At 39.4% G+C, this 262,430-nt stretch overlaps 2 protein-coding genes across 10 annotated transcripts; one reads left to right on the top strand and one right to left on the bottom strand.

Annotated features, from left to right (window-relative positions):
• Window positions 1-46,109: 46,109 nt before the first annotated feature.
• On the top strand, window positions 46,110-209,196 carry OTUD7A (OTU deubiquitinase 7A). 9 transcript variants are annotated; one of them, XM_064456607.1, is made up of 17 exons: window positions 46,110-46,366; window positions 101,979-102,051; window positions 102,660-102,765; window positions 125,262-125,378; window positions 127,304-127,411; window positions 137,666-137,823; window positions 140,903-141,057; window positions 161,363-161,545; window positions 164,515-164,733; window positions 175,560-175,661; window positions 177,183-177,310; window positions 178,416-178,528; window positions 187,739-187,866; window positions 189,010-189,159; window positions 195,511-195,625; window positions 195,872-195,956; window positions 197,953-209,196. In XM_064456607.1, exons 7-17 carry the CDS (start codon window positions 140,907-140,909, stop codon window positions 199,384-199,386), a joined length of 2,808 nt encoding a protein of 935 aa, XP_064312677.1. In that variant the 5' UTR covers window positions 46,110-46,366; window positions 101,979-102,051; window positions 102,660-102,765; window positions 125,262-125,378; window positions 127,304-127,411; window positions 137,666-137,823; window positions 140,903-140,906; the 3' UTR covers window positions 199,387-209,196. The 9 variants fall into 9 exon arrangements, with proteins under 9 accessions (XP_064312677.1, XP_064312683.1, XP_064312676.1 ...); XM_064456613.1 differs by lacking the exon at window positions 127,304-127,411 and having other exon boundaries at window positions 197,956-209,196; XM_064456606.1 differs by lacking the exon at window positions 127,304-127,411.
• Window positions 209,197-223,709: 14,513 nt separating this feature from the next.
• KLF13 (KLF transcription factor 13) lies at window positions 223,710-259,483 on the bottom strand. Its single transcript, XM_064456605.1, has 2 exons — window positions 258,390-259,483; window positions 223,710-226,424 (listed from the first exon to the last, which is right to left on the bottom strand). Exons 1-2 carry the CDS (start codon window positions 258,928-258,930, stop codon window positions 226,132-226,134), a joined length of 834 nt encoding a protein of 277 aa, XP_064312675.1. The 5' UTR covers window positions 258,931-259,483; the 3' UTR covers window positions 223,710-226,131.
• Window positions 259,484-262,430: the final 2,947 nt, after the last annotated feature.

Raw genomic sequence — 262,430 nt, 5'->3', positions numbered from 1 at the left:
TCCAAAAGAACTGTTCTTTTTTTATTCAGTACTTCCTTTGAACTATGCTGACAAGAAATTAGATTTGTATCTTTTTGGCAGTTCAGAATTTTTTTACTGACTGTGCTGATTTTGTGATACTTACCTACAAAACCATAGAATTGTATTTGGCTTACAATTTTAAGATTTATAACTTTAAAATTACTAACAAACATTTGGAAAACATTATGATAACCTTCCCGTTTATATATATTTAGAGACCAAAAGTTCGATGTTCTTTTTGTATGGAGTCTTTGGCACATCTTGCTTTCCTGGGGTGGGAGGGGGAAGTGAACAAGGAAGTTCTGGGGTTTCAAAGTGAATATAATAAGCCTTATGCATATATGTATATGTTATTTGTGTACACTTCATCTGTAAAACTTTAACATGATGAAGGTGGTCTTGTGCAGGTTTTGCTTGTTGAAACCGAAAACTCTCTAATTACAGACTTTATCTTCAGTTCTCTTTCCATTTAATTTCAAGTGAATTATGGGGCTCAGTCCTGTACTCTATAACAGGTCAACCTGTATCTTCATAAGCTACTAATACTACGTCCACACTGGCATCATCTTTGGTCATTTGATGACTAATTAGAGATTAAGTCAATCTTTTGATTACTTGACTTGAATCAATGACTAGATTAGATTCTTCTGATTTGAATCCTCAAAAATAGGAAACTCTTGGATGTCAGTTTTCTTTTAAGAATTCTACTTCATTGCCAGTTTGTGACAAATGGTTTGAAAGCACTATATGCAACACTTTTGGGTCTGCCACTACATGGACACATTTCAGAAAGAACATGAAAAGGCAGCATGCAGTAAGTAAAAAATTAAAACAATTTTTATAGCATGTATACCAGTTCCTGTTTTGTAACTGAGTACTGCTTGATGCTAATCACCTTACGGTTGCAGGCTCATTGCTCTGTTATTTCTCGACCTCTGTGGAAATCTTACTGGAGGGGAGAAGGATTGCTGCTTTTACCCAAGGCAAAATAGCTGGAATGTATGGAGTAACAGTGAGTATGGCTTTGAAGAAAGCTTAAGTAGATAGACATAATTGACATACAGTCAGCAGGATGTTATTACCTGGTGTTTTACACAAAAGCTGAAACCTGCTGATATTATATAATGAGTTTCCTAAATCACATTTTATATAATACAGCAAAATAATGGGATAAGGCGTTACTCACCTTATGCAGATTGCTGAAGAGACAGGCAAATATGTGGGATGTTGCTGGTAAAGGTGTTTAAAAAATTTCCTGTAAACTGCTCTTAAAACTGGCACTCTTCCTAAGACTGTGGTGCCCAACACTGGGAACTGGATTGTGTCCTGGGGGAAGAAAACAACCTGATTTCTCTTGAAGGATGTAACACAAAGAAAACACAGTGATACTGGGGATAATAAATACATTAGCTCATGCCTCATTGTTTCTAGAAAAGGATTGCTTCATACAGCATGGGAAATATAAACAAAACAGCAAACAAAACTCTTTTAGATAGATGATAGTGGAGTTCAGGGCCATAGGAATAAAGAACCAAAAAGAATGAAATTAATTTAGTACATTTCTCACCATGGAGAACCTATGATAACTAATGTATTGAAGAGGTTATATCTTAACAGGTAAAGGTCTTCCTGAAATAGGCGGAAGTGTTACTGAGAGAGTTTTTAGCTGAACAAAAATTAACCTTAAAAGCATGTTAGCTTTGTTTCTTGCCTTACTGGCAGCTGTCCAAGTAGTATTCTGAACTTCAGGTGTTTCTCTTCTGTGATACAACTGTGTTAATTTATCAATGTTCTGTGCAGTTTGTTTTGGTTGTAAATAGAGAGTCTGCCATCATAATATCTATGCACAGAGTGAAGGCTAACATGGAGATTGTGAGCTTCTGCATTATATGTTGTTTTCATGTCTCTGTGGCTGCCAAGAAATGCATCTGAATATGTTTAGAGCTACAGTTAATCTGATTGCCTTTGAATAACACACAGCTGGATGAGAATACTTTGGGCAGGGAGTTTATTGAATCACTGAATAGGTGTGTCCTGGGTTTAATGAATCCAGTAAATTTTCCTTCAGTGCCTGTAGGATTCATGCAGAGCACTTCTTACCTTCACACTCATGAAATGCAATATAAGCAAAGCCACAATAGGAATCAGCATGGGAAAGGTGATTGTTGCTCTAGAACTGTTCTTGTGTGCTCTTCAGTTCCACCTGAGGTTTCTGCAGTGTGCTGCCCTTGTTTTGGCTGCTATTCTGTAAAGAAACCCAAGTGTTTCATAGCAGTTTGCCTCTGACTTCTCTGCCGTATGTGCTGCTACACAGCAACGGTTAAATATGAAATTGCTTTGTGGGGGGAGGAGGTGGTTACGGAGGGTGTGTTGTACTACTTTTTCCTTATTTCAGGTGATCTATTTGCTTCCTTTTTTTTTGCCCTTTAAAAATCTCCAATACATTTGACATTTTTGCTTCTTAAGCAAAGCTAGAACAAATATTAGCTGCACGCACTTCATGTCAGGGAAAATCCTTAATGTTTTTACTGGTCATTATTTAATTCCTTCCATGTTCATAGCCTATCTCCGTAGTATTCCTCTGTCCAGGGACATTGTTCCACACTGTTGTGAACTAACTCCAGGGAAAAAGATAGCAATAGCATAAGAGAAGTTTTCTGTACAGTAGATAAGTAACCAAGGTCTAGAACCACTAAGGTATTTGAGCATCCCACTTGAAAATAATGAGAAGGGCCTGAATACATGGACCTGGATTGTGGAATGGTTCTGTACAAGTGGCGCTTAATGAGACAGACAGCAATTGCATTTCTTCTGGCATCTGTTATGTGCTAGTGTGTTCTGCCCCTACAGAAGGGGCCCAAGGTGAAACTGGTTTTTGAGGAGCACTTACTGTTGAAAGACCGACATGTTGATAGCTGCTGACTGAAGGTTGTGCTTGTCAGTGCTTGCAGATAAGTGTGACTGAGCATACCTTTATGTGAAAAAATTAGTTTATGGTAGTGCTAGATATCAGTGTTTCCTGACTTAGTAAGCTTATTTAAAAAAAAAAAAACAAACCAAAACCAAAAAAAAACCACTCCACAAACAAAAATAACAACTTCTAACATTTATTTTCTGCTTATAAGAAAATGCCATTCTTTATGATTTTGGCACTGTAGGTCTTATAGGGCACACTAATTGAGAATTCAAGGGCAGGGAGCAGAGTAATAGTTCATTTTTTAAAAGATATGACACTGGCATGCCCCTGTCTTCATGTTATTTTCAGTTCTAAACTTGAATGAATTCTTTTTTGCTTCTTCTGTGTTCAGCAGTGATGGTGTTAGAGTCCAATATAAAAAAACAGTGATGTAAAATCTTAACTGAGGTTCATGAACCTAAGAACTCTTTTTTCATTGAAGGCAGGCGAGAGGAAGAACAGAGGAGTTGGCTTGTGTTTTACTTCACACAGGGATAATTTCAGTAGTTTCTACCTGAACCTCTTAGTTCTAGCTTGCTCAGTCATTAGTTAGCTAAAAAACTTACAGTGCAGTCTTACCTCTTTTTGTTGGAATAGTACATGTAGCTGAATGAGAGAGAGTTTCAGTGATTAGCCATTTCTGCTGGTTTTTAGATTACTTTACCAGTATTTCCTGGTCGTTTCACCCACCTATTTAAAACAATTGTTCTGTTGTCATAAGTAGCAATTAATCACTTTATCTCTGGACTGCATGACGGCAACTGAAAGTCATAGAGCCAAAGTCTTTAAGGTTATGGAATAAAAATACATGCTGCAATAGGTATTTGCATCTCTGGTTATTAGGCAGCTTGCAGAAAGGTGAGATGGTACTAGCAAATATATTTTCAGTTAAAAATTGATTCACGTGAGTTAATTGAGCTAGCTTATAAGCTTTCTTCATCACAACTGAGAGGAAATTTTGCAGGTTGTTTCAGAGAAGAGCTGCTGGAATCATCACTACCTGCCTCTCCTTCCTCTGTCAAGATTCCTGAGGTGTATATTGTAAAAAAAGATAGAAAAAGAAAAGACTAGAAAGATTTTGCCATATGTAAGCACATAAAAGATGAGAATGTTTGGAAAAATGTGTGTTTGACTAATTGTAGAGCAATTCTTGGGCAGTAAAGGCTGGGTTTGATGAAGGGGGCAACAACAAAAAAACCACCACACTTTGCAAGGGTATATTTTAGCAAACAATAGATTCCATACTGAAACTGTGTTCTTTAAGAGTGCTAATGTTCCTTTATTTCAGGAAGGTTATGGCTCATGACCTTCTGGAAACTCCTTGAAAATAATATATCAAAAAGGGCTACAGTGTTCTGCATTTAAAATGGTGAGACCATAGCACTGATATATAAATACTGACTGATGCTATGGCACGATGCCTTCTGCCACGTCACTGCAGGACAGAATTGCTAAAATACAGTGTTGTCCGTCTACTGCTGACACACAGCGTTAGCCATTATTGCTAAAGCTAATGGACAAGAGGAGATGGAGGGCATCTGTACTCAGTAGTTTGGTGGTTTGTTGTGGGTTTTTTGATTTTGTTTTTTTTTTGTTTGTTTGGTTGGTTTTGTTTTTTAAATAGACCTTTATATTGTTTCTTGTAAGGGTGATAGTGTAATTGTAACCAGAAGTCTGACTAGCAATTCTGTCATGGTTTTACTGCTGAGACTTGACAGGCATCTGGATTTTAGAAGAGCAGACTTCAGTTAGCTCACGGCTCAGTTGGGAGGGATTCAGTGGGAAGCTTCCATGGAAGACAAAGGAGCTAGTGAGTGCTGGGAATTCTTCAAGAACTCTCTATTGGAAGCACAAAGCCAATTTATCCCCTACAAAAGAAAGGGAAGTAAGCAGAGCAAGAGGCCCCCTTGGCTCAACCATGACCTTCTGGGTCTACTCAAACTCAAAAGGGACGCATACCAGAGATGGAGAAGTAGAGGTTTATCCGTCGAGAGCCACAAGGGCATTGCCAGAGCGTGCAGAGATGCACTTAGAAAAGCAAAAGCCGAGCTCGAACTGAAACTGGCTGTAGACGTGAAAAATAACAAGAAAGGTTTCTTCAAGTATGTCAACCACAAGCAGAAAAAGAAGGAAAACATAGGCCCACTGTTAAACGGAATAGGAGAGTCAATCACCAGTGATGCTGAAAAGGCAGAGGTCCTCAACACCTTCTTCACCTCTGCCTTTACCAACACTGTTGGGTCCCAGGCTTTGGGAACAAAATTGCCGGTTGATCCAAACACCGACCCACCATCAGTGAGGGAAGAGTTAGTACATTAATTACAACAGGAGCTCGACCCCCACAAATCAATGGGCCCTGACACCATCCACCCGAGGGTGATGAGAGAGCTGGCTGACATCACTGCAAGGCCACTCTCCATAAGCTTTGAGAAGTCATGGAGAATGGGGGAAGTCCCAGAGGACTGGAGGAAGGCAAATGTTACCCCTATCTACAAGAAAGGCTTGAGGGAGAATCTGTGTAACTATAGGCCCATCAGCCTTACTTCAACCCCTGGGGAAGTTATGGAACGAATCCTCCTGGGGGCCCTCACAAGTCAAATGAAGCATGCGATTGGGAAAAGCCAGCATGGCTTCACTAAGGGCAGATCGTGCTTGACAAACCTGGTGGCCTTCTACGACAAAGTGACTTGCCTGGTTGACATGGGGCGGGTGGTGGGCGTTGTCTACCTGGACTTCTCCAAGGCCTTTGATACGGTCCCCCCCAGTCTCCTCCTGGAGAAATTAATGTGTTATGGCCTAGACAAGTGGTCTGTGCAGTGGGTGGGGAATTGGCTGACAGGCCGCACCCAAAGGGTGGTGGTAAGAAGCTCTTTTTCAAAGTGGCAACCCGTCACAAGTGGAGTCCCCCAGGGATCGATATTGGGCCCAGTGTTATTCAACTTCTTTATAAGTGATCTAGATAACGGCATCAAGTGTAGCCTGATGACACCAAATTGAGTGGGGAAGTAGACACTGCAGAAGGGAGAGCTGCTCTGCAGGAAGATCTGGATTGGCTGGAAGAGTGGGCCAGCAAGAACCTTATGAAGTTCAGCAAGGAGAAGTGAGAAGTCATGCACCTGGGAAAACATAATCCGTGAGTGCAGAACAGACTGAGATTCACCTGGCTGGAGAGCAGCTCTGTGGAAAGGGACCTGGGGGTCCTGGTGGACAGAGAGCTCAACATGAGCAAACAGTGTGCTGCTGCGGCCAAGAAGGCCAACAGGATGCTGGGCTGCATCAAAAAGGGCATCGCCAGCAGAGAGAAAGAAGTCATTATCCCACTCTACTCAGCGCTTGTCAGGCCACACCTGGAGTACTGTGTACAGTTCTGGTGCCCGCTATACGAAAAGGGTGTAGACAGGCTGGAAGGGGTCCAGAGAAGGGCCACCAAGATGATCAAAGGACTGGGAAGCCTGCCATATGAGGATAGGCTGGGAGAACTCGGTTAGTTCAGCCTTGAGAAAAGGAGGCTCAGAGGGGATCTCACCACCGTGTACCAGTACTTAAGGGGTAGTTACAAAGAAGATGGAGACCCCCTTTTTACATGGCGTCACATGGAGAGGACAAGGGGGAATGGACACAAGTTGCTCTTGGGGAGATTCTGATTAGACACGAGAGGAAAATTTTTCACATTGAGGACAGTCAACCGTTGGAATAATCTCCCCAGGGAAGTGGTTGACTTGGCCATGTTGGACACCTTTAAGAGTCGTCTGAGCAGGGTGCTGGGCCACCTTGTCTAGACTGCTCTCTTCCTAGAAAGGTTGGGCTAGATGATCCCTGAGGTCCCTTCCAACCTGTGATTCTGGTGATTGTGTGATTTTTTTTTTTTTAAATTATATTTGTATTTATTAGTGTGAATATTTAGCACATAACAGAAAGTTGGATCAGTAAATGTTGTGTTTGTCGCTGTGTTAATTTGAATAAAAAAACATACGTCACAGACTAAGCTGTCCTCACCAAAGAAGAGGAATAACTGTCTTTCATATACAGGAGTGTGTGAACTACCATCTTTGTATTTAGGTAGTTTTGCTATTATTTCATCTTTTGCCTGGAACGTGTTGAAAATATAGTTGACTCTAAGAGGAACTAAAATGACACAATTCTTATGAGTAAGTGAGAGCCCACTCTCCTGGCTTTTTTTGTAGTACCAGAAGTGAGCAAGTGTAATGTTAAAGGAAATGCTTACCAATGTCTGAGGAATAAAATGCAGCAAAAGCACACCTAGGGTTTGGAAAAGGTTTTGTGTACCTGAATGAAAAGGTTTTAGCTAGAAAATGATGGTGCATGCCTCTAGGCCTTAAGGAATTACATGTTTTCGATATGTGTGTTCTTGCCTTAGATTGGTAGAGAACAATAGGTGGCAGTGATGCATTTTCTCCTTTGTGATTGCCATATCTATACTGGTTTTAGAGTGTGAATGCTGGGGGGGTGTGAGGGGATGGACCGCAGAAGATGACTGGACTTGTGTGCAGAGTTTCACAGCTGAACATGTCATGGGATGTTGTATTTTCTTAGTTTTGAATCAGTCTCCTGCTAATGACATTTGAGAACCCTGTGTCCTTTCTTAAAGAAGACAGTGCTCAATCTCTGGCCTAGCAGTAATCAGGAAAACTTGCATTAGTGACTGCAGGAAAACACCAAAAGAGTATAGGCAATATGCAACAAACAATTGAGCTTTTGAGAAGGGAATACTTCTTGACTCAGAGTAAGTTTGCAGTGTTCTTCCAGTTCTGTAGTCTTGTCCAGCTTCCCCTTCACGCAGTTTCTGTGGATAATATAGACTTCATCAGTGTTTGCTTGCAGTATACAACTTATACAACTACACGTATCATGTATGTCAGAGAGAGGAAGCAAGTCCTTTTTTTTTTTTTTTTGAAGGACATGCATCACAGTTTTTGTGATTGCAATGCAGACCAGTAGCGTAATCTCCCTGAAAAGAGTTTTAAAGGAATAAGGAAGTCACTGTCAGACACGTGGTTTTTTTTCCTGACGTTGTGTTCCCTCCCCCTGCCCTGCCCTTCTGAGTTAAACTTCAGCACAAATGTTTTACAACTGGATTTGATAACAGTTTTCATGTGCAAGCTGGACTAGAGAAAAATCTGCCGTTCTCTAAGCTGTTTGCTTTAGGAGCAGCACTAACTTGCTTAATCAATCAAAGCCACTTCTCTATGAAATTGGGAAGTCTAAATGACAAATATTTATTAATTGAAAAAGCTTTAGTCATGAATGAAGAAATGAATCCTGGAAAAGCCCTGAACTAGCCTGTATACTTTATGCACAAGAGGGGTGCAGTTGAAGAAGTGAAGGCTAAAAACCATTGTGACTATGCAAAGTAGTGGAGAAAAAGAAAAGTTATGTGTTTGGCTGCTTCTCAGATAGGTAGTGTTTCTGTGAGAAATGTATTTGAGTGTGGTGCATGAATTCAATTTTTAATCAATGCAGACACAAAATATGTAATGTTCTTGATGCTTGTCATCTGTTGTGACCATTTATTTTTTACCCTGTCTTTTAAATCATGTTCTAAGCATCATTGTCTTAGAGAAATTAAATAGCTGATGGAGTGCAAGAAAAGAAACAGAAGTGTCAAGTGGGTCTGCATTGTGACTAGTATCTTTGAACATTTGAGTTGCATCAGACTTTTCTACTTGCACAGGAATAGAAGACATCTTGTCAGAAACTAAATGGTAAAAATGTCCAAGTACAGCTTTTGAAAAATCTCTGTCATCTTGGGTCAGACTCATGGTTAACTTATGGAGAACGATTTGGTGATTTACTTATTTATTTTATTTATTTATTTTTAAACAACTGAGTGAGTGTATCTCACTGTAAGAGAAAAGAACAATAGGCCTGCACGCTCTCTTCTTTAACTTCTAGTTTGCCAGTAACCTTAGGTATAAGGTTTTTCATTATTTATTAGTGAATTGTTTCTTTTGAAAGAACAGGTTAATATAGCATATCAAGAATACAGCCCTGGAATTCAGGGACTACAGCATATTTTCCTACCTGATTTTTTTGTTAAGTTGGTTAGTTTGAGTTGATGTTGTTTTGGGCCCCCCACTACAAGAGACACATTCAGTTGCTAGAGCATGTCCAGAGAAGGGAAATGAAGCTGGTGAAGGCAAATCTTATGAGGAGGGGTTGAGGGAACTGGGGTTGTTTAGCCTGGAGAAGAGGAGGCAATAAGGGGAGACCGTATTGCTCTCTACAACTACCTGAGAGGAGGTTGTAGTGAGGTGGGTGTTGGTCTCTTCTCCCAAGTTACTAGTGATAGAACAAGAGGAAGTGGCTTCAAGCTGCTTCAGGGGAGGTTTAGATTGGATATTAGGAAAAATTTCTTTACTGAAAGAGTGGTCAGGCATTGGAACAGGCTGCCTGGAGAGGTGGTGGAGTCACCATCCCTGGAGGTACTTAAAAGACGTGTAGATGTGGCACTTCAGGTCATGGTTTAGGAGGCATGGTAGTCTTGGGTTGATGGTTGGACTTGATGATCCTAGAGGTCCTTAATGATTCTGTGTTGGGTTCTGTGTTGGTTTTTATTGTGTGTGTGGTGGTTTTGGTTTTTTTTTGTTTGTTTTTGTTTTTTTTTTGAGGGGGTGGGGGTGCCTCCATAAAATAAAAATAAAGACAAGAGAACTCCTTAGCTACAGGTAAATCACAATTACACAGTTGCCCTGGATTTCCTGCTGGGGAGAGAAGTCGGTGTGCTTAATATTCAGTGAGGCCTTTGATTCGATGGGTATGTAGGCAAGGTAGAGTAGGGTTGGACAACCCACAGCTATGTATGTTCTCTGTCAGTGAGAACCTAAACACTGGTTTTGGGTGCGTGTGTCCCACTTCACAAATGTTTCTCTAGCATTTTTAGTACAAGGTTAATAAAGCTGAGGGGAGGATACAAATCTTCCAGGGAAAACATTTTTTTTCTTTTCAAACCCCTGAAGAAAGAAGGGTTGAAGGACGCTGTACTTGTTAACAAGCAATTTCCATGTATTTCTGAGTCGTCTTAGCATTGTTTGCTTTTCCTTTCAACTTCAGGATCCATGAAAAATTGGTAGAGTTCTGGTGGTGGTGGATTTCCCTGCAACCCTCAACACCAAGTGAATGGGCTAAATAAATAGCAGGACTAAATTAGGCAGAGACTGATTTGAAGCAGAGGTATAATTTCCAACTTACTAGCTGTATTAGCAAGAACAACTGTCTGCCAGCTGAATTAGGGGATCTGGCAAATCCAGTACATATTGCAGGATCTGCCTCTAATACTGTTCCACTCTCAACTTGTATGTCTAACTAAACTGAAGTTAATTTACAGCTCAGGGAACTGACTATGTTCCCTCAACTAACCCTGTTCTTCAGCTGTAGGTGAAGAGTTCAACTGTAGTTGAAATTCTCTTGTTTCCAGCAGATGATTCAAATAATAAATGTGAGACATTCTGCCAGTTGCTAATTCTGTCCTTCAATTAAATAATTTTTATACTGTGTATATAAAAATATACTTAACATAGAAATACTATGCCTCTTCCAAGCTGTGTTAGATGGTGTAGTCGATGTATTACACTCTCTTATGGTTAAAAAAGCTGTATGTGTCTTAGTAGTTAATATAAATGTAATCTAGTTATTCTCTGTGTTTCTTTGCAGCCTGTAAGGGGTTTCCAATATGCTGTTGGGTAGCATCAGTAAGTATTATGAGAAAACTTTCATCCATAATCAGCAAATCCTGTTCTGTCTCTCAGTGAATATTTGAACTAGACACTGCCTCTAACACTGAAGTTATGTTAGCACATTGCCTGTTAACTTCTGTGTTCTCAGTGTGTATCCTTGAATATTATCCCTCAGCTAGGTATGACATTGTTCTCTGTATACATGTGCTGCTATCTGTCCAAATCTCTATCCCACTCAGACACAGGACTCTAGCTTACTTTTAGTGATGGGTGATTTCTGAGTTTGAGTTACTTGTACTGGGAACAAAAGGAAAAGGAAGCTATTTTCTTCAAGAAAAAAAAAAAATCCCTGACTAAAATAATCACCAAAACTGGTACTGCTGGTTAGAAAGGAAGACCAGCTTTGTGTCAAAACTCCCTTCAAGCATTGCAGGTTCTGGGTAGATTTATTTACTTTGTGCAGCACTGATTTTTTAATTGAATCACAAAGCAATCTGACAAACTTTATCTTTTTAAGTTAAAAACTGTTGTTGGCTGTATATATGTGTTTCAAGCAAAACCAGGTGTATTTTCTCTTGCAGATGTCCAATTCATTCTATGAAATGAGCAAAGTTAATTAGTTTTTGTCACTTTGCAGAATCATAAATTACTACAGAGCAAGTTTTGTGTTTTTAAAATATGTGAATACAGTGTTCTTGGGCAAGTGCCTGCTTAGTAATGCAAGAATAACTTACTGTCTCTTTTTGTCTAAAGAACGCTATGGCTTTTAGCATAGCACTTATCTGGATGAAATAAGCCTGCTTACCTCTTGGTTGTAGGAAGGGTAGATCTGCTTGTTCCATGTTCTCTTAACTATGCTAGCAGTGGAAAGGATGACTATAATGATGGCAGTCATACCAGAAAAGGAGTTAAGATTTCAGCTTGATGAAGCCAGGCAGCAGCTGCAGACTATATTCTTCATATATTCACTTAGCTGTATCAGATTATTTCACTGACCTAGAAGTCAGTTGCATAAGTGTTTTTTGTGGGGGAGGGACAGGGACGACAGACTGGTTTGTTTGGTTTTTTTTTCTCTCATTCCACATACTTTCTCTCCTTAGTATTTAACTGAACTCCGGAAAGGAATACACTAGAAATGCTTTCTTTCATATGAGCTCATCAGTTCATGCCTATACTTAGAAAAGACCTCTTTTAAACTTATTAGATGTACTGAAATGAAGGGTTTTTTTCAGACAGATTACACTTCCCTTCAGTTCTTTCCATCTTTTCTTGTACTTGGTGGTGCTTTTTATTAGAAAATAAAAAGCTTGGATTAAAAAGAAAAAAAGTTTGTGTAGGAAAGATAAGGGAAGTATTTCAGTTGCCTCTTCTGATGTCTATTTAGATAGCAGTTACAAGTCCACATTTATGACCAGTTGAGTAAAGTAACAAATGTGCACACATACTGGGCTAAAGTGTGAACAGTCTAAAAGTTGTATATTTTTCAGTTAATAGAGAAAATGTCAGATTTCTTTCTATAGCTATGTTGTCTGATCTTGCTGTATCCTAATTAATGACTTTCATACATTTTGGTCATGCCATCTTTCAATTAGGTATCCTACAGATTTCACAGAATACTAATCTGGAAACTAGTATTTTGAGAAAAGGTACAGCTTGGGTACAATCTGTACATATATTTTGGTATTCTTCCAGTGCTATTACTCTCTCTAACAATAAAGAGATAAGGTATTTAAAAAAAAAAAAAAGAGGAGACTATTTCTGCCTCAGAGAAGACAAGGATGTTCAGAGTGCTAGCCTGGGACTTTGGAGAGTAAGATTCAATTTCATGTTTAGTGGCAGACCTTGCTCTGGTGAAAAACAATGTAATTTAATTTTTTTCTTATACTTCATTTTTATACTCCTTTTGTGGAACTGATCTTCCATGTCTCACAGGGCTTTTCTGAAGTTAAATATTTTCACTGTGTAATCTCTTTTACAGTATGAGGTGCTGTGTGAGTACCTAAGCCTTAATTGTGAAGAAAATCTTTCTTGTTTAGATTGGCGTTTTGTGTCATGACTGTTTGTTGGCACCCAGAGGGATCAGTGTAAGAGATGTGCAAGTGTAAGTGTAAGTGCAAGTGTAAGAGATCTGCTGAAAAATGTGCAGTAGCGTCTTCCCTGACTAGGACCTATGAACTTAATCAAAACACTAAATATACAATACAGGCTTTCAAATCCTCTGTCTCCTTGAGAACTGCTTATAGTCTCTATTATGATCCCTCTTCATTCTTTTCAGTCTTATGCAAAGCACAGACTCCCATGGAGATTGCATCTGTCATCTGGAGTTTCCTTGCTTGCCTTTGTGACAGCTGCTTATTAGCCAGCAGGTTTCTCGGGAGTGGCTTATATAAAACAAAGTTGACAACTATTTTTCCTGCTATCCTGTGTGCTGTGAGGATGCGGGGGTGGGGTGGGGTGTTGTCCAGTAAAAGCACAAGTACCACAGTCTCTGACCTCTGTTTTTTCCAATGTGCTATATGTAATTCCTTGTGTGTTGACTGGTGGTGTGGGTCATGAAATGCTTTCTGATACAGCTTCTCTTAGGTTGCAAGACTGGGTCACACTTGGATCCCTGCTGCTAGCCAGAATGGCCAGAAGTGTCATCCTGTGTGTGGTGGGGCAATTAAGCTAAAATTCTGTCAATTGGAGGTTGATCTTGAGAGCAACAGCCTGGCCTCAAAAGAGAACTGCCATCAGTCACACTCATGGGGCAACAAAGATGACTTTCCTACAGCAGATGTAGGTGTCAGCCGAGGCTGGGATTCAAAGTGATCTGAAGTCCCTGGTTCCTTGTTTCTCTTCAACTGGTCCCCTACTCTGTATAGAGGCCCTGTCTACAGTAAGAACATATTGCCATGTGTGCAGCAGCATTAGAATAAAAAATACGGAGACCAACTTCACAGCGCAGTGGCAGGGCCTTTGTTAGGAAAGGAAAAGGGAGTACTAGGGTGTACTCTTCACCGGGTAAAAAACTGGCTGGATGGCTGAGCCCAGAGAATTGTGGTGAACAGACCTAAATCCAGGTGGCAGCTGGTCATGAGCGGGGTTCCCCAGGGTTCAGTTTTGTTTAATATCTTTAACAGTGATCTGGATGAGGGGATTGAGTGCACCCTCAGTAAGTTTGCAGATGACACCAAGTTGCGCGAGAGTGTTGATCTGCTCAGTGGTAGGAGGGGTCTGCAGAGGGACCTGGACAGGCTGGAGCAATGGGCTGTGGCCAATTGTATGAGGTTTACCAAGGCCAAGTGCTGTGTCCTGCACTTGGGCCACAACAACCCCATGCAATGCTACAGGCTTGGGGAAGGGTGGCTGGAAAGCTGCCCGTCGGAGAAGCACCTCAGGGCATTGGTCAACAGCTGGCTGAATATGAGCCAGCAGTGTGCCCAGGTGGCCAGGAAGGCCAACAGCATCCTGGCTTATATCAGGAATAGTGTGAGCAGCAGGAGCAGGGAGGTGATCGTGAGTGTGTACTCGGCCCTGGTGAGGCTGCACTTCAAATACTGTGTTCAGTTTTGAGCCCATCATTACACAAAGGACACTTAGTTGCTAGTGTGTGCCCAGAGAAGGGCAGCGAAGCTGGTGAAGGGTCTGGAAGGCAAAGCTTATGAGGAGAGGTTGAGGGAACTGGGGTTGTTTAGCCTGGAGAAGAGGAGGCAATAAGGGGAGACCTTATTGCTCTCTACAACTACCTGAGAGGAGGTTGTAGTGAGGTGGGTGTTGGTCTCTTCTCCCAAGTTACTAGTGATAGAACAAGAGGAAGTGGCTTCAAGCTGCTTCAGGGGAGGTTTAGATTGGATATTAGGAAAAATTTCTTTACTGAAAGAGTGGTCAGGCATTGGAATAGGCTGCCTGGAGAGGTGGTGGAGTCACCGTCCCTGGAGGCACTTAAAAGACGTGTAGATGTGGCACTTCAGTTTTAGGAGGCATGGTTTAGGAGGCATGGTAGTCTTGGGTTGGTAGTTGGACTTGATGATCCTACAGGTCTTTTCCAACCTTTATGAGTCTATGATTCTGTGAGTAAGTGGAACAGGATTCTCATCCGTTTATATGTTAACAGTATCTACCATCTTACAAAGGACAGATATTGCTGAAATGACTTAATCTTCCATGTCAGAGGAAGTGAAGTGAACTGAAATATGGAGGTGCCCTAGCAGTAATTTGGGGGTCAAGATTTTTAAGGTGGCACTTCATTAACCATAGTCAATAGTTGCATTTGTATGAACTTAAATTAAACTTCACCTGTCAAAGTCCTCATCTTGGCAAACCCTCCAGTGTAAACATAATGTTGCCAGTAAAGAAGTATGTGATGAGATCAACTCTCCTTATGGTACTTAAGAAGGTGGCATAATAGTTAATTTAAGGATAAACTGCCTCCCAGTACAGGGGTTGGCCAACAGCTGTTTTGATGTAGTGATATAGTCCATTCTTTATACAATAGTAGTGGCATAGATCACTTGCTATGCCAGTAAAGGCATGTAGTGTAGATGTGCCCTTAATATTTATTTTTATTGTTTTCTGGTCATTCTTAAATGAGAGGGATATTATCTTCCTCCTTCTATAGGAGTAGTGTCAATTAAGAGACGCTACATCACTGTTAATGAACTTTATACAGTGAAGCTACCTAGTAACTACAGAGATGCATTACTCCATTGTATAAAGAATTATATTGTGTATGAGAAAGAAATTTACTGTAACTGAAATATTATACATTTTCCCCCATGAATGATCAAGCTATGGAATTACTGGTGGACTTTCATTCTATCTCTTTGTAGCTATATTAATGTCTGTTATTTGTATTGTGGACCTATTTATTACATAGTTCTATTTAGTGCTGCACAGGCAAGGGCAAACTTGCTGTCCCTTTTGGGCATTTTAATTCCTGATAAATTCTGTGGTACCTTTCTGAGGTTGCCAGTTCCATTTCCTTTTGACAATCTGGAGAGAGTTAAAGACTTTATGACTGATTTTTTGTTTGTTTTTTTTGTTTTTAAAAGCTTAGATGAGTTAGGGAAGTCCTGTCATCTCCTGGGGGAATTTTATTCCATGATACATCCAGAGTGGGAAGAGTCTTCTCATTTATCTTGGTTTTCAGATCTTAGTAGTTAATGTATTAGGGACAGTCTCCTTTCTTTTTCAAATCTGTTTTCTGACCTGCTATTCTTTCTCCTAGTTGCATGTGCTGTAGGGGATTTCTCTCAGTTCCTGTAGCAGTTCCTGGCCTATTTCATAGGTGTACGTACTACTCAGCATATTATTTTTTTTCTCCTTTTTTTTCTAATGTTCACATGGAGGGTAGCTATGGCTTGGTAGAGATTTCTTCCCTGTGAAAGGAAGGTGTGTGCTCTCTGTGTTCTCACATACCTGATTAATTAAATAGTCTGATGTCTATTAGCCGATAGAAAACTTAACCTTGTGTACATGACTTCTAATGTTACCTACCCAACACTTTCCTTTTTCTTATAGGCTTAAACACACATTACTCATAACTTTGGTTATAATCTATTTACTGATGATCAGTAAGGCATGTGTTTTGGAATAACATACACTTCAGGCATCTAGTTCTGCTGGTTGTGAAAAAAGTAAGCTCAGGACTTCCTATGCTGTGCATCTAGAACTGGAGAAGGCATTTTGTTTTATTTATCATTTAACTTACTTTGTAATAAATGATTCCTGGCACTCTTGATAAATGTTTAAACAAAATTACTAAAATAAAAATCCAGCCATCCTTGATCACCAGGATAGGTATAACTAATTATTTAGCTGTGTTGTAATACACTTGACCCACAATGCTTTTTCTTCAACATCCAGAGCTTCAGGAGATTAAATAGTAGGCCCTAAAAGAAGAGATAAGGGCACAGTAGGAGTGTTTCCTGAGTAACTGGGTCTGATCCCCTGCAGTGGAGCAGGTAAGAGACTTTATAAAAGTCATTGTAGCTCATTTTAAAACTAATCAAAATGCCTCTGCTAGAGTACCTTAGGCCAAGGGAAAGTGAATGTCAAAGCTGTTATGTGCTTCTCATACATATTCGAGAACTGTGAAGTATTTTAGTATCTGATATAATTTTTAAATCTATTTATTCTTTCAGCATCTATCTGAGGTTGCAAGTACTAACAAACAGCTCCATAATTTTTATTTCCAGGTAAGAACTGAGATGCAGTGAGGTTAAGAGACTCGCTTTGGGGTTTGCTTGAGTTATTCTGTCTAGCAGGAGAGGGAGCTGAATTTGTGTTTCTCAAGTCCAGGAACAGTGTTCTGGATACCCTGATCTGAAGTGGTTGGTCACTTTACTCCTCCTGTAGCTCTCAGTCAGAGCCACAGGGAGTCATAGCGATTTCATTACTGTTCAGGTTTCCCTCAGATGAGCAACTCTTGTACCCTCCTGTTTAAAAGAAATGCCAAAGAAGGGGGTGAATTATTATGTGTAGGGGAAAACTAGTTTTGACTGCTATTTTGACAAATACAAATTATAGAAGATAAGTTTGCTTCTCGGTTGTGTTTTGTCTCCTGTTGCTGAGCTCACTTTATTGGGGGCAGGGAAGTGCTGTAGATTTATGAATTATTTAAGCTTTTGCACCATCTAGTGGTAGCTTTTTAAAAAAGCTGCTTAATAAGAAGATAAAAGTAGGTAATCCGTTTAACTTTCTCTTTCAAATTCCAAGTGCATGTATAATTAAAAGCAAGTAGCTATGTTAAGGCAAATGTAAAAGTATCATCTCTCACCTAAGGAAGTCTGAAGTTATATTCCTTCTTAACTTGCGTTTACACCTTTCTTGCAGGTAACATAACTTAGTTTTATCTTCTCACGCAAGATGCTCTTAGTTGCAGAAGCGTTAGCTTTTCAGAGAAGAAAAAGAAAATCATCTTGTAAACCAAAAATAGTTTGTGCACAGCATAATATTCATTCTTAGTTCAAAAGGTCAAGTGTTGTCTTTAAAAGTATGATTTTTAAGAGGAGCTGGATTAGAAATCTAGAGAGTAAGATATCCACTCTGTAGAAGGAGCAGCGAAAGTGGCATTGCATATTTTTTCCATATAAAACTGCTGATGTGCCTTACCTCTGCTCTGGAGACATTCCAGTGGACAGTCAGCTATGAGGAGTCGATGCAGTATCTAGCTCCTGCCACTCAAGGAATCAGCTTAGAAATCATGAAGGTTTTTTAAACAAAACAAAACTGACCCTGCATTTATCTTATTTCTTCTAGGATTTTTTAGCCTGTAGGCTGCACTGGTTTCACACTTCCAAGCTTTTCTCAGGGTGCAGGGGAGTGTTAATGCTAAGACTGTCAGGCATGATTCCAGCAGCAGAGGCTCTAAGAAAAGCACTAAAAATAGCGAGAGTCATGATAAAATTGCAAGAGCAGGAAGTGTTGCCTCTCAGAGGAGTGGGGAGGAATCTCAATTTGTATGCATTCATTAACTTGGCTTCTGAAGTTAAGCTTCTTTTTCTAGGGTGCTGCTTCTTTCATTGCTGAAAGAATTATAAAAACTGTTCACAAACCAACTCCTGGCTGAATGCTCTGAGGTAGTTTGTAACCATTACAATAACTTGCTATTTAAAATTCTTTATTACAGTTCTAACATGTAATTAAGATTATTTATAATTTCCTGGATGGCTTTGTTTTTGCACGTAGACTGAAGCTGTTTGCGTGCTAAATGTTTTTTGATAAAATGTCATGGATGCTAATCTCTGGTTTAGTGGTAAAGATCTGGAGCGTGTTGGAGAGATATCAGCATGCTAGGCACAATAATATTGAAATTAATGATTGTGCTACTTGGTCTCCATTGTAATACCTATGGCTTAAAAAGATGCTACAATAGTACTTCTGCATAGAGAATACAGGGCATTGTACCTGGCAAGAAGGTTCTACTCACATGCAGCTATCTATGCTTGCACTCTTGATTATCATTAAAGTATAAAAGCTTTATGATTACTGCCAGCTGTAACACAAACAAAATACAGTTACATCTCACTTTGAAGGAAGGAGGGTACGAGGGTGCTCATTACTCTACAAAACAACATGAAAGAAGGTGTGGACATAAATTTGGCCAGCAACTTGGTTTGGGGATTTGTTCCACCCAGGAACCTTAGATGTGTAAGGCCAAGAACTGAGCCAAGTCCTTTTTACTTGCGAATTGGAATGTTTTGTTATGACAGCTTCTACCTTTAGGTTAACAGGTAGTGTATGTGAATCTAATGGTTGTACCTTAGAAAGCAAATAGCCTTGAAAGCGGAAATGGCTGTTCCAGAGGTTGTGATACTGGGTACTGAAACAAAAACTTCTAATCGGCTTTGCCATTAGTGCCAGATGTTAGAAAACACAGAAGGAAACTTTTTGGATTGTAATGTATGGAAACTTCTGCTCCAGATCAAAACCAGGCTTGTCAGAACAGCAGCAAAAAATAAATCTCAGAATTTAAGTTGTTGGAGAGTGATTTGTGTAGCATCTATAGGAAGGTAGTTAATTTTCCTTACCATATACATTTGTTTTTAACAAAGAAAGCATATTTACCTCTGTCCAATGTAATACACGACCTTTTACGTTCTTATTTTACTGGATTACACCTAGATGGTGTTTCCCGTCAATATTTTTACAGTCTGTTTTTTATTCAGTTTAACTTGCTAGAGTTTTTCATTTGTGCCCTCATTTTGCTCAGTAAATCCATACTACCTTTGTCTTGGTGATGGTTGTACATAAAATGCTATCATTTGTCTTAAAGTTCACTGAGATTCTGACAGTAAACTATGATGAGGCCATTATGTCAGTAATGGGATTTTCCTGTTTGCCATATTTTAATCTTTCTTAGCAACTGATCTGACTTTGCTAGACTTTGTTATGCAGCGGCATGTTAGCGGTAAGGTTTTCGAGGGAGCTTAAGCCTTTTCACGCAGGTCTATCCTTGTGTTAGTACACTGAGAAATTCTGAATTGAGTAATAATCACAGTCCTTTCTGCATATCAGAATTAGTTTTGTGGAAATGCTCTTTTAAGTTTTGCTGAACTGATCGGCTACAGTTATTATTTTTCTACATGTACATGAGTGAAATACAAGCAAGGTCAAAATGAAATCTAACCAATCACTTTTTAAATCTCAAAGTAATCCACAAGTATATTGTCAAAATTATATTCAGTGTTCTTGAATTATAATTAACTTATATAACCAGCTGATGAAATATTGTCCATGGTTACCTTTTCATTCCGTCTTGGGGTACTGATTCGGAATTTGAAATGTTATTTGTCTGAGTGCTTAAGCAGATGAAAATTCTGTTGTGGTTTGGCAAATTTCTATCTGTTGCAGTTTTAAAGCAATTCTTGGAAATAAGACAGTGCCTCTCTCCTAGTGTGCTGTCAACTCCTAATAGAAGTAATGGCATGTGTGATAAACATCTTTGTAGTTCTGTCTGCATTTCTTTGGATGAACTGGAATACTCTATTTCTTTTTTTCAAATTTTTTAAAAAATTCTATACTAGCTGTTTAAATAACATTGGCAAAATACGTTAGCTAGCTAGTGTCGTTCATGTTCCTAAAATAGCATAACAATCTATTTTCAGTAGACTCCCACCTACATAAATCATTTGATGTAGTAACCAAATCTGTACATTCACTTCCCCAGGGATTTCAGGGGAGGGAGCAAAGGAGCTAGAAATGCAAATACTTCTGGAATTAATAGAGAATTCGTTAGCAAGATTCAGTTCTTTGGTTCTCAGGGATTCAAGCAACCCTGACATTAAAACTATGTAACTGAGTGGAGGAATGAAACCAACTAAGATTTAGTATAGCCATGGTTTTTCTTCTGGAAATGCCCAATATTACATATAGTTTTCTTGTCCTTTGTATCTGCCATTTTCAGAGTCAAATGTGTGCTTCTACAGCTTCTACTAATGACGACAACTCCATAGCAACACCATCTGTTTATTCAAATTTTGTTTCCTTGTAAGTGAAACATAGTAGTTAAATATAGCTTGATAGTTACCTGACATTTTCAGAGTTTAAGTTGTTTTTTATTGCAATATAGTAAAAAAACCCCCAACAAACCAAAACAAAAACGCCTGGAATTAATTTGACTGTCAGAAGCTAATTATATTGTAAATAATCTTTTGCAAAACCAACAAACCAAATTTTCTATGAAGAAATGCTGCTTTTTTCTCTCAAGCTCACTGATGACCTCTTTACTGTAGGTGGCTACATGATATAAATCATTGACTTAGAGCAGGAAGTATACTATAGTCATAAATGTGAAAGTGCCTAAAGCAACTAGCTTTGGTTTGCTTTTGGAAAATACATACCATACACTAGTATATCATGTACTTAGTTTCCCCCTCTCACGTTTCACTGGGGTGAAAAAGAGAACTGGGTTCATGTTACAATTGTTGACTTGCAAATTTGTAGGTGTAAGTCCACAAATGTCAAAGAATATCAACTAGCACGAGAGTAAATTTTTAGATCCCACCATCTCTTCAACTGTAACTGTGTATAGTAGCTGATTTAGCACTACTTGTCCTGAAAGAAGTATCACATTCTCGAGGAACTTTCTTTTGGTTGGTTTGGGTTTTGGGTTTTTTTGGTTTGTCGTGGTTTGGGGTGTTTTTTTTGTTTTTGTTAAAGATGACTAGATGTTTTGGAGGCCTTCCTGCTCGCTGGATGTTTATGTATCCAAACCTAATGTAAGTCAGAGGCAGCTGCAGATGTTTAATGGAAATATGTAGTAGAAATATCTTTTATCTGTCCAAGTTGAGTTCCAGTCTCTACCACAAAGCATGACAAGATAAACTGGTCTGACCTTAAAATGACTAATGAAAAAAACAAACTGGTATGGTTATTTTAAATAACATAAATGACAGAGCAGCCTTAATCATGGCCACATATAAATGTAGTTATACTGTTTGAGCAGGGAAGTGAAAAACTACAATATCAAGCAGTCAGGTCTTAGATCTGTATGTCTATTTTGGTTCTGTAAAGTACAGCTTAAAATGGGAATGTGGCTATTCCTCTAATTTCTACAGACTTCAGCATTGTAGGGAAGGAAGCAAGAGAAAACAGCATGCTCCTTCTCAAACCTTTTTACTCTGTGGCAAGCAGAGTGGCATTACTGAGGGTTGTTCCTGTCTCTGTTCCTTTTAAGCTCTAGAGAAATTGTAATTGTTAAAGCCTGCTATCACAACAGTACAAATGGTGCTAGTAACAGCCAGTGTGGGCTTTTCCTCCTTGTATTCCTTAGTCTTAGGTATATGGGAGAAAGCAAAGGAGCAGGCTGTAATGAAACTGTAAAACTTCAGGTCCTCAACATGAAAGCAAAGGAGATTAAAATGAGTTAAGAGATGTGAGTCATCAAATTGACATGCACCACTGGATTTAGCAGTCAGTATTTGTAGGGTTTTCTGTAGGAAAACCTGTGATATTTTTGGCTATTGCTGTCAATAGCTGTCAGAAGAGGTGGAGTGAGCAAAATGAGATAAAAAGGAAGACTAATACAGAAGGGAAGTCTAAAAAAGCAACATATCTGCTTAATTAATTGCAGACTACTTGTATATTCATTAACTGCGCTTGTGAGTCAGTCTTTCTCTGCTTCAGATTTCTGGTTTCAACGTATAATGTACAGAGCAAATCAACTGTTTTCCAGCCACTCCTGATGATGTTTACATTTTGTATCACATTTTTCTGCCTCTGTTTTAAATAGCATAACACAACTTTAAGTACTTAAGAAGAAGTTCTTATGGGGGAAATATGACTGGTATTTATTTGAGAAGATTAAGTGTATAGTTGAGAATCATGCAGTCATGATGAGATGGACTCTCTGATCATGCTTTTAAATAAGCAACTATATTAATTAACGATTCTATTAAAACTAGAATTGTGTGTGTGCATGTGTATGGGAAATAAGACTGGAAAAAATTCTGTAAACGTTCTTTTTAATTGAGAAATGCCATTTTAATTTTTCCCCCAAATGTTGTAGTAGTTGATTCTAAAACTTCTGCTCATTGTTTGCTGTTTTGACCTAAAAAAACCCCCAACAACAAAAAAAGAAAAATTAAAAAGATCTACCACGGATTATATCAGATTGAGTTAAAGTTCAGATACTGCTTTAGTCTGTCCTTGCAAATTTTAACACATGCTTTTAGCATGAAATATGGAAAATACCATTTTAGTAACTTCCTTTTGATAAAAGATTTCTCTTCCATCTTTTCTTCAAATGCTCTAGCCAGTTGTTGGTGGCTCTCTTGCAAAATGTGCTTAAGAAGGTGGCATAGATTCCAATAAAGGTGTATATGGTAAATTCCTTAAAGCTTGTTTCTTTAGGATAAAATACAATTACTTTATGCTTTTAAAAAAATAATGATAAATATCTGGGAAACAGAGGTCCTCCTCTTTCCAAGGAAGGCAGATCAAGTGTTTATTGTACTTCGTGTAATGCTGTGCACGTGAAGCAGAGGAGGTCGTCTGAAGTATCCGCAGTTGTGGAGGCCAGAAGAAAAACTTTTGTCTGGGAAGGATACTTGGGATCTCAAATATACAAATGTAGGACATTTAGCACCTGCCAGGATCCTCAGTCAGTTTGTACCAACACTGGCTGTAATATTTTGGTTCTACAAAATGCAGCAATCATGATCCTTCTTTGTGAAAATAGTCACAAGCCATGTACCTTTTAAAATATTTCTGTTCAACACCAGTGGTTCTTTGGTTTCTTATTCGGTAGTAATAGATTCCCTCATAGTGTTTTCAGCTGAACCATCCTTAGCGATGACACAGGGCTCTCCCCCACAGATGAATACAGAATTGATGGCCTGTAACCAAACAGCATATGCCTGAAGCAGTCAAAACCGGCAGAATACCTTTCTACTCTTCTTTCTTCTGCTTCATGGAAGTCCTTGATCCTGACAGAGAATTGTAGTTCTGATCACTCGTTCTCAAAGCTCTAGTGGCTGCCCTTGGTGAGCATGAAATATCCTGGACGTTGCTGCATACTGAACAAAATCAACTTCTGCCTAGGTGAACTTCCCTCTCAGTCTGTTAAATACCTTTTCTTCCTTTCCTCAGCTGCAGTGGTGTTGGCTGCCTAACTACTGTTTTTGACTTAAGAGGTGTTTGCCTGTGGAACTGAGAACATGTGGGTAGGTATGATAAGATGGTCCCCATCTAGTTGTCTGCATACAAATGTTTTTCTTCCTAAACTTTTTCCTGTTGTGGGGTAATGCCTTCTTTGTGTTATCCTGTGCGAGGTACGAGCTGCTTAAGAAACTGGTGGGAAACTTATTTCAAGCTGGAATAATGGATATGCTAAGGGGTTGCAGGCACATCACTGAACAGAAATGGTTGACTGGAGACTTAGAGTAATCTGTATTATTTCCTTTACTTCTTAACTCTTGTCTAGATTTACAGAAAAGTAAATCTAAAATAAACCAAAGGATGACACAAACTGTTGTGGGCAGAGCAAAAAAAACCAGACATGCTGGAAAATAGTGGATTAATATAGTAAAATAAACCAATAAAAGCTAAGGTTCTTATGGCTAGCTTCAGGTGGCTGAAACTTAGCCCACTTAATACTGAAAGAAAGAATACAATTGGAATAGATGAAGTAGGGAAAGCAGATAGTAAATGGAGGAGTCTGTTGCTTTTTGGTGTTTTCTTGGTGTAGAAGCAGGTAGAAGTCTGTCCTTGTGGCCCAGTACATTTTTATTCCATTGTAAAGCCCTACAAAATAGCCTGTCTTCCTTTCAGAAATACGTATTTGTTATGGTTCTGGTCAGGGCAGTTCTTACAGCGAGGCCCTCCCCAGTCAGACCTTTACTACTGGTCACTTCCGTAAAGCCTTTCTGAATTACTTCCCTTTTCACTAAGCACTGACAGGCCTGGTGGTAATCAGCACAAACCCAGCACTGCAACCCATGGGAGAGGAGGCACCTTGCATTTACCTGTTGGGATTGCCACTGGGAAAAACCACATTACAGTTGACACTGGAACTGGGCTCTGAAAAGAGACAAAACAACTGAGACGGAGTAATGCAGTACTGTAGTACTTGCGTGCGTTACAGAATAGATTGTTATGGTTGTCAGGTGCTTTGCATTGTAAAACATCTCCCCATTTCCTTATGACTTTGACAGACTTAGGGCTGAAACATTCTATTTTTGTGAGGTGACTCACAGTGCATTTCTGGAAAAATTCAGCAAAACGTAGTGGGAAGATTGCTTCTTTCATCCTATCCATTAGAGGTCTTATGGAGGGCCTGCAAAAGCAGTATTACTTAATCACAGAATTGAAGATCTAACAATTTTTGTAATTATTCAATAGGTGACAGCTGGTGTTGTTTTGGACAGTCTGCTTTTTGGACTATGTGTGTTGTCTTAATGGGTATGTAACTGTAAACATGATCTTGCTTTGCTCACTGTTCACATTGTATTTAGTGTTGCTTCAGGGCCTGGACAGCTCTTCCCTGCAGTAACTCTCCCAGCAGTGGTGAGCTTAAGAAGGGCAGCATGCAACCTTGCCCAGCCTGCACTCCCAGCATGCCTGTAAGGCTCCTCACCCTGCTGGATTTTTTTTCACTGAGGCAAGCAAAACAACTTGGCGTGCATCTAGGCTTCGACTGAGATGAAAGAGTGCCCTTTTCTCAAACACACAGAAATAATGGAAATGGCTTTCTTTTTCTGTATTAAAAAGCAAACTATTGTTCATCAACTTCATTGCCTCATGAATTGCATGGTATTTCTAGTAAATCTGCTGGAAGCCTTTGAAATAGTAGGTTAAGACTGATCATGTGCATGTCTGATAAGGTTGGGTTGGAGTTGTAGTGGTGGAGGGTCAGGGAAAGTGCTTGACAATATCAGATTCAGGTCTTCTGCAAAGACCCAACCAGCAAAGCTCAGAGCTGTTCAGGTCAAGAGACCTGGGTGTCCCCCCCCCTCCAGGGGGGCAAAAAGAAAAACATAAACAGCAGAAAAATGTGTTTTCTAGGAAGAGTAGGGAGCTATGCTATTGCTGATGAGGCAAGTGGAAATAAAATAAGTTTACTATCTGAAGATTTACCACTTATTTGTATTAATATTGTAGTAAAGAGGTTGAAGAGACAACAAAGTGCTACTTGTCCAAACCTAAGCTGCCAGTATGCATCAGAAGGCTATATTTTTTAAAAAATTTGCAACGAGAAATTAAAAAAAAAAAAAGGGGGGGCGTGGTGGAGTCTGATGCTTTTAAAATTAGTTCCAGGCAGTTCAGTTCATTTGGCTTCACCTGAGGCTGTATTTCTTCTAGAGTGTTTACAAGCGTTTTCATGCTATTTTATATCTTTCCTCTTGGATTTACCCTGAATCAGTTGCTTTGAAATGTGATCTGAATTGCTTGTTTTGTCAGAGTTCTGTCTTTCGAATGATAGTATATATTATCTGCTTTAAAACTCAAACCTCACTTTGGTGAAGTAGCTTTATGATTTGTTCTGTGTATCTCCAGTGTAAAGACCAAGAGATGGCCAACTGTGCTGATAACAAGGAACAGGCTAAATATGTTCTGAGTGGGTGTTCCTTCCCTATATTAAATTATTAAGATCACTGAGACACATGGAAATCTGCAAATTATTATTTTTACCTGGATGTTTGCTTCTCTACAATTCTAGCAAAATTATGATGTTTGGCTTAACAAGTAGGTTTTTTGTGTACCATACATACATATGTAGATTAATGATGTTTCTTTTCTGTTTGAATCTTCACCATAGTAAAACAGAAAGAAATTGCAGTATGTTAAGGCCTAATGCTTACCTCGATATGATCTGTAGTGTTTAGCAGTCCAGACAGTGCAAAGAAAGTGCGGGCCTGAAGTAAATGCTTGTCTTACCACAATTTTAATATCTTACTAGGAAGTTGTGTTTAAAACTATAAAAATACCATAAACTGCTGCAATAAATTTATTATTAGGATCTATTTCAGACTGGAGTAGTGATGAAAAGAGCTATTATCTAAATTTTACTCCTTCACGATTAACTGCAGAGAACAAACTCCCTGTAGGGATACCACACTGCTTATGGTTTATGGGCGTGAGACACACAGAGAATGGAAGTGTCCTATAGGAAGCTCACAGGGGATCTGCTAGAGATAATTAGTGCATCTGTTTTCTTTTCTCAAGTACATCTGTGGTACAGAACTAGTTAATGGTTCTATTTTGCTTGATAATTGTAAGTGAGGTGGGTTATTTGACCAATGAAAAGTTCAGTCTTTCTTGTTTAGAAAAGTAAACTCATGTTACGTAGGGAAATCTAACGTAGATAGCAGGAAACAGACTGCTGTAAAATATTGCTTCCTGATGCTTTGCTTTGAATGAAGGCTGATAAAATGTGTGAGATGGGGTTAGTGGTGATGGTCCCGGTGAGTGCAGAGGGAGTTTTTTGAGAAACAGTGCAGCTGCCATACCCAGGAGATTGTATTTTTTGAGATGATGAGCTGTAATAGGTGAATACTGTTTCATTGACTCTTAAAAAGCTTTATTTAATGAGTCAGAATTAATTCTGTGCAAGTCTGATTTTTCCCTTGCTCTTTTACTAATTGTCAGAGAGGTGGAGGAAGAACACTTCATAAAACACCGTTGCAGTTGTTTTGCTTTGAGAGTAGAATTTCAGATGAGTTACATAATACCCATGAAAAGTGATAGTGAAATGTACTGTTTTGACCTTTATGGTCATCTGGGAAGCCATTCCAATTTTCTGTTCTTCTCAGCATTATTAAATTGCAGAGAACTAAAGTCTGGTCAATTAAGCTTCACACACTAAATAAATTTTAAATACAGTTTTGAAAAAACTTTCAAAGTTTTGATACTACATTTATTATTAGAATAGGGAAACCTTGTAGCTGTATTCCCCTCCCAAAGAGTATACTCTTTAAGCATCTCAAGGAATATCCTTGAGAGAGCATTCCCATGTATGGCTATCATAAACTACTCCTTTTGTAAGTAATACCTGGTTTTGATTCTACCGTGATCGTGGCATTCCTGAAAGTGAGTATCATTTCTTTTGTAAGGTTCTCATTGCCAACTGGTTTCAAAGAAACAACTCAGTAAAAATTAAGGAGCCGGCACATATGGGTGACACTGTTATGGGCGATTGCTACAGGGCACCTGATCGGGAAGAGGAAGTCGATGAGGCCTTCTACAGACAGCTGGAGGTAGCCTCACAATCGCAGGTCCTGGTTTTCATGGGGGACTTCAGCCTCTCTGATATTTGCTGGAAAAGCTACCCAGTGAGGCATGCGCGATCCAAAAGGTTCCTGCAGAGCATCGAGGACAACTTCTTGATACAGGTGATGGAGGAGCCAATGAGGCAAGATGTGCTGCAGTGACCTTATACTAACAAAGAAAGCAAGTCTGGTTGAGGATGTGAGGGTTGGGGTAGCCTTGGCTACAGTGACCGTGAGGCAGTGCAGTTCAGGATACTGCATGGTAGTAGCAGGGCAACAAGTAAAATTACAACCCTGGACTTCAGGATAGCTAACTTTGGCCTCTTCAAAGATCTGCTTGGAGGAATCCCATCAGTTAGGACTCTAGAAAGTAGGTGGGTCCAAGAGAGCTGGTCAATATTCAAGCACCACTTCCTCTAAGCTCAAGATCGGTGCGTCCCTGTGAGGAAGAAGTCAAGCAAAGGACCAGGAGACCCGCATGGATGAGCAAAGAACTTCTAGAAAAACTCAAATGAAAGAAGGTATACAGTATGTGGCAAAAGGGACTGGCCACTTGGGAGGAATATAGGGACATTGTCAGGGTATGCAGAGATGCGACGAGGAAGGCCAAGGCCCACTTGGAACTAAATCTGGCAAGGGATATGAAGGATAACAAGAAGGGCTTCATCAGATATGTCAGCAGTAAAAGAAAGACTGGAGAAACTGTGGGCCCACTGCTGAATGAGGTGAGTGCCCTGGTGATGCAGAATGCAGAGAAGGCAGAGTTACTGAATGCCTTCTTTTGCTTCAGTCTTTACTGCTAAGGCTGGCCCTTGGGCATCCCAGCCCCGAGAGGTGAGAGAGAAAATCTGGAGAAAGGAAGATTTCCCCTTTGTTGAGGAGGATTGGGTATAGATACCGTTCAGGCAAACTGGATCTTCACAAATCCATGGGCCCCACAGGGATGCACCAAGTGCTGAGGGAGCTGGTAGACGCTGCCTCTGAGCTGCTCTCCATCATCTTTGAAAGGTCATGGAGGACAGGAGAAGTGCCTGAGGACTGGAGGGTAACAAATGTCACTCCAATATTCAAAAAGGGCAAGAAGGAGGACCCGGGAAACTACAGGCCAGTCAGCCTCACCTCCATCCCTGGAGAGGTGATGGAGTAGTTCGTTCTGGGGTCATCTTCAGGCATGTAGAGGAAAAGAAGTTTATCAGCAGCAGTCAGCATGGATTCACCAAGGGGAGAGATCATGCTTGACTAACCTGATAGCCTTCTATGATAGCCTGACTGGCTGGGACGATGAAGGGAGAGCAGTGGATGTTGTTTACCTCGACTTCAGCAAGGCTTTTGATGCTGTCGCCCATAGCATCCTCATAGGTAAGCCTAGGAAGTGTGGGTTAGATGAGTGGAGAGTGAAGTGCATAGAGAACTGGCTGAAGGGCAGAGCTCATAGAGTTGTGATCAACGGTACAGAGTCTGGTTGGAAGCCCGTAACTAGTGGTGTTCCCCAGGGGTCTGTGCTGGGTCCAGTCCTGTTCAACCTGGACAAAGGGACACAGCATACCCCCAGCAAGTTTGCTGATGATACCAAGCTGGGAGGAGTCGCTGATATGCCAAAACGCTGTCCTGCCATTTGGTGAGACCTGGACAGGCTGGAGAGCTGGGCCGAGGGGAACCTCATGAAATTCAACAAAAGCAAGTGTAAGGTCCTGCACCTGGGGGGGAGCAACCCCACATACCAGTACAGGTTGGGGTTGACCTGCTGGAAAGCAGCTCTGTTGAGAAGGACCTGGGAGTGCTGGTGGACAGCAAGCTGACCCTGAGGCAGCACTGTGCCCTTATGGCCAAGCAGGCCAACAATATCCTGGGGTGCATTAAAAGGAGTGTGGCCAGCAGGTCGAGGGAGCTTATCCTCTACAATCCCTCTACTCTAGTGAAGCCACATGTGGAGTGCTGCATTTGGTTCTGGGCTCCTCAGTTCAATAAAGAGGGAACTATTGGAGAGTCCAGCGGAGAGCTACCAAGATGAGCAGGGGACTGGAGCACCTCCCTTATGAGGAAAGGCTGAGAGTCCAGGGTTTGTTTAGCCTGGGGAAGAGGAGACTGAGGGGGGATTTCATAAATACTTATAGATAGCTAAAAGGAGGGTGCCAAGATGATGGGACTAGGCTCTTTTCAGTGGTGCCCAATGACAGGACAAGGGGCAATGGGCCCAAGTTGGAACACAGGAAATTCCACCAAAACATGAGAAAAAACTTCTTTACTGTGAGGGTGACAGAGCGCTGGAACAGGCTGCCCAGAGAAGTTGTGGAGTCTCCTTCCCTGGAGACATTCAAAACCTGCCTGGACGCAGTCCTGTGCACCCTGCTCTAGGTGTACCTGCTCGAGCAGGGGGATTGGACGAGGTGATCCCCAGAAGTCCCTTCCAACCCCTACCATTCTGTGATTCTGTAAAAGTCACTACTGTTCACATGACATGGGACTGCGATATTTCATTGCTGTTGAATGCACGCAAGTTATAAGTGCTCATTCACTAGAACTGTCACAAACCTGCACAGGACAGGTTTTCTATGCTGTTCCATAGAAGGCTCTTTCAAAAATACCATCCTCTTCTGTGCTCCACAAACCTACTTGTATCACACAGAGTGTGCTGTACTTCTTGGGTTCTTCTGCCCTGCCATGTGACTGCAATGCTCCAAAATGGTCACATTCTGTCTCTTAAATATGTGCCCATGGATGTTGATAGATGTGTGGCAGATGCTCCAGGAAGGGAGTGTGCATAGGTATGTCCTCTGGCATCCAGTCCTTCAGACTTCTTAATCTTACAACCTTGCTTTAACTCTTTGCAGCAAAATCTGGTGGTGAGATATCCCTCTAGGTAATAGTTTTTCAGAGAGCTGTTCTTTCATTTTCAGTTTCATTCATCAGGAAGGGTGACACTGGGTTGCCTTGACTTCTGTATGTACTGTGCTGATGTGCCATTACTCAAATGAGATATATTCTATGGTTTTTCATTTGATACTTCCTCAGTGTTTTTTCCTCCTGTAACCTTGGAAAAATAGTCTGTATTTTACTGCTAGTAGAAATGTAACCATTTGTATTTAAGCATCTGCAGCAGCAGTATAGGCTTCTTTAATATTCAGTGGAGAGTGGTAGATTCAGGTTTGTGAGCCCTCTGAAGGCTCTGTTGACTATGAGGAGTGCAGGCTTTTAATCTGGACACCTGTATTAGATGGCTCATGCATTAGATAGCACTAATGTTAACTGAAGAGGTTAAGTTGTGCGTGTGGTCAATCATGCACGCACCTATGGCAGAAACCTGGCTGAAGTCCACGTAACCTCATTCCCAGACCTGTGGTTTGTCCAAACTCTGAAGGAGAAGATTCCTAGGGTATAGCATTGATCTTTGTAGCCCCTTTTTTCCAAAGGAAGGCTTTCAATCCTTTTCCGTGCCATGCATTCATTTAATAGCAATGTGTGCTCTTACATTCTTCAGTCAGTCAGTGTTTAAAACTTCCATTCTGTCCATCTAGCATGAGAAATCCAGTTAACCTTTTTCAACAATGTTCACGTAATGGGGCCAGCTTTCCTCTCAATGTGTTTGGTAATCCCATTAATGTTAGTAGGAGTTACATGTGTACACAGGCAATAATGGTCTCCAACATCCCTATGACAACTGCTAATTCAGTGTGTCTGATGTATAATTTCTGCTTAAAGCCTGAAGCAGTCTTTGGCCCATTAAGTTAGTCTTACAGCCATGTTCAGGAATTGCTTTGTTGCCAATTCAAATAATGATGTAGGAATTTCAGCAGGATTGCGTTTAGTTGATTAAAAATTTAAAAAATGAAGTTGGTAGTAATAAACTGTTCAGATATGTGTTCCATTTGTTACAACTGAATATGTGAACTGAGTGTGTTGATTTTAACTAGAACAGCTAAAGATTAGTCAAAATTTTGAGCTTATGACTAAAGGCTGATAGACACATTTTAAAGACTTCTAAGTGATGAAAACGTCTTTTTCAAAGTTGTATCATAGAGAAGGCAGCACCTTTTATTAGACACTTACTTCGGCGTACTGGCAAGATGGGAGTAAGAAACTTTCTTGTCAGGAATAATCATAACTATTTTAACAGTTCGTAGTGTTTTTTTATTTCATGGATGAGTAAAATAACTTAGCCAATAAATTAAAATATTCATTAATAATTTTCTTTCTATGTACATTTTGGTGAGAATTGGGCACCTAATGTCATTAGGCAATTCTGAGAAATCTGGAGCTGTCTGGCTGTACAGTCTTTGTTTTTAATCTCTTGGTCTCAGATGTGTTGTGAATTTTCTTTCCAGTGGCAGTTAATGCATTGAAAGGGAGGGGAAAGTGTTGTAATTTCAGTCACTGGGGTTCATTTTAATGGCTTGTTCCTTTGGATTTCCACTGTGAGGGTAATAATAGAAGCCTACAGCTATTTCCTTACTGACTACGCATCTTGTAGTGTCTCCTCATCTAGAAGTCTTTCTATGTCTTGACATGTTTCTGAGTATCTTCAGCTTCTGCTCTTAGGTGGCATTCTCAGGGTGAACACAATAATCCAGAACAAAATTTACCTTTCAGTAGTAAAATATTTGACATCATGTGCTGGTTTTGGCTGAGAAGGGGTTAATTCTCCTCACCATGGGGGGTCAGCTACCTTTCCAGCTACCTTTCCAGCTTCCCACGACTCGGCAGAGCGCTGGGAGGGGCAGAGCCATGGCGGGGGCGGCTGACCCCAACTGGCCAATGGCATGTTCATTCCATACCATGTGACACCGTGACCAGTATATTAAGAGGGGGCAGTTTGTGGCTCGGGGAGGGGCAGCGTTGGGTCGGCGGGCGGTGAGCAGCTGCGTCGTGTGCGGTTTGTTTTGGCGGTTAATTCCTCTTCCCCATCCTTCCGCCCCCCCCCCCCCCCCCCCGGGGTTTTGCGCCTCTCGTTGTTCTCCTTCACATTGCATTTGTTGTTTCTTTTAATTTTAATTATTAAACGGTTCATATCTCAACCCACGAGCATTACCCTTCTCATTCTCTCCCCCATCATACCGGTGGGGGAGTGAGCGAGCGACTGTGTGGGGCTGAGCTGCCGGTTGAACCACGACACATCACCACCACCTTTTGAAAGACAGTGTTTTATTTGCCAATTCAGAGGCTCCTGCAATCTAAGCAGAATTCATGGAGTTAATTTTTATTCTTCTGGTTCTTATGACTTTGTAAAAGCTTTAGTTATTAAAAGTAGTAGTTTCTTTTGTTTCAAACCAATTGAAATGTCCCAAGTCTGCTAATTGGCTCTATGTGTTTTGGAACAGTATTGTGCGTTTGCATAGATGTGAAAATATATTAGCAGCTTGCAGTTCAGTGGAAGTCAGGAATGCAGACAGATATTCTTTCACTACTGTTGGTTCACTTGGTAAATTAATAAGTCCCATGTCTCACAGTAATTACTATAATGCAAGGGTAATTCCCTCTTAAAAAAATTGAGATGACCCTCACTATTAGATTATTGTCCATGTCCAGAATTGACTGTTCTAGGTGCTCGCAATCATTGCACATAGGCAGTTATCTTCCACAAATTCTAAATTTTGTACTGAAAGACTTTTCTCTGTTCATTGAGATCCCATGCCTTGGCATTTTTTAGAAAACGTTTACTCTGCTCCTCAAATGTCAGCTAAAAGTGTGGTCACTGTTGAAAAGCAAAACTTTCCCTCTAGGAACCCCAAGTATTTATAAGTCAGGAATGCTTACTGTGTCCCTTAGGTATAATATTGCTGACACTGTAGCCATTCAAGTTGACTTAAAAAAATAAAAAATAAAAAAAATTGGAAAGTCATGTCACCTTCATCTGTCATAAACAACTTCCAGACCCCCTATACATGCCAGGAGGGTTATTTAGAAGTGGGATATTTTGCTCCTCTTCACAGCTCTGTAAATAGACATCTATGAAGCATGTGCAATTGCATTAGTAACACTGTGTGTTTATAGGTCTAGGCTTTTCATCAGTAGTGTATACCTTTGCAATATTCTGTAATACCTGTGTTAATACTAAGAACATTTTATTGGTGAAGTACAGCTGTAGGCATGTACTAATGAAGCATCCTAAGTCAGGCATCCTGAGGGATATTTGACGTGATCCTATTTCTCACCAGTATCCAGCAAAGGCCTTCAAGATTTATTCTAAGTTTCAGTATAGAAGTGTTATGCCTATGGTGCATTAGTGATTCTGTTCTGTGCCAGATATTACTGCAGAATTAACTCCAAAACATCAGTAGAACAAATCTTCTTGCTTGCTGTGTAAAATATGTGTTGCTAATAATGTTGGTGGCATTTCTTAGTCTGTTTGGGAGTGCCAGGAACCATAATGTATTATTTTTAAACCTTCTGAAGGCTGATAACAATCTCTCTGTAACTGTAAAATAATAATCTGATGTAATGACAGGAGAAATAAACTTCCCAGCTGACTTGATAGAAAAAAGTGTTGTTGAGTAGATACTTCCAGAGTTAACAAGTAATAAAAGCAGTTGGCTGGCAAGAACTTTCTATTGGAAGCACAAAGCCAATTTATCCCCTACAAAAGAAAGGGAAGTAAGCAGAGCAAGAGGCCCCCTTGGCTCAGCCATGGCCTTCTGGGTCTACTCAAACTCAAAAGGGACGCATACCAGAGATGGAGAAGTAGAGGTTTATCCGTCGAGAGCCACAAGGGCATTGCCAGAGCGTGCAGAGATGCACTTAGAAAAGCAAAAGCCGAGCTCGAACTGAAACTGGCTGTAGACGTGAAAAATAACAAGAAAGGTTTCTTCAAGTATGTCAACCACAAGCAGAAAAAGAAGGAAAACATAGGCCCACTGTTAAACGGAATAGGAGAGTCAATCACCAGTGATGCTGAAAAGGCAGAGGTCCTCAACACCTTCTTCACCTCTGCCTTTACCAACACTGTTGGGTCCCAGGCTTTGGGAACAAAATTGCCGGTTGATCCAAACACCGACCCACCATCAGTGAGGGAAGAGTTAGTACATTAATTACAACAGGAGCTCGACCCCCACAAATCAATGGGCCCTGACACCATCCACCCGAGGGTGATGAGAGAGCTGGCTGACATCACTGCAAGGCCACTCTCCATAAGCTTTGAGAAGTCATGGAGAATGGGGGAAGTCCCAGAGGACTGGAGGAAGGCAAATGTTACCCCTATCTACAAGAAAGGCTTGAGGGAGAATCTGTGTAACTATAGGCCCATCAGCCTTACTTCAACCCCTGGGGAAGTTATGGAACGAATCCTCCTGGGGGCCCTCACAAGTCAAATGAAGCATGCGATTGGGAAAAGCCAGCATGGCTTCACTAAGGGCAGATCGTGCTTGACAAACCTGGTGGCCTTCTACGACAAAGTGACTTGCCTGGTTGACATGGGGCGGGTGGTGGGCGTTGTCTACCTGGACTTCTCCAAGGCCTTTGATACGGTCCCCCCCAGTCTCCTCCTGGAGAAATTAATGTGTTATGGCCTAGACAAGTGGTCTGTGCAGTGGGTGGGGAATTGGCTGACAGGCCGCACCCAAAGGGTGGTGGTAAGAAGCTCTTTTTCAAAGTGGCAACCCGTCACAAGTGGAGTCCCCCAGGGATCGATATTGGGCCCAGTGTTATTCAACTTCTTTATAAGTGATCTAGATAACGGCATCAAGTGTAGCCTGATGACACCAAATTGAGTGGGGAAGTAGACACTGCAGAAGGGAGAGCTGCTCTGCAGGAAGATCTGGATTGGCTGGAAGAGTGGGCCAGCAAGAACCTTATGAAGTTCAGCAAGGAGAAGTGAGAAGTCATGCACCTGGGAAAACATAATCCGTGAGTGCAGAACAGACTGAGATTCACCTGGCTGGAGAGCAGCTCTGTGGAAAGGGACCTGGGGGTCCTGGTGGACAGAGAGCTCAACATGAGCAAACAGTGTGCTGCTGCGGCCAAGAAGGCCAACAGGATGCTGGGCTGCATCAAAAAGGGCATCGCCAGCAGAGAGAAAGAAGTCATTATCCCACTCTACTCAGCGCTTGTCAGGCCACACCTGGAGTACTGTGTACAGTTCTGGTGCCCGCTATACGAAAAGGGTGTAGACAGGCTGGAAGGGGTCCAGAGAAGGGCCACCAAGATGATCAAAGGACTGGGAAGCCTGCCATATGAGGATAGGCTGGGAGAACTCGGTTAGTTCAGCCTTGAGAAAAGGAGGCTCAGAGGGGATCTCACCACCGTGTACCAGTACTTAAGGGGTAGTTACAAAGAAGATGGAGACCCCCTTTTTACATGGCGTCACATGGAGAGGACAAGGGGGAATGGACACAAGTTGCTCTTGGGGAGATTCTGATTAGACACGAGAGGAAAATTTTTCACATTGAGGACAGTCAACCGTTGGAATAATCTCCCCAGGGAAGTAGTTGACTTGGCCATGTTGGACACCTTTAAGAGTCGTCTGAGCAGGGTGCTGGGCCACCTTGTCTAGACTGCTCTCTTCCTAGAAAGGTTGGGCTAGATGATCCCTGAGGTCCCTTCCAACCTGTGATTCTGTGAAATGTTGCTAATTTCAGTGGCATTTAATAATAAGAACAACTTTAAAAATCCAATTAATTAGGAAACAGCTAACCTCATCTGGGTCCCAGTCTCACAGGTCAGATGGAAGAGGAGGTAACCATCCTGATTTCTTTCCCTGTCCCTGTTCTGTCCTGGCCTGCAGCATATGTGCTTCAAACGGGGTAGGATTCAGCAGTGAAAATGCTGATGATTTGATCTGTATAAACATAAGAGAGGGAAGCAGCAACTCACAGAAACCCTAATTTTATGTACTATTAGGTACAGTTACTCAAAATCAGTTTAAAAATAAAAGTTATTTCCCCTCATTTTTAGTTCAAGTTAAATCTTCTGGGGTATTCGTAACTCAAGTCTGTACTTCTTGCCTTTTCTGGCTTCTGTGTGTGTGGTTTTATTTTTTTAAGCTTTCATTTACACCTAGAGTTAAAGAAGATTTTCCTAGGCCTTTGAGGAAATCTTTTGCTGTGGGTACTGTATGTTAAATTAGTTTATCCAAATAGAATAATAAAAAGAGTTTTTCATTAGAAACTCTTCCAGATGCTACTGAGCTACCATCAAAGTATCACTAAGGGCTATTGCTCATGTAGCAGTCTTAAAAGATGACTAGAGGAGTTTTTCTTCTTAGAGATAATTGAGTGCGTCTTCACTTACTTTACTAGACAAAGACTGAGTTTCTGAAAAACTTTCTTTTGATCTATAAGCATAAATGTCTCATTACATTTATATGCAAGGTGCAACTCAGTGTGGTCTGTCCATTCATATCTGGTCTCTAATGATCTTGCAGAGTGATATTAGCAGTAATAAGAACACTGAAAATTGTGCTTACCATGTATATGCAAGATGTCATAATTTAATTTGTTTTTTTCTAAATTATATTTATTAGAAGGAATCCAATTTGCATTTCTGTTGTATATAGTGTAAGTTGTGGAATATAACTTGTCTTTAACAGCTTTGCCCCAGTTTCCATGTTTTCTGAAGTGGGAGTTTAAAGTAGAAGCTTCATTACATTAAAGATGAAAGACATGGAATAGAAATAAAGTTGTCTTATAAAAGCAATATATCTAATGCAGACAAATGAAGTTTGACTAGATACCTCATTCCACAATTTGTTTTGGCATATCTGTATCTACCTTCTTGTTAGCTTCAGGATGTCTGTGGTCCTCTAAGGAGCTTCTTGCTATCAGTGAGGTGTAGAAATGTGGATAGACTGAAGGAAAAAGTATGACAGATGAAGAAAACATCAAATTAATTCAAGGAAGGAGATATATACACAGAAAATGTTTGCAGGAAACACTTATTCCTAAAGTTAAAGATTCAGCACGTTTTAATTTCAGCTCATTTTGTCCACTAAATTGTATAAATTCTGTCTTTTGATTATTCTGTATGAAATAGCTCTTTTCAATAAAAATTTGGAAGTATAGTTATTTAGGCTGTGTAGCTGTACGCTTCTATGGGAGAACTTATCTTGGGCCGCATACCTCCGGGACACAGGGCTCTACCCACCCTGGGGACAGTGATGCACAGACACCAATATGATGGATACAAAATGTCCGTTTATTTAGCTGCGTCACACGCTTATATAGCTCTTGCGGTTCCTGTTCCTGCCACTCCTATGGGGAGGAGTCTATCTTTCGGTCACATCCCGTAATCTTCCGGTCGCCGATCCCTGTCTATTCCCCTACAGGCTGGATTTGTGTGACCAGACATGAAACACAACTGCGTTATTCTGCACATCATACCCATAAAGAGATACTAGTGAAAACATCAGAAGAAATTGAGTGAGTGTGTGGGTTCATTAGTAAGTTTAACCTAGAGCCTTCTTTTATTCAGTAATCCATCACTAGCTCTTCATACAGTTAGAATGAAAATGATAGGCTTGGGAATTTGTTAGACTTCAGTACATTTTTCCTTTAACTGCTAATTAACTGCATCAAGTTCTTGCACCCTTCATGAACTTCCTAAGGATGACTTGGACTGCAGATTTTCTTGTAGAATTTACTTGCTGTTTAAATGTAGCTGTCTCCTACAAGCTTCGTCTTATAGAGCTTTGAGGACCAAACTGAAGTTTGGAAACTTTAGATGTCTCTACGAAACCATAGATGTCACATTATACTTCTATGAATCTTGTCATTAAAGAATGAAAAAAAACCCCAACCCTCCCACCCAAAAGCAAAACAAAACCCCAGCAAAAAAAACCCACAAAACACATCCCCCACCCCCCACTCCCAAAAAACCCCCCACAAAAACCAAACCACTATAATCTGACACTCTTCTGTGGAGTCGCATAGAAGTGAATTCTCTGAGTACTTACTGTATAGGAAAGAGAAATTATTAGTTTAACCTGCCAATATTGTTTATCCAGAGCTCTTAAAAAAGGTCCAGAATGATAAAACCGAATATTCTTATCTTTTGGGTAATATAACTGCAAACTTAGGTTCACTTTCCATAAGCTTTCCGTCCAGAACTCACCTCACGTCCCTTCTGGAATCTGTGTAACTTGTCGTAGGTTCAGAATGGATGGAAAGTGGTAGAACTGAAATTAGAGATGATAATATGCATTGTAGGTGGCTACCATATGTGCTGGTTTATCTTTATAAATCACTTTGTGCCATAGGAAGGCAGAAGCATGAGAGGTAGTAGGAGACAAGGAAAGAAGGACTTGAGTAGGGCTGTGAGGCTGATGAGAAACTCCCAAAGAGGCTGGAGATCTGGGCAAGGAGACTTGATGGATTTATGCAGCTAATGTCTATAATGGCTATTAGGTAGTAACTGAAGTAGTTGTTAATACCTTAGTCACTGACTTTTTTTAAAAAAAAAACCTCTAGATAGATCATGCTAACTGTGACAGAGGTCTTTTTGCCTGTCGGTACCAACAGCAGAATGTCTGAGAGGTCATGAAATGCTTATGGTACATGTTTACATTTAAATGCTTCTGTTTTCAAGATTTTGTCTAAAAAAATTCTCAAGAACCATGAGCAGGCCTGCAGTTAGATTCTGTGTCTTCTTGGCACAGACTGGTAATGAATCTCCTCTTGTTCAAATCATTTAACCTCTGTGTAATTGCTGCATTTATAAAACGGGAATTGCAGGGACCTGTGGGATACAGTCTGCATACATATGGTTGCTGTAACTGTAGCAATACTGTGGGAAAGCAAAATGCTGCACTATAAAGAAGCCCTGCTGAGAAAAAGCAACCTGGAGGCCTGTTCAGTGGCATCCTACAAGGGGAAGCAAACATCTCTCCCTCTCTATAAATTGCATTTTGAGAGGCAAAGGTATCTAGGCAAGATAAAGCCTTGAACAAGGGAATAAAAGAAGGCAAGAGAATCTGGAACTAAACTAGTAAAATGAACTTTCTTTCTACCTGAACATTGGTGATTTTAGCCTGATTTCTAATTAAATGTCTCCCAGACTCTTCTGTATAAGCCTATGTAGTATTCCTGAGTAACTATTAACTATTTGTCCCCAAACTTTTCGTTGTTTTTTTTTTTGGCGGGTGGAGGTAAAACCAGTGCCATTACCATGTATATATAATATTTCAGCTCAGAATATATATTAAAAAGTAGATATAAAAAGAAAATACATATACTATAAAAAGAAAAAAGGCAAACTTAGAGAAAGTGGAAAATACAGGGTTCATAAATAGTCAACTTTTTTTTTTATGACTGCAATATACTTAATAAAAATCCAAGTTTATGAATTGGAATATATAAAATGTTCTTAAATGGTTTGCAATGATTAATGTCAGCACATCTGTGTAGTAAAAATTTGCTGTTATATAGAGGCTGCTCCTTTTAAACTATTTCTCCTTCAGTTACTGCACTACCATTATTTTAGTGTGTGCGTGCCTATTGGAAATACAATTTGTCATATCACTTTGATCATTAACAAAAAGCTCTTTAGCAGTAGTTTTGATCAATAGTAAATACATGCCATTATTGAACTGTAAACTTGTTTTATTATCCCATAATGCCAGCAACAGTGAAACAGAAAAGTAAACTAAATGTGCAACCCAAATATTGTTTCCATAAAAGAAAATGGAGTTCTACTGCCTCAACGTAATGGAAACTGGATGTGTGGTTTCTGTGCTTTAGAGGATATTATACCAAAATGGCATATCTCTGTAAACTCCATACATCTCTTTAGAAAAAACTGTAATTCTATATACTAGCTCTTCAAAGACGAGCGTCCTCGGAAATATAGTACACCATTTAAGTAACAGTGTATGGATATTGCTGTTCTGCTATGGCTACCTGTGTTAGCCAGATTAATGCTAACTCGGGTATGTCTGCAAGTGCTGCAGTTAAACTCTTAATGGTGACTTAATTATACCTCAAAACCTATCAGCATTACCTCAAACCCTATGAGCACAGTAGTCATACTATAAATTTATCATGAGAGAATGAAAACAAATTTTTTTTTGGCTTCCTATGTTTTGTATCAGTGCAAGGTTGACATTTTAGTAGTATTTTGTTACCAACTTGAAAAGTTGTAATGATGCCAATCATACCTCACCATTTATTTTTGGATTACAAAGTTCAGTACCCACAGGATTTGTGTTCTGCTTAGATTCAACTAAGTAAGTCACAGTTACAGACTAAGTAAGTCTTCCTCTTACCTCTGTCTCTGTTTAGCCAAGTGTTCAGTTTCAGTATATACCTGAAAAGTTCAGTGCTCCTTCTAAGGGCGTATGGACTCAAATCAACTTTATATATATTTTAGTAGCACACATTTTGTAGAGCTGTATCTGGGTTTTTCTTCCCTGCCCCCCAATTGTAACAGCTTCAACTGCTGGAATTCAAACCATGCTGTAGAATGCTTATTCCATTACTGTTGCAGCATGCTTTCTTTTGACAGAATTTCAGTCAAAGTCTGTATTATTAGGAATACCACTTCTTTGCTTGAAGAGCACAGGTTACTTTGCCCAATTAGAATGCAAAATGTTTCTTCATTGTCTTTGAATTTGATAAGTTTACAAAATCCCTTTGATATGTATAAATATTTCATGGGAGATGGACCCTTGGCCTGCAGTTTTGTCTTTCTTCCCTACATAGAACAGAAGAGGGAAGGGAGAAGCCAGCCTTCCTTCTTGCTTTCCTCCTTTTATTAACCACAAGAAGCTGCTGGTTGCTTCATCTCTGCCTTTTTACCCTGAGAGCATTTTATTTATTATAATTTCTTATTTAACTTGCAGTAGCTTTCAGCGTAGCTTTTAATGCATGTGCAAGGTGAAAGTGTGGAATCTAGTTTCAGTAAATTTAACTTAGATCCATGAGACTCCTTTTGTGCCTTTTAACCCTCTGTACGGGTATCTGCACATGTCCAGTTCACAGGGCATGCCTAGAATACTTACTAGGATTATGGTATTTCCAGTATGGATCTTTTTCATTAGAGTTGTCAATTGCAACAAAAGCCTTCACCATCTACCTCCTGATAACAGCAAAGTTCTCAAGGAATCAAGCTGATGAAACAAGCTTATTTAGGGTCCTGTTCTTTATCAGACTATGGGCAACAGCTTTTATACCCTTTTTATGACTTCATTCAACTGGGGCTCAGGATAATTAAACAAACACCTTCTTTCACACCATTCCCAAGGACAGCATTTTTGAGGGCATTTCTGAAGTGTACAAAACCATACTTGGTCACATCACATGAGATTGTGATGGCGTTGTAAGTAATTCAAAGGCTGGGTAGATCAATACTGGATCAATACTCCCTTGAATACCTACCTGGCATCTGAAGACCAAAGTCCACCTCCATCTTTTTTCCAAGGAAATACCTTAAAGTGTTCATACTGGTGATGTCCGCCTGTGACTTTTTGTCAGCATTAATTGAGCAGAAGCTGGATGGCAGAGCCCAGAGAGTTGTGGTGAATGGAGCTAAATGCAGTTGGCAGCCATTCACGAGCAGTGTCCCCCAGCGTTCAGTTTTGTTTAATATCTTTAACAGTGATCTGGATGAGGAGATTGAGTGCACCCTCAGTAAGTTTGCAGATGACACCAAGTTGCGCGAGAGTGTTGATCTGCTCAGTGGTAGGAGGGGTCTGCAGAGGGACCTGGACAGGCTGGAGCAATGGGCTGTGGCCAATTGTATGAGGTTTACCAAGGCCAAGTGCTGTGTCCTGCACTTGGGCCACAACAACCCCATGCAATGCTACAGGCTTGGGGAAGGGTGGCTGGAAAGCTGCCCGTCGGAGAAGCACCTCAGGGCATTGGTCAACAGCTGGCTGAATATGAGCCAGCAGTGTGCCCAGGTGGCCAGGAAGGCCAACAGCATCCTGGCTTGTATCAGGAATAGTGTGAGCAGCAGGAGCAGGGAGGCGATCGTGAGTGTGTACTCGGCCCTGGTGAGGCTGCACTTCAAATACTGTGTTCAGTTTTGAGCCCATCATTACACAAAGGACATTTAGTTGCTAGTGTGTGCCCAGAGAAGGGCAGGAAAGCTGGTGAAGGGTCTGGAAGGCAAAGCTTATGAGGGGAGGTTGAGGGAACTGGGGTTGTTTAGCCTGGAGAAGAGGAGGCAATAAGGGGAGACCTTATTGCTCTCTACAACTACCTGAGAGGAGGTTGTAGTGAGGTGGGTGTTGGTCTCTTCTCCCAAGTTACTAGTGATAGAACAAGAGGAAGTGGCTTCAAGCTGCTTCAGGGGAGGTTTAGATTGGATATTAGGAAAAATTTCTTTACTGAAAGAGTGGTCAGGCATTGGAACAGGCTGCCTGGAGAGGTGGTGGAGTCACCATCCCTGGAGGTACTTAAAAGACGTGTAGATGTGGCACTTCAGGTCATGGTTTAGGAGATATGGTAGTATTGGGTTGATGTTTAGACTGATGATCCTAGAGGTCTTTTTCTAACCTTAATGATTCTATAATTCTGTGTCCTGCTTCTGTCTCTACGTGCCTATAAAGACAAGCTGATGCCGGCTTCTGTCCTTGGAGGGTGAGAACACCTAAGGCAACCTTTTGGTGTGGTGTTAGTCAAGAAATCAGTTTGATCTTACTGTAATATTTTTGAGCTCAAAGCAATTTGCTTAGTTTGTGATCAGTTCTGCCTCCGACCCAGAGCAATGCAGGACAGGTGATTAGAGACAACACAATAGCAGTGCTTTATGTGAATGGACAAGGAGGAATGGGATCATTTTCGCCATGATGGGAACCTGTCTACTTACGGAGTCATGTTATGCTGACAGCCACTCAACTGCCAGGATTAATGAACAGTGTAGAGCATCAGCTGTGAAGATACTTTCCTTTCTTTTCTTACCCCTGCATCTGTGTATGGTCACAGAAAAGATAAAATAGCTTTTGCAGGGAATGTCAGTTATATGTGTGCTTTTCTTCTCGAAAAGCCTGGAAATTTAACATCTCTGAATGGCTTTGTAATCTCTGGGTTCCTGATCTTTGTGGACTACATCACACCTGCTTTCCTATTTAAAGAGAGGGAAGATATTGAGATGGGAGATTGCAGTATTCATTGCATCTCTTTGGACAAAAGAATTTTGTTTCTTGAATTAGTTAGGACTGCTAATAGTGGAGATACTACCACTTCCATGGAGGCAGAACATAATGTCCCCAAAATATGGTAACACTTCTCCTAGATCCAGCCTCTCTGCATTTTTACACTTCATTTGGGACTTTGTTAGAAACATTCTTGTTTTCCCATAGTGGTGGCATAAAAGTTTTGCTAGTGGCAAGAAAAAGATGAATGAGGAAACTTCAATCCTCAATATGAGAACCTTTCCCTGCATGGGTCTAGGCACCCTCTCTTTTGCTAAGCCCTTCAGACTTTTGATAAGGTTATATCTAGCTTTGCCTGAAAGAAGGAGAACTGGCCACTTCTTTTGCAGCAGCCATCGAAATGGATCTCTGATTCTGTATCACCAGTTGGCCAACTTAGAGCCTTTCATCAAACTGTGGTTTGATCCCTGGGCCTATATAGCTTCTGTGACTACTTTTAGAGTATCTTCAGTCCTGAGAGCTCTGGAGTAGCCACCTGAGGGTCTCTTCACAGGTTCACAAATGAATTTCCTTCACAAGGAAAATAGACTAGAGGTCTTCTGGCAAAACTCTGGCAAACTTTTGTCTTTTATATATATATATATATATATATAAAAAAAAACTTTTTTTGTCTTACCATCTAGGAATCACCTGTAGGACAATCCATACAGATGATTGTATCAAAGAAAAAAAAAAAGCTCTTCTTTTGGTAATTATAGTTCTTTTTGAGTGTGTTATCCATGCATTTCGCTATTTTTCTTTACCACACTTAAATGCTGGACTTTGCATTGGTGGAAAAACTAAGAAAATGTTCCGCTCATAACTTTTATTGCTTTTGGGAGGAACTTGAGAGCACAGCAGAGAACTCTGCTTGCCTAAGAAATAATCAATCATGAGCATAAAGAATTTATCTAAAGAGAGTAAAGGATGGGCAGGGCAAACAATGAGAGTTCATTTTATGCTGGCCTGAAACAGTATTGGACAAGACTGTTGCGGTTTTTTGCCTGTCATGGTTTGTATGCCACAAGCCAGTAGCTCATGGCATTTATAGCAAAAGGTTATAGTTGGGGACTCTTTCAAACGTTTTAATTTCTGTCCTCGTTAGCTGCAAAAGGAAATGTTCAAAGGTAAGGTGAGATTCTTTTGGGGGTTTCAACAATATTCTAACCTGATGTTGGGGTTCTAGCAGACAGCTAGAATGTAACTCATGTTTTTCTTCCCTAACCATCAAACCTCACTTGCCTATGATATGAAAATGCATATCTGCAAAACTGTCTTCATATGTCACCCGATGTACTTCTCCAGACATTGGTATTATGATGTTTTGTTTACATCTGGTGTTTCCTTAAAGATTTAGTGTTGCTATATGTGTCACTGATTGCTTGTCCATCTGTAGTAGGCTGATTTTGGGTGAGAATTCTCAGTGTTTCTAGATAAGAAGGCTTTCCTTGAACAGGTACTCCAGTTCCTGTGATGATTTTTTTTTCTTCTGTCCCACATATTTTGCCTAGTTCTTTGTCTTGCATGATTCTGTTTTTGTCACAGTAAGCAGAAAAAGGGAATGCTCAGTCTTAGAGGTGTATTCCTTAATCCATTTCCTTTTCAACTCTGGTGTTACTAGAAGAGTGGAAGCGAAAGACTGCTTTGGTGTGTGGGAGGCAGTTTTAACTAAGTGAGATAGAATACATCTGCCTGTGTACTGAAGTAGGTGGAACCAGGTTATTTGAGAAGTTGCTGTAGGCTGAAGTAAACTTTGCTGTCATCCTTTGAGCAAATAACACAAAGTATGGAAACAGAAGGCACACGACAGGCAGTAACTTAGAATAACATACCCTCTTTGCAGAGGGCAAGACTGGGCATAGTCATTTCCAGAACTAGGATGGATACAGAAAGGAAGCAACTCTTTCCATCTCCCGCTCCCGTGGGACCATCTGGGGGCGGAGGAGCGCTGGCGCTGCGGGGTCGGCTGCGGTCCCTCTTCCCGGGCTGTGTGCTGCCGCCTGCTTCTCCCGGCACTTTCCCGGCGGGGGACATCGAGGCCGAGCTCGCAAAAAGGGCGAGGGAGGGAGGCGCCGGCCGGCTCCGTGCCGCGGCTGGGCTCGGCCCTGTGCGGCGGGGCCGGCCGCCGCGGGGGCGGGCGCGGGGCGGAGCGCGGCTCCCTGGGCCGCTGCGGGCAGCCGAGGGGAGGGTCCTGCGACCGGTGACTTCATGGGAAGGAGGCGGCGGCGGGAGGTGGTTCGGCTTTCCGTCTCCTGGTGCTGTCTGCAGGGCGGGCGAGAGGCGGCCGCTCCCCCGGGCAGCGCGTGCGGGGGGACAGCGGTGACGGAAAGCGGCAGCTGGAGGGGACGGCAGCGGCTGGGCTGGCTCCCCTCCCTTCCCCCGCTCCCCGGCCGAGGAAGATGGAGCTCGGTTAGTAAGGGCTTGCGGGAGGAGCAGCGGGGAGCAGGTAAGAGCTGCTTCGTCCTCCTCCTCCTCTCCCCTGGCTGGGAGTAGGGCAGGGGGAAGGTCGGTGTGGCGGTTGGGCCGGTATCGTTCGGCGGCAGGTGGCACAGGTGGGCCCGGCCCTCAGCCCTGTCCCTGCCTGCGGGCTGCCCGCTCCGCCCCGGCTGCAGACGTTCCCGCTGTGCGGAGCTGCGGACAGCCGGAGGGCAAAGCCCTCGGCCGTAGCCGGTAAGAGCAAAGCCAGGCGTTTAGAAACACTCCCCCGCCCCGTGCCTCGGGTTTTTGTGGTAGCCGGCTTTGCCCCCGCCCCGTCTCCCCTAGCTCGCTGATAAGCTCCGGGAAGGGCTTCTGCATTGCAGGCTGTCGCCCTAGCTTCGTTCTGCATTCGCGGCTTTATCTGATGAAAGGAGCCTGCTCCCTGGCCGGGTGGTCCGGCGCTGCTCTGCCAAGAGGCCGATTTGGGCATCTGGTATCTCTTAGGGTTCCCGGACCGTGTCAGGACGTTTGGGGGATTGACCTCATTCGGATAAATATTAGATGTATGTATATATTTGTTCTCTCTGAAAGAGCTATGAAAGGGAATCTGTCAGGATTTGTGTGAATAATGATCATTTGGAGTTCACAGGGTGCAATATAGTGCAGTGAGATATAATGGGCACATAAAACATAATGCAGTAAGGCACACGACCTTATATAATCTAAATTTAAAAAGCTCACTACCCCTACGCTTACCCTGGAGGTTGTAGGAATATGTCTGTTCAAAGCTTTTTCTGGAGGCTTGTTAAGTATCTATCTGACATAAAAGATGCAGAGTCCTTCATGAGCAAGGGCTCGTAAAAATAAAAGAATAAATTGTTGACTACTTTCACTGTAGTTCTGTCACAAGAAGTTCCTCATCACTGGTCAGTGTCATGCACACAGTGGTGCTCATGGCTACGTGGGTATACATAGCTCCACACTGCGAGGGGGAATGGTCTCTGCTGTTGTCCCTTAGATATGCCTTTAAATTGACCAGCTACAATGCTGTCATTTTAACAAACTCTTGAGGCTTCTCTCCCTAGGCCTGAATAGTGCTCCAATTTCTAGCATACAGGGATGAATTTAATGTAAACAGAAAGAAATCTCACACTTTTCATTTCACCTTCAGCTTATCAGACAAGTACTTGAAACTGGTGGTCCAGCAAGTATTTTGCAATGGACTGGTTTAAAATATGTTGCTGGACGCACATATACAACTTGAATCACATCTTAGGATGACAAACAGTCAGTGCTCTGAGCTCTATATCCAAAGGAAACTAATGTCTGATGAATTTGGCCCACATTTTAACTCAGTCCTTACAGATGACATTGACTTTAAAAAAGGCTGCTATGGCACAGATTTAAAGCAAAGTATAATTAAGCTTCTGGAATTGAGAGTGCTCTTGGAAGGACAAGTGTTGTTTTCTTATTTATCATCTATTATTAAAATGAGGTGATAGCTCTTGCAGCTGGATGTGGCTCCTTTTTCTGCTGTTGTGCTGGTGTGAATGGACTAAATGGTCTCCCTTCTATAGATGAAGACCAGATTTGGCCAGGTGTGCATGTGCTGCTCACACCAGGGGTAAGCTAGGGTTTTGCCATTTGAATCTGGAATATAGCTGAATATCAATGCCTATCTTCCTCTGGGTACTTTCTGTTACAAGCCGGTATGCTTTTGATAAAGCTGTAACATTGATTGCGGTGTGGAGTATAGAAGTAATGTGGGCTATGTATGCCCATGCAGCAGAAATGATGGTATGACGTGGAATAGAAATTACATTTTTGAGAATCTTGCTCTTCTGTGATTACATTTGTATGTTTGTAGTTTACAAAAAGCTCGGTCATCTTCAGGACAGATTAATTAATGTATAATATAACAGTTAAGAGTATGAGCTAGGTAGGGATCAGGTGTAACAGACTAACAAATTGCTATATGTATAGTGCAGAAAGAACTGATTGTTTGCATAACCATAAAGTATCTGTTTTTGAAAAAGGTAGTTTTTTGCAAATAGGTTCTAGAACATTTTGGTCTTGGCTTACCAATACAAATTCAAAGAAGGGAGATAATGGCTGGATGTTTTAGACTCCAGTAAGCATGGAATGAGCAGGTGGGAAGGTGCTTAGTCCTTACATAGTAAGCCTACCTCTGCATCTTTCATTGCCCCTGACTCATCTCCCTTACAGTCACATTGGCAGATTCAGCAAAAAGGCTAGGGGCTGAAGAGACTTTCAGTGAATGGGACTTAAGGTCAGGAATTTTGTAGAGCTGTATACATGCAGGCCTGTGACCACTGACTCAGATCTTACCAATGCAACCATTGTGCTAATCATTGCCATAGTTGCCCTTATTAAAAATTATTAAAACTTAAATTAATTAAAAATTAAAACTTATTAAAAATTGGGGAATCTATGTTTTAATTAGCCAAAGTACTGTATGTATAACATCTGATTTTAATTTAAAACTGTATGTTTTAAATCTAATCCCTGTGATGTTTTCATGTCTTTTAGAGGTTCGTATGAGTTCATTGGTATCGTATCTGTGTTATTTGGGGAAAAATGGTATTTTATTTTTTTTTTTTTATTTACTGCATAGACGCATAAGAACTTTAAAAATGTGTATATCAAGTTGTTACATACTGCTATTTAGCTCATTATTGCCTTTACACACAGTAACTTCTATAGCCTTAATAGGAGGAGAACAACACTGGCAAGGTGTTCCCACGTAGTTATGTGTTGCTGGAGAGAAAGTTGGAGTCGAAAGAGGGAAAGAACTAAGGCAGCTAGCAGGACATTTGTCACCAGATAGTCTAGACCTCAGATTTTACAGTGTTTAATAAAGTCTTCTTCTGTTTAATATGTTCCTCATTCCCAAAACCGTAATGAAATCTAAATCTCCTTTTGACTTGAATTTCATACAATATCTTGACTCATATTAAGAAAAAATTAAACATAAACTTTTAATTAAGGAAAAGGAAAGCCCCTAAAATATCAAGTGCAACTGTTATTAAATTAAGGACTGAAAGAAGTAGAAAAAGCTTTTTTGTTTTGGTTGAAGATTTTGTGGTCTGCTGGTTCATTGATAGTTGATATGCTCTGCACAGCCATGCAAACACATTCATAGATATTTAGACTACAGCATAGAGCTAAATGGTATGTGGACCTTCTGAACAACTTAATCAGTGTTGCTGTAATGAAAAAAACCGCGAGATTAACCTGGCTGCTTAGATGGTCTGAAAATTCAGCAGTGTAGTCTCATGCAAGAGAAGCTTACCAGTTCAAGTGCAATATAAATGTTGCATAGATGTTACACTGCATCTCTCTGTATTTCTTTATTGCTGGTTTCCTAAGACAAAGCATGACACAAAGCTGAGGAAATCGAGTGTCCCCAGATAAGATGGCAGGATCAAATCCCTTATACTGATCAACTGGTTTTATTTTAAAGTCAGATTAATAAGTATATGAATGTAAATGTAACAATACAGTGATTTCACCATCAAATATTTTTCTAGTCCTTTTGTTTAGCTGCCCTTCCCAGACTACTGATCCAAGGGAGTAAAACTGTAAATCTAACAAGCATGGAGATACTGGAGATATGAAAGACACAACTTACAGTTCTGTGTTTATATTGTTCTCCTACCATAACTGCTTCTGTGATGAGTATTTCTGATTTTAAGTAATTCTAAGAGACAAAGCTAATCATGATGTATATCACGTCTCATTTTCAGTTTACTTCAGATTTTTATTATTCCTCTATTTGAAGTCAATGCTGTCCTTGCTGTCCTTTTAGGATACAATTATACCAGTGATTTTTAGTCATAGTGTTTTGCTGTAGTGTTTTACTGCAGCATGTTGTTGACATTATCTGTACTTACCTTACTTAACATCTCTTGGAGGGACCCTTGGCAAAGCTTTAGGCTTGAAATAGAGGAATTGTTGAACTTGCTTATTAACTTTTATTAAAAGGGTTTATAAATTCATTTAATATTTTAGAGTCTCACAGCCTTTTGAAATACACTTTAATTTGAAAAAAAAGAATCAGAAATCCCAGGTCAAGAGTATGCATTTGCTCTAAGGTAGTTTGAAAATGTAATTTCTTATATAATTTATAGAAGAAATGGAGGATTGCTATTGCTGAAAGTATTTTTGAGTACTTCTGTGGTTTGTTTGTTGTTTTTTTTTTCAGAATGAGCATATCAGCAAGTACTTCTTGATACATTTGGTAAAATTGGTATGTTTCACATTATATGTTGAAAATTTCATCAGTCAGAACACTGAGTTATGATCTCTGATCATAATTTCACTCTTGTATGTGATGCTTCAATACCATTTAACCTGTACAGAGAACAAAGTATGTTGGTTTGTTTTTTAATACAAGGGTAAAGTAGCCATTTTTATCTGTCAGTGTTTTGCAGATACTCAGTGCTCTACAGTGAATTTTTTTCACTTGCACATGCTCTTAGAATCTGCTGAGTAATTATATGCATTGACTAGTTATCAAAGAAGGGGCAAAACCCATGTAGAAATTGAGCAAGCTGTGAAAGAATCTTGATTCTTGTTTTTGTCAAAATGTTTATAGTTCCACTAATGTTTTTGGAATTGGAGTAAAGAACACTGAGAACTTGTTCTTTAATTAGATGCTTGAAATATCACGTTTCTAATCCTGATGTCTGCTGATGCCATTAGTGACCTCTGTCATACAGAAATTTTCAAAGTTGTTACTGCTGCGTATGACCAGGAGATGTAATATATTTCTAAGCTATTGCTATGATGTTATCAGAAACGTGTTCTAATGCCTGTGATTAAAATGGCTAGCTGCCATGGTGATAGTACCATAGAAACTGGTTAAATAATCATTCCTTATTAGGAAATCTGAATGAAAAAATTTTTCTTTATTTTTCTATCTTTTATGTTTCAGCGCCTTAGCAGGAATGAAACTGTGCTGATGTTATATTCCTCATTGAAAAAATTATTGAACAAATTCCTTTGCTCTGTGTTACACAGCAGACCAGGTTAAGGTTATTGTATTGTTGAAACATCAAATGTGTGAGTGACTGACAATTCAGTCATTCCACGGACAACTACTTCTAGTCCTAAGAACAAGGGCATTGGAGTAGAGGACTTTCTTACAGCATTGATCTTTGTTGTTAAGTCACTTTACTCTGTTCTACTGTAATTACTTTCTAAATAGTGCAGTAAGTATAATTTTCTTCAACAGCGTTCTACCCGCAAAGAAGGGCTACAACTGGGTCCTATACAGACAGGCCCAGTGTCTACACAGACACTCAAAGCACAGTAATGTCAGAACTTTAATTTGGGAGCCTGACATTGTGAAGGGTTTTGTCTGTCTCAAACTATGCAAATCGAGATACAACAATGCCAAATAAGATCCTATAGCAGGTAATATCTTTACCTGAATAGCTTTTTCCTTCTCTTTTGAGATCTATTGCAACAAGAGACAAAGTGTGAGAGAAAGCCCCTGGCTTTGATTGCTCTGTCTCTTGGTTGGAATGAGTCATTTCTCTATTACTGGTAAGTGACTCTATCAGGTACTTATACCCTATTAGAAATTGCTAAGCAAGGACATGGAGGGAGTGATCCTAGATAGACCTGTCTAGGTATGTACTCATTAAATTTCTGTGCAAACACTTATATTGTCTTCAGAGTTTCTGAGATGCTGCAAATGTGCTTTTATCCTGTTTTAAATAGTTTTCCCTGTTAGCACTAAGATCAGTGTAGAGGACAGGTTCTTGATGGTGGTAAACTTCAGTTTATTAGTTAGATTCAGTCTGTACTAAGCAGCAAACAGTAGAAGTAAACACAGACTATCAAACTCTGCACTTAGCTATGGATATGACAGCACACTCGCTCATCAGAATAATGTACTTATCTGAGAACAGAACCCAGACCAAAGTGTTGCAGATGGATGTGTCAGGAACACTTAGTCTCAGATCTACCATCCCTTACCAGAAACCTGCCCATCTCTCACCTGAGAATATTTAATATCCTGGTAGCTTCTATTTTAAGTCTTAGAGCGGTTACATTGTCAATTCCAGAGAAAAGGAGGACATACAGGTATATTAAATAATATTGTGGTAATGGAAGAAGATTATTTTAGTGTAAAGAAAGCATTGATTTAGCAAACTCTAAGTGTGAAGCAATGAAATCACCTCCCTTGTCTCTCTGAATAACTCTTTCCATCTTCATCTCAGAAAGAGTACAGGTGAATTAAAGGAAAGTTAGAGTGTAAAGGAAGGCAGATATATGTAATTCCAACAGAAATAATGTTAGAATATACAATAGAGTTAACATGTGGGAAAGATTCAGGGAGGATAACGTGTTCATCAGTTCTACAAGTACACCTGAATAAGAGATGGAGAGAAACTTCAGCACAAATGAATGAAAGAACATATAATGTAGTAGTCTCTCAGAGAAGGCTGTGAGGATAACATTAAATAAAGTCAGGCTGAATAAGTGTCTTCAGTTTGATAAGTTGAGGCTGTTTGTTGTGAAGAAATAGCCATTGAAAAGTAGTAACCTTTTCATTCGCTGTGAGTACTGGGATGCCCAAGCATTTACAAGCTGAGGATTAAATTCAGAGATTGTAAGGTTAACTTGAACATTTGGAATTTAAAACAAAAATCACAACAGCTGAGATGCTTTATATTACAATTTATCTCAGTAAGTGTTTCATGGTTGTTTTTTCAATAATCATAAAAGCAAGACTTGAAACAAAACCATGGGAGGGGATGTCAATGCCAAGTCATTTAGTGAAAGCTCCAGGTCTGAGTGACAGTTTGCCACAAGGATTTGAGGTCTCCTGAGTTATTCTCACAGCTCCTTATCATGTATATTTTTGATATCCTGGGAGGCAAGATGGGAAATCAGATATTCTAACATTGGGCTTTATACAGTGTCTTGTCTTGTTGGAAGACCTGATTGAAGGAATAAATTTTTGAGCCATGTAGTTGGGGATGACCTTTAGTAGATGAGGAACACTTGGAATGACAGGGCCTGTAGAAGCTAAGTGTTTCTTAGCAATAAACAGTTTGTTCCTTCAGGCATCTTTATATGAAAGCAATATTTTAGGACTTCAGATATAGAGAACTCACATCTATGTTTATAATTTAAGTTTTCTTGCATGTTTGTGTTGTGGTAGAGTTCTGTTCATGGCTAAATACTTGGAGGCAGAGTTTCAAATAAGCCAGGAAAAGTCATTTGCACTCATAAATGATTCTCTTCTTGGAGACACTCAGAAGTGCTTTACCATTTTTCTCTCATATTCTTTGTCTATGATCATACTTGTATGTCTCTTGCTCTAACATTCCAAACTGACTATGCCTAATAGATAAGGACTGTATAATAGTGTTGGACAGGAAATGCTCAAAGCGGAATTCAATCATGATTAATAAAAGGATGCCTACTCTTGCCAAGACTAGGAGGAAACTAAAGGCTGTGAAAAAACATGTTCTATGATAGTTACATAGTTTTTCTCCTCCTTCAGTCAAGAAGGTTCTCTTGAAGAAGCCCCATGTAGAGGTCTGTAATGTCTCCTGGGTAACACAGCTTACATTTTTATCATTCTGCATTGTTCAAAATTTCTTCTGACACTGATAGATAAAAGTACGCACAGAAGGACTAGTACCATAAAGTCTAGAGCTGTGTTGTTTGTAACACTAACTATTCTTACATTGTCTCTCTGTGGGCTATATCATCTTTATAACAGGAGATAGCCATTTTCTATCGCTTAATGCATCCCAAATACTTTTCTTGGTTCCTTTACCCTTCAAAGGGAGAATCCGAGTAACTGGCGAAGGAGGATGGGTCAAATGGAGGCTAGTAGGTTGGAAATTGAATCTTAGGACTTGTGACCAGGAGAATTAATGACAGTTTTGCAGTGGGGTCCAAGACTGTTTGAACTGGCTCTGTTTGTAATTATAAACACATGCTACAAAGTATTCATTACTTACTACACATTGGGGAATCTTCTTTAAAGCAAGCCTGAAGGTGCAGATTTACTGGTACATGCACCTTGCTGGTATGATGTATTGCTTATCTGCAGGCCTGGTAGCCCTCAGACTGCAAAAAGATGATATGCTCATTTCAGCAAATAAGCAATATGTAGTCATACTGGAAAACCTGATGAATGTGCATCCAGTTGAGGTATTGCTAGTTTGGCTGCTCTCCCTCAGTGCTAATGCAGATCAGGTGCTTGAGGTAAGCTTTTATATGAACAAAATGTTGCACTAGTGAAATGTAGATCGCAATTAACATGAAAATATAAATCATTGCCTTTTGCTACCACAGGAGATGAATATTCATGTCTGAGCAGCTCAGTTGTAAGTATCTGGAGTTGATGAGATAGTTGCATCTAACTGATAATCTTTTGCCTTTCTCTGGTATAGAATTTGAGAAAGAGAACCATTATAATTTTCTTTCCTCCAATTTTGTCTCCTAAAATATGCTTTAGAGGAAGATGGAAGAAAGGATTCCTTCAAGAGCTGTTCAGTTGTTAGCTTTCATTCCACATACTTCTCATATTGAATGTAAAGTATTTCCCTATCCAGTATAAATAGAGGGATATGTACTCCTGAGGGAAGATATATCTGAAGCCAGTTGGTTGTGATTAAATGTATATTTACAGCTACCAAAGAAAAATATGAAATACCCTTCTTTGAATTTCATAATAAAGTTTACCTCCATAAAAAGATGCTTTATTTTTTTGAGGAAAAGGTTGGAAGAGCATATAATTTTACTGTGTGCTGTATGTCATTGTGGGTGGAAATAACTATGGCTGGGTCTACCCCAATTATTATCTTACAGAAGTTATACATGTATACATATGTTTTCTGTGAACCATGTTTCTTCTACAAATCTGAGATTTATCAATAGAGGAGAAAATTTTTCTCTCTGTAACAAATTCTGTGAGAGTACTTCTGCCACGGGCCTTGGGAACTGGACTGGAGAAAAAGAGGTCTTCAGCTTTAAAAATACAAAACTAAACAGTCCACCTCCCCCAAACCACTGAAACTGACCTTCTTTCCTAGTGAAATAATGCCAGAAAATAGCCTTTGAGTTGTGGAGTTCTGTCTCTTTGGCAGAAAATGACCTCAGAGGGAATTGTTGTAGCAGTAAAATACGTTTTAAGCTGAGATGCTGAAACAGTGAATGGCCAACAAGTGGGTTTAGCTCACTACTATTACTACTGTTCTGTATATACCTGGAAAACAAAATCTTTTGCTGTCGAAGAGCTTCAGATTAAGTCCCAGGAAAAAAAAAAAAATAAAAAAAATCTGTTTTGTGCTGCTTGAAATGATGCCATATCAGTATATTACTTTTAAAGTGGGGTAAAGTGTAACTGTACAAAACAGTTTGCTATATAGGTGTAATTTCTTGATGATGTTATCTGCAAGCTATATCTTTCTTGGATATGGCTATTGAAAATACATTATGTTTAGAAGGAGAGGGGGAAAAAAAAAAGAAGAGTAGACTTTCAGGAAACCTATACCTTCCCAGTATTGTACAGTATATTTCATGGTCTTAAGAGGAAGTAGTTTTATAACTGATTCCACGCTGTACAGTAAAATCCTGAGGTCTAAATTAAAAATCTCTAGTAAGTGAAACACTAATTATGGTAGCTTACGGTTATCTTGTTTGTTTTTATCACCATTCCATAAGAAACGTAACGTAGTGTTAATTATAATTGTATAATTTGAGATAAAGAGCACTTCACACAATCTACTTCATTTTTTTTTTCTTTAAATGCAACAGTAAGAACAGGGTTTGCTAGTGTTATGAAGGTAAAAATGCCAAAGCAGAACTGAACTTTCTGTACAGGTGTTTATGCAAAATGTTATCTTTATTTGATCTTCCAGCTTAAGTTACAAAGCAAATGAAATATAGTGGCTGTATACATAAAACTATATATATGTATATAGTTTTTGAAAGAAAAAGGAAAAAGGTTGTTGAAAATGTAGCTGAAGATTTTCAGGCATGTGTTGTAGAAGAATGAGTTATTGACAAATCGCAAAAATATTTATTAAAGAATCTGTAGAAATCTTTAAACCCTGTACAATTATTTTGAAGTAGTGAAGTAGTTAATCCTACAGTAGTTTGCCAGAAAAGTTGTGCTTTTAATTTTTATAAATTTCTGAGCAGCAGGGTAAGATAAAACCTTATCACCCATTTAATAAAATATATGTATGGAGAGAGCTGCTAATAATATGCAATGTTCTGTCTGTGTTGTTTCTGCATGTTCCCTCTGTTTGGCTGGAATGTTGTGATGTTACATATTTGTAGATGTAACAGCTCTTCTTTTCTTTAAGCCTTGCACTGTTAAATTGGGTCACTGCATATAATGCATGTTAAATAAGACAAGAGGGTTTGTTGTATTTACAGAAAAAGTTAGTAGCAGTATTTCAGAGTATTACAGAAAACATATATTCCAATTAAGAATAAGCATGTTTCCTTTAAGTGCGTTACTAGTAGTTCACAAAGTAATGTGTTCTTCTGGAATACATCTTCCTATGTATGTAAATGTCACAGGATTCAATGAAGTTGACCAAGTGTAACAGAAAGCAGACTGTAGCTCTGAGGTTCAGTGGCTTGGTACATCTTGTGTTTTGCAACAGAATGTTTAAATTTTGTATGTTAATAGTTGAGATAATTCTACTTTTTTTGAGAGACAGAGAGAGAGATTGAAGTGCGTTATTTTAGAATATCAGTAGCCTATGCAGATAGAATTGTATTAAAAGTTTCCAGAGCTCCTTGACTCACTTGAAAAGCTGACTATGGGCCCTTAAGAGATCACATAACTTCTTATAATGGGATTTAGGCTTCTAGGTCATGTGAAGTATTTTTTAAAATTTATTCTTGTCCTGATGATTAAACTGCCAGATGAAGTTGTAACTCTATTAATAGTCAAGCTGTAAAAACCTAGTTCAAAGCATTGATTCTCTAACTGAAAAAGTGGAGCTGCATATCAGCCCCAAACCCTTGTGTTTTCTCTGTTCTTATGTAATTTGTAAACATAAAGTTTCGTAGCCCATAGACATGTCTATTTAAAACTAAACCTGCAGTTGTATAGTCTTTTCTAAGCTATGGCAAATACATTTTGTACTTCATGTCTCTGCTAGGCATGCCTTCTGCTTTTTTGCTGTAACAACAGGAATTGAATATGTGATTAAAATACTTGTTGATTTTCGGGCATTCAAGAAAACATTGCTGTTCATAAATACAATATTTTCTGAGAGAATTCATAAGTTGGAAATAGTATTTCATGTCAGCTCAGATGGTAGCCTAAAAAGCAAGCCTTTTTAACTGAGAGCTCACATTTTCTTTCTGTTTTTTTTTTTTTTTTTTCTGAGTATGATGCTGTGTATCCTTACTAGCTTTGAAAAAACAATGAGGGTTGTGCAGAAATGCAAAAATGTACATAATCTGGCATTAGTTAATATTTCATTACCGACTTGGATGAGAGTACCTGTGTTATCTATCTGTGAAAACAAGATAGGAGATATTGCCAGAACTTTGGAGGGTAGGAATAGAATGAAACATGGCCATGACAAACTGAATGTGTAATCTAAAATAAGTACCATATAATTCAATTATTAATACACTTTAATAAGAATAATCAAAGTTTGTGAGTACTAGTCAGTTGGACAGGTTACTAGTCTATGAGAGCTAGTTGATAATATGTGATACTGTAGCATCCCTGCTCTTAATTGCAAGCAGAAGAATGCCTCTTGAAAGGAAACTATCATTCATGCCATGTTTCCTTCCATGCTTGCCTAAGAATCCAGTGTACTCAGAAATATTGAGTGCCTTTCTTTTCTGTGTGTTCCCACCCTTTTGGGTTTAAAAGTGTTTCCATTTAGTAATGCCTATCTTGTTTACTAAGTTTGTTTCCAATTTTGATTCTAGATTAAAATAATTTAATTTCAGTTTATTTCCTTTCCTGAAAATAACAAAAGTGCTTGATTGGCAACCAGTTAAATTTCATTCTTACAGCTGTGGATCTAAACATATTGTAGAACTCTAAATATATGATCACTTATGAATCCCATATGTGCAAGTCATAGGGTTTACACTCAATTTGTGAATAATGATCAGTCATGAAACAAATTTTCTAAAAAATTTATTTTCAGTACCTCTCAAGAAAAATTTTGAATGAAACTGCCCAAAGAAGTGGTAAACATACTAAGAATAATATTTGCTGTAATGTTCATGGGAATAGGGTGTAAAAGTTGTAGTGGGTTTTTTTTGTTTGTTTGTTTTTAAATTTCAGAATGTAGTTTCTATGTACTAATGCATAAATTCTTCAGAGACTTTGCATTTGTTGTTGACTGTAATGGGGATTTAGCATTTCAATGAAGAGATGCCTAGGATGTGACTTGTTAGATTTCTGATACCAGTGGGACATTTATGAGGTTTTATGGGCTGATCTCCTGATATCACTCAAGCTATAAAACTTGGTGGTGGAGTTTCTGCTTAAAAACTATAGGTTATAGTTGACCTATAACATTCTATTTCAGAAAGACACTCACTCCTGACTTGTCTTAATTCATGAGATGAATGCATAAAAAGTAGCAGCTTTGGTCACACCGGTTGTACCTTTGTGGTTTAAAGCAGTTTATTCCCTTTCTCATGACTAAGAGCGAAGTTGAATGAACTGCCTGGGTTTAAAACATGGCCAGGAGAAAAGAATTTGCGTTCATATGACAGCTGAGCTCAGGATGTCTCAATTAACCAGCAAGTGTATGCAGGTTTTAGAGTTATCATGACCAAAATATACAAAATACATACTACATTTGTAAAAGCAATAATAGAGTGTGAGAGTTATTTTGATAGAACTTGTTTTCTATCTATTTGCATTTTATAAATTTATCCTATGATAAAAAGTTTCTGTTGGCTTCTACTAGCTAATAAGACCACACGTAGCTTCAGAGGCCTGCATGTATTAGTCAGATTACAGAATCAAGGCCAGGATGGAGAAGCTGCTAATGCTGTTGTACAAACCGGCACTTAGTGTTTTATATGTCCAGAATTACCTACAGGGTCCAGTGTAGCAAGCGTCTGGGGAGAAGAGTCATCCTTCTTAGCATTGTAAACTAAGACAGTTGTTAAATTTCATGCTCAGCTTCAGAGTTTATACATGATCACTGAAGATGAGTATCTGCCTTAAATAAAGGAGTAGGTCATTAATCTTTTGGGAGCTGTTCATGCAATCTTTGAAAATATGGAGGCCTTGAGGATAGCTTAATTTCAATAGCAGAGCCTGCTGGCTCTTGTGTGTCAGTGTGTGGTTAATCAGAAGAGAATGATAGTATATTAATAAACATGCATGCTTCCAAGCTGAATTGTCACCAATCTCTTTAAAATAGTTGCCTTCCTCAGATCTTTGCTAATGAAATTACCTCCTTAGACTTTGTATATCTGAAAAGATGAAATAACAGTGCCAGAAACTAAATTAATATGCCATGGGAGCTTTCCTAATGAAATTAATATGGCATTTATAATCTTTTTAGAGAAGCTTTTCACCAATTACAGCATAAAATTAACTTCCAACAGTCTAAGATGCTCTTTTTTTTTGCCTAAGCTTTTATACTTCTGCCTGCTTCCTTTCATGATACATGAAATGGAAATAGTGAAATAAAATATAATTCTTTGATACCCTTCTATGGATCCGTAAGTTTTTTCTTATTAATTGTGAACTTCAATTTTAGATTAGTGTTTAATTTTTTGATTTATTAGGTAGCAGCAACTAGCAGTATGAAACTAATTTTTTCTGTTGAAAGGATGTGTTTTCCATTTTCTACCAAAATGCTTTTGTGATTGAATGCAAAACTTCAAATGGAGTTAAAAATTTGAATTGTGTAAATGTTTCCTGGTTTGGGGGAGTTTGATTTCTTCTTCTCTTTTTATGGTTTTGTTTTTTAAATGATAAAAAATGGGCTTAAACTTTTGTAAATAGGTAGTACACTTCATAAGGTAGGCCACAGCATGCTGTGGAGAACAGGGAACTGAGTATTACAGCTGTCAAAGGTGAGACAGAGCTAAAACCAGGGTGTAGTAGAGCTACATAGAATCATAGAATCATTAAGGTTGGAAAAGACCTCTAGGATCATCAAGTCCAACCATCAACTCTTGCTGGGGTTTATTTAAGAACCAACAAGATATAAGCTTTTATCACACTTAATTCATTTTTGTATACTCACTCACCTGCTCTGCTGCCAGCAGTACATTCATTAGGTCTTGACTTCTGTTCCCAGTAGGGAGATCACTGCTAGTTCGGAAGAGCTGGGTAGAAAGTTGCCTTGGTTTGTGCTGTGCATCTCCGTGTAGTTACCAATCTTGGACATCACTGGCCAGGGTCCCTGGGCATCCCCTGGCATTCATATGTCTCTATGCATCTCTGATCTCTAGGATTTTCCCTCACTTCCAGAATCTTTTCTCCAGTCATGATCTTTCCTGGTCCCTTCTTCTTTCTGAGGACTACTACTTTCTGGGTACCCTGATTTTTGGCACCCAAACTCCTGTTTTTCCCCTAGATAGTCAGTGTGCAGAAACACAATGTGTGAGCAGCCTTTTAATTGCACATTCTGCATCTGTGTTAATTGGAGGGTTCAGAATGTGATCCTTCTGTTTAGTCCAGGTGTTACCAAAGTTTGCAAGCAGCCTGCACAGGTTGCAGTGAGCCAAGTACCAGTCTTCTGCTTGAGAGTTCAAAATTCAGTTTCAGACATTCACCCACAGATGCACACACATGCCCAATTATCTGCTGTGTGATAGCACTTGCAATTGAAGCTATTCTTTTCGCTATGACAGCGACTAATATACTTATGCCAAAAGCTATGTTTGATGCCATTAGGAAAATCTTCATTTACCTTGTCATAGTCTCTGATCTTGACTAACATGAATATCTAGCTTTGGCATCTTTTTTACAGGAACGGAATTTCTAAGATTACTTGGTAGGGAAGGAATCCAAACATGGATTGATTCTGAAACAGGAGGGATAGAATATGACTGTCAGTTTACATCTCATATGACAATTTCAGGGTTTACTCTGTTTGGAGATTTTATACTATGTGAGAACTTTCACATGCTGCAGTATTTCACGTGACAAATTTCAGGTAGCTTTAGAGGCCGTTAATCATGCAAAAGACTTCCCTATCAACTCTGTGTATAGAAATGTACAGGTAAAATTTTAAAAAAGGAAGGTGGCCTTTTTTTAAAGTAGCAAGAAAATGTCTTAATTCTTATTGTGAATTTTGATTATTTTTAACTTTTAATCTAACTTCTTGTTGATGACCTTTTCTTTGGTGCTTCCTGCATGGTTAATGTGAGGGTATCCCTTTGCTGGACTGGGGAAGGGTCAAGTTTCCTCTCACTTTTCAGTGCCAGCACTCTAGCTGGCTGTTATGTCATGTCTGGAGCTAACTGACCTCAGAAATACAAAGCATTTTGGAGGGTGCAAAGTCCAAAAGCATTGCTTGTACATCTCACTGTTAGCATTCCAAATCTTTTTTTTTTCTATTATTCAAATGCCCCATTATTTGAAATAAATATTAAGGGACTTTCTTAGATTGTATTGCAGAAGCAACACTGTACTTTCTCTGGTTATTATTTCTGCATTTCAGGATATGTAGAGGAGAAAACACTTGGAATATGAAGAACAGCTCCAGAGATGAGAGAACTTTCTCACGCTATAGGCCTTTCAAGGAGCAGATATTCAGCTCTTGCTCTTTCCTTGCACTGTTTCTGCAGCTTTTGGTTTATTTGAATTATTTATTTTGATTTATTTGAATTAGTGGTTTATTTGCACCTCCTGAGTTTCCAAGAGAAAACAATATGGAGCCTCATTGTTTGTTCTCTTGATTTAGTGTCCTTTCTGCTTTCGATTATCAAATTTTATTGAGAATCTTTCAGCCAGCTCCAAGAATGTGCTGCTGACTGAAACCAAAGGAATAGTTGTAAAATGTATGCTTACCACAGTGCTGATCAAAAGCACCTCTGATGTTCAATTGGAAGAAAATTCACAAAGTATTTCTCAGGCAGTATGCTCTACTTCTGTGGCAGAACCAAGAGAGATGTCCTAATATGTTTTATATGTTTACTTTAATCAATTAGAGAAAAAGGATCAGGAACCCTTGGAGAAGTAAAATATCACCCTTTTATGCAAAGATAAAACACAACGTTCTAGACGATAAGCCTTCTCTGTGTTTGTGGTGGTGAAGGATGTTTGCCATATGGGGGTTTGTACACTGTTAGGATAGAAAAAATATTTATACATAAGTGTGTATAGGTATGTATTTATATGCACATGACACATCTCTGTATGCATGTAAATCTAGAACAGTATAGCTTGCTATTCCTGGTGGTCAGCATAATCTTTTTCCATAGGCCCATCCATTTTCTTTCAGCTGTCTTTCCAAAGGTTTCAGCAGGGAAAGTAGTGGGACTGTAGTGCATAGTGAAGTTCTGGCCCTGCTGACTTCCCAAGGGAGAAGATTTGGGAGGCAGTGTGATCTTTAGGGAGGGAATGATGCAGGGCTTTTTTATGCTCTTCATTGTGGATTTTCTTTGAATTTGTTTGGGTTTGTTCTATTGTTGCCCCATGGGTGTTTCATTTTTGGTTTAGAGTTATTTTGTAGTGTTTTGGGGGGGTGGTTGGGTTTGGGTTTTGTCTGGGGGGTTTGGAGGGGTGGTTGTTCTTTGGTTTGGGGATTTTTTGTTTGTTTGTGGTTTGTTTTGATTTTGGGTTTTTTAGTTTTGTTCATCCCTGGCCCACCTCCCCAAAAGCATAGTATACTTGTACAACCACTACAGTTTTCTGGTATGAGTGCCATAATCATCTTCCAGTTTCTCCCCAAAATCTCAAGCCACTTTTCATGTGAGATATTTTCAGTGTGGATTACCAGTCAGCCAAGCAATTTACGGGCTATTTATTGTTTCAAGTAAACAGTCTCGTTACTCTTAGGAAAATGCGGCTTTAGAAGCATTTATACATAGTTTATCTTGGTTGTGGTAGAGCATTTAAATGCTAGGTTTTTAAAAATGTTTTGGTGCCAATGACTTTTTGCTTTAGGGTTCATGAAAAACCTTATAAATAAAGAAATAGTTAGCATCCTTTCAAAGTTATAGCTGTACCAAAATGTTTTATTGACTTGTTGTTCAATCACAGGAAATCGGAAAATTGTGGAATATAGTAGTAGCTTGTCTAGGCTACTTCTTTAGGTAAAATAAGAGAATGTATTTACAGTAGCTGCTTACTAATGGCAAGTTGGCAAGTTGTATACTTTCTAGATGTTTTACATAATTTAGGACATTAAACAAAATGCTTGATGAAAATCATGCCCCATAATCTTACATTGCCCTTCCAGGATGACAGAAAGAAGCTTTTATTGAAAAAGGAACTAACCTACATCTGACTATATCCCTTGTGAAACTACTTGCTTTTTCCATAAGGTGATGAGGAAGGGCCTTTGCATAATACAAGCACAGTGCACTTGTGTTGCCCTTTTTTTTTTTTTCTTTTCCGCTTTGAGTTTACACACACACGCACACCCTGTGGGGAATTAGGTTACTGCGGAGTGGCTGTGTGGTTACTGGCTTATTGTCAAAGATCTTTTATTATTAAAATGTTTCTTGCCTAATAAAGAATATTTGTAAAATTATACTATGATAATCACCATCTTGGCTGATACATTAGGTGCTGAAGCGCAGATGCGGAATACTAACAGCACATCTCTCTTCAGCTTGAGCTAAAGAGTCAGGTGCTGTAGCCAGGATATGTAATGCTCCACATCTTCTAAAAGTGGGTAAAACACACGGTTAGCCAGTGGATTGTGTTTTGATGTGTGTAGTAGAAATGGGATAGAACTTAAGTCCCCAGTAGATTTCTCACCTAATTGTGTATGTGTCGTGGTTCAGCCTCAGCTGGCACCTGAACACCACGCAGCCGCTCGCTCACCCCCCCCCCACCCCTGTGGGATGGGGAAGAGAATCGGACGAGCAAAAGAACTTGTGGGTTGAGATAACACACAGATGTTTAGGCTGTTGCTGGGCAGCGCTGATACCATATCATTGACATCATGCTCAGGTCCCATACTATTCAGTACAACTTCAATAATCCTTATCCATCTTCTTACCCTTTAACAATATATATATATACAGATTTTCATTTATCATTCCACTAGTTTATGGAACACCCCTGTAGAATGCCTGTAAAATGTCCATTGAGTTCATTTAGTCCATGACTTTGGATTTCATCTCTTGTAAGGGTCCTTCGGTGCGGCGGTGTGCGTGGGGTCAGGTTGTTGCATGTCAGTCCTTGTTCCATCACCGCTGCACTGGTAGTTCGTGTTCTCTCACTGCTGCACTTTGCTCGGTTCCATTGAAAGTTCATTTGCTATTATCATTAATTGGGAGATTCCCACCATGATAACATTCCACTGATGCAACCATAGTAGTGATGACATACAACATCATATTACAATTAACAGCATATTATTCAGTTCATTGGCTGTTTTCACCCAGAATTAAATCCCCCTGGGGTACACACCGAACTCCTCCATCCTCCCGCATCACCCACCAAGTGCACCCAGGTCCTCGAGCAAACGCAATCCCACGAGTGGGTTTGCCTCTGCTGGAAGCAGGAATAACCCAGACTGTTTTGCCCAGCATATTTTTTATGTGCACTACAGGGACTCTATCCCCTTCCACAGTACGTAAGGATTCTGATTGGGCCGGGCCAGCTCGCCTGGCAGATCCCCTTGTGTTGACTAACCAGGTGGCTTTTGCTAAATGTGTATCCCAGTGTTTAAATGTTCCACCCCCCATTGCTCTCAGTGTCATCTTTAATAGTCCATTGTATCTTTCGATTTTCCCAGAGGCTGGTGCGTGATAGGGGATGTGATACACCCACTCAATGCCGTGCTCTTTGGCCCAGGTGTCTATAAGGTTGTTTCGGAAATGAGTCCCATTATCTGACTCAATTCTCTCTGGGGTGCCATGTCGCCACAGGACTTGTTTTTCGAGACCCAGGATAGTGTTCCGGGCAGTGGCGTGGGGGACAGGATATGTTTCCAGCCAGCCGGTGGTTGCTTCTACCATGGTGAGAACATGGCGCTTGCCTTGGCGGGTCTGTGGGAGTGTGATATAGTCAATTTGCCAGGCCTCCCCATATTTATATTTCAGCCATCGTCCCCCATACCACAGAGGCTTTACCCGCTTCGCTTGCTTGATTGCAGCACATGTTTCACATTCGTGGATAACCTGCGCAATAACGTCCATGGTCAAGTCCACCCCTCGATCACGAGCCCACCTGTATGTTGCATCTCCCCCTTGATGGCCTGAGGTGTCATGGGCCCACCGAGCTAGAAATAGTTCACCCTTATGCTGCCAGTCCAGATCCACCTCAGCCACTTCAATCTTGGCAGCCTGATCCACCTGCTGGTTGTTTCGATGTTCTTCAGTGGCCCGACTCTTGGGGACGTGAGCATCCACATGCCGTACCTTTACAACCAGGTTCTCTACCCGGGCAGCAATATCTTGCCACAGTGCGGCAGCCCAGATGGGTTTGCCTCTGCGCTGCCAGTTGCTTTGCTTCCACTGCTGTAGCCAGCCCCACAGGGCATTTGCCACCATCCAGGAATCAGTATAGAGATAGAGCACTGGCCACTTTTCCCGTTCAGCGATGTCTAAGGCCAGCTGGATGGCCTTTACTTCTGCAAACTGGCTCGATTCACCTTCTCCTTCAGCAGTTTCTGCTACTTGTCGTGTAGGACTCCATACAGCAGCCTTCCATCTCCGGTGCTTTCCCACAAGGCGACAGGACCCATCAGTAAACAGGGCATATTGCTTCTCATCTTCTGGCAGTGTGTTATACAGTGGGGCTTCTTCAGCACGTGCCACCTCCTCCTCTGGTGATATTCCAAAATCTTTGCCTTCTGGCCAGTCCATAATCACTTCCAAGATTCCTGGGCGACTGGGGTTTCCTACTCGAGCCCGCTGGGTGATCATTGCAACCCATTTACTCCACGTAGCATCAGTTGCATGGTGTGTAGAGGGGACATTTCCTTTGAACATCCAGCCCAGCACTGGCAGTCGGGGTGCCAGGAGCAACTGTGCTTCAGTACCAACCACTTCTGAAGCAGCTCGAACCCCTTCATATGCTGCCAATATCTCTTTTTCAGTTGGAGTATAGCGGGCTTCGGACCCTCTGTATCCCCGACTCCAAAACCCTAGGGGTCGACCTCGGGTCTCCCCTGGTGCTTTCTGCCAGAGGCTCCAGGTAGGGCCATTCTCCCCGGCTGCGGTGTAGAGCACATTTTTAATATCTTGTCCTGCCCGGACTGGCCCAAGAGCTACTGCATGAACTATTTCCCGTTTAATCTGTTCAAAGGCTTGTTGTTGTTCAGGGCCCCATTTGAAATCATTCTTTTTCCGGGTCACTTGATGGAGGGGGCTTACGATCAGGCTGTAGTGTGGAATATGCATTCTCCAAAAACCCACAACGCCCAAGAAAGCTTGTGTTTCCTTTTTGCTGGTTGGTGGAGACATGGCTGTTATTTTGTTGATCACATCCATGGGGATCTGACGACGACCATCTTGCCATTTGATTCCTAAGAACTGGATTTCTCGTGCAGGTCCCTTAACTTTACTTTGTTTTATGGCGAAACCAGCTTTCAGGAGGATTTGAACTATTTCCTTCCCTTTCTCAAAAACTTCTTCTGCTGTATTGCCCCACACGATGATGTCATCAATGTATTGTAGGTGTTCGGGAGCTCCACCTTGTTCCAAAGCATTATGGATCAGTCCATGGCAAATGGTAGGGCTGTGTTTCCACCCCTGGGGCAGTCGATTCCAGGTGTACTGGACCCCCCTCCAAGTAAAAGCAAACTGTGGCCTGCACTCTGCTGCCAGAGGGATTGAGAAGAATGCATTAGCGATATCGATTGTGGCATACCACTTGGCTGCCTTGGACTCCAGTTCATATTGAAGTTCTAGCATGTCTGGCACAGCAGCACTCAACGGTGGAGTGACTTCATTCAGGCCACGATAGTCTACCGTTAGCCTCCACTCTCCATTAGACTTCCGGACTGGCCATATGGGACTGTTAAAGGGTGAGTGGGTTTTACTGATGACTCCTTGGCTCTCCAGTCGACGAATGAGCCCGTGGATAGGGATCAGAGAGTCTCTGTTGGTGCGATATTGCCGTCGGTGCACTGTTGTGGTGGCGATCGGCACCTGTTGTTCTTTGACCTTCAGCAACCCCACCACAGAAGGGTCCTTCGAGAGGCCAGGCAAAGTAGACAGCTGTTTAATTTCCGCCGTCTCCAAGGCAGCTACACCAAAAGCCCACTTGTAACCTTTTGGGTCCTTGAAATACCCTCTCCTGAGATAGTCTATGCCAAGGATGCACGGAGCCTCTGGGCCAGTCACAATGGGGTGCTTCTGCCACTCATTGCCAGTTAGGCTCACTTCGGCCTCCAATACAGTTAGCTCTTGGGATCCCCCTGTCACTCCAGCAATGCTGATGGGTTCCGCCCCTATATAGTTTGATGGCATTAAGGTACACTGTGCACCGGTGTCCACTAAAGCTCTATATTCCTGTGGGTCAGATGTGCCAGGCCATCGGATCCACACAGTCCAGTAAACCCGGTTATCCCTTTCCTCCACCTGGCTGGAGGCAGGGCCCCCCTAGTCCTGATCATAGTATTCATCACTCACTTCCGGTAGATATGAATCACGGGTGTCTCTGTTAAGATCAGTCAGGCCATCAGCACTTCTGCTCCTCTGCCTAGAGAATTGCTTACGGGAAACTGGGGCAGCAGCTCTCCTGGAGAAACTTCCCTGAGTAATTGTTCTCCCTTGCAGCTCACGTACCCGTGCCTCTAAGGCTGAGGTAGGTTTCCCATCCCACTTCTTCATGTCCTCTCCGTGATCACGCAGGTAAAACCATAGGGTGCCCCGTCGTGTGTATCCCTTCTCTTGAGCCAAGGGACGATTACTCCTAATGGCTGAGATACTGGTCCGTACTGGTGGGGAGTAGGACATATCTTCTTTGAGTTGCTGGAACTCTCGGGACAGTTTCTCAACAGCAGAGACGAGCGAGGAAGAGAGATTCGCTTCATATTCCCGGAGTCTATCAATCAACTCAGCCACCGTTGGTGTCTCGTCATCTTTCCAGGACATCACTGCCAATGAGTTTGCATACGAGGATGGTGCGCTCCGTACAAACTTCCGCCACATGGGTCGTGTGCACTCGGCTTCATCTGGATCTTTGGAGGACCGTTGATCGTCCAGGTCACCATAAACCACCTCAAGCACGGCTAATTCCCTTAGATGCTGAACGCCTTTCTCCATGGTCGTCCATTTTCCTAGGCGAAATACAATATCTTCTTTGAAGGGATACCTCTCTCTCACCGCGGCCAGGAGCCGCCTCCAGAGGCTGAGGGCTTGTGTTCCTTTTCCAATTGCTTTATCAATGCCCCCTTCCCTAGAGAGGGATCCCAGTTGTTTGGCTTCCTTCCCCTCTAATTCCAAACTACTGGCCCCATTATCCCAGCATCGGAGCAGCCAGGTGATAACGTGCTCACCTGAATGACGCCCGAAATCTTTCCGTATATCCCGCAACTCACTCAAGGATAGAGATCGGGTAGTTTCCGTTTCTTGTACACATGGTTCCTCCTCCTCCTCCTCTTCTCGTGATGGCCCTGGTTCATCGTAATCTCTTTCTAAACGAGTTGACTTTCTCTTCCATGATTTCTTCTTGCGTATAGGGGCGACTGATACTGGCACAGGTTGGTCCTCTGGTTCAGCTGCAACGCTTGGCACTGGGGTTTGAGTAGCTGCAGTGCCTGTCGTGGGGGTTTGAGTGGCCGCCGTGCTCATCACCGGGGTTGGAGCAGCTGCAGTATCTGTCGCAATGGGTTGGGTGGCCGCCGTGCTCATCACCGGGGTTGGAGCAGCTGCAGTATCTGTCGCAACGGGTTGGGTGGCCGCCGTGCTCGTCACCGGGGTTGGAGTAACTGCATTCTCTGTTGCGGCGGGTTGGGTGGCCGCCGTGCTCATCACCGGGGTTGGAGTAGCTGCAGTCTCTGTCGCGGCAGGTTGGGTGGCCACAGTGCTCATCACCGGGGTTGGAGTAACTGCAGTCTCTGTCACGGCGGTTTGGGTGGCCGCAGTGCTTGTCGCTGGGGTTGGAGTAGCTGCAGTGTCTGTCGTGAGGGTTTGGGTGGCCGCAGTACTTGTCACGGGGGTCGGAGTATTTCCTTTCTCTTTCCCTTGGGGGTACTGAATAGTGTTAAATAGGGCTCGATAGGCATAAGCCAGACCCCAGCACATGGCAGTGATCTGTATGTCTCTGGAATTGCCAGGGCGACAACATATTTCCTCCAAATGTTCTACTAATTTTTCAGGATTCTGCACTTGTTCAGGGGTGAAGTCCCACACCATGGGGGGTGCCCACCGTCTTAGGCATTTGCCCATACTTTCCCACATACCCTGCCACGCATAGCTATCAAGCCTTGGGACAGATCTCTGGATTATATTCTTAACTTGCTTACTAACCTTAGACAGATCTGATACCACTTGCCAAAGCAATATCAACAGATGTATCTTAACTACACAAGGATGTTCAAGATACTGAAAAGTTGTTGTAAGGAGGGAGGAGACATTACATAAGATATTAGCTACGGTGCCATTCTGTATTTCCTCCATAAAAAACTCCTCAGAGGAGGAGGTATAATTGCTAATTGCCTCCATGAGGTGGTAGCTGTAGTACAGTAACGGCTTCCATGCAAAACCTAAATAACTGATAACAGTCAAGGCCAGTGTTTTAATAACAAGTCTCCTAGGCAAAATATCTCTAATCACTGCAGAGCACAGCCAGCTGACAGAACCAACAGCAAGTTTTAACATGTACTTTACAATCAGCATGGTAAAGACTGGACAAGCTAATACTGCGAGCAGATTAATCAATGCTGTGACCAGCAACTGTTATTATCTCAAACCCTTCTCGCCCCACGTTGGGCGCCAAAAATAGACTGTCGTGGTTCAGCCTCAGCTGGCACCTGAACACCACGCAGCCGCTCGCTCACCCCCCCCCCACCCCTGTGGGATGGGGAAGAGAATCGGACGAGCAAAAGAACTTGTGGGTTGAGATAAGCACAGTTTAATAACTACAATAGAATGATGATGATAAATGATTATGATAATAATGACAGTAAGGTTAATATAATAAAAGGGAAAAGGGAGGAAAGGGAAAACAGGGAACAAAAACGCAGAAACACGAACGATACAACCGCTCACCACCCGCCGACCGACGCTGCCCGTCCCCGAGCCGCGATTGCTCCCTCCCTTCCCCGGCCAGCCCCTCCCAGGTAGCATACTGGGCATGACGTTACATGATATGGAATATCCCTTTGGTCAGTTTGAATCCACTCTCTTAGCTGTGCCCCCTCCCCTCCCGGCTTCTTGTGCACCCAGCAGAGCATGGGAAGCTAGACATGTCCTTGACTAGTATCAGCGCTGCCCAGCAACAGCCTAAACATCTGTGTGTTATCTCAACAGGTTTTTTTCCATGCTAATTTCAAAGCACAGCACTATACCAGCTAGAGTGAAGAAAATTAACTCTATTGCAGCTGAAACCATGACAGTATGTCATCTTTCTAATCTATCTCTGAGGCTGTTTTTTTCTTGCTTGGGAAGGGCAGGAAAATGCTTTCTATTTTGTGGTTCTGTTAAAAATTTCTCAAAGGACTGAGAAGAGAGAAGGACTAAAAAAAAAAAAAAAGCTGCTTTAAAATTAAATGCTTTTCAGCCCTTTGGAACTTGATGTTTTATACATGTCCACATCCTATTAACCTGTCTTTACATCTTCCAAGAGCGGCAGTTTTATAACTTCCAATCATTTTCAACTGTAGTTTACTGAATATTTGGAGGATTAACACTCAGATTCTGCATCGTACCTTATTCTTCCCTTGATAAATCACTTAACTGGGGAGTAAAGGAATGTATAGGGGATACTTGCCAAACTTATAAAAACTGGAAGGGAACAGCTGCTTAACACATGTTAATTGGTTGTGTTACTGTCCATGGTAAATGAAGAATCTACCTTGATTAGCCTGAAAAAGCACGCCCTCTTATTTCTGGAAGAAGGTTTTTGATTTTGAGAATACTATCTATTATGGTGTATATATGATATATATCGTATATGAGAGAGAGAGTGATTTGTGTTTTCACACAACTAGTAACTATACTGTCTTTTAAATTGACTGGAAAATACAGATGGATGACCCCTTAGGCCATTTTAATTTTAGACACCTAAATACAGACTTTGGGCTCTCACTTAGAGCACTGGGTTTGAAAGATTTGGACTGGAACCCAAGAGCTTCATCTTGTCCCTACTTTCATTACTGTCATTTCTCTGAGCCTCTCCCTCCCACTGAAATTAATAGCACTTCTCTCTGTCTTGAGATGGGCTCAAATTGCTTTATTAATTTTTCACTCATTTTGCTTCAGAAAGTATGTATGTTGCAGTTCCTGATATTAAAATCAAATTCTGAATCAGATACACAATGCAGAGACTATTTACTCCTATAATCAGAAATTTACAATTGGCTGCTGTAGGTCAAACTTACTGTGGGTGTCTCTATTTGTTCCAAAGTTTTCAATCATAAAGGAGATTAATAGATAAAGCTCATGGGGGGAAATGGGAAAGGGAAAACGTGAATGGGACATTTTGAGTATAACTGCAAATCCATTGGAACTCTTCCTTTTAGTTCAGGCAAACTAAAACAATTTCTTTGCTTTGTTTATTTTAATTTAAAAAGTTACTCTCCCAAGTGAAACGGTCTTTTCTGAAACTTGTTTATAAAATCTTAGTCGTGACTAAGAAATTTATTGTCATGATTATGGTCGAGTCTTGGAAGGAAATTGGTCAAAGTGCTGCGACTAGGTCTGAGGGGACACTGCATAAAAGCCATTGAAGTCTTCAAAAATCAATGAAGCTGTAAAATTGAACTGATAAATCTCTTTAGATGGGGCAGTTTATTAGGTATGTATCAAGCTGGATGTTACTGAAGGGAATTTGAGGTAAAAGCCTGAACAATATCTGATAGAAGTAAGATGTGAAGATCTTTGTATCAAAAAACACTGTTAATAAAAATTAAAAATATAATATTACATACATTATTGCCGATGTTCTCCAAAATTTTGAAATTATGCCAAGAAAGGTTGCTCATTAGATTTGCTTTGGAGTTAACTTGTGTGTTCCCATCATTGCCTCGATTGTAAAGTAAAAGTTACAATATGAAGTGAATCTTTCAGATTTCATAATCAAGAAAGCATCTTCAAATAAAAGAGGGAGTTACATCTATCCAGAGCAGAAACTGACAGACAGAGTTCCTTGTATTTTGGAAGGGAAAATAGTCTTTGATATATTCAGTTTTACCTGATAGCTCAGCACAATTGCATATTCAACCTGTTAATGCAATTCAGCATTAGAAATCAGATCAGGCACATTCTGGACTGGAAGGTATTAAAATCAGATCAATGCAGCTTTATATGAAACCAGTAGTCTTCAAATATATAAGCAAATGTAGACTATAGTCTAGCAGCCAGATTCCTGGGTTGGGCTATACTGCAGCCACATACTAGAATTCCAAAATATGTTAGGGATGCTAATCTATGATATTGTTTATAGTATACCAGAAAAATAGTGTTTGCAGTGGCACTGTATTCCTTTAATCACTATCCTTTATTCTCAGCAGCTGAGTGGAATTAAGCTTTGGGCCAGACAGTGATGGCTAGAAACCATTTATATGAGCTTTGTGGCAAGCAGCCATTATAAAGCATTCTTTCATTTTTATGTGTAATCTGGGAAGAGGGTAGTGTTATTCTCCAGTGCTGTGAAGAAAAAATATACATTTCACGAACCATTTATGTTTCATGTTTCAACGCCATCCAAGAGCAAATGTCAGCAAAATCTGTCATCCCCCACCTTCCCGAAGCCATAAACAAGCTCAGGAGTCCCAGTTCTCTCAGAAATTTCTGTTACTAATGATACTTTTTTTTTTTTTTTTACTGTATGTATCAAAGGCTGTACAACGACACTACGTAGTTATTAAGGCACAAAATACATAGATAAAAGTATGTGACGTTTCATAAGCCTTCTCTTGGGCAAAGCCCCCAAAATGAAGCAGTAGTTTTGTATCAGAAAACTGAAAGTGTGTGTAAGCATATTGCTACAGGCCCGTAGGCATATTCTGATGAACATGATCACTAAGCATTTCCCTAAGTCATTAGAGAAGTTAAGGCTAAAAAATACGCTCACAGTTCATGATGAATAAAAGCCTTTTTTTTAAATCACTAGTATAACTTCCATTTCTTCCAGAGTACGAGAAGCAGTAGAGTTGTTAAAAGTTCCAGCTTGCTGTCTCACACCATTTTTATTTTATCATAGTTCTGATGAATACTTTTTGGCAAAAAAAATTTTACTTTTCCACCTTTTATAAAGCCCAAAGGAGCTTGATTTACATGATTGTATATAATTGTTTATCTGAGGAATATGTACTTTTGTCTAATCAGAAACACCATTAATGGCTACAGCTATTAGATGGCAGATGGAATATCCATTTGGGTTGTAGTCCAGATAATGGGATAAATAGATTATGTAGAAAACTTTTCAGGACAAGATAAAAATTCGTGGAGTACATTTCTTATAGGTTTTTTATTTTGGGTGGATATTCTAAGACTGGGTTTGAATAGTTTATTCTTTTTCTTTTTTTTTCAGTAGGCCAGATTATACAATCTTAAACAATTTCAAATACTGAGAACATAAGGTGGTTTTAATTGAATGGTGTGTTTTTACGTTAGAAAGAGCTGTTGAGTTTGATGACATGTCTTTCTGAAAAACAATCAACTTTGGTATAGGAGATTCCATGTAATGGAGAACAAAATCTGATAGTTAAGGCTAAGAGTTTAAAATGCTGCGGGCTAAAGTGGGAATTGATATTTGACAGCTATCCAAGTGAAAAATCTCTAAATCAAAGCAACCAGAAAATCTGAACCCAACTATGATTTTTTTTTTTTTTCTTGCTGTAGTGTTCTGAAAGGATGCCATAAAAAATAGTAGTAAAAAGTATTTGTAACAATGGGTAATGGATAGTTCATGGAATGCTTTAGGTTGGGGAATATATTTAAGATCATGAAGTACAACCATTAACCTAACACTACTACGTCCACCACTAAACCATGTCTCAAAACACTACATTTATGTGTCTTTTAAATACCCCCAGGGATGGTGACTCAACCACTTCCCTGAACAGCCTGTTCCAGTACTTGACAAATCTTTTGGTGTAGAAATTTTTCCTAATATCCAATCTAAACCTCCCCTGGTGCAACTTGAGGCTGTTTCCTCTTGTCCTATTGCTTGTTACTTGGGAAAAGAGACTGATGTCCACCTCACTACAACCTCCTTTCAGGTAGTTATAGAGAGTGATAAGGTTTCCCCTCAGCCTCCTTTTCTCCAGACTGAACAACCCCAGTTCCCTCAACCTCTCCCCATAAGGCTCGCTCTCTAGACCCTTCACCAGCTTTGCAGTCCGTCTCTGGACAAGCTCCACCACCTCAACATCCTACTTGTAGTGAGGGCCCCAAAACTGAACACAGTATTCAAGCATGGCCTCACCAGTGTCGAGTATAGGGGCATGATCACTTCCCTACTCCTGCTGGCGATGCTATTCCTGATACAAGCCAGGATGCTGTTGGCTGCCTTGGCCACCTGAGCACACTGTTGGCTCATGTTCAGCTGGCTGTTGACCAACAGCCCCAGGCCGTTTTCCGCTGGGCAGCTTTCCAGCCGCTCCTCCCCAAGCCTGTAGTGTTGCATGGGGTGGTTGTGACCCAAGTGCAGGAGCCAGCACTGAGCCTTCTTAAACCTCAAACAATTGGCCTCGACCCATTGCTCCAGCCTGTCCAGGTCCCTCTGCAGAGCCTTCCTACCCTCAAACAGATCAACACTCCCGCCCAACTTGGTGATGTCTGCAAACTTACTAAGGGTGCACTCGATCCCCTCATATCTTTGATAAAGATATTAAACAAAACTGGCTCCAGTAGTGAGCCCTGGGGAACCCTGCTCATGACCAGCTGCCAACTGGATTTGGTTCCATTCACTACAACCCTTTGGGCCCAGCCATCCAGCCAGTTTTTTACCCATTGAAGAGTATACCTGTCCAAGCCATGAGCAGCCAATTTTTCCAGGAGAATTCTGTGGGAGACAGTGTCAAAGGCTTTGCTAAAGTCCAGGTAGACAATATCCGCAGCCTTTCCCTCATCCACTAAGCAGGCCCCTTGGTCATAGAAGGGGATTGGGTTAGTCGTGCAGGGCCTGTTTAAGCTGGGGGCTTGAGACTGAAAGTCCAGTAAATTTTATTTAGTATCTATACAAATGTTGTACAAATCTGATAATTAAATGATAACAGACTTATTTTGCTAAAAAGATTGCTCATCTATCAGAAATTGTTATATTTTTTTCATGGTACACATAAACATTTTGCCTACAGTGTGTAGGTGTGGTTTTGTTGTGGGTGTTTGAGAATGTGGTTTTGATTGTTGAGCTAAGCTGTTTTTTCAGGTACTAAAGCAAATAACTATTGATGCAATACTCTAGAAATTTACTATTCCTGAAGAGAGAGGTGGACGGAAATTCTGTTCCCACAGGGCGTTCCTGCTCTCTGACAGTAGGATTTGGTTTTGCTCAGGAGCTGTTGTTGAAAAAACACGTATAGCTTTTCACTGCTGGATTTGCACTTGTAATTGTCTCTCTCTAAAAGCTGAGCTACAGCTGTAGTCAGTGAAAGATGTACTTAATACAAAAGTGAAAATACTGAGCTTTGGAGACTTAAAACTGTGATCTTTTAGCAGGGAAATGAATTTAGCAACTTACTATCTAACGAAATATTTCTGTTACTGCAATAGCTATTAATTTTATCTACTTTACTAAATTGATTTAGTAGCTGTTGTGTTTCAAGAAACTTTTTGTTTCTCTTTCCAGTAATTGGGTGGAGGAATTCCTATAAATAATAATGTTATTTCTGGTAACTTTAATGTAATCTGACATATTCTTTTCCCCTTCCCTGCTCTTCTGTTTTCTGTATCTCAGAAGGATTATGTCTTCTCAATAGTTTGATTGATTGAACAAAGGCCAAGAGGCTTTTGGGACTGTATGTTGATAACTTGGTTTGTCAGCTTATCTTCCAGTAATATTTACATCTCTGGCAATATATTTTCTGACTGATTCCATATGAATTACTGGTCCACAAAGGCAGCAACTTTATTTGTTTGTTTAGCTATTTTGAGTGTTAATTTTAGAAGGTGTTTTCTTATCTTCAAACTTGAAACATATTTTGACAGCTAACATGTCTCTAAATTAAAAAGCAGGGAAAAATAGAACATGGCAGAGAATACTGCTATAGCACAGTGTGTTAGTTTGTGGAGTATCAAAGTCCAAGCAATTTTTGACATGTTTGTTCCTGAAGTTGAGGGGAGAAAAGGCTTCTGCTGAGGTGTTAAATAGCTAATGCTGTGTATTTCCAAGGTTTTGAACAAAGGATCGAATTAGGTATTTGAGTAGCTATAAGACTGCTTGTTAATTCCTTTTCCATCATCCTCTGTGTACATATATATACCTTTTCAATGTACAGTCCACTTGCTCCTTACTGGGGACAGGGACCGTATTATTTATGCAAGTTTTATGAGAGCTGGTTTTCCTTGCAATCATTAACATATTCATATTTGTGGAATAGTTATCACATGGTCCAATTGTCATGTAAAGGAAAAGAACTTTAATAATCCCATCTATGAGCTATGACCATTAGATGTAATTTGGAATACTGAAACACAGGTTTTCCTCCAGGCTTAGTAACAGCTGTCTTTGCAGCTTTCCCAGACAACCTTGTCCACTGTTAGAGAAACAACTGATTGTCAGATACAGTATGATACACTAAATATTTTGATATTTAGACACTGGAAAATCCTGTTGAATTTAAGTGCTCAGTTTACTAAAAGGTTGACTACTTGCAAAAAAATCTCATTCTTTTTACAGTGTCTGTGGTATTACTTAGAGTAGAAGTTATTTGCCCCATCAAAATCATTCAGTAAGAGTGCTGCAAAAGAGGAATAAGCTGCTATGCCCTTCATTTTGTTGATATCCAGAGCACTCTGGTTTTCTTTCTTCGCTAGCATCTATCTCTGTTCTTGTCTTTCTTTTGTTTGTTTTGTTTTGTTTGGTAGCAGTCTTGAGCTTCTCATTCTTTTCAGCCAGAAAGATCTTGAAAATCAGTGAAGTAGATCAACATGTTTCTAGCTGAAGTTGAGATAATTGCTTTCACTTCTTGAAAGATAGTGATGCCCTAAAGGCTAGCCAAGAATAGCTGATAGCTGTCGCCTAGTGTTTTGGAGCAAAGTCAGACTGGCCGTGATACGGACTCCTTATTAAATGTATATACAGTGTCGGTGTCTTCAGTGAGCAAAATTCTCCTATTCTTGTCATTTGTTAATATTTGAAAGCCAATTAACTTGCAGAGCGATGATATCTTACTTATGCTTTCTGGGTGCCAAAGCCTTTCTTTGCAAATTAGTATTATAGCAATGGTTCAGTTGTCCAAAGAACTTTGCCTCTGTCATTTAAGTGTTTCTTCTGATGAGCTTTCAAAATCTTCAGAGAAGTGGCCAGGAGATAGTAGATTCTGTAGAGGGAATCAGTGATTCTCTTTTTTGCAGAAAATGGCAGACAGAATATCTAGGTTGATTCTGTGAGAAATGGAGGAAGCATGTCTGCTTGGGTGCGACTATCACAGAATCACAGGTTGGAAGGGACCTCAGGGATCATCTAGTCCAACCTTTCTAGGAAGAGCACAGTCTAGACAAGATGGCCCAGCACCCTGTCCAGACAACTCTTAAAGGTGTCCAACATGGCCAAGTCAACTACTTCCCTGGGGAGATTATTCCAACGGTTGACTGTCCTCAATGTGAAAAATTTTCCTCTCGTGTCCAATCGGAATCTCCCCAAGAGCAACTTGTGTCTATTCCCCCTTGTCCTCTCCATGTGACCCCATGTAAAAAGGGGGTCTCCATCTTCTTTGTAACTACCCCTTAAGTACTGGTACACGGTGGTGAGATCCCCTCTGAGCCTCCTTTTCTCAAGGCTGAACTAACCGAGTTCTCCCAGCCTATCCTCATATGGCAGGCTTCCCAGTCCTTTGATCATCTTGGTGGCCCTTCTCTGGACCCCTTCCAGCCTGTCTACACCCTTTTTGTATAGCGGGCACCAGAACTGTACACAGTACTCCAGGTGTGGCCTCACAAGCACCGAGTAGAGTGGGATAATGACTTCTTTCTCTCTGCTGGCGATGCCCTTTTTGATGCAACCCAGCATCCTGTTGGCCTTCTTGGCCGCAGCAGCACACTGTTTGCTCATGTTGAGCTCTCTGTCCACCAGGATCCCAAGGTCCCTTTCCACAGAGCTGCTCTCCAGCCAGGTGGATCCCAGTCTGTGCTGCACTCCCAGATTATGTTTTCCCAGGTGCATGACTTCTCACTTCTCCTTGCTGAACTTCATAAGGTTCTTCCTGGCCCACTCTTCCAGCCTATCCAGATCTTCCTGCAGAGCAGCTCTCCCTTCTGGACTATAACAACAACTAGAATAGAGCAGGGTTTTATTGTTGCCATTTTGCCTTCAGAGAGAAAGAAGCCCATACTAGGATCCATTTCATTGTTTGCTGGATGCCATGGCAATGAAGATATTAATCCTTTTCGGATTTAAAACCCATTAAGTGTACCCCACTATTGGGTTACCCGCTGTTATCAATAGTTACTACATACATAATTATAAATAAGATAAACTTTCTAGGGGCTTGGTAGAATCCTTTTTGAGATCTAAATATCAAGATACAGATTTTTCATGTTGTTTTCTTGGGTTTTATTCCAATAGCACAATGAAAACTGGTTTTTATGTGGTTTCAGAACATGCTTGAAAATGAAACTTCATCAACATTTCCAGGAGTTTGACTGAAAAAGGCATTCCCTGTTATCCACACAACATAGTAAAGACTGTTCTGTTGTTCTGTAATATGTACATAAAAGGCTGAGATTTATATATTTGTATAATAAGCAAACAGTAAAAAAGTCCATACTTCAAGAGCTACACTAGCAGGCGATTATGGCTGGAAATCCAAAGACTGAGAAGTTAGGAAGTGCTAAAAGAAAATTTACCTGTAGTTTCATAGCTCAGTACCTTGTGTGTACTTATTACAATGCAGCCTTTTGTAGTTAAGAGACTTATTAGGTCCCAATCTGAAGGTTATAACTTGAGCATTTCTGACATAACTGAGAAGAGTGTCCCCAGAATATTTTTCTATTTCTGACTGTTTCTGAAGATCAGTTGACTTCCTGTTTATCAGTTCCTCTTCAATTTCAGTACATGTTTGTTGTATTTGGAAGTTTTGTTTGTTGTACTGGCTGAAATAGGAAGCCCCTTCATAAAACTGTGAGATTTGTTTTGGAAAGGTATGTGTGAGATCTGAGATCTGTGAAGGCTCATGCCCCACCCTTACTAAGAGCCATGCAAGTGTGAGAGACAATATTCTGCAATTTGAACAGGTCCGTATTTATAACTGAAGTGTTTTCCCATCAGCCTCAGGCTGCCCTTTATGAATAAAAAATAAATTGTGCCTTCTTATGAGATGCACTAACTACTTCCCGACAAAGAAAATGTCTTAAAAAATAAAACCCACTACCATGCCTGACGGTCCACAGGTTAAAAGAGGCAAGGTGAACATGTAACTCCATTTATTAGTGTCCTAAGCTGTCACTGTGCAAAATGCCATTGAACACTTGAGAAGGAAAAAAGAGATTGTAATGATTCTCAAGTGTGACTACCAGGGTCCTTGTTCTGAATGCCCAAATGTTCTGTACTGTCATGCATAGTCCTGCTTGCTGCTTGCAACACTAAGGTATGACTGTATCAGGCTGTAAAAGTGCATTTTTAAAACCTCAGGGTAAATCTTTTGTTATTTATCTACTGAGAAGTTTTTCAGTCCTTTAGGAGCAGCAATCTGCATATGTGTGAGATACAACCTGAACCAATGAGTTTCTATAATCTGCTCTAACAAGACAAGCTTTCCAAAACTCAAACTATTTACTTTATGCAAAAGAGGGATAAGAGGAGATTCAATTATTGTCTAAAATTACCAGAACAGAGAAGACGACTTCTGATAGTAGGAGTATATTTTTAAGTCTAGGACAGGGATGGTATAATGAGATCCATGACTTGGAAACCGGAGCTAGACAAGGCAGACTGGAAGCAAGTTTCCCAGATTTTCAGTGGCAGGTCTAATTAACCATCTGGAATCTGATGGGTTTTCCATCAGGTGAAGTCTTTAAATAAGTGCTGATTGTCTTGCTAAACTTAATTTTGTAGCTCAAATGAGAGTCATGGGCTTGGTACAGAGATGACAGAATTAATTCCTTTGCCTTTTCTTATACAGGAGCTAGATGATCAGAGTCCCTGAATGACACTACTGTCCTCTGAATTACTGAATATCTGAATTACTTCAGATATTGTTCTAAAGCTTATAAGAGGATAAAATAGCAATTTTTATACTGTTGATATTAGTCGGGACAAATTTAATTGGTTGAAACTCTGGCTTTAGAAGAACCTTGTTTAGTTTTTCCCCTTCATTCCTTACAAAACTATGATGAATCCTTTATCAATAATTTCCTTAAAATTTGGAGTTTTCTGAATTAATTTAAATAGAAGGAAAAATTATATTTTTTGCTTGTCCAAAAAATAACAAACTCCTTGGTGGTTGTAAGAAAAATGCAGCAAAAGGGGAGGGGAAAAAACCCCATACCCAAATACCAGTAAACAACTTTCTGTTACATTTTTGTTAACAGTCCAGGGAGCTGAAGAAACAATAAGTATTTCAGTTTATTTTTGTTATGAGTTCAGCTGTAACTTCTGTTGTTCTGGTCCACATTCAGTGAAATTTCAGAATAACAATGAATTGTCTGTTCAGGTTTAAAAAGCAATGGTTTGACCAAGTTTTCAGTATGGATTCAATGCAGCTTCCTAGTTATGATTTTTAGCATTGCAGATCTTGACAGCTGAAAAAAACAGTTTTGCTGTTTTGTTGAAACTCGGTATTCCTATGGTCATTGCATTTAATGAGAAAAAAAAAAAAAGACTGATTAAGAACAAAAGCTTTCTCAGTATTCACATTGTTCAGTGTGACTAATTGGATGAATAAGGAAATTTGTGGACTTTTTTTTTCAGAGGAAGTCTTTCATAGTATGAATTTGTACACATACAAATTCAAGGTAGTCCATCTGAAGAAAAACCTATGACCACCGTGAGGTTTTACAGGACATAGTACAGACTTCTGTTGTGTACATCTCTGGTAATTTTTGACCCCTTTTCTTTTTTTCTTCATTTGGCATAGCATGGTATAAATACCTTTCACCACTTCTGTGTTTTACCTTCCTTTTTCAATATGGCCAGTTATGGCTGTCACTGGAGATGACCAAAGAAAGAAGAGAAATCCCTTCCCCTCCCGTGTATTTAAAAAAGTTAAATTATAAAAAGTATCTGGGAATATGCTAATATGTATTTGTTTTATATATACCTGTTTGTAAAAATACCTGCTTTTCCTAAGAGCTCATGGTTCTGGGGTAATGTGAGTGGCTGTTCCTAAATTCTTGGCATAAATTTGGATACGGAGTAAAAATATCCAAGTTCCCTATCATGCAGCTGATCTATGTCCATTACATATTTTGCACCTTGCTACCATCTCTCCCCTGGCACACTGCATAGATATAATAATGGGAAAATTCCAGTAAACTACAAACAGCATACAGTAGATGATGGTGGTTTTCTGATCCACAGAACAGCATCAGGTGCACCTAGATTTGCTAAAGATCTTTTGACCCTTTTTTTCATTTGATAATGTATTGGTTTTTTAAATCCATTGCAATAACTAAACATTGTTTTAAACTGAATTCAAGGACTCTAGATACTCTAGAGAATCTAGAAAGAATATTTGAGAAATTAGTATAAAAATGTAGAGAATGTATTTGGTTATATATAGGGTATCTATATTATGCTAATTATCTGGTTTTAAAAAACATTTCAAGGGTTTGCCTGAGATATCGCTGAAAACCTTACTCCAGCAGGACTCTTTTATAGGAAATCTTATGTGCTCACAAGCAGCCTGCTCAACTTCACATTATCTGATTGAGGAACTTCACTACTGATTTAGATAAAAACTCCATCCTTTTCTGTTGTGTTTTCATGTGGTACTCTAAGCCAACAGAAAGCAGGAAATGCAGGGTTGAGGGAAATTCTGTGGGATTTTTTTGTTTGTTTCTATTCTTTTCTGCTTAGTTGTTGAAGATGACTTGTTTTCCTTGTTGAAGCATATAAATTTTTTTAATAGTGGCTTTAGCTTAACCACCTAGTGATCGATCAGCAATTTTCAGTAACTTGCTCTAGATCTCTCCAAGACAGGTAGCACTGCAGTGTTTTTGGATATCAGTGCTTACAGCCCTCAACTGGATCTGTTAAGTGCCTGCAAGGTCAAGAGAAGCATTGTTTAGGTACATGCTGAGTCTGCAAGCTGTTCTATTTGGCTCCAATTGTCTGTGTACTTGGAATAATCCATGGGGGACAAGATTACCAATGGAGTAAATCCTGGCCTTCTCCAAGAACAAATATCTATGTTATTAGTATTTGCTATGAGTATTCATTCGGGAGCAAATGCCTTCACTGAGCTGCCAGGCAGTTCTCTGCTATTTCATGCTTGGAAAAAATTTTAAAACCTTTACTTGTTAGAAAAGCAAACTAAGGTGCTAAATGTACATAAAATGATGAAGGTGCATGTGCCAGGGTGGATTGTAAAAGCTTTTTTTAGACAGCTTATCTGGTGGAATTCTGTAAGAATTCACACAAAAATTAAGCAAAAATCTTGTTTCAGCTTATATTATTGACGTTTCTTTCTGGTCACCTAGACATGTTAATATATTCTAGGGAAGAACTGGTTGCAGTTCAGTTAACTTCCCCCTCAGACTCTCTTCGATGTTTATTCATATGGTAGGACCCTTGCTTCAGTTTATGTAGTGGGATTTTATGGTTTGGGATCTTTGCTTGTCTAATATGATTCTTAATATTTGGTTTGCCCCTATAAACAGACCTTAGAACTGGAATTGTGTTTTCTTTTTGATGTCTCAGATGGAACACAGAATTATGGAACCAGAGATTTCTTTTTACTGTGATGTTGACAGTTTTTGTAAAGTCTGTGATACATAGATGTGCACAAAATCCTAAAGCTAATCTATACAAGACATTCCTCGTGAAAGATGGTAGAGATTTTTTTTTTCTCCTTCTCCAGCAAGAAGTGCCTTCCTGTTGTTAAGAAATGTTCTTATAAGGGAGATGGAGATAGAATGAGCTCCCTGTTTAGCTTTTCTTGGAATATATTGGTTAATATCTGCTTCAGCAATAGAAAGCACTTTTCTAGAGTGAGAATTTCCGAGTATCAGGAGAATATTGACTGTGTTGCCTAAATCATTTTTAAGGGTGAAGCTAAGTAGGAAGAGCAATTTTATTTTCTGTTCATTGGTAAACACACACAAAGGCTTTAAAGTTCTAGGTAAATCAAAACTCAATAAAAGCAGCGTTATAATATATCAAATTTTGCCATTTGTATTCTGAAGACTTTGAAGTCCCTACAGAGACAATTCTTTCTTCCTGAAGCCAATGTCAGAATGACTAATTCTCATAAAGTTCAGCTTCTACCTAAGCCCTAAGAAGGGCTTTCTGTCCTGCTTTAGTGATTTGTTCTCTGGGATCCTCTGGGATTGTGTTTCTGGCAGTTAGGTGAGGTTGGTTCTTGTCTGGGTGCTTTGTGAGGACTTTGAATGGTTGACTGGGAATTCTTGTAGTGGCTCTAATCAGGCCATGGGACATTCAGTTGGAGTCATAGTTCCTCTGGAGCTACAGATGCACAGAAATCCTAGATGTTTTGACAGGATGCATTCAGATCAGATGTATTATGTATGTGCAGTAGGAGTGATTTGCACATGGCTGTTAAATCCAGCTCGCATGAGACAGAGAACTTTGCATCCCATCTGACCTAAATGCTGGGTTTGTTTTTGTATTGGTAAAATCCTAAATGACAATGTAAGACATAGTTAAAGGTTTCTTCGCTTATTCAATTCCCAATGCAGCAGCTTCTAGAGAACCTAACTAGAAATACTGGGGATGGGGAAGGGACCATATTGCAGTAGGCAGCATATGGTCCAAGTCAGTTTTCTGCTTGGTGCCAGGTAGAATAGTACAAGAAATGTTAAGGAGACGGTGAGATAGCTGTGTGGATGTGCAAGGCAGCAATGAAGCTGGATCTGCTTGCAGAGCCATGTGATTATTGGTGGCCACATGTACATGCAGTCCTGGACCAATATCTCTCTTCAGAGATGCTCCCTTCTTCTAGTCTGTAAGGTTCTGTTTAAGTTGTGGCTTTTTAAGCTTCAAATTCTCATTTGGCTGCGGTTAAATGTCATTGTCCTCATTTGCTTCCTTGAGTTTTTAATAACCTTTTTTAACTGCTTTGTCTATTTGGGATTCTTAAACCTTTAGGAGTGACAGCGTTCTGTAAAAATAAGTGACTAGGAACTGCTGAGGCAATGGACACGAACTGAAACACAGGAGATGCCGTCTGAACATCAGGAAGCACTTTTTCACTGTGAGGGTGACTGAGCACAGGTGACTCACAGAGGTTGTGGAGTCTCCATCCTTGGAGATACTTAAAAGCTGGATATAGTCCTGGGGAACTGGCTCTAGGTGGCCCTGCCTGAGCAGGGAGGCTGGACAGCGTGACTTCCAGACCTCCCTGCCAACCTCCCTGCCACAACATTTTGTGGTGCTGATTCTGTGAAATAATTTGATTATGAGCCTTCCCCCAAAACACTCCTCTGCCCCACCAAAACACACTTTACACTAAGTGAGTAATTCCAGAGATGTAATTTGAGAGATGTAAAAAATACACATTAATCTAGAAACCTATTTTCTCTGGAAAAACTTATACAGATTCTTGAAGCACGGTGCAAATTGTGTGCACAATTTTGGATTCCTGTTCTTGGTTTTGGTTCTGAAATACTTGGTCTGCACTGAGCAGCACCAGCCATTGGGAAAATCTGACTATCCTACACAAAGCACATCTCTGCTAGGGCTTTGCTGGACCAATTTACGACTTTTGTAAATGCTATCCCAATGATGATCTACAGTGTGCCCTGAAGTTTGCTGGAGTGTTAATTTGTTTATTGTTTTGCATAGTATATTAAAAGCTTTTCTGTTCAGTGTAAAGTTTGCACTGTAATTCATTCTTTAGGTTGCCCCATGTGCAAATCAGAGTTACAAGTCTGGAGGTTAGGATGTGGTATCCCTTTTCGGCTATGTTGCTGCCCTGGCATATTATCTGTTTGACACCTTTGACAGATGAACATCTGAAAAGAGAGAGTGAAAGAAAACAACTAGATTTTGTTTTTTCATATTCTGTATTAGACAGCTCATCCACTTCTTACGGTGGGTTTTTCTGCTTCAGTTTGTGTGTCAGCAGGAAATATTACAATTAACTTATGTCACAGATGTATCTAGTTGAAGATCAGGGCTCATTTTTCCAGGCACTGTTATAATTTTGTTATATGGGAACTTCTTATAAACAGCATTGCAGGTTCTTTTGTGCTATTTGGTATAATAAGATTGTAACTCTGTAATACTTAAACTCTGTTTATGGTCATTTGCACTGTTTTGACTCCAGCCTGCAGCTTAATTAATGTGAGCTGCAAGCCCCATTATATTTTCTGACTGCTGAAATCGGGTCTGTTTTTTCCTGTGCTGTCCAGTGGCCTTCTATTCAGTAATACAGTTGCTCCAGTTGGGGTTTTTAGGCAGAGACTCTGTTCTATTCTTGAACAGCTTTTTTACTTGTGCAGGATGACAATCTTCCTATTGAACATTAGGCTGTGTGCGCTCTGGATGCATTTTCATTTTATTCATATGTAAAGATGCTACGCCAGTATCATTATGGAACACCTTTGTCTTTTCTGGAAGGATGATATATTTTACTGAAGTTTACAACTTATATAGAAGTTGCTGTATATGTGATTCTTCATTAGTCAACAGACAACATAAAAGGATAGTCTTCTAACTAACATACAAGATCAATTTTCTTTCAATGATAAGGTAGGGTAGAGTTGATCAAACTTAGCTAGGTAAAGTTTGGGAATACTTTGTCCTCGAGCAGAATTCAGTCCCTTATAATTAGGGTAAAGGTTATGCCCCCCCCCCCCCCCCCCCCCCCGATTATGAAAATATATATGTTATCAGGCAATAGTGGATGCCAATGGCATCCTGGCTGGTATCAGGAATAGTGTGGCGAGCAGGACCAGGGAAGGTGATGGAGGTGATAGTGCCCTTGTACTGGGCACTGGTGAGGCCACACCTCGAGTACTGTGTTCAGTTTTGGGCCCCTCACTACAAGAAGAACATTGAGATGCTGGAGCGTGTCCAAAGAAGGGCAACAAAGTTGGTGAAGGGTCTAGAGAACAAGCCTTATGAGGAGTGGCTGAGGGAGCTGGGGTTGTTTAGCCTGGAGAAGAGGAGGCTGAGGGGAGACCTTATCGCTCTCTACAACTACCTGAAAGGAGGTTGTAGCGAGGTGGGGGTCGGACTCTTCTCCCTAGTAACAAGCGATAGGACAAGAAGAAATGGCCTCAAGCTGCGCCAGAGGAAGTTTAGGTTGCACACTAGAAAAAACTTCTTCAGTGAAAGGGTTGTCGGGCATTGGAACAGGCTGCCCAGGGAGGTGGTGGAGTCTCCATCTCTGGAGGCATTTCAAAGAAGGGTAGACATGGTGCTTGAAGATATGGTTTAGTGGTGGACTTGGCAGTGATAGGTTAGTGGTTGGACTCGATGATCTTAAGGGTCTTTTCCAACCTTAACATTTTGATGATTCTATGGTTTTACATCACACTTTCTGTCCTTTCTAAACAGAGCATAGCTCATCACTTTCCAACTTTCTTGCTTACACTATGTATTTCAGACAGAAAGGATAAACAAATGAAAAATTTAGCAAACTGAAATGCAAAAAAACCTTAAATATTTATCTGTAAAGCTAATACATGCCATTGTACTCAGTTTAGTTTCTGATACACTTCTGCTGTTGGCCAAGTTGTTATGTTGAAAAGTCCAGCTTGCTTAAGTTAGGTGTTAGTAATATCTTCTCAGTGTTTTTGAATCACTTTGATCTGTACTACCAGTTTTCAGAGGTCTTTTGTTCTCTAATTTGACCTTTGCACAGCAGATCGTAAGTCATTACTTTGTCTATCACTGCAGCAGGTGACTGTATTTTGAAATGTTGTATTTGGTTATTTGAAAGATTTCATTGGTACAATCTCAGGCACTTCAAAAGTGCTTCTGTAAATGACTGGTTCACCTGCTGGTAATTACACACACCTTGAATGCAGCTGGCAAAGGAACAAACCTGAGTAGGATCAAGTTCAAGATACCTGGCAGAGTGTTATCTTTCTCCACACTGCCAATGGGATATGTGACAGATTGATCTGAACCACTGTGAAGAGTTGGGAAAGGTGTGATTTTGTTAAACTCTTGCCGTTTGTCATCTCCACCTCTTTCACAATATGCTCTTTTTGTCTTGAAAAAAAGAAAATTATTAATTTCTCAAGACCTTGCAGGTTAAATAAGGGCATGAAATCAGTGGTGCTGGGAGGCTTTCTAAATGAAATGGAACATTATTAACTTACAGTGTATTTTATGGATTATTATAATTTTTTCTAGTTGCATTTTTTTATATACTGCTTAATACATGTAACATAAAACTAGAAAGAGATACATTTGGTACATGTATCCAATGTCTGTTCTCAGTCAAATTCTGTTGTAATTTGACTTCTATCTACCAGAGAAAGAAGAGAATTGGTAAGTTGATAAGTTTAGGGGGGAGAAAGCTGGATGGATAATATGGAATGTCCTCTAGAAAATTTCTTACTGGTTTCTAACAGCAACACATGGTACCCCCCCCCCCCCACATATATTAAAAAAAAGGGGGTGGGAGAGGGCAATGAAGAGGTACACAAGGTAATGAACCAAGAGTGGTTTACCACTTAAGATAACTAGATCTTTTTTTTTTAATTAATGCCTCTTAATTTTTGGTAGAAATTAATAAAGCAAAGACCATTTGTTATAAACAGGTTTCCCATCTCCCACCCTAAAATTATGGAACTTCTTTTCTCTTTCGTTTGCTAAAATATCTGCGACTCAGTGGAATAATGGTTAAGTTAATGTTAATGGAATGTTAATGGAACGATGGATAAGTTAAATGAAATGTTATATTTCTGTGTTGTCAGATGTCTGTCAGCTGCTAGTAAGAATTTTAAATAAATCCTTTAGGCTTTAACTGCATGGCTTACAGTAGGGTTAATGACTGATGTAGATCAAGTTCTGTTGACTACCTAACATTTGGCTGGACTGGCATTTCCATCTTTTGATGCTGCTTCTAGCACAATCCATAGCTGAAACGGAAAATTTTACTACTTCATCCTCTTTTACGTATACACGGGAGCTTGAATAGAGAAGAATGAAAGTCCTGCATTATTTTAATGCATTGAAATGTGCAAATATATTTCCTTTTTGTTGTTGTTGTTGAGCTTCCTGCTTATTTTACCAGTGTATATGAGAATTTGAATGGGTCCCATTAGGAACACTTATTGAAGCAGGATTCCCAGCTTGCTTCAGTGAGGGGCTTTGGCTCAGTTAGGACACCTAGACTGGCTGATACTTAAGCATCTGTTATTTATCTTTTGCAACTTGTTTGAGGAACCAGAGTAAAAAAGGTGCATTCTTGCAGAGCTGTTTACAAAAGGAGAGCTTGAATGTGCTTTGATGTAGGTTAATAACACATTCAGATATATATGTCATGAGTTATCTTGGGGTTTACTAAATGTTTACATTGCAAAATTTTTAGACTTTCTCTGTTAAATGGTAGCTATCAACTAGATAGCTACCAAGATTGGTATCTCAAGATCAAGGTTGGTTATCCTGCACATTAAATCTTAATTTCATACTTTACCAGCATAGCTTGGGAAATATATAGAATGTGGTTTTGGCAAGTACTGAGGAGGTGTTTACCAAGTAATGCTTATTATAAATGTGATACATATAGGATGTTGTGAAGAGAATATACGTTTAGCACATAAGAAATGGCAGTAACTATTCTCCATTATTGTAAGCTATTTGTTTAGTATAATGACAAATGTGGAGGAGGAGGGTGAGTCCTGGAGAAGAACTTAGCATCGTGACAAAGTGAGTGAACACTGGGTCATTTTGCCACCAAAAGGCTATGACCATGTAATCATAAAACATCAATTTGTCACACTTCTCTGAATTGTTGGGAATTTCTCCTTTAAAACTCTGTCTTGCCTACTTTTGAAAAACTAGAGTTAGGCAGTTTAAAATTTTGTTTCTTAGGCTACAAAACCAGTTAAGAACCTTCTGTTAGTATCATAATAAAATAATCAGATAGATCTGGTCTTTACACTAGGAAATAATTTTGTGATGTAGTTCATTCGCAAATTAAAAACAGCTGCCCACAAAAGGCAGTGTGGGATAGAATTTTTTAGTTTTCCAAAGTATATAGGAAAGTTACAGTATAAAAAAAAAAGGGGGGGGGGGGGGGGGGGACAGGGAAGGAGAAGAAGCAAGCATTGACATTTCCATGGCAGCTCTGTATTTATGTAAAGTACAGCAGCTGCACTGCAGATTCCCCTCTCTGGATGATCTCAGTCCTGAACAAGACAGACTGTTCTGAGTGCAGGTGTGATTACTGAATTATTTGTTCTGTTGTAATGTCAGTCAGTTACAGTGAGGTATTCTGTGTAAAATTTATATCCACTGAATAAAGTGAATTGGTGTATTTGGTGTTCCAGAGTTCAGTATGTGTCTTACTGCTATTGCAGAAATAGCTTATTTTATTCAGTTGAATTACATTAGTTAAAAAGGATGGACAAGAGGAAGTGACTCCAGCAACAACCTCTGAATACATCAGGCAGACAGACAGAAAGGCAGGATTGGACTGAAGATGGTACAGTACATAAAAGGTAGTTTTGACTGCTGACTTGTGATCTTCTTTGAAGAGGTTTGTATATGCTGTTTGAATTGGGAGTTTTAAGTTTCTTCTCCATGCTTCATGGGAAGTAGAGCTATGAAAGGTGCTTACTTCTAACGTATTCATATCCAGTCAGCCTTGGTCTGAATTTGACTATTTTTGTGAACCTGTCAGTGGTTAGCTAAGCTACCTTAGATCACGTTGGTCTTTGCCAGGTGTCAATACCTATTTATGTTGTGTGTGCCTTTTATCTCTTACCAGTTTATGAAGTTTTACAGAAAGATGCTGTTTCTTCATTTGTGTTTGGTGTAGTCTGGCAAGCAGTAGGACTACATGTACTGAATCATGGCTACTTTTCTCATGCCTGTTGCCAACGAAACATGTCTAATCAGACTATGGGGAAGCCAGGTTCTCAAACACCTGATTTATGCGCCCTTCCGCACCTCCCCCACCCCCCATGTGTGTAGGATGTAGGCTTTTCAGTGTCTTGGAAGAATCAGCAGAGATCTAGAACCCACAAAAGCAAGTCCTTCTAGAAAGATGGGTGTAGTTTTCTCCAAATAATTCAGAAGAAATTCAATATCTACTTTGGCAACCATTATTTATTCATCACAAGATGTATGACTTCAGCAGCTAAATCCACCTAACACTTTTAGGACGTTCTCCATTATATTATCTGAGGTGCAATAAAGGGGTATAGTGTTCCAGACGAGCTGTAATCCTACAAGAGTTACAGAGAATGGTGGTGATACACGAGTGCAGGGAATGGTCTGTGTTTGAGATCTGTCTTCTATGGATCTACTATTTCCTCACTTCTCTGTAAAACCATGGTAGCAGCATGGCTGTTTGCTTCACGTGAGGCACAGAGTATTAGTCTAGAAATGTGTTTGAGAATTTGATAAAATTTATTTTAAAAAGAAAATAGATTAACATTAAGATTCCTATGCGAATAGCAGTGTACTCACAAACACTTTTTTCTTATGTTAAATGAGCATGCTGTTGCACTGTGTGCTTTATTAAGAAATAGATGAAAAATGGAAGGAAGTTTGCTGAGACTGGCTGATTTTAAGTCCTGGTTCTTGTTTCTGATCCAGTGCAATTCCATTAAATGATCTGACTCTAACTGAAGGCATATAGGGAAATAGATCAGATAACTGAGGATTTAAGAGGGATTTTAGGTGACTCATGAACGATAAACTGGCTTGATTGGCTGGTACAAGTCAAAGAAGTGTGTAATCTGGTGTACACATAGTATATAGCATGGTTCTCTTGAGGATAAGAATTGCCTGCTAGCTACTTATCTTTTAAATCATCTGAAGCAGACTGATCTTCTACCATGAATGCATTACTGATTTCATGCAGGACTTGGAAACACATCAGCATTTCTAATGGTAGGAAGTAGTTGAAGAGGGATTTGGCAGGGTCAAGGACAGCTCAGACACCACCCACTGCTGTTGGCATTGGGAGTAGTGAGATGCTGCAGTAAACAGCTGGTATTTCTCTGAGTCATTCATTCTGCTGTTCCCACCTCATCACTCTGTCTAGGGCGTGTGGGTGGCCAGGTACGTTGTTTCTAGATAGGGAAGTAATTAAAATTGATGTCACAAATCACAGTTATGTTATGGGGGAGAGGGAACATGGTTTAATCCCTCTCTTACCCCTTTTAAAGCCTTCATGCACTCATCTACCTGATGTATGTGACGAACAGTAAAAAGGGTAGGGGAACAACTTGTGAGGCACAATAACTGGCCATCTATAAGGATAGGATGGCTTGCATCCTTAGTCTCACCTGTTAGTATGCCAAGCACTAGCCTGCGGACCCATATTAAGGTGCAGGAAGGGTCATTCCCAGAACCAGAACTATGAACATCTTTGTATTTATGTATTTATTTGTCTATCTGCTTTCTGGAGGGTAGATGCTGCTTTTAGGTTAATGGAGGTTGATCTGATGCACTGAGGGTGTAAAGGTTAGGTGTAATACAGTTAGGGGCATGTTGAATTTTAGCAGGTAATATAGCTTGTGCTTGAATCATTTTTGCCTCCTGTTGAGAAAAATGGGCTGCCGTAATATAGTATCCAGGCTGTGTCTCTTGGAGCTTGACGAAGGCCACAAGTTAGCTCAGAGTTCATGGTGTGCTAGCTATTCTGCATTAATAGCTCATGTGTATGCTCTTCGCAAGAGTGTTGAACACTGCTTGAGAAAAGGCACCTCCATGAAGAAACTTAGGAATTTAATGAAGTTACAGTAACCTGGAGCAGTGTTCTGTATATATGTTCTTTTGTTAGATTGTATAAGGTAGAGCAGAGAGTCATCCTGCTTATTTTAATAACAAAATCTCACACATCTGACACCACAGTGGCCAGCTGAAAAAAAGACCTTGAAGTACCCCAGTAAGTGGGGTAGTGCTGTTCAGACAAGTTGCATGTAACTTGAGATAAATAAGAATTTTCTTTATGCCCTTTGAACTTGTTTGCACATTTTTCTTAGTTATGTTCTTTCACGTAAGACGGTGATTTCTCTAACTGCTCCAGAAGGAAAGGGTCTGGAAAGAAAATGAACTCTTTCTTTGGCAAATAAGTATCAGGTAACAGTGGTAGTGGGGGATATTCTTAAGATATTTATCTGAACCAGTCTCAATGAACTGATTTACACCTGAATTTGGAGTTACAGATTCAGAGGAAGGAAATTCTTTTCATGTCTTAAGCTCTTAGTCACTTAAACCAGAAAAGTGTCTGCTTTTCATTTCTGTATAAAGTGCTGTTGCTTTTGATATGCAAATGTTTCACTGTACTGTATAACCTTGGTCTTCTAGAGAACAAAAGGAAGGGCAGAGGAAAATGTGTGTGGTGCAGGAATTCAAATGATATGGAAGCAGGGTTCCTACTCCTTTTCACAATTCAGTCCTAAATTCCAATAAAGCAAAAAGAGATCAAATCAGTTTGGACTCTGAGGGCAAGGATTGCCCAGTGTGATAAGGGACATTTGAGAAGTTGTGCATGTAATGAATATACAAGGTAACTGAGCTGACTGAATGTTAAAGCAGCTGTAGTGAGCAGTAATAGAACTGAGTGGGTTGTAGCTGAGTGACAGCTCATCTTATAATCACCATGTTTTCCACTTAAAGCATCTCTGAAAAACAAGAAAGATGGTTTAATTCTTTTTTGTCTTCCTCTAACAAGAGATTTTCAGTAACTATTTAAAAAAAAAAATCTTCACTGACATCTGGGCTATAGATATGTAGTTTGAGTGACAGAAGACTTATTGTCTATGGTTCAAAATATATTCTCCCACCCACCTCATTAAATCATTGGAGAATTTCCCCTAGTCATTTTTCTTTTTCCTTAATTGTCTTCTCTTGTACAGAGGTCCGATTTACTCTGCTGGCATTTCACGATGCAGAAGTAATCACTTAGCAAAGCACAGACTTCTGCATGTTTCAGTGTCTTTGACGCTCTCCATTCTTTTTCCTGCCCACCCCTCACCCTTGAGAAGCTGCTGGTAAGAAGCACAGATGGGCGACAAACCAAGTAGCTCTCTGAATGCAGAGAAATTGCCATGGCTCAGCCATACAGTGTTGATGAGGCAGGCCATAGTCCGCCTTTTTTCTCTCCCAATACTCAGTTCCAAGAAGTTGATTGAGGAGAAACAATGCTTCTGTAATTATATAAAGCAGTAGCAGGTTTCCAGTCAATCCAACCTCCAAGTCAACAAGTCTTTTTTTTTTTTTTTTTTTTTTTTTGCATTATCAGGAGAGTGGCAACTGGAAAATGGTTTCATTTGGTGAAGTAGGATTTAAAGGAAAACAGGTCTCAGGAGATGGAGTTAAAATCAGTAGGAGACTGCTTTGTGCTGTGAGTCTTAATACATCAGTACGTACTGTCTGCTCTAGTTTCGCATTATGTTTTCTCATCCAGTAGTGACCAGAAAGGTCCTATCACACCTGTCAAATACTTTGAAATATGGTATAGTACTACTCTTCATTAATGGGCTTTGGAGCTTGACAGATATTCTTATCCAGAGGTGTGTTTTCTAGTTTATTAAGTATGTTTTTTAAAAAGTGAAATTTTATATATTATTTGTAAAGGTGAGGCTGTCCCTATGAAGCTGAAGTGTTGTGAAAAAGTCTTGAAGGGTAGAACTGTGGCTGTGTTTTCCTGTGAAGTCATCAGACAGGGTGGTCGGTATGGAGTGCAAAAGAGTAACTTAAATTGCTTGCATTTTATATTTTAGAAGCGGGCATCTCAGTTTGCAATTACAGTGCACTCCATTTATTTGCTAAAGTTTGTATAGCATTCTGTAGCAACAGTTTTCCTAATGTAGTCCACCATTGAAGTGTCTGTATGCTTGTAAATTGCTGATAGCTTTCAGAGAAAGTTCATAATGTAGCTTTGTTCAGTTACTGTTGTGTTTTTTTGCGCGTGTATAAAATTTAGAAATAGCTTTTTCTCAGAAATTTATTGCAGATAAGTTAATTAGAAATAATCAGGAATTAAGATTATACATTTCAAATAAGTCATTCACCACCTACCACCTACAAATGAATGAGGGACATACTTTTAGATTAGTAAAAGGGTATAACTGCCTGCAATGGAGTACGATAGAAGAGTCATGATTAGAAACTTTGATTAGTGAAAATAACTAGTGATTAGGCACTAGTTAAAGATTTGTCGTCTTGTACCAACGTCTGAGGGGCTCATGGGAAATGATAATGAACAAGCAAGGCAGATTTTATTTTTATATGTATATAAAATATATTTTTATATATATTTTATACTGAAACACATTATAATATGGAAGTTTTCAAACCACAAAAAATGAGAATCCACAGGTAAAAGTCACTTACTGTTAGCATTGTTTAAAGATGAGAGGCGTCGATTGATCTTCCCCTGAGTTTTTTGTTTGTTTGCTTAGTAACAGAGTTCATAGTATTTAAGGGATATTTATAGGTGAAGTTCATGGAAAACTTTCTCTGACCTCACTGAAGTAAAGATTTCTTTCTGTGTATTCTAAAAGATCTCAGAAACACACTGTCATGTTGGTGACCAGGTGTTTGCTTTTGTGTGAACAGTCTAATGTCACTAAAACTAAACATGGAAGTAGATTTGTATGGGCTTAAACTCTTCTGAATTCAGGACAAAATAAATGAAAATGTGATTTTAAAAGTAACCTTTTCATATGTGAAGCCAAATTATAATTATTCTGAAACCTAAATCAAAACACTTGCTGACTTTGTATTAGTTAGAAAGAAAAACATACTTTAATGTTTTATGTTAGTACTGATGGTGATGTGAGGGAGGAAAAAAACCTTAGAATTGGAATTTAATGTTTATGATTTAGGGTGCTGTACAATTCTTGAGAGTTTCTAAAAGAAAAGTGAATTCACATGCTAACCAAAATCAGGACATACCATAGGAAATATCCTTTACAAGATTTGTATTTTAGTTTACATTTAATCTTTATTTGATCATTTTATGTGGTTTTGTTTCAGTTTTCTGACTGTAAAAAGGGGGAAAAAAGCATTTTTTCAGAAAATAATTTGGAAGTCCTCTAACTAGTTTACATAGGGAAAAATAATTAAAATTTGAATTACATGTCTCAGGGTTTTAGTATGTGTAGAAAATTGACATCATATTTATTCCCTGAAACTTACTCCTTTAATGAAAGTAAGGCTAAAGAATGAACTTTTATTGAGCTAATATGTGAAACCATACAACTTTATTTAAAAACCAAAACCAAAAAACCACGTTTTCTTTGTAAGTTAAACAGAAGTGGTATGAGTTTATCAGGCTAGGCACTTCAGGTATAAAATGTAACCCTTTATTTTCCAAGGTATCTTCCCAATATTGGAGTTCCTCTGGTACCTATTTCTTAAGATGTTTTAATGCAAATGTATAGATAGTTATGTAGTTAAGACCTACTTCTGGACTTCAATTTAGATCCATACCATTTTTAACTTGGGAAAAAAAACCCCTTAGAACCCATTTAATTGAGAATTTTGAGCTTTCAATGGCTAGGAAAAAAAGAGCTAGTTATTTGATGGTGTTTAAAAAAAAAAGACTATGTACAGTAAAGTGTAGGTGTTCACAGTATTGGGGAGATAAAAACAAGTTTTATGGTCTTGTATTTCTTGTATTTCTCAGTGCTGTTTACAGACACTTGAGGGTAGCTGGATGTATTTCTGACAGCACGGAAGAGTCAGATTAATTTAATGATGTGTAGCTAGCGAGTCAAATAATTTACTCTTTCTTATTCTTGGTAGATTGTTCCTTGGCTATTGAAGAAAAGGAAGATGTTCCAATCCACTTCTGCTGTCCCAGTTTTCTAGGACAAGTAGGATTGTTGCTATTTCCACAGATTATTTGTGAGATTGCTAAGAAATCTGCAGACATGTACCCGGCTTGCGTTTCAAAGAAATTTCCAGATACAACATGCAGCTAAAGTCCTCCAATCTAGCTTACTTTTGTACTGTTAAAGGTGAAGACTGATTTTTCCAGCTGTCATCATATCAGTAGGTACCTGTCTGTTCCCCAGGGCCAGCAGGACACCAGACTTCAGTACAGTTGCAGTGGGCCGACCTGTAACTAGTTCAATTACAGTACACTGAAGCTGTGGATCTGCAAAAGAGGAGAAAATCTGAAAGGTCACTGGCACTGAAGAAGAAAGATTCTTTACTACACATGCTTCATGTTGCCTACTTTGTACTGGCTATGGTGTTTTTGCAGACCCTTCTGTGAGCTGATTCAATCCAGTACAAAGTTCTTCCAGAGAAGTAAAAGTAGCAGGTTTGTTTTTTGGTGGTGTGGGGTTTTTTTTTCCTTTGTGACCCACAGATCACATAGACAAGTATTGGAGCAAATGAAAATGAGCAGATTGCACCACATGGCCCAAACCAGGGCCACAGAGAAGTAGTATCGACCTTTTAAACCTACTAGGTTTTAGCATCATCTTTGAGTCAGTACAGACTAGTTTTGCTGGGAAAGCAGTATAAAGCAGGTATGTGGAGACTGGGGATAACACTGATTGTTTGTTCAGTTCAGATTTTAGCTACTTTATTTCAGAAGATGAGTGTAGGTAATTGATAAACTTGAGTTTAGATTTGGTAGCTTTCTAGCATAGGCCTGGAAAAGTGGCTCTGCTTTATGTGATACAGACATATGTGTTGTATACAAGATTTTTAATTAAAAAGAGAATTTTCCATTGTAAAAAGGTGTCTTCAGCTTTTCACCCCTCAAACAATTACTGTGTTTTCCATGACTTCACGCTGTTACTACAAATGCTAAAAGTCAGCAGCAATAAACATAACCAAGAGGTTTATCATGTCTTAAATTAGAATTTAGGACAAAAAGACTGCTGCCTTGAAGTGAGAGCTAAAGGGAATGTACAGAAAACTTTCCAAGATCTTGGTGATACTGTTTCTGACAGTGTTCAAATACAGTAGCTTTTGCAAAAACTACTGTAATACCTAATCATGACAAACTAGAGGTCTGTCATAAACCTCAAACGTGGGCATTTCCAATATGCCTGCACTGCCCCATTACAGCCTTTCGTGATGGAACTGATCAGAATAAAATTGTTCACAAAGGTCCTTGTTTGCATTTTGAAGTTGGAAATCATCAGTACGTATGTTTCTTCAGGCTGATGAAGAAACACGGTTAACTATCGTCTGCATTACTGGAAGTGTCTGTATTTCATTTTCATAGATAGAATTCTAAATCTGATCTTAAAACAGGTATATAAGCAATATATCGATAATACGTATCACATAATCAAATGTGAGAACATACAGTAGTCATTAGTGTAATCATGTCAAGGTATTACTACACCAAAACCTTCATGAACCATTAGTGAGAGATTGTCACATTTCAGTTATGCCATAAAGAAGACAGAGATTGAATTCTGAAAACATTAATTACCTTAATAGGAACTGATTGGAAATGTTTGATGTTCTTTCCATAAAAACTTTCTTCTGATTGTTTCAGTTTGAATCTAGTGTCATTTGGTTTTCTTTCACTGTATGAATCATTTTGACAGACTCATCAAACAACTGAATGTAGACTTGAATACTGAGGTCAAATTAATTGCTTGTATTGGCAATTACAATTTCATTTAAATCTGTAGTTCACAACCATAGACATCTATGGCTCTTGCTATGGCCTCTGCATTGAAAGACAAGTTTTGTGTCTCCTTGTCCACTGCTTGTGCTGTTGCATGAATTGCACCCAGTTAACATGAGACCAGCGTAGTTCCTCTCATTCTCCTAACCTCTGTTTTGTTATCCAGTGGATACATGCAGGTGTCCGGGGGTGGTTTTACAGGAGGCAAAACAAGCAGGAGCTACTTTTCTCTGCAGTTTCTTATGTATTCCTTTTTTTTTATTTCACATTATTGCTATCTAGAGAACTTTGTTCTGGCTTTTTTTTGAACTCCTGCAATTAAAACAGCTGCTTTTAATGGCACTTCAGAGAAACAAATGGGCACTTTGATAGACAGTGATACTCTCAGTAGTTCCTCCATGTGTGCTGTTTCTAGAAGTGTTGAGTTTTGTGAGTGTCAAGCGGTTCAGCAGGATGTGAGGGCACCAGAAAAGTACAAGAGGCTTGGGCGCTCTTTTTGTTTCCACCAACAGCATTACTGATGCACCACTTGTTCTCAATGATTTGTGTGTGTGTGACACTAATGTGTGTTGTGAATGAAATGGTGATGGTGGAAAGGAATCAGATGAACTCAAAAGATCTTGAGCACCGTTCTTTGGCTAGGAGAATTATAGCATAATAATATGTACTTGTACAATCTGCACATAACCATATAAACACTACAGTGAAATTGAAGCGAAGTTTGGGTAATGTTTCAATATAGAAGTCTGAAATAAAGACTTAGCAAGAGTGAAAAAGGTATCTGGACAATTTCCAAAAAGCCTGTCTTAATTTGGCATTTTGGATTGTTTCTTTTAATACTTGGAATCAAAGGTGTGATATCTTCAAGCAAAACTGTAAGTACAGTTTTGCGTATGGACTGCAGTAGATGTTTGTAAAAATGTGTAAGTTCCCAACTGCATGGAGTTGCATGTTTGTTTTGCATACCTTAAATATGTTGGTTTTTTTTTTCTGACCACCGCCACTTCCAAATACTCTGTGTATGGATATGGGGGGTATTTAGTTCTTTCTGGTCAGGTTACCATAGCTGTTTTCCCACTTCAGCGGAATGTCACAGAAAAGTGGACTTAGACAATGTTCTGGGTGACTGACATGAGTGAACCAGGTGAAAATTTAACTGAACCTGAAAACCAGGGAGTGTCTTACAACTTCAAAAAGGACCAGTGAAGGTGTGTTACATTGTCACACAAATTTATTTCAATGTATACTGGGAAAAATGTAGCTGAGAGAGTGGAAAAGGGAAATAGAAAAGACAGATTCTTAGTACGTCTTTTTATAAAGCAAACATATTTAATAAAATGTGGATTTGTTTACATAAATATACAAGTAAATATAAACACATATATGAAGGGATTGAGAGCAGCCCTGCAGAGAGGGGATTGGGGGTACTGGTGAATGAAAAGGTGGACATGAGCCAACAATGTGCGCTTGCAGGACAGAAAGCCAGCCGTATCCTGGGCTGCATCAAAAGGAGAGTGGCCAGCAGGTCGAGGGAGGTGCTTCTGCCCCTTTACTCCACTCTGGTGAGACCCCACCTGGAGTGCTGCATCCAGCTCTGGAGCCCTCAGCACAAGAAGGACATGGACCTCTTGGAGCAGGTCTAGAGGAGGGCCACAGAAATGATCCGAGGGCTGAAGCACCTTTTCTACAAGGACAGGCTGAGAGAGTAGGGATTGTTCAGCCTGCAGAAGAGAAGGCTGCGGGAAGGCCGCAACAGTCTCCCAGTAGACTTAAAGTGGGACTATAGGAAGGATGGGGGCAACCTCTTTAGCAAGGCCTGTTGAGACAGGACAAGGGGTAATGGCTTTAAACTAAAGGAGGGTAGATTTAGACTGGGCATATGGAAAAAACATTTCACATTGAGGGTGGTGAAACACTGGACCAGGTTGCCCAGAGAGGTAGTAGATGCCACATCCCTGGAAACATTCAAGGTCAGGTTGGATTGGGCTCAGAGCAACCTGATCTAGTTGAAGATGTCCCTGCTCACTGCAGGGGGGTTGGACTAGATCACTTCTAAAGGTCCCTTCCAACCGAAGCCATTCCATGATTCTACGAATTTGTTAAGAAAAGGAAATTTTGTATAGACAAGAAAGTGTAATATGCTGTAGCTAGGAGAAACAAAAAGTTCAAAGAATTAGGAGAAAGCAGGTACAGAATGATAGCTATAAAAACATTACTAGATATAATGTTTTAAGACCTTGATTAATGGTGCTTAGGCTAATAGAGAAGCAGAATTTAGTCATGGTCAGGAGGAATGCTGTTTGGGCAGAATATCACTAAACAGGCTTTAAAAGAAGAGTATTTGATGATCATTTTTGCTCTCTTAACAGGTAAACCACATAAAAAGCTAGATAAACTACAGAATGCTTACATATGCAGTCAGGAAGCAAAACATTATTATGTAGCTCTTTAATCCACTCAGGTATATGCTTCATGGTTAATTTGATCTAAAAGAATCCTCAATATTAATTGATCTGCAATGCTTTATTGATTTTGGCATGCCTTGTTGTTTATGGTTTTTGTTTTTATATTATATTATTTTTTTGAACAAAACCAGTAAATCTGACTCTGCGGGTGAATGTTTCATGAGTGTAAAGGCACTAACTACCCTGGAACAGCTGGAATAATTTACTCAGTTCTGTCATTGACTGTACATGTAATGTACAGTAAAACTGGTGGAAAACCAGCCCTCTGAACAGGGTTTTGAGGTATATTGCCTTTATTTCTCTGAACCAAACAGTAAGGGAGCTGCATTCCTAAGAAGCTGTCATATGCTTCTCTGCAATGGCAGAGCAATCTCAATCTTAGAACATACTTCTTGGATTTATCCAATTACTTTTTAGAATCCTTATGTCTAGGATAATGTGTGCCAGTGGTCAGACAATGTTTCCCTCCAGAAAGCTTATTTTCTGTTTCTCTGTTTGATAATGAATGTTTCTTTTGTTTAATCTGAATTGGATTGGGCTCTGGCTGAAGTTTGTGATGGAAAAGCTATTGTGATCTCAACAGTGAGATACTGAAGTGCTTATAACAATCTTGGGAATGGTCAAAGCTGGAAGAAAGGAAGAAATTCTTTCTCCATAATAGTGCTGCAGATTAAGATTCCGGGGTCAGGGTGTGTAGTGGGAATGATAATCGGGTACAGTACAGTAGTTTAGTGTCACTGTTGGAGTAAAATGTGTTCTGGTCTTCTCTCCATTCTCACAGGCACATGATACTGGAGAACTTCAAAATCAGAAGTAAAATCAGCAGGACAGGTGCCTCCTGCCTTCCTAAATAGGTAAATATATTAGTAACAGAAACAGGGGCCTATCTACCTCATTCTTGTAAGTAGCTGTAAGCATCCCCTCCACCCGCCAAATTAGCATCTATCATTTAGTTTTGAAATGCTGAGCATAAGGGCTTTGCAAAGAAAACAGGAATTTCATTTGTTTTCTGGTTGACAACAATTAAGTGTAGTCAGCCAAAGAAACCAGCTAAAATTATTAACAGGCTAACAGCTTGCCTATTGCCTGTGGCAACACAGAGCTGTTGGATGATGCAGTGTTACTCATTAAATGAATCTTTATCTGTTCTTCCTAAAGCTTGGGTGTTAAATAAGTTCCTAAAACCATCCATATCATTGCCATGTTAAACTGCTGCAGTGGGTGATCTGTCACTGCAGGGGCTCTGTTTTAGCCTTAGTTTTTTGCTTTTATATTTCTTAGCAGTTCATTCTGTAATAACATGGTGAAATCCATTGTGAGACTTACGTGGAAGATCTCCATAGTAATCACCTTGGTCAGGACAGTGAACTGAACAATACATTTGCTAAATAAGTGGTGTTTAGCTGATCATCAGCTGCTGTAGATTGCCATTTACTTGCTGACTTCTCTGCCCTTTTTCTAGGGCGAAAGCGAGTTTACCAGTGTGGATGCCTTCCTCATTTGTTTCACCAAAATGAGATAGGGCTTGCATGAGAGAAAGGAGATTTTTGCAACTAGAACCTACCATGGTGAGTTGGATTTTGCCCCTGCTTCTCCTACAGAATTTCTCAGTGATGCTAAATACATTGCTTAAACCAAACTTTCCACACAAATGTTTCTCTTTCTCTGGAAGTATGTTACACATGATACTTCCTTGGCAGCAGTGCTGGATTGAGAATTTCTTCCTTACTACTTTTTCCTCCCCTGCCATATTAAGTCTGCAGAACTGCTTGAGGGGACCTAAAATAAATTAAAGCAGCAAACTAAGTGGAGCTGAAAATAATTAATTTCTACCATGTATGCGAGAAAAGTATGAGAAACTGTGGTCTGTAGTCTTGATTTGACACCACAGGGCCTGTCTTGAACATTATGCTGAAAATTAAGTACACGGGAACTACTAGATTTTAAATTTTGAGTTGCTAAATACCCTCTGAAATTGTAACAAAGTTCAGGGACTCAAAATTAATAGTGCTTTTTAAACTAATTTGTTTTCCTTGGCTTCACTTTTAAAATAGTATAGTAATTGCATACCATACAGGCACATTCTTAATGGCTTTAAACTGAAACAGGATAGATTTAGGTTAGCTATAAGGAAGAAATTCTTCACTGTGAGGGTACTGGAACAGGTTGCCCAGAGAAGTTGTGGATGCGCCATCCCTGGAAGTGTTCGAGGCCAGGCTAGATGGTGATGTGAGCAACCTGGTCTAGTGGAAGGTTTCCCTGCCTGTGGTAGGGCAGGTGGAACTAGATGACCTTTAAGGTCCCTTCCAACCCAAACCGTTCTGTGATTCTCTGTTCCTTAACTAAGCTCATTAATGCTTTTTGAGACATGAATGTACTGAACAGAGGAGCACAGGAGGGAAGAAAAAAATCCTGAACCTTCAAGAGGTTCCAAAGGTTACAGTAAGTCAAATTCCTGGGGCCACACTTTGCATGATCGTGTTCAACTGAACATTTGAAAAACTGCTGATTGAGCCCTGTCAATTCTGCAAAATGTTTAAAAGCAGGGATCTTGAATGAAAATACCATATTGAGGATATAATTAAAGATTGTATTATAATACTTGTGCACAAGAGAACTGAATTAAAATTCTGCATTCTTGCATTTACTAAATTTTTGACCTACAGGGAGTTACAGCTAGAATATTCTTCTATCACCTTTAGCTGTGCAAACCATTGGAGGAACCATGGCCTCAAGACCATGCAGTGTTCAAATTTTAGATCTCTCTGCTTCTTGTGCTAGAATGAACAATGTGTTATAATATCCTCATATAGATATCAGAGACTTCTGTGCATATTTGTGACTTTGGAAGCTTTTTTCTTTTGTGCTCTATTATATTTGACATGCACGAAATGCTCTATACTGTGTTCATAAGAGCAGCAGTAATGCTGCTGTGAGGTTATTTTGCCTCCCTCTCTCTTCCCCGCCCCAATGTTGGAGGCTGAGTCTTGGATTTTTTTCACTGCTATGAATGCTAAGAAGTTTCTGATCATAAAATGAAAGTTCAATACTTAAGGATGTCAAGACAACAAAATACATAGTAGCAATTGATTTTCCATTGCTGCAAATGTACGTTTCTTGTCACTGTTCACTGTGGTTGTGAAGGAGTCCTAACAGAACTTTTAATAGTCCATAGAACTGCAGCATGGAAAATGCGTCCGCCTTGGTGTCTTCATTTAATGGATTTAATTTGTGTCTAATTTTGAAGCTTAACCTTGAAATTCACTGTAAACAACTTTTTCAACAGCAATAGGGACTAATGAAGCCTATCGTTTGCTGTAGGTGCATTGCCTTTTTCCCCACTCCTCATGACACTAATTCTATCACTCTCACGGCTTCCCTTCTTTGTTGCCTTAATTTCTTCAGGTTTATCTAGACTCCCACTTCTATGTTATCCCAGTTCTCACGCATGTCTTCTCAATGCCTTGTAAGGATGCACCAGGTTAGGCTGCTGGGCATAAGCTTGTGCGTATATTGCACACAGAGATAGGCCTGAGCACTTGTGCATCTACAAATATGACAGTTTTCAGTTAACTCAAAGTTAATTTAAACAAAAGCAAATACAATATATTTTTTTTATTATTGTTGTAAATTCTAGGAATGATTCTGGGAACTGTAAGGGAAATCCTTCTTAACCTTTATCAGTGTGAAATTTGATAACTTTACCATGACTGTCTTCCATAAAATACCTTAACTTTCTCTATAGTAGTCAATAGCACCTTGTAAGATGATGCAGTCCTTATGACCTACTAATTGTATTGGATCCACTGGAACCTATCTAGTATTTGCAACCTATATCAACCTCACAAAAGGTGTTCATATAAACAGTGATTTGGCTATATTTTTAACAATGTATTCCTTGAGCTGGAGTGATGAGGAAAGGCTTGTTTAATATTAAGTGGACTCAAGCATGCTTCCTGCTCTAGTGTAAGCATCTAAATCAGATGGAAGTTATGAAATATCATGAGGTGGTTTAGAATCAGTTAGAATTGGGCCTGGGGTGTAAGAAAGAGAAATAATTTTTTAAATGTATCTAAATGTTTTTATTCATAAACTGGTTAGTTGTGATGAGTATCTAGAAAGCTGCTGTGAATATTATGGAAATGTGATGCTGTTCTGAAAACAAGGAAAGACATTGTTGAGCAGAAGAGGGTGAGTGCCAGATCTGCAAAAAGATGTGCAGTTCCATTTTTGTAAAAATCTGCAGCATGGTAGAAGGCAGTGTTATGGAGCCACTTAGAGGAACAATGCTTGTTACCCTGGTGTCCCTGATGAGCAGCTGGTCATAAGGCCAGTCTGCAGAGCCTCCTTCAAGAGTTGCATGGATTTTTGATGGTCTGTCTCACTGTGACTGAAGTGTGGCTGGGTGTAATGCCCTTCAGAATGACTTTAATAAGTGCTATGCGTATTTTTGCATGAACACTTGCACTTAATAGAAAGTGTAAGTATGAGGAGAGGAGGTTTTTAGCTCACTTCAGTGTCAGGAATAGAATTTGGAAGATCAGACAGAACTTAAAGCTCTTTTGTATTAGGACTCAGCTTTAAAGTAGATTTACTAATATTTCTTTTAGGTGTCTTGATTCACACTGTACCTTATTGAGAGTTTTTAATAACTATTTGTCCTATATCAGTCAGTATTGAAACTGGAGCCCTATATATGTCAGAGAATTCAGCAGTGTTTCTTACAGTTAAATTCATGGCATCTTTTTTCTGGTTGGCTTTACAGAAGGGCCTTTTCATTATTGGATAATAGATACAAACCTAGCCACTTACAGGCTATGAAAAAACAAATCTCTTGGATTATTTTTATAGTTTTTTTTTTTAATTATTATTAAGGATTATGTGAACATGTATCATAAGATAAGTTGACCATGAGGAGGGGATGAATGGGGGAGGCAGAGCTCAAAAAATATCTAGACAGCGTCTTTAGCAGAACTTAGGGGAACGTAGTGGTATTTCAAGTAGAAAGGAATCAGGAAAAAAGTGAAATTCATGCAGAATAAACCTCTAAGCTAGCTAACTCTAATTCAGTCTTCTCTTGCCTCAAAAGAATTATTTTTAATGTCTTATATTTCCCAATTTGTTATAAATACAAGAAATTTGTGTAGCAAAAATGATGAATAGTCATCATTGGTCATAGAGCTGTTGGGTGGCAAATTGTACTGTCTTCTTGCAGGTGCTGGTTTTAGCTCTCTTTGAAATGGTGTATTTTTCTACTAAAAATTTCTCTTCAAATTGAAGATTGTGCTTTTAAAGCCTGAGCCATAACCTTGTTCTGCTACTGGCATCAGACTTCAGCAGAGCGATTGTCAGTAGCAGAGTTCAGTAGCTTTCATAAACATTGTACTGACAAACCTTAAAACGGATTTTGAAAATAAGATGATTGGAAAAATATCATTAACTTGCAGGTAGTGCGAAGCTTGGAAAAAATCAGGAAAAAAAAAAAAAGGATTTTGTTTAGGTTAAAAAAAATATCAGTGTCTCAATTCCAGACATTAAAAAAATAAAGCCTGCACAGCTCTTTGCTAGTCTATTTATTAAGTTATGTTATTGCAATTTCAAGGGAAACTGTTACAGAACTCAGTAAACCATGAGTAAAGTGGTTAAATACAACATTGTATTTCTTCTTGATTTGCTTACATTTTGGTCATCTTAACTGTCATCAAACTTTGGGGAGGAATAGCATGAATTTGAATCAGCATTTTAATTGGATTAAATGTTGTTGAACAAAGAATGGGGATTCCCTAGTATTTAATTTTTTTGAAATATTTGTATCATCTTAATTATTAAATTAGTCCAGCAATATGTCTGGGGTAAAGGAAAAGTATTTAAGTAATCAAATAACACACTATACTACTTGCAGATGTGCTTCTTTTATAGAACAGAGTGCTGGAAAGACATGTATTTTCTGTTTGTCTCCTAAGTCCTTTTGTAACTCATCTGAAATGAGAGATTGATTTTTTTCAAATTCTTTGCAAATCAATGATAAATATATTTGTGTTTAAAAAAAGGTCAGGGGCTCTGTTTTGATGGCAGAAGAGCAATGGCACAAAAGAACATTGTCTTATAACATGGAGTTCTGAAACCAGAGTGAGCTAGGTGCTAGCAAGAAAATGTGCATATTACAAAAAAAAAAAAAAAGGAACACTTGTTCATGGATGAACAGCTTTGCTCACAACAGCCAGTGCAAATGCTTGAAGTGATCTGAACTGTGAAATGTCTCTCAGAGAAATGAAGAAGGTATCCTTGACCAATACTGCTTTCCATTTTCTGACTTAAGTGTAACAGCTGAATGGACTGGTTGTGCATTCTGCTGCTAGCATTGTAGTCTCTTGTGCTTTTGGCATATACAGTCTTGTTTTTCTGTTACACTGCTCTATGAAGTCAACAGATATTCAGAAAGAGCTGGATTTCTGCATCTGACAGTCATGAAGTTGTTTGAACATAGAGTGTTGATCTGGGGACCTGGAATTATTTCTGTCAGCTCTTCTGTTTTCTTTCCTTGTTGAGATATAATTTTCTGAATATTATCTGATACCATTTCAAGGGAAAATAATTTTCCTCAATACGTTCAGGGGATAGAGCAAGATGATAAATATGGACTTGGATAATAGTTCCATACTGAAGAGCATTCTTTCTGTCCACACAAATACTGAGTAACAAGATTTTCATACAGACCAGAAAAAGATGACAAAAATATTTCCTTACAAGCAAACCTTCATACCAAATACATGTAAACAGGCTGGATTGTGTGTGTGTGAAGTCAAGCAAAGAAGCAAAGTTATAATTCACAAATCTTTCTTTCCTACTTTCAAGTCTGATTTGTGTCCAGATCCTGTGGGGGTGGGGGTGGGTTTGGTTGGTTGGTTGGGTTTTTTTTTTGTCTCTGACTACCAAAGATCTTTTCTTGAATATAGATTCTTTGTCTTTCCCTTTCAGAAGTGGGACTTGATGTACCAAACCATCTTAAGGCTCCTGAGCTATTGCTGAGCTCATCAATTCTCTCTATAGCTGATGCACAAATTTTTTCAGAACTCCACCCTCCTCTGTGGGAAGGTTTTTTTATTTAATCTGTGGAGGATTAAGAATATTAGTAAAACCTTCAAGATTCTTGCTGAGAATTTTACAAGTATCCAGTTTGAGCATGGAGAAAAAGCTGTTGCGTATAAAATGTTTCCTCTGGAACCGTTGTCACTTCAAAAATCCCTGTGAGTTTGGACACGGTGCTCAGCATCCACAAGTCCCGGTGTTTCTACTCAGGTGTCAAACTAATTTTCTTTGTCCTTGTGAGATCACCGGCACTGAACAGACTGCATTGCTCTGTTCTGCAGGGACAAAGTCAATCCATGTTAATGTCTTCTTTAACCTTCTTTTAAAAGTGATTTTTTTTTCTATTTGGAGTAGTGACTCCAGCCAATTCCAATCTCTTGCTAGTGATATTGGTCAAATAGATATAAGCAGTGCCTGCACAAGACAAGTTAGACTCTAATCTTTCCACATTTTGTGCCTAATTTAACTGAAAAAAAAAATTAAACTTGGTTCTCAGGAATCATAACGTTGCATGGCTCGTGTGGTTTACCTTCTCCCACATTGATTTCAGGTAATACTGCTTAGCACTCTGTATGCTATTAGCTGTTATGTACCTAATCTAAACCAAAGCCCTCTGATGTGTCATATCTATGCACCTGAAGTATCTAATTCTATGGTATACGTTTGTTAGATTTTGCTTTTCAAGGACTAGAAGAGTAGGAAATTAGAGTAGACTAGGGAACCTGTAGATCTGAAGAAAAATGAGGAAATAAAATTATCTATTATTCCACCTTACACTACCAATCTAAAAATCTTGGGATAGCAAAATTCATTTCTGAGCATTTAAGCATTTGTTACAAAAATAGATCCCTCTTGGATACTCCTTTTACCAACTTTACAGAACTTATTTCTCTGTGTTCCCTGATGTACGACTTGGAAAAGAAAACTGGCTTAGATGGCTAAAACTTAAAGGCACAGATGTTGTTGTGTTGCTGTCTTGAAACTGTAGCTTGTGTTATGTAAGCCTTTCAGTTCCTACTAAGCTCAATGTCTACTTTGACAAGGGTGTTTTCTGGGTTGTAAATAAACCCAAGTGTCTCTCACCCTTCCCCCCAACGCTTGCTTTGGGATCATCCTCTGTAAAGAATTCTGATAACTTCTGGTTTGTTTTACACATTTGCATCAGATATCTGCTGTCTCCCACAGGGCTGGTGATGGTATCACCCAAAGCATAGCAAACTACTGTTTACAAGTTTTTAGGAAACTATCTTCTTTGGGATGTAAGCAATGTCCCAGAACTTTCCAGTAATGAGGAGGTGGTTATCAATAGAAAACAAATCTCACTTTTAGTTTTCTGATGCAGCTAATATAGCTTGTAGTCAGAGTGCTAAGACAGAAATGTTATTCCATTTTATTTAAGCGTCATCTTGGCTATTGCTATAGTATTATTTTTCCAGAGGTATGTTGGCTTATTATAGAGCAGTGGCATTTGGTTTTGCAAATAACTGGGACGCATTACTTGTCAGTACAGGCAGCTTACTCATTAAGTCATCATTTGGCAGTTACTGTTAATTTTAGGCTAATCTAAGACAATGGACCATTTGATTGTAGTCCATTTGAATTTCAGTACTGAATTTGTCTTAGGAATCCTCATTAAGATACAATTAATAAAGACTAACTGCTGTATTAGGATACTTGGGCTGCTCTGCCTAATGTGGGTGGAAGTAGAAGTGTGTTTAAATTACAGGCAGTGAGTGCTCCATCATTTTGAGATCTAATTGCTAGTTGGATAGGTTATTTTAATAACTGTCTATTATGAGACAATTTTATTACATAACAACAATATTTTTATTGTATGAAGTACATGTTGTCAGTGAGTGCTAACATGTAGCTTTGCTTTTTCAAATGTAGAAAACATAAACATTGTAGTGCATGCTCTTTACCACCGGTATATGTCTTTACAGGTTTCATTACTTATTTTATCAGTGTGAACAATACTAATTTACTTAGTCCTCATGAAATCAAAATTGATAATTACCAGAAGTAGAGCAAAATACTTCTAAGCCCTATTTCATAGTGAGAAATGAGATTAATCCTACTTTGTACAAACAGACTAAGCTAGTAGACAGTGGGTACATGATGAAAATATGATCTTTGTCTCTCTCAAAGTATTACTATTTTAGATAGTATGCTTAGAAACTCCAAGTTTCTAATGTGTTAAACCTGAAAAATCAGGGCAATTCAAAATAAATGTCATATATTCTAGATGCTACATGGGCTCTGTAATAAATTTTTAGCATTGCAGAACCAAACTGTAGCCCAACCTAAGTTCATTCAGATACACATACTTGTAAGTAAATTAATGTAGCTTTGAATTACCGCTCTTGCGAAGAAAAATTAATTTCAGCAAAATTAGACAAAAACTACCTATACCTGACTTCTCAGTTTTATTAATGTGTGTAAGGGCATATGGATTAAGAACTTGGTGCTGTTTGTATAGCTAAAAAAAGGAGCCATTTGAGACATTGATAGAGAAGACAGGGAGTAACTCCTTTCCAAGTAAATAATCTCCTCTCACATTTATTCCTGAATTACCTCCATATATTTCAAGCATGAAGAGCTGACACTGTTGGTTTCACATGGATGTTAAAAATTTTGGAAACTTTATCCAGAGAGAATAAAATCCTGTTGACTAACTAAAGTAAGTTTCAGTGTAAATTAGACCACTAAGATTAAAAAAAAACAAAAAAAAAAAAAAAACACAACAAAAACAAACAAAAAAACCCCAAAAAACTCTTCATGGAGCAGTTAATTCTTTACAGAGGGCTAGAAGATATTTAACAGCTTTATAAGCTGAAATGGCATTTGGCAAATAGTAGGCTTCAAGACTAGAAAAGTGTCAAACACACACCGTGGTTATGTTCCAGACACTTATGTCCTGGTCACATTTTGCTAATTTGGAACTGATTCAACATCCTTTGCAAAATGTGTACTGCACGTAATTGTTTCATAAATCTCTCAGTCTACAGTGAAACAATATATCTGTTTCAATTGTGTTCTTAAGTTATTTATCGTTGCTGTATCATAAAAATTAATTGTACACTGGTGGTGTAATAAACTAACATCTTTTGTCTTATTAAACAGGCAGGGATTAAAAGGATGTCTTATTAAAATCTCTTGGTTTAAAAAGTTGCATAAGAAATTGGATGAATTTTTTATGGTGAGGTATTTTGTGAGGGAATGATCTTTCCCTTTATGCAGAAATTAAGAAAGATTTTGCACTTTTAGTGATTGCTGTTAGAGATTTTAATACATACAAAGAAATTTATTTCAAACTTTTTCATTGTTTCTGAAAGCATCCACTTAATTGCTTGATACTATGATGGAACCAGACAATTTGTTAAATACACATCTGATTCTTGTGGTGATTAATCAATGTATCACCAAAGGGAGATGCCACCCAAGAGGAAGCCAGGTCTTCCTTCTTTGTATTGCTTACTTGGTGAAGCCATACTAGTCACTACCCCTGGTTATGAAGAACAGCCTTTGTAGTAGGAAATGACAGGTGACCTGCCTAGTGGTGGACTTTAGCAAAGCCTTTGACACTGTCTCCCACAGAATTCTCCTAGAGAAGCTGGTGGCTCATGGCTTGGATGGGTGTACTCTTCAATGGGTAAAAACTGGCTGGATGACCAAGCCCAGAAAGTGGTGGTGAACAGAGCTAAATCCAGTTGGTGGCCAGTCACAGAGGGGTTCCCCAGGGCTCAGTGTTGGGCCAGTTCTGTTCAATATCTCTCCCTATCACTGGTCTAGATGAGGGGATCAAGTGCACCCATAGTAAGTTTGCAGACATCACCAAGTTGGGCGGGAGCGTTGATCTGTTTGAGGGTAGGAAGGCTCTGCAGAGGGACCTGGACAGGCTGGAGCAATGGGTCGAGGCCAATTGTTGGAGGTTTAAGAAGGCCAAGTTCCAGGTCCTGCATTTGGGTCACAACAACCCCATGCAACGTTCCAGGCTTGGGGAAGGGTGGCTGGAAAGCTGCCTGGAGGAGAAGGACCTGGGAGTGTTGGTTGACAGCTGGCTGAATATGAGCCAGCAGTGTCCCCAGGTGGCCAGGAAGGCCAACAGTATCCTGGCTTGTATCAGGAATAGTTTGGCCAGCAGGAGTATGGAGGTCATCATGCCCCTGTACTTGGCATTGGTGAGGCCATGCTTGAATACTGTGTTCAGTTTCGGGCCCCTCACTACAAGAAGGATGTTGAGGTGCTGGAGCGTGCCCAGAGAGGGGCAACAAAGCTGGGGAAGGGGCTAGAGAACAAGTCTTACGAAGAGCAGACGAGGGAGCTGGGGTTGTTTAGCCTGGAGAAGAGGAGGCTGAGGGGAGACCTTATTGCTCTCTACAACTACCTGAGAGGAGGTTGTAGTGAGGTGGGTGTTGGTCTCCTCTCCCAAGTTACTAGTGATAGAACAAGAGGAAACGGCTTCAAGCTGCTTCAGGGGAGGTTTAGATAGGATATTAGGAAAAATTTCTTTATTGAAAGAGTGGTCAGGCATTGTAACAGGCTGCCCAGAGAGGTGGTGGAGCCACCATCCCTGGTGGTGTCACCTCAGGTCATGGTTTAGGAGACATGGTAGTGTTGAGTTGACATTGATGATCCTAGAGGTCTTTTTCCAACCTTAATAATTCTATGATTCTATGGCAGGACTTTAAAAATACTAAGGGATATGCGTGTGTTCTAGAATACCACCTACAGCACTTCTTGTGAAACAGGGATACTCATGTTGCTGAGGTTGGAACCACTCATGAGAGCAGTAAAAATAACAAAGTACATGTTTGTCTAGTTACTTCATCTGTTGTATCAAATCTTTTGGAGTATAGGAAGGATGAGGACTGGGGAATTCCCAGTGTGTGTCTAAGAATAATAGAAAAATGTCTTATTCATTAGAAAGAAATAAGAGAGGAACATAACACGTTCTAGTGTTTATGCAGATGACATTTGTTTGAAAGCTGGAGTGAGCTAAACAGAGCTGTATGCAAGATAGCTTTCTTCCTAAAAAGTTCAGCTTCTAGAGGTCCAGCATTTAAAAAAAAGGGATTTTAAGTGATAAAATTGGTTTCATAAACAGTGTTATAGTGAAAACTGAGATGCACTGTACCTCTTAATTTCCAGGCCATGTTCTTGGACCAGTGAGTTACTGAGAAATAGGTGTAACAATCAGCTGCTTCAAAGAAAGAAGAGTGATAAAATAACTTCTGCTGCACAGGCGGAAGAAAAGCTATCTCCCTGTCCTGCATGATAAGGAAACACTAATATATGTATATTTTGCATTTAATTGTTGGTACAGATATTTCAATACTACACTACCAGTTCTTGTAATGTCTGAATTCATCCAACATGTTGAAAAATTTATTGCAATATAATACAACAGAGTATTTATGTGATTTGACTTTTAACCATCTTCCTGGAATTAAGAACCAAGACTCCCAAAATAGTTCATGGATGCTCCAAAGCGCAACTAGAGCACCTTAGCAGATCCTGTCTACATCTGTTAACTGTCCAGGGAGAACTTCAGATGGCCATTTGCAGATTGACTTGTTTGGCTACAGAGTAGGGGTTCTGAAATTCTTGCACTGTGTTTCTTCCATCTCTTTGCAAGAAGAAAGGCTTATTAAATGGGTAAATCTTCTGCTATTGGAATCTACAAATCAGGGTTATACTGAGCTGGAAATGAAGTTTTGAAATCAGGCATCACCAGATAATTGTCATGCTAGCAAACTCACAGGCATGCGGTCTTGAACTAATATCAAGTGTTGTAAATAGGGGAAGGCATTTTTAGCCTAGCTTTCTAAATGTCTCTCTAATGAGATTTAGGCCCATCCACTTGTCTATTATTATTCTCAGCTCCCCTAAAACCATTGTACAATTCGAAAAATAGTTAGAATTGTCAAAGTTAATAAAGTTCTTATAAAATTTGTGTAAGTTTGTGGCTGGTGGAGAAAGACTGAAACTAGTACTGTACTGTTTTTATGCTGTTTGACAGCAGCTGTCTGGACAGTCTAGTGCATACATGGTTCTGGACTAACTCTGGGATGCGCTGGTGGCTGCAGAAGTTTAGGGTATTAAAGGACAGAAATCCAAAGAAAACGAGGCTTCCTTCTTTCTGCTGCTCACAGAAAAACTTCTTGCAAAGCTGATAGGATATTCCAAATAAGTTTTTTCAGTGTGGAAATGATTTATTGATTCTGTGAATTCATCGATGTTAACTGTGCCTCAGTGCACGCTGGTATTTGTGTGTTGTTACTAACTAAAGATAGATGGATGGGTCCAGACAAAACTGAAGAGATCAGCACCTGCAGCACTGAGAGCTGCCTCCTGTTTCTGAAAAATGGTGGAGCTATTTGTAAATCTGGAAGGTCACAGGACTCTATGTTGCTTATCATGCTTATGCTTGTTAGTGCAGCTTCTGGTGTGCTCTTATAACAAACTTTATTCTTAGCTTTCACAGCCAAAATGCTCCTTTCCTTTTTTTTTTTTTTTTTAAAAGGCCTGGTGTCCTTGTGCAGGAATAGTGTATATTTTTTCTTCATTGAAACAGTGCAGCAAATTGCAAATAATGTATAAAACTTAAGTATTTCTCCACACTCTTCACTATTTCTCTTCAGAGTAAATAGAGTATGTTGTCCTGTTTGATAGTATAGTTGGCTTAGTCATGTCCAGGAGGTTGACAAGCCTAACAGTGAAAGCAAAAGTGCTATAAAAACTAAACCCCAAATTTCATCTTTACGCCTCTACATACAGTGAGCAAGGTAGCTCGACAAAGGTTGCAGTATTTTTTAAGAGCCCTTGAAATACAGATGCTGGAGAAAATAGGTGACTGCAGTTCTTCCCTGCTCTTCCTTACCTCCATTAGCACTCTGTAGAGCAATATATACTCTGCATTTTTCCTGCACTTAGCCAAGGCAAGGTGAGTCTATTGGCCTATCTGTAATCCTTTCATTACAAACGTTACTTCAGAATTTTTTTTGTGTGTTAGGAAGGCAAAGTGATATAATTCTAGAAGTTCAGGTCCTTTCTTTAGCTGGGTTTCTCCAATAAGAATCTTAATACACTTCGGCTGTGCTAGTTAGTCCTTAACTTTTTGGCTCTATATGGCAAAAAAGGCCCTTGCTGAAGTCTTTGTTTCCACAGACGCATGTGTCTTCATCTGAGTAGTGTTTAATGGATAGATGAGCTCATGGAAAGAACAGAGAACAATGTGAGGAAATCTGTCACTTACTTATTTCTTGTAGTGGTTTGGAAAAGGACTAATAGGTTCAGGAAGTCTTCCAAAGTCATCTTTCCATGGTGACATTCTATAAGCAGTTCCAGAATACTTTCCCTCTTGAAAGTGTCTGACTTTCAAGAGGTAAAGTATTGTGGTACTGCTTATCTTCAAGTAGCAATGGCAATTAGAACATAAATTCTCGGAATGTCTTTCTGTTTGAGGGCATGCTCAGAAGCTTTTAATTTTATCATGTGAATTATAGAGAAAATACAGAGCTAGGTTTTCAGCCACCTGCTAGAGGTTGTTTATGTAATTTTAGGCCTTTTGGCTATGGCTTTACTTTAGAAGACTGACAGTCTAATTTAATCAAGCAGATGTGGATTTGTATATGTGGACTAGATATTCAGTCATATAAGGTGTGTAAAAAGATTCAGGACTGTTTGAAGTTGCCCGAGAAGTTTTTTTTCCAGCTAAATCTCTTTTGGATGAAATCTATTTGTGAAAGTGGTGTGTTTTTCTGCCTTTCAGTTAAAGCTTCTAGTCTTTAGAGATCATCATCATAGAAAACATTGATGTTATACTTAAGAAAATATTCTCTGCTGTGTAGTTTGAGTTGCATATGTTATGTTGCACATAACCAGATCCATTTCTATATTAATTAAAACACAAATACTGTGGTAATAGCTTAGTTCAGATCCAAGTTTAAATATTTGACTAGTTGATGATAATGACCTCCTTCTTTTCCTGACACCACCACTTTGATGCTAGTGCTTGAAAAAACAAATTATTATACACTAGATAAAGTTGAGCTTGTACCTTTTTACATTTTAAAGTATTATGAACTCCCCACAGATGGTTTGCTTTTCAGTGTCTACTGACTGCAGCTCCAAGAAATTAGCTCATTCTGTCTGTCATGAAATGGAGAATACTGCTGGTTAACTGACTGGTTCAGCAAACTGAAAAACATATGTAAATAAAAGAAAAGCTGTCTCAGGTGACCAAATATTGCACGTATTCAGTGTCTGGCAAACTGACTGATTTGATGGAAAGTGACTGGCATAAACAATAAAAGCTTAATTTTTCAAATAGGTTTCTACAAAACTAAACAGGGAAATGAGAGTAACCCTGTTTCTCTGCTTCTTGCACTGTGGTTGGTCACTCCTTAAGCCACGATTTTGATTAGCTTATCTAGTTGCTTATTTGCAAGTGATGGAAGAACATGGTTTCAAGCAAAATCTTCCCTGCTCCTCCTGCCTTCATGTGTAGTCTTGCCTGTTTGATGACCATCTGTCTTACCAAACAGTGCTGATCTGTTGTGGGACCAAGACCCCACAACCAAGTAATAGGTTTTTTCTCTTTCCCTCTCCTCCCCCCAGCTGTTTGTATTTCATGTAACACCTAACTGAAATTATAGATCATAATTGAAATCATTCCTTCTCCACCTCCGTGTCTTTTTATTTTCAATCAAGAATAACAGGATTCTTCCCTTCTTGCTTGCTTTTCTGTCTAATAAGTAGACCTGCTAGTCAGGAAGAGCAATTTTCTGCCATGCTGCTTTGAAAAGTTTCTAATAAATTGACAGGGTGTGTTGTCCAAAGTGATGATACATTGTTTCTAAAAATAATCAGCATCAACTCCCAGTCAGCTTTGTGATGTGTTTAGCTTGAGATCAGCAGCAAAGCAGAGGAGTTTGATCAATGTGTCTTTAAAATAAAGACAAAAAATTTAAATGTGTGAAACAGAATGTCACTTTGGATAACCTCAAGGAATTTTTGTTTTTGTGAATCTGTCTACTTTCCGGGGCTTTTTTATTATAAAAAGCAGGCAAAAATACAGGTATTTCTGAAATCCATGCATTTGAGATGTTTAAAAATTATATAAATAATTCCTTCTGCAGTAGATTGAACTGGAAGATATTTGTGTGCTGAAGCTTGCAGTAAGCTCTACAAAACCTGTTCTAATTCCTTAGAGTGATGTTGTCATCACGTTTGTTGACTAAGGCTCAAGGAGAATGCAAATTCTGTTTTATTTTCCCCTCTTTTTTCTGTCTAGTAATCTATGATGAGCAGTTTGTTTCAGAAGAGATTGTTCTTCATTTAGTTTGCAGGTGCTGTTTTCATATGTGAATTTGGTACATAAGTTAAAAAAAACAGGCACAGTTGTTATTTTCTTTAGCTGTTGCCTGGACATTAATATTCAGTGTGGTGGAAGGGTTTATTCCCCCATCCCCAGGCTAATTTTGCAATCAACAGCAATTTCCATTTCTTTCCTGACTTTCTAAATTTCCTGTTTCGCACACTGATATTTAACTTCAACTGTGTCCTGCTTTTCACAGAACGTAATAGATGATGACAACAGTGGCAATTAGAACCAATGGTCTACTTCTTAGAGATGTTAAATATCCATTAATCCTGTTGAAGTTGGTCAGAAATGTTCAAAAGCTCTCAAAAATCAGGCTGCACTATTTTAACATCAAACTTTGAATATCTGTTAGTTGCTAATGCTTTTCTTTGTGTACAGTTCTTCTGCATGTTTTCTTATAATGCTTCCCTTGATTGATCAGCTAGCAGTTCTCCTTGTGGAGCCTAAGTATTTCCTGTTAATTGTTGTTACTTTTTTAATATTGCCTTATAAATCTGACAAGATTAACAATTTTTATGACTGTAGAGGTAGCTATAGCTTATTTGTGGTGAGAGGAAACTTACAGAATGTTGCCAAATTGATTTGACTAAATGAAAGAGGGGTTTTTCTTGCTGCTTTGGGCATCTTATATTTTCTTTAAGTTTCAATAAACAGCCATTCTTAATACTAGATAATTTCACACTAGACATGTCACTAGACTTTTTGTTGGAAAATGAAGTGAAATTTATAGTTTGCTAATATAATAAGCATAAGTCACAGAATCACAGAATGGTAGGGGTTGGAAGGGACCTCTGGAGATCATCTTGTCCACCTCCGCTACTTGAGCAGGAACACCTAGAGCAGGGGGCACAGGAACAGGCGGGTTTTGAATGTCTCCAGGGAAGGAGGCTCTACAGCCTCTCTGGGCAGCCTGTTTCAGGGCTCTGTCACCCTCACAGTAAAGAAGTTTCTTCTCAAGTTTTGGTGGAACTTGCTGTGTTCCAACTTGAGCCCATTGCCCCTTGTCCTGTCATTGGGCACTAAGGAAACGAGCCTAGTCCCATCATCCTGACACCCACCCTTTAGATATTTATAAGTATTGATGAGATCCCCCCTCAGTCTTTTCTTCTCCAGGCTAAATAAACCCTGTTCTCTCAGCCTTTCCTCATAAGGGAGATGCTCCAGTCCCCTGCTCATCTTGGTAGCTCTCTGCTGAACTTGCTCAAGGAGTTCCACATCCTTCTTAAACTGGAGGGCCCAAAACTGGACACAGTACTCCAAATGTGGTCTCACTAGGGCAGAGCAGAGGGGGAGGATAACCTCTCTCGACCTGCTGGCCACATTCCTTTTAATGCATCCCAGGATACCATTGGCCTTCTTGGCCACAAGGGCACATTGATGGCTCATGGTCAGCTTGTTGTCTACCAGCACTCCCAGGTCTTTCTCAGCAGGGCCACTTTCCAGTAGTTCAGCCCCCAACCTGTACTGGTATGTGAGGTTGTTCCTCCTCAGATGCAGGACCTTGCACTTGCTCCTGTTGAATTTATCAGGTTCCCCTCAGCCCAGCTTCTCTAGCCTGTCCAGGTCTCACTGGATGGCAGCACAGCCTTCTGGTGTATCAGACATTCCTCCCAGCTTGGTATCATCAGTGAACTTGCTGCGGCTACACTCTATCCCATCATCCAGGTCATTGATGAATATGTTGAACAGGGCTAGACCAAGCAGAGACCCCTGGGGAACACCACTAGTCACAGGCCTCCATCCAGACTCTGCTCCGTTGATCATGACCCTCTGAGTTCTGTTGTTGAGCCAGTTAAGTCTGAAAAGCAGTTGCAAGACAAAAAAGAAACAGATTCCAAGAAAACAGCAGGGAACTATAATTTTACAGTACTGCTTTTGCCTTTATCTTTTCTAAAGATCCGCATGTTTAGTCTTGTCACTTGACGCACAGAAAAAAAAAAAGATTTAAAAAATCTTTAATAAGCCAGAACAAAGGCACAGATGACCAAGCTCACTGTTTTGTTATTTCACTTGAAGAAAATTTTCAGCTCTTCCTATTGTCCTTCCAGGATGTCTCTAATTGGAGTGTGAGAGGTCTCTGACAAGTTTTGAAAGATATACTTAGTGTATGTCTTGTCTCCTCTAATAATTTCTATACTGATATTTCACAGCAACATATAAATTAATGTATGCTCCTCATATGAACTGAAGTAATACTGCTAACATCCTCAGAGGCTAGAAGTTTGTTGTCAGAGATAGCATTGTAAATCCACCTTCTGTAGGTACCAATTTGTAAGTCAACCCTGATTTGAGTTTGTCGATTACAGGGGTCCTCCAAACAAATTAATTTATACCATTAGGCACAATTTTTATCAAGTGTGCAACTGTAGCTGCCTGTGATTGTTGGTCACAGAGAACTCCCCCCCTCCTCTTTAAGAAACATTTTATGTATCAATAGAATTCTCTCATTTAGGCCAAACCTGAGGCATTCAGCCTATTGCAACGTGTTCCTTTGATATTGCTTTTCACTTGGTACTACTTCTTCACTTGGTATTATTTCTTTCCCTAGGACTCAAAAGAGAGATCTTTTCAACTGCACTAGAATGTCTTTCAGCAATTTCTTCAGGACTTAATTCAGAGTTGGGACTTTTCTTCTTAGATAGTTGAACAGAACTTGCCACTTTATTTCCCTTTCTAACATGAAAAGTGATCTGTTGAGTTGGCATTGAAAATAACACACTTATATGTTCCTGTCCTCCCCTACCCTGGCAGAAAGTTTTAGAAATAGCCCATAACTGCAAAAAAACATGGTGTTTTTCCCTAACCCTGATACTAACTTGCATATTTTTAACCTAAGCAAAGATTGCAACCATTGAACATGATCTATAAGATTTGTGATTTAATCCTGCTATAGTGTCTGTAAGAATGAGTGTCTTTAGAGTACTGAAAACAAGTTAGTATCCGCTGTAATTGATTATAGTCATATTTCAGTCCTTCCTCAGTATCAAGTGTGACGTATGACCTTTACTGCATGACTTTCCTACAGTTTGACACCCTGAACTGAGGAGGAATTCAAGATTCAGGTTCTGATCAGCTGCATAACGAGCTGTGACTACTCTTGAGTTGTTTAATGGCCTTTAATACTGCATCCGTGATATATTGTTCTGTACTATTCAAATGGGAGGAAGAGTGCTTTCTCTCTAGATTTGTCTGATGATGGTTTTCAGGTTTCCTAGTGGGTTCTTCACAGACCTCAATGACTTACATAGTTTAAGTGAAACACACAGTTACTATACTTAAATTATGCATCTTCAAAATGTTGTGAAATTAATCATTCCAGATTCCATGTCTCATATCTCTTTCTCCTTTGTATTTCTAGTTGTTCTAAAAGTCTTGGAGATGACATTAAAGCATAGTTTTTAATGGGAAAATGAATTAAGCCTTCTATTCTTAGTTTATTATTCCAAACTAAATGTAATAACTGAAGAACTTCGTGTTTCACAGAAATGAGGATGGGACTCACAGGGTTGGGGGAAATAACCAATTCTGGTTTGCTGCATTGTGTGTCTGTCTGAGCTCTTTCTTGCTGTCACTTACTTAGCTGCTTTATGCACTGAACTGATATGCTTACTGTTGCATTCTGGCACATTTTATGAATGCCTGGCAAGCTAGTAACTTGCTATTCTTTCTACATTATATACATCTAAGGACTTAGAAGGACTTGCTTTTTGTACATAATCTGAATCTCAGAAGTTCAATTCTGTTATTATTTTTAGGGTACTTATAAGAGAGAGAACTTCCCTGTCAGTCTGTCACTGAAGCTGTAGGATGAACCAATTGGCAGGATTAGTATTTTCAAGGGGAACATGGAAAAATCACCTTTATGTGTTTTGCCTGGATGTGAGGAGCGATGCAAAGTGAAGAGTAACAGACATTCAAGCCTGGTGTTTAAAATAGCAGCTGAATTGTCTACCTCAAGGCATGAATATGCTGAGGACTCCATTTTAAAAGGCTAGACTGAAGTCTTAATGTGTTGACTGTGCACTTGACATAAAATTAAGCATTTCAGCCTTTCTCTAATCTCTGTGTACAAGACGATGAAGGGTGCTTGGAGAATTGTATCAGTAAGACTATACAAAGCTCATAATGCTAATACTTTTTATGTCCTTTAAGCTTCTGCCTTCATACCCCTGTCAGCTCAATCCAATGCATGCATTTTCTGAATCAAACTAGCATAAGCCAAGGAAGGGAGAAATGTATTCCATTTCTCACATGGAAGAAGCAACTAGTCAGGGTAAATAAGAATTTTTCTAGCTAGAGGAGAAATCTTTTCCTTCATCAGTAACTTCTGAGGATAAAGACTTAGGAAATAGATAAAGCGATAGATATTTCTCATGCAGTGGTTAGAAAGAGATTTCAAGTAATGAAGGTTCAGTACAAAAAGAAAATCTGTGCTAGCACTTCAGACTGTGCTCAAGAACTGGTCATTAAAAAGTTAGATCATCAAAGTGGTGCTTTACTCTGGGGAATAACAACTGTCAAAGTCAACAGTGTTTGCAAGAAAATGAAACATTAGCCAGTCATCGATCTTTTGTAGATGACATATGGACAGATGCTGTGTGTCAGATTTTGTACCCTACCCCACAGTTTTTGACACAGACATCTGCAGGACATGGTAGAGCAACTTCCTGTAACTAGAATAATAATTTCTCTGATGCTTGTCATTTCTCTTTAAGAGGACCTACATACTGATAGTGGCCATCTTTAACATAAAAACCTCTTCCTTCAGGTAATCTTGTTATCACATCTTAAATATTACTGCTTCCTTATTATTAGAGACATCTTTTCCTTCATATGTTGCTTGAGCTAAATGAAATTTTTGCAGAGAACCACTAAGCCATGAAACTGTAGGTAAGGCCTTGTTCTGAATGTAGAACTTACACTGAAGAAGCCTAGTCTTAACAGAAACTAAGCACAACGCTGATGTTATGAAAGATAATGCTTTTGTCTTGTCCTAAGACTACTTCAGATTGCATGCATGAAACAAAGGTAGTGGAAGTGAGCATACACTTGAGAGTTTGTGGGGAGATGCTGATCCAGGTAAAACAGAATGTAAGCAGAGAAGGTTTTCAGCACTGTGCAGCTGGTCCTAAGCTGCTGAGAAGATTGTAGGAAGTGTTTCAGTCCTGTGTCAGAAGTAGAAGTGGAAAATAGGATCCCTTTTGAGTTTAGGACAAGGATTGCATGAGAGTCTCAGAAGAGAATTCAGGTACTTCTAAAAACTGAGCGGAGGAAACTTCTTCAGCTCCTTGCCAGTGATTACTTTGAATGTCAGAAAAAACAGGGAGAAACTGAGAAAATTACTGTGAATATTCATTCTCAGTTAAAAACTTCTCTGCCTGTTTGAGTTCTTTGTTTTGAAATATATATGTACCATCTAATCTGTGTTTCTGTATTTTCTTTGCTAACTTCACACAGAAGTTATTGCAGGGACCATGCAAAAGTAAAAAGATAAATTAAAAATTTGTCCTCAGAATTATAAAGGAGTTTCAGCCGAGATTACACCCTGAACCTTCCGATATCTAATGATAATTTTATTCTTTGTATTTATATCTATAAATTGTTGTGGTCATATGGGGGGCCATTCTTCAGTTATTGGCCCGCTATACAGGGCAATATTATACACAGAATATAAGAATATAAGCAGTATTTAAGGTTGATCTTAAACTGGGTATTCACAGAAGCTAACTTTAGCCTATAGCTTGCTATGTACTCGGGAGGTAAAGAGAAGGGAGAAGGCTCTTTCAGAAGCACCATACATAAGAGCAAAATCAAGTTCTTAGGAACTGAAGTTAGCCTTGATGTTCGATTCCTACACATATTGTGATTATAAACTCCCACACACTAGTCAGGTGAATGGCCATTTGTGACGAAGTGTAAGGAAGAACTTGCATTTCACAGAATGACTGAAGAAATTATTTGCAGGGGTAACAATAATGGCTATAAATCTAACTGCAAGTTAGGTATAAGCTTGAGTTTTTGCACACTCTATTATCAAGTTAAAGATATTGTTCGGTGAAAGAGATGAAAACAAAACAAACGAAAAAAACTCAAAACAAACAAAACCACAGAAACAAAACCAGAAAAAAATATTCTTGAAGCTATAGTGTGTGTGTGAGAAATGCCAGAGATGTTGATCTACATGCACTTCCTTCTGCCCTAACAATCATAGTATCCATAGTAATCTTTCAGATCACGTATTTACAATTAAATGGTATAATTTTTAGCATTGTTTAAATGGTACATTGAAATGGTAGATTGATAGGGTTGTCAAGCATTGGAACAGGCTGCCCAGGGAGGTGGTTGAGTCACCGTCCCTGAAGGTATTTAGAAGACCTAGTAGATGTGGCACATAAGGACATGGTTTAGGGGTGAACTTGGCAGTGTTAGGTATACAGTTGGACTCAAGATCTTAAAGGTCTTAAAGCAGCCTGCAGAGAAGGAGTTGGGGGTACTGGTGAATGAAAAGGTGGACATGAGCCAACAATGTGCGCTTGCAGCACAGAAAGCCAGCTGTATCCTGGGCTGCATCAAAAGGAGAGTGGCCAGCAGGTCGAGGGAGGTGCTTCTGCCCCTTTACTCCACTCTGGTGAGACCCCACCTGGAGTGCTGCATCCAGCTCTGGAGCCCTCAGCACAAGAAGGACATGGACCTCTTGGAGCAGGTCTAGAGGAGGGCCACAGAAATGATCCGAGGGCTGAAGCACCTTTTCTACAAGGACAGGCTGAGAGAGTAGGGATTGTTCAGCCTGCAGAAGAGAAGGCTGCGGGAAGGCCGCAACAGTCTCCCAGTAGACTTAAAGTGGGACTATAGGAAGGATGGGGGCAACCTCTTTAGCAAGGCCTGTTGAGACAGGACAAGGGGTAATGGCTTTAAACTAAAGGAGGGTAGATTTAGACTGGGCATATGGAAAAAACATTTCACATTGAGGGTGGTGAAACACTGGACCAGGTTGCCCAGAGAGGTAGTAGATGCCCCATCCCTGGAAACATTCAAGGTCAGGTTGGATTGGGCTCAGAGCAACCTGATCTAGTTGAAGATGTCCCTGCTCACTGCAGGGGGGGTTGGACTAGATCACTTCTAAAGGTCCCTTCCAACCGAAGCCATTCCATGATTCTATAATGCACTTAAAAAAATGTATGTACTGCAAGCACATATGTGAAATCGTCTTTCAAGTGAAGTAGTAGGTAGAGTGTTGGATGGAAAGGGTTTGATTTTCTGTGGAGCTAATGTGTTGAACAATGTGATGAATCTCAAGAAAGAGAACTGTTAGGGGAATTTTTAAGTGGAATTACCCTTTTCAGAAAGGATAGCAGTAATGACATTTTTGTACATTCATAGTTAATATTTTTTCTCTTAATTGTCTGGGTTGTGCCCGAGTTATCTTCTTAATGCAAATTATTGTATATGGTAATTTATCTGCATTGAGAGTAGTACATTCATTAGGTTGTTGAGGTCAAAAGTAAAGTTCATTTTAGCCAGTTGTCATTATTATTCAGATAGCACAGAATAAGTATAATGATTAATATACTACTTCTTTTTTTCCAGATTTCTCAGGGGACAAAATTTGGCTTATTCATACCTTCTACTGTGGCGAAAATGGATTATTTTCCTCACCAAAAACCAGCAGCGTAACACCCATCTGACACATGCCTCAAGCCTGTTGTAAGTCAGTCACATTAAAAGCTTGCTTACAGGTAGCTTTAATCAGCTGTGTATCTATTTATGGCTCAATAACAAGCTGCCTTAACAGGAGAACTAATCTTAGCAGCCTGGCTTTTCTGCAGCAGCTGTTCTTAAGTGAAAGTATAGGAGGAAGTAACTTGCTGTAAAGCAGAGGTTGAGGTTGAGGTGCTTCCTGGCCACTGCATGCCAGTGTATCATACGTGTGTGTTCTGTTCCTCTCCCCACACCCCCCATTAAGAGATGACATTGCGAATCAGAAGCTATTGGGTTATGCATGGATAACATGATTGAAAAGATTATCTGCATTGTAAATGAAGACTTAGATTCCTGTTGCTATGACAATTAATTTTAGAATTCACAGTGTAGAAATAGGGGTCTAAATAAATCAAAATGTAAGAAACAGCAAGTGGTTAAGCTGGTCGTCATTGTGCTGGTTGTTGAGCTGCACGCATTTCGTGGTGCCTGTAGGCCCAAGTGTTTAATTTTTAATGCAATGCAAACTTGGTAAAAATTAATGAAACTCCATGTTACAGATATCCAATAATGGTTATTCAGACATCCTGCTTTTACATACTGAAGTAAATTTTATGCATGCAGAGTATTTGCAGAGTATATGATATATGTGTTTGTGAGAGCAAACTGTGTTAAGATTAGAGTTTTAATCTTGCATTAATCTTGCATGTTTTGAGAGTCCTTGTTTTATAGTTAACATATAAATACCCCACTTTGCCATAAGGTCTAGTGCATGTTACCTTTTGTTAGCTAGTTATAATTGTGGCTACTACATCTAATGCCTTTTAATTAATGACTGTAACTACACCTACTGTCAAGATCTTATGCATCCAGGAACTTTTAAAATCATTTTTATGGATTTTGCAGAACTGAGTGATTATTATTGCAAATAAGTTGTGACCACATGTTCCTTCTGTAATGTAATTATGCAGTGCTTCTTAAAGAACTGATTTGCCATTCTGAGAGTAGAACTCAGTCAAGTGCAGCTAATTTCAACTGAGTCAGATTAAAGGTGGTTTTAGACTTAGAAGCCAGCCTTCCTAGCTCAGTACAGAGGCTTTAAGGAGCATTTTGGTGAAGGGTACAATAGCTTAAATGTTACAGTTTTTACAGACATGTTTCCTGAATAATATTTTGTTTCTTTCATTGGAGTTCTGTGAGCAGCATGGCCTTATGTTGTGGTTTAGCCCCAGTCAGCAACCAAGCACCATGCAGCCGCTCGCTCACTCCCCCCTTATGGGACGGGAGAGAGAACCAGAAGAGTAAAAGTGAGGCAACCCATGGTTTGAGATAAAGACAGTTTAATAGGTAAAGCAAAAGCTGCGTGCGGGAGCAGAACAAAACAATTAATTCATTCACTGCTTCCCATGGGCAGGCAGGTGCTCAGCCATCTCCAGGAAAGCAGGGCTCCATCACGGGGTAACGGTTACCTGGGAAGACAAACGTCATCACTCCAAACATCCCCCCTTTCTTCTTCTTCCCCCAGCTTTATATACTGAGCATGACATCATATGGTATGGAGTATCCCGTTGGTCAGTTTGGGTCAGCTGTGCTGGCTGTGTCCCCTCCCACCTTCTTGTGCACCGGGCAGAGCATGGGGAGCTGAAAAAGTCCTTGACCAGTGTATGTGCTACTTAGCAACAACTAAAACATCTCCATTTTATCACCACTGTTTCCAGCAAAAATCCAAAACATAGTCTCATACTAGCTACTACGAAGAAATTTAACTCTATCCCAGCTGAAACCAGGACACCTTAGTAGTACAAGACAGGTTACAGAATTTAGGTCCGCTTCGTCTGTGATAAAAGTGTATAATATACATTTATTTCTATGGGAGATGTTCTTCTGACTGTGAGGTTGAAAACTGGCTTTCATCTTTATATTCTTGGCAGCTAAAACTGGAAGCTATTTGAAGATAAACCTGTTTAAAACAAAACAGGTGCGAGGCTGGCAAAGTAATCTCTGATCTAACTTGAATGGGATGAATACAAAGTGTCAAGGTAAAATACTTGAGAGATATACTGTCTTTTAATTGGCTTTAAAATTCTGTGTTATAGAAGTCTGCATAAATATCTACTTTTAACTTCAATTATTAAGTCCGTTATGATCTGTGAGGTCTGTTCTGAGAGTGTTTTGTTTAAGCAGCTTTATGCATTCTGTGAAAAAGCTGTGTTGTTTCCAGTGATTTATGGTCAAATTTGAATTTCTGGTGTGCTGGAGTATCCTGCTGGTAGGCAGCATCAGTGCTGTGCAAGTTAGGGTAATGCTAGAGAGATTTTGTAGATGATGTAGTCCTGGGAGTCTCTGGGAACAGTGAAATCACTGCAGGGGGGAGCTAGGATGTCCTGAGTGAAGAAAAGGTGTGGAATATTTCTTTGTAACCAGTTTTGGTCACCCAATCACCTGAGAGCAACTTTTGCTAGGAAACAGAGCAAGCTTCTATTTGAATGCATTTGTTGAGACACTGTGCGTCTTTCCAACTAAAGTCATCATGTCTAGGACAAAACTGTCTTGAGAACTTAATAATTTTCTGGAAAAATTTGATGTCAGAATTTGTCCAGTTGTTTGGATTTATTTATGTTTTTTTCCAGCTTTGACAAATAAAGGTGAACATTTAAATAAAGAATTTTTTAAAAAATCCCCAAGTCCTGGATCTTTCAGTATTCCAGGTGTGATTCAGATACCTACATATACACCTGAGAAGTATTACAGGTAGAAATAGGTGACTCGGGTACCTTTCTTACACATAGACGTGCATTGCCATTCTTAAAGGTCTGTATTATTTGGGATAGCCTCATGGGACTAGCAAATATGACAGAAACCCATACACTTCTGGAGCAGTAGCTGAAACTCAGAAGATACTATGTGATATCTAGAGTAGTAATTTGTGTGCCTGAACTGATTTTTACTTGGCTTATTAGACTGTGCAGACATGTTTTACCTCTGCTTTCTCCTCTTTAACATAACTTTTCTCTGAACCTCATGTGGTTTTTTTTCTTCCTTCCAATTACTGAATCATGGTAAATAAAAAAATAAAATGGAATTACAAATCTACAGCTTTCTTCATATAGCTAAAGATGCTGTTGAGTAATTTGGCAGATTTCTCCTTTTAAATTTTGAGAGTTGCACAATGTCATACACAACTGTCATCAGGCTGGAATTTTAAAAAGACTTCACATTATGTAGCTTCTGCTTTGGCATTTCTCTGAAACTGAGTTCTTCCTCCTGGTTATTTTTCAGTTGATTTTAAAAACAATAAAATTGTGCTTCCGGGATGAAGTACTACAGTTGCACTAATACTTGTTAAAAATCAACCAACAAACAAAAAAATTGTATGCAAAAATATACACCTTTCAAGAAAAATACATTTTCCCCCCCTTCTGTGGGAAAGGTAGTTATTGCTGAAATTTTCTCTGTCAGAATTCAAAATTAGTATGTTTGTTTTGACTTAACATTACCACTATGGTAGAAATTTCCAAGGATATTTTTAATAGAAGTAATTAATAAGGAAGCGTTATTGATTTTTGTGTAGTCACTGTACTGGTGTATCGGCCAGGTAATATCTCATCTGCAAATGACATGGCTTGTGGCAGTCTAAATACTGGATTCTTACTGACACACAAAACTCCCTTTGAATAACAGAAAACCTGTGTTAAATGTAATTGTCAAATTGTTGGGCCATTTCAATTCAAAGGACCAACAAAAATAAGAAAATAAGCTATTATTTCTGCAAGCAGTAAAATTAATTTAATTATAAATATACAAATATATCAAGAAGATAACTAAGTAACGTGAATTTATGAAGGGCCATACAGAGGTTTTTGTCCATTGCTATATAACAAATATAGATGTTAAACTGTCAAAATTTAAACCTTCAGGATTACAGAAAGAAGCAAAGAACAATGAAACAATTGTCAAATGTGAGACTAATTAAAAATAATTAGCATTTTCAGAAACATTGGGAGGTTTTCAGTTAAATTAGAACAAGCATTTCAGTAGAGATTATTCCGGTAGCTTCTTTTTAACTCATAACAGTCTCCTGAATAGAATGATTTTCTTTTAAATTGCTGAAAATTTGAAGTAGACAATTAAGAATAATTATAAAAGTCTGTTAGTAGTTGTTTGCATAATTATGCAAACTTTGGACACGCACGCACACATGCGCGTCAACACACCCACACACCCCCACACACCCCCACACCCACACCAAAAAGCGCCCCAGCCTAAAAAAGGGTTTAATTCTGTTCTGTTACAAGCAGGGATTCACTCTGAGATGTCCACAGCTAAATATACATTCAGAGATAGCTACTGGCATTAGCAGCTAGGTAGGTATGTAAAGCGAAACCTGTACTGTCAGTGATAGAGGAGTGTCTTGGTGGTGTTGCAGGAGAACAGTCAGTCTTGTTGAAACATGCTACATTAAACAGCTTAAAGGTGTCTGTAGCAGACAACTTCCAAGTGTTAAGACAGTGTTACCATCCATAATTCTGCATCTCCTTCACTGGTGCATGGTTGCAAGTGGCATTTTCTGGCTGATAGCAGTTACAAGTGAGACATGAAAGACCATGATTTGTATGTGTGCATCACTTTGCAGGTTTCTCAAGCCTAAATATGTTCTAATGCTCTGGTCATCCATACCAAAAAATTAAACTCTGCTGGATGCTACCAGCAAGATTTCATCCTAGTGCAAAATAAAGATGAATAACAAGCCAGACTGTAGTGTGTTGGAACATGCCTGTGCAGTTTATCAAGGTGCTAACTTAAGACTGTGGACTGTTTTTTGTTGTTGCTTTTGGGTTTGTTTGGGGTTTTGTTTGGTTGGTTGGTTTTTTTACTATATTTGCATTTATGTATGGGGCATTATACTACTAGTAGATTTGCCTTCTCCTCCTTACTAATTGAAATAAAATATTCATCTTTCCTTCAACTGTCATTCTCTGAGCATAGTCTAAGAGGAAAAAGAGGAATTGATTTAGGCTATTCTTTGTGTATCTGAGAGAAACAGTACATTTCAGACCACTGAGCAAATTCTACAGTTAGCAAAAAAATACCATCTCCACTTTCTTAAATGACTATCCTGTGGTCTGTTAGCAGAACACTTCTATGCCCAGCTGTCCCCCTGTCATGCAAGAAAGCTTTTGATTTTTAAATTTTTTTTTTTGTTTTGTGGTAAATCAAACTTGTGGAAAAAGATCTAAAGATCAAGGAGACTGCCAAGTACTAAGGAAAACAAAGGAAAAATGGTTATGTCAGAAGCTGTATTGCTCCTACAAGTAAAAGGCTACAACTGTCTTTGGATAGTTGCTGTTACAGCCTGAGTTGCAAACAGCAGTTTAGCTAGGCCCCAGCTATAGATTGCAGGTAGAAATTTTGATTGAATAGCAGTGATGCCAGCTGTGGCAGAATGGGTCTAATCTCATTACTAGAGGGAAATAAAAACAAACAAAAAAAAGCCCTCTTCAGTCCTCTGATAGGATACTTTGGACCTGTAAAACTCTTGGAGAAGTGCTAAGACAGGCGATTAAAATCAGTAGCAACTGGTCCATTGCACTGCCTGGGGCACCAAAGCAGCTTCTTATCTCTTGGGTAGGATTTCAGTATATGCTTAAAACTAAGCACATGGTTTTGTGGGTTTTTTAACTGCTTCTACAATGTTTTGTATAGAAGTGTTTTAGATGGATGTTACTCAATATATGCTTAAATTTTACACCATACTGTTACAATTTTATAAAACACCAATGAAATTTTCTCATTGCACGTACTTTGCTTAGATCTTTGGGAATTCTTCCATTTTTCTTTCGTGTTTGGTATTTTGAACTAGTATTTCTGTTAGAATTTGTAGTCCAATATTTTAAGGGTTTTTCTTATCCCTGTAAAAAGTATTTATTCTTCCTTTCTTGCCAAAAATTAATAGCAGTCTAGTTGACAGTGAACAAAACAAAACACATGTTCTGGGAAACAGCATTGATTTGCCATTAAGTTCCTTTGAAAAGTAGAGAATAACCTTACCTTTATGTGAGCTGTTAACACTTTAATGTGTATGCATTTCCCATGCTTGCTCCACACCAAAAAAACTAAATGCATTTTTAGCAACATGGTCATATAGTAGTTGTTGTTTTGTTGTTTGGTTTGTTAGTTCATTTGTGTGGTTTGTTTTGTTTTAATAAAACCACTTATCAGATGTATAATTATCATCAGCTTAGTAAAGAAGTGTGAATTCCTATAGCTAGTACTTACCTGTTTTACCAATGGAGTAAAAGTTTTGTTTGTTTCATTGGTTTTTTTTGTTTTGTTGGTTTTTTTTTTAAAGTCAAATTATATGGAGGGGAAAGGCCTGTCAACTAAGCTTAGTATGTTGTTTAGGTAATCAGGTATCTTTTTTATTGATAAGCTGTATTATATCCTCTATTTACATACAAAGATGAACATTTATAACTTAGTCTATATTTTAATATATGCTACACATTTGTTTATTAGAAAATCAGAAAACAGGGAGAAGACTTTTTTTCTAAAGAGACAACTTCTTCTTATGCCAATTCTTCATGTATAGTCACTTTAACCCCTGAAAAGGGGTTATAAAATACTGCTATGAATTTAAGGTTGTGTTTTGCACTGTGAATTAGTGTGAATTACTGTATAAACTCATTTTCAGGAATAATCTCACTTTTAAACTTCTGATATCTTCTTTGCATCTGCATCTAAACCACATCTATATGTGTACGTCCTATTATAACAGTAAGCAAATTCCTACACATGTATAAATGCTTATATAATTTTCCAAGTTTAAATTATAGAGACAGGAAAAAGTTTCAATACAGGTTTTTGTCACATGGAAATTGTTTTAATATTGTAGTGAGGACCATCTTATTCCATTGCCTAGTGAGAATAACCCCTGAAAAGGGTTTCCTAGAAACTCAGCTTATTCAGTAATGGTAAAAAAGAATAATCCCACGGGATTGCTAGAAAATTGCCTAGTTTTTTAAGTCTGGTTTCCTATCACTGCAGGATATTTTATTATACTTTACATGTACTTAAGTAGCTCTATTTTTAAAAATAATTCACTGTTTTCTTCCCAGCTTCTAAGGAAGGATTGTTCCCAGTATTTCTGTCACTGAGACACCTGTCTTTATTTTGAGACTATATTTAGTTGTGGCTTGGTGTATTTATGGAGAGCAGTCTCAATCCAGTTCTCAACCTTGTTTCATTGGCTCTGCAGTCTAGGCTCTTTTAGTCACTTGTCCTAAGATAAAATGCGTAGTTCCTGATCATCTATAGCCTTTTGTTTCACCTGTTGCAGTCTGAGGCAATCTCTCTGGAATATACATTATTGAACTTGCTCCTAATATTCCAGAACAGGCTTTGGTTTTTTAATGTCTTTTGTTTTTACCTTCTAGTTCCACTTTGAATACTGGGAAACATGTTTATATGTATAATTGTTTCTGATTTTTTTTCCAATTATATCTTGGATGCAGACCTGACTATATCTATATAGAAATAAAAATATATGTATCTAAACATAGAGATAAAAGTCCCCAGCTATTCAGGGGAACATTGAAACAACGCATGATTGAAGTGTTCCCCTGAATACAAAAAGTTTACTGAATTGAGGTTGTAGTGTGTTAAATACTGTTTAAGTTAACCCAAGTAAAGGGTAGGGAGAAGTTTCATGTTGGGAATAAGGCAGCCTTCCTGTAGGCAAACCACAGTTTTCACAAGATTGTGTCTTCATTGGTGCAAAAACATCAGAAGTTCCTTTCAGCTACTCTTGGCAGAGCATTATCTATATTTCAGATTGGTCCTGTATCCTAATATTTAATCCGCTTTTACTTGGGCAACAGATGCTCTGAACTACTTTTGCATATATGTGGTATTCCTTTCAGACAATCTGAAAAGCTGAGTGCCTACATTAACTACCAGTTCCCTTAAAGATTATGTTCCCCTCTTAAACAAGTCTTCACTAATGGGCTTGATTGGTTAATTATAATTTTTCCTTTAATAGTTTTTATCTTGTATGTGAACATTTGGCAAAGTGTTATCTAATGAAGAGTGGAGCAGCTTTAGAAATATAATAACCAAATAAAAACTCTCTGGTTTACTAAAAAATTTAAGTCTTTGTGAAAATGCAAATACATTTTGCATGCAGAAAATAAGGAGAAATGGCACAGCCTGAGCTCAAAAAACTTAAATGTTTCACTAAACAGAAATGGTCTTACTTGGTGCATTGGTTCATTTTCATGATATTGTCAAGATTGTAGAGTTATTACATTCTCCATCAAATATGGCATGTCAGAAAGAATTACTTTCGAAGTCTGGAGCTGTGTGCACAAAAAGGGTCTTTCTGCCTTCAGAACCAAAAATGCAAGCAGCATGAACATTTCAACACAAGAGTGGACTGCACTTAGCCTGTATATTGCCAAACCAGCTGAGAGGAATCAGTAATGTTAATAGGCATTTAGCCTTGTCACACTGCAGGGAAATTAAAAAATGGGGGTGGGGGGTGGGGAACTGGTTTAATGCAATTGGAGAATATCTTTCTGCTGGCTTCCTAGAGCACTGAAACTGGGTATATTATTGATAGTGCCTATCTCATCCTTTCTTTGAAAGTTATGGAAATGAAAGATCTCAGTTGCAGATGAATCCTTTTGCCTTCCTGAGGATTTGTCCACTGTGCACTGTTTTCCTTCTGTTCCTCATTTCTGTTTTGTCAGCTAATTATATTCTGTAGGCATGGGATTAATTTTAACATACTTGCTTTTGCTTCGTTAGTTATCCTTATGCATCTCTTTCAGCCTATTTGGAAAAAAATTCTTCATATTGTTTAACTGGATGAAGCTATTTGATTTTGAAGAAGTCAAATTTAGATTCAGATGAAGAATGTTTACCTCTAAGTATGGCTCAGTTTTGAGAGAGGTACTTAAAGGAGTAGAAAAGATCAGATGTAACGGAGTTTGTATTAAATTGATTTCAAGTCCTATTAACCCATCTTAACATTTAGAAGCAATCAGTATCTCTTTAAATACTTTTTCTTACAACATACAACAAATTATCCCCTTTCACTACCTCTTGTATTTGCACTGTATAAATAAAAAATTATTTGGGGAAGAAATTTGGCTAGAAAGTAAGTGAAAACTAAGGCCTTCATTGTGTTTTGAGGGTTAAGATGTTTCCATTTACATTCAGTTCAAAGTGCTGGTTTTCTATCATGTGTGACACATTTGAAAGGAAAATGGCAAGTATCTATGTGTGTCTATACTGCTAAACGCAAGAGTGATGCTTATCGACAGATGGGTGTAATGTGAATGATTGCGTTAGGTCTTCCCCGAGGGTGTATATTTAAAGTGTAAGTTGTGTTAATGCTGTGACTAGCCATGCAGAGCAAAGATGGTGGTGGTGGTTTTGGGGTTGAGGAGAGACTGTGTTCATCTGCCTTCTGAGTCACTGTCTCCTTCTTTACAATGTATTTTATTTTCTTGCTTAGTAGTTTTTACTACTCCATCTGGGAGTGGTGGTTTTCACAGCTAGTAGTATTTTTCTGGCAAAGTTTTTTCTTAAAGATTTTGTTGTTGTTGGGTTTTGGGTGGTTTTTTTATTTTCCCTGCCCTCTAAATTCTAGAGAGCTGAGAAGAAAACTCCCTCTGGGGGAAAAATAGTGCTAGTTCACATGTATGTAAGGAGGATCCTATCAACTCTCTCCTTGCTTTCAGAACATAGAGTATGCATAGTTCAGGCCTTTTGTAAAGGTCTTCCTTCAGGGTAAGGTAGTACAAGTAACAGCCAGACCACCTGCTACCTTATGACTACAAAATGGAGTAGAGAGGTGATGTTTGCTACATGAAAAAAAGAAAAATAGTTAGTACATGGCTAGTTATTATTACTAACAGTTAGTAAAATACTGCTGTAAGTAGGAAACCTAGTATTTGAGTTTTGGAGAGGGTTTGAGGGGGGGGTTGGGGGGTGGTTTGGTTTGGGTGTTTTGTTTTGTGTTTTTTTTTTTTACTAGAGCTGTTAATATTTCTGGGTTTGGTAGCATCACAGTCAGTTTATAATGTTTCAGGGACTTCGTGAGGCCTTACCAGTATATGAGGAATGAGTTTGCACAGTAGATCAATCCTCAGTTGCACGTGTAGCAGAGATTTTAGTTGTCTCTTACAGCATTGGATGTTCTTAATTCAGCACTGTTGAAATTTGCAGTTTGCATGGAAACTGTGTAGGAGTCCAGCTCCAGTCAGCAGAGTCCTGTACATCTTATTTTTAAGTAGTCCAACACAGTGAACCAGTGTTATTTCAGGTTATTAGTGGTGGGTTTGTTCCATTTTCTTTCATTTTTAGCATTCATTAACATGTTTCATCATTGATTCTTCCATCTTTTCAGACACATCTGTCTGAATAAACACTATTAATCTATGTTGTGCTGTTAATTTAGGTCTGATGTGTAACAGGAAGAATTAAATAGCATGGATATTTTGTGCAGGTGTTCTAAGCGCAGTTGCAGGGCCCAGAGCCTAGAGAATTACATAGCATAGTACACAACTATAGAGGGAGTGTTCAACTAGAGAACATTTTTCCTCACACTGCCATGCATTTGGAAGGGTCTGGATTGGGTGTGCTTCCTTGGCCTCAACACAAGGCAGGTATTTTCCATCTCTATGGCTATTTATCATTATATAATGGAACCTGGATAGTATTTCATTTTAAATTATTGTTTTTCAGTAAAAAAATGTCTAGCCTTATCTCTGGCTCTGTTGCACATGAGCTGTGTTTTTATCAGTTGTCAATGCACAGATGTTAGTAGTTTTCTACATATAGACAGAGAACTTTCTGCATTACCAGAAAGAACCTCCTTTGTAGAAAAGATCTTCATAGGCAGCTTACATAACCTTTGCTGGGATGAGTTAAGAATGAAATATATCTGTTGACGTTGTTACTGTATGGGTTCTGATGATCATGCAATCAAGAGGCAATTCTGAGGTGACGGGCAATGTCATAAATGTAGAAAGAGATCAGTCTTATTTTCTGCTGTTAAAAGGATATCTTTTCAACACTACTGTTGAAAATACTGAAATAACGCTGATACTGAGACAACTCATGAATTGACTTCTTCAGACTGATATGCACTTCAGTCTTCCAAATTTATGAGCGGTCTCACCCCCACACATAGTGACTGTACTTGATTGCCCAGCTGGTGCATTTTAATTTAGCAGTCATTATACTACTGAGTCACTTTTGATTGTTATCTGAAACTCACTAATGCTTTGTATCATTCACCTGCAGCAGGTTATTTTAGCTTGATCCATGTGTTTCCAGCCTGTTGGTTAAGATCTATTTCATTCTTTGTCCTAATCAGTAAAGAAATTTATTGTATTGAATTTCTTGTGATTTTTTTTTTGGTATGGATTATAGTGCTGTTTAGTACAGAGGATCTGTGTATGAGTATATTTTTTAAAAACAAAAGTAGCGTTTTTGTCCTGTATTTGGATTGAAACAGGTTCAGTTGCTACAAAGCCTAGATGCCAAATTTGGCCATAATCCACAAGGTAGTTCTCTTCCTCAAGTGTCTGCATTCCTTTTTTAACCAGCCTCCTCAATATTTCCAGCTTTTCTGTTACTATATCTTCATTGTATTATATTCTATTCTAGGAGCATTTCCTTTGCCCAGTGGTGATCCAGAGGTGCAGTTTGTGGTCCTTCACTGGACTTGCTCCAGTATGTCCATGTCTGTCTTGTGTTGGGGAGCCAGAAACGGACATAACACTCCAGATGAGTCTCACCAGGGCTGAATAGCGGGGAAAGAATCACCTCCCCTGCTATCCTAAGGTGGCCCAAACATAGTGATACAGTTGTATAAATAGTATAAAAGCATAAATGTAGAAGTGGTATAAAATATAAAACGGTACAGTGGAGGCACCAGAAGACTGTGAAGTGGGTAGCATTAGCAACAGCGTAATCTGCTTTGATACTGAAAAACATGTAACTGTGTAACCATATCCCAGACACTTTCAATTTGCTGGAGTAAATTGGGTTTTGCAGGCAGTCCTCATGGAGGAGGCTTTGAAGGACCACACCCTCCTGGGGCAGAAGGTAAATGATGTTTGTATTCTACCTGGGATATGTATTTGAAGAAAGAGGCAATTTCTAAGAAAGCAAAGGCATTCCATTTTTAAGGTTAAATATAACCAGGTAATTGCAGATGGAGGACAAGACTGTATTTCATTTGGAGAATGGTGAAATCAACTGGTTTCCAATTTGTTTTGCAGTTTATTTCTCTGTAGCTGTGGTACAAGCAAGAGCCAACCAATATTGTCTACTACCAGTAGGAAATCTCCATGCTAGTCCTTAATCTTGGCATGAGAGTAAAGTTGCAACTGAACCGGTGAGGAGGAGTTAACAGGAAAAATCTAATTCATGCTCAAAGGTAAACTTTGACCAATGATGAATAACAGGCATGAAAGTAATGTATATGCTTTTGCTTATGTTGTGTACCATTAACTTTATCCTATTTTCTTTGCTTTGCACTATTTCTGCCGCAGTGCAGGCAGGATAGAAGTACGGAGATACCTTTAGCATAACTGTGTTTGAATGCCAGCTGTCTTAATAGCTTGTCTAGCACCAACTGCTCTTGAAGTGCCTGCTTTGATTTTTATTTGATACTTCTAGAGACCATTGCCTAGAAGGATGGGTTTCACTTTTTCAGGAACAAAAGCGTAGGCTCATACCAGAGTTCTAGCATGGCCAGTATAGCAGTACACAATTGTGGCATGACTGTCCAGGCTGTGACAGTCCACTGTTAGCCTCTACCCACCATCAGGCTTCTGTGCTGGTCATATTGGACTATTACAGGGTGAGTGAGTCTGGCTGATCACTTCTTGTCTCTCTCATCAGTTAATCAGCTCAGGTATGGGAACCAGAAATTTTCAGTTGGTGCAGTATTGTTGACCATACACCTTTATGGTAGCAGGTCAACACCTGCTGTTCTTCAGCACACACCTCACAAAAGAAGGATCCTCTGAGAGGCTGGACAAGGTAGACAGCACAAAGTAGACATAGGCCCATGTGTCTGGGGGTGAAGAGAGAATCTCTTCAACCTGCTGGAGCTCACAGGCCAGTCTATCCACAGTTGGTACCTTGATGTCTGTCCAGTTCATTATCGCCAGGGTGCTGGCATATACCGTCAGTGTGTTCCATACAAACTTCCACTACATGGACCACATGCACTGGATTTTGTCCAGATCTTTGGAGGAGTGGTTGTTATCCAGGTTGCTGTAAAGCACCACTAATTCCCTCAGATACTGGATACCTTCCGCAATGGTGGTCCATGTGCCTTAGTAGCTTGCACATCTTCCTTGAGGGGATACCTTGCCTTCACACTCAACAGAAGGTGCTTCCAGAGGCTGTGGATTGTTGCCCCTTTTCAAGTCCCTTTGCTGATTCCTCATTAAGGGGATTCCTGCTGCTGGGCTTCATTACGTTCTGATTTCTGACTCTGTGCCTCTGTATTCCAGTGGCAGAGCAACCAGGTGATAATTTGCTTGCTTGGCTCACAGCTGTAATCTTTCTGCATAACGTGAGCGTTCTGGTAATGCAGGGATATTTGAGAAACCAAAGGTTCATTGCAACAAGGAAGGAAACATCTGCCCCAGAGGAGGAGGAGGAGGTGCGATTCTTAATTTCCCTACACGGTTGCTCCTGGAGGAGGAGAAAGTGTAATTGTTTCTTGACCTCATGAGATGATCCCCAGAGTATTGGGATGGCAGCAATACATGGGCCAAACACCAGATTAGACTCAAAGCTTTTATCATAGCTCCCACAGGCAAAGAAAAACAAAGTGATAAACAACACGGCAAACAGCAAAAGCTGAAAGTGGCTGTTAACAAATCCCGGAGTTTGACATACAAAGTGCTGGAGTTTGCTGACCCCAGCCAGCAGCTAAGCACCTACCAGCTGCTCAGTCACTCTTCTCACCCCCGCAGTGGGATGGGAGAGAGAATTGGAACAGCAAAAGCAAGCAAAAAAACCTCGTGGATCAAGGTAAAGGCAGTTTCATTGAAGGAAAGAGGGGCTAAAAATGCAAGTGATACAAAGACAACCACCACCTCTCACAAGCAGACTGATGCCCAGCTAATCTCTGAGCAGTGGCTACTTTGGAAAGACTCTACTCCAGTTTTACTGCTGTGCGTGATGTTATATGGTCTACCATATCTTTGTGGTCAGTTGGGGTCAGCTGTCCTGGCTGTCCCCCTTCACAGCCTCTTATCCACCCCCAGCCTGCTCACTGGGTAGGCAGAATAGGAACCAGAGAAGGCATTGAGGCTGCGTAAGCACCGCTTAGCAATGACTATAATACTGATGTGCTATCAACACTGGTTTAGTCACAATTCTGGAAAATGAATGAAGAAAATTAACTCCATCCCAGCCAGACACAGTACAGTGGAGAAAATATAAATTACAAAAGTGATATTAACAGGGCAAATAAACGAACAAATACTAAGCTCTGTTGTGTATATGTTCGTATCAATAAGTTTGGCTAGGCTGGAGTTCTGCCTGACATTTAAATACTTGCTTGTCATGGTTCAGCCCCAGTCGGCAACTAAACACCACGCAGCTTCTTGCTCACTCCCCCCCACCCCTCTGGGATGGGGAGGAGAATCAAAAGAGCAAAAGCAAAAAAAACCACCTGTGGGTTGAGATAAGAACAGTTTAATAATTGAAATAAAATAATAATGATCATTATTATGATAATAATAATAATATAATAAAACAGAAAGGGGAAAAAAGCCAAAACACAAATGATATAACCGCTCACCACCCACCGACTGACGCTGCTGGTCCCTGAACCATGATTGCTGCCTCCCTCCCCTGGCCAGCTCCTCCCAGTTAACATACTGGGCATGATGTTACATGATATGGAGTATCCCTTTGGCCAGTTTGAATCCACTCTCTCAGCTGTGTCCTCTCCCCTCCCAGCTTCTTGTGCACCTGGCAGAGAATGGGAAGCTAGAAAAGTCCTCAACTAGTATAAGCACTACCCAGCAACAGCCAAAACATCTGTGTATTATCAACCTTGTTTTTATACTAAGTCCAAAGCACAGCACTATGCCAGCTACAGTGAAGAAAATTAACTCTATCCCAGCTAAAATCACGACATTTCTAAACTTCAGAGCATGAGCAGTGACAACGATATGATGATTGTACTTTGAATGAACCATGCCTGTGTTCAGCTGGATTGGAGTGTTTAAGTTGCAGAATTATTTACAAGCTGTGTGTAAGAAAAATTCGAAAAAATATGAGATGTTAAGAAAAGAAAACCTTCTAGTGTGAGTTATCAACAGCTACTAGGCTAAGGCAGAGATGCATGACAAATACTGTTTATTTCAATACGCTGTAACTTGAATGTTTTAGCATTTTTAATAGTGTTGTCTGGGGAGGAGAGGAAGAATGTGGTTTACATCGCTTTGGAGTATATTCTAAAATTCTGTTTCCTTTTTCCTTGGCAGATGGATGCCTTCTAGCCAGCCAGTGATTCCTACTGCTGCTGCATGTCTGGCAGCATCTCTGAATGATCACATGACTCTTGATATGGATGCTGTCCTGTCAGACTTTGTTCGGTCGACAGGGGCAGAACCAGGTCTGGCAAGAGACTTACTGGAAGGTAAGCTTTCAGGACACAAGTATTTCCTATATTCAGTGCTTGCTTAAAGCAAGAGCCAGGCATAAAAAGAGCCTTCCGGTCTGTGGAAAGTGCCCAAGGACAGGGCTAGGGGCAGTGGGCTCAAGTCAGAACATAGAAAGTTCCACCTCAATATGAGAAAAAACTTCTTTACTGTGAGGGTGACAGAGCAGTGGAACAGGCTGCCCGGGGAGGTTGTGGAGTCTCCTTCCTTGGAGACATTCAAAACCACCTGGATGTGTTCCTGTGCCCCCTGCTCTAGGTGTACCTGCTGACGCAGAGGGGTTGGATGAGATGATCCCCAGAGGACCCTTCCAACCCCTACCATTCTGTGATTCTGTGAAACAAACGTTTCTTAGTATTTTGACTAGTAAGTCACCTCTTGTAATAAGCTGACCGTAGATTATACTAAGGTAGGTGTTTCAGCAAAAGCCTTAAAAAGTTCATATTGTTAGATTGCTGTATTTCAGGCTATTGACATTCATGCCTTAAAAGTATGTGCCGGGGAGAAAGGGGAGGGGGCTTTAGCTGAATTTTGTCATTTTCAGCTTCCTCAAAGTAGTTGTAGATATTTCAGCTCACTGTGCAAAGCAGCTGAGTTTAGTTTGAAATGGACTTACTGTAAAGTTATAGAGAAACCAGAGATATTTTTGTGGCCTGGTGATTAATATGCATACCTGAACTTCATTTCCATGTAATCACAAGTTTTGGTCAGTTCTTCTAGAGTCGCACAGCCCTTATCTCTTTCTGATCTGCTTGCAGATTCTATTTTTATAACTTGTTCAGACTGAATGTTCATATTGTGCTTCTGTGGAGTTCACATATCTTTTTCCGAGCCATTTCTAATACTGTTTCCTTTGTTCTTCTTTTGGGGGAAATGTTTTGAATTTCACTATCCTGTAGACAATCAAGGATACCAGTTTCTGCTTCCTTATCCAATTATTTTAATATGTTAATTGTTTTGCTTTGATTGTCCTATGGATGCATCAGGACAGTATTGTACATGTGTGATGTTCTCCCAGGCAACAAAAGGGAGACTTAAAATACACACTGACTGTTGTACAAATAGCTAACAGGTCTGTGCCTTGTATATAGAGTTTCTAAATTGCCAGAAGATGTCCTAAATATTGTCTCTGTTGATATTTTTATAACCTGACTGTCCTACTGGTAAAAACCCTGCAGGTTTTTTTTCCGTTGAACCTTGCATTGAGCACAGCTACTTCTCTCATTAAAACATTCCACTTGTTGTGATGTCTTCAAGAAAGTGACAATTCTTGATTTGAAACGAAGATACAAATATATAAACACGTATATTGGTTCTAATTTATTTGTGTCTTGTTCTTTTTGCCAGCTATTAGTATTCTAAAATAAATAATACTATAAAGCAATTACATCTATCTCATTTTGATAAGCTAGACCTGTTGAGCTCCAAGTCTTGCTTTCTGTCTCTGTATTTTCTGCACCATTCAAAAGAATGTATACAGGTATCTTTTGGTATATCTTTGTAGTGCAAAGATTGCCTTTTTGCAATTACATTGCTTATATTGCTGTTTGTGTCTTTGGCTGAGTTTGTTTTAGTATTGCACAGGAAGCTTGTGGTCAAGCCTATGCTCAGTTACATGTTTCAAAGTTACCAAGTCTAGAATTCTGTGCAGTTGCTTAACTGTTGAGGAGTTCAGATTTTACAGACTTAAAATATTAAAACGCATTATTTCAATGGTATGAGAACTTTGTCACGGACATCTGAAAATGTATGCGAATGTAGACTTTTAAAGCTGCATCCAAATTAAAAGATGGGTTTGTTTTTCTTAGCTCTAAGAAATTAACTTTATTTTCATGATATTGCTATGTCTACAGTTAGAAAAGCCATATAACTGTCTAATCAGCCATTCATTGGTGGATAAAATTGAATTAGAAATGGCTTAGTTTGTGTTTGTCCAATGTGCGATTTGTGTTTCCTTCCTGCTTTTCAAATACTGTTTATTAAGTCTGAAAGGCCAGTTGTAGGTTACTTGCTATTTGCTGTCTATGTGATAGAGCTATGGGAACTTATATGTACAGACTCGGAGAAAGTACAAGGAAAGGTATGTGAAGGCAGAAGAGTCTTAGCACTTAACAGCACACAGACCTACACTTTAAGTCATGTGTCTTACTGTTTTAGTTTTCTTGAGTATTGTAAAGAACCTTCCTTCCTTTACAGTTTATTCTGATAATTTGGTAGATTTATAAACAGCCTATTTCTGCTGTGTAGGGGAATAGACAGGGATCGGCGACCGGAAGATTACGGGATGTGACGGAAAGATAGACTCCTCCCCATAGGAGTGGCAGGAACAGGAACCGCAAGAGCTATATAAGCGTGTGACACAGCTAAATAGACGGACATTTTGTATCCATCATATTGGTGTCTGTGCATCACTGTCCCCAGGGTGGGTAGAGCCCTGTGTCCCGGAGGTATGCGGCCCAAGATAAGTTCTCCCGTAGAAGCGTACAGCTACACTGCTGTTAAAGAAAAACTTTGCAACTTGAGATGACAATCTGATACGTCATAGAGCTATGTGTTATGACTCATTCAGTAATTTTTTTCATTAACCTTTATATAAGTATTTCAAAACTAAGGCTTTTTCCCAACTGTTCAATAGAACAGTGGTGATATTTATTGCTGCATTCTCCTGGAGAAGCTGGCTGCTCACGGCTTGGACAAGTGCACTCTGCACTGGGTTAAAAACTGGCTGGATGGCTGAGCCCAGAGAGTGGTGGTGAATGGAGTCAAATCCAGTTGGCAGCCAGTCACTAGTGGTGTTCCCCAGGACTCAGTGTTGGGGCCGGTCGTGCTCAATATCTTCATTGATGATCAGGATGAGGGGATCAAGTGCACCCTCAGTAGTTTGCAGATCACACCAAGCTGGCTGGAAGTGTTGATCTGCTGGAGGGCAGGAAGGCCCTACAGAGGGACCTGGACAGGCTGGATCAATGGGCCAGAGCCAATGGTATGAGATTCAACAAGGCCAAGTGCCGGGTCCTGCACTTGGGTCACAACAATCCCATGCAATGCTACAGGCTTGGGGAGGAGTGCCTGAAGAGCTGCCTGGAGGAAAAGGACCTGGGGGTGTTGGATGACAGCCACTTGACCATGAGCCAGCAGTGTACTCAGTTTTGGGCCAAGAAGGCCAATGGCATCCTGGCTTGTATCAGGAATAGTGTGGTGAGCAGGACCAGCGAGGTGATAGTGCCCCTGTACTTGGCATGTCGAGTACTGTGTTCAGTTTTGGGCCCCTCACTACAAGAAGGACATTGAGGTGTTGGAGTGTGCCCAGAGAAGGGCAACAAAGCTGGTGAAGGGTCTAGAGAACAAGCCTTAGGAGCGGCTGAGGGAGCTGGGGTTGTTTAGCCTGGAGAAGAGGAGGCTGAGGGGAGACCTTATCACTCTCTACAACTACCTGAAAGGAGGTTGTAGCGAGGTGGGGGTCGGACTCTTCTCCCTAGTAACAAGCGATAGGATGAGAGAAAACGGCCTCAAGCTGGCCTCAAGTGCCAGGGGAAGTTTAGGTTGGACATTAGAAAAAGCTTCTTCAATGCTAGGGTTGTCAAGCATTGGAACAGGCTGCCCAGGGAGGTGGTTGATTCTCCATCTCTGGAGTCATTTCAAAGAAGGGTAGACATGGTGCTTGAGGATATGGTTTAGTGGTGGACTTGGCAGTGATAGGTTAGCGGTTGGACTCGATGATCTTAAGGGTCTTTTCCAACCTTAATGATTCGATGATTCTATGATTCTATATTTTGTAAATGTACACCATTTGTGTTAAATGATAATTAAGGATAGCAAAGAATGTTCAACTTATAGTCATGTAGATTTATCTAACTGGCACTGTAAAGGATAGATTATGGATTGTTTTCAAGTAGAGTTTTTGATAGCACAAAATCTTTTACCTTGTTACTCATATGCATTTATTAAAGATATATGAGCAATCAAAGTTTATTCTACACTTTGATGTGCTATGGGTACTCTAGTAATTCAGTTTAATGAGAATGGCTTCATAGCATTAAAGCGTGAATACTCTTGTCTCCCCTTTCTGCCCCCAGCTTTGTTTTATCTTGCTTTTGAACATCCCAAAAACTGCATGCCCACTTCTAGGATGAGAACCCAAGGTAGCTGAGATTATGAGGAGTCAGGATACTCTCATATACCCTTCTCTATACTAGTATAAATTTTTTCTTATGCTCACTGTGTGCCTGCGTGCCTGAGCAATAACTGAGTGAGCTATTCTGGGCTGAATTCTCCAGATGATCTGTCCTCACATTAGAATCTGTCTTCCATCAGAAGCTGCAGTAGTCTTTGTCTACTCTGTTAGTTGCTGGCGGTGTCTTGTGCATAGAGCACTTCATGCTTGTTTTTGGTTGCTTGTTCTTTGTGGTACCTCTCTGTACTTTCTATACTGAAGGGCTTTTTCTTCCTCTACTCAGCACTCCTTGTTGTTATTTTTTTGTCTGAATGCTGTCCTGGACCACCCAGACTACTTCCATTATTCTTTTCAGTTGAAAGAACAGCTTTCTACAAGCCCTGCCAAAATTCTTGCTACTATTACAGCTGAATTATTAAAATGGAACACACAGCTCTTTCAGCTTGTTTATGATTACAAGACTTTGTAATGTTCATCCTTGTTGTTTAGGACTCCAGGGAGGATACTTGGTTGATAGCTATTTACACCTTCGTCTCTAATCTTGCAGACTTTAAAGTAAACACCAGCAGGAATTACCTTTTGAGAGCCTGCACATTTACAGATAAGTGTCCTCAAATTCATGGCATCTCCAAGACACCATAAATCCTGATGTTGTTATGTTAATAATTACAAGTCAACTAAAGAATGCTGAGTATGTCCCTATGCAAATAAAAGGACACCAAAAGCTATTTGCTGACAGTACCAGATAATAAATAAAATCGCTGGTTGGGGAGAATATATGAGCACAACGTATGTCAGCAAATTTATAGAGTGGAAAGAGTGACTGTGACAGTTGCTTGGCTCTCTGAGTAGCATTTGACTCAGGCGACGTGGAAACTGGATCTGACATTACATGGTGTGATGGTTCAGGAATGAGATATGCTTGAAGTAGATCTCTTTGTATCTAAAATGTCTGCTACAGACCTGCAGGCCTGGTATCTCGTCTCTGCACTTCGATTCAGGAGGAAGGGAGGCTGTAGAAGTTTGTCTTGCTGACAGAAAAACCCACAACAGATTTATTCAATCAACCTGCCCGAAAACAAGGGCACTCTCGTCACTGTAAATGTTACTCTAACAGCCTTTCACATAATTCCTTCAGACAAAGGCTTCATTTTTGAACTAGCAGTATCCAAGAGCACAGTGTGAACCTTTATATCTTTTCCTAAGTTTAAAAACACTTTTAAAAATTGCATTCAAATCTCCCATTGAAGCTTGTGCACCAGGACAAGATTATAATAAATTCTTTTCTCCTGTATTTTTTTCCAAAATATATTATCCTCTATTTTTAAACTTATGGTCATTGGTATTACTATCCTGTCTTTCATGAGGAACTTACTGGCTGTAGGAAACTAGGTGGTTGAAAGACACTCAGATACTTTAGAAAAAGGACACAGCTTGGGGCATAGTTCATTCCATATTATTATAAAAGAGTTTTTCCATTAAATGGAAGCATTATGTGTTTTCATTAGATTGGCCTCTTTTTTGAAAATAAGAACTCCAGAAAAGCAGAATATTCTATTAGAGTCCACTTGTATCTTTAAGGTTGTAGCAAAACTCCACATCAGAATGTGGAGTCTGTTCTACTCCATCTTCACTACCTGGGAGTGGTGCTGTTTGAATGTACATGTCACCAATACCACTGTTTCAGGTCTCCCTGCTTTTGGTACTCATTTTCTTTTCCCTCCATTTTATTTTTCAGTGATTAATTGTTTAGCTCTTCATTGCTGAAAATATATACTCAGCCTTTAATCTCATTCAGAGAAATGTTCCTCATACATTGATGTATATCAGTGAAAATAATTCTGCTTAAGTGCTAGTAGTTGCATTCTTTGAAAATAATTGTGTTCAATATTGATTTCAATAGCCAACACTTTGTCTGGCTGTGTCTAGTGCAGCACAGGAATAATTTACGGGGCAATTTAATGTGGATGTATAAATGGATTTAAAAAAAAGAATAAAAAGTGTGTGAAAAATTCTATCATACTTTCAAATTTCCCCCTTGATTCCAGTTAAAAAGAACAGAAATCAGGGTTCTGAAGTCTTTCCATTAATTGCTTTTTTCCTTCTTTTTAGTTTGATGGAATGAAAATGTGCTAAGTTAGGGCCATCTAGATGCTAAAAGTGTTCCATTACTTACCCAGAGATTTGGATTTCAGCCCTCACTTAATTTTGAGTTTGACAGGGGAGGAACAAGCAAACACACAAAAATTCCTAAGTTTACTTAAAACCAGGCTAAAATAAAATCCCATGCCCAAGTGGTTAATATTGACAGAGCAATTTGACAATAAATGTGACCCAGATGAAAGAAACAACAATCTCAGCAAAATAGTTTGAAAAGCAGCCCATGCTGGTAGGCATGTGCATCACTGCTTTGTGCAGGGTTAAAGTGGGATATGTATTAGCTTAGTGTCACAGGAAAACATGAAATGAGCTGCCAGGCTCTCCAGATGTTAATGGCTGCCAGATCCAAAGGCACCTTTTAAGTCAATGGAAAGGCTTTTTTGCCTCACTAAGCTTTGGGAAAATTCTTAAACATAAACAGATATGTCTGCATGGTAGAGAACTGATTTATCTTCAGCTGTGTTTGGTGTCCAACTTCCCCAATATCCAGGAATGAGGAGTGCATGTCTCTTTTCCTTCTGGATAGTCTAGGCCAGTACCTCGAATCTCCAATGCATAGAATAGCAGTGATGCTTGAGTTGTTAAGTATAACCTACTTAAAATGTGGCCTAAGGCAGAAAGAAACCCCTTGAAGAAAATAGTTTAAAACAATTTATGCTGTATTTGGTTTACAGGGCCAGGGCTGTAGGTGTGGATAAACTTAGAGATTACTGATAAGTCAGTCAGAACACAGCTTAGCTTTCAGGAAGCAGCAGGTGTGCTGGCAATGACCACTTGAATATAGGGGGAAGGCATAGGATGAAATATTTTAAAATGTCAACAATATAGACAACCATCAGGAATCGGAGGATTTGTGAAATTCACTGGCAATAATAATAATAATTATATAAGTATATTATTAATGTAAATTAATAAACAAACAGACCAAATTAATAGTTATATGTAATATATTAATAAAAATAAAATTATGTTAGTGTAATGAAAATAATAATAAAAATAATCCAAACTGCATTGAAAATAATGTATTTCACTGAAAAACTGCTCTTTTAATACAAATGGTTTCATTTATTTATATAAATTATGTAGTATTTTACCACTATATAAAAGTAATTGCTGTCTATTTCCAGCTTTATATAGCGCTTAAGCGAGGTGACATAGTTCACCATTAATTCAGAAATCAGGAGATTGGCTTTCCAGTCACGAAACATATGTGGTAAAGGAGACTGACCTGGTGAGAAATGACAGAGATGCAGTAGATAGACGTCTCATCAAAGAATACTGTATATAAGCAGAATTCAAAGAAAAGCATGTGAGTAATGGAGAGGGAGAGAGAAACTTACAGTACTGTCATGTGATTGAGCATACAAAGCTAACTCCCCCAGAATAGTTTCTTACTCTTCTCTTCCTCAAATAGTTCCTTTTTTAGTCCTCCTGTGGAAGGCTTGCAAAGGGAAGATGAGCTGCTAGCAATGTCTTGTTACACAGAGATCAAAATTGTAATTTCCAGCTGCCTGTTCAGCTTTGAGTGACTTTGCATTCTAGCAGAAAATGAGGCAAATGTTAACAAAATGTCCTTGCTACATCATTTTCCTTTAAGAACATGGACCAGAATTTAATCTTGTTTTAAAACCTATGTTCTAATTTTATCCTAGTTTTGCACAGAAGTTTTTTCAGAAGGAATAAAGCTAGTCTTGATTCCTCCTCTTATCTTATGCCTGTTAGTATTTGTTAATCTACTTCATGCCAAATAGGAAGAAGTGACTGCATTTAAACTGAACTTGTGGATTGCTTTATTAGCAGTTGGTTTGTAAGAACAGACTTCCTTACATGGGAAAGAAGCTGGTGGTAGATTTTTATCTTAACAGGTTGTCAAGTGTGGGGGATTAAATTTCTTTTTTATATATATTTTTAAAAATTAATTGTTGTGCACTGGCCTAGTGGCACAAAATGAGGGTAATTTTGTGCTGGTGAAAACTAACAATCACACAATAATATTGAAGGTCAGAAGCTGCTTATCATTTCTCCAAATACCTTTCTAGCATAGTCATCTAAAGCTCCTAGGTTTAATAAATAGCTTGTATCCAGTGAAAGATCTCCTAGAATTATCTAGCAATATCTGAAGGAGTAAAAGAGCTTTTGCAGTTGAAGCTGGAATTACTAGTTACTTATTTAGTTAATAACTCTGCCATGTGCCTGTAATCACAGTTTTACATGTTTGGAGAATCTCCTATGGGGGGAAAAAAAAAGTCTTAAGAAATTGTGAGGGTAAAATGTCAGAACTCTTCTAGTTCAGAACAGGTGATTTTAACTTCACCAGCATATAGAACTATAAACACATGCTGCATTAAAAAGATAGAAGTATAGAAGTAAATCAGGTGCAGCTGAGACATTTAAATAAAGGCTTCTCCAAGATTTGGACAGGTTATGAGAATGACTGAACCATGTCCCTAGCTGTATGAAGGTAATAATAGTCCCTTCTCGTCCTAAGTAAAACTCAAGATTTCATATAATTTTTGGCAATTATTAATCTTAAACAGCAGCATCTCACAAAACATCATCCTACCAGATACACAAGTATGCAGGAAGAATTCCTGTCAATGACAAAACACATTAACCATGCTCAGCTTTTAATTTCTATTGTGGCAAATGTGAACATTTCCATTTCATAAAGATACAGGGTATCAGGAGCACAGAAATTAACTTTAAACCTAGACAGGACAGAGTTGATAGTTGACAGGAAAAGGAAGAATTTCAAAGGCTTTCCTCTGTTTTGGAAGAGCTAAATCAGTTCACAACCTTCAGGCCTTTTTGAATTCTCCTGTACAATTGAATGCCCATGTAGCCCCAGAATAAAAATTGTTCTTTTACCACAAATGGCCATAAGTTAGTCTGACTTAGGCACATCCTTGTTCATGAGGAGCCCATAATGTAGAATCCTTGGGGACATTATTATATTTCAAATTATTTTATCTAAGTGTAAAACTACACAGATGCATGAATCCCAGTAGATTAGCAAGAAATCATCATAAATGAAGCGTAACACTCCAGGCTAATGCAAACTGAACTTAGAGATCCATTTCAAAGATCGTGTCTTCATATTCAGTCCTTCCTTAGGTTGGTTATTCTTCTCTACCTGAAAGTTAGCTCATTGCCCTCTCTGTTTATGTTGTCCCGTAATGGCCATATTCCATTGGGTTAAACTGGTGACTTGTGAGTCAAGATGAAAATACTTGGTACTGGATTTATGCCCTGAAACACTGCAAGGACTTGTTCAGACCTAACTGTAAAACTCTGTTTCTTATTTATCTCAGTCCTGCAGGCAAAACTTCCAGCTAAGAACTCTTTCCTGTGTTCTTGGAAGGAAGGCATTGTGATTTAGAGATTCATATTGTTTTACTTTTTAACATGCATAAGTGCTCAAAATTGAAGCTGAAAGATGGCAGAGAAGAATGTAGATGGAATAAGAGCCCTTGATGTTGTTTCTAGAAGTATGTTATATAGCCTGCCAAATACTGGATTAGTGTCTGGTCGTTTGTAAACATCTCAGATTGTACATATATACAGGTAGTTTTCACCCTCATAAGGAGAAGGACTACATGAATTTCAGCATTCCTGCTGAAAATTCCCATGCATGTTTAATTGATTTGCTACTGATCCACAGTATAGTCTCAGAGTATCGAGGATGTTGGCAGAGGAGCTTGCCAAGCTACTCTCCATCGTTTACCAACAGCCCTGGTTAACAGGGGAGGTCCCAGATGACTGGAGGCTTGCCAATGTGACGCCCATCTACAAGAAAGGCCAGAAGGAGGATGTGGGTAACTACAGGCCAATCAGCCTCACCTCAGTATCGGGGAAGATTATGGAATGGTTCATCTTGAGTCAGCTCATCAGGCAAGTGCAGGACAACCAGGGGATCAGGCCCAGCCAACATGGCTTCATTAAAGGCAGGTCCTACCTGACCAACTTGATCTCTTTCTATGCCCAGGTGGTAGACCTGCCTAGTGGATGAGGGAAAGGCTGTGGATGTTGTCTGCCTGGACTTTAGCAAAGCCTTTGACACTGTCTCCCACAGAATTCTCCTAGAGAAGCTGGTGGCTCATGGCTTGGATGGGTGTACTCTTCAATGGGTAAAAACTGGCTGGATGACCAAGCCCAGAGAGTGGTGGTGAACAGAGCTAAATCCAGTTGGTGGCCAGTCACAGAGGGGTTCCCCAGGGCTCAGTGTTGGGCCAGTTCTGTTCAATATCTCTCCCTATCACTGGTCTAGATGAGGGGATCAAGTGCACCCATAGTAAGTTTGCAGACATCACCAAGTTGGGCGGGAGCGTTGATCTGTTTGAGGGTAGGAAGGCTCTGCAGAGGGACCTGGACAGGCTGGAGCAATGGGTCGAGGCCAATTGTTGGAGGTTTAAGAAGGCCAAGTTCCAGGTCCTGCATTTGGGTCACAACAACCCCATGCAACGCTCCAGGCTTGGGGAAGGGTGGCTGGAAAGCTGCCTGGAGGAGAAGGACCTGGGAGTGTTGGTTGACAGCTGGCTGAATATGAGCCTGCAGTGTCCCCAGGTGGCCAGGAAGGCCAACAGTATCCTGGCTTGTATCAGGAATAGTTTGGCCAGCAGGAGTATGGAGGTCATCATGCCCCTGTACTTGGCATTGGTGAGGCCATGCTTGAATACTGTGTTCAGTTTCGGGCCCCTCACTACAAGAAGGATGTTGAGGTGCTGGAGCGTGCCCAGAGAGGGGCAACAAAGCTGGGGAAGGGGCTGGAGAACAAGTCTTACGAAGAGCAGACGAGGGAGCTGGGGTTGTTTAGCCTGGAGAAGAGGAGGCAATAAGGGGAGACCTTATTGCTCTCTACAACTACCTGAGAGGAGGTTGTAGTGAGGTGGGTGTTGGTCTCTTCTCCCAAGTTACTAGTGATAGAACAAGAGGAAACAGCTTCAAGCTGCTTCAGGGGAGGTTTAGATAGGATATTAGGAAAAATTTCTTTACTGAAAGAGTGGTCAGGCATTGTAACAGGCTGCCCAGAGAGGTGGTGGAGCCACCATCCCTGGTGGTGTCACCTCAGGTCATGGTTTAGGAGACATGGTAGTGTTGAGTTGACGCTGATGATCCTAGAGGTCTTTTTCCGACCTTAATAATGCTATGATTTTATGTAAAAAGCTGGTTCTGTTAAATGGGCTGAAAGGGGAGATGATATGTCTCCCACCTAACAGCTGATGCTTTGTATTTGTGGGACAGCTGCTATGCCAAGAACACTGCTTTCTGTGTTGGCATGGTGTGTCAGAGGTGCATTCTCTGCAGCAGATTTGAAGGAGTTAGATTGATTGGGATGATACTGAAAAAAAAATGTTTTGTCTGCCAGCAAGACATTTTCTGTTCTGTGGGCAGGGATGGTTTGAAATTTTAATTTTTTTTTTTTTGATAGGGAGGTGTTTTTTCCCTGTGGATGCTTTGCATTAGCTTTAGTAATAGTGGGATTGTAAATTTTTTCCAATTTACTAGTGAAAAATATACAGACAATGATAGTAAAATAGTTAAGAAATGGTGGCAAAAACCTTGAAAGTTACATTGCTGGTACTGGTTCTTCAATAGTGTCTCTTTTTTTTTTTCTTTTTTAATGTTTCCTAAATGGTATTACATTCAAATGTGAGTTTCATTAACACAATCAGCTTTAAACGTAAAGTAGGTGGGCAGATATTGTACCCGATTAGAATAGTTAAAAATTCCAAAAGGTGAGTCCGTTCTATTTTGCTGCCGTCTCACCAAAATACCTTTTTTGCTCTCTTTTATTTGTCACATTAAAAAATGATGCTCTGTCTTCTTTTCATCTTAGTTTCTTTTTGTTCTTCTATAGATCTCATTTTTATTTTCTGAAATACATCATTCTGTAATCTTGTCCAAGTCACTTTCTCTGTGAGCTGTGTAACATTTTGGCTTCCTTGTTTTCCTTTATTTTTTTGTGAAAGTTTCACATTAATTCCTACTGGATATTTTTTATTGCTTCTGCTTCTTAGATATATGCACCAGTAGTTTATGAACTGTAAACACAGGCTGCATTGTAATTTGTTTAATTCTGCCTTCCCCTTCTGTACCCGTTTTCTTGTATGTTTTTGGTCCTGTTTAACTTTAGGCAGCATTTCCTGCCCCTTTTAAAATTTGCTTTGCGCAAGTCTTTTGTATATGTTGTTGCTGCAAGTTGCCCTTCATTGTGGTCCTTATTTAGATCTTTCCTAGTTCCCCACCTCAATTGCATCCTTTCTAGCATTTTGTTTATCATTAAACCAAGAACTGCTGGTGACCTTTCAAGTGTTCTTTTTATCGTATTGCAGTAGGTGGATATTTGAAAGCTTGTTGAGGGGAATGCTTTATAGTTGCACGCTTGCTATTCCTGCTAATTAATGATAACTGTCCTCTAGTTTTATTATATCTGTTTTGAGAAGTGAAAGATAATAGATTAATTTACAGCCCTCTAAGCTGTGCTGTTTTAGCCAAAACAATAAAAGCAAAAAAAACCCCAAAGACTAAATAATAGCCTGTCGCTTAGATCTTGCTGTGTGAATATTATCTGCCTGAAAAACATAAAATCTAGTAGCAGTACAACTGGCGTAGGCTGCTTAATGGGTGCCTGATTTTTGTTATTAGAGAGTACAAGCTGTGATCTCACAAAGCATGTGCTCAACACTGAGCAAGCAAGGATTACTCATGTGCTGCAGAGCATTAAGAAGTCACTTTCTCCTCACAGCACAATCAAGTTTAAGACTTGAGTAGAGAAAGACTAGGTTAAAAAAAGATGGACCCTTATTCTCCAGAAAAACGAAGGGTGAATGCAGCTGCCTGAGCACTGTGAAAACTAATGTAAAACCTGAGTGGTGCTAACTGTACTACCTTTATGAAGGCAGAGTGTATTTCTCATGTAAAAATTTACAGTATGTGATAGTCTTGAAGCAAACAGTTTAAAGCAAAAGTCCAAAGTTTCTAGTGCTCTTCTGCATTCAGGTTTCAGCTTATTGAAACGTGGAGTGGGTAAGGACTTTGTCAGGAGGTCACTGAAAGTTTTCCAAGACAGCTTCCAAGAGAGGGCACTATAAAGTTGTATTGGGATTTTTGGTGTTTGTTTTTGTTTTCAAAACTGCACTATATTGTTTAAAACTCAACAAAATGGTGATATTTTAAAATAATACCTGGGCAAACCAACCCTCATCTGTCTTATAATACAACATTTCTGGTTCCACTCAGGAAAAAGTAATCATGTTAATATTTATATTTGCTATAGTGCCATACCATGTATATGTACATAGTACATGGATCCAGTGCGGTGGCTAATGTAGCCTACATGCAGCTTGGGGCAGACCAGATATGCAAAAAAACCCCAGCTACAGGAATATTTCTTGGCCTTTGAAGTTTACTCTGGTTTGCTTTGACCTCTTCATTGGCATGCACCCAATTTCCTTGCTGCAGAGTCTGAGGAAAATCACAGTGTTTTTTTCTAAATTTCTGGCTAACCTATGGGCTCAGTGGTTTATTAATCTAGTATTGTTTTTCTTGCAAGTCTACCTCAAGAGGAAAACAGTAATAGTCAAAGCTAAATATAAAACTTTGCGTTGGTCTTTGGTTTCTTTTATCAAATGTTTTCTCAGGAGTAGATGGTGTTCACAGGTTGAGAAGGACAAGAAGGTGAGGTGGAAGGGCTGGGAAAGGTGAAGGAATAAGGTATCTTCTCTGATCGTAATGTGGTCAGTCCTAATGAGGTCACCTCAACCTTTCCCTCCCTCAATAGCTAGATTTGATAGTAAACAGCTTTCCCCAGCGTTTGCTGAAGATGTGGTGCCTGAAGAGCAGTGTGCCAAGGTGAGAACACGCTCTCTGTGGATCCTGCAGTAGTACTCTTGCATAGAGAATGCTCCTGATTGCTGCCTTCTTTTCAACTTCTTTCTAGCCTGGGATCTGGAGTCAGTGAACCTACCACAGAAAGCACTGGCACTGGACACTTGGCTCTCAACCCCTGCCCCCTTCTTGTACTCTTGGCGCTCTTATGTCATCCTCAGTTGAAGCACCCTAAGGAAAGCTAGGCTTTTTGGATCCAGGACCAAGGCCTGGGAAAACTTTGTGTGTCTCATCTTAGTCTCAGAGCATCAGATCACTGGGAAACCTGCTTCTGAACACTTCTTGGATCTTTGAGTGGTCTAAATAGGGCAGAGGTGGGGGTGGGGGGAAACAGTCCTCTCCAATGATCAGGAAAAACTGAATCATCTAGGATGCTTCTGAGGTGAGTCCTACTCTTGCTGTTCTTTAGCATAGTTTTTTTTTTAACCCTGTACTAATCCAGTTTGAGTTGGTAAGGCAAAAATGGATACGTGGCTTCTAAAATTATATATTGTTTTATCAAAGTCTTTGTTTTTTCTTCAGGCTGACAATGCCTCCTGTTGTTAGTTAAGCAATGATTATTTAGGACAGAAACTTCACAGTGTAACTGAGTTTATTTTTGAATATGCCTTTCATGTAGATGCCTGCTGTCTCTGACACTAAAACGTCAGTACCAGCCCTCAGCCAGAGTGCATCTTCCATTCCTTACTCAGCTGCACTTTGGTTTTGTTTTGTTGTTTTTCCTCCACACTGGAAACTCTTGGTTTTAAAGCAGAGACCTTTTAGTCCTGTGAAATTTTATACCCGCTGACTCACATAGCACATGCAGCAGTTCTGGAAGTAATAGTTCAGTAAGAGTATTCTTTCTGATGTGTTTGTGAATTAATTTGATTCCAGCATCCTGATCGTGATTCACTACCTGTGTTTTCTAACCAGCTTTGTGCTGCTCCAGCTTTTTGCTGACTGATGTTCTCTGACCATTAGAAACTCAAAGCCTTTCATGTAAACCCACTGTGTCACTGCTCTTTGGAGCAATTCTTTTGCTACTGACTGATATGGTGCTACCAGTGACTTGTCATCTGATGTGATTGTACTGAAATAACATCGTTATGCCTGTGAAATACCTTTTTAAAGACAATAATATGTCATATAAAAAAGAAGTTAACAGTAAGTGAACAGTAGGGTTCATCAGATAAGTAACAGTAAAAAAAAAAAATGCACAGACAATCTGAAGAATAGTTTTGTGATGTTTTTGTCCTTCAAATTGCAACAAAAAGTCTTACTTGACTTAATTTAGTTGATTAAACTATGCAAAATAGATTAATTACCTGTTGGTTCTCCTTCAGCCTTGCAATGGGAGGGCATGTCAGTGCTTATGTTGGGTGTAAACTTTGTGGGACAGAATGTGAAAGTTTGTTCCTTTCTGTTGAGGGCCTGTGCAGGAGATGACAATTAAAGGAAACAAGAGATGTGACTGAGTAGGGACTTGTGTGGGGAGCAGGGTCTAGGAGATTTCAGAGAAGACCAGGGAACAGACATACAAACAGAACTTTGATAATAGAAAGAGTAAGTCTTTTCCTAGGGACCCAGAGGGACAGTATGTAGTCTGCTCCAAACCAGAAGGCTGAAACTTGTTGAACAAGTAGCAAGACTGGAAGGAGGGGCCTGCCCTGTGAGGCACTGGGGGCGAAACATTTGATTTCAGTGTTATGTTAATTTATTTTTGTCATTTCTGACCCAGCATACCTCAGGTTTGTTTCTTCTTTCAAAACTTAGTTTGGAATGTAATAAGATGCAGCTTTAGAAATTAAAAAGCTTTTGGTATGCAAAGTTTAAAGGAGGAGAGCTAGGCAGAGTTAGCTCTGTTCATCTCCACAATCATAAGCCCCACTAAAGTTTCTTCAGTAACTTCCAGCTGAAACTTTCTCACCCACCATGTCACACTGCTAGAAATCAGTGTTCAGATCATCTGCTCTGGACATCTCTGAATTTAATAACCTTTCTGATTTGTTCCCAGCTTGTCCATTGTTTCTGCAGTCCATCTCAGTGGTCCAAATCACAGCACACTTTTTATTATATCTGTTTACTTTTTTCTCATAACACACTGCATTAAATTTTGGTACTTATTTGTATTTCTTCACACAATATCATTTATAAATGCCTCTTGTTTTTTCCTCTTTTCCTTTCCCCTAATTCTCTTTGCTGCCTCCAGTTTTCTCTACTTTGACTTATGAATTTTCTTCTTTAATCCTCCCAAACTGATGAATTTCCTTTTTTATGGGCAATGGGAAAACCAAAAGGTCTGTCGTTCATATTTACTTGTGAAAATACAAACCAAGGGCAAGCTTATATGTTTCCAGTACAGAGAGTAGCTGAAAACACTAGTCAGGGTGGCTAATATCAAAAAACACTTTCATGGAGAGGACAAGGTGCTCTAATTTGGTTGAATTTTTCTCTTGCATTCCAATGCTTGGAGGCTCCAGCAAATTTGGGGAAAGTGAGTCCCGTAATCATTTCCTGTGTTGGTTTTCTGAAGTTTAAGGCTTTGGTGCTCATTGATGCTTTTGTTCAGGAGATGGGGACAACTTGAAAACAAAATATTCCTATGTAAGATGCATTTAGGTATAGAAATTTTATTTTATATATAGTTTCAAGTCTGTATTGGAAGTTCAGTTTCTACATTGTGCCATGGAGCGTAACTCAAGAGTCACTATGCTATTTAGTTTTAAAAGCAACATATTGTGAGCATAGTTTCTGAAGGTTGACTTTAAAGTTTCTGATAGAGCTTTTCATTAAGATGATGGTATTTGGCCTAAAATTAAGAACAGTGGGACTTCTGTTAGTCTACTGATTTTCTGCTTTCCTACGACATACATCAAAGCCCCATCACACAGCAGTCACTTATAGCACATGCACAGTGATTTTTAGATTTCAGAACTTAAACATGAAAATATCTGAGCAGGTGACCTGTGAGGAATGCCCTGACACTAGAGAAATGCTGTCAATGTTCCATCAATATAGCTCTGTTACTCAGGGATCTGCACTGAATAAACCCAGTACTTTATTGTCCTCATGGTTGAGAAGATTTAAAAAAATATATTGTAAGTGCCTCCTAAAAAAAGGACCAAAGAAAAGCAATCCCTATGCCAACCATTGATATGTGATCACACTCGTGATTCTTCGATGTTCAGGTTGAGCAACTTGATTCAGATTATATATATATATATATATATATATATATATATATATATATATATATATATATATATATATAAAACTATATATAACTATATATAGTTATATAGTTAGAGCAGAGCCCTGATCGTATTACAGCTATTGAATCTGCATGGGTTTTTTAGGAAAAAAAATGCTGGCGATAACTCAAGTGCTTGTTCTAGGATCTCTGACGATTTTCACTAAATTTACATTTTGCCCTACAGGCTTTCTAATAGAAGATTACAGCATAACATGTATAACAATTCCATATCGCTGACATGGTGGTTTATATTATGTACTACTCAGGATGTATATAACATTCTTGCTTGATGGTATTAAATCTCTCACAATTTTGTTTAGTACTTCAAAACCTGAGGTAGTTTAGCTCAACTCTGCAGGTAAAAGCTGTTTGTGCTGGTTTTTTCCTACTTCAGTTAGGTTTTTGTTCTTCACAGAAATTACTGTAACAGTAAAAGACTTTCTTTTATCTGTATGAAACTGCTTTGTACTATTTTTAGCTTATTCTCCTTTGTGTAAGTAAATAAGTTATATTTAACTGCTACTTAGGTAATGTAGCTTCTCAAAGTAGATAAAGTGACAAACTTTATGGTGTAGTAAATCATTTATTAGTCAGAATCAGGTTACTTTTGAATTCCCAGAAAAAGTGCTCATGGAATGCTCTGGAAGTCTGATATAATTAGTGGTGTCTTTTTTCTTGCTATTAAATATTTGTAATTTTCCAATTAAAAAGAAGTACTTGGAGAATGCTAGAACATTTATGTATTTTAACATAGCATATGTATTTTAACATATTGAAAATAACATACAAACAACTCAACATTTTTTTCATTATTATTTTTTGAGACTGACCACCTGTACAAAACAGACTTCTTTATCTGTGGAGATTAGCCTGTGTTCTGTTATCACTGGTGATAGCAATATGATGAAGTGGGAGCTTGGAAGCAAATCTTTTAGAGGATTCTGTGTTGGCAGGTTCTATCAGCAGCTGACACAGATATGGAACCACACTGACTGAATCCTCTCACTGCATGTTTTGTTACAAAACGCTGTCCTATATTACCTGATTTTCAAAAGACTTAAAATCTCTGAGGGAGCAGGTTGTCTCTGATATATAAGGTAAAGGGACCTAAGGCCTTTGCATTGTAGCTGCTCTGAGAATAGAAAGATAAGAAAGTTTCTCACTCTTTTATGCTATAACACTAAGTCATGTCTTTCCATCATTGCTGCTAATTATTATTTATTACTAAATTCACTACCGTACAGGTGTATATTACCACCTCTCATTATTTTATGTTAAATTCTGTGGAATTTAGCATTCATCTTAAATTGCCAGTTTGTTTAGCCATCTGATCGGAATCAAAGCAAGAGAAGTCCTGGTGTTGATTGCCTCGTATGATAAAATGTCTGGATTTTTGGATGAGAGGAGAGCAGTGGATACCTTTTACGTCAATGTTAGCAAGGCTTTTGATGCTGTTTCCCATAGTATTGCTGTGTTCAAGTTAGGATGTTACAGTCTGGATGCTTGGACAACTAGATGGGCAAGTAACTTTTGATGGTCAAGCTCAGAGGGTAGTGGTTAATGGATAGTTTTCTAGCTGGAAGATGGTAACAAATGCTGTGCCTCAGGGGTCTATACCTGTTTAAATTCTGTATCACTGAGGCAACATCAAGTTTGCAGATGACACCAACTGAGTGGGACCAGTTGATGTCAAGGGCAGGGCTGCTATTCAGGGGAACCTAGACAGAACAAGGGAATTGACCAACAGGAGCCTAGTAAAATTTAACAAGGATGAACACAGAGTTCTGCACCTGGAAAAGAAGAACCCCCACAATGATACAGGCTGGGAGGCAGCTTGGCAGAAAAAGATCTGGAAGCCTTGGTAGCCGGCAAGCTGCACATGAACCAGCCATGTCCCCTGACAGCTAGGAAAGGCAGCAATATGCTGAGTTATATCGAGAGAACCATAGCCTGTGGATTGAGGGAAGTGATTTACAGCTCTCTACTGAGCACTCATTAGACATCTGTATTATTGTGTCTAATTTTGCCCGCCACCCCCAGTCCAAGGAAGACAGCTTTAGGTTGCATTGAGTTCAGGGGAAGGCTGATGATGGGGGCTGATGATCCTAGAGGTCTTTTGCAACCTTAATGATTCTATGATTCTACAAAGGTGGTTGGGGTTGGAGCACGAGTTCTGTGAGGAAAGACTGAGGGAGCAGGGCTTGTTCAGGCTGGAAATGGGGAGGCTTTGAGGCGATCTAACACCAGACTTCCAGTGCCAGTAAGAAGGTTATCAAGGAGTTGGAGTTGGGCTCTTCACACTGGTGCATGGCAGAAGGACAAGGGGCAATGGGTATAAGTTGAAACAAGAGAGGTTCAGAGCAGACATAGATCCCATGAAGACAGTCAGATGTGGGAACAGTTTGTACAGTCTCCATCTTAGCATTTTAAAGACCAAACTGAATAAAGCCCTGAGCAATCTTGTCTGATCTTATAGCTGACCCTGCTTTGAGCAGGAGGTTGGACAAGGGCTTTCCTGAGGTCTTCTCCAATTATGATATAATGAAAGCTAAAATAAAAATTAAAAAGAAAAAAAGAAAAATATTTCTGTCCTTGTCTGTTTGCTGTGTACTTTCAAGGTGTTTATCAACTCTGCATTTGCATTTTTGTTGAGGGTTGAGTCGTTGATAATGTTCTATCCAAAGAACCTCTGTTGCCTTGCTCATGCTTTAAGAAAGAGTAATTTCTCTATTTAAGTTTATATTTTAAGTGCAGATGAAGATGGTTTTCAGGTTAACAATCTAGTCACATACAGATGTGAGCAGAATGTCATTTTGCTGTTTGGCAGGCAAAAATTGGGACTTGACAGCAGCTTTGAATGACTATGAGCAGCTCCGGCAGGTACACACCGCCAACCTGCCACAGGTGTTCAATGAGGGCAAATACTACAAGCAGCAGGAGCCAGAGCAGCCTCCCCAGGTGACAAAGGCTGAGCGACCCTGCCTGCAAAGGCAGGATGACATTGCTCAAGGTAAGAGCTCTTCTCCAGGGCCTCTGCAGACAGGCAGCTTTCTAGCGTGTCTGCTTGCAAGTTGTGCTTGTCTGTAGGGAGTTGAGGTCATTTGCCATCAGCCTGTGAACTGTGTCATTGTGATGGGATATACAGAGCTACTGCTGGACCCTATGTTTTACATGTTTCAGTTGTCATGAGCTTTGCCTCAGTTCTGCAAGTTATTTTTTCAATGTGTGACTAAAGTACAAAAATATGTTGTCCCCAAGCAGTCTTATGGTACGTATAAAAGGAATTATCAGAGGGTGACACAGACCACTATTGTATGTAGTTTTCTGTGCTTATTGAGACCAAAAAAAGGTTAAAAAATTTTCCATAATTCAATCTTTCCATTCTTACAGTATGTAGTTAAGGTGTATGAAATCTGTGAATAATATTCAGCTTTAAAATGTTTTTCTTTCATGGTTCCACAGAAGAAAGGACAACCTCCTATCCCCCACCAAATAGAAGTTGAAACCTTAAGAAAAATGAGTCAACTACCTCTAGCAGCTGATTTCCAGTACAGGATGATAAGCATTAGAATTTACTTTTTTGTTGGCAGATCTTTTCTAGGTTTTATTTCAGATCACTCTCTCTCTGACTGTTGGAAAGCTTTTTTTTTAAAAAAAAATTAATTTATCAAGGAACTGTAGTTTGCACTGAATTAAGTCTGACAACTTGAGACACAGGGAGGTAATAACACTAGCTTGGTGATGGCTTTCTGTGTAATCATTAGAAGGAACAGAAAGTCTTCCCTTCTGCTGCTGACTCTTCCGACATGTTAAACAGGAAATGGCATTAGTACTTTGGAGTATCAGTAAAGCTTTTTTGAAAATGGTAAATTCCATTGGTAAAAAAGGAACTGTAGTACTTGTTATGACTTCTTAAAAACACTGACTACAAATAAAGGGAGGAAGAATAGCACACTGTAGTTGATAAAACAGTGTCCCTGCATTCTCATTAGGGTATAGCTCACTCTAAGATTCCATGTTATCAAACTGCCCAGTTTAGACTGAAATGACCATCTGGTATTTTAGTGGGGGTAGTGTGGAGTAAGTCTGGCTTTAAATGCCTGGGCTGGCAGTAACTTTGCTATCAATTCAATGCACTGAAATGTCAGACTGGAGTGAGGAGGATGTTCAGGGAGGAGCAGGGAAGGGAAAGGAGGGTCTTCTTATGGACCCAGTCCTTGGAGTGGGGAATGTAGCCAACAGGTGAGGGCTGGACCGTGGTGGGAAGGGGTGATGGAGTGGTAGCAAGGGGATGTCAAACAGAAATGCTATACTATACTTCAGTTCCCTTGTTTAAAAGTGATTTGGCTGAGATGGACAGGGAGAAGAAAGAAATGCAAATGTAATCAATCCTTCTACCCCTCCCTCCAATTTAGGATATTTTAGAGAGTACAATTTAGCTCTTAAAATAAGAAAAACTTTGATCCATTAGAGAAACAAAAGTTCACAAACTGGAGGAAAATTGATTTTTTTCTTAGGCAGTTTGAGATGTTTTAAAAACACTCTTGGCTTAAGTGATAAGCTGCATTTAAGTAAGCTTCTTTTGTTAATTTCTGAAGGCATAGAAGTACAGGGACTTCTTTTATTTTAATATGGCATTGTACATATTTGAGGGTTGATCACTAAGGGCTAGTTTATGGTAGTATTTATGAAGCTATGGAGGTGAAGTTGCACCAAAGTTTTTTACAAAAGCTTCCAATACGATAAGGTACCCATTTCCAAGGAAAATAAGCAAAAATATTATCTAACTTAACATTATGTAAATCCCACCAGGAAGCTTTCTGCATATTCAAAAATGAAAGAAACTCCGTAAACCTGGTGTCAACTCAGTAATAAAACTTAGTAAAATGCCCAGGAGACTTTCTAGTATTAATTTAAGATAATCCCCTTTGCAAAGGATGGCTAGAGAGAGCACTATCTAGTAGAAGACTTGAGGTTGGTCAGTCTGAAGCACAGAAAGTCAGTGGTACTGTGGTTCTAAGGAATGCCACTTCTCAGATGCAGAAAGAAACTGTATGCTAAATTTTAAGCAGCTACAAAATGTTCATTTCAGTTTTTCAAAATATAAACAGGAGTAAAGGGCAGAAAGTAAACAGAGGAGAAATGCCAATTTTGACTGAATGATACATGGTTTAAGCACTTGAAGAGTATTTCTGTTACCCATTTGCTGATACCAGAACTGAGACCATATAGTAAAGTGAAATAATATGACAGTAATATTTTGTCCCTTTCTTAACATTCTAATGCTTCTTTTGCTTTCATGACCCTTTACTGTTCCTTGTATAGTATTTGTCCACAGAGAAATTCAATAAATTATAAGATATTAGCTCACAGGTTTTTTTTAATAAAACAATGCATTCTTTTGTACTAAGCTTGTTAATTTCATCATTCTCTTTGAACTATGTATTGTTTCTTGAATTAGGATTTTAGAAAACACATAGGCATAAAAACTGAGTTTGTCTTAAATTCAACATAATGATGTTAAAATTGCTTTCAGGCAGATTGTTCTGAGATTAAAACTGTATGGCATGTTTGATATGAAGTGATTGTAGAATGCTGGATTTCTTTGATTCACAAGTAGTAAACTTCAATTAATGTTTTGAACTCTTAATTTATTATCATCTGTCTGCCAGTAAATGTTTCTTCTGATGCGTCTTTGGAAACTTAAGATAGGTTAAAAAATTTTTAAATAGAAATACTTGTCTTTCATATCCCGTTACTTTTACTGTTTATCTGTTTTGCTAGAAGGAGAGCGACATTCCTATGACTTACTGTAGGGATCCATAGTAAGAACTAAGCAATCTTTTACAGCAGGGAAATAATCCAAAAAAGGTAACGAACAAGAAGTGGAATAAATTCCTGAGTGAAATGAACGAGCGTTCATCAGAATCGGTGTTGAGTGGTCTTTTAGGCTATAATATTTCTTTGGTTTCTCTACAGAAAAGCGTCTTTCCAGAGGTATTTCTCATGCCAGCTCAGCCATAGTCTCCCTTGCTCGATCACATGTAGCAAACGAGTGCAGCAATGAGCAGTTTCCTTTGGAGATGCCCATCTACACATTCCAACTACCAGACCTTAGTGTGTACAGTGAAGATTTCAGAAGTTTCATTGAGCGTGACTTAATTGAGCAGGCAACAATGGTTGCTTTGGAGCAAGCAGGTGGGTAAATACTTCAGATGTCAGCAGCTGGGCAATCTGGCATTTTGGCTGACATTTCTAATCATGCTTTACTTCTGGAGCTTGCGCGTCCTGCATGGGAAGTAAATGCCAGAGAGTAAAAGCAAATACTGTGCTCTTTGCAAAATGACACATACCCTGATCCTCTATTTCTTTTAAAACATTATAGAGAAAACTGTCAAATTTACTTAATAAAACAAAGACATTGAGGGAGGAAGGAAAGGAGGACTGATGGGGGAAGTCATGCAATAGAGGAGGACGGAAGTCTGGATAGTCAGAGGGGGTCAGTACTTCCAGTCCTCATGAGGAAGTTATATTGCAATGACTAACAAAGGAAAATCTTCAAGTTCTGTGACAGCTTGAGAAAATAGTTTTAAAAATCTGAATCTAATCTATGGATTGTTATTTTTGTAATAAAAAAATGAAATAATTTAAAAGTAATACTTCATTATTGCCACGGAAAAAAGAGAAGAAATTAATTTTAAATTTTAAAGCAGATTTATTAGTAGTTTAAAGTTTTAAGCCAGCTTTGAAATATATGGAGAAATGTATTTAAAACCGATATTTTTGCCTTATGAAATAGCAGGTGTATTAGCAATGAATCACAAAATGAACACATCTATATAGTGAAATGCCCAACTCTGGTGATACAAAGGAGTTATAAAATCAGATTTTGTGTATGTCTGTGGAATATCAAATAGCCAGTTATGTTTTTCTGTTGATTGCTATACTGGCTTGTGTAACACTATATTTTCATGTGAGAGTTCACTCTCAAAGCTCAGTGCATAGTCATACTGTGTGTGTTCTAACTGATAAACTGTTGTTATTGATCAGGGCACTGCATCATAGTACTTCAGCAGGACCTCTGCTAATCTGGTATCAGTCATACTGAGTACTCATCATGTATTGCCATATGCTCTGCTCATTTTTTGACTTTGGTATTTGAAAAGCAAGACATGCTTAGATAATAGCATCAAACAGTAAATACTTAAGGGGAAAAAAACAAACAAATGAACAAAAAAATCCACCAAACCAAAACAGTATTCCGATGGCTGCCTTCTGGGAAAAATAGCAGTATAAAATAATGCAGGAATGCTACCAGGGATCTACGAAGTATGAAAGCTGTCAGTCACTTATCAAGAAAATATATCTTGTTTCTCTAGGAATGAGTTAACGCATGGAGGGTAGGGAAAAAACCAGGATGGCTCTCCCTCTGGCAGATCTGCAAAACATTCCAAATTCCGTTGGGCTATCAGAAAATACCGTGCTACAGTATCATTGTCAACCTACCCGCTTCAGTGGAATTAACAGCCTCTGGAGTCAGTTAATTCAAGAGTACAAGTTAGGAGATCACAGTGGTTTTCTGACCTTAAAATCAGGGGATATGTGAGTTTAGAGCTGACATATTCTAATTCATACAGATCTGGCTAGCTTTGAACTTGAAATAGGGCTGCAGAAACTACTGAATTTTCTGCCTCAGCATTCCTATCTCAAATCTCTCTGAAAATTAGAATAAATAATTTATTCTTTTCTTCCACTTATTTTAATTAGGTCAATAACTTGACTCACACTGGCAAAGTCCCTTCCTCCCTAGAGCCTCTTGCATACTGGAAAGGAGGGATTTTTGGCCATTTGAAGTGCTTCTAGTTTTGATTGCAGGTAGCCTGTGTAGACTCAGTTTGCTTTTGGGAGCATTTTATTCAAATAAACTGGAACTTCCTGAGAAACAGTTCTTCAGTTCAAGTAAGTTAAACAGATCAGTGACCGTTTAAGAAAATCACGTAAGACTTCATGTAAACTGACCTTTTGTCTCTATTTAAGACATGAAGATACTCAGTTTCTTTTTATTTCCTGCCTATTTTAGACATACTGTTGTCTGAAATGAAGCAAGTGAATTAATACGAAAATCACTTAACGTTAGACTTCTTATTGTCTCCTACCAACAGAGGGCACAGTTTGACTATGGTTTGGTCAATGATAAAAAAATATTAACAGAGAAGGTGAATTCCCTGCATAGGGCCTAAAATCTATTTCAAAACAAAATAAACCCTATGAACAACAGTAGCTTCTGTAGCTGAGGGTGGGGATATTGTTAAAGGAAAAGAGAGAGGTGTGTGCTTGGGTTTAAGGACATGAATTTCAAGAGAAAAAAAAAAAAGGCGGATTCAGCAAAAGGAGGGGAAACTTTGTTAGGAACATAGAGTAGCTTACTACTCACAAAGCATAGATTGGGAGAGCAAAATCGCTGTTAACAGGCTGTCATATGTGCTGTCTGAAGTGGCTGTGTGAGCTGGATGTCTATAAAAGCCTGTAAGGTTTTTATATTCCCTTTATATATGCTTAGGCACTTGCTATACCATTATATCTATAGGTGAAAGGATGTTCAGGTTACATCTTACCTGTACAGAATCCCAGAGCAAAATTCCCGATTTACTCAGAAATGCTGTGTGATATTATAAATGAAAGGCCCAGATAAAGGCAACATTATTTACTGACTCTCTGCTGCTGCAATGTATCCTCTACTCTGTGTGTGATTGCTTTCTGGGTGTGTCTCTTAGAGGATAGAATTCACCATGTTCATAAAAGCATTTTGGGATTTTGTGAATCTTAGAAGCTCTGGTGTTTATTATTGCCTGTATTGGAATGAAGTCAAGTTGTAAGTAATGTGCAGACTGGTCTCTGAGTGCTCTTGCAGTAATCAGCGTGGTTCATTGATGGAGGATGGCTCAGATAGTGATAATATTAAATGAAATCTGTGTGAAAGAAATCTTGTAATATAAATATTTTGCTGCAGCAAGTTGATCTCCATTATATATACATGTTCCTCCATGTATCATTAATGTGTAGGCTGACACAAACAGATATTATGAAAACTTTTGCTGTACTGTTGAGTTCAAAAAACCATAGTATAAGCAAAAGTATGGCTGGTCTAACACAGTGTTTTTAATGAAAAAAAAAAAGTTTCTATTCCAGTGCTGAAATTCAATACAAAAATGGAAAGTAAGCTCTATGAACCTTTGTCATGGTTTAGCCCCAGTCAGCAACCAAGCACCAAGCAGCCGCTCGCTCACTCCCCCCTTATGGGGTGGGAGAGAGAACCAGAAGAGTAAAAGTGAGGCAACTCATGGTTTGAGATAAAGACAGTTTAATAGGTAAAGCAAAAACTGCGTGCGGGAGCAGAACAAAACAATTAATTCATTCACTGCTTCCCATGGGCAGGCAGGTGCTCAGCCATCTCCAGGAAAGCAGGGCTCGATCACGCGTAACAGTTACTTGGGAAGACAAACGTCATCACTCCAAACATCCCCCCTTTCTTCTTCTTCCCCCAGCTTTATATACTGAGCATGACATCATATGGTATGGAGTATCCCGTTGGTCAGTTTGGGTCAGCTGTGCTGGCTGTGTCCCCTCCCACCTTCTTGTGCACCGGGCAGAGCATGGGGAGCTGAAAAAGTCCTTGACCAGTGTATGTGCTACTTAGCAACAACTAAAACATCTCCATTTTATCACCACTGTTTCCAGCAAAAATCCAAAACATAGTCTCATACTAGCTACTACGAAGTAATTTAACTCTACCACAGCTGAAACCAGGAGAACTTTGAAGAATATTACTTTCCTATACTTTTCTTTCCGTGCTCAGGTTTGTGGCTTTTATGAAGTATTTTTTACAGCTATAGGCAAAATAAACAGTAATAGGTTGTTAAGCCTGGGTTTCACATTCCCACCCCTTTCCCCCCTCAAATCCACCAAAATTCTGGAAATGTTCAATTTCAAACTGTTAAAAAATAAGCTCTTTAAAGAAAAATTGGTGCCTTTTCAGGTTATAGAAACATTTTCTTATCCTGGAATTTTTAACAGTTTTTCACACAGTATATGCAGGGTGCTGGAATAGGAACCATTATAATTACAAGACAATTGTATTAATAATTTCCTGATTTCCAACATTTGAAATGCATGCTTGTGTAATTCAGTTCTAACATGAATGACAAATATTGTCTCACAGAGTAGGATGAAATGCAGTAGTGTCATAGAAAACTGTCTGTCTCAGGTTACGAAAGAAACAAATTAAGAAAACCGGTAATAGTGGATCTGCAGTTACCTGCAGATAATGGAACTCAGTATCAGTTATCTGCAGCCAGTTAGGCCTAGTCGTATATTTCTATGCCATCTTGTTTTATGATCTTTGATTTGCATTCTGGCCAGTAGCTTCTGTGACAGTCTGTGTTGCTTGTGCATCGGGCTAAAAGAGAAGCATTTACTTTGTTGCTCAGTTATACTTATTTGTACATGCACAGCTCAACATTACATTTCAAGGACATCAGTAAATATGAATAGCCTTGCAGATGCTGCTGCAAAGCTTATTTCATCATCTAACCTTAAAGAGAGAGCTCCTACAAGAAGGTCCTTTCTTTGAAGTACAGAAAATGTATTGGTAAATGCTTTATTTATTCACTTAATTTTAAAAAGTAAGCAGTCACTGAATGATTACTGTTAGCCCATGTAGAAAATATGTTCTTGTAATTTTCTTCACATCAATACTTGCAAGTACACATTTATTGGATGAAAGGACTAAAACTAAAAATAAACTAAGAAATCCTTTTAGCTAGTCATGTAGAAAACATGTAAAGCATAGAAGTAGCTCTGCTGAAGTCTGGATTTGAGTTCCTGCACCTATTGCTAATTGTCTGACTATTCTGAGTGGGCTGAGTAATCCTCTGTTGACTTAGCCAGCCAGTCCTGTGCACACCCCAGAGCAGTTACAGTCGTTGAATTCCAGAGGAGACGTGGTGAGTGTTTAGGGTTAACCATTGCTTTTGAGAATATATGGGGTGTCCAGAATTGGACTTGCTTTTAAAGTTGAAAATGTTATTTTGTGACTTGCTTGTCTTGGATGATGCGTGAGAGGTGGATTTCTGGAAATACAACATGCTGGAGAAATGAAAGACAGACTGGTTTTAGTGTAGTTTCTTGAGGAAACTGAGCTTGTGTCACCAAGTTGTCTCTTAAGGTTGTACTGTTCATTTTTTAAATTTAACTCTGCCAATTTCAAACATATTTGTGAGTAAGCTTCTACAAGTTTCATGAAAATTAGCAGCTAGCTTATTTTTAGTCCTTCCATAGATTAAAAACTTGCAACATGAATTTTGTGTATTAAATGCTACAGAATCCACTTGGGAAAGACCTCTAGAATGCCCAACCACGAATAAAAGGAAAGCCATCAGAAGTCTTACCTTTAGTCACACATACAACAAGTGCAGGAAACCAGACATTGAGTCCCACTGTACACAGATCGACTTGTTTTCCTCAGTGAGATGTCTGTTCTGTCAGTGGTTTAGAGGAGTTGGGCGAAGACTGGTTTACTTAGCTATATGAAAGAGTACTGGTAATAGCACCATGAAGTGCATTAAAAGTGCACTCTAGTCTGAGGTAAAATTGTACAAGCTGTGACACAGCACTTCACACTTCTTCACATCCTTAACCGTCCTTGTTCTTCTCTTAATATGTATTCCATTTTTTTCTATAAGAATTCTGACTTAGTTTTGATATGACAAGTGCACAGTGGCATTGCAGGCAAGAAACTGACTGCCTTGGAGGCAGTGATACGCAATCCAGCTTTGCAGTGAAACTTCAACCACGCTAAATTATGTAGAGCTTGAGGGGAAGCTCATCCTTTGTAACATCTCCTTTTCCCCTGTCAAGAGAGAGTTATATTAAGTTGCTGTTTACTAAGTCCTTGTAACTTTTTGGTGGTTAATTCTACCAGAAAAATCCCAAGTCTGTAAAGCCATTTAGTGTATTAATAGCTTAAATCAGAAAAAAAGAAAATATGTACTGGACAAAATGAAGAGGGAGCAAAGGATTTATGCAGAGTTTCTACAAAGGTTCTTTAGTATTATCTAACATGATTGTTTTGAATTTGCTTGGTTTGTATGGGTACCACCAACTTCGTGCATGTTTGGGCAATAAATACTTTATAATGGACCTTAGTAAACTGGAAGGCAGCTCTGTGTGAGCATGTCTGTAGCATAATCATAAACATAATAATTTCTGTTATCTTCCTGTTTATACTGTAAATGGAGTTTTGCATAGAGGACATCATGCCAAATGCTTTCTTACCTTCTATGGTACCAGTGCATAAGGGATTAGGGACTGATATTGAAAGCCAAGCCTGGCCCTTGTTAATACTTGAAATGCTGCCTTCTTTTTGAACCATTCACATCATATAACCATCTAGAATCCTCTTCAGCAATTTACTCTTGTAAATCCTGCAGCAAGAAACAATACACCCATGGCTTGTAATACAATATGGAGGCTTATGAAAATAATACTTAAACCTTTCTAGTGTCTATTACTAATACTCCAACATTATTAATATTTAGGGGTAAAACCCATGTTTTAAAATATTTCTTATTTCCTTTTCCTCAAACACAGACTTTTTCAACCTAACAGTCGCATAAAGCCAGCTTATATTCATGCCTACAGTTGTAGTGGGTTTACAGTAGGGTAGCTTTTGATGTTTGCCTCTCACCTCTAGGAGTCATCAGATAGTAGATTTTAAAGTACTGATATTGCCTGTTTTCTAAAGTTTGCAAAATTTCTCTGAGGATTAGCTTACCTTCTTTGCGTGGAATATGAGATCTGTATCTGGTTCTGTGTAAGAATAATTGATTCTTGTTAATTAATTAATTCTCAGAGTATTTTTTCTGTAAAACAACGGATCAACTACTTGAAATCATGTTTTTTAAGATTAAATAGATTTTGTGAGAAAGTATGAAGCTGGAGTTTGGGATCCTGCTGAGCATGCTGAAGGTCAGCTCTAAGGCAAGGGTTCTGGATTTTAGAAGAACAAACTTCAGTTCACTTACAGCTCAGTTGGGAGGGATCCCGTGGGGTGCTTCCATGGAAGACAAAGGAGCTAGTGAGTCCTGGGAGTTCCTCAGAACTCTCTATTGGAAGCACAAAGCCAGTTTATCCCCTACAAAGGAAAGGGAAGTAAGCAGAGCAAGAGGTCCCCTTGGCTCAACCATGACCTTCTGGGTCTACTCAAACTCAAAAGGGACACATACCAGAGATGGAGAAGTGGAGGATTATCCATCGAGAGCCACAAGGGCATTGCCAGAGCGTGCAGAGATGCACTTAGAAAAGCAAAAGCCGAGCTCGAACTGAAACTGGCTGTAGATGTGAAAAATAACAAGAAAGGTTTCTTCAGGTATGTCAACCACAAGCAGAAAAAGAAGGAAAACATAGGCCCACTGTTAAACGGAATAGGAGAGTCAATCACCAGTGATGCTGAAAAGGCAGAGGTCCTCAACACCTTCTTCACCTCTGCCTTTACCAACACTGTTGGGTCCCAGGCTTCGGGAACAAAATTGCCAGTTGGTCCAAACACCGACCCACCATCAGTGAGGGAAGAGTTAGTACATTAATTACAACAGGAGCTTGACCCCCACAAATCAATGGGCCCTGACACCATCCACCCAAGGGTGTTGAGAGAGCTGGCTGACATCACTGCAAGGCCACTCTCCATAAGCTTTGAGAAGTCATGGAGAATGGGGGAAGTCCCAGAGGACTGGAGGAAGGCAAATGTTACCCCTATCTACAAGAAAGGCTTGAGGGAGAATCTGTGTAACTATAGGCCCATCAGCCTTACTTCAATCCCTGGGGAAGTTATGGAACGAATCCTCCTGGGGGCCCTCACAAGTCAAATGAAGCATGCGATTGGGAAAAGCCAACATGGCTTCACTAAGGGCAGATCGTGCTTGACAAACCTGGTGGCCTTCTATGACAAAGTGACTTGCCTGGTTGACATGGGGCAGGTGGTGGGCGTTGTCTACCTGGACTTCTCCAAGGCCTTTGATACGGTCCCCCACAGTCTCCTCCTGGAGTGGGGAAGTAGACACTCCAGAAGGGAGAGCTGCTCTGCAGGAGGATCTGGATAGGCTGGAAGAGTGGGCCAGCAAGAACCTTATGAAGTTCAGCAAGGAGAATTGTGAGGTCATGTACCTGGGAAAACATAATCTGGGAGTGCAGCACAGACTGGGATCCACCTGGCTGGAGAGCAGCTCTGTGGAAAGGGACCTTGGGATCCTGGTGGACAGAAAGCTCAACATGAGAGATCTGTGTGCTGCTGCGGCCAAGAAGGCCAACAGGATGCTGGGTTGCATCAAAAAGGGCATCGCCAGCAGAGAGAAAGAAGTCATCATCCCACTCGGTGCTTGTCAGGCCACACCTGGAGTACTGTGTACAGTTCTGGTCCCCGCTATACAAAAAGGGTGTAGACAGGCTGGAAGGGGTCCAGAGAAGGGCCACCAAGATGATCAAAGGACTGGGAAGCCTGCCATATGAGGACAGGCTGGGAGAACTCGGTTAGTTCAGCCTTGAGAAAAGGAGGCTCAGAGGGGATCTCACCACCGTGTACCAGTACTTAAGGGGTAGCTACAAAGAAGATGGAGACTCCCTTTTTACATGGAGTCACATGGAGAGGACAAGGGGGAATAGACACAAGTTGCTCTTGGGGAGATTCCAATTGGACACCAGAGGAAAATCTTTCACAGTGAGGACAGTCAACCACTGGAATAATCTCCCCAGGGAAGTGGTTGACTCAGCCACGTTGGACACCTTTAAGAGTCGTCTGGACAGGGTGCTGGGCCATCTTGTCTAGACTGTGCTCTTCCTAGAAAGGTTGGACTAGATGATTCCTGAGGTCCCTTCCAACCTGTGATTCTGTGAAGATCAAGTAGGAGACCAACAGAGGGAGGGAGAGTGAGAAATGGGTCTAGTTTGTCTGTAGATACTGTCTTACCAAAGCAGACAGAAATAAGCCTGAGGCAGAACTGTTTCCAGTTTTCATATAAGCTCCACTTTCATGTTTTGTCCCTAAAGGAATCCACTATAACCAGTAGATTTTAAAAATGAAAGTGCACCGCTTTTTTTGTTATAATCTAGTGCATTTCTGCTGATTTTTGAGTCAGCCATATGCTTTGTGATGTTAACCAAGCCCGCAAACATCTTTTGCATGATCTAGTTGAAAGCAGATCACTTTTCTAGAAACCTCCTGTTATTCAAAAGATTCATAAACACCAGACTTTGACATTTATTAGTCACATTTATCTGTTCTATGTCTCGTAACTGTGCTTTAAGCAGCACCTTGGTATTACTTATTACTGAATATGATGCCACCAAAACATTCTGCAAAAAACAGGTGGCAAGTTGTTATTTCACAGCCCACAGACACAGGAGTTGCTAAAAATTATAACTTGTTGTTTCAGATTTATCTTTCCCAAAGGCTGTCCAACAGCGCTTTAAATTAAGCTTCTTTTCATGCACATTTAATTTAGAACTCAATAAGCCTAGTGTGAGATATTGGTCATTTACAAACTAGCTGCTAAAATCATATGAGGATTACCAAATATGCTTAGTTATTGATCTGCTATGCATCATAGTATAGTAACTCTCAACCCATACTAAGTGAAATTTAATTATGTAGTTCTTAGTACCCAGAATAAGTAATTGGGGGCGCATATTAAAATACTGTTATACTGGGTTTTTTCCACAATAGATATTACCTTCCATTACAAATAAACTTCAGTATAATTTTGTAATGAAAACACATTAATGGTGAAAAGTTTTTTTCATTGCTTGAACTTCTTTCTGTTTTGGGGATTTAACCTTAAATGCAAGACTGGACTGTACAAATATATGCATACTATCTGCTCTCTGCTTGCAAGTAAAGGAATCAGCAGAGGACAAGTCTGCAGAAGAGGACAAAGAAAGATAGGCACAAAAATAGGCACCACAGGCTGCCTATTGCATTATTCATTCAATTATTCAATTGTGCACTACCCACAGACTTTCCAGAAGTCTTGGGAAATACATGAGCTCTACTCATTGTTAATCATCTGCTCTTCCTTATCCCCAAAGATGTTATACAATTAGTCACATTCTCTTTCTTTATATTAGAAATGTTCACATGACCATTTAACCAAGACTTAACACTCCAGTATGCTACCACATGGCAACCTGTGTGCCAGGAATTATGTACTTTATTCGTATTTGGCTTCATTTTCTTCATCTAGATACATCAAAGACTGACATCCTCTTGTCAGTCTTTTTGATAATTGACCTCTGTTTCATAATCTGTAAAACATGCTTCAGGTAGCAACAATAGATAAGTGGTTCTCTCAGTGTTCTCAAAGACAAAAGCCACAAGTAAGCCAAGGCTAGACCTTGTGCTATGCCTCTGGTCTCGTTTTCATTCTCTGGTAGTGTAGCTGTTGATTTTAGTAGGTGTAGTCATGATTTACACTATGGTAAATGAGAGGAGAATCAGCTATTGAAACAATCCATCTGATTGAAACCTTACTTAATAAACTTACGTAACAGTAATAAATCTTGATTAACACATACATATTACTTTTGTCTTTTGAGACTGTATTACTGTAATGTAATTTGTCATCTGTGTATGGGAGGCCAATGTTGATTAAGTTTGGGAACTGATACCAAGACTAAATACCAATGGTATTTAGGCAATGAAATCCATTGAAATCCATCCCTGAATACAGCATCTGAGAATGGAAGATGCAAATTAATTAAAGATGCTCTCTTATTTCAAATACATTTAGAGAATAGTTAATCTGCCTCTTATTGCTAATCTTTTCAGTATTCACTCTGACATTAAATTTAAGTTTATTTGGCAGAAAGGATGTTCATGATTAACCTTAAACATTACATATCGCTGTGTGCCTGTACACAGTACACATCCTGTTTTAATACCCACTCCACCATTTTAACAAATGCTTTCTTTTCAGGACGACTAAATTGGTGGTCCACAGTGTGTACAAGCTGCAAACGTCTTCTTCCCTTGGCTACAACAGGTGATGGAAACTGCCTCTTGCATGCTGCATCTTTAGGTAAGGGAGAGTCTGTACATGAAACCTTCTGCAAGAAATATTTACTGCTTTTCTCTATCCCCAGCAAAAGCTCAGAAATACATGGCATGCAAAGACTTTCATTAAAAGACTGTTTCTGAAACAACGTATTGTTCAAATTTCACTTAAGTATTGTTTGCTTTAGGCATGCTTGAGGAAGGAAGGTAAAAGTTTTATCAGGTTATAAAAGAAGTATAATTGGAACAATATCAAAACCATATATCATAAACTCCAGTGATTTGCATTTTCCTTACAGAGCCCAGCCTAACAGCTCTGTAACAGGCAAATTCCAGGTGCTTCTGCAGAATCGGCCTCATTGTGGGAGAGGAATTGCATTCGTTCTCTGGCTTTTGTTAAATAGTTCTCTTGCTGTCTTCAAGAATGTAATATCTAGTTACTATTTCTGTTGGTCCTTGTAGAGTATATGGGCAACAGTTTGGGATGAATGAAAATAATTTCCAATTGATTAATTAATCATTAATACAAGATCTTTGAAGCCTTTCTTCAAATCAAATAAATAGAAATCTGGGAAGCCGAAAGTCTTTGGTATGCCTTCTGTAGCCTAACCTATTATGAGGAAATGTATTTTTTTGTTGCAGTTGCTAAAATCTTCCACCAGTAGAACTCCAAAAGGTGACTTTTTAAAAAGCACTTAGATTTTTAATATTTTGAAGAGACTTTTCTTTTTGAAAGCAGTAGTAAGATAAGAGCTTTTGCTGTTTCAAAGGATCCTTTTATTTTTGCCGCCTTCATTTTTAATTAGGAGGAATTGGTTATTATTTACAGCAAATGTCTGGAGTATTTTGACTTGCAAAGTCTTAAACATACTTAATGCTGGCAGCTGACAATATGGTAATTGAAAGGTGGTTGTCTATGGGCACATGTCTTAGTGGGAGCTTTGCTGTCTTTTGTTGTAGGTTACTATTCTCAAATACATGAAGATGTTTTATTGTCTTAAAATGAGCTTGAAAGCCTGTGGATGGTTCTATTTTTAGACTTCCAATCACTGTGAATGCTCATTTCTTTATTTGGATGTTGAAGCCAAAGGAAATTTACCATCATGCTGTGTAAGAGTTGGAGGCCTTTGGGTGTTGGCATCATCTGCGAATCACAAAAGTGCCTGCAGTTGTCATTAGCATTCTTGTGTCTGCAGGCTATGTTGGCGACTACAGTTAAAACCAGCCTGTGTCTTGAATATTCTATTGCTTGCAGAAAAGTTAAAGTTGCCTGCAAGCAAACACTGAAACCCCTCAACTCATTGGTCATTCCTTAAGCAAAGTTTAACCTTTGATAAAATTCCCTCTTGTTGTTCATTAGGTTATTTATATTGACTGTTTCTTTAGGAAACCTTAAAAATTAGTGAATTATCTGCCAAGGAGAGTCTTAAATGAAGTATTAGCTATGCTTCTTTTCGTAATAGAGCAATATTAATTGTATTAGTACTTACTATTTCTATTTCACTGTAGCTTCTTTACAACTGAATGTCATCTTATGCTGCTTTAGGGATGTGGGGATTTCATGACCGGGACCTTGTTTTACGTAAAGCACTCTATACTATGATGAGAAGTGGAGCTGAAAGGGAAGCACTGAAAAGAAGATGGAGATGGCAACAGACCCAGCAGAATAAGGAGGTCTGTATGGCCTAAAGGCAGTCTTTTTAATATCAATTAGCATCAGAAGCCTTCTTCTGAAGTTTGGTGTAAAAGTTTTAATTGCTATCAAATTCCTTGTGCTTCCATTTTGCACGGGCAAAAGAGATCCTTGTGTTTAGAATTCTTGTATCAGAATGCAAATGTGTTTGCAGCTTTGTGGGCATAAATATGCACAGTTTTGTGCCTATAAAGGTCTAAAGTGAGTTTGGAACCTGAAGAAAATTTTGGGCTGCAAGATTAAGTGTATAATTTAGCTACACAAGCATTATAAACTGAGCGGATAAAATCCACGAAAGAAAGAAAACCCCATTTAGTAATTATTCCCCAGAATGGTGACTTAGGATTCTTGGAGCTGTGACCAAATATTGAGTGGATGTTTCTTAATTAAAATAATCTGTAGATTTGGTTTGACTGTTGATTAAAAGCTGTACTTCAGCAAGTATTACTTTCTGAAGATGTCTGTGTTTAAACAGTGGCTAAAAATGCCAGTTTCAGGAGTAATCCTGAATGTGCTCAGTGAATGTGCTCAAATGTTTGTGACCTATTTGTAATCTGCTTTTTCTTGGCAGCATTCAGTGAGAATACAGCTGAGCTGTGACTGACTCAGCTACTTCAGGCTACCTGAAAACACAGGGGCACAGAAGCACTTATATACCCTTTCTGCTCTTGAACAGAGGGAGAAAGCATCACTTGTCTGCCAAGGAGGGCATTTATAGTAGTTCTATATATTGGGGAAGAAAGCAAACCTCCAGAAATGGGCAGTAAAGCATGCCAACGGTGATTGCAAAGGAATTCACATGGGTACGAATAACTGGATCTCCAATACCAGAGCACTGTGTTAGCAGCAGCAGCCCCACATCTAGAAATGTAATGCAGTATACAGTTAGTGGTTTGGATCTTCTTTTAGTAAGTTAATATTCTTTCACCTGAATAGAAATGTTGAACTATTAATGGTCCAAGATATTAAACCATATCATGTATGTATGTATGAAGCTCAAAATAAGTTTGTCGTAAATACTGCTACAGAACACTGCTTACGTTTTGTACTCACATAATCATAAAGGTATTCCATTCTCTCCCATAGTCAGGCTTAGTGTATACAGAAGAAGAATGGGAACGGGAGTGGAATGAACTGCTTAAACTGGCATCAAGTGAGCCTCGTACACATTTCAGCAAAAATGGAGGCACTGGTGGTGGGTAAGTTTAGAGTATGACAAAATCTTTTTGGGTTTGTTCTCAGTAGGAAAACAACACAGCACAAATGAATGAAGAGGTTTATAGGACCATCAAGCTGCTTTTTGAACTGGTTGCAATTTTTTCCATGGTAGAATATATCTAAACATCCCTTTATATTTAGCATTTTGATGAAGTTTCCTTGTGCAGTTACCACACTAACTTGAGGTTACTTTGCATCCAAAAGAATCTGGATTTCATAAATCCTAATTTCTTGATTTCTGGAACAAGCGTGTTGGCAGTAGCATTTAGATTTGAGGAGCTGAAGTGCCTCATCTTTCTGAAGAGATGTAGCTTTTCATTTGAGGACGACTTAGCAGAAAGATAGCCACTGCTCAGATATTTTCACTAAGACATGGAATGACATATCATCATCACATCTTCTAATAGCATTCTAGAAGAAAGTAGGTTGTGCCTGGAATTCACCTTTTGTCTGCTTTAGCACATCTTTAATGCCATTTTCTCATATTCATACATTTACCTCAGTCCCTTTTTGCTTTGTAGTTCAAACAGAAAATCTTCAGAGACATCTTTTTTGAGGTCAAGTGCCAGATAACTCTTCATATTTCCTACGTTTAAAATGCTGTTTACCCAAAATATACGGGGGGGAAAGTAATTTTTGGTATTAAAGCTGAAGATTAAATGTTTGGATGCAGTGCCTTTTTAAACAGAAAGTAGAATATTGAGTTATACTTTGTAGTCTTGTGAAACCCTTCTGAAAAATCAATATGCTACTTCAGTCTTCGAACGGTTATAAAAAAACTTTAACTAAAAATGACAGTAATGAACGTTGCCCTTTCTTTGACTATTGAAGCTTTTATTGAACCCATGTAACATAAATAGTGCTCTCAAATGCATGAATTATTTAAAGACTGTAGGGGGTTTTATTTCAAATTAAAGTGATTAACTGTCTTCCTGGTAGAATTTGACATTGATGGAAGGTTCTGCATAGGGTATGTCTGTATTTCTAAGAAACACATCAGATTATTTTCTTACCTAATTTCATATCTGTTTATCTAGATTGATTCCATAAGAGTATGGCTGATTGCAGCTCTTTTGATTACACTCTGCAAAGTTGCAATGTTTGCCAGCTACTACCCAGTGCTAACAGGCAAGCAAGGAAAACAGTGTGTTTTCTTGAAGACCAGCTTCATATGCATGTTCAATCTTTGTATAATACTCAATTAGTAGCATTTTAGTCAATTAGCTTATTCTATTACAAGCAGTACCAGAAAATTTGATGATTGCAGGGGGAAAATGCATTACTGTCTACTTTACTGCCAGCGTGCATTTAGTTTAGATGTTTAGAAGCTATTGGAAAAAAAATGCTTAGAAACATATTTGTGAAAAAGTTTGGGATGAAATAGTGTCTACAACATTTAAATACCCCTGATGCACATACAGAATCTGCCTTAAATAGCTGGTATGATCAACCATCCCTCACTTTCAGGGCAGTTGTTCCCAAAGTATAGGATTATTGACCAGCCTTAAGAATGCAGAAGCTTTAGTTTGTGTCTACTGTTTATCACTAAAAGTATTTAGTGATTTTTATTCAATGTGTGTTTTTCTGTAGTTCCTGTTTCCCCTGGAGAAGATTGCATGTGATAAGTAAATTGACAAAATAGGGCATACAACATAATGAGAGTAATAAAACCTTTAGAAAATACTCTCTGGCCTTTGAAAGACTGTGTTTTCCTTTTAACCCTGTGATGTCAAGGATAGGCAATTCTACTAATGCAGGAGGACATTGTTTAGAAAATTGACAGCCATAATGTATCTCCTCTTCTTCTATTTTGAGACTAAAAAAATGTAGATTGGTTTTCATTTTACTCTCTAGCTTGTTTCCTATGTTTGTAGATATTTTCCTGTTGATATGCTTTAGTCTTCTAATGCAGTTCAATTCACATTTCTATTAAATTTGGCCATTCACCACCAATTTTCTCTGACCTTATTCTGCCCATTTCATTCTGTACGTGTCACGTACTATGTAGTTTCAGTATCTGCCAGTCAGAGATGTCCTCATATATTGCATTTGCTAATCAATCAAACATCTTTATTTTTAGTTCCCAGATACCTAAACAGGGAGTATCACTATTGCATGAAGAATTAATTTAAATTGTTTTTAATTTTCTTGTCATTGTTTGCAGTTATCTTTTTGCAAATCCAAATAAAGTATGGATAAATAGACAACAGTTAACTTCTCCTTTAAAACAGTAAAAGAGGAATCAGGCAAGAAAACTAGCCTATTAAATGTGTGAATATGTAATGCTCTTTACAATCATTCCGAAGACAGAATGAACGTGACAGAATGAACTATTTTCCCAGTTTATGTACTCATGTTCAAAATAGAGCCCTTGAGAAAGAAAAGGAATATCAAAATAGTATTTTTGAGATGGGGTATAGTACATTCTCTAGCTAGGTACTGTATTAAGAAAGCTTGCAAATTTCAAATACAATCTGAATTGTAGATGAAGCATTCTCCTTTAGTGTCAGAATTAGCAAAAGCATCAGTACTATCTACTTCAAAAGAATTCAGTGACAGGCTTAGGTCCAGTATTATGCTGCCTCATTCACCTCCAAGTTCCTTTTATTTTTCAGAGTGAACTACATGCAAAGGAGATCAGCAGTTCTCGCTAAATGTCCAAATATTTCTTCTTTGAGAACACTGTCATTCTGAGGCTTGGAAGTTGGGAAAAGAAAAAGACAAAGGGAACACACAAAAACCTGATTCTGAAGTTCTTTTTTCCAACATGTAAAATCCTTCAAGCACTAAAGCAGAGCAAACCAAATAACTATGAAGCAGTTTTGAAACAGATTTGCACATCTTGCTGTAAATGTAAAAATACGTTAATCTGAAATTTGTTTTATTTATCTCCATTTACAAGCAAAACCAGGGTACTGAACTGAAGCAACTGCTTTGAGAAAAGGGAAATGTCTTGTATCCTCTGTTTTTGTTAAGAATCTGGCTGTTGCAGTCCTGCTAAAGAGAAAATTCCAGCCCATTCCTTCATTTTGCAGACTGTTGTCAGTCAGAGGTTTCAAAGCCTGTCCTAGTGCTAGATGTGTAATTATCACTGTTGTTATTCACTTCTGGAAAACCTAGTAGAGCTGAAAGCTAGATGCTGTGTTGTGTCGTGTTGTAAGCTAATACAGGTTTAGAAACTGGATGGTGTTCTTATTTAGTATTAACTATCGCCTTCTAGCTAGCTGTCTCATCTGCTGTTGGCACTGTCTTATTAAAAAAGTCAAGTGATTTTAAATGGAGAAGTAGTGAGGGAGTATTGCTGTTAATCTTTCTGTGTGTCATTAGAGTTTTATTTAAGGCAGAAAACCAGAACATTTAAACCAGAAGTACCTCACAAATGCATGTAATCTCTGAGGTTTCGGGCTTGGTTAGGTATCCAGAGTATTTTAACATAGAGTTTTTCATACAAAACTACTGCATCCATCAAAGACCCTTATCTTCTAGAGAATTTAGTTTAGCTCATTTAACAAAGACATTGCTTTAAAACTATTTTTATTTGATCTGGTTGTCTATTATAAGAGTGCTATTCCTTTTCAACTGTTCAGTATATGCAGTAATAATAAGGTGCATTTAGAAAAAGGTTCATTATAGCAGAATATCTTTTCCTTACTAGCTGAAGTTTCTGATGGCTAATAAATCTTTTCATCTGGCCTATTTTCAGTTTATGTAAATAGTACTTAAGACAAATGTAGCCTGGAAATAATTAAATTGCTGTGGTGATTCAAATATGCTAGTTCAGACAGCCCTTCAGATCTGAAAACAGTGGATATCCCACAGAATCTAGAAAAGAGATTCAATTCAAGGCAAAGGAGGGATCAGAATTATGTCATATTAAGTACCAGTACATACATAGTGGTTGGTTTTTCTTAATTTAAAAAATTTTTATTGAAATCAAGATGTTTCCTATTTGACAGATGGTTGCATCTGACATGCCACGGAAGATGTTTTACACAAAAGCATGCACTCCCACACAATTAAATACAAAATAATATTCAAACCAAAATAATCTAGGGAAAATTTATTTAGGTTTTGTCTTTTATTATATGCCTTGAAAACTGCTTTCTTGATACTGTTTTTGCCTGAGAAAAAAGATATTTTTAAAGGCTAAGAAATAAAAATTGGAACTTGTAACATTCACATTATGTATTTCCTTTGGTCAGTGCAGCATACCTCCCCCCACCATCCCCCAAAGAAAAGAAGGGAAATGTTACACTACTGTGCAATTCTTTGTGTTTGAGTTGAAGCTCATTGCTGAAATACTAAGGAAATCAATGAATAGGTTTCTACATCTGCCCGCAGCAGAAATTTGTACTTGCTATTAAGCTGCAGCTGTGGTGTATGTTAGTTTTAATTTTGGAATTCTTAAGCAGAGAAAGAGGAGGATTTAGAAACGGAATGGTGGCAGATCAAGATGTGAACTCAGATTTCATTCTGGTCTGATGCTTTTACCTTATCACCAGGTTGAAGAACTTAATACTTGTCACATTGTTTCAGTACCTGTCACCTGTCTGGAGGCTTTGGTCTCTTGCTCTGCTTGAGTTCTGAAACTTAATCTAAACTTGTAATAGCTGTCACGAGTCTGTTGGACAGACTGAGAATCTGGAGTGTATGTATGTGGGAAAAAAAAGCCAGGTTACCATAGGGAGCTGTTCAGAGGAAATCGAAGGACACAAACAGATCTTGCTCAGAGTTTATAGGCAAAAGAGAGGAACAGACAGCAGATAGCTGGGTGGAACAGCAGGATAAATTACTTTCCTGTTTTGGCTTATTGAGGGTTTTTTTTGTTACTGGCTGGGGTACAAATTGGATTTGCCATAGGAGAGAGAATCTCTTTGGAGGGCTGAGTAGGTGTCCACCCTGTTTGGATTCAAGGTACCGGTGGTCCTGCAGGATAGGCTGAGATTTTTTTTTCCTTTTTTGTTAATTTTTTTCTTACAATCAAGATAAATTATTTAGTCAGAGTGCCCTGGTTGAGCAGGATTCTGCAGTGCAGATTTATATGCCCTTATATATGTGGATTTCATTATTTAAAAAATAACTTTACATGACCAGAGGAATTCATTTCAGATTCTTAAATTTCCCTTGCTTGCATGCTATATTGACAAAATTATTTTGTCCACAATTTTCCTGGCCAAGTAGTGTAATATAAATAAAGGTCCATGGAAAAAAGTGGAATAGTAAGTGGATCAAAGGATGCACAGCTTGCTATGGATACTTGTGAATGATGACTCTTCGTTCTCATTGATCTTCAGGAAAATTCGTACTGAATCCCCAGCAGTGGCACTGAAGTAATATAAGGTGGCCCACATGAATTACTGGCAATGATGAAATAAAACAGGACATTGGAAAGGTTTCTCAGAGAGGCTGTGAAGTCCTTGGAGATCTTAAAAAACTGTCTGGTCACCAACCTGGGCAATTGGCTCTAGGTGGCCCTACTTGAACAGGGGTGTTGGACAAGGTGACCTCCAGAGGCCCCTGCCAACCTCAACCACTCTGATTCTGTGAAAATGAGCAATGGAAAACAGATGTGTAATAGAAGGGAAGGATTTGAAATGTGTGAATATGATCATAAATAGTGAATCGAGCAACTTGGTGATGTGATATTGAAGAGTAAAGTCGTCTAGTGAAATTTTGGATTCCACATGCAGTCGGGCTTGAATACAGCTGACCAAAGGGATAACGGTCCTTCTGATACAGCTGCGTCTGAAATATGCCTTTTACCTCTAGAACCTCATTAACTAGGAGGTGAGGAATAATTAGAGGACTTGAAGAAAAACTTCAGGACTGATAGTCTGGAAATACTACCATGAGAAAATAGCTGGAAATTTTTGTAGCATGTTGTCTTGGCAATAGCATGCTGCTTTTTTCTTTTGGCTAACAAATTACTGTGAGGGTGACATAATGGACTGCAAATGCTGAAAAGCTGTTGCAGCCAACAATGGAGAAGAATTCAGCAAGGAATATGAGAGGAGATTACAAAATGGAGAATTTAGTTTGAACATCAGGAAGTTTCCTGATGAGTTTGGGTAACGGGAAAAGGGATACAGGGAAGGAGAGGTGTCTCACTGCTTGATCAGAGAATTTGTATCCTGCATCAGCCTATTGTTAATAATTTCCATGCTGCTGTGCTCCTAGGTTGGCATGAAAGATTTTAATGAAAAGTTCTAGGGATAAGATGGTTGCCATCAGACCTGTGAGAAGGTTACTGTATTTGTCCCACATATTGTAGAGCAGTGCCCTTACAGTTATGTTCAGTTACTGTTTTTTACAGATTAGGCATATTAATGACAGCTAATCATGGAAGTTCTCTGTCTGAGAGGACAATCACTGCTTTCAATTAAGAGTGTGCCTAGGTTGTGTTGTCCACCTTTTTTTTGCCATGTCTCCCAGAACCAGTGCTCTGTGTGTATTATATTTTTAAGTGGCACTCAACTGTGAATTATCATCTTTACTTTTGTCTGCTTCCCACAACTCTAACCATTTTTCAGTCTTCTTCCATCTAGGATGTTCATTTCTGTCTGCTACGTAGAGGGAAAGCTTTAAAATGCGATACTGACATTAATGACATTAAACTGGAAAAATAGGAAAGGAGATAATGGAAACCAAAAATTCTATAAAATGCTTATGAAGTCAAGGGCTTGAAAATGTTCATCTAGAGAAGCAGAGAATTTAACAGAATTATTTTGCAGTCCAGGTGAAAGAATGATCTGTTTCATAATTGATTGACTTCATAGGTTAGTTTTCCAAAGGTGCTCGGCATTTCTGTTTCCTGGAAGATTTGGGGCTGATCCAAAGCATACTAATAGTAGATGGAAAAACTCGCCCCCCCCAATTTGTCACTCAATTTTAAGTCAGGTTTTAAGTCTTACCTTTTTGGGTGGAAAAGCACCCAGCAGCATATCCCTAGAAGTTAGAAGCACGTGCTCCTTAACATAAAGTTAAGTTTTGAGTTGCTGTCAAAAGTTTTGGGTCATGAAACGTCTAACTGTGCATTTTGTAAGCTTTTCAGTAAAAGTGAACATTTAAAACAAACTTGGCAATTGCGCTTGTCCATTAATGTATGAAGAAAAAGGTTTTTTGAAATTTGAATAGGTTGGGAAAATAAGACTAATGTATTCAGATAAATAGGATAGCACAGGTATATTTTAAGGAATTTAAGGATTTTAGTCCATAAATTATATTCTAAGGATTTGCTTCCCTATATATACTTGGTGGTTTAATGCTCTTGATTTGTGGTGTTGAATTTGAATTTCTGACACTTGATGCTATTGAGATTAGATGTTTAGGCTGTAGATGAATCTGGCAGGGGCTGGTTCCCTGTGGGCCTTAGAACCTTTTAGTACTGACATGAAACAATTACAAATCTTGCTTTATGTGCTGTGTACATGTTTTGGCTTTCTTAAATGTCTTATCTCTGTGTTCTTCTAGATAGTAGTAATTATGTAATCTAACATGAGTTTCTCTGATATTCCTGTCGGAACCAGGTAACTTCTTTAATAGACATCCTGTTATTTGTTTTTTCTTTGTCTTCCATCCTTGCTTATGCCTTTCAGACATAAAATTATGATTAGAACGGAAACTGCCCAAACCAGCTCAGATAGGACTAGGATAGTTCAGTCTTTTTAAAAAAAACAAACGACGTGTTATGTGTACTCCTCTTTGTCAAGGTCTTTTTGTAGATACTTTAGTCATTTTGGCCACCTTTGATATTCAGGGCTAATTGTCATGGTTTTGACACAAAACACCATACTGTCAGCATATTACCACTTAATACCCATGTTTTGGACAACTAGATATTGAAAGGCATTTTAACCAAGTAAGGATAATGAATGTAATAATTGTTTTCCAAGATGTACATTCCATAATGGTATCAACAATTCAAAAGGAAGAAACATATCTTCAGAGTGCAGAAGACTCAAGTGCTCAAATTAGCTTCCAATTATATTTTAAATGTATTTATTTATTTATAAATTCCTTCAAAATAAGCACTTTTTTTGTCTTAAATTACTTGCTTATTGTGAAGCTGGTGGAGAATTAACTCTGTTTAGACCTATGGAATGCTCCTCAATGAAACTTTTATTTGAATCTAAATATGAAATATTATCTCTCCACTTTTGAAGTGCTCTGTGTCTGCTCCAGCTAGATGAAGAGAATGGAAAGACTTTCATTAAATCCTGTGGTATTTGGATCAGACCTGTAGAAGGCCAATGTAAAGAAAAGACTTGGGTTTTTCCGTAGTGCTTACTTAACTGTTTGAATTTTATGTTTGCTCTCCTACCATATAAGATGCTTGCATTGATGTGTTTTCTGAAACACAAAGCTCCACTGGCAAAAATGCTTGCCTTTGTCTCACCTAACTGTATCTTGATCAAGATTCCTTCTGTATTATCTAAAAAGAAATGAGAATTTTCATCTCATCTTTGAGCAAATGCTTAAGAGGAGAGGGATGATCCTACTTCCAGATGCCCCTGTATTTTTTTGTTATCTGTAGAATGGCGGTCAAGGTGAAATGCTTAGACTTCTGATTTTAGATGTCTGAAAGCAGGTGAAATTTATCTCATTGGAAAATCCAACAGGAAAATTAATCTCCAGTTCCTGCACAGGTACCTCTCCTCATCTTAAAAAAATACGATTTGGTTATAGTCAAAGAAAAAAGGTTGTCAACTTTGTAAGTTAAATTCCTCCTGCTCAAGCCAACATCAATGTTTCTTACATTGCCAAGGTAAACTCACCTGTATTTTGTTTAGAGGAGCTAGAAAAACAATTATCTTTCATTGTAGAGTCTATGTGCCAAGGGTGTCACATGAAATTACCATTTTTGTGACAAAATCAGGTTTATACTAGGATGTTGTCTGAGAATTACCTTTTTTATTCCCGTTAGGCTACCAAACAATATCAGAAAGTAATGAATTTTGCTAACTACTAAAATAGTGTGGAGTCTGCAAGTCAAAACATTTTCTCTATTGCTGTTATTTTATTTTCAAAAATGTATTTTCCTTTCCAGTTTCTTATGTTACCTATTTCAGTAATTGATATGTTTCAGAAAAGTGGGAATATGAGTGCCAAAGAGAAGAAATAGCTGCTGCGATGTGTTGGTTCACTAAAATTTCGAGGGTTGATTCAAAAAGCTTCAATGCTTTGTCTTCCAGAGTCGATAATTCAGAAGATCCAGTGTACGAGAGCTTAGAAGAGTTCCATGTTTTTGTCTTAGCCCATATTTTGAGAAGACCTATTGTTGTAGTAGCAGACACAATGTTACGAGACTCAGGGGGAGAAGGTAAGAGTTTATCATTAGAAATTCATGCATCTATGTAAATTGAATCAATTGTAAATGAGCACAAAGGACCCAGCTGTAATGTATCTGAGTGTTTATGGCATAGCTGCTGCCTTTTTCAGGACAGGTGGGGGGAAGAGCAGAGTAATAGTGATTCAATTTCTATTAGATAAAAGTAAAAAATACAGGATAATTATGTAAGTCATAATTATGGTGAAGTTCAGATAGACTCACCAAAATGTAGGTTTATGCCTTAAAAAACTATACTGTTTTCCGTCCCAAAGTCTGGACACAGCAGACCTCTTCAAAGGAAAAGTTTTTAGTACAAAAAACCGCATTGTTTGGTTTTACTTTTTCCTTATGCTCATTTTGGAAATATTTGAGTAATAAGGATTCATACTGTCACAGCAAAAGGAAAAATAATTGATCAGAAGCAAACATGTTGAGAGAATTTTCCTGCCCAAACTTGCCGTTTCCCATAATTATATATAAACAAGTGTAGAATCCTTCAAAGGATTCTGCCCTTACAGATGCAGCATCCCATTCAAATTCTCCTTGTAGAATTTTTTTAATCTTTCCTTATTTATATATAATTACTTACTTATATACTTATACTTACTTATATACTTATATATACTTACTTATATACTTATATATCCATTCATACATATGATGTGCATGATGACGTGTGTGGACTACAGACAGGTTTATAATGTTTCTTATAGAAATCGGTTATGCAAGGCATGAGCGGAGTATGTTACCAAGAGATCTGATGGTGTATTTACTGCTGATTGTTAGAAAATATCCTTCTACCTAGAAGTATTACAGGAAGGCACAAATCTGAATACATGTGTGAGAGTCATTAAGATTTTGTTAAAAGACCTCAATATTTTTACTAGTAAACAGTTAGAGCAAGGAAAATATATGTAAGAACAGAATGTTTCCATTATTTTTCTTAGTACATTTCCTGGTGTTTTTACAGTGAAATTTTACATGTTGTTGTGACTGTTTCCTGCATTCATTACTCCACTTTAGGGTGCTCTTCTGGAGTTCTGAAAATGTTGTAGGACAATTGTTACATACAATAGAACCAACATTATTGTCTGTTGTTTGACATAGTTTTAAAAATGTCATTTTTCTTTGCAGCGTTTGCACCTATACCATTTGGAGGAATTTATTTGCCACTTGAAGTCCTACCTAACAGATGCCATTGCTCGCCTCTCGTGCTAGCCTATGATCAGGCCCATTTCTCTGCTCTTGTTTCCATGGAACAAAAAGATCAACAGAGAGAACAAGGTATGCTACAAACACAGCAACCCAATATATTGAACACAATGCACAAAGTACTTTCTTCTACCTGTAGATGTATTTATGTATCAAAAGGAAACAATATCCACTAAAATTTTATTGCTACATTCTTAGGAGTCTAAGTGGTCTGATCACAAGACTGGGAGCCAAGAACTCTAATCCTTATGTTATCACTGTCTGTCTGTGGCACTTAGACCTTTTCTGTCAGTTCCATATATGTAAATAGGTATGATCATAGTTACCTACGGTGCTTCTGGGTTCTTGAAAGCCTTTGTTAATTTGGGGTTAGTAAAGTGTTTAGAAGATTGTGAGTCAGATCACTATTGAAAACTCATGTAATGGACAAAATCTCTCTTCTAGTGTGCTAAATGTACTTTTCTCACTTAAAAACATTTAGTTGTCACATTTTTATCTTATCATCTTGCTGTCTTCTCTTTTACTTCAGAACAGTGCCAACAAAGTTTGACCAGATATTTCTGTGTCAAGTTTGAGCTTCCTGGATATGGGATTGGGAGTGACAAGAGCTTCAGGACTGGATTTGTCACTGCATCAGTAGCCTAGGAGCTAGCTATAACTGCCCTTATTTGGAAGACCTGTTTGCTTAACAATAGAAAGCTGTGAGATGAACTCCTATCTGTCTTAGCTCCTTTTGTCCGCAAAAGGAGCTCCGCTCCTTTTTGTTCTGACAAAAACATGGTGAGGCTTTAGAAAAAATTGGTGCAGTTTTGCTGTATGAGTCCTCCTTTTTTTTGCCTGATGGCATTGCAGAGGTGTTTTAAATCCCTTATGAATGCATATACCTGTAAAGTAAACATGCAATGTGTGCTGGTTGTTCAGATCTCCTGAGTGAATTTCATTTAGTCCTCCTTCATTTAATTCCCTAACCGTATGTGCATTTCATCTGATTTTGGATGCGTTAGGCATTTTCTATGCTTATGAGATAGCATGCTGCAGCTGTGCAAAGTAGAAAGACATTCATTAAAATGATGCAAAAGGGGAAAGAAACTCTTGAGCAACACATTTTTTTATAGTCATCTTCATGCAATAATTTGACATCTAGTTAAGTCATCTCGGAAGGAGCGGAGAGTTTTTTACTTGAGGTGGTGTGAGACGGGAAACACTTTACAAAGGGTTGCATGTGGTATTGACAAGCTTTGTGTTGGTGAAGAGGAGACTGAATCATAAGACAGTAATGGAAAAAAAGGTTGATCTAATGTCAGATATTCAGTGGGAAAAATCAATCCAGTCCAGCTATTCAGCCTTCAGTGGTATGTAGCTATTTCAGGGATTTGTATTTCAGGTGCTTGGCAATAGATCTGGCCTTTGCATTATGCACTGGGGCATTGCAGCTACCTTCCAGCCCTCAGTCTGTAGAAGAGCAGCCCTTAGGACAATGCTTTTCACATAGGAGCTGTTTCCAAACCAGTACACTGAGGTATGATGTGAAACACCTTGTGAGAAATGAAAGTCTGCAAAGTAAATTCATACCATTTTAATGCAATAAAGTGACATGGATGAAGATGGAGTTTTGGAGAGCCTTTTTAAGGATACTGTTTCACTGTTGATGGTTGCTGATGATACACTGCAGCCAAGACTGTAATGTCAGCATGCTGTTAAGTTAGCAGCTCCTGCCTATACATCTATGTTACAAATTGTAGAGTTGTCTTGTTTTAGAACATGCCCCTGTGTCTTTCGTCTTGACCGTTTTTAGGTTTGAGTTCTGTTGGTGGTGAAACAAGACGATTTCTGGAGTAGGCAGAGTCCATTTCTTCCTTCCTACTGACAGTAACCTCATTTATTTTAAGCACATCTGCCTTCATACAATACTTTATTATCACAGGCGTTACAAGAGTCTGTGTGCATAAAAAAATGAATTGGATACACAGAACTTAACTATCTCTGCAATACCTTTGCAGATAGGGTAACTGCCACCTGCCAAACCTTTTGCTATTGTGGAATCCTCTAAGTGACAGGATTGACAGTAGGTAGTGAGGAAAACCACTGTTCAGCTGCTCTGATCCTACCTCTCAATATGTGTTAAACTATTCAGTGATACAACTTTGTGCCACCTACTGAAATATTCCTTGTATTAGAAGCCATATGCTCTTGTTAATTACACACTGGAAGAGCTTGGGTTTGATAACAAGGTCACATATTTGATTTCTCTCCTAGGTGTTAGCAATAGTGTTGAATATACTTCTCGTGGTTAGAAACTGTCTTTCTGTAGGATTTTCCTACACCGGAGTCACACAGGAAAGGTGCTGGGAGAGAAAAAGCTACCAAATATCCAGCACAGCATCAGTAATATTAAATATTGGCTTTGTTCATGTATAAATTCATCCAGATTAATTACAAGGGCTGTTGAATTAAAATAGTATTTGTTTTGTATGATCCGATTTTACATGTTTTACTGCAGGGCATTGAATACACAGGCTTCAATTCTGTGGAGCAGCAGAGAGCACTTGGCATTAAGTCTGGGATGAAGGGAATGCTTTAGCTCTCAGCTGCCAATCTGGTTGATGTCAGAGACTGCAGCAGTTTAATAGCTAACACAGCATTGCTATTGTTCTTCAAATGCTGTGACAGGAAATAGATTGGCACAAGGATGCTCTAATAATGCCTATTTTTTGTACCTTGTCAGCATAAAGATGTTGGCAGCTTTGGAAGGGAGAGCTACAATTGTTAAGAGTCAGAAACCAATGGCACAGGTGCCACAGTACATGGCCAGATTTCAAACTGTCAGAATGCAGCTGAGAACTTAAGAGTTACAGCTCCTTAAAAGGAGCATCTCTGATAGGCAGGCTGTTCATAACTTACAGTTTTTATACTCTGACCATGTAACCAGATGTCAGGAGCATCATCTGAAGCTGTCTGAGCTACTCTGTGTATGTACACACACATTTAAGCTGCTGAGAAGGTGTCTTGTGGAGGAGACAGTATGTCCTGTATTTATGAAATATGTGTGGTCAAATAAATGCTGATGTTCTGTTTGGCATGTAGTCATTTATCAGATCACTTTGAGCACTACTACAAATGTATATAAAGAGAGAAAACATGCTAACATCCTCTTGTCTGGAGAGGATTTAAAGCACATTTTGACACACCTTCTATTTACCAGCACATAGCTGGCATTCTGATGGTGACTGAAGGCCCTTTTGCTTTGAAATCCACATCTGACTAAAAACCTATAAATACTTTTGTATTCATGCAGGCTATATTTATCCAGGTGTTTTGTGTCTTCGTTTACAGAAAAAAAAGACCAGTTCTCAACTGCCCCCAAGACAGCTTCATTGAACTTAGAGCTTTCCACACTCTGTGCTTTATCAGCAAGGTGGCAGTGAAATGGCTGCCCTCAATCAGTCTGCAACGACAAGTGAGATAAGTGTGACAGTGGTTTTTAACAGCAGTATGGCAGTATCTGTGTCAGTGTTTCATTTTACTAGTATTTACAGGAAATAAAGTGGTGTTCATTATAGAAGATTAATGATGACACTTGAGGCATGAAGGTAGTGCTAGGAAACAAACACTGTGACTTCACAGCACAGAAGGCAGTACACCCAACTGAGGAATGGCATGAAAGTCCTCACTGTGTGTCTTTAAAACTGCTATGGACAAAATAGCTGCTGTTACTTTTGACATATCCCATCTGTTGGCATTAGGACTTGCAGACTATTTCAAATAGTGTGGTTTCAGCTCAAGAGCATCCAAAACCAAGTGTAACCAAACTACCGCACCAAAGTTGCAAACTGATGTGGCTGGGCATCAAGCAGATGCTACTGTCTGTTGGGTTTGCTATAGAAATGAGTGTGATGGATCCTGCTTGGAGTCCTAACATTAAAATATTTACCTGTCAGGAATGTGGGGAAATCCTACAAGAAACCTGGGCTATCAAACGGAATTCCCTGAGAGAGAGGCAATCTCTTGCAGTGAAGATAGAATTTTAAACCTCCACTACTTTAGCAGATACTTTTTGCATGAAGATGGGAGTGCTTCATACCAACCTCAGATGATCCCTTAGAATGAGTATAGTTTCCATTCAACTCAGAGTTTGAAAAATAATAGTTCTGTGTGAAGATAGAGACAGTACCTGTCACAATGTGTACCTTGGTTAAGACAACAGTGACATGCTGTAGACAGTCAGGTCTAAGCTTTGTTTTGTACTTCCGTATTAAGATTTTAGTAAAATTTAGTAGCACTCAGTATTTTTATTAGGTGTATTTTCAGTATCAGTAGAAACAGCCAGCTTTAAACACGATGCCTTTAAAAATTTTTTTAATAACAATTATTGTTTATTGAACTATGTGAAAACTAGTTAGTTTCAAGCTGTCCTTAGAAAAGAAGCTCAAATCTACTTTGAAGTTTACATCCCAAAGAGACTGATTCAACTCTCTGACAGTTCTTTGGTCCAGGCTTTTCAACATCACCTGCCTCAGGATCACATTCCCAGTGCTCTACGAGGCTGTACCTGTAAGGTTAGGCGCTACCAGAAGTGGAAGCGGTGTGTTATAAACTTATAATGCTGTTCTTTTGTAAGTTGCGGTCTTCCTTTAAACGGTTGATATATTGCATTGTAAGGTCAGTTGTAAATCCAGCCAATACCTGCTAGTAATTCAGTTAATTGGCAGGATATGTGTTTTCCTTGGGAAACATGATCAGTAAATTGTGTTCTCAGTTATTCCAGCCCCTTTCTTGCAATAATTTCATTGAACACTGCATATTACATATTACACCAATAAGTGTTAAAAAAGTGGATTCAGTTGTCACCTCTGCTGTATGTTTCTTAGGTTCTTATGCTTCAGGAGCTCACTTTACAGCATATTTTGAACTGTAGAGTTAGACTCTCTGCTACCTATTCATACTGAGTTTCTTTAAGGAGCTAAATTATCTTACAATATTAAGTTCTGTGCTTGCATCTTACAGCGGTATCTGCAACTAAAGTTGATTAATCTCTAGCTGTTCGATACTACATTTGCACTTAATATGGGGAAACTATTTCAAGAATTACCTGCTGTAAGCAGTAGGGGGCAACATTTCCAGGGAATTTGTAGAGGTTTGACCTTTTTATTTCCAATCTGCAAAGATGAAAATGCATATATATTTTCTGCAGTTGTCAAACTGTCTGAACCAAATACGGACTTCACTGTGTTAATCTAAAATGCAGATTAGATTTCCTGCCTTCTGCTAGGTGAGGAATGATATTTAACCAAAAATGCTGTACCTTTGTTTTGACAACATATGTTTTCTGAACTGCAGGAAAGATTATAAATGACATATAACCAGTAAGTGCAATCAATTTTCAGTAATTCAGTGCCATGATGTTTGGGTGATTTCTCCAGGTTTCTTTGCCCCTTGGCAATACCTAGGCAAAGTCCTTAAGGGTTCTAGTATAGAAAATTAAATTCCTTGATTGGTTGTCAGAGGAGCAGCAGGGACCTGCACCATCCTGAGGATCTCACCCAGTCCCTCAACAGCTTTTTTTTTTTTTTTTTTTTTCCCCTAATGAAATGGAAGCAAATTGCTGGCTTTAATTAAAGCTGACAGTGGTTTTCTCTTAGTTTCTTACAGGTGATTGAATGATAGAGGCTCTGTAAAATCAGAATGCAGTCCCTGCATGCTGAGTGTAAAGCAGAGTCATTAAGATATGTGTCAGAAGGCAGAGCCTTAGCAGAGAGGGGAAAGGACAGGAGAGCCAAAACAGCTAGACAGTAATGCTGGGATGTAACAGCAGTAACGGTCTTTTCACTACACTCAACACTGACCTCAGACTGACCTCTTAGCCCATATATATGTTGATCTATGCTCCTCAGTTATATTAATTCATAGTTTGAGTCCAAAATCACTGTAACTGCATTTTGCTTTGTTTCTTAATGCTGTTATCAACATATTTTTGTTTCTTTGACAGTGGAAAACAGAAAGGTCCTGAACTGAAAAGACAAAATAATTAACAAGTATGTGCATCTGTTTGAGACAGGCAGGAATATTTCAACTTTTATTGCTTTCTGCTATTCTAATGGCTCTATCTCCAGGAAATGTTTATTGTGCATGACAAAATGGCAATGTTCTCCCAGAGGTCTCCCCTCCTCCACAGGTGACTATTTTTCATGCCAGGAACAATCAGTGTATTAACCTCTCCCTCTCCTCTTCTGTTGCACAAGCATCAAAATAGGGAAATGGAGCCCAATATAAATCATTTATGGTGCTCTGCATGAGGCAATTCTGCAGCACACTCAAATTCTGCCCTTCTTCTTCAACCAGTTATGCTGCTTTTCACAGCTAAATAATTTTTTTTTGTCATTTTTGTTTCCCCCCACCCCAATCCTTGTTTCTTCTCTACTTCAGCGGTGATCCCTCTGACTGACTCTGAACACAAGTTACTGCCTTTGCACTTTGCAGTCGATCCTGGGAAAGACTGGGAGTGGGGAAAAGATGACAATGATAACACCAGACTGGCCAAGTAAGACCTTTCTGTAACTTTAGTGCTAAGCAGTAAAATGTCTTGAGCCATACCTGATTGAAGTATTGGGAGAACTGCTAACAGAGGGGGCTTTGTTCATGTTCTTTGGTTACGTGGGAGAAGACATGGGTGGGTCTCTGGCTGATGATCGCAATTCAGGCTGCTGTTACATCTCTCCCTGTTAAGAAGTATTCCTTTTCCTTTCAGGCTTTTTGACTGTTTGTTCCCTTCTTTTTTCATCCTTAGTTTGATTCTGTCTCTTGAGGCAAAGCTTAATCTTCTACACAGCTATATGAATGTAACATGGATACGCATACCATCTGAGACACGGGTAAGGTAAACTTCCCCCTCGGTCTAAACAACGTGAGAGGTACAAGGCATGACAGGGTGTTGTGTAGGGTAGGCTGCCTGGGCTGGCCAGATGCCTGGAAACACCCGAGTGTCCTAGCAGCAGGGATGAGTCACTCATGGCTCATTGTCCTTGCAATCAGGCTTATAGATTTTTCTTGTATTTGTTTCAATAACACAGTTGCTTGTTTATTTTTGCAACTCATACTCTGTTCTGCAGTGTATTTTCTAGCTTAATCTTTCTGTTACTTATTTCAGTAGTCTGTGTAGTTCAAGTTCTCAAAAATTTTAAAATAGACCTTTTCTCACTATTGTTTTCTCAGAACTTTGGCTTGCTCTCCTAATGCCACTGTTAGGTCACCAATCCCAAGTCCTTTCTCTTTCTGAGAATTCATTTGCACCCCTGGACAGCTCCCAGTTTAGAGTGGCTGACAAAAGGCCACAGACTGGAACTGAACTGGAGCCTGGTTCTTTCAGAAAGATATTTTAGAACTATGCCCAGCTGGCACCTAGTCACCTGCAAATTTCTCTGCAAATTACATTGAATGAATTGAGGGGTTAGTCTGGAGGCAAAAGGTTGCTAGGAGAGGATGGAGGTAATTTAGACAGCCAACACAGACAGGATTTAAAGGAGGAACAGAACACAGAATGGAGAAGGCATTTAACAAGCTGCGAGATGGGAAAAATCCATTTTTCTACAGTTTTTACAATGGAAGCTACCACATCAGAAGAAGGGGAGGCAAAATGGTTCTGTTGTTGTAAGCTGTGAGCCTGAAACTTGTGGGATCTGGGTTACCTCTCCCTGCTTCACACTTGCCACATGAGCATGGTCAGGTTAATTCAGCACTCGTTTCTTCTGCCAAGTGGGGATAACAGCTCTGCTCCCTACTGGGTGGTGGGGTGGCTGGGTGCTCAGGGATTCCAGGGAGAGAGAGGGCATTTAAATATCCAGGGACAAGAAGCAGGTGTGTGTTTCTATACTGGAAGTATATACGTCTCCCGAGCTTTTTTTCTTTTCTGATTCTTTTCTGAATCATTACGGTTAGTTGAATGTTTCATATTTATCTCTAGCAGATTTTAGCTCCATGGTACCTAAAAGCGAGACTAAGTTTTGCAGGAGTAAATTAACAAAGCCACATTTGAAAGTATCCTAGGATCCTCATTATTGCATTTTCAAGAAAGATGTTTTATCACCTTACCTAAAATATAAATTGGAACTCGGACTTCTGACACCAGTTTTATCTGCATTGTATTTCCAATAAGAATGAATACACCTCATTGTATTCCTCAGTCTACTTGCTTAAGTTTTAATTAAGTTTAATATTTCAGGCAAGGTGTTTAGCTCTGGTGCATCATACCTTTGATTTTCATGTGCCAGAGACCGGAACAATGAAGAAATCAGTTTAAATGAGTTGCGTTTTGAACACAGTGAATTTTGAAATATTGCTACATACAGGTTCATGTGCTGCATTCCCCCTGACAGCTTTCAGCAGAACTTTTTCCCTTCCATCACAGTATTACCAGTTTCTTTCCATGTTCAGTTTCTTTCCATGTTCTCTGTCTCCCCCCTGGCTGAGAGGCAGTCTGTATTATAGATGCTTCCTACTGAGTGGCTGATCTCTCTGTGCTGGCCAGCCACGCAGGGAGGTTGTACTGCAGCCTTCCCCTCCACAAGAGCACTAACTCGCATCTCTCCATTATTCAGACACTGATTTTCACAGAACCTGTGAATGGCTGACCTCTGCTCTACAAATGTGCTTGAAATGAGCCAAAAGCTACTGTAGGAACAAACGAGATACATAGTCAGCACAGCCAAATAAGCTTTATTTGGTGAAGAAACCAGTCTGAAATGTCAGTGCATAAACAAAAAAGTACATTTAAAATCAATGTCAGAATCTATATTGGATTTGGGGTTTTTTTGCACTACGTCCCTGTACGAAACTGATTTTGTATATCTAATTATCATTACTTTTCCACAGCAGGCCCCTTTGGCTCAACCAGAATCCCCTACTGCTTCAGCCGGGGAAGATGTTCAGTCTCTGGCTGACTCAATGGACTCAGACCGAGATTCCATCTGTAGTAATTCCAATGGCAATAATGGCAAAAACGGTAAAGAAAAAGAAAAGGACAAGCAGAGGAAAGATAAAGACAAAACCAGGACGGATTCAGTTGCCAATAAAATAGGAAGCCTAAGTAAAACTCTGGGAATTAAACTGAAGAAGAATATGGGTGGTCTTGGAGGCCTGGTGCATGGCAAAATGAGCAGAGCCAATTCAGGGAATGGGAAAAATGGAGACACAGTAGAAAAAGTCAAAGAGAAGAAGTCTAAGTCTCGAAAAGGGAGCAAAGAGGAATCTGGACAGTCTGCGAGCACTTCTCCATCTGAAAAGACCACTCCATCTCCAACTGACAGAGCTAGCAACTCACCCAGTGAAAAGATGAACAATAAACCCTTCTCTGACAAGCAGTCTGACCCATGGAAGTACAGCACTGATGTGAAACTCAGCCTAAATATTTTGAGAGCTGCCATGCAGGGTGAACGAAAGTTTATTTTTGCTGGCCTTCTTTTGACCAGTCACAGGCATCAGTTCCATGAGGAGATGATAGGCTATTACCTGACCAGTGCGCAGGAGCGTTTCAATGCAGAACAGGAACAGAAAAGAAAGGATGCTGAGAAAAAGGTGACACTGAATGGGTCATCTTGTAGGAAACTGGAGCCAGAGGCGTATTCAAAAGAAAAATTAGAAACATCTCCTCAGGATAGGGCATCACCTGTCTTACCTCAAAGCCATACAACTCAACTAGTTTTAAAATTTAAAGATCGCACTAGTCCCACGCCTGGGTCATTTTCTTCACCTAGTAATGGTGCTAAGAAAAGCGGACCCATTCCGGTATCTGCCCACTATAGCCATACACCACCTGTTCAAAGGCAAAGCGTCATCCATTTGCATGATGTCAGCTCCAAGCCGTCGAGCTTCCAGGATGATACCTACAAGCCAGTAGTTGGCACCTTAAAAACCTGTGCCACCTATCCCCAGCAAAACAGATCACTGTCTTCTCAGACCTATAGCCCAGCCCGGATATCTGGTATCCGCACAGTGAACACAGTGGAATCACTGAGCTATGCCATACCTACTGAACACAAGTCTCAGACATATACAAATGGATTCAATACTGGCGATATTAGAGACTGCTTAGAATATGCTGATGAGGATGCTCCTCAGACCTGGTTGAACAATGATAAAAATCAAGGCAGAAGTACAGTTTGCCCAATATATTCCATCCAGCAGAACCGCTGTAAGAAGGAGAACTGTTCCTTTTATGGGCGTCCTGAGACTGAAAATTACTGTTCATACTGCTACAAAGAAGAGTTAAAGCGCAGGGAGAGAGAAAGCAAGGGACATAGGCATTGAGGATTCTTCCATGACTACTTAGTTTTACCATTTTCTTACTTAGAAACTAAACAGTGTTGAATTGCAGTAAAAGGAATCCTTAAAAAAAAAGAATAAAGGGTTGATGAGTAAATAGTGTCTAGCTTTTCGCTTTTCCGGGGCAATGAGGAAATAATAGAATTAATTTATCGTAAAAAAAATTATTTTCCATTTTGTCAGTGTCTTTTTTACATATACTGGTAAGTTGAAGGGTTGTTTACTCCTTTGTCAGTGCTGTGTGTATGTTTGGTCAAAAATTTACTAATGGTGCCTGAATTTACACTGACATCACTCAGGTAGTAGAATGATAGGGGAAAATCATAATACTGGAGATGTGGTGTTGTAGTAGGGTAGTATCTGCCTTGCAGACATTTGAAATTCTATGGCTATTATGAGAGTATGTTTTCCTCAGTAAAACGTAAATTTTTCATAGCCTTTTTTTTTCAGGAGGGTAGTGATTTTACATACTGCTCATTTTTAACATGGCAGCATATTGCATTGCTACTAATGTTTGTACTCACTTTAGTTGAAATTGAATGATCTGGGAAAATGGGAGTGAAAGGTCTGAATTCATGAGGGTTGTACCTCTTCCTAATTTTAAGTCATTTCTACATTTCCATTAAAAAGTAGGATTGAGCCACTTTCATTTGTACTGAATTTTTTAACAGGTTTTATAAAAAATATATTATAACTTGCAAGACTTCACATCAAAAAAACCCCACACAGTATAGTTTTGGGCACCTGAATTTCAGTAGTATTTTCATTGCTGTTAAAATTGAGAGAAATGTTAAAATAAAATTAAAATACAAAAATGTTATTAGATTTGGAAAATTTGATGACCTGCTAGGAAATTTGGGATCATTTTAGAGCTGAATTAACTGCTTGTCAAAATAAATGTAGTGCATCAATTGATTGCCTTAGCCATTGAATGAATTTAATCATTATTGATTTATTCCTTTCTCAACAGTATCGAAGGATAGTTATTGCACACATAATGACTTCTGAACCTTTCTTGAAGGCTGTTGGCTCCACCTATTTTTGAGTCTTCTCCTAGAGAAGAGACTCTGTGTACCCGCCAGGAGGTTCTAAGGTAGCTATAAAATACTTCCATTGTTAATGGCAACTCCTAGCACAGATATGCACAAGTCTGATATCCAAATATTTACTTAAGTATTTGCAATACTTTTGAAAATAAAACTTTGCTCATATAAACATTTCTGTAAAGCAGACACCGCAACTACTGTTAAAGTAGATGTATGACATGAGGAAGCTTTCCTGAATATAGCACTCGCCAGTTTTACACCCCTCCAGCATCAGCTGCTATAACATAGTAAGAATAGATCTTTAGTGGTGTTACACTTGTAATCAGAGGCCCCTTTACTGTCTACCTACAGTTGGTTGTTTTGGTTTTTTGTTTTTTAAAAGAGCTCATTTTCTACAAATAGGTGAAGTACTGCCTTCAAGAATTCTTACTCTGCCACCTAAAGGCACAGGACATGAGTTCTGCCTTACTCATTATGGAATAGCACTTTTTCTGGCCCACACCGGAAAGATTATTTGCCAAAGAATCTTTGTATCTGATTCTTTTCTGCTGTACCCCAATTTTTACTTTTGATGTGGGTGGCACCATTTCACTTGTGGACAGTTAATCCTAGTTAGCCTTGAAACCAAGCCTAAAGTAGTCTGTGAAAACAAGATACACAAACTTATGCTGACACGTACTGGCTTTCAGGAAAAGCTCGTAAGCTGTTGCTAATGGCCCACTGAAATTTGTGGAACTGAGCACATACTTAAAATTGACCATATCTTTAGGTTTCCTGCTGAATGGGAGGTTTAAAGAATAGTTTCAAAGTAAGTCCATTAGCCACTCCTAAGAAGTCCTGGTCTTTGCTGTGTTAGCTGTTCCATGAATCCAGACCTGTACTTCTTATTTCTTGCCATATACTGAGTGTACACTGTTACTGAATTTGTGGTCCTTCATAAAAGGGAAATACTGATGTGCATAATGAGAGGTTAAAACTCCATGCGACTTCTGTCCTTAAGGTAAGCACATTCTAAAGCCCATATCTCTGCTAACACTGGTAAGCAGTGTCCTTTTTTGGTTAACATGTAAGTTCTCATTGCCAAAGAAATCTGAATTGCAGATTATGCTAAAACAAATCAAATATACCTGATTGTATTTGTTGCTGAGACTGAGAAAACTGACAGGATAAAAGTTCATGAAAAAAATAAATATTTAAGAACTCTTAGAGCATTAGAGTAGCAGTAGCATTTGATACTCTGAGAACTGCTTCTGTGTAAAATTGTGCTTAAAAATATTACATTAGGAGCAAACTACACCAGCCCCTGTATTTAAGTCAGTTGTATCCTTTCTGAATGAGGAAAAAAAGTAACAGCACATATGTAAAAGTAAGCAGTTACCATGAGAGTTTGCTGTTTCCCATTTTTCAAAGGAGTTGTTTCTATAGCCTTAAACATTTTTAATGTTAAAAACATTTTTAAGATCTACTATTGACGAAAGAGATATACAGCTGGTAAATATTTAGATCAATTACTCTGTTCTAAATTATTGAACAGATTGTACCTGTATGTTAGATTATTTTGAAAAACTAATTGGTCTTCTGAATAATAATAGGCTGTCTGTATAGGATAGCAAATTTCAGTGTTCACTGTTATGCTCAAGTCACTCAAATATTTCTGCAAATATTTACCACTACTGGATTGCTCATTTGAAAATATCTGTTATATGAAATACTGACAGAATACTTTTTAGTTGCACCTGTTTCCTCAGAATCCTTTTCTTGGTATATCTTCAAATAATTTGCTTAATGTTGCCGTTTTCTTTTAAAGCTCTCTTCAAATATCCCACTATTCTCTTGTCCCTTAACATTTGATATTGAAAAGAAGTTGCACGTATACCATGCAATTCGCCAGTTAAAATCTATCCATCTTTTCCTAGTAGTTGTCCTTTTTCCTGGATAAGTAATACTGTGGGTTTTCATTCATTTATTTATTTTTCCCTTTTTTGAGCTATTTGTGGCAGTTTTCTAAAGGGGATACCATAGTTGGTATTAAACAGTCCAAACATGCAGAAACAGTGCCTCCTCCTGAAGAAGTGATTGTCCCATGAAGAGTCTAGCTGTAAAAGGAAATTTTCTACCTATTTTTGTCAGAATTCCCAACTGCTCATGACTTGTGTTCACCAGCTCTGAAAGAAATTGTACCATTCTTAGCTAGGTGTGAGAGGGAATAATCTTCAGTTTTATTTTCCTGTTGCACTAAATGGATAACCTTTGACTGCTCTCTTGGTTTATTTTTCCTTACATTGAAAGTTCAAGTAGCCTGCAGGCCAGCAAGTCCTTTTTCTGTGCCTGATCCGCCCTCGCTATACCTTCCGGAGCTTCTTAGAGTTACTGCTTAGTCCCCGCTGTACAGAAATTGGTTTTCGTTTTGGAGGACGCTATTAATTTCTTCTGTTAGCTCAAGTGGCTGCAATACACATGCATATTTTTGCATTTGTGTTTGCTTCCCCCCCCCCCCCCCCCCCCCTTGATAGTCATTCAACAGTTATCACTGTTGTCCAGATTTCAGAAGTACAGACTAAATCCTGGGGAGGCTACGCCTTCCCAGAATAGATCCAAAATCACCAGGAGATATTTAGGTTGGAGGAAGCTGGATATTTTTTTTTTAACATGTGAATGTGCATTTTCTCTAATTTAAAAAAGGCTTAAACCTATTATGCAATTTTTTTACTTTGTTCGTAACAGAGGATGCCTGTAATACATAATGGGTTTCAGTCACACTTTATTAAAGTTCCGTTTAAAATACTTTCTAAAGAGTTAATAAACTATTGCTAGACTTTACAAGTATTTTTTCAGATATGGGTATCAGTTGTAGCATATGGCTAACAAGCAGCTTATTCAGAAGAAGGTTGTGGTGCAGATTACTAAAAGTAACTTCAGATATTTTGGATTTTAAAACAATTTATTAACCTTTTGTTTTGTACTTGGAAAGTTTTGTGTTGCTATTTTTCTTAAGAAGTCTAAATAGGCCAAATGAAGTCTTCAGAGTCATCTTTTCTTAAACTGCAAAACTTATGTGAGCAGTATTACTTGATATAGAAAGTACTGAAGAAGGTCGCTTGATGTGGATTTGTGCACCATTGGACTGCAGATCAAAGCAGTCTGCTGAGGCAGTATCAGTCCTTGTACATATAGGCATATTCAGGGTAATCTATTTCTCATGTGATGAATGTGTAGACATGAAAAAAAAAATGCACAGCACAGATCTGACAAAGTACTGCCCTTTAACTCTGATTCTGCAAACAGTACACTGGTGCTCAATTTCACCAATATGCATAGTCTCCCTGGCATCAGTGTGACTGCTTATTTTCAGAAACTTAACGTAACTGTTAAGAAAAAGCATAAACCTTTGTGGGGTTAAGGCCTGACCCTTTAGGCAGCGTATGTTCCCCTCAGGCTGCCTGATGTTACTCTTCCAGTGAGAGAATCAATGAGAATTTTGCTTGAGGAGCAGAGGGAAGCCTCAGGGCTCTTTGGGCTAAATCTGCTGTCCTCTGAAATCTGTGGACAGAATCCTATTGGTAGTGGGGCCTTAAATCAGGTGCTTCATGGACACACAAAATACTTGCAAGCTGGATGTGAAAGTAGAGTACGAGCTACTAAGGGAGTACAGTCTTCGTATCACCAGGAATGTTTTGCACAGGTAAAAACCCATATGTTAATAGAAGCCACAAAAATCTCAAATAAACATAGGGTCAGAGAAGCAAAATAACTGATGCTTATTGTAGATGGCTTTTCAGCTTAGTGTATTTTAAGTCTCTGGCAGTGTATTTGAAGAGTATTTGTTTTAGGGTATGGCAGCTTACGCAGAGGATCACCAAACAGTATATAGCATAGAATGTAAATTATTTCAGTAACAGACACTAGTATCTATTTTCATTTGCACATTAATGTCCCATGTATATGACTAAAATACTATATTGTTAAAAATGAGAGGAAAACAACAGAGAGGTATTTGTAAGTACGTTCAGTTTGTAGACCTAAGGCTGTATTATGTTGAAATTTTACAAGCCAAGTTTAAATTGTAATATAGAAATTATTTTTATATTATTTTCAAAATACGCTACAGAGCAATATTTTGCGCCTTTATTATAAACAGGGTCATCATTTTAGTAGGTTACCTTCAGAAATGCTGGTAGAAATTAACCATGAAAAGAAAGCTTTGTAAATGTACTTGTTTCTAACTGCTCTGTCTGTTTTGCACATCTTTATCAAATGCGAGTTGAATATGCAAATTTTTTTTTATTTAAAAGCTTTAAATTTTTCTTTATATATTTTGGTACAACACTATCCCTCTCTATCTAATGCCACTTTTCCTTCCAGTCCCTACCAATAGGCTTCTCATCTGGAAAGTTTTCTTATCAAATGAAACATTTCTGCACAGATATTGATTCACTTGGGACATTTATAACACACCTTGAGTCCACTGGAGTAGGATTACTTTGCTTTTTTTTGAAAACAGAATCAGAGATTTATTATTCCTTCCAAAATGAAAATCAAGAATAAATAATCAGTGCAATCATTTAGAATCTGTGGGAAGAAAATCACTCTAGATCATAGAAATGTCATCATCTAATTGGCAGCTACATTGTGTCTTAATATGCATCAGCTTCTTGCAGATTTAAGTGTTCAGATTTTCTTTCTTCATAGTTCTTTGTACTGTACATATGAAGTACTGATGAACTGTGCAAAAAAGACTCTGCCAACTAATGCATATGTTAAGAGTCAGTGTAGTCTTTAAAATTCCATAACTTTTGTGGTTTAGTTTGTTTAATAATTACTATCAAGGTATGTACTGCAACCAAAATTTTCAGATCTGGACACCTAACCTTAAGATTCTGCTTCCAGGTTCCTCGTAATAAACAAACTGGTTTTAAGATGTACCAAGCATCAATTTCTGTGGGAGCAAAAGCTCTTTCTTGGTTTCAGAAAATCAAGTGAGCATTACTCCAACACATAGTCAGGGCTTTTCTTTATTAGTCTGCACTCCTTTTCAGTCAATGGAATTATATTTTCTCTTTAGCGATTTTCCATGTGTGAACAAATAATTGGACTTATTCATAAAGTAATTGCCTGAATGTGGAGAGACTTGCCTTGTACCAAAACACCATATAATTGTCCATTTAACTGTTGCATTCTTAATGGGGGCTACTGTATTCCACTGATTCTGGGGGGGGATAGAAGACTTTTTTTTTTTTTTTAATATCATGATCTCTATGTTTGGGTTTTTTTCCTTTCAAGTGAATATACTATTCTGATTGCTGTTTTATCTCCCATTACCTAAACACATGTACTGTACCAAGAGGATTGAAATGGCTGATGCACATTTGCACTGTGGAACACACAATATGGGTAAAAGCCACGATGTTCCAAACAGCCTTAAAATTATGACTCTCTGGAGACTGAGAGTCACTTAACTGGATGCAGCCTCTGTCCCACTTCCTCATTTAACCATAACTGTAAAACACTCTAGCCTGCTGTAGTCTACGTAACTGTATGCATATTCATCTGAATGACCTGTAATCTTAAAAGTATTTTTTCTTTAAGAAATTGTAGTTCATTGATAAGTGTCAGTGTGCCAGGAAACCTTTGTCAAAAGAGGAGATAGGGGTAAAAATAGAGATAAAAGTAGATAGTGGAGTAACCATGGCACCAAAGTACTAAAAAGAGGGAAAACAGTTAAGATGTATCAAAATCTATTTCCTGTCAAGACTGGAAATTTGTATCTCTTCTTGTATTCTGGGAGAACAGAGAAATGTTGTTTTGGCATTCATCTCTGCATCTAATGTAGTCTCTTACTTTGTTGCAGAGCTTTGCTGTTGGGGAAGAAGGGACAGAAAAATGGCAAGTTTTCTTCCCTTCTTCAAGCAAGTTCTACTCTAGTGGCAGAATCATCTGAGATTGCAAAAATATGCTCCAATGTTAGAACTAAACAGTGCCTAACTCCCATGTGTGAGCTGTGCATTTCATTTTCATTTTGCCCCTTTCAAATGCTTTTTTTTTTTTTTAAAGGGGAGGGGAAGTTTAAAGCATAAGCTTTGTATGGGAGTGACCCAGTTCTTCCTTTGTTCACATGCAAAATCAATAAAAACATGAAAATGGAATTATGCTGGAGTTGCACTTTCCCTCTCAGGCAAGCTGAGAGGTAAAAGCCACCTTTTTAGGCAAATTCTGTGTAAGTGTTTTGCCACAGAATAAAATTAGAACCACTTGGCACAGAAACTTTGCTTGATGAAGCCTGACAGTATGTCAGGAGTTTGAGAGCCACGGCCAACCTAGCCAAAACAAAGCAAGTCTGGTCAATCTTGCCTTTAAAACAGATACAGTTCATTCTGGCCTCTGGTGTCTGAACAGTATCTTTGCAGTAAAGATGAAGTGGAACACTGCCTTGTCACTTGCCTCCAGGTTTAAGTAATACAAAGCCTCTTCCCCACTCTTTTGGTTAAAATATGCAGGAGATGTAGCAGCAAAACATGGCATCTCAGGCTCAGAGAATACCCTGTGTCTCCTTTTAATGGGCTTGCAATCAGGTAATGAATTGAAACACAGCCATGTGAGCGTGATAGAAGCGCTCTTGTCTCTAAACTTTGCAAATTGTGTGCACTTATGTTTTAACACTGAGAGAAACTAAGTAACGATTTTACTGTTTATTTGCTCAAGATTCTGAGTACTGTAAATACGGTCTTTCTATAATGCACATAGTTCATGTACAGTACAAAAACTTATTTTCCCTTGGAGCCACTCAAGATTTGCATGTACATGGTACCAATCGCTGTTCCTTTACCATAAGCCAAGGAGAACAAACAGGGTTTACACCGAGATTAAATAACGAATGGAAGCAGCTAGGAGTCCTCAACCATGGTCTTCCAGGCCAGCTTTGACAGTTTTGTATAAAATTCTGTCCCGATTATTTAGATTAGGTTTGTGCTCTTTTCTGGGAAGGAGCAATTACTTCTGTGCCTTTTCCAAGCCCATTGCTCTTACCCGGCTAACTCCTTGTTGCATTTGTAATGTGCCAGTCTTACCATGATTCAGCTATGAAGCAGTTTTTCAAATCTGCATAGAGCTCTTGTTTTCTTATTGGAGTCCATCTAGAGCTTTATTCTGCATTCAATTTTAAGACGTAAAACACTATTAGAAACTTTTTTAAATGCCTTGAGGTTGACTGTTGTGTGGCTGAAAGATTTTGTTCTCCTTGGAAGGCCTCGTTCTTCCTCACTGACTCTTGTGACTAACATTTTTGTATGGAAAAAGTTGAATGAAACATTGAAAATATTAGTGCTGTTTACATGTATTTCTGCCATTTGGTATACTTTACCTTTTTTGTTGCACAATTCTGTGTTGTTAAAACCCAATGCCTTTCAGATATGGGCAACTTTTGAAGGGCGGTCTGAATTATTATACGCAAAAGGTATACGTAGCTGATTCATCATAACTTTACTATTACTATTGTAGAATATGCCCTCCTGAAATTGTACATCTTTTTTGCTATTTCTAATGTTTTTCCTTTCAACTTCTACTTCCTTAGAGAAATTCTAAAGCTCTTTTTTTCTGAAAGCCTGTCGTAGATTTGCCAATAAAGAAGATTTGGCTTTCTCAGTTCAGTTTGCATATAGAGTCGCTTGTCTCCCCAAACAAGAATTCAGATAACACAGATGTCACACCCTTAGCTTATAGAAGTTAATTTACTCATTAACTGAGGGTCTTTGTTCAATTATAACCAAAGCTAATTATATAAAGTTTAAAAAAATGGAACAGGTAATGTGACTCTTTCTAATAACCTAGCAAACTCAGCATTTTTAAAACTATAGAAATGTACAATGAATGTATTTGTACTTGAAGTCCATATTTCAAAGAAAGATGGCTCTCACTGGGGCTTAAGTAAATGTTAATAAGGAATAAAGCAAGTCTCACTGATTTTTGCTGGCTAAGAATTCAACTTCTTGGTAGTCATACCCTCCTTATTTTTCAGAGTCTGAATTTCTTGTTGTCTTCTATAAATTTATACTCTTAGCAAAGATTACTTTAGGATTTCAATAAACAATATAATAGATATATCTGAAATTTATTTAAAGCTGAAGTGACTTTTCAGGTTTCTCTGTGTTTGACCATTTTCATGCAAAACTTTTACCCTGTATGGAAGGAGTGAATTTATCTTTTCCCATTCCCTTCCCTATTCATAATTTAAAGATGTGATTGGTTGCAGTCACTTTCATCTGCAAACAAAACAGTTGATCATTTTTAATCTGACTGCCATATCATGTTTAAATGCATTGTTCAAAAGAAACAGGAACATTAATTAACATTAAAGGGTAATGAATTATTTTTGTTGTGAAAAGCGTGAGTTCTTGAGGACCTTTTCTACGTGCAGTTTTCATTCAAATTCAATTTCAATTCATTTTTGATCTAGTCCATACTTTGACAAAGATGACATGTAAGCTGTTTTTAGCAGTTGGATTGTTACTTTGTAAAGTATTAAAGCACTAAACCAATTTTTGCAATAGGTAGTAAAACTTGCTTTTGTTTTGAAAAACTTCCAGTTATAACTGTTGCACTTTTTATAGCAGAACTGTATTTAATTTCTTTCTTTTATGAAAGATTACTCAAAGTAACTGATAGCTCTGCAGTCTGTGTGAATTGGCTTCTCCATCATTTGAAACAGAGAGAAGCTATAATGCCTATTCAATAAAATTAACTTGTTTCTAAAGTATCTGTTTGCTTGAGTTCTTGTTTGTGCTTTTTTGTGTACTCTCTGCAGGGTTATGCTGGGGAAACACTGAAGCCTAGAAGAGAAACAAGGGGCAAGGGGCATGCTGCAAACCTGGAGGGGGGTTAACTGGCTCATCACAGGCTGTTGTTCTGCTGCCATAAATTTCGTTCAGTTTGATTTCAGGATTAATTTGCATAAATGGGACAACTCTTGACAATCTGAGGCAAAAGCCAGAGATAAGGCACTGCCAGGCCTGTTCAGCTTTCATTTTTACGGACTATTCCTACTTCCTAGGCTCCAAAGGCACAAGGCCCCTCGTACAAGGAGGGGCAGCGCTGCCATGCCACAATGCTGGTGCAGTACAGGCTGGTCTGAGAGTGACACTGTTAGTGTCCTCAGGAAATCTGTGCCTGTGGAATCAGGCAGCAGGCACGATATTTGTCAACTATTTTTGAACTACAGTATTGCTTTAGAGAAATCCCAAGTGCTGAAGCAGTCATATTAAGATGTGGTAAGTTGTTCCAACAGTTAATTACCCATTTTTCAAAAATCTTTTGTTTCTAACCTGAATTTGCCTAAGTCCAGTTTCTGCCTCTGGATCTCATTCCACTCCTGCCCAATTGAGGAGTTGTCTGTTGCCCTTGAATTGCTCTCACTGTCTGATAGGGCCATCCCTTAGCCCTCTCTGCTCTAAGCAGGTAGTGCTTTGCAAGGCTGTTGCAAAGGCATATTTCCAGGTCCTGGAATGTAATCTTTCTCATGCCTGTGCTTCAGGTCTCCTTTAGCCTTTTCCCTTGATCTGTAGATCCCTGAATCAGACTGAAAGCTTTTTGTGAAATCCACTCCAGTTCCAACAAGAATTGATTCAGGCAGACTCTGCTGCAGACTATATTAGACAGCCTCTCTTCTGAATTAGTCTCTGATTCTATGTAAGAATTGATAGCATCTACATTTCAGTACAAGCTTATTTCCTAACTGAAAGTACTGTATATTTATTCACAAAGATGTCTTCAGTCTTTCTGGCCGTAAGATGTACAAGGAACACTCATTCAGCTGTTCTTTGACCTGATATTTTTCAGATCCCTTGCTTCCTGAGCTAGAGACCTCCACCTGGTGGGTATAGCCAGGGTGTTGAGTTTTTTTCCCTGAAAGTCTGAGTTAATTTTGATTGTATCAAACACTTGGTTTGTTTGTAGTCAGTTTACTGAGCAATCCAGATTACTCTGTATTATCATCCAATAATCTAATTTCATAATATTGTTAATAACTCTTTTAAGTACTTTCCCCTGGTGATTGATAAAGTGATTAGTTGTGATAGGGCTGGCCCTCTCTTGAGGCACTGGATTGGTGATTAATTATTTGTCAGTTAATTATTTATCAGTTTTGATCTTTTCAAGTAATTTAGAAAGGTTTGAAAGGGCCTGATTTTTATAACATAATACTGACTCTATTTATTTTACCCTTCTTTCCTTCTTGATTCAAGATCCATATTAACCATTTAATTATTGCGCCTGTGTTGCTGTTAGACATCATCTCGAATTTGAACTGGGGATAAATCAGATATTAAAATGGTTTGGTGGGGAGATAAAAAAAGCTTTGAACATGTCTACCTGTTCTGCAGATCTCAAAAGGCTTCCATCTGCTAATATGCCAACCTGCCATTAGGATTTCCTTTCTTCCTGGTGCAAACATACTGTACCTAAAGACGGAAGATGAGCTTAGGGTCAGCATACCGAACTCAGTAGAGGTTATGGACTTGCTCAAATCCATGCATTTGCTGAAGAGTTTTCTTAACTGGCATGACTAGTTTCTAGGAAGACGGTTCTTAAATATAAGGGCATTGTAATATTAAATTTACCTGCCTGGCTGATTGATACTGGAATTATTTTGCCTGTATTGCAGAGGTACAAGAAGTAGTTCTTGTATATTCTTTTTGTATTGATTTAAAGGCCACAGTCATGCAATTTGTTCAATATGATCAGATTCCTGAATCCTTCTAGGGATTTATCAACTCCAAGAGGGCTTCGGGAAAACACAGGGCAGATTTGGCTTGCAGAACTGGAATTTACACTCAAGAAACACTTTGAGACTTCTGTGGGGGAAGGACATTAAAGCAACATAAGGCTTTACTTGTTGAAATCTAGCATTGGTTGGCCTCCCTGATTGGCATCCTGGCCAAAATCCAAACATTCAGATTCCCTTAGCTTGTACTGGAGATTTGTTTCCTTTTCACTGTGTACTCGGAACTATCCTGGAGAATGTTCAGTCAATCCAGAAGTTTGGAAAATAGCTTTTTAATTTATGCTGCATGTTACTAATTTATCTTATAAAAAGGTTTAAAGGAGAAAATCAGTGTTAGTAAATAATTACTTCCTTTGGGTCACCCTTTCAAATGGCTCTGTTTGGGGTGAACCTTGTTCTCTGGTGGCTTGCTTACTGCACTAGCCTGTACTGCAGTCACCCCTGGACCATTGTTACCAGTTAACCACCTGTTGATCTCCTTCTGTGGGGGTGCAGGAAGCAGTGTTGGTTTCACATACCACTGCACAGAAACACCGATTATAGATGCTTATTTTTAACAGCATATAGTGAAAATTTTATTTCTTAATGAAAAGAGAGGAAATAGCCCACATCTGCAGAGTGCTGATAAAAAAATATTCTCCCCAGCCTGTTGTGAGTCCAATTTTCTTCTGTGGCGTTTTTTTCCCCTCACCAAACTAACTAGCCTTTATAGTTGATTTCTGGTATCTTCAGATCCTATCCAAAAAGTTACATCATTTACTCCTAATGTTGTCGTCTTTGCTACAGGAAAACTTTTTTTCCCTTTAATTTTCATTTGTTTGATTTCTGCGCAGATGGCTCAGTTAAACTCCATGTGTAACTAGAAAATATTTTCTAAAAGCACTGTTTTTTGAAGCCCCTGTGTGAGTCAGATTTCTAAACCCGGTCATTTGTAAGAGGAATAAATTTCAAGAAAGACTACTGGCTGGGTAAACTATACCCCTAGAACTAGAGGGCAGCTCGATGTTGCCAGAACTGTTAAAAAGCATACCATATATGGGTTATCTGACTGGATTTTAATACTTCAAATAGTTCAATAAGTTACTAGCTTGAGAACAAAAATGTTTTACAGAATTAACCATACATAAATGCAAACTTGATTTTACTTTATGGAGTTGTGTTCTGCTTCCTGTGGTCTCCTTAAATAAATCTATGTATCGCTCTGAGTTGTCAGCATATTTGAAAGGCTAACATAGCTGTAAAACTCAGATCAAGAGCAAGTACCAGTCATGTGGGAAAAATTTAGTTGCTCCTCCCTATTGTAGGGGCTGGTTTTCCCTTGTCTAATTTCAGTGAACATCAGAAATGGTGACAATGGAATTGCACCATTGCAAAGCATCTGTATCACAGTTACCACATGGGGAGAATGAGTCACAGGTCAGGGATATACTGTAAATGGGGAGTGCGTTGCTGGTGTTGCCCCCCAGGGTCAATAATCTAAAAGGAAAAAAAAAAGGCCAGAGGTAGGTAGAGTGGAGAATTCAGGCATAAGAATCCTAAAACAGAAGTAGAAACTGTGGCTGACATGCCAGCTGTGTGCCTCCTAGGAGGGATGATGAAGACTGTAAGGAGAAAGCAGACTTTACGAGGTGTCATGGTTTTTTTAGCTGGGATAGAGTTAATTTTCTTCACTGTAGCTGGCATAGTGCTGTGTTTTGGACTTCGCATGAAAACAATGTTGAGATAACACACAGATGTTTTGGCTGTTGCTGGGTAGTGCTTGTACTAGTCAAGGACTTTTCTAGCTTCCCATGCTCTGCCGGGTGCACAAGCAGCCGGGAGGGGAGGGGGCACAGCTAAGAGAGCGGATTCAAACTGGCCGAAGGGATATTCCATATCATGTAACATCATGCCCAGTATGTTAACTGGGAGGAGCTGGCCGGGGGAGGGAGGCAAAAATCGCAGCTTGGGGACCAGCAGAGTCGGTTGGCCGGTGGTAAGCCATTTTATTGTTTGTGGTTTTGTTTTTTTTTCCTTTTTCCCTTTTCATTATATTCTCATTATTTTTATTATTATTATAATTCTCATCATCATTATTATTTTATTTTATTTATTAAACTGTTTAATAATTAAACTTATTTAAGTATTAAACTGTTCTTCTCTCAACCCGCAAGTTTGGCTTTTGCTCTTCCGATTCTCTCCCCCATCCCAGAGGGGTGGGGGCAGTGAGTGAGCGGCTGCATGGTGTTTAGTTGCTGACTAGGGCTGAACCACGACACAATGCTACACTGAGAGCTGCTAATAATGGTTTACAAGACTGTTAAATGGCTAAACTCACAGTGTGCTGTGAATCTAAGACAAAAAAATGGACAAAAATATCATTATTACTGTGACCATTTGCCCAAATGTCCAGCTACATGCAGTATAAGAACTAAGAGAAATCTGATTGATGAAGCAAAGGCCAAGGAAGTTACCTGAGCTCCTAGGACTGGAGAGATTCCTGAAGGATTCCTGGCCTCCATTTTGCCTTGTTTTACACTTGCAATGAAAATACTATCTTTCTGCACAGGAAGATGTTAAGTCACTCAGTTCACTCAAGAAGGTCACAGAACCATCTGAATAGAAAAGCCACATGTCTCAGTGCTGTGCAGAATAGTACTGAATTTTCTTTCTTCATTCTACAGCAAATCATCTTCAGGATGTCCACAAACGTTGAAAACTATTCGCAAGACTGGAATGAAAGCAAGGCAGATCCAAGCATCCATATGTCTTACGCAAGATTCAACAGTGTGTAAGTTGTGGTATATTCAAGGTTTTTTTGAAATGTAAAATACCACACATTAGACTTCATCTGCCAATTAAAATAAAAAACCCTGATCATTGAATTGAATTGAGTAGGAAGGTGGTGGATCAAATGGCAGTAGCTAGTGTAGGACCTAGTTATTAATACATTTTAATTAGTAAGTATGTGAGTATATTTGCCATAGGTAGACCAGAGAAAGCTGCCTACATAAGGCCCTGCCTATGTAAGATGGGTAGGAGCAATAAGTAAGCTCTTTGGCACAGATAGAGAGAGAGCAAGCATGCAGTCTGGCCCCATGAAATCTGTTGTTAAACCTCACAGATGATCCTTACTACCACAAGTCAGTGTCCATTCTGTTTGAGATTGCATTAGATCAAACCTCAGTCCCTCCTGAGGCAGATGCTGCTGTCAGCTCAGTATCTGTCATCTGTTCTGTCCCACTGGTTCTTCAGCTGTGTGAGCTGCCCCAAAAGGTCACCAGATGCTTCTGCCCTGTAGCACATGCTGACAGCACAGGATGATAGATCTTCATAACTTCCATTTTATATGCGCTTTCTGTTGCTTGTGCATGTCCCCAGCACAGTAGTTTTGGCATACTAATAAACATAATACAAAAAGGTCCTGTTAGATTTGAAGTCCAATTTCCTGCCTAGACAATCTGGAGGAGTTTCGATTTCTCTTCTCTAGAACTGAAATTGATTTGAAGGTAAGTACAAAACATTGGAATTAGCAAGTGATGGGAATGTAACTGTAGGGGAAAATTCCTCTCTTTATTTTTGCTGTGCTTATGCATAACGTTCTCCAAATGACAAAATTTATGTGAACAGAGAAGAATCCTGAGTTTAATTTGGTATGAGTTGTTTGTAAAATTTGTTATTGACTTCTTGTCTTCTGCACAGTATTCCAGAAAAACATAAAACTGACAAATATGCCATCTAGGGGACTTTAAAGAAAAGCAGCGCTTTTTTCCCATGAACTTTCTGCGAACATTTAAAGGTTTTTACCTTAAGAAATTACAAAGAAAAAAGGAAGTTGTTTCTGGACATGAACTCAAATTATGGATGTGTGACTATATAAAATAACCGACTATTCCCTGACTTTTTCAACAAAGTTTAAACAGCTCCATAGCCCTTTGTTTTCAGAAAAGCTGACACATGACTTGTGTTGATAATTTTCTAGAATTTCCAGGGTCTAGCTGGGATTTAATATAGTAGCCGACACTTTGCAGAAGGCTTGCTAATATGTTACCAAGCCCACTATGAATTTGCCATCAGAACTACAGAATTTGTAGGGGTGAGAGACTGGGACATATCCATGAAGGAAGGCAGCTCTGAGGCAGGGCTCTGCTTAGAGGCAGGCAGCGCTAACTCTGCTCCAGCATCCAGATCTTTTATCCAGAGCCACAATTTGGCTAAGGCAGAAAGTGCCCATCCTGTGTTCATGTTGGCTCCGCACAGGTGTGTCCATGAGGTACCCACCGATGTCAGTGGCAGTGGCTGTTGTTAGGCTGAGTTGGGCAAACTCACTGAGCTCATTTCCCATGTGGCAATTAAATCTACTGCTGTCTGATGGCCTTTGAGGTATTTGCTCTGCCTCTGGCTTAGATCTGGAAAGTCAAGAGGGGACTATGTATCTTTATAACTGATAAAACCTGTACCACAGAGTGTCTGCTTTGCCTTTGGCTTCTGCTGTTCATACAATGACTCTTGTTTTTTGAGGAAATTATCAGAGAAGCCAGGAGCTCATTAGCTGTAGCATAAATATCTCATGAATCTGGGTTTCTAAGATTTGTGGACAATACTGGTGTAACATTTTATTATCAAAACTAATTGAAGGCAAATACAAAATACAAATGCTACAGCATCACTTTTACTGTATAGTGCTTCCTATCATCAAAATGTGGCTAGCACCAAGTAGTTCAAATGCTCATTACCTTGTCAAATCTGCAAACCTTTTTAAAATTAGAAAAACTCTTCATTAGAAAAGACACTCTATAGCATGTCCTTATTCTTCCAATTGTTTTATCATTCATGGGAGATTACATTTACCTCCCTGAGTTTAGAAATAAACAGATCCTCATCCAGCTGGTTTGCAAAGAGCTTCTGTGTAATCAGAGACACAGGGGCAAATGTTTATCAGGCAGGAAAGGCATGATTAGGAAATTGTACTGAATAATTCCCAGGGATTTTTCCTAGCAACAACCCTTCCCAGACTGCAGTCACGCTTACAGGAAATGACACTTCTAAGTTAAAAGATAATTTTTGTGTGATGCTCCCCAAAGCAAAGAAGCAACTCTTTTAAGAGGCACCTAAAAGGGAGGTACTGCTTCAGATACTGACTGCTGTCCCCTGACATATTCCACTTCTGTTAGATATTTCACACAAATGTTCCCTGTGGTGTCAGGAATTTACAAGCTGGGCTCAGGCTAAGATGAGGTGACCCCTTCAGAATAAAAATTTGTGTGTGTAACAGTGAATGTGGATTGTGGTTGGATAGTAGGGAGCCAGAGTGTTTTTCCTTGGAGGAGGGCAAAGATGCTGTTCATGTCTGTATTGGTTGCAAGGTGCTGTGCAGAAGATGCTGAGCGGGCAAGCAAGGAGGCCCTGCTCTGCAGCAGTTGCTGTTCAGAGTAGGATGGGATGTGAACACACAAACAGAAGATGACCAAGGAAAGGTGTTTTTCTTCAACAGGAAATGGTAACTTTAACACTGACAGAAGACTTTGTTGTAAGGCTGAGTGATGTGAATCTAAACCATTGCTATTGGTAAAATAATAGCTGACTTTTGAAACCATTGCACATGTTCCAATATGTTTTGGCTCCTGTATCCAAGAGGGCAGGGTTTTTTTCTGAGAACCTGCCATCTTAGTTCATAAAACAGTTTTTCTAGCTTTATAATAGCCCTGTACTTCAGGCAGATTATTTTAAGGACCCAGTGGGGGTGCTACATAACTTGGCCGTGATTTTTCTCTTATTGCATAACTTCATGCACAGAACTGGCCAGAACCTGTGCCAGTTGTTCTCAAGGTCCCAGCCAGCCCCTCCCAAAGCCAGATCACAATATGCAGAGAAGCTGGGAGCCTCAGCACAGCTGAGACCTATATGAAAACATAGCCAGAGTACAGCTGCATTTTAAAGCTGGGCATTCAGCTGTGCCTTCACTCCTATTTAATGACAGTTAAGTGGTGAAATGCTGTCTTCTTGAAATGCTTCCCCCTCCTCTTAGCAAACACGACGTAACATGCAATTTTTACAGTGACTTGTAGCATGTTTTTACTCCTGAAATATAACCCTTCCTTTTTAGTCTTCCTTAATCATAGTGATTTTGTGGAGAATACCAAATTTTCCATTCTTGGACTTAAAGCATGATTTTTTCCTTATTTCTTTCAGCATTACTTGTCCCGCCTAAAAATAGACAGGTAGAGTCCAAAAGTATCCAGTGGAGCCTTAAGGGAAGGTTTCTTAGAGGGAAGCCAACAGCCAGGCTTGATTTATTCACCCAGTCTTGTTGTTTGTGCAGTTCCACCCTCCACAAGGTTCCTGTTCCCCAGGCTTCCTTCTCATTCACTCACCCGGCTTTTTCAGTACAGCCGCTTGCGAGGGCCCCTTACTCAGTCTTCAGGGAAAGCTGCAAAAGCTGGGGAGTGCTGTGGCCGCTTTCAAACCCTCAGCTCATGAGAGTGACTCCTCTCCCACAGGGAGGAAGGTGGATGTAGGTCATTTCTTTTGAGGGATCTGCCAACCTGCTCTGCCTTCTGCAACCAGCCCACGCCTGCTGCCTGGGAGCGCAGGCGTCTCCCTTGGCCCCAGCCCTACAAGCTGGGGGCAGGGCTCACTGTGGCAGCAGAGGAGGGATTGGCAATCCCAAACAAAATTTTCTTCTTCCTTCTTCCTGTCAAGTCATCCTATTCCTCCCAGCAGGTTGCAAATGGCAGATTGTACGTCAGCCCCAGAGTGGGAAAGCTTGGGGTTTGTTTTATGACTTCCAAAGTCAACAAAAAGGTTGCATGTTAAACCAGACCTGTAAGGTCTTGCAACTTCATGGGACCTTACTGTCTGTAATATAAAGGGTTTGAGATAGTTCTCAGCACAGTATTAGAGGCTAAAGGAAGAAATAGAGAAAATGGACTCATCACAGGTCTGATCAGCAGTTGTTCTGCATTTTGGTGTAGGTGGTCTTGATACAGCCTGAGTTTGAGGCCAGCCACGTATGGGGGTGCCCATCTCATTACTCTCCTCTGGGAAGATCATAGTCGTGATGCTGATTTTTAGATGTATGTAAGCTTCCGAATGCAGAATTTTGAGAGAATCCCAAACTGACATCTTTTTTTGTGGAGGGTGGAGCAGTGGAACATGAGGCTTGAGAGAAAAATTGCAGGGTCTTTGAAGTGCAAAGCTTTGAAGTTTAAAAAAGCCAGCAAATTTCTGTTGCAGTTCACTGTCTGTGGAAAATCTGGAAGGTAAGACTTTTCACCAAAGGGTGTAGATAAAATATTTAAAAGTAGCACACTGGGGAAGTGTGGCTTTCATGTTTTAACTGTGCATGCTGTGGTAGAGAAGGTGAACTTGACCAAAAAAGTGTGTACCAAACAACATTGTCAGTCGGCGCCTTGTTTCTCTTCCACCCAGAGGCTTTAAGTGCGTTCAGATTGCTGACGTAGAATGCATGTGTGGTGGAAGAGGGAGGGAGGAATTTCTCTCTTCCCGTTGCTATTGTGTTTTGTTATGTTTTGTCTCTGTTCAGTTTGTCTCCAGGATCATAGAAATGACTCAGAAAGTTATTTCTACAATAGGAGAGCATGGGAAAACACAAACATTGGTCTCTTAAAGAGGCATAGTCCTGTTTATTATGCACTGACGTGCGTTACCTTCTAGCCTTTTGGAAATGCTACCATATGAGCTATCTTACTCCTTCCTCTAGACCCCTTTTTAGATTTTGCACCTTAGGCCTTTCTTTTTCGCTCCAGAAAATTATATAAAATTGCCCTACCCTATACTCCTTTCTCATTTTTCTATACTTATCTTCCCCCTCTCTACCTTACCTTCCCCATTTATTGCACCTTTATTCTCTGTTTCCCACACTTTTTCATCTCATTCCTCTTACTATGCTGCCATACACCTGAAACTCACTCTCTAACCAGCACCACCTCTCTTGTCCTTCAGCTGGGCCTTTTTTCTCAATGGTGTTCACTCATCCACCTAGTGGGCATGTTGCATCTTCCCTCTGGGAGATGTCCTGGTTGTACCAGCTAGGCCTTGGGAAGTACAATTGGGCTAGCTCTGAACAAGCCAGCTTGGGCAGTGTAAGCCTTTGCAACCCTTTGGAGTGTACCTTACAAGTACCAGTGCAGCACGCTCAGACCTGCTGCTGTGTGCTCAGGCAGGCAGGTATATCCAGTGATGCAGAGAAGAAACATCAGCTCAGCAGCAACCTGCAAGCAACACTGTCTCAGAGCCTCTCTTAGCCCAGCCCCTGATGCCAACCCCTCTTTTCCTGTTGAACATTTGTTCCATACAGTAGGAGCCAAAGATTAAATCTAACTCCTGCCAGTGCCAACCAGGTAGGACAGGTTGATCCTTTATTTACAATTACAATGAGGCAGCAATTATACTTTAGAGCTGTTTTCTCTTGATGAGGTAGAGTTATTACTCAGCTCAGTGTTTAGGTTTTGTTAGCAGACCTCTGGGGCCCGTTCTTCCCTAAAACCCCATGCAGGTTTTCTCATACCTCTTTTCTTCACTTTTTTAAAATTTTATTTTACTCTAGACTTGTTTAATGTAATCTCATTCTCTGAGTTGCCCAAAGCACAAATATGGCACCCAAAGCCAGTGTTCATTCATGCTTCCTTCTTCCCCTCTTGGTGCGTAGATGTCTGGGCATCCAGACTCCCCTCCCCTGTCTGGTGCATGGATTGAGAAATCTATTAAAATAATTCCTCCCTCTCTCTTTATACTCTTGGGTGTGCCAGCAATGCATTGTTACTCACTAGACATGTGTGCTTGCCTGCTTGAATTACTCTTTGACTTAGCTCCCTCCTCTACTGCTTTTAGAAAAGATAATGTGGTCTCTGGTATTTGGAGATGCTACCTAGCTTGCTTGCTCTGAAATTCTTTAGGAAAGGCACATGCATATTCTGGTGCCTTATGAGCCTTTCTGTTCAGCTACTAGAAACACTAGACTTGACTCATTGTCCTCACTCTTTTTTATTTCAGTCTCCATCTTCTCTCACTTTTCTCTCATTCTATTGACAGTATATTTGTATTTGTCACTTTAATCTCTTGTAGTCAACTAGTAAAGTGTGCCATTCCTCTTCTTCCTTCAGAAGAGGAACTTGGTGTGTGCATGGGGGAAGACAAAGGTGTCAACCTGGAAAACTATAGGCCAGTCAGCCTCACCTCCTTCCCTGGAGAGGTGATGGAGCAGTTCATTCTGGAAGTCATCTTCAGGCATGTAGAGGACAAGAAGTTTATCAGCAGCAGTCAGCATGGATTCACCAAGGGGAGATCATGCTTGACCAACCTGATAGCCTTCTGTGATAGCCTGACTGGCTGGGTAGATGAAGGGCGAGCAGTGGATGTTGTTTACCTCGACTTCAGCAAGGCTTTTGACACTATCCCCCATAACATCCTCATAGGTAAGCCTAGGAAATGTGGGTTAGATGAGTGGAGAGTGAAGTGCATAGAGAACTGGCTGAAGGGCAGAGCTCATAGGGTTGTGATCAACGGTACAGAGTCTGGTTGGAAGCCAGAGAGAGAAGAGAAAACCAGTATTTTATAGTTATAAGTTTTATTTTGGAAAATGTAAACGTCACTAACCATGCATACAAGTTAAGACGATACTTTACAGTTGTTAATTTTCTTCGTTATTCCTTTTTTCCCCCCTTTTTTATTGTTGTTGCATAGGACATTATCACAATATATAATCTATGCAGTACAAAATACATAAAAAGTTACAGCAGAGCAAGAATAGATGAACATACAACTGTACAACTGTAATACTTCAATGTAGTGATTTAAAGAGTTGAAAAGTGACCCATGGAAGCATTCACATGCTGCTGATAAAACTGAACAAGTGAAGATGATACCGGTAACATTATAGTTCACCAAAGCTGGAATTACATATGTAAACACGTGCACACTTGCTGGCACACATATTCGTCACCCACACAGGCATGCGCTTGTGAAAAAGCATATGTGTGGGCACACACATGTCCCCCAGAATGCATATGTACAAAAGTAACTGCAGCTGTAACCAGAGATGAAATTCAACCACAAATCTCAAAAAACAGGTTCACACTTTCCAAATGCAGTAGCTTTCGGATCTAGGATTTTGGTTCAGACCCATCACTAGTTATAATGAAATGGATACCTATTTTTGCTCTTTAGACATCCCTTCATTATTTGGTGTGTAGTATATACACACTGTTGTGTATTTCTGTACACACACATACTGTACAATATACACATATATACGTATTTTTATATATGTGCATATGCTTATATAAATCCATATATATAAATACTTTATATATATATAAAACCTATACCAGTGGATGGGCTTTTGCATTCTGTATGCTGGCTTATGGGGTAAACAAGTAAAATTTGGTTATTTTCGTCTGCGCAAGGCTACAGATTTATCCCCAAAAGAGTTAAAAATGCAGATGTTCATCATACCATTCACTGACACAGACTATATGTTAGCACCCAAAGCACAAACAATTGGTGTGACGGTGTAAAAGAGCACCTGAAAGTGAGTTTGTAGGTATTACCTGATGAAATTGGTAAATCAAATGGCACTGAAGAGGCAAGCTGTAAATATCCAGAGTTCATTTTCCTTATTCTTTCTTCACAAGCCATGTTCCCAAAACAACAATGCACTTCACACAGTACAAATTCTAGAACTCATGGCACGGAACTGGAGCAAAGCAGTTGTGAATGTGAATAGCTAGAAAAACATGTAAGCTCCTCATAAAGCCTTTTACTGCCTGGCTGCAAGAAACACAGAAAACACTTAATATCTGGATAGAAGGTAATGAGGTTTTAAAGGTGTACAGAGGCTGTTATCACTGTTATTGCAAGGGTTAATGCAGTAAAGAGAGTAGGATACATACATGAATTAGGTGTTGCTGTCAAACAGAGGGTTCTGATGACATGTTATAAATATATGCCTTTGCAGTTACGTAATGTAAACAGATACTATGCATATATTAGAAAAGCAAGGAACAACTAATTTTCAGCTATAAACGATAAAATCTACCTGCCAGGAGTTTACCAGAACTGCTTCCTAAGAAGCAGGATGAAAACTGGATTCATGTGGCCGTTAATGCACTTTAGGCCTTCTGCACAGGATGAGGTTAATGGAAGGGGTGAATGAGTTTCTAAGAGTGTCTCTAGTTTCAGTTGAGTGGTGGTAATGACGTGATGATTTTAACTTGCACCCGTTCCTATAGAAAGGCAGTTAAGCTCAACTCTTTGAGAGGAAGGTAGAATCATAGCTGGAGAAAAACAAACTTTCAGGGCTTTCTTAATAATAGTAATAAACCTCTTGTTATATTCTGAAGTTACAAGGGAAAAGAATGGGGCAATTTTGTAGTTTGTGGGGATTCAGTGCCAACAGATTGCATGGGGAAAGGAGGAAGAAGGCGAGATGCACACTCCTCCGAATGGAGGACTGTTAAGAAATCTGCACGTTGCCAGAGCAGTATTTCCTGAGCATGCAATGTTCGTTGCTATGCCAGGAGACTGTTCTGGGTTACACCACTGGGTGAAACAACAAAAGGGTAAAAATCTGAGGTTAGTTTGGATAAGCACCCAGATTTCAAAACATAATTTCAGCTGTTCAGACTTCTCATATCTGCAAAATTCAGAAGGAACAATCATGAGAATGCAGTCTTATGACCTTGCTGGTGCTTCTGCTTCTTTTCTAGTAGCTAGCAGATGCTAGAAAACCCCAAACACTCTCTTTCCATGTGAAAATATTAAGAGAACTTTTGTTCACATTCAGCTTCGGAAACTGCTAGTGGTTTGGAATTCATAACTTTATCCTAAAGCTATCATGTATTAAACATTTAATGGAGATATTTGAAATTCTAGCTAGGATTTTAAAACACAGTAATTTGACTGTCAGCTTAACACCTTCTGAGGTATTTAGAGCTAAGATGTAAAAAAAAATTTAAAAAGTTTTAACGACAAGTTTCAGAGAAATTCCTGAAAGTAGCTATGTTGGCTATATATAGACTCATAGGCTTCTCATCAGATGAACTGGAAATTTTACTTTGAACTGATTTTTTTTTCTGCTTAACCTTGGAGAATTATTAGTAATCTCTATGAGGAATATACATAAAATGCTTAGTTTAATGTTTGAGTTAAAGATTATATAGTTCTTATGTCACTCAGAATAGATAGTCCCATAATCTTTATATTCCATAATCTCAGTACTAATAAAACCTGGAGCAAATATTCTTTCTCCAGGATATTAAAACAACTTGTTTGTAATGCACCTACTGATTCATGCTGAATTATTATGCCCTAAATAAACGCACTGGAGTGGTTCCTCCTTTGCTAAAGATTAAATGACGCCTGTGTTGGAAAAGATAATTTTGCAACAAACAGAACTTAGAACACGAAGCCTATGAATTTGCTGATACTTAGTTCTCCTTCTGCTTTTGTTCCCATGCCCCCCCTCCCCCTCCTCCCCACCATATCCCTCTATTAAGGTATAACGATAATAAGAAATGTGTTTATGACTTGTTTTGAAGTATGTGCACAAGACACAGCTGACCTGTAGAATTCCTTAAGCTTTACCTTAAATGCCTCTACTAACTACAGCACAAGAGTGCTTTTAGCAGTCACAGAAATGATTGGAATGTGAATTCCTGTTACCTGAATTGTATCAAGTTGGTGAAATTGTGTATCATTGTGTATCTCAGTAGATGAGATTTTAAGGAAAAAAAAAAAAAGGAAAGAAAAGCAGAAATCTATGGAGGCAAACTGATCTGGCTTTCCCCTAACTCACAGTGGTTAGGCAACTCATCACATGAACTCAACAATATTTGTCATCTTGTGAAAAAACCTTACAATGTTCCTTCGTTTTCTGTGAAATTAAACAGTAGAATTGTGCCTCGTGTGAATTCCAGTTCAAAAGGGGAAAACTGTGATTTTATAAAGGTGAAATCTGAAGCAAATGAACATGAAAAAATACTGCAATATCTGCACTTTGAACTGTCTTTAAGTATTTATCCATACAACTAATAGAATGTGTAGTATTAGGAATAATGTAAATATTATGGAAGTTCCTATAAAATTACTTGGAAATCTGTATTAGGCTCTCACAGTTACTATACAGTACAATAAAAACTTGCAAAATTGGATCAATGTAAAGAAGCAAGTAAGATACAGGTTCATTTGGAATATGGAGGCATTCACTTGATATCAAGCAGCAGGTTTGGCATAGAGAGTTTCTTTTCATTGTGCTACACTTAACTGCATTTATACCCTACAGTAAAAACAAGAAAACCCCAAAAATTCCAGAATCAAAAGGACCTGAATTTAAAATATGCACCATCAGACCCAGACAAACCAAGGAAAGTGTATTTGCTGCCAGTGAGGTCTCCAGTACATCACAAGGCTCCTGGTCTTTGCTTTATTTTATACCATATAAAATCTAAAAACCTACCTCCTAGTGCTCTACCTAGTGTCAAATATTTGAAAGTTATCAAAAACTAGCCAAGATTCCCTTTTTGTTATTAAGCAGTTATTCAGAAATGAGAACACCTTACTTTATGCTGGTATGTGTATTTCTGAGCGACTTGTAGTGCTGAGCTAAAATGTCATTTTATTTAAAACTTAAAAATGCATATTTTATTTTTCCAGTCAGAAAATACCTTATGATTTTCCCTTCCTTTTATCAACAACTACAATTGTGATGCAGCAGGTTGCAGAAACTATGTCATAGCCTATTTGTCTTGCTAAGATACAGCTGTGCAGTAGGTAAGTACCTTAATAAAAGTTTTGATGGGCATTGTTTCAGCTATGCTACTTGCTACTTCCATGGTTCATTTTAATTTTTAAAAAAAGGAAAAAAGAATAAAGAAAATTGTTCAAGTCAGTGTAGTTGGTTTTGAATATTCTGTTGGTCCCATATTGAACAGGCAGTGCAGAGAGCTTAACAACTTGGAGAGAGTGACGAGAGAATGCCTCCGAGATTCCATGCCACCTTGCAATAAAATGTTACCCAGTGTAAATATATTTCCTTGTGATTTAGGTTATTTACTTAAGGCATCTTGTTTAGAATATTTTCTCAGAATTTTATCTAGCATGAAACAAACAAACACGTTTATCAACCTCACAGAGATTTTTGCAATAGGAAGTTGGTTTTGGAGCATCTTCAGCATGAAGTGAAAAGACGGATTGCTACCAAAAGCAGAGGGCAGCTTGAAGAAAGACAAGACTCCTGTTTGGACGCTCCCCAATGTAGGTATATAATCAAGAAACAAACAATGGAAGAGTCTGGTACTACATTCCAGTACTGGTTTGGTTTTTATATTCTTTGTTTGTTTTTTATTTTTTCCCCAGTGTGTGAAAGAACCTAATAAAAAGCTTTGGAGTGCAAATATATTTACAGGGTAAGGCTGCAGTTAGGGTGTGTCTTCATTGTAATTATTGTGTAACATAAATATCCATCCCTGAGAAAGGAGAAGGGGGACACAATCCAACAGAGTTGATTTGTAAGTGTATGTATCCGGTCTTACAAAACTACTTTGACACCTGAGGTGAATTAAGTGGGGTTTTTTCTTTTTTTAGATTTTCTCATTTTCTTATAAATAATAATTGAGAGGATCTGTAAATGGTTGCAAAATGTATTGAATATTGAGACAGCAGGAGTCACTAAGTGGAACATGTAAGTCTGTCTGTCCATGAGGTTAGACTAGCCATTTGTGTGGTTGGGTAAAGAAAATTTGACTGGAAATTGCAGTGAGAGGCAGCTATTTACTGATTTAAAAAAAAAAAAGAAAGGGGGGGTGAGGGAGAATTGAGGAGGGGAAGCAAGAGAGTTTTTTAAATGTGTGCAACACAAACAAAACTCCACGTTAGGTATTAGAGGCAAAGTGCTGACATCCAGTGCAGGTAGGTCTATGGGGAACTGGCGGGGCTAATCGTTGGACTTGAGGCATCTGAGCGGCTGTAGTCACTGACAGACCCTGTTCTTGAGCTGCTTCCATTTCGCCTTTTGAGCATGCTTGGGTGGAAATTGGCATGGCGGCGGGCATGCTTTGTCAGATGGTCACTGCGCATGAAGCGTTTGTCACAGAGAGGACAGCTGAACTTCTTTTCTCCAGTGTGAGTGCGGTAATGGCGGGCCAGCTCATCAGAGCGAGCAAACTTCTTGTTACATCCTTGCCAGCTGCATTCAAAAGGCCGTTCACCTGCAGGAGGCAAAAATAGCATGATTAGAAGGGATAGCAATGTCTTCCATGGTTTTTTGTATGCAAAAGTTGGAATAAAAAGGTTGAGAGCAAGGTAGATGTCACTTGGCACTAATGGGATGGAAAAGGTGTAGCTCTCTGCCAGAGAGGAGGCCACTGTGGTATTCCAACCCATTAAAAAGTACTGTAAATCAAGCTAGTGCTACCTTATTTGATAACTGGAGCTTTAGGGGTGCTGGGCTCCTGAGCCTTTCATGGATGTCAGATTTCGTATCTCTTGTAGTACAATGGAGTCTACTTCTGGACTTAGACAATAGCTGTACTGAACTTTACAGAATATTCACTTATTCCTCCAAGCTGTCCCTATGTCTGTCTGACTCAATGTTGAAGTTCAGAAGGTGAGATGAAGTCTCTCTCTTCAGCTATTTAAAAAACAATTACAGTGAAAATGCAGAATGGCAATTGTGAGGCTCTCACCTTGTATTCTCCACAGCCATGCCTGTGTTTTCTGCATTTGCTAAAAGGTACTACGGTTTCTCTTGTTCACTGCCTTAGGTCTCATTTAGAAGTGAGGCAGGAAGTACTGTATTTCAGCTAGTGCCACACTGAAGGTAGCAGCCTTCTATCAATAGCTAACCTAAAGACCATGCATGACCTGTTATGCTTAAGGTAGAACCAGTGAGCTCAAACAAATAGCAGTATGGTGATCTGCTGCACTTCCCAACAGATCTCAGACATGGGAAACATCTCTCACAGGGCCAGATGCTCATGCCATTGCATGGCTGTGCTGGAGGGCTGCACTTGGGTACTGTGGTAGTTGTGCAGCCTGAGAAGCTTGAGCGCTGGAGATGAGCACAGGTTGCAGACAGAAGTAGCATTGTTGGGTAGATGGGTATCTGGAATATATTCCCAGCTTCATCACTGATGTGTTGCATAGCCTTGGGCAACTTGTACTATTTGTTTCCATCATTAGCTTCTCCATGTGTTAAAAATGAAAACATCAAAACATGAAATGTGCTACTACCTCTGTATATTGGTTTGGTTCTTACTGTCACTGAGTCTGAACATCACATATTCTTGATTTGTTATTAATCTAGAACATCTTATTCCTTTGTGAATACATGGACTTAGCATTTTCATAGTTGTAATTTTTATAACTCCTATTTGCACTAATCTTCATCTTTCTAATGCTGAACAGCCAGTTCAATAGGCCCAGAGAGCTATAAAAATTCTGTGCCAAAACAAGAAATAAAAGTTCTCCACACACTACACCAAATAGGAAATAAATAAATTAGTCTCCTGGAGATCAATTTTGGTCTGATACCAAAATTGACCCCAGCCAGCCTTCAATCTAAGCAGCCAAAAATCTGTTTTAAATTCACAGATTTGGCCATAACATTTATCTCTGGGACCTACTTAGGAGGATCCTGCTCAAAAAGAGATTTGTAGGTTCTTTTTCCCTCTGTTTATGAAGGCTCCAAGATACTTCAGCCAAATCTCAATGAACAGACAGGCAATTCTTTTTTTAAATAGGATTTTGTTGAATAACATGGAGAAAGGAAGTGTCCCTGATGTTTCCTTGATTATTTAGGAGAAAGACCAAGGCTCACTAGACCAATTGTTCTCAAGCACATTTTGTGGATTGCATTTGTTACCGCTACAACTACAACGCATAATGCAATGGTTGTATCTGGACACAAGGGAGATTTTTGTATGAAGAATGAACACCACCTCCTAAGTGATTTGCAAAAGGCAACTAAGATGAGCAAGACTGCTTTCAGTTGGCTTCCCCTGAACTAAAACCTAAAAAATTTAAGGCCCCACTGTAGCTGTACGCTTCTACGGGAGAACTTATCTTGGGCCGCATACCTCCGGGACACAGGGCTCTACCCACCCTGGGGACAGTGATGCACAGACACCAATATGATGGATACAAAATGTCCATCTATTTGGCTGCGTCACACGCTTATATAGCTCTTGCGGTTCCTGTTCCTGCCACTCCTATGGGGAGGAGTCTATCTTTCCGTCACATCCCGTAATCTTCCGGTCGCCGATCCCTGTCTATTCCCCTACACCCCACAAACATTTTTAAGAATAAAAACACAGCCAGCTGGTTTAATGGACATAGTTTTGTCGCTTAATAACCCCCATGCAAATCCATTCAATGTCCTCCTCAATCTTCTCCTGCAAACTGTCAGGGCCTCATCTCATTCTGCTGATAGAAATGTGAAACAAATGGAAGACAAATATATTTTGTCTGTGTTTGCATATATGTAGTCATCTGTTGTTAGATATGGTCCTGCATGTATTGGGACACACCCATCATCCCCGTTGTGTGACCAGATCCAATAGTCTTCTCCCTATGGTCATACAACAGATATGCTTCTACGAGGACTTTGGGATCCTTGGGAAGAAGGGCAATGAAACATGGTCTGACAGCTGGATCTGGCCTGCGGAACTGAAGTTTTTCATCCTTGAGCTATGGCATCTTTTTTTGGTAAGGCAATGGCCTTTGGATGTTTCTATTGCCCAAGTTAATTTTCTCTGTTTTCATTACAAATGGTGTCAGCAGATGTTCTTCACTAGAAGGATTGCCCCATGAAATGACTGCTTTCAGACAAGGCAGGCAAGAGTTAATATGCAATGTTTTGCTTCTGCTGTTGACATCATGAAGCACAAAGAAAATGGTACCTTTTCTGCTGATTACTTAGCATGGCATCAGCTGCTCTTTTCTATGTCTAGCATTTGGTAGCCAGCAGTAGGCACAGCAGTCCAGTTCCTAATGAGAGAAGAGGTTCTGGAGCGGGATTGTGAACCATCTGTGTTATCCAGCACTAAAAGTCAGGTGATGAAGCTATTGCACAACTTATCTCCCCCTCTTCTCATTGCACACCAGATCTGGATGAGAACTTTCAGGTTCCTGCTCACCTACCTGATTTGATGTTGATGATGGTGGTGATGATTTGGGTGCTAAGCCAAAGAAAATGTGGCCTTTCTTTCACTATTTGTCTACTGTTCCTTGTTCTCCTCCTTCCTTGGTACTATTTTTTCTCCTCAGTCCTCTCTAGTCTTGATTTGGTATCTCCTGGTAGTTGCCTCTAAGTTTCTTGGCCAAGTTGTTTTCCGTGCACTTTCTGACAGCTGGCATAACTCTAGTAGTGGTAGTAAGTTCTCTAGAGTGCTTCCCAGCTTTGCTGAGGTTTAGCAATACCTCCTCAAAAAAATGTCCTATTGTGAGGAAATGCTGGATGTCTTTTATGAAGATACGAGAGTTATTATTGTTCATAAAAAATTAGTACACAGTCTGGAACCAAGTTGCTGCAGGGTATTAATTAAGACAAGACCTAGCTGCTGCTCCAAAACCACACATGGAAATTCACAGTCTGACATCAGTCTCATCTCTCAAACAGAAGGGATGTGGTTTTCTGTGCAGATAGGTTATATAAATGTCCTTTTACTGGCAGTAAAGCAATCAACAGAATGAAAGATTATATTAATTGATTGCCTAATCTCATTAGGGAACATGCAGCCACAGTACAACTTTCTTGCATAAGCAGCAACCCATGGACATGTTGTACTCAACAAAGAGCTTTCACCACTAAAGTGGCTGTACACAACATGATAAAGACTTTCCGCTGCATCTTGGGCAATGCTGAAGTCAGAATTTTACCTTTATACAATGGCTGCAGAATTTGAACCTATAAATTAATGTGGAAATGTTCTCAGACATCTTGAGGACAGCAAAAACTATGTCAAGCATGTGAATGTGTATATTGAGCGTCTTAATACTATGCCTTGTCAGTGCAGTATTTTTGTGCATTATTAGAATTACTAGCAGGTCTCAAAGAGATGTAATTTTCCAAAAGGTCAAGATGCTTGAAAATAAAGGAATCAAAAAGCAGCTCAGGCTTCTTTTACTCTTCAGGGAGGCAGGCAAGAGATGCCTTTAAACGATAAGGAATATTGTAAATTTTTTTTTCCACAATTTTAAATAGGTTTGGATTTCTGTGTTCTAAATCCCATTAAACTGTAACCTTTCTAGCTCCTCTACTACAGCACATGAAATCACATAACTTGTGTTTAGAGCTACATAAGCTGATGGAAAAACATCACATTTGAGATTTAAATTCAACTGATCTTAACTGAAAATTACACAAGCAAGAACATTTTTGGCTTCTTCCTGAACTCCACCCAGTCCAAAGAAAAAAAATGTGTGTAAAGCTGCATTAAGAAACTTACAGTGCTCAGTAAGTAGAAGTGTGTGAGATCTGCAGGTGCACTGGCTTCTGAATTCATTTCAGTGGCACAGACCTAGCTACTTATGCTCCTTGTATTGTCTACCAGAGCAGACCACCAAAGGAACTGTAGAGCTGCCTGGGCTATAGAAACAGCATTAAAGAAACGCATCTGTCCTCTCTTGCTGGAGGGGATTCAGAAGCAAGTAGACCCAGCCTGTTCTTATGATATTACATAAAGGTCCTTTCTATTATTCTATATTTGTCAATCATTATATATATATTGAGGCAACTATATGTAGTTATGGGAGACAAAAACTACAGAGATGGTGGATGTTCTGATGTCTGCTGAGTTTGATTTGTACTATACTTTTAGTGCACTTTTGACTTTACCCCAACCCACATATAGTTTTAAGGACTCCTTTCCTATGTAGTGACACTCCTGTACAGACCCTGGAGTAATCTGCTTCCTGCTTCACCAATTCATCTGTATGATATTCAGCATTTGAATAGCAATTAAAAATGATACTAAGTACTGTGTAGGCCTGAGCATGCTTAAAAAAAATAAGCTTCTAATGACTGAAATGCCAAAACAGCTTGACACCCCTGTGATACCAACCATTTTCAGAATTGCAATGCAAAGATTAAGCAACTGTATCTGAACAATTTGAAATGTAATACTCACTGCCCTACAGATTAGAGTCTTATTAAGTCAAACCATGTATTGGGGGCTATTTTTTCAATTTAACTCATGCAGTAGCTCTGCACATTATGTTGGCATCTTCAAGCATATGCCAAGGCCATGCAATAACAAGGAAATTTGTATCCTAGGAATTCCACAAGTGCCTGCAAAACCAGAAACAGTAAGCCAGAAACATTTTCCTGTGATCTTTAATCTGTTCTGCTGCTTTGCAGAACAGCATTGTATGTTGTTATGAAAACAGACTAGAAGTCTGAACATGCCACTGTGTGCTATTCTTATATTTCTACACTTTCATATACAAAATGAAGGGTATATTTGGAAACATAGATCAGCAGGCTGGGTGGGGAGGATGAGGGGCAGACAGTTAAATAGAGATGTGACTGAGGCAGCTTTCCTCCAAGAGAGGAAATGCTATCCTGGGAAAAAACCATTCAGCCAAGCAGACTATGTTTCTTGAGACTGGCTAATATTTAAAAAAAAAGGAAAAGAAAAAAAAGAAAAGGTCATCCTTCAATAGCACTGATATGTTTTTACGAATATTTTCATTTCTGTTATTCTCTTGTTTATAAACAAGCCCTTAACCTTCTGAGTGCAAGAGAGAGAATAACGCTTAGCTTTAATGTTAGATGAATGGTGGTTTCTTTATCAAATATTTAAAAAGGGATCAAAAATTCCAAAGCCTCACAATTCCAAATTCGTATAAATTGAAACCAGTTACTTTTAAATTAATAATTATGGGGGTGACATTTCATAACCAAACAAGCTAAATGCAATTGTGGTTTTTGCATCTGCTTTTGTGTGTCTGACCAACAGCTTTTGAATGTCTCAGCTACCTTCAACCATATCTAAACAGAGGTAGCGAATTCAGCAGTTTTAAGCTTCACTAGTTCCAGGAAAATTAGGAAGGTTTAGTAATGTTCTCAGTGGAAAAAAAAGTTAAAGCGTGAATTTGACTGTCACTAGACACCAGAAATCCAACGTGGGAGTGTGGTATGAATGCCCAAATCCAAGAAAAGCTTCAGTCAGAGTTTACATGTTGTTAGACACTGGGACATAACACTACCCCAAGGCCCTAGGACACACAGCAACAAGGAGATAGGTTGCATTAGTACCTGCTGACAGAAGCATGCATGTTCCTGCTATTTCCATTGTCTGTGATATGACCTTTTTTTAGGGACTGGTGTTCTCCGATTTCCAGCAGGCATGGACCCAGGCATCAAGTACAACCTCACTTTGAAGTGTGGGCATCTTTATTTTAATCTTAACAAATCCAGTCATTAAATTGATAAATTATTGGATCTTACGTTTTCTGTGTGCACAGGAAACTACTACTGGGCAGGAGCTGACAGCTATCATAATATCCATTATTTAAATCCTTGGTTTATTTTCTGTACCTTAACATTTTCATTGAGTTAGTTAGACATATATGAATATTTCTTGAAAGGAGAATTTCTAAGAGGCAAGTTTACATTTCAAGTGAATGTGTGTTACTGTTTGCTCTGAAAGGGCTTATATTGCTCCTCTGGGAGCACAGATTACACCATGTGACTTATCTGTATAACCACAGCTAACTAGAACAACTCAAATAGCAAATGACGAACACACATTCAGATACTATAATGATAATGGCTACAATGCCAGCAAAATGTTAGTAGTGCCAAATTCCACCCCTAGCCTTAACCACAGTCAGGTCCACCCAAAAACCAAAATAACTGATTTGGTATGTTCCATGCAACTATCTGGTCCATCTTAAAAATATTACCACTCACTTTTTTTTCTTTTTCTTTTTTTTTTTTTTATAACAGATTATATTCTATCACTTACATTCTAGGCCTTTATTTCAAACTTGTTGAATAATGTCAGCCAGATCCTAAATATCAGTTTGTAATAATTTTAGCTACTTCACTGTATTTTTATCAGCCACATTTGCTTCTCTTTTGTCCAGGCAGAATCATTCTAGTATTTTTTAGGCTTTTTTTTTTTTTCCTTCCAGGACACACCATCACATAATCTTTCTGTTGTCTAAACTATGATTCCACAGCCTTACTGAATCCTTTTTCAAACTGGGATGCCCAAGTGGAACTGCTCTGCCTGTGTGTTTCTATAGCTTAGCACTTTTAAAATACCCATGGTTTTTATCATGCATTTTTGTACAGTGAATCAAGTATCTGGAATTTGAACCTGTAATCTTTACCATGTCATTTTCTGCCTACTGTATTAACTCCTGTTTGAATCCTCTTTAGTTCTCACTTTATCTCTGCTGAAGTATATCACTGTGTGTTCGGTACATTAAGCTCTGTGTTCCACTCCCAGCTAAAGCCCAGTTCCAGACCAGTCCACACAAACAACTAGTAAGTAGCCGAAAGTTATGCTCCAGGATCTGGAAAACAAATCTTAAAGCAAATTGGCTTAAAATGAAATGGCCATAAATTTAATAAAAAGAAATATTGCTACATCCTTTGCTAAGGTTTTGAATGAAGGAGTGAAATAAAGGCTAGAGACATGTGGACAACATTTTCTGCTCAACTGAAAAATTAAAATCTTTGAACTGCCAAAGAACTCAGCAAACCAAGAAGCCCACAGTAATTTTATTTTCAGTTGACTAAAATGTTTTACTTCTTTTGGAGTGGTTTTTTTTTTTTTTTTTGTAACACTATTTTAATTCCTTTAGTTCTGGGGACAATTTTCAACACAATAACAATGTTATCTGAAATGAATCAATGAAACACACTATCACAACTCTTCTGAAATTAAAAAAAAAAAAAAAAGCCAGACTAAACTATTTGCTAAGTTTAACTGACATATAGTTCTGTTCTTCATAAAAGACTACTTGTCAGTGAACAACTCTTCGCCAAAAATGTAGTTTCTATAGTTCTTGCTAATAAAGAAATGAAAAGTTATTAATATTATTTATTAACATTTCTTGGCAGCTTTCCCTCCATGAAGATTAAATGCCTGACATATTTAATAGGTGACTAACTGGAGATATGATTTTGTAAGGGAACAATTTAATTTGTGTTTTCAACTTCCACTGGATTCCCCGTGTTTATAAGCACAAGGGGTGTTTAAAGATAGCCAACAAGAGTAGGCTAACCAGCCAAGTGTAAGGACCATGAAAGTCAATCCTCCCCTTCACAGAGGAATCTTGGAATAGATTTTTGATCTATGCTGAGCATGTGACTGAGAATATACCCTCTAGCATTGCAGTGTGAGCTAAGGAGTCTTAGGTGATTCCCTACAGCATCTGAAGTACATGAAACTTAGTTTCCAGTGTTATGCTAAGCTGCTTTGGTTTCCTTTTACATTTGTCACCCTGAGTCATTTAGCAAACCGTTGGTAAGTGATGTAGCCCTTCAAAACATTGTATCTGTTTTGAGTTCTCCCTTCAAAAAGTACAAAGATGCACTAGTGGCATGGCAAAGAAGCAACCAACCCAAAGCCCATGCCAGAAAGACCAAGCATGTTTTCCAAACGTGTATTTTTACTGTCTTCTCTGGCCTGGTATAGAGTGTTACCATTCCATGGATACATAGTGAGTCGTATTTGGTTTTTTTTCTCTCTAGCTATGTTTATGATGTAGTCTCTCTCTTTCTCTGCTAGAGAGTACTCAAAAAATTAGGTAATCCTGCTGGGCAATTGAGAAATTAAATTATTTCCCATTGATTGAAGACCATAAAAAACTCTTCAAGAATTCCATATTTTGAAATTCATATCTGTGTCTGCAGACCTGAGCAATGAGAGTGACTCTATTTGTTTTACGGCACCCTTGTACTAAGATACATAATGCTTGTCATTGCTAATATTGGGCTTTCTCCTCTGCAGTTTGTCACTTCCTGGTTTCTGAAGAGTTCACACTTTATCTCTTCTCCCTTCCTTACACAACCCCTCCCTGTCTTGTATGTTCCTTCCTCTTTTGAAACTACAAAAAACATCAGTTGCACTAGGCCAGGGGATGTGGAGCTCTGAAGTCAATTATACAGACTACATCAAAACTGGGACTGTGTAAACATAGTTACATTTGTATGTGTTAAATATGTTAAAGGGTTTTTCTCTTGAAACACAATCAGGTACAAAACTGCTAAGGTGAGTTTAACCATCAAGATTCCTTCCTTTGTGATGGGGTCAAGACATACAGAGATAAATCTTTGAAATATCCTCTCTATTAGAAGTAGCAGAAATATTTAAAGCTACTTTAGCAAAAAGGCTGAACTAGCTGAATAAAGCATTGAACCAAAAAAGCTTTCATAATTTTCTGAATAATTAACCAACCTAGTCATACACTCACCACTTAGGTAAGAATGTGTGCATCTGATGACTCAATTTGATGCATCATTAGAATCCAGTGGAATAGAAAAGCCAGCAGAAAGACAATTCTGAAAATAAAGGCTGAGAAAGTGAAAGTGAGGGAACAGAGATACATGTAATTTGTAAAACACCCCTCTGGCTTAGAGATTCCATATCATTCTTCTAACCAAAGGTCATAGACTATCTGCAACTACTAGCAAACTGAAGGGCGTTCATTTGGTGAAGGGAGATGAGGGCATCCTTATCTTTGCTGTCCTCCCCAGGTTCCCATCATAAACTTGCTACTAGCTAATACAAGAAGGTAAAGAAACAACATTCTTGTTGGTATCTAAAGCACTGAAATTTAGTAGAACAGGTCTGAATAATATCTTTATATGTATACTACTGATATTCTGTGAAAATATTTAATGCCTCATACCTGATTCTCTCCTTTCTCTTCCTTGTAAGTTATTTCTAACAGTAAGACACAGGTGATGCCTTTGAATATGTTAAGGATCTGTCAAACAGCAAGGTTGTATATCAGCATTGTTTACCTGCATATTACATGAACTATTAAGCGCTCTGCATGATGGGGTTTCACAGCAAGGCTGCTAATGATTGTATAATCCACATCCCTCTTCATTTGCTTTGCACCTAAGCTTGTAGAGAATGCTTTCGTTTAAAAAATAGTTATTAATGTATTGCGTTCTTTAGTCTGAGCTGTGTTGTGTTTGAAGTTGTAGGTAAGGTTAGTTGAAAACTAGAAAGGAAATAGATGGCAATAAAGTATGGTGTCAGGCAAACGTCACCACTCCAGTCATCTTTCTTCTCACTAGTCTGAAATGTGGCATAGTTGAACAGGAAAGTAACAGAGAAGAGTGAAAGATAACAGGAAAGGGCTTGCAGGTGAAAATCTGTGGCCTTACAGTAAAGTCAGCCTATGTAGTTGAAAAGTGTGCCCCTGGCCACTTCTATGAATCATAGCAGTCTCAGTGAAGACTCTCCTGGAGCAAATACTATTAAGTTTAACCTAGGAACTCAGTATCACCTGTCTTCCATTGTCTTCCATGTCTTTAGTATGCATTGATTAGCTGCTGTAATCATGAGTTGGCTTCACAGCTCTTCCTGGAGAGATAAACGGAAGGATGAATCCTCTCTAGCTTAGGTCAGTGAACAAAACTAGCTTCCATCTCTTCCATTTCCTGACCCCATGTAGTGCTGTATGTTGTACACTTGAAGGCCAGGTTACCTCACTAAGCTGGACATTGGGTGTGGTGTTTCCCTATTTGCTTTTTGTGATGTTTTTAGCAAAGTGTTTCTGGGGCAGTTACTGATCATATATAAATGCAGTAAGAGCAGTTCTTTTCAGACGTAAATTTGCTCATTAATACTTTGGGTATTCAGGTTAGCCATGGCAGGTAAGAAGGTGATGCATACATACGTTTTCTCCTCACAGAAGTATAATGAGCATGAAAAATGTTCCCCACGTCTCAGAGGGCAGGTAAGGTTTTCTTTTGATTGCCAGAAAAAACAATGCACAACTTCATGGCAGTAATTGTGTTACTGCTGAATCTTCTAGATGGCCTTGTCAAAATCTACATACGTAGTGTTTCTCTTGACTCTTTTCTGTCATATTTGCTGTAGTCTTGCAATGTGACGGCACTGACAGCATGTACACTTTAAATGTGTTATCAGTACAGCAATACCTATTAGTCTGTAAAATTGTAAGTAATCAAAACTTCAGCTACCTCTTGCAAAGGTAGGAATCCATCAGCCAGAAAAATTGTAATGTTACACAATTACATGAGATGGTGTTTACAATACATGCAATTTCAAAGATTAAGGTACAAATCTCCTTACAGTTTTATATGGATTTATCATGGTTATCTAATGCTGCTCTTTTGTTGATTCTGTCTTTAAAGCTTAACATTCAGCATTTCACTCTCTTTCCCAAAATTTCTGACGCACAACCAAAATGGAGAACTCCCTTCTAAGAGGAACATCTGAGCCATTAGGATATGCATGAGGTCAGAAACTTACCCTACCTAGCAGGGACAACTTCCATGTCTAGGTGAGTGTGCAGACTAGAATGGACCCTGTGTGCCCCACAGGAATAACTTCTATCGATCGTGCTTCCATTAAATGTAATGCCTTTGTTTACATGGACTTTGGCCACATGCTATTATAAAAGCAGCTTTTTTTATCCTCTGCTGCTGGAACCTATGAGTAAATAATGCTCTTTTACCAAGTACCAACAACAGGCCTAACTCTTGAAGAATGAAAGGCAACAGCCTCAGTGTCAAAGAGCTTATGTTCTAAAACAATGCAAACTAAATGCTGGGTTTTCTGTCAAAGTTAAGCATCTGCAATTGCTGCATGTAACTTCTGTTTAGTAAGCCTAAAACTCTTACTCGGTCTCCTTATCTCTGAGGCATTAAATCCTAGACTAGTGCTCAGTAAAACAGCTGAAATGCCACTAACTTAGAAGAGCAGCAACTTCCACTTGATTTTGTCTCTCCTGTGGCTTGTTCCAAGAGTGGAGATCAATAGCTGACCCTTTGACTTTGCACTTAAATGCAAGATAATTAAATTGTGTTTTGCTGAAATGATGAAGTGATGAATTCTGGGGAGAGGAAGATGTATCTTAGCTATGTGTCATTTCCAAACCACACTGAAGTATCAGGCTCCTTGCAAAGAGGGGGACTCTGGGGCTTACTACGGTAGCCCTTTAATTACTATATTTGTCTAATTTGTTCTGCTCAGATCTGTGAATATAAGAAAGGAAGATGATTATTAAAACTTCTATTGTGAATAGAAAATAAATGAAGGCAACACCATAAATAGAGCCTCCAAACACATCTGGGTATTACTGAATGACAAAAGATGGCAGGTTTTTTACTTTTCCATTGGTCAATTATACTTTTTAATAAATATACTTCAAAAGAGTAGTGCCATTGCAAAACAAAAAATGTAAGTGCTAATCAGCAAATCTGACCTATTGCATCACCCCAGCAAAGGAATTTCAGCCTAGAATTCTTGCCTTGAGCCAAAAACTTATTGTTTAAGGGGCTTTCTTCATTCCTTACATACAACGGTTGTGTCTTCACAGAAGTCTGGCCTCTTATAACAGACACTAACATCAGTGAGGGTATATGGGATTTTGTTCTTTTCCTGTCATCTTGATGAGCCAATTCAGACCTGTTAAAGTGACAAGGGACTAGAGGAGGGCTTTCCAAACGTATGTAATAATAAACACAGTGTTTTTGTCAAATTAGTCCAGTTAAAACTTGAAAAGGAAAGTAATAATATGGACCTTGATGGATATATATGCTAGACTTAGATCTTGTTTGGTCATTTGCAGTGTCATGTTACTTCTGTTCTAGCATGCTAGCATGCTGCTTTGCTGTCTGCTACAAACTGATGATTTCGGCTGCACCACTCACCCTCTGTTAGAGTAAATAAGGTGATTAATGAAGATGTTATGCAGACAGCAACTGAAGCCAAGAAAGAAAACTCCTCAGACTTGGTTCTCTTTCCTCCAGGAGAGAAAAAAATCTTACCCATAGCTGACACAACTGAACCAAATGCGTGTACAGGGAATGTGTAGTTAAGGTACCAACGGAAACACAAGGTTTCCATTATAAACTTCTGTCTGGATCTTTCCTGTGCTACCTCAGAATTGCTCACTCTGTTACCCAGCCCACTCTGCAACACTCTGAAAACTCAAAACAGCTCCAGATCAGACATCTGACTGTTGGCAGCTCCATGGGAGCTCTAGAGAGTATTATGCTCCTTGGCATCCTGTCTTTCTCCCGCCCACTCTTACAGTGGAAAAAAAAATTACATGCTCACTACAGGACACTTCCCCCTTTTCTTCCAATCTGTGCTACCTCTTCTTGAAACCTAGAATTACATCCCAACAGAGCTGACAGGCTGTCAAGCCATTAATTCTCAATGGTGTGGTCTTTACACAGAGAAATTATATGCGTAGCAGAATTAACCAGTAGGTACTCATCGGTCAAATGGCAGGAACCAAAAGTGCAACATAGTGACTTTTAAACATCATAACTACTTCTCTGGAGATTCTCTTGCAAATGCATCTTCGCAGATAACTGTCCTCCTCTTTTGATCAATGTGATGACCTATTTTTCCTCAGCCTTCAGTGTGGGACACAGGTTATTCCTTGCTCTTCTCACAACTCAAGGGTCTTCGCTCTCTACCTGAAAATGCTGTTTTCTAGTCCTTGTTGGAAAATTATTACTTAGATGGTCTTAAGTTTAAATTTATCTGTGTTCTGATCACTGTGGGAGTTAGGAACTTAAAAGTTACATCAAACCTAAAAACTTGAACCTGAAGACACTTGTATTGCAAGAATGTTTGAAATCAAACTGAACCATCACGAACCATCTCTGTCTGTACACTGAACACAGAAACAAGCTCTGTAGTGGTTTCGACTGCTTTCAATGAAAATCTACCTCACCAATAATTTTTGTGGTGGCTTTCATTAAAAATTTGCATGGTAATGTTCCTGATCTCTGGTATAACAATTGAAATGTTTTAAGTGGGAGAGCAATTAAATAGGTAATGACAAATTGTATTCATCTGGTGTGAATTGTGGGTGAATTCATGCTAAAGTTGTGAAACTTTGGCTCCATGAGCTTCACCCAGCACTTGCATGAGTAACTGCAAAGAAGGAATCATATGACCCCATGAATCAGTCTTTTCTCTGTTGACATATCAATGATTTTTTTATTATTCTATTCTACTAAAAACAGGAGAGCGCTTGTAAAAGCAAAGCTTATCAAATCAGTGAAAGGTTGTCCCGCTATGAGAAATAACAGACTAAAGGGTTATTAATGTAAACTGAAACCTGTACTTTATTTATCTGAATTCTGGGAGATGTTGAATGTCATCTGCCTCCAACTGAAGTCCACATACTTTGGCATGAATAGACATTGCAGTTAAGTTATGACATTTTATATGCACAGCATCTCCCAGGATTTGGGGACAGGATGAGATTTCATTTTGCTAGAAGCCAAGCAAACAGAAGTTAGTAAAGTTGCCTTTGGCTGTAATTGTGAAATGCGTCTTTGTGAACTTTTGAACTGTTTGATCAACAACCTCACAGTAACACAGCACGCATGAAGCATGGGACTTTGGCATTTATAAGTACAGCTAAAGCTGCAAAGCTGACTGAAAAATCTGATACTGAGAGTTTATTGCAACTGTATGGAGAGAGAGGGAGTGGGAATTTCCTTTTATTTTTATCCTCATTCTGGATGTATAGTTGTGCCAGAGAGCAAGGTGGTGCTGAAGTAGTTTATGAGCAGCATCAGCCAATGGCCATATGGAGCATCCAGCTTCAGGGAACAGGCAGGTCTGGAAAGTAGTTTTATGGGCTAATAATCAAGCAGCAAGCCAGTTGCTTGACACCAGGCAGCTACCATTCAAGGTATGCATAAACCCATTGCATACACTTCACAAAATCTTCCCAGATTGTAAAGCCACGCTTCCTCTTTAAACCAGGATTCATGTTTTTGTTTTTAATAACGGAATCCAATTCTGTGATAACAGTTGTACTCATATTCTAATGTGCTCACTTTTAAAGGAGGTCAACTTTTTAGAAAAGACAATATTGCAGTTCAACATTCAACTCTTGCAAGTCTCATTTACATGTTCTGACAATACCTTCCCTGTTTATTTTGTATCTCCCCATCTAGCAAGTCTCCTTCAACCACAGCTGTATGAAAAGAAAAAAGAGCACATTACCTGTTCCTTTCTAGTTTCAGCTTGTTTTTTAGTCTTTTCTACGTGTTAATTCTTCAAAACAACAAATGTGTGTAAGCACACACACCCAGGCCTCATTCTCAAATATAAGCAGAAAATAAATAACAGAAGATTTTCAACAATTATCAGTGATTAAGTTATCTTTTAATTTTGGCTTTTTTAATGTTTTAATCACTGGAGTTAACCTGTGGGGATGTACACCCAGTTCTCTGAAAAATCAGGCTCCTATCCAATGTCTCAGGCTGTTCCTGAAAGCATGTGTTACCACCTTCACCATGTTCTATACAAAATAGAAATAAATGGTTATTAATGAGATGTTGCAATGAGATACCCTTAGCATGCCTCCTCAGACAGACTTGCCAAGCAACTTCTCCCTAAGCCTGTAAGACTTCAGGCACCAACAAGTCACATGGGGGGGGTACATCATGTGACAGAAGAGAGGCTATTTTATTAGACTGCATAGAGGAGCATCGTTGCTAGAGCACCATTTCTCTGAGCATTAACACCCACAGTATAACACATCCTGGGTGCCACTCAGCTCCTGCAATCTCTCCATGTTTTATGATCATTTTGAAGGATGGCTGATTGCAGGGTCACTAGGGAGACAAGCTGTGTCTGACGTGTGGGGTCATGGCATAGGAGAGAGGCCATGGTGAGTGCTGGAAATGAATGAATGACTAATGTGGTCATGGAGAAGTACTAGTCAGGAGAAAATTATCTGAGTGTGACTATCAATGTGAAATATATCTGAAAAGCTAAGACCTTAAGTAGAACATGGACATATTTGAAAGACAGCTTTGTCAAGGGCATCTTGGTATATATAACTGAAAATATCACTCTACTTTTGAAGCAACTATCTCATGATATACTCAGATACAGAAATCAACAGGATTCCTTTTTCAGAAGGAAATATTACTTTCAATACTTTCCCTTTTCATAGTGGTACTGAAAGGAACACCTTTACTATTTTGAAATTTACCAAATTATACATATATCTAAGCATGGCCTCTTTTTCAGCTATAACTGTTTTCCCTTGCATGCCGCACACATGTCTGCATTGCTTGCCTTAACAGAACAGTCTAGCATTAAAACCACTTTTATCTCGCTACAGCATGTGGTTTATACATATGAATCATACTAGAAGTCCTGCCTAGCAGCCACCATTTTCTCTATAAGCACTGTAAAAGCCTCTTGACATGTAAACCATTTTACTGTGCGAGTGATTCCTTAGCACAGACTCTGAATTCTACAGGTCATACATATAATGTAAAAATGCAGTTGCTGTAAAGGTAGACAAGTTGTAGAAAGATCCATATTACTTGCCAAAACATAAATGACTACTGCCTCAGGCACATTTATTCATGCTCTGCTACACTTCTTCGTTTAAGAAGTGATCAGGTATACTCTCTAATAGGCCTGCTCTTTTGGATGAGGAGAGGAAACCTGCTGGCCTTTCTGTCTTTTTGAGATGGTACACCTGTTCCTTGCATAGGCTGGAAATCAGTTGACCTCACTTTGCATGCACAGAGCAGAGGGGCTAATGAAATACTCTTCAAAAATACAGGATTTTACTGCAGCTAAGATTTTTCAGGAGAAGCTTCCTGTGATGGAAAAGTTCTATGAAATATAATAGGAAATGCACATTACTGTGCAATTCTAAAACATAACCCTCACATGTAAGGCTGCAGGCTAGCTCCAAAATCCTATGCAGAGGACATAATGTTTACTTTGAACAAGATCATAGAAATTCCTAGCTGTTCTTATTTCCATTTGGAGTCTTGGTCAATTGAGTCCTAAGCCTGGGAACTATAAAATTATTTGAACTTGACTTAGTGTCCATATTCCTAGCTCCTGCTGAGCACAACTCTGGCAGCCATTAGGGGTCTTGGGCTGGGATTCAGGAATTGCAGTATGCAGGGCTGCAAGGTTTAATAAAGTTGAGTAATCAGGAGGTTCTGTTACAATAGACTGACTGTAAATAAAACCAAAGAAAACAGGAATTGCAACTCCATGAATTGTGTTGTATTCTGACTTTGCTTCAGGGGATTGAAATGATCTGACTGTTGCTGTTGCAGCTTGACAGTGCCAAACAAGGCAGTTTATTATTCCTACAAAAAACGTGAGGCACAAAGCACTTTGAATTTCAGTCAGTTCTTTGACACTTGTTGCTAGCTTCCTTTGAAAATAAAAGTTTTTACAGCTCTAGTTTAGGATTGTTATGCTTTGTGAATAATGGACAAATAAAAGAAAATCTTAGTCTTAAGAAAAATGATATATCATTACACTGCACACCAGTAGGTATGTGTTACCATTTTTTGCAGAAGATACATAACCTCAGCACTGTAAAGTTGTATACACAATGCTGTCTGCATGGTCATAGATGCACATTTGTAATTCACCTTTTCAGTGTAACCCCTTCGTTCTATTACTCAAGGCTGTAAATGCTGTTAAGAGAATAAATTCACTACTCTAGGTGAGGCAGCTAGGGCCTGTTCCCATGCCTCGATATATGGGAGAAGGAACTGGACCCAAGGAATGTCCACACAGAAAGTAACACAGAAGCTGGAAGGAGTAGAACTGATTATTCACTGACTACTGCTGTGTCAGTGCAGCCTGTACAGATGATAAGGAGCTGCAACTGTGCTTTATAATCAGAAGAGTCAAACACAAGTTTAGGAACTTAGGACTGTTTATATATTTTTTAAAAAATTAGATATTAAAAAATCCAAAGGTGGTCTGATTTCCAGGTGAAAAACAGTTGTGCAGTGGAAGTTACTGTTGTTTATCCTGTGTTTGAAACTGCAACAAATGTACTCAAATGAGAAGTGTGATAACACAGTCAATTCTTCATAAAGGGAATACCATAGAACTTGCAGCCCACCCATAATAATGTTACAGCCTCTTTACAACTACTTCATTGAGAAAATAGTTACGTGGTGACTTGGATTTCCTTGCAAATGAGAGTGGGGCTCAGTTCCTCCAAAGCGTTCAAAGAAGAAAAACTATCAAGTGTATCAATCACATCAGTTCCTTGCCTTTCTGCAAGAAATTAATCTAAACTTCTAAGAAAGCAGTTTTCATGCTAGCACCAGAAAAATATAGCTTATACCAAATGAGTTGGTCTCTCTCGCAAAAAACAGTGGTCATATCCATTTTACGGTGTATACGTATAATATAGAAATGCAAGGTGTAACTTGGATGTGTCCAAGGGTACACCATACACAAGAACTGAGTTGGCTCATGGAAAGAAGTTTTAAGCAAACATGCACAGAAGTTCAGCACAAGTGTCATATGCTTTTCCAAAATGATTTGTAACTCACCCACAAGTGCTAGCCTTAGCAGCACAAAGCAGGATATTGATGACATATTCAGAAAATATAGCTGCTTTTCTGAGAATTCATTACAAAAGCAAAGCACCAGCCAGACAGCATTCTCTCAGATCTTTTTTGTAACCTATTAGATTATTAATGACAAAAAAATATTTAGTAATTTTTGCCTTATTGACAAAAAATAATCTAGTGATTTGTACATTCAAAAGGGAGTATTCTATTGCATATAAAAAATGAATTATGTTCCTGTAAACAGTCTATAAGAACACCGGTCAAGATAAGGACAAAAGAAGAGAAGTATTCTTTCACTGATAAGTTTGGTGTTAGACTGAGAGGGCGGAAAATACGCAAATCCTTATTATTATCCTATCAAGCATAGTGAAAGAGCTGAACTATGACTTTTCTATGTTATAGAGCCCTAACACTTCAAGGAATTCACAGCAGTCTATTAAACAATCTTATTTTAAATTATAGGGAAAAGGAAGTCTCAAGTCAAAGATGGAGGTTTAAAATAGTGTATCACTACAGAGATTATTTTGGTTTGATAATGTCAGTTATACTGTTTTCTCCAGAGGCAACACTGCTCAAAAAAATTCACATGCAGAAACGCAGAGAAAACAGGTGAGCTCTACATGGCTTTTCACCAGTAAGCAGTGCTAGCAAAAAGACTCTAAAGGTGAATAGACCTTCACCATCTAGGGTCTTGTGGTATGAGTCAGGTGAGAGTTTACACTCAGAGAGAAAAGATGTTTGCTTAGTCCACACTGCTTTCAGAAACATTGGTCAATTCCATATACTGAAGCCGGGTAAGAAACAGAATGACAAAATGTTCTGTTCTTTTTTATTTGTTTGTTTGTTTGTTTGTTTTTTAAAAAAAAGGGACACCCCTTCAGGGACTGCCTGAAACGTTGCTTAGCAAATGCTGGTGCCAAACATCTGTACTTTGACAAGCAGTGTTTAAAAGCCATTTCTCATAACAGCTTCGTCTCTGCCTTATATAGAGACAGCTGCATAAATTATCACCTTAGACAGTATAAGGTATCTGACAATCATGTCCCTAAACAAATTTCATCTGTATGTTTCCCGCTTGTAGTTGTGGACTGTTGTCTGGGACAAGGTTCATGGTAAAGCATTTGTGCCAGCTGTTGTACAGTATTTACTTACTTCAGTGAGCACAGCAAAGATGACATTGTAACCTGCCCGACCATCTCATCCTCTGAAAGCTACCCATGAGATTTGTAGTTAAAAGTTAAACTTCTACATTTGAACTCCAAGCTCCAACAGATGCTGACTTAAATCATGTCTGATTTGGTCAATGAGATGATGCCATTAATTATATTGTCCCACAGACTGAAAGGAGATTCCAACACAACAAAACTCACTCAGGCTGGAAGGAAAATGTAGAAAAATGCTGAATCACAGAATGCCCTGAGCTGGAAGGGACCCACAAGGATCATCAAGTCCAACTCCTGTCCCTGCACAGGACAACCCCAAAATTCACACCATATATCTGAGGTTGTTGTCCAGATGCTCTTTAAATATCGTCAAGCTTGGAGACGTGACCACCTCCCTGGGCATCCTGTTCCAGTGCTCCACCACCCTCTGGGTGAAGAACCTTTTCCTAATATCCAACCTAAACCTCCCCCGGCACATCTCCCTGCCATTCTCTCAGGTTCTCAGGTTCCTGGTGAAAGAGTCTTTCAGCATGGACTATTACCCCGATCTTGTGTAGTATCTGAACTCACTTGCAGATGAGATGTTAAGAAAGCTGTGGCAAATAGCCATAGTAGAATGAATCATGAGTAGCATTGTGTTCCCACAACATTCAGCTACACTCCCACTAGTATATCTGTTCTTCTACAAGTCTTTCGTAAGTCATCATATGAGGATTACAGAGGAGTTCCAATACATGTGTACAGTTTGCTTTTACTTTAACAGTTTTAAACAGATTTTTGTGGTGGAACTATCACAGTTCTCTTCAGCTGTTCCCTGGACTTAAGAGTTTGCGGATTATGTGGGATCTATACCAAAGATGAAGCTGACTGGAAAGTACAGGTCTGAATACCATAGATAGATGCCAAACCTCTAAAATACCTTCAGTAGCATCTGTTAAAACTCACTGTTATGAAATGAGACATTTCTCCTCTTAAAGTTACTGTTCCAGGCCCTCTACAAACTCTGGCAGTTATCATACCTGTCTGCCATTTGAAAACTTGTCTTTTCAACAGTATCAGCTACTCTGCAGACCAGGTCAGAGCTGGAGAAAGTGGGGAGAGGGAGAATCCTCCCTCCAGGCAGCAAGTCCCACTATTATTTGAGCAAAGCTGAGTTAATCTACCTAGCCCCACCAGTACATGAAGGAGGGACCTAATCAGAGTTACAGTTCACCCATAAGTGATCTTTCAATGTGTACAAAAACATTTTTATGTATATTATCAATGAAGTGCTTACTATATGTGCAGCTGGTGGGGAGAGGAAGTGGTTTCGTTCCAAATTAAACAAAAATTCTGTGCTTGAAAAAAAAATGTTTCCTTATTAGGGACAGTGAAAGATATTTTTTTTTTTTAAAGACAAGGGGTAGGTGATTAGCTAGAGATAGTCTTACCTCTCACATTATATAGCTTGAAGTAAAACTGATTCTATTAAATCCACGCCATAGCATCTATTAAACCTATGGTATAGAGTTACTTTGTCCCATGACCAAATTCTACATCTTTTCAGCTCTTTGTTGAAAAAAAAAGAGCTTTTTGATCAATTTCTTATAGGTGTATTTATGCTAAGAATACTATGTAGGGGCATCTATAAATCCTAAAGCATTTGCTTTTCTGGTTGCTCATAATTTGGTTCATACATTTCTATTTAAGCTAGAATTTGGTGCACATATTGCCAATCTGAGAGAGACTATTTCTAAAATATTACTGAGAATTCAGTTGTTTCCAAGAACGGTGAAAGTTGGGGGAAGTGGAAGGTGCAAATACTGTACATCTCTGCACAAAGGGGAAAAAATGTATCAGTAAGAATCCTGGCAGAGATGTAATCCTTTGGGTTATCTAAGAAATTCAGTTTTGTTTTGGCCATGTTCTGAGAATTTAAGAAACATACTTTGCACATACACCCTGGATTTATTATACAAGATTAGCTATCTGCCACCATTCTATTGGCATTGCTTGTATGGACGTATATACACCAAATGAAAATTTCCATTGACTTAGAGGGGATTTCAGAGCTCTATTAGAGTTTCACATGCATGCATTAGAAAGCTGCATACAATTCACATTTGTCTTGGAAAATATGTCAATCACCAGAACAATCAGAAACTGCCAAAGTAATCATGTATTAATGCTAGTCTGCAGTCCTTCTGCTGGCATTTAAAAGAAACTGCAAATTTAAATTCAGTAAGCTCCTACAATACATAACAAGAAATAGTCTCTGGTTCAGTGAGATTTTAGCAGCATCCCTGTTTATATTTGTTATAGCAGGATCCTAAACTACCAGATTAAGAACCCAGGAAAGCCCCATATGCACTGTGAGGTTTTGCAGGAATCTATACAGCCCCAGTCTAGTATGTAAATTTGTACCAATGTAATTTGTTTACCCCCAAATTGCAAAGCAGGTATTTCTCTGATCCATTAACAAACAGCTCACCATTTCAGCATAATTTTGCAGGAAACATCTGACGATGGACATGGTTGTCATGTTCTAACCCTTCTCAGCTGGCTCTATTTTAAGTTCTTCCAGCTCAATACATCCTTTTTGGTTGCTGTACCTCAGCTGGTCTTACTCTGGAACTAAGTGGTTAGCATTGCTTCCTCTCTCCTTGACCAGTTTTAAAAGCTACTGCTGAAGGCAGTAAAGGCTACGTGACCAGCATATCCATGCTGCTTGTGTATTTGCTATCCAGGGATACTGTAGCTGGTGGTAGGACCAAAGTAGACAGAAAGCTGCAAAACACACAGCAGCAACCCAATGCTCTCTTGTGAATTTCTCAGGTCCCTCTATTCCAAAAACTCATATAATTTATTACCAAATAATGAGAGATGGGTCTGGTAAAAATAGAGTGTGCAATAAATCTAAGATAGCTTATTGATCCATTGACTGCCATGTCAGCAGATACCCTATCACAAATATTTTGTCTGTAATTCCTGAGAGCTCTATGAAAGTGCTGTAACTGATTACAGAAAATCTCTTCCTTGCACTAGAGGTCATTTCAGGATATGCTCACTTTAATACCATTTGACTTGTGCCAAGTTCCTGGTTAGTAAATGCTTTTTATGTTAGGGCTACAAAAAAAGCTTCTGAGGTCATTTTTCTACCAGTAACTACAAGGGTGGCACTCTGAACTTTTAAGAACTTTTTCAATATTAAGTGAAGGACCTGTAAAATCTGCTGAATCTGCAAGATCTGAAAAATACAGGATAAGTGTGTCTGATTTCAGTGCCTGCACTTAAATAACCCACATTGTCTAGCTATTGTTAAAGTGAACACAGCAAGATAATGATCTCACAGCCCCTGCGAATCTACCTAATAAAAGCTAAGTGGGTAATAAAAAAAAAAAGTATACCTATAGAAATTCTACAGAAAGGACCCTTCAAAGGTTGTCCTGCATTTGAACAGCAGAGTATTTTTTTTGGCTCTGTCAGCACTGACTTCCAGACAGCTGATCCAAGATTGGAAGGGAGCAGGGGGGAAGTTGGAACATGCTTAATTTATAAAACAGAACTAGAAACCACATGTCCAGTATAAACAAGGTCCAGGTTTCTGCCCTTGGACTTGCCATAACCATGTTCAGCCAAACAATAACACAATGCAAGAGTTGTATTTTAAACGGTTAAAGGTGCCTTCTTTTCAGATGTAATCCAATTGTGAGTTTGTTTCATAAAGACCTCCAGTTTAGCAAAAAATTTGTTTATGCACAACTCATGTCACATACAAACGCTTTCCAGTGTCCTGCAGTGAAGTATGTGCTACTGCAGGAAAATCTTCTACAGATCATTCAAAAAACTTTTTCCGTAAGGCTGTGATTAATTTCTAATACAAACACAGCTACCAATTGCAATCGTCCATTCATTGAAAGATTTTTTGCTGGTTTACTACAGACTATGTGTAAGATTTAGGTCTTGCTACTGAGAAAGAAGATGCTGCTACCGGTGTCTAGCATGAGGAAAACAACTGGAAGGTGATCCATCCTCACTGCTTCCAATATTAATGTGTCTCATTACACTGGACCTGAGTACCACCTCCATGCTAAAAGGAAGGTGGTTTGTGGCAAGAGATTTCTGTGAATTTTCTGATTTTCCACTAGATACCCAAAGTTTTCACGTTGTAGAAAAGGCAGTCCGTGAACGCTGTATTCTGTGAATGATGTTGACTGGAACAGCCATACTGTAGTTCAGATATTTTTTTGTTCATTACCCTCTGCTCACCTACAGTAAGAACACAGGTTGTACAGTTGGCAACTCACTGGCAGTGAGCTAGACTTGTCTCAGTAGCTGTCTTGGTCTCAGCAAAATGTGATTTCCAAAGAATTGTGGAAGTCACAAATTGATTAATTTTCTTTCTGTACATTTTTTTTCCTGGTTTATTGAGTGTGTTTCAGTGAACACAACACAATCATGTGTGTCCCCTCAGCTTCAAAGCAATGCTCATATGTCTTTTAAACAGATCATCATCTTCTTCTTCCCTCCTCACTCAGCAAAAGCAAACAGAGGAAAAGTGAGGGAAAAATATGGAGACAGAATGTTTAGCTATGCTGATTATACCTGTTTCAAAGACAATAGTGAAGAGGGAAAAAGAAGACAGAGTATTTTTCATAGTAGGCCTTCTCTCCACCACAGTTATGACAATGCTAAATACAGCTTTGCTTTGAGGGCTTTTTAGCTACAATACCTAACCTCTGTTAATTGTTATCAGAAGCTTTATTTCTGTGACTTCTACGTGATCGATTTTTCCCTAGAGGCTGGGCAGAAAAAGGAGGGAAGGGAAGTTTTTCACAGAAAAACCCATATAACAATCAGGAAATTTATTTCTCTCTAGCACCTAATACTACTCAAGTGTGTGGTTAATACCATTGTCAGCCAATTGGATTCTCCATGCAACCAATTTAACCCTAACACTTTTACAGCTGAATTAACTGAACCCTATTACTCAATCCTGAACCAGTCAGGCAAAAGGATTGAGTAGGAGTAGTCCTGACTTTCTTCCTGACTAGAGCACCTTTTGAAAAATGTAAGTTTCAACAATTGTTTACTCTTTTAAGAAATGTATGCTCTGTGCTTACTTCAAAGATCTTAATATTAAGAGACTTATAGCATATATACTGCTTATTTGTTATCTTCAATGAGCATAGACTGTTTGAGGCTTAGGATCAATACTTCTAACTAATGATTTCATTTTTTGGAATTGCATGTTAGGGTGAGGACTTAGGCAGGGCTGTATATCAAGTTGTCTTATGTTTTCAACTGACTCATTTTTTTAAATGTGTTGAGATTTTCTTCAAGAAGTTGCAGGGATCTTTCAGAGCAAACAAAACCAATGCTTTGCACTTTTGTACTGTTTTTTAAAAATACAGGCTTATTAAAAAACATTTAAGACCATCAGTTTTCAGAAAAATGCAGGAGCAGGCTGCTGAAATGAGAAAAACCACTTACTGCTCAGGCTGGAAAAACAACTGTTTCATGAGGCTGGCATTTGAGGCTTTCCTGAAGCTACTGTTTAAGCCTGTCTCAGAGGAAAATCTTAGAGAAAAGATTTTGATGCACTCAGCAGAGAGAGGAGGTGGAAGGCAGTAGAACAGCATCATGGGACACAACAGCCTAACAGCACCCCATAGCTTTTAGATAATCTGGGTGTATGCTAATTATAGTGAGTTAGCTGTTTCTAACTTTTCACACAAAAACTCAAAAACAGGAGTCCCAGTCACTAAAACTGAAATTGCTGAGCAACAACCAGAGGGCTGAATTCACTTAGTCTGCACTTTTGCCTGTGGGAAATCAGCATTGGGGAAAGGCCTTTCCAATTTCCTCTGGCATCCTGTTCAGAGGGAGCACAGCTTCCCATTCAATCCTGGTATCTAGAGCAGCCCAAATGGCAGCTTAGAGGATGGATTGAACCAGTGGTACCCACTCATTTCATCCTGCTCTACCCAATAGCATTCTGCAGCCCTGTTTTCCTCTGCTCTTTTGAGTGACACGGGAGGCATTAGATTAAGTTTCTCCTCTTTTAGTCTTTTCTGCAAAGGCTCTGGTCTTCACAAACACTGCCTGCTTTACACACACACACACATGTATGTGCCTTCTAGAGTCACTGTGTGCCTACAGGTAAGCTAAAGGAAACCTGAGCCAGGTCTAGTCCACATTTTCTAGCTAAACAGCTACGTTTCTGGTAATTGCCAGGTGCTAAAATGGAAGATAAAGTTTATTTCACTGATATGCGAACTTGCTTCTCCTTACAGTGGTTAATCAGCACACAGGTAGCATCTTGATTCAAACTAACTTCAAAGAAGTTATTCTTTTCTGCTGCATTTTGAATTAATGTAGTCAAAGCAAATCAGACATACTAGAACTGAAAGTGAAAACCAGCCTCCTGTTTAAAACATACTATCTGTATTTTTATTTAAAGGCCTCTTTACCAACCTAAACACAGGCTAAATGCTACTCCAGTTTGTCCAGCCTAACTGGACAAACTGATGCTGTTGTCACACTTGTCACAGTGAGCTCTTATTGCTTTATTACTCAGATTGCTTTCAAAACCAAATACATCATTAATTTCTCCACCTTCACATACCCCAGTTATAAAGTCATCAGAAAAATTTTGCTTAGGGAAACAAGAAATAATAAAGGGGGGAGGGTATGTGAGTTAAAAAAATAACTTTTTTCACACAAGTTCATTAGTGTTGTCCTTAAAAATGTGATTGTAGAGATTTAATGTAAAGAAATGGAAATTTCTCTACAAGTGAATGGAAAGGAGTCAGTCTCTTCTACTTATTTCAAGTCAGTTAATATTTCATGAGTAAGGGTTAGACTAAAAAGAAAAACCAGTACCAAATAAGATACCTTCCATAACTGCAAGTTAAGCAGGCTGAATATATAGTTGTCCAAGCTCACCCTGCCAGCTAGAGACCAGCTTCCTCTTGGATGAGTCCTAATCTGACACCTATGAGCAAGGAAATTATAATGAGGATGGCCTTCTCTTCTTACTGTGCCCCAACAGCCTTACAGAAGTCAGCTAGTTTAGCAATAGTATGGAGGAGCCACTGTTAAGCCACCTGACCCCAAGTTCGTTTCACTGAAAGACTCAATCGTAGTAAGACTCCAGACCGAGACTGGTGCCCACATCTCCTTAGCTTATGCTGATTTGTGCAAACACATTTAGTTCTGATGATTGAAAAGCTGTTTCTGCTGAGTTATGATGTACTGCTTAGTGAGTAGAACTAGTAAGTTTAGAAGGATGTTTCAATGGAATTAAATGAAGACTTATTCTGTGCTTTCTCTGCATTCATGATGGCATGCTAATGAAGATGGCTAAAAGCTTGAGAGGCTACAGTAATTGGAGGGGCTGGGGGGGAAGAAAGGCTGCAATACATAGGATTCTTGTGATCCCTGCCCAAAATCCAGTCAGTTTTTCTCTGTGTATAAATACATAGTATAATGCAATAAGTTGGGGCTTTCTACAATCTTTCAGAACATAGCACTTCTGGACAATGCTTTATGAGGTTGTAGCCTGTAGATGGTTATTAGGCTCTGTACTATTTCTCTCTTCCCACTGGTGCATCAAAAGAGACAAACTGGTTTCTGGTGACTCTAGAGAACTTTCAAACCTTCCTAGTGGCCCCATGCTGAAAACCTGCTTAGAGGAAGGAGAACTTTGTCACATAGATCTTATCTGATTTTCTGGAACCCCTTTGTGTTTGGGGATTTTCTCAAGAGCAGAGAGAATTTTTAAAACTGGTGTGCCAGTGAAATTTTTGTATCAACAGGATCAATGTAGCTTTGGACAAACGGGGTGCTGCATCTGTGGATCACTGGTCGACGGGAACCTCAGTGGAGAAGAACTTGGGCTTGACATATACACACTGACACTAAATATAACCTTCTGGTAAACATTAAAACTTCAAGGGCTTTGAGGCTGATGATCACATTGAACACCAGGATGCCTATGAGAGAGTAGGGTGGAAACACAAACATGAAAAGAAATCTAGGGGGAGGGGAGGGGTTTGAAAGGTGGTGGAGAGAACAGCAAAGATTTTGGAGACTAATGTTTTCTGCCTAGTTCAAGGACTTGTCAATTTAATAAAGATGAAGCATTCATAAGGCTGAAATAGCTTAACTGCTAGTGTACCAAACACAGAAGACTATGGACTGCTTTAGCACGTTATGCTCTAACAGAGAACATCATTCTAAAACACTGTACTCGGAGCAAGGTCCTAAGGACAAAAGGCAGATGCTGCTTCCTCTGCTGATCCGTCTTGTATTTTCTGCACTACGGTTTTTGCTTTGGACATTTGAGCACTGAAATCACAGAATAGTAGGGGTTGGAAGGGACCTCCGGGGATCATCTCATCCAACCATCCTGCTTCAGCGGGTGCACAGGACTGCGTCCAGGCAGGTTTTGAATATTTCCAGAGAAGGAGACTCCACAACCTCTCTGGGCAGCCTGTTCCAGGGCTCTGTCACTCTCACAGTAAAGAAGTTTTTTCTCATGTTTTGGTGGAACTTCCTGTGTTCCAACTTGGGCCTATTGCCCCTTGTCCTGTCATTGGACACCACTGAAAAGAGTCTGGCCCATCCTCTTGACACCCACCCTTCAGATATTTATAAGTATTGATAAGCTCCCCCCTCAGTCTCCTCCAGGCTAAACAAACCCTGGACTCTCAGCCTTTCCTCATAAGGGAGGTGCTCCAGTCCCCTGCTCATCTTGGTAGCTCTCCACTGGTCTCTCTCTTATTGAACTGGGGAGCCCAGAACTGGAGGCAGCACTCCAGATGTGGCCTCACTAGAGCATAGGAGGAGGATAACCTCCCTCGACCTGCTGACTACACTCCATTTAATGCACCCCAGGATACTGTTGACCTGCACCAGGGCACAGTGCTGCCTCAGGGTCAGCTTGCTGTCCACCAGCACTCCCAGGTCCTTCTCAACAGAGCTGCTTTCCAGCAGGTCAACCCCAACCTGTACTGGTATGTGGGGTTGCTCCTCCCCAGGTGCAGGACCTTACACTTGCTTTTGTTGAATTTCATGAGGTTCCCCTCGGCCCAGCTCTCCAGCCTGTCCAGGTCTCGCCAAATGGCAGGACAGCCTTTTGGCATATCAACGACTCCTCCCAGCTTGGTATCATCAGCAAACTTGCTGGGGGTATGCTCTGTCCCTTTGTCCTGGTTACTGATGAATATGTTGAACAGGACTGGACCCAGCACAGACCCCTGGGGAACACCACTAGTCACAGGCTCTGTGCTGTTGATCATGACCCTCTAAGCTCACTCCCTCAGCCAGTTCTCCATGCACCTTGCTCTCCACTCATCCAACCCACACTTCCTAGGCTTACCTATGAGGATGTTATGGGGGATAGTGTCAAAAGCCTTGCTGAAGTCGAGGTAAACAACATCCACTGCTCGCCCTTCATCTACCCAGCCAGTCAGGCTATCACAGAAGGCTATCAGGTTGGTCAAGCATGATCTCCCCTTGGTGAATCCATGCTGACTGCTGCTGATAAACTTCTTGTCCTCTACATGCCTGAAGATGACTTCCAGAATGAACTGCTCCATCACCTCTCCAGGGAAGGAGGTGAGGCTGACTGGCCTGTAATTTTCCAGGTCCTCCTTGCCCTTTTTGAAGACTGGGGTGACATTGGCTACCCTCCAGTCCTGGCTATAACTATCAGAAGGATTTCATATTGGGCATCAAACAGCTGGAAAGTAGTACCAGCTTTCAGTCCCTACCAACATGGGCTGGACTTGACCCAAGAGTACTTGGAAGGCTCTGTATCTCTTTGCCACCCCATGAGGGCAATGATCTAGTCTATCCTTCCAAGCATGAAGAGCAAAGCCTTTAGTTTCTGAGCACAGTAGCAGACAAGGACAAGCAAGTTTCTAAGGTGACTCATAAACTGCACTGTTCAAATATCTCTAGCACTATCATCAGTATCTTCTAGCCTGCAGTATTATTCTTAGCTTTCAGTTCACCCCTAAATACCAGCTTACCTAGTCATACAGCATGTGGAAGAAGTTCCACCCCATAGTAGAATTTTTTTATTGTTCCGTAGTACACAGGTTTGGGAGTTATCTGGGTAGCTGTTTGAAGCACCTTGCATTTGTACTTAAAAGTACTTTCACCACTGCTTGGTGAGGTGGATAGCCATCACCCTAGCCATTTCACAGATGGGCAGACTGAAGTGTACATGCTACTTAACTAGTTCAGGACCACTGGAAAGCAGAGGAGACCCAAACCCCTTGCTCTAAATCAGTAAAACCCATTATGCGTTTTGTGAAAATAAATGTTTGCCAGTCCTGGAAGTCACTGCTTGTTCTGTTAGCTTAACTCCTATTGTCATATAAACTTTTTTTCAAGCCTGTCACAACTTCTTTTAGAAAAAGAAAAAAATTCAAACACCTTAGAAAACATTCTGCAAGAGGAGTAAGAGGCTGTAAGCCTGTTTAAAACAATCCAGAAACAGACCTGTTGCCAGTGAGGAGGGAAACTTGGCAGCTTTGTTTAAAGCTTCCCACACAGACACTGGAGATGCAAGAAAACAAAGAAGCTGTAGTCCCTGAGGATCCTGCCACTCCCAGGGCAAAACCAGTCCCTTCCCTGCTTTTCCTCTAGCTCTCACAGACACGCACATACACTCCTCTCTCAGTGCCATTAGCTACAGCAATAACCAATTAAGCCCTACAGATCTAGAAAATATACAGGAAATGAAGAGTTTTAAAAGAAAAAAAAAAAAAGGAAAATAAGACAAACAGTACTTGGAGGCTAGCCAGTGTCCCCGAATGACTCGGCTCAGATGGCAGCACAGAGTGACACTCTCCAACAGCCCTGCCCTCCCTCTCCTCTCCCTGCAGGATGGGCATGCCCAGCCTTCCCGTCTTTATCAGGGACAGGAGTTCCCCTTCTTAGTCTCTAGCTGGTTTTGGAGCCCAGAAACATTGCTAAATTTATCTTTCACTTTTAGGACAATGGCAAATGCCAGAAATAAGAAGGCAAAAGAACTGAAAATTAACGGAGACAATTCCCTGTAAGCCAAGCGGAAGCACCTTTTCTGCATAACTCTCAAAGAGGCAAAAAGCAGCTACACAGTGCAAAGCAGGGCAGGCTGCCTGGGGCGCCAGGAACATGCTGTTCCTTTGGCTGTGCAGCACAGGGAATTGTCCGTCCACATGCTCAATCTTGATGGGGCTTTCTTCTCTCCCACGGAGAGCAAAACACACCCTCAATTTAGAAGGGCTCTTGCTTTATCTCAGGATGGCAGCAGGAAAAGCTGAAGGCACACTGAGGAGGTATGGCCAGTGTGGGTGAGGCAGCTACCTCAGAGCTAGAACTGTTCAAGAGTCATTAAGTAGTGTTTAGTTCTGAGGATCTTTTCCTTAACGCTCTTCATAAGTGACCTGACCAGAGATCTTAGTACACTAATTTGTTGTCTGAAATTACTCAGTAGAACAGCTTGCACAAGCCTGCAAGTGGTGTGGTGCCTCGCCATACGTATATTAGTGTCTTCAGCAGAGATCTGTCTCCTCAGTTTTTGGTGCTCCCTGTCTAACTGGAAGCCATCCCGTTCCCCAGCACTAGGCAGGGGCACAAGGTTTGGCAAGTCAGCCTGTTTCAAGATGGCCCTCCTAATGCTTTCAGTGCATAACTTTCACAGTGCTTGCAAGACTTCTACTTTTTCTCTGTGTGTCTCATAAATTACAATAGCAACAAAAAAAAAAGGTCAGATAAGTCTTCACCAAGAAGTAAACACTGAACGCTGATCAGAACAAGTTAGTGTTTGCATTCAAGTGTTGTTTGTTTGGTTGTTTTTTTTTAAATCAGTTTTACCCAGCTGCCACAAGCTTTTTTAAGACTGCCCATGTCCCCCTCTTTCTACACTTAGGATAAATGTCTCCTTGTGACTAATGTTCAGCTTCTCAACTGCCTTCCTGCCTGCTCTAGCTTTCACACAAGTGTCTGCTAAAGAAAGAAACAGACACACAGTCACTCAGGTGCCTCTAGAACATTTAATTTTAAAATATAGAGAGTATTGATACTTGCATGGGAAGTGATAAGCGACAGAAGCATGGGGTAGAAAAAAATACATGGAGGAGGGTAAGAAGCATTGGAAAGGGAAGTAGAAGACACACCAAACAAGAAGGCTAGCAGCTAAAAATTACAGCTTGGTACAATCCACACAGACAACCCACATGCCATTCCCTGTGACATTAAGTAATAAAAAAGGGCAACATTAGCTTTGAATCTATGCCCAGTAAGGGTTTATTCCCGAGGGGTTTTTTTTGGTGGTTGTTTGGTTTTCCCGAGCTTGAGTTCTGAGAGGTGAAACCATAATGGTGGCCAAATACAAGTTTTTGTTTGTTTTTTTTCAACATTCATTTTAATTACCAAGCTGTAACAAATAGATCTCTGGCTGGATTGTAACTAACCTGTATGGGTCCTTAGATGAGCTTTAAGATGGGAAGATTTGCCATAAATTTTTTCACACCCCACATAGTGGCATTTGTGCTTTTTCTGGGGTGATCCAGGGTCAGTCCAGCTTCTCATGCGTTTGTTCTTTTGTCTGGGGCTTGGTTCAGTTACTGCAGCCAGGCAAGTAGGTGTGGCTGCTCTTCCTCCTCCACGCTTACCAGCCGAAGACACACTTTCTTCCCCAAACTCTTTAGGAGAAACAGAAATGTGTATTTGTTCTGTGATATCAAAGGTCTCCGTTTTTTCCATCCTTAGAGTGGGTGAGTTTGGGACATGCTGGTTCAGATCTGCTAAAATGCTAGCTACCACAAGTAATGATGATCCATTGTCTTTCCCGGTTTCTCTAACTTCCCGCTTATCTTCTCCATTTGATGAAGGCAGTATTGCTGCATCAGGTTGGGGATCAGGCTCCCCTTTGCGACTATGGATAATAGCACGACTGGACATAGAAACAAGGCACTCTGCTGCAAAGTGATCCACATATGCTGCTGTTGCCATTTTTTTGTAAGTTTAAAAATAAATCCAAACAGAAGAGGAAGAAAAAAACCCCACCAGAACGCTGCTCTTTACCTTTTTAGAAAGATTATGAAAGCAGACTTTCCCTCTCTTATTTCTCAGGATCTCTTTGTAGAAGTAAAGGCTGAGTTAGAAGCCATCAAAACCACACTTTGTTTGTGATGATTGCAACCAGCTTGTCCCTGAATACCAAAAAAAAAAAAAAAAAAAGCGTTGGAAATCCAATGGAGGAGAAAAGAGCAGAGAGATCCTGGCACTGGCAGCTTGTTGCTTGGAGTATGAATTAATGCTGTTTTTTCGAGAACGCAATAAAATAAAGATGCGGTTTCCCCAGCCCTGCCATTGCGTTGTGACAGTAGAATAAGCTTTCCCCGTTATCGCTCCTCGGAGTCGCCCGGACCCCTGCGGGGGCGGGGCCTGGGAAAACATCTGGGCTTGACGTCACCGCCAAGCCACATCCTGCGCCGAGGATCAGGTCGGCGGGGCGCGAGCAGGGCTGTGCCCGCCGGCGCGGCCTGCGCGCGGGGCGGTGGTCCGCAAATGAAAGGAAGCGGCCGATTGGCTGGCGGCGGCCGAACGGCCGGCCGCGGGAGCGCGTGGCGGCTTCCGCCCCACCGCGCCCCAGGGCTGCGGAGCGCGCGGGCGAGCGGAGCGGGGGCGGTCCCAGCCCCGCCGCCACCGTTAAGCTCCCGGCTGTCTTCACAGGCCGTTTCCTCTGGCGGATGTTAACGATTCGGGGCGTGCCGTCTGAGAGCCGGTACTGCTGGGGTCAACTTGACTGAACTGTTAAAAGAAATCTAAAAAACGCCGTAAAGTTGGAATTGATAAAAGTGACGGGGAAGAGCGAGACAATACCGTTTTGTCTACGGCAGTACAGATGGAGTTCACGTGTGGATTTTAATAGGTTGTGATGGGTTTAACTAACTGCCAGGGAATACACTTGAAATCGCCTTTCCTTCTGTCAAAAACCTCCTCGCTGTAGCGCTCTGATGCCTCTAAGTTATTTAAAATTATAAATGAAAATAACTTGGTTTTCATTATTGTTCTCAGCTTGCAAAAGATACAGCTCAGCCAGTTTTACAGAGATTAATACCCGAATGAACAAGAGGGTTGTGTGTGTGACTAACTTCCCAAGCAAAAGTAAAGAAATGCATCTGAATTAAGATCTGAAAGCGGTTAGTCTGTGGTGCTTCTTACCTTTTGTTGGAACATGCTTCTCCAGACTAATTGTGAAATTTCTGTCTTTAGTACAGATGGACCTTTTATCTGAGACAGAGATGGGCAGAAGGCAGGAGGGCTTCTTTGGAAGCCTGTCTTTCCACATGGAAGGTTTTGGAGTTTGAGGGGGTGTGAGAGGAAGTGAACATCTGTTGCAGAAACTCAAATAGTTTTGGTGGTAGGTTGAGTAAAAAGTCGGTTTTGTACCCATCAAAATGTCTTATTCAGGAGCAACATCTGCTTCTGCTACAGCTGCACTTTATGAAAAAACATGCTTTAGGTTCTCATACAACACTTCCCCTCTGGGTCAGGCTCATTGGTAACTGTGTCTACTACGTTGCTCTGTGTCTGCTCTCTTAATAGTGCAGCCTGTAGCGCTACATGGGACTTGAGTCACTGCAACAAAGGGAGAAAGAAGGCATACTATCAGCGCAGGAGGATGTGGTTTAATGCAGAATCGAGACAGATCATTTTGATGCAGGTGTATCATACCACTTGTTCTGCTGAGCATACCTACAGGAAATGTTTACACTTTTCCAAATAAAAAGGTTGAGTTTGGGAGTTACCTATTTGTTCCTTGATGAAAAAGGAATTCTGGATAAAACATTTTAATAAGAAATTTTAGTTGAGTTCAAATTCAACCTCCGCCTTGAGGGAGGATGACTGCTTAGACACACTTACCTGGCAGTTCTTTAGAATGAGTAGTAGCTTCAGAGCAGGAATCCTGCAGCTCTCCCAGTTTGAGAAAAAAGGGCCGTTTTCAGGGGAGTGAAGAAAGGTCAGGCTTTAGGCCTCAGTCCTTACCCCAATGTCAAGGACCATTATCAGTAAACAGACAGGAAAAGGGAGACCTGGACTATCCTGGTTGCCAATCACCAGCAGGCTTTGCCCCAGCACTGATGGTGGGAGGGTTCCAGAAGCACCCTGATATCTCTGTGCCCCCACCCCGTGCAGCCCCCACAGCACTGCTGTGCTCTTCTCCTACCACCTGTCCTTACTGCTGTCTCATCCCGCAATGTTCCTCCATAGCCTGCCCTGGCTATGCTGCCAGCCCCACTGTGTAGCGGCAGCTTCTCCAGAGCCTCCTGTGGCTCAGAAGGGCTGGCGTGGCCTCGCCCTGGCTAGAGGAGAGGGGCTGGCAGAGGCCAACAGCAAGTCCAGGGAATTCCCCCCTTAGCATAACCTACGCTCCGCCTGGCACAAGGAGAGACCCCTCAGGAGCACCAAAGGATGTGATTGGCTGCTCTGCCCCCTTCTGGAATATTCCAGAGAAGGTCAGCCAATCAGGAAAGGACTGACATGCTGAGGTTTTCCTCAGTGGAGGATTTTCCAGCACAGTGTTGGCATGGGGGCATCTGTATCTTCAGGGGTGTTATTTGGGTGATAGTCTGACGTTGCTTATGTTGTGCTTTCGTCCCATAATGAGGTAGGACACAGCTCACTGCATTCTTGGAGCCTTTGGCCAGAGGAGAGAGGCACTGCATCGTGTGCACAGACGGGCCTGCTGGCAGTGGGCAGACCATGCAGAGGCAATGGTTGGCTATAGCTGATGGCAGGAGAAGTCCTAACTTTCTTTTTCAACAGATCTGTTAGGTTAAAGCCTTGTCCTGATAGCAGCTCCTGTGATGTAGGAGTGCCTTTCATGTAAAGTTAATGGCTGTAACCAAGTCCCCACTGAACTTCATGAACTCGCTAGTACTTCTGCAATTTTGTGGTTGAGAGCTGGTTTGGTATCAGCCTGGAAATGTAACACTGGCTGTGCTCAGGGTGGTTAAGGGCAAGCTGCTGAAGTGGGGGAGCTCATAGGAGGAGGTTTGTTTTGATAAGAACTTACTCCTTTTTTGGTTGGATGAACACTTTGGGTGTGACTCCTTCATTTGGGAAAGAGCAAGCTGTTAAGGTTACTTGTAACAGAAAGGCTTTTGAATGTGAAAGAAAAGTCAGTCATGTTCATATGTATATATAAGATATATATCATACATATATAAGATGTGTATGTAGCCCAGTTAGGGTTCAGGTGTTACTCTCTTTTAAATCATGACTATGAATGAAAATACGCCTCTGACTTTCTAATAGCTGACTAGAAGTAAGAAATTGTCCTGTCTTGCACACTATCAGTATGAAAGAGTCACTATCTCTGCATGTACGAGAGCAGGGTGTACTAAGCATCTGTCATCTGGACATAAAAATTCCAGCTGCCCGGTGGAACCAGCTTTGGCTTTTAGTGCAGGATTGCAAATATTACATGCTTCTGTGTAAACTAA

Source organism: Phalacrocorax carbo, chromosome 7, assembly GCF_963921805.1.
Source record: "Phalacrocorax carbo chromosome 7, bPhaCar2.1, whole genome shotgun sequence".
Classification (NCBI taxonomy): domain Eukaryota; kingdom Metazoa; phylum Chordata; class Aves; order Suliformes; family Phalacrocoracidae; genus Phalacrocorax; species Phalacrocorax carbo.
Note: the sequence above shows the minus strand (reverse complement) of the source record. Positions and strands in the feature narration are given on the sequence as shown.

What these genes read in the sequence shown, in the direction of transcription:
- OTUD7A (XM_064456611.1), top strand. Translation starts at nt 140,907, where the DNA reads ATGCCTTCTAGCCAGCCAGTGATTCCTACTGCTGCTGCATGTCTGGCA. An exon ending in GGCAAGAGACTTACTGGAAG is followed by an intron (nt 141,058 to 161,362) that starts GTAAGCTTTCAG and finishes GCTGTTTGGCAG; the next exon opens with GCAAAAATTGGGACTTGACA. An exon ending in GCATACCATCTGAGACACGG is followed by an intron (nt 195,957 to 197,952) that starts GTAAGGTAAACT and finishes ACTTTTCCACAG; the next exon opens with CAGGCCCCTTTGGCTCAACC.
- KLF13 (XM_064456605.1), bottom strand. Translation starts at nt 258,930, where the DNA reads ATGGCAACAGCAGCATATGTGGATCACTTTGCAGCAGAGTGCCTTGTT. An exon ending in TCATCTAAGGACCCATACAG is followed by an intron (nt 226,425 to 258,389) that starts GTTAGTTACAAT and finishes TGCCTCCTGCAG; the next exon opens with GTGAACGGCCTTTTGAATGC.